Source organism: Manis javanica, chromosome 13 (genome assembly GCF_040802235.1).
Source record: "Manis javanica isolate MJ-LG chromosome 13, MJ_LKY, whole genome shotgun sequence".
Taxonomy (NCBI): Eukaryota; Metazoa; Chordata; class Mammalia; order Pholidota; family Manidae; genus Manis; species Manis javanica.
Genome location: NC_133168.1, coordinates 50,591,331 through 50,835,123, shown reverse-complemented (window position 1 = coordinate 50,835,123; position 243,793 = coordinate 50,591,331). Strand labels below are relative to the sequence as shown.

At 37.9% G+C, this 243,793-nt stretch overlaps 1 protein-coding gene across 17 annotated transcripts; it reads left to right on the top strand.

The window, feature by feature from the left end:
* Positions 1 to 16,305: 16,305 nt before the first annotated feature.
* EPB41L2 (erythrocyte membrane protein band 4.1 like 2) lies at positions 16,306 to 221,966 on the top strand. 17 transcript variants are annotated; one of them, XM_073219614.1, is made up of 24 exons: positions 16,333 to 16,464; positions 43,124 to 43,232; positions 103,276 to 103,759; positions 106,736 to 106,948; positions 134,026 to 134,130; positions 155,965 to 156,007; positions 159,634 to 159,709; positions 163,121 to 163,339; positions 164,524 to 164,611; positions 168,599 to 168,751; positions 169,272 to 169,369; positions 175,088 to 175,260; positions 179,641 to 179,813; positions 184,352 to 184,414; positions 186,325 to 186,471; positions 187,769 to 187,870; positions 191,380 to 191,547; positions 193,561 to 193,614; positions 193,814 to 194,368; positions 196,259 to 196,381; positions 198,163 to 198,261; positions 199,987 to 200,067; positions 204,828 to 204,933; positions 220,737 to 221,966. In XM_073219614.1, exons 3-23 carry the CDS (start codon positions 103,292 to 103,294, stop codon positions 204,930 to 204,932), a joined length of 3,306 nt encoding a protein of 1,101 aa, XP_073075715.1. In that variant the 5' UTR covers positions 16,333 to 16,464; positions 43,124 to 43,232; positions 103,276 to 103,291; the 3' UTR covers position 204,933; positions 220,737 to 221,966. The 17 variants fall into 17 exon arrangements, with proteins under 17 accessions (XP_073075714.1, XP_073075715.1, XP_073075718.1 ...); XM_073219613.1 differs by lacking the exon at positions 43,124 to 43,232 and having other exon boundaries at positions 16,306 to 16,464; XM_073219617.1 differs by lacking the exons at positions 16,333 to 16,464; positions 43,124 to 43,232 and adding an exon at positions 16,489 to 16,615.
* Positions 221,967 to 243,793: the final 21,827 nt, after the last annotated feature.

The window sequence follows — 243,793 nt, the reverse complement described above, 5'->3', positions numbered from 1 at the left end:
GGAATGGTTAGTTGGTACTTAATGGGTACAGAGTTTCTATTAGGGATGACGGAAAAGTTCTGGAAAAGGATAGTAGCAATGGTCCACACATTGTGAATATGCTTAATGCCATGACTTGTACACTTAAAATGGTTAAAATGGTAAATTTTATGTATATTTTACCACAGTAAAACAAAACAAAGCAAAACCTCCTTATAAATGTGATGCTTCTGAATGAAGATTTAAACTGATCTACAGTGTGAGGGTCACCATACCACTAATAGTAAAAAGGTAAATTGGCAATAGTGAAAGAGAAATCCCATTAGGAAAGGTTTTTAAACTGTATCAACAGCCTGAAGTCATTATAAAGTGATGTCTTTCCATGCTGTTTTTCAGTTTTTTTTGAATATCAGTATGTTCAAGCCTTAAAGGAAAAATAATGTTTTCTCTGTAATTTATTTTTCTGAAAAATTTGAAATCAAAATTAATGTTTGAAAATAAAAGTAATAATGATCCTATTGGCAAGTTAATAGTTAATCTTGTACCATGACTATAGATTTTTAGATACAACAGTGTGAAGTATGTAGTCTTCAGCTTTAAAGAGCATCAACAAGTGATCAGCACAGAACAGGTGCCATAAAGGATAGAGATTAGACGATCCATGGAATTTCTGCTCTGGGCTGCAATAAAGGATTTGTTCAGATGAAATCAGTTCTTTCAGTGGCAGTAGGAAGTACATGCAGTAAAATAATTCTAGAACAAAAGACCTCCTTGCAGATTAACTGTCACCAGCTCCCTTCTTCCGCCCTGTCAACTGACACACATTTTATTCCTTTCAAATCTGGATAATGCCTCTCTTGCTTTGCTTGCTATTAACCAGATTAATCTCTTCCTCACGCCTCCATCTCTCTCTCTTCTCTTTCTCTCTCTCACATGAAATGTTTTTCCATGGTAGCATATTCTCAGAAATTATATGAATGTAATGAGAAAAAGTAACTCTTTTGATTTCAATATCTTTGCAAACAACTCTTCAGTTACAGGTCAGTAGTGTAAGGCTGTGGAATGTGTATAAACAGGACAGTGGAAGTACTTCTCCAAGCTGTTTACCAAACTCTCCCTGCAGATGATATTTTATGCTATGTAAAAATTACAGAGTCAAATGAATTAATAAAGAAAAGACACAAAAATCGTCTACAACAATCAGGTTTATAAAGACTTTTACAGAATGTCCTGGACTCCTGCTGCCCTCCTGAGATGAAATTCCCTTCCACATCTTTCTCCCACATCAAAATAGCTTGCTTCAAAGCTAAAAGGCTTTTGTGAGTGAAAAAATTCTCTCTTTATTCGGAAAGAGATTTCCTGATCCCAAAATGCTTGGTTGGTCAAAATCAGGGGCCTCCTGTTTCCCACTTTATGATCCTTGCCTACCAATAGTGGCTCTACTATGTATATGTATGGCGCGAGGGTTGGCACCCTGCATTTCCTCCCTATCTTCTAACTTGACAGAGGACTTCGAGAAGCTTCCTTCCTGCTCCCTCTGAACTTTGGAGAATCTCCACTCCAATAGCTGGTTCTATGTTTTATGGAGGTGTTTTTCTACTAGCCGGAGGAGAATATCAGAATGAGTTTTCACTTAGAATCAATATCGTCCAAGAAGGTGTGTCCTGTAAGTGTAAGTATAGATACATGGTTGAGCCACACTGTGGCTTACCAATCATTCATGTGTTGGTTCAACATAAATTTATATATTTATTTATCAAGTCAATATTTATAGTCAAATAAATATCATTAATTTATGTATTTATTTATATGTTCACATCAAATACAAATTTATGTATTTATTTACCAATATTCATATATTGGTATGTATAACTGTTACATACCAAGTACTGTTATACAGGCTAGGCATAAAAGAGATAAGAATCTGTTCTGTAGGAATCATATTCCAGTGGGGACAGTTAAAAAATAAACAAGTAAAACATATGGGATGTTACATGGTGATAAATACCAGGGGAAAAAATAATAAGAAGAGAAGGGAGAGAGAGAGTGTGCGTGGAAGAGCAGAGATTGCGTAACATTAGATAGAGTAGTGGCGGAAGGCCTGAGAGGGTAATATCTGAAGAAACATCTGATGGAGGAAAAAGAGCAATTCTTACACGTCTGAGGGAAGAACATTCCATGCAGAATTCAGCAAGTGCAAAGTATCTGCCTGAAGTAATTGTGAATGTGTGTTCCAGGAAGAGCAAAAAGATCAGCAGGCAGGAGTAGAGGGAGAAACTGGGAGGGCCTCAGGGATTGAGGACAGAGGGGTGCAGGTGGGCCACATCCTGTGAGTCCTTGGTAAATGCTGAAAGGACTTTGGTTCTTCTCTAAGTAACATGGAAAATATGGGGAGAGAGGAGTGCTTTGAGAGCATGTAATTGCCATGACCTGACTTTTATTTGAAAAGGCTCGTACCGGATATAATGTTGAGGAAAGTATGAAGAGGGCATAGGCAAGAGCAGAAACACTGAAATTAATTAGAAGGTTATTGCAATAATTAATGTGAGAGGTGATGGTTTTTAGACCAAGACAAGAGCAGTGTGGGTGATGAAAGGAAATATGTGCTGGAGATACTGTGACCGTAGAGTCACTCCAGTGCTACGGTTCCAGTAAAGAGTGAGAGAAAAAGTGAGAAGTTGAGATGATTCTGTTGAGATGATTGAGACTAATGTGTTCTAGAAGATAGAGGCAACTCAGACTGTCAATCTCCAATTAAAATAACTACTATCAATAGTCTGTAGTTATCAGTAAAGAAATTGAATGCTTAGAGAGATTAGGTAGTTTGCTTAAAGTCACGCACTTAAACTCAGGTCTACCTGACCAGAATCCATAATTTTAATCATCACTATTTAATAACAAACTTTTAATATTTTTAAAAATTGAGGTACGATAAAATGCACAAGTCTCAGTGTATACCTCGATGAATTTTGACATATGTATACACTCATGTAACCATCACTCAGATCAAGATATCATTCTCACTGATTATTTTTCCCTTTCCCCTATTTCACCCGTCCCCCACCCCACTCCCCTATGGGAACCACCAGTCTTTTCTCTGTGTTTATGAGTCAATTTCTGTTTTAGTAACAGACCTTTTAGATAAAAGTAAGAACAATATTTTAGTTTAATTAAAAACAATTTTTAAGTAGCTAGAGTCATTAAAAAGGTACACCCAAGAGAAAGAAAGCTACCTACACTGAGTTTTGAAATCTGTTCCTTCTATGTTTCTATCACCATTCACAAAACTAACGTATAATAAAGTATAGCCAGCTGACAAGCATAGCTGATAGGCAGGAACTCTTCTTAAAGAAAATGGACCTGGATGGGAGCTGACTCTAATTAGGAGAGTGTCTTCCTTTTAGCCCAACTGTCCAGCCTGACTGATGATTTTTAAGGAGCTGACCCCAATCTGGGGAGGCTCCACCTGTATTCTGAGGGTTTAAATCATTAGTCACCTTGCTTCACCCCTCCCACACCCTGTTCTCTGATACATTTTTCAACCTCCTTTCAATGCATCCACTACTTAGAGCTCAGCCTAAGCTGATCCAGTTTGCCCTGAATTTTGGTACATCCTGGCCTCAGGCCTTGCTCTGACTCTCACCTATTATTTTTATCTCTTTTCCACAGTTCAAGGAATCAGTGGACAGTTTCTTAGGCAACATTGCTTTTGATTTATTTATATAAATACCCTCTTTGGGTCCTCCCCTTTCAGTTTTTGTACTTAAATAGCCCCCACACTCAGATCCATCCTGGCCTTCAGGAGCCATCTGTCAATCAGTGGTTTAAAACTCTACATGAATTTTCCTACTAAAACTGTATAATATTGCTTGTCTCTCAGGCACATCTATGAAAGCAGGTGGAAGAATTTTTTAATAAAAACAACGTGAGCTTTAGAATCAGACCTGAGTAGTACGAGGATAAAAATGAGCAAATATTATAAATCTAATGTATTGTGTGATTCAGAATAGGGCTCAGTAGATCTGAGTTCCTTCCCTTGGTAGAGTTAGAATTTAAAGCTAACTCTGTCTCACTTCTAAGTCTATAATATTTTAATGTTTAACATGCATTAAAATGTATATAAATAGTATTTTACATTGTTATTGATTTCAGCATTTATGTGTCTATCATAAGATAAGGGCTGAGTCATTGTTCTCCCAGAGAAATCTTTTATTTCAATCACAATACTTTTAAATATCTAGGCCTAATTAATAAGACACATTTGAGTAAGTTGGTAATGGTAATTTTGTTTTCTTTTTCACAGACTTATTTTATAAAGAATTTATAATAAAAATACCTTCCTAAATGTAACTGTAGCATAACTTTCCCAGTTCTTTAATAGTTTCCAGATATTTAGATAATTTTGTTTAGAAATTTTGTAAATTATCAAAGTTCTTTTCTGATTAAATAAGACTTATAATAAAGTTAAATCTTCTCTGTCCTTTTAGACCTCTTGATGTTGAAAACCGTTTTGAAGTCATAACTTCAAAGTAGTTTACATAGTTATAGTTTCATAATAAATACAGGATTATAGACTTTTCTGGGAGATTATAAAGGAAATGAAATAGAATCAATGACAAAATGACTCCTCATGTTCATATCTCTTCCTTTAAATGTTTACCAGTTGGCCAGCAAACTTGATACGCTGAAAAGTCTTATTGACATCAAAAGATACTTTCTGAAGTACAAAGGATCAAATTCAGTGCCTTGTCAACTCACAGACCACTGGTACCAGAGCTAAACAATTTAACTGGACTTGAGGTAATGTTGCAGTGAATGTCAGTTTGTTCAGTGGAAAGTAAGAAGTCTAGATTTGTAGTTGGAGACATGAATAATAAAGAGTAAAAGGTAAGGAACCAATTGGGGAAAGGGTGAGAAATATTAATGAGATGCTAAGATACAATGGTTACACTACAATGAGGTGTCTGAGGATTAGAGATTTGATTTTAAAATTAGGTAAATAAAAATAAAAGGATTGTGACTGAAGCTAAGAGAAAAAATTTTTTTTAATTTGATTTGTTTTAAAGATATTATCTTAAAAAATGAAAAAACAAAAAACTTAAAAACTTTTTTAAATTTAAAAACATAGACAATAAATACCTTAAGGCTGCAGAAATTAACAAAACAAAAAGGAAAACTTGAAATGTAAAAAAGTAATATAGCAAAGAGTGTCATATGTAGCCACTGTTATTTTTTACATATGGTGAACTTGCAGTATTAGCACACTTTGGGATGGTGCTTTATTGCAGTTTGTTTTCTATTTTCTATTGATCATTCACCAGCCTTCCCATTTGAATTGGTGGGAATACAAAAACAGAAGGATTTACAAGATATCTAAGCAATATGAATGGTTGAGCACCAAGACTTCAATCCTAGTATAGTAAACTGGATTTTAGACTGTAGCTTAAATAATTTTAAAGGAGGCATATATTGTAAATATTGTAATAGGTAATTCCTTTGGAATTAACCCCATTATATTCCAAACAATTGTTTAAATACTTATTTAGAAGTTTTCTCAGTTGCTTTTATGACATCGTTTTGTGAGCCTTGTTTCTCATACCTTCCCCTGGGAATTCTCTTTACTAAAATTGTTCTGTGATCCAACAGAGGGGCCACTCCACCAAATGGGAAAAGTAATCTGTTTACTTTTCTTAGCCTATTATTTTTTGTCTTGATTTTTTCTTATCCTTCTTTGGTTTTGGGTTTTAGTTTTTTGATGGATAACAAGGAAATACAGTGACCAAGCTTCCCTTTGCCTAGATAAGTTCCCTGAAAAGTGGTACATGCCATATTCTGTGATTTAAAAAAAGAAATACTTTTCAGTTTAGTACCTATATGCAACAAAGAATATATTTCTTCAGATGTGCATATGTACACATAATTATACTGTTGTCCTGATTTCGTGATTACTCACAAGAATAATTATATCCAAATTATATTGTTATGTTGTTAAAAAAGAAAGAAAACATACCTTGGAAATTGAGGTCATATAGATAGAAATACATTTCCACCATGTATTTATTTTAAAGTCAGTAATTGATTTTCCTGAATACAAAGCAAAACTACTGTTGAGAAATATTGAATACATGTATTTAAACAAGAAACCTAAAAGTATCTATAATTTTGAAGGGCACAAGCATAATTATGACAACTATGATGTTTTTTAAAAACATTTTCAAAAGTAAAAGTAAAAGATGGTAATTACTTATCTAGCAGTAATGAACAGGTTGGAGTTAAGGTGACAAATCAGTCTTACTAAACCAAATATTAAGGGTAGTATCTGTGCTATTTTTAACACTGCTTTTAATACTTCTAAGATAATTTGAAATATATTCCCAATGTGAGGAGTTGTTTAATTATTTCTAAGATAAAAGCAGAGAGATACCACCACTTAGGGATCAAATAGATACATATTATTGCTCAGCATTTGTTTTCTAATTAAACTTCCTTTTTTAAATTAAAGTATAACAAAGTGCACAAATCATTTTTACTACTGAATTAATTTTTGCAAAATTAACACACCTGTGTAACCATCACCCATTTCAGGAAATAGATCATTGCCAGCACCCCAGCACCTCCTCTCAGTCATTACTGTTATCCTTGATTGCTATCACCATAGGTTTACAGCTTCTTTTTGAACTTCCATGTATATATTCTTTTGTCTGGCTTTTTTCATTCAGCATTACATTTTTTAGGTATATCCATGTTTCCTTGTAGCTATAATTCCTTCATTTTCATTGTTGTATTATAACTGATACACATATACCATAATTCTATTGTTTGTGAATATTCTGTTATTTGGGCCATTACAAAAATGCTGCTATGCACATTGCATACATATCTTGGTACATTTATGTACATATTTCTTTAGAATATATTCCTTGAAGTAGAATTTTGAAGACTTCAGATATGCATCTGTTCAGTTTTAGTATATATACTGCCAAATAGTTTTCCAACTTGTTTTTACCAGTTTGTCCTTTGATCTTCTAACATTTGGTATATCATCCTCTTTAACTGTAGTCATCCTGGAGTATATATAGTAGTATAATACTATGATTTTAATTTGCATTCCCCTAGTGATTAGTGATGCTGAGCACCTTTTCATGTTTGTTGACTGAGTATCTGGTATGTATGAAGTTTCCATGTCTTTTGCCATCTTGCATTGAATTTTCTGGCTCTTTAATTCTTTTAATCTGTGAGTGTTCTGTATATGTTCTATGTAAGGATACTTTATCAGATATGAGTTCCAAACATTTACTTCCACCCAGAAGTTTGCCTTTCACTCTCTTCATGATATCTTCTGATGAACAAAGGTTTTTAACATTAATAAAGTGCAATTGATTTATCTGTTTATTTATGGTTAATGTGTGTGTGTGTTAATTCTAAGAAATTGTTGCCTATTTCAAGATCATGAATACACTCCTTTATAGTAACTTATAGATAGAGACTTTATTGTTTTACCATTTGCATAGGTCCACAATCTAGCTACAACTGATTTTTATGTACAGAGTGAAGTATGGGTCAAAACTCATTTCTTTTTCTGTGTGACCATCCAATGGACTCAATATTATTTTTTGACAAGATTATCTTATCTCCATTTCCCTGCAGTGACACCTTTCTCATAAGTCAAGTGATTATATGTATGGGTCTGTTTTTGGACATTCTATTTTGTTCCAGTGGTCTATTTGTCCATCCTTCTGGCAATATTACACAAACTATACCTTTACAATAAGTCTTGACATCAAATACTGTAAAACACACCTAGATTTTAAATCAAAATAATTTTTAATTGAATAAAGCAAAAATGTAACATCAACCTGTGTGGAATATTTTGAGAGACTTTTATAGCCATAACAGCACTTACTAGAAAAAAAGAGGCACTGAAAATAAATTATCTATGTAAAACTTTAAAAGAATAACAGCAAATGTAAGAAATAAAAAAGATAACAGCAAATACTAATTAGATAGAAAACACTGGTATAATGGAGAAAATCAATAAAATAAAAGGTTTCTTTTTAAAATAACTAATAAAATTGATAAGTCCTTAGGAAGATGGATCAAAATAAAAGGAGAGAAGGCACAATGACCTTGGTCATGAAGCAAGAAAGGGACATCACTAAAGAATTTTCTGACCTGAAAAAGGTAAGAAAAACATTATGAGCAATTAATGTCAGTAAATTTCAAAATTCATAATAAATTAAAGAATTCCATAAAAATGCAACTTACCAAAACTTTAATAAAAATATAAACTCATAATTAAACCTTTCCACAAAGAAAACTAAGCCCTGATGGCTTTAAAAGTGAGTTTTTTTATGCAGTTAAGAAAAGTAACTCTAATATTACATAAACTCTTTCAGAAATTAGAAAACACTTGTAAACTTTCTAGCTTGTTTTAAAAAGCCAACAAAATTTTGATAACAGAACCTGATAAGGATATTATTAAAAAGGAAATACAGTCCAATCTCTCTCACGAATGAAAATACAAAATTCTTAACACCAGCAAATTGAATACAGAGTATGTCCAAAGATAGTACATAGTTGAATTTATTATAGGAGTGCATAGTTGGTTTATCTCTGGAAAATCAATTAATGCAATTCACCTCATAATCAAATAAAGGAAAGAAATCATGTATGATTATATTAACAGAGTCAGAAAAAAATCATTTGATTAGATTCAATACCCATTCATGATTTTAAAAAAGAAAAAATAAACTCAGTAACTTAAGAATGGAAAGGAGCATTTCTTAATTTGATAAAAGGATATTTATATATCATAACTCTCAGACTTAATGATAAATAAATGAAATCTCCCTGAAACCAAAAAATGAGTTATGGAGGCACATTTTCAGCACTTCTGTTCATTAGCCTGGTGATCCTAGCTTGTAGAATAAGGTAAGAATAAGGAATTAAAGAATAAATGACTGAGAAGAGAGATATAAAACATAGTCTTTATCCTTAGATTTTAGGTGTGTTTTATGTAAACAGTATATAGCATGATAGTGTATATTTTAGTTATCTGTTTATGTATAACAAATTACCTAAAACTTAGAAGCCTAAAGCCACAAATATTTATTATAGATTCTGTGGGTCAGGAATTTAGAAGTGGCTTGTCTGGTTGATTTGGCTTAAGATCTTTCAGGACATCAATCCAGGTTGCAATCATCCAGAGGCTTGATTGGGGCAGCAAAGGATCCATTTCCAAGATTGCTCATTCACAGATTGTTGGCAGAAGCCTTCAGTTCCTTGATTAGTATGCAATTTTCATAAACAGTCCCTGTATGCTTGAGGAAACAAGCTCATATTCTGCAGTTGTTGACTGTAATTTTCTAGATATGTTCATTATATCAAGATTGTTAGTTTTATTTTAAAAATCTTATATATTCCTATTGACTTCTGTCTGATTGTTCTGTCAAATACTGATAAAGTTGTCTTAATCTTCCTTAATGATAGTAGTTCATTAACTCTTATCAGAAATTCTGTTCATATTTGCCTTACATATTCTGAAGCTTTGTTATAAGATGCATATATACATCTGCAAGATTTAATTTTTTATACCTTCATGGCGAATTGAATTTTTTTCAATAATATTGATCCACTTTCTCCCTGGTATTACTTTTCACCTTAAAATCTATTTTATCTACTATAATAGATAGCAATGTGCATATATTAATTTTTAAAATTATAATTTAAATAATAATTATTTTAATTATCATTTGCCTGGTTTATCTCTTTCAACCTTACTATACAGTGTGGGGTTAAGTGGAAGTTTTCACCCAGAGTTCCCAGAATTTCCCTCCTGGCCTTTGTCCATTTACAGATCAATGCATGTTTACCACATCAGAGCTTCCAGTCAATCCAGGGTAAGGGGTGGAAAGAAAATGGCTATTCTCTCTGCCCCTCTCTTCCTGGCTCTCTTCACCAGTCACCAAGGACTTGACCATGGAGTTCCTGCTGGAAAGGGCAAGCATGGGGGCAGAAACACAGATTGGAGCAAGGCCTGGCTAGCGAATTCAAATAAGGTGTGAGCAATAAAAACTCTTTCTCACAGCCTACACTTCTTCTTGTCCTCCTTTGGTTTCAACGGATTCATAGGGAACTTGTGACAGGAGGGGAACCCCCTTACTCCTGGAGCTACGTATAGTCTTTACCCTTAGATTTTATGTGTGTTTTATGTAAACCGTATACAGCTGAATTTTTGAAACTCTAGTCTGTCAATCTTTGCCTTTTAACTAGACATGTGATCCATTTTCATTGATTGCAATTTGTATTATCATTGGACTAACTTCTACCATCTTTTTTACTATAATTTTGTTATTTTTACTGTTTTCCAATTCCCACAGGGAAGAAAGCCAAAAGGTCAGTTTTAATATCTATGTCATGTATGTAATTTTACTATTGATTACTCACTATTATTTCGATGTTACTTTATTTTATATATTTTTTATTATTTCAATGTCCTATTTTAATTTTTGGAAAAATTTTCACATATGTCAAACACACTTGTTTTTATACTCTATGTCTGATAATTCCTACAACTATATTCCTTGAAGGTTTGGAACTGTACATTGTTAATTTTATTGATTCTTGCTTCTGACGGCTTGTGCAGGTATGTGTTTTATAATTTTTTATGGTGAATTCATGTTGGAATTTTAACTGGGAGAATTATTTGAGAATTTGATTAAAATTAAACGTGTTGGAAAAGATTTACACCTACTTTTGCCAGGTATTAATTTTTGTCTTAGTTTCTCAGGCAAAAAAGACAGCATATATTCTGTCTCAGAATCTGGATGACAGTGGACAATTAATGCAAAGAGTTAAGGCAAGGTTTTTATGTAAAAATTTTTTTCTAATGTACTTACCAAGGTTATTGTTTTTCATATTCAACTGACTTCTAATAGTGAATGATTAAAGATAAAGCACTAAAACCATCAGAGGTATTTAGATGACCTGAGGCAAAAGTCAGTTCAGTGCTTCTGGTAACACTCAATGGCATCCCATAAGGGCAGATGATTTTCCTCTGCGTTGATTCAATTCTGTACCATGACACAGGCCTTGAGGGGCCACGTGTGTGGACTAAATATTGCCTCACTTTTCACCTTGACTGGGTGCTCTTATGCAGGGTACAACTTCATTAATGTGTGTAGAAGCCTGTGCCAGTGTTATCTCACCTTTTGGAATTTGCTCTTTCTCCTAAATTCTGGCCTCTTACAATTACTTTATCTTTTCTACCAGGCTCAGCCATGAATTTAAAAAATGTTTAAAAAAATATTGTATTAATAATTTTTAGGTGTATGTTCTGAGAATTTTCCTCTGAACACTAGATCTACCAAACTGTCAAACTGTAGGAAATAGCAGTTACCTCGTCCATTTTTAATTAGTTTCACACTTTTGTTCCTTCAAGAAGTATTCATTGAAGAGGGCCTACATGAGCCAATGTGCTTGGAAAACAAAAACACAGTGGTGTACAAAGTAGATGAAGTCTCTGTCATCATAAAGCATATAGTCCAGTAATCCTTTATTTTCATTTTCAAGGTGTTTTTTTTCTCAGGGATTGCACTTTCTAGGAGGATATTTTCTGGAGAGGGTGGGGTCATAGGAAGCAAGAGCATACATATAACCTTGAAATCCTTATCCCTCTAAGTGCTTTCCAGTAAGTGGAACATATGTGCCTCAGACAACCACACCAAACCCAACTGAAGAAATACCAACTGTTCACCACACATCTGTTTCAAATAAACTAAGGACCACCCCCTAAGAGAGCCCATTTTTCAAGTGGGAAGAATTTGTTTGCCTCGAAACACAACCTTCTTGCTGCAATCCCACTGGCTCCACTATTTCCAGCGCTATTTTACAACGAGACAGTCAGGTGTGTGCTAAACCCAGGGTATTGCTTTTCTAGTTTTTCTCCTGTTGCTTCCTTTCAGCAGTCTCATTTATAGCTACTACTGTAGCTGTTGATAGGTTTACCCCTCTTTGCTGGAGCCACGTACTGGTTACACTTCACAGGCAGGGTTCCTCACAGTGTGCCCAAAGAATCTGGTTCTTGCTGCCATGCCACACCTGAAGTTTTCTGTGGTATCGTGTGGAAACTCTGCTTGTCCTGCCAAGGGCAATGCTGCTGCTTCGAGACCATTTTGCCTCCCCAAACCCCACACCTGATTAACTGGTGCTAGATGAATAATGCTTCTCTTCCACCTGAACAATGGTCTTTAGTCACTACCTGGGGAAGAGCTCAGCAACTGCAGGTCTGCAGACCCACAGGCCTGTGGGAGGAGTCACATGCTCAGTTATTTCCATTAAAGTTTGGTGTCTGTCTCAGTCATTTCCCATAGTAGGACATCTGCCTGTTCCCTGCAAAGTGGGGATCCATGGCCATGAGGTTCTTTTCACTGACTCCTTTTTTCCTTACACTCTCAAGGCTTATGTTTGTGGATGAGCCTGGAGCTTTTGCTTCTGACTTCTCCAAGTCTTCTCCTGTGGAAGATCAGGCATACATGGAAGCCCCTATAACCCTTCTTTGTTTATTACTGAGAATCAGAGTAAAATACAAACTTTTATAAACTTGCTGTGTTATTGCTTGAATTGAATTGGTATAAAATGGGACTCAGTGATGTTTGTAAATTGATATAAAAAACCATCATTCTATCCTTGTATTTCATATATACTCTAAATAAAATGTCAGAGAGTGTCATCCAGCAGAGAATAAGTACTGTCTGTGTTAGGCAGTAAAAGCAATATGAAGGCACGGGTGGGAACCCGAATTCCTGATTTCCTTTACCAGCTTTATTATCTACCAAGTCATGAACTCTGACATAGCAGGGATGATATGTTACTCATTTTTGTGTGTCCAGAGTATGGCATGAGGCCTGGAACATAATAACACTCAGATTGTTAAACTGAAATAATATCTTTGCTTCATCTTCTCCAAGTAGCTTTTTTGGGGGAATTTTATTGGGTCCACTCTATTTCTACTTTCAGCACAAGATCCCGTAGAGAGCAACTGTGGGCAGGAATCTCCACAGGGAATCAGCTTGTCCAGGCCTCTTTCTCTGTCATTGAGCCATATGAAATGGGTGTGTGTGTGACACACAACTCCAACTATAATTGAGGGAATACCTCAATGTGGCAGGTTTGAGATGCTCATGCATGTTATTAGCAATAGTTGGGAGTGACTGCATTTTAAAAGGAGATTATCCTCACTCAGTGTGACTTAGTTGGAAGAGGGGATTGGTGATGCTGTTGAGGAAAATCCTGTGGAAAATTTTACTGCAGATAGAAAGGGGAAGAGTTGCCTGAGATCAAACTCTAATACGAGACTAGAAAAACATAGCTTCAGTGGGGAATTGTTTACCAAGATGGATGTCAACAATTCTTCCCATCACTGTACATATACACACATTCTACTCCTCCTGTCAAGTGCTGAAGTTTATGATCCCACTCCTTGAACTGGGACTAGCTCTCTGACTTGCTTTGACCAAGAGAATGGGCATAAGTGATGCTGTGTGACTTCAGGACCTAGGCCTTAAAGGCCTTGTAGCTTCTGTTTTTATCCTCTCAGAAGCCAGGTGCCATGTAAAGAAGTATGGGCTGTCCCGCAGAGAAGACCTGGAAGATGAAAGTCCATATAAAGGAGAAATTAGGCTCCCAGTTGACAGGAGGCATCAATTGCTGGGCATGTGAGTGAGGCCATCTCAGATTCTTCATCTATGGTTGAGCCTCCCAGTTCACAGCACATGGAGTCGAGATGAGCCATTCTGTGGAGCCCTGCTTGAATTCTGCATCAAAGAATCACAAGCAATGAAATGGTTGTCACAGATAACTCAAAACAGTTCCAAGGATTGGCCAGGCGACAGAGTGACTCCTAGTGGCATTTGTGTGGTGTCTTTGTTACTCATGGCAGTGGACCTGGGAACTCATACATTCCCTGTAAAGCTTGAGATGGTCTCATTCAGACAGAACATGAGAGTTCACTTCAGGTCTTCCTGTCTGTGGACCATGTAAAGGAAGGGCAGGTTCTCAATCCACAGTCACTCCCTTTGGTTGGGCTTGTCTTGGCACTCAGAAGGCACAGATAAAAGAATGAATCTTCAGTTTAGTGAAATCAAGTTATCTTAGGAGCACACCTATATGAGTCAGTAAGTAAGGGCACTAAGGAGGTCCTGAGTGAATTTCTAGTCCAAATTGCTAGACTGACTGTGCTTGTAGAAGGTGCCTAGGATTGAGGCTGTGATGCTAAATTTGGACGTGTGACTCACAGGTGTGTTAGATTCCTGTCTTGTTCTTTGGGTCAGTCCCTTGCTTGTTATGCCAGTCTGTCTAGTGAGAAGACCCAGCCATTCTCTTATCAGTCTGCTTTCCTGGGGATTAATGTTCTGGTCTTGAACTGCAGCCTGCCCATTCTGTCAGTGTTCAGCCTGCCTGTATCTCTAGATATCACCTGTTTAGGACTTTGTCCTGCTTGTCTGTCTAAACCCAGCTTTTCTCCCTGTTAAGACTTCCTATTGGCTTAGATTACCACCTGTTGTTTGCTGACATCTGTATAGTACCTGTTCCATCTGTTTTCTTCACTTCCTTACCGTTTCTGAAACTTGATTTTTCTACCTCATTTCTTGTTCGGTCTTCACTGCATCTGCTCCATTGCATCAAAATGTTGGGGTCAAGTTAGGCTGTGTCCAAAATACAGAGTCTAATTCTTCTTCCACACAATCACCTTTAGATATTTGATAATATTTTTATTACCTTTAATCATTTTTTAAGGCTAAATCGCTGGCTCCCACATTATCAAGGTCACCCATCTATGGATATGAGTTAGCTTGTTAATATCACACACTTAAAAGGTGGCATATAGAAGTGATTCACATGCTTCAACAGAAATACAGTAGGGATATCATTTCCTATAAGGTCATTATATTCTATTAATTATGCCTACATTTATGTTATTATTTTGCATTAGCATTATAAAGGGTTTCGTCAGGGATTGATTGAGCAAGGTTTTATGGATCCTAAAGCTCATATAACTTTAGCACTCTAATAAAAAAAAGTTTATAAATATACAGTTAGTTTCAAAGTCTGTGAAAATGATAGATCTTGAAGCTTAAGTTTTGTTAGTTTCATGGCAAATCTACCTCAAATTTCCTTACTATTATTTCTTAAAATTCTGCAGTCTTCTTTACCAGAACTGATATCTAATCAGGTTTCCTCTCTGCATTTGTGTGCCGTATTAAGTTTAACTTCGGTACTTAGGGGGATTAAGTAAGTGAACACATGAGAGGGATTTAGAACAATGCTTGAAAGCACGCGATAAATGCTAGCTATTATTATTATTTTATTACTTACTAGCAAGATTTTAGCAAACAGTTTATCTTTCTGATCTTAACTTTTTCTTTGATGTAATGGAGATAATATTTGCCCTGCTTTCTTCAAAAAGTTGTTAGGATCAAATGATAAAAGATGTGAATGTGCTTTTTGTTAACTGAATCATACACATAGAAGGTATTGTAATTTCAGAAAAGGTTATGATTAGGAAAGAAAATATTTAACTTTGGTCGAGGTGGAGTCACTAAAGACCTCAGCAGAGATGGAAGGAGGCAAAGGACAAGAGGTGCATGCATGGAGGATAACATGCACATCCTGTTTGACCTGCCAACATTCAGAGATGAAATAAATAGAACCTGAGAGAAAGCGGTGTAATTTTACAAATCAAAGAGCCGGGAGGTATCCTGTGTGTGTCTGTCCACAGTTGGGCCCGCCCTAGGTCTCCAGCCTCTTCTTGAGCCTTGCTCTGCTCTGCAATCCAGGCCTCTGCAGCGGAGAAATCCTGCTCACATTTTGGGTTCAGCAAAAAAGCCCCTCCTCCATGGGGGGGTTTCCCCGGTCTCTCCTATACCTCCACAGGAAGAATAAATGGCTTTTTTCAGCGCCCTCTTTTCCTTAATTCTGTGACTCCAGGACCTAGCCTCCTGTTTGCCTTCGAATAGATTATTTAATAAAGGTTTTGTCAGTGAATGCACTTCGAAGAAGTAACTTTTAAAAGCTGACAAAAAGGCCGTTAAGGCCGGGTTCGCGGGTAAGAACGCCTTGCATACTTATATTAGCAGTCATTATCCAGAACACTTCTGGGGGTGCGACACGTCCCCCCAGCGCCCGGCACCCGGCGACAGGTCGCGGCGAATCCCGCGGGAAGGGCTGCCCCGGGGGCGTGGCTTGGCAGCGGGGGGCGTGGCGCGGCCCGCGGGGGTTTCCGTGCCGGGGGCGCGCCCGGCGGGGGCGCAGGAGGGGCTTCCGCCGCGAGGGGGCGGGGCTGGCGCGCAGAGTCTTCTGACGGCCCCAGCCAGGGAATTTCAATTTGAAACCTAGCGGAGGGAGGAGGCGGGCCCCACAGGTCGGCGCTGGAGCTGCAGCAGGACGGTCCTAGCGGCTGGCAACCTCCTGAGGCGCGGTGTCCGGGTAAGGAGGCGTGCGGGACTACGGATTGGTGGACTTAGGGCGGGGAGCCCGGGCCGAGTGACGAGTCCCTGAGGAGCTGCAGGGGCGGCTCAGATTTTTCCTCTGGCTGCAGCTGGGAAGCTGATCCCTGGCAGGAAGCGGTGGCGGGACGGTCCGACCGCGGGGGGCAGGGCGGCCGGTTTTGGGATTTTCTGCGGCCCCCTCTCTCTTCCCCTTCTCTGCGCTACCCCAGTCCTGTCCCGCGGTCCGGGTGCTATAGCTCCAGGCCGGATCGCCGCTTCCCCGCTCTCTGCGGTCCTCCTCTCACCTCCTTCCCGGGAGCCAGGAGAGGTGGGGGCTTGGGGTCACGCGTCGCGAGGACCGCGCAGGGGCCGGAGGAGGAATCCGGCTCTGTCCCGGGCGCGGGTTGTGGCTCACGAGCCTATCCCGGCAAGGAGCGGCCGCCCACCTTCGGCGCCTGGCGTTATGCGCGGAAGCTCGGGGGAGGCGGCGGCGGCGTCCTTCGAGAGGATGACTTTGGGAGAGGAAACGGGGGCGAGGACGCCGCGCCTCCCTGGGCCCGCCGCTCGCTCACCGCGGGGAGCGGGGCGAAGGCGGCGCGCCACCTCTACGCGCAGCTCAGGCCGGGCCGGCGTGGGTCCCCGGGCGCCCCGGGTTGCCGCCCGCGCAGTCGCGGAGGACGCCCGCCGCTGGGGCGGATGCGGGAAGGGAAGCACGTTTTTGCGCTGCGATCCTTACAGTTCCAGTGCCTGGGCTGTCTCACTACAGATTGCTTATTTTCCTTCTCCCGGGCTGGGGCAGAGGGTTGGGAGCGTTTTTAGGTGAGTTGTAGGGTAAAGACGAGAACTGAGCCGAGCAGGCAGGATAGTAATTGGCCACCGGGGCCGCATCCTCAGTCCTGAGACTGTGCCCCAGTTGCGGTGGGAGGGGAAGGAACGGGGTGGACGGTGGGGGTGGGGTCGGGCGTAGGTCCCTGTGCTTCCCGAGATTACAAACCTCTTTTGACGTCAAGTTTTTGATGAGGTTAGAAGGGCTCTTGTCTAGTCTATTATTTTCGGGATGGGTGGTGGGGGTCTCTGTGTGGAGCCTTCCTGACCCGGGATGCTTTAAATTGGACCACCATCACCACATCCGCTGCCCCTGTTTTTAAGAGGGAGGGAAGGTGGAACCTGGACGCCATGGATGTCTTTTATTTATTTTTTTGAATTAACATCTTTTCCTCAGTTTCTTGAACTTCTTGCGTCTGAAATGGTGTTTTGGAGTGTGCCTGGCGTCTTGTTCTTCTTACGGTTTTTTAAATATTTTTAAAAAATGATTCTTACAGTTTTCCCCGTATTCTTCCATTTTCTTTAGTTCCCTTTATTTTTCCCCTTGTTTTGTTCTTTTCTCACCGGATTCCATTATTTCCACATTTTCTACTTACAAATGTATGAAAAATTAGCATTTTAGTCGATGGGTTTAGCATTTGAGGGAAAATGACTCAGTTTCTCTGCTAACAGCTGGGACGTAGAATATCTCAGGCTTTGAACAGGTTTACTGGGCAACGAATAGCACCTAATTTCTATTTTGCAGGCACATTGCTGTGAGAAATCACTGGATTGCTCTTGTAACCACTGATGGGACTGTATTGCAATGCAATCTTGGATTGTAATAAGGGCCAACTGGGTACATCCATCAGTCTGACATTTTTTAAAGAGCTAGGCAGTTCACCTGCCAGAGTTTGGGTGATCGGTCCTGTAATTCAGTTTGAGAACAACCATCACCTCAGATAGCTATTCTTTAGGATTTATTGGAGAACAATGGTGTGGATTTAGGGCTAATTTAATCCTATCCTGTCTTCCTAATTTCTTGGGCAGAATTTCCACCGTAATCAGTAGTGGTCTTGTGTGCAGAAGGACTGCTGAGAACAAGAGGCTGCTCATTTAGAGTAAGGAGAGGAGACAGTTTCTTTCCTTTTAAAACATTTCTCTTTAAGAAAGACTTAGTCATAACAGTTCTTCAGTCTTTTACCTTCAGTCGAAGTAGTTAGAGCCATTGTTGTGTGCAAAGACTTTCTAGAGAAAATAGGGTAAATTGAGCCACCAACTTCAAATTCTTAATAGTTAAATTAGACAGGAATTGTTTAAAATGATTAAAAGTGGTAAATCATTTAACAAAAGTTAGAATTTCAGTAAAATTATTACTAACTCATGTAAAAATTTTAAACTGGTATGGAATATTTTCAATTGGGTATGTATATTCAACTGGGTATGTGTACAACTCTGTATGTATATTAAAACCTGAAATTCAATTCCGAGTAGAAATAAGCAAATTTGCAGATTTAGAGGATGAAGCTAAAGACAGGCCCACCAAAAAATAACTGCAAATATAAAACCAGGAAATTCAGATAAGTCTTACCGTATTTGGAGAGGGACCTGTTAGTACAGTTTGCATATGTACATGCGTTAGTGACTGCCAGCTCATCATTAAGTGTGTTAGCACTTGGAGGTTTCCAGTTTAGCTTTGTGCTGACCTGAGTTGGTAAGCTTGTGAGGTTCTTTGCTTCTTAACGTAACATTCTTGTGGTTTACCCTTTTCAAATTACCAGTTGTACAGAATTGAGTTTAGAAAACCTATCCAGTTACCAGATTTTAAAAATAGATTTTTAAAAATCATAACCATGTCCACGTGTACTACCCATCAGCTTGCTTTCAATTAAAAATACACACAAGATGACAAAGCAGTGTTTAACCAAAATATTTATTGGTAAAATAACTCTGTAATTAGTAATATCTTATAGTTATGTTTAAAATAGGTTTTGCTTCGAATCACCACTCTCATATTACTGTGGCTGGAGAATTACAAAGGTTTTATCTTTGCTATTTTATGTAGGAATAATATGGGGGTTTATATTTTATATAGTAGAATGCTAAATATTTTGAAAGATTTGCCTTTGTTTCTGTTTCCACTGGAAAGTATGGGTCTTTTTCTCTGTTTTGAGCTGAAGTAGTCTTTAAAGGCTGTGTGTGGACTTTTTTGTAAAGTATGAATTGCTAGTATTTTTATAAGGCAGTAAAATAGTTTATAGTGATCAATACTGCTGAGAGTTTAATTTTGCATTTCTAAAATTTGTGTTGTTTACTTGGAGAAAACAATGAAGTGCCCACCTCCCCCATCCCACTTTTTTTGGGGTTTACTTAGAAACATTTCCAGTGGCCTTGTTTGTTTTTTCAGATTCAGAATTACTGTACCTAACCACTGGGTACCCTTACAGATTTAAAAGCCTCAAGTAAATGTTTATGCTGGCTTCAGTAGTCAGCAACTACTAGCCAAACCCTAATTTACTACCCTTTTATGGAATTTTGGAATCTCAGGGTTGGACCTTTAGGAGTCAGAAAGCCCACTCAGCCCTTGCCTTTCTCCCCAACGCACAAACATTTCCAGCCTCTTAGGAAGACCTGAGTTGATAAATTTGTGTGTGATACCCCTACAGATTCCAGACAGAGTATCCTTTGGGAATGCCCAAAGGATGTTTTGTGTTTGGCACGAAGCAGCAATTTTATATTCATAAGATTTTTAGATTGACCTGACTGGGCAGTTCCTCAGACTAAAATCTAAAGTGGAGTTAATGCCTGGTATCATTAACTGTAGGGGAAATAGCTTGAATACCATGTTGGAGTGGAAGCTACAGGTAAGCTAAAAAGGAAAGAAAGAAATCCTCTCTAATAGCTAGAAATAACTGATAGTGATAACCAGTGCCTTTTTAGTTTTTCTATAAAGTGTGTATGAACATGTATTTTGTGCGAGAGAGGGAATACATCTATCCGTACATAATATATAATCGTACACGTATACATGTATGTATATATGTTATGTGAAGCACCTGTAACATTTGTACTTAGTACGTTTGATGAATCTATTCATTGACTGTTCTGTAACATATTGGAGGTACTTTGAGTGAAGATTCTTTGAAAGTTGGAGTTGACATTGAAGAACCTGGTACTATTTAATGTAGAAAGGTAATGTAGGTAATATTTCATAGAGGGGATTTGCTTTTCTTATTATTGGATGTTGTTTCCCCTTGTTTTGTGGTTGGCTTGAGGTCTGTGGGTTTCTTGGATGCGTGTTTTTCATGTCTAGAAGGGTCCTTTATCTAAATACCTGATGTTTGGGATAGTATTTATTTCAATGAGAATTTCAGTGGTTTTCTAAATTTTCTCATTTTTAAATTGATGTCTCTTACCCCTTAGGAGAAGGGAGCATGCCGCCTATGAGTACATTCTTAATGCTTCTGGATTTTTTTTCAAAGATCCAAATTAGGCTCATTTCATATTCTCAGCTACTTTTAGAATGGAACTGTCATTTTATTTCACAGATACAGCTCTACATTTTGGCATTTTTTTGCATTAGTGTATTAGAGTCATACAGTTCTAAATGTATATGGATTGTCTTCCAAATAATCTTTATAGTAATATGGATTACATTTGAAGAATAAAAATGATCTTTTTATTTACTCTGAGAAGTATCTTAGATAAGGTTTTGCTTTAGGTAGCCAAGCTGACATTTACAAGTGTAACTAAATTCTGTGTTAAGGACCAGAGGGCATGGAAATGGTTCCAGGGTGATTTTGACACTGTTCATCTGTAGGACTATCTTGTCTAGGTCAGGCAGGGAAGTCCATCGTACCTAAACTAAGTCTTTCATGCTGTGATTGAAAAGCACGTTTCCTCTTGCTTTGCTCTTTTTATTGCCTCACTGTCTTTCTCCATGAAATAATTTTCAAATGTTTAAAAGACTTATGTTACCCTTTAATTGTTTTTTTCCAAGGTAATTGTGATTTTAAAAACTTTTCAGATAGGTCTGATTACCAGCTCTCTAATCATCTTTTCCAAGCCCTTAATTCAGGTTTCCAGACCTACTGCTGAGCTGGACCCATATAACTTACAGTGCTGAGTTTAATAACATTTTTGAGTTTCCTGTATTCTACCAATATATGTACATGTTCCAGTATTTTGAAGACATTAAATCAAAATATAATTTACACTTACCATAATTTTTAGGCTCTTTTTCTTTTTGCCTGAACAGGCTACTTATTTTTCACCTGAGATCCATTTCCCTAGAGGATCAGAAAGGAGAGTGGGATCATTTAAGTTCAGACTCTTGACCTTGAGTGGGGTTAGTAGGGAAGGTGTTGCCCCCGTGTGTGGGCCTCTGGGTTCAGGAATCACCTGAGACTGTTAGCAAGAGAGTGAGTGAGTGAGTGTGTGTGTGTGTGTGTGTGTGTGTGTGTGTGAGAGAGAGTTGTTGATGGAGTAATTGGACCACCTCATTTTGTGTGTAGTGCCCCAAGCTACTCTCTGTGTCTGAGTTGCCTGAGACCAGAGCTTTTCCTCCTTCCACATGTCTAGAGGGTAAAAGTCCTGTCTTCTGGCTGCAAAGGTTTGGCGAGAGAGAGGAAGAGAGGGTGTGGGTTGGGGTGTGTGTTAGTATAGGAAGGGTTTAAATGTTCCTTGTATTTCCAGCCAGTCTCCTGTTTTGAACCCTATCTTTTATTTACCCCAGCCCTCAGAGGTATCTGGAACCTTTAATTCCTAAGGGTCCTAAGGGCTTCTCCAACTGTCAGATTGTTTCTTGTAGGCCCCCACCAAAACAGGAATTCAGGTTTTGGCTTCCTCTGCTCTGCTAAGTCAGTTACTTTGTACATCTGTTTTCCATCTTATAAAATTCTGTTGATATATCTCATCTGCTGGCCTGTCCTCTTCTGTTTTTTTTTTTTTTTTTTTGTATGTGTGGATTTGTACCTTTTTTTAAAAAACTTACTTAGTTGTCATTTTAGTGTGGCTTTGGGAGGGAGCGGAAATTAAGTCATGTTCCATCCACTGATTTTAGGGTTTTAAATTGATAAAAATAAAATTCGCAAGATTGCCGTGGTGTGCACAGTTTGGTAAGGACTGCAGCCATAATAAAATTGTCCTTTTTCACTCGTGCCATATGTTGAATTGAACTTCAGTTATATAATATATAGAGAGAAGTCAGGTGATTGAGTGACCATGTAGAGTGAATGAGAGTGGATGACTGATACGTCATTAACAAAAAGGTGTTTTCCAGGAGGAGTTCAGCAAATGTGTATATTTTTTCCTGTGGTATTTCAGGGATCAGTTCAGTGCACGTATAAATCTTACAATAATATGCTTGAGTTAGATTTAAAAATACACAATAACATTGGTGGATATGTATTAGAAATGACAACCTTATTTTAGAGTGTACCAAATATTTATATTTAGACTCACACATGGTTTACATGCAAAAATTTAAATATTTGAAAATTTTTCGGTGATTAGAAGGAATCTTTGAACTCATGTGGGCCCTGTTAAATACTTGTGGTGAGAAAAATTTCATTACTAGGGCAAGCATAGTGAGAATTACACTAATGTAAAGATAAACACAAGTTAGGGATTTTTGTCTGGGGTTTGGGGAAAGTGAAACAAAAATGGAGATCCTGAATAAGGTAGTGGCTGTGAGATTTAAAGAGGCTTCAGGAAGGAAGGTTCAAAGGCTCATGCATGTGTGTGCTTAGTGTTAAGGTACCCAGTAGGTTTTAGAGATTTATAAATTCAAATACTCTATTCACTTAATATAGAAGATGTTCCGGGCAGTAGTTTGGGACAGTATTTCTTCAAAGTGTGGTCGTACATTAAAATGATTTGAGGTGGTACACAGATGAATCTTTTTCTTTTAATAGTTAAATATATATATGCCAGAGTGCCTCAGAAATATATACAAGTACTTCAAAACTAAGATCTCACTGATATTATTTAGCATAAGATGAAAGTAGGTATTTTTTAAGTAAACTGATTTTAAGATAAGTATTAAATAATACAGTGGCTGTTTGTATTTGGCAACAATTATGAAGTAGGTATGTGAATAACTAAAATTTAAGAAACATTGGGGGGTTCAAAATGTGATTTTCTTGAGGTCACAATACATTTCTTTCAATAGGTAGTAGCATAAAACTATGGTGACTTCTGGCTAGACTTTTTTTTTTTTTTGGTTAATTCTGTTTTAGTATGTAAAGTTTTTTTCTTTTTAAAATAATCTCTTAAAATGTTTCCACTTGATTCTTAAAAAATTTCATACCATAGGTCTGATAGATGAGAAAAGTGACTCAGGAAAAGGTTAAACTTACCCAAAGTCATTCAGCAATTTAGTAGTAAGAGCTTCAGGCATAAGCAGGGTCTCCTCCTGTCTGGAGTTCTTCCCTCCACACTATGCTCTTTTGCTGTTTAAATAGAGTTGCCAGCTGAAGTTTTCTTGGAGAACTCAGGAAGCCTGCCAAGTTTTTTAGCTGGAGGGCTGTCCTGTAGCTTTCATATATTTGTGTCTTGAGCCCTGAAGGTAGACAGCTAAGGTCTTCCAAATAGTTCAATAAATGTGTCAACATTTTGAAATACTACTGAAAAAACAAGAAGTAGGAGTCCTATGGGATTATTGGAAGATGGTGCCAGATGCCTTCACAAGTATGGGAAGCAAATGTGGCAGTGGTTTTATGCTAGACGGCGGTAAATACTCAGGCTTCATTTTTTGGAGCCTGTTTTTTATTATGATAATATTTCACTTTTCCCCAGTATGCTCTGTTTAGTTGCTTTTAGACTCTGGTAGAAAAGCTGCTAAATGAACATCTTCCTTGAAAGATTTTCTTTAATCCACTATCTTCAGGAGAAAGAGGAAAAAAACATTTTTTCATGAAAAACTGAATAAAAATTGCATATGGGAAAGGTTAAAGTGCCAGGTAATGAATTGGGTCTGTCTACTGACCAAGGAATCAAGTTTATCCATAAGTTTGTAACCAGAACTGCTTTTGAATTTTGGCCATTAAAATCAACATCAGTAAAGACTGTGTCTTAATTTCCTTAATGCCAAGATTGTCTGTTTTAAATTGTGCACATGTGGAATGTGAATACATCCGTCCTTCCCCCCATCTCCCCTAACCCACAAATAAAAAATAAAGGTATGTGCAAGATATTTTTTCTTGACTTTTGCAACTCTGCAGTGAAGAGCCAGAGATGTGGGCAGCATATGTAGGGCAGATGTGGCTCTAACTTTTCTCCTAATTGAGGCCAGTTCACTTTCATCCCCCATTCTGGAAGCTTAAATGGAAAGACTCCAGGGTGGATTTGAGAGCATTCTATAGATCAGTGATCTTTGTGTTACTTGCTGTGTGCAGCACACAGCAGTGAAAGATAATGTTGCCCTTCTTGAAGGACCGTTTTTTGTTAGATATTTTTTAAGCCACATTTTTACTGTATCTGATTATCTATTGAAGTGGTTTTTTGGGAGAAAGAATGCATCATTGTTGGTTATAGAAAACTTTAAAAAACTTTTTATTATGGAAATTTAAAATGTATTCAGAAGTAGAGAGAATAGTAGTATAATGAACCCCATGTGCCCTCCCCCAGCTTTGACAGTTCCCAGCCGGTGGGCCAGCCTTGTTTCATCTGTGTTTCCTTTCCACTCCCTGAAACCCCCTTTCCACAAATTCTTTTGAAGCAAATTCTAGACATTGTGTCATTTCATTTATATATAAGTAAGGTATTTTCTCCTGCCATTTCTTTTTGGCATGTGATTTCTTCTGATCTCTAAAATAGAGGTCATGTTCATTATTGTTTTTGTAGAAATACAGAAATTAGTTTATGACATATTCAGTTGTCATTTTTGGAATAAATATCTGAATATTGTTATCAGTGAAAGCAGTTTCATTTAAATGTAGTATTGTGGACATGGGAAATGCCTTTGTCAGTGCTAAAAAAACCTAACAATTTCTAAACGACATCGGAACCAATTTTCAAATTCCACTATATTCTTAGGGTAATTTTAATGTTCAGTATTTTTTTCCCATTGCTCCTATGTTTATACTAGATTTTAATATTTTAATATTTTCCTTTTTACTCCCCTCCCTTTCCTTTGCCTCCTTGCCCCCATCCTTCTCTCTTCTCTCTTTCTTTCTTTTGCTAGCATGGTTTAGTTGGTAATATATTGGAATTAGATCAAGTGGAATATTTTTTTTTCAGCTGACTGAATTTTAATGGACTGCGCAGTTACTATAAAATTACACGAATCCCGCCACGTCTATAGTCTGCCTGGCAGTGTGGAAGGGAAAGTACATGCCTCAAATGTTGATCATATATTAGTATAGAAATCATATGTAGAACGTTGATATTGTAGCTGAAGCTGACAATCACTTAATAGTTGAAGTGCTTTTTCTAACTAACGTGGGTAGAATTTTTATGTTGGTGATAGTTTATATTTTAGTATATTTTTGTAGTCATTGCATATTGAATTAGTTTAAACTGTACTTTCATTAAAATATAGTTCCATATATTTTCTTTGTAAAGACATTGCATGTTAAATTAGAAAATACATTTCTTGAATACATAAAATGTGTCAGACACAGTTCTATAAGCACTTTTACATATATTTATTCGTTGAATCTTTACAGTAACCTTGTGTGCAGATACTTTTATCCTAGGCTTGCCTGGTAAGAAAACTGAGGAACTGCAATGTCAGCATCACTCAGTTAATGGCCAAGCATAGATTTGAACCCAGGATGTCTGGTTCTGGAACCTAGAGTTGTAACTGTTGTCCTGCATTATCCTTGAGAGTATGTAAATTCCTTTTTCACACCTTTTCCTACGTGCATTTTTGTTCCCAGAGGTAAGTGTTTTGAACCAGAGCCAATGCTACATTATTGCATCAGGGTATATAACTTGATGACGGGTAGTTTTCATTCATAAACTTGAAAGCAGTTAATGAGATTCTACTCATGTTCATTTACTGCACTTTAGTTATCAAGGAGAAAGGGAGGAAAGTGGAAGCACATAGAAAGTAAGGTGGTAACCACTGATGTCTTCTCTTCCACTGTTTTTTTAAATGAAATGTTGAGTCCACCTGGAATGTTGACAGGTTACCAAGAAGTTGCTGAAGTTAACAGTCAGAGTAACATTGACTGATGAAAATTTCTGTCTTTGCGTGGTTATCTTGAATTGCCAGGTGTTTTGTGGGAACTTTGGCTATCACTGATTCATCCTGAAAAGTATAGACTTCTGTGGGAGTTTGTCCTGGGTCTACAGTGATTGGAATTTTAACGGACAAGTAACTGATTTTTTTTCTGAAAAGAGAGAAGAGGGTAGAAAGAAAACTGTTGTAGCTCCAAGTTCCCCCCAGCCCCAGTTTATCAGTTACTAAGTGTTATATGGGCAAGTGATATTTCTTCTGTGTCTTTCTCTTAAGTGTTTCTGATGCCCTGGAATAAGTCCTAATTCATATAAGAAATTGTCTGTGTCTCATTCATTTGTCTCTGTTTGTAGAAGTCGATTTAAAGTACCTTTCCTTAGAGGAAAAACATAGATGTAGGATTTTGGTAAAACATTTGGTAAAGCTTTCATGGTATCTTTATAGAAACTTTGGGAAAAACTGGTGGAGGGAAGTCATAGTGGTTGTGGTTACTTCTGAAATTTTAACCCTGGTCATCTCTTCTCTGAAATATTTTTGCCAGTAATACTTAGGGTGACAGACAAGGACTGCCGATAACATTTACAGATTTCATGAAAGTTTGTAGGGAAATCTAATAAGCCCTCTACATATTGTCTTACTAGCTACAAAATGGGTTGATATAAATAAACAAGATGAAATTTGCTAGAAATAAAAGTTAAGTCTGCTTTATTATAAGCTCCTTGAAAGAGCTGTAAAACAGTATAGTTGTGGCCTTCTATTCATTGTGAAATTTTATTAAAAAGAAGTAGATGGTTTTTATATTCTTCAGTACAAGACATTCTGACTTCTGGTCTCTCAACTCCACTGAAATTGTTCTTTTCCAGGTAATAGATGGTCCTGTTGCCAAATCTATTGAATATATTTTTTCCCTTTATTTTTGACATTGTTGACCAAACATACTGTTTTTGAAATTCTCTCTTTACATGTTAGAACTCTTTGTTTTACTTTTTCTTTAGCTCTTTGCAGATTTCTTTTCCTCTATTTCTTCAGTATTTCCGGTTGCCCAAGGTTCTATCCTCAACCTTGATTCTTAGCTCTGATTTATTTCATCACCCAAGACTTCACCTGCCATCATAATCTGTTAGCCCAAATCTCTTTCCAGGCTGTCATCCTCTTGAACTCTGGATCCTTATATGACTTAGAAGAATTTCTACCAGTATCTCAAAGAAAGTTTTTTACATGAATATGTGAAATATTTGTGCAGACACATGGGCTGTAACTGATCATTCTGCATTGACCTAGAATATTTTGTTAATTTTTTGATACTGCATTTTATGGGTATGTAGTATGCACTAAGTATGTATTTGTTCAATAAAAATGAGCAGAAACTTAGACAAACTGACAACATATGGGTCCATAGATGTTACGGTTAGGAGAAATTATAGCACATGAGGAACTAGCTGTTGAAATAAATGAAAGGTTGAGACTTGCTGGAGTGAGCAAGTTGAGCAACCCATTTATTGAGCACTGGCTTTCTAACTTTTTTTGACATAATCCACTGTAAGATAGGTTTTATATCGGCCCTTTTTCAATATGGAAGTCTGTGTGTATATATTGAATAACAGATTGTGTATTGAATAGCGTGTGTATTGAGTAACAGAAACAAGCTTCATAAATTAGTTCTTAGCCTTAGTATGTGCATTATGCTCCAAGACTTTTTCTACATAGTAGTAGTAGTAGTAGTAGTAGTAATAATAATAATAATAATAATAATAATAATAATAATATGCTGGTCAACCATTCACAAATTTGATTTCACAGCTCACCAATGGATTGTGGTCTGTTTTTGAAAAACTCTTTTTCCATGGGTAAAACCAAGAAGTTTTGGAGAAGGGACGTTTCCTTCTTGGTATGGGAGGAACTTTTAACAGTTGGAGCAGGCAGAGAATGGGCTGCCTTGGGAGGAAGTGACTTTCCTAGGGATTGAAGGTTGCAGGCTTGAGGCTGGTAATTGCCTGTTAGAAGGTGGGAGGAATATTCACTCGGTGGGACATGGGACTTGGTAACCACTAAGGGTTCCTCCGAATCTAAGATTTTGTGATTCTTATTTTGTGACTTGTTGGCATTTGAAGGCGATTGAAGTTACTTAAAGATGAAAAATATTAATTCTGAATTTATTTAATATTCTATGTAAGTCAAAATGTTCTTTTTTAGACGTTAAAATTTTTAAAAACTAAGAATAATTTTGTAAGCTAACTTTATTTCCTTTTTTTAATGAAAAATTTCCATTTGGAAGGTTTTAAATATATACAAAAGTAAATTGACTAGTGTAATGACCCACCCCCTGTAGAACATTCCTATCACCTAGTTTTACTTTCTGAGCTCATAACTAGCCTTTTTTTTAAATCTATATGCCTATTCATTCCACCCCCAGTGTACTATTTGAAGCAACTCCCAGGCATCTTGTCATTCCATCTAAGTATATTTCATTATAGTATATTTCTAAAAGCTTAGACTGTTGAAAAAAATCACTATGCACCAGTAAAGTCCTTAATATCATGAAATATTCACTGTTCAGATTTCCATTTGTCTGTGTTTTCAGTTTTTTGTTTGCTAGATTTATCCCTGTGGTTTAGTTTAACTTGTTTTTCTGTTCTGTAAATTGGTAGTTATATAGATGCTTTTTTTTTATCAGCTTCAGGTTCAGTTTTTAAAATACTTTTTTGCCACAAATATTTCATTGGTTCTTTTATTTCTTAAAACTACTCAGAGTTTACCAAACTTAATTGTAAAGGCAACTGGATTTCTTACTTAGTTCTTCATTGTTTGAAGTCATTTTCAGCCAAATTCCCCGTAAAAACAGATGGAACCACTTAGAAATTTGGGAAGATAATAACCCTGTGCAAACACCACATCCAAATACAAATTACCCAAGATTTTCTAGTCCAGCTTCATTTTCAAAAAAGAAAGGGATAAAGTAGATTGCTTAGTAATTTCTACAAACCACAAACCCAGTTTTCAGTTAAAGTGAGACATTTCACAGTACAATCAGCCTCGATTTTTCTAGCACAGTGTGGAAACATTTCAGTTTTGCTGGTCAAATTCCCACCCAGTGAGCAAGTATTGTTAGTGACTACTTACTCCCCATATCTCTCTTGGCAGTTGCAAGTAGAAGGTTAAAAGTGGGAAGATGGCAAGTCAGAAATAAACGCATTCTGCACTGACTGAAGGATATATGTAATCTTGTTTTTCCCTCTTTTTATCATGGAAAATTTCAGATATACAAATAAATAGATAAGATAGTATAGTGCACATCCATATCCTCAGCACCTAGTTTTTTTCTCCTCACGTTTAGTACATTTTCTAAAAGTTGGGTATTGGGTCACATTGCTGTTCACTAGAATCTTCTCCTTTTTCATTTGTTCTGAGGCTTGTGGCATAAGCCTTACATCTTTTTTCTTTCTTCTGTCAATGTTGGTCAGTCTTTTGCTAGATTTTATCTTACTTAATTTAGTTGGTGTTCATTATGTTAGGTAGTAGATGCAGAAGGCTCTGTGATTAGGCTCCATTCCCTGCCTCCTCCTTTATTTTATTTTTTTGAATAATGGAAGCATGTATAGACATAGAATAATGAATCACCATGTACCCATTTTCTGGCTAATTATCAACATATGATCAAATTTGTGTTATCTGTGTACCTCCAAACCCTTGTCAACCCCTTGTTGTATGTGGGTTGTTTTAAAGCAAATCCCAGATATTCTATTAATTCATTCAAAAATACTTTTTTATATGTCTGTGATGAGTAAGCATTAAAAAAAAAACCCCCACAAATCTATTGTCATTTCTAAAAAGTTTAGTATTTCCTTAATGTCAAATAGTCAATGAAGTGTTCATATCTTCCCATATTTTTCATAAATTTTTTGTAGTTGGTTTGTTCAAGTGAGGACCCAAATAAGGACCACATTTCATATGATTGGTATATCTGTTAGAACCCTAACATACAGCATCTTCCTCTTTTTCATTCAGCTCATTTGTTGAGGAAACATTTTCATTTTCTTAGAAACCACCATTTTCTGGTTTTTGTTGATTTCATGCCTTGGTCAACAACAATCCTAACAGATTGTTGATTGTTCATTCAGCATGGTGGTGTTTAGTATATTTCTCTCTTTTGAATTTCCTGTGAATTGTAGGAATATCTGAGGCTTAATAAGATTCAAGGTTGATTTTGGTGGTGGTCATGGTTTGGAGAATCCCTCAGAATTGGTGTTTATTTCTAATTTAATCTCTTTGGAATACAGTGTATGGTGGGCAGTCTTTTGGGATGAAGGTTGATCAGTGGGTTCAGGTGTTGTCAGCCAGTTTGATCCATCTATTGTAAAGTTTCCCATGAAGCTTTGCCTAATGTTTTTTAAAAAGCAGCCATTGATAATCATTGCTTATTTAGGTCCTTTTTCATTGCGTTAACTTTTTACCATATAATTTTTCTCTGAAGTAACTTATATTATGGAACTCATGACATCTCACCCCCATTTCTTTATTATATTTTTGTAAAAAATATGGACATTTCCCCATTTAGCCAGAATACCATTATATGTAACTATCCATTGGCAATAATTCTCTAATACTATCTCATGTATACTCTATATTAAAATTTCTCCAGTCATCCCCAGGACATCCTTCCTAGCTTATCAAAGCAGGAGAAATACTGCTTCTGGTTATGTATGTTTATGTCACATTTAAGTCTCTCCTGATCTAAAATATAAAATAGGTCTGCTCCCTTACTTTCACTGTCTTTTCATCACTGCTGGAGAGAGAACAAGAGAAGGCCTAATATCTAGTAGAATCTTCTTCTGGGTTTGTCTGATTATTTCTATGTGGTGGTACTTAATTCAGTCTTCGATACTCTTTATTTAATGTAAAGTAGAATTTAGAGCTAAAGGCTTGATTAGATTCAGAATAAACATTTTTGGTAAGAATATTTAACAGCCAAGTTTTATATATCGTATTGCATCATATCAGCAATCACAAATGTAGTTTCCTCACTATCAGTGAGGCTAAGATTGATTAAGGTGATGACTGATCTCCCTGTTGTAAAATTGTGTTTTTCCCTTTGAGACTGGCACATAATCAGGGAGGATGGAGACATTGGCGCCATCCAAATATATAGTTCCTTGTTAGTCTTTCACTTGTTAAATGAGTCACTATTGGTGATGTTTACCTGAATCAGTTTTCTCATTGGGAGTGGCAAAATGGTCACCAAACGGGATTTAAAAAATTGTGAGAAACACGTACGTAACATAAAGTTTACCATCTTAACCGTTTTTTTAGCATACAGCTCAGTAGTGTTAAGTACACTGACGTTGTACAACTAATTGCCAGAACTTCACGTTTTGCAAAACTGATACACTGTACTCTAAAGTGGGATTTTTAAGTTTTGTAATTCCTTCAACTTTATAAGCTTGCAATTTTCTGTGCAGAATAGCTGTCCTTCATCAGGTGGTCTGTTTGATTCCCATGGACTACAGTTTTCTATTTGAAGTACGGGATAAAATTACTAAATTTAATAGTAAGCCCTTATTGGTTCTCTCAAGTTTTTTGTTTGTCTTTTTCTTTTCGAGTGTAATTATTGGCATGTGGATTTCTATATATTCAGTATATCAGTCAAGCACAGGCTTTCTTCTAATGTTCAAATTGTCTTAACTTTGGCTAGTAGGAGCCCCTTCAGATTGGCTCCTGAGTCCCTTTGAAGTGACCCTATCAGATGCTGAAAGCAAAGAATGTATTTATTTAAAAGCGATAAAATTTCCTTTGAAGTATAGGGTCAAATCTCTATTAGGCGTAGCACAGAAAGCATCTGCATTACGGAAATGTGCCATAGAGCAGAATAAAACCTTGATACTGAGGCTTTAATTTGTGAACATATGGAAAAACAGGGTGAAGTTTGATTATGACTAAGGCCTCTTCTCATTTTATGTTCTGTGATCTTTTACCATCTATAAAATTGTTTTGCTCTTTGGTTATTATTGGAACAAAATATTTCAAGAGTTTGTATGTTGTCAGATTTTCTCTTAAGCAAACATCTTAATTACTTTCTTACTATTTTGATACTCAGCTTCCTTGGGCTGTGGATTAAAGGACCATGAATTTGGAAATGCAAGGGCTCCAGTGTATTTCGCAGTTATGAAGTCCATTCTCAGAGGAAATGAGAAGGGTTTTGCATCCTAACCTTTGTCTTTTATTCCAATGTAATGTGGCTAAACATTCTGCATAGAGAAGGTTAACCTTCTGTAATGCTGGATCCATTTGAGTAAATGAATGAAGTTTCAAGAGTTCAAATGTGTAACTGAATTTGTGAAGACCTGTTTTGTATATCATAATACTTGTATCATGTTTGCAAACCTGTGGGAGGTCACTGGCATTAAAAAAACCACGTTAGTTTTCTAAATTGACTTTGCTTTACCATTTTTAGAATTTTATGTGGATAAATTCTACATAAGCAATAGCTCTTTTCAGTTTAGTATAGTTTCTTTTTCAGAATGAATGTGGCCCAGTTTTATCATTATGCTCCCAATAGTCACTTTCATGACTCTTTTAACTATTAAGTATGAATTGCCAGTTTTTTAATACTTCCAGCACTTACTGAATGTTGGGCAAAAGTACAAATAATACAGCTGCATACCATACTAATAAAAATAAAATGATGTGCCTTGAAAAACTATTTCTTCTCCAAGAATAGAAATAAGTATTATGAAATCCTATGTTTATTCATCAATGAGTTAAGCTTTTAGGGGTAAATAAAACATTATATTGTATTTTACTTAGAAGTGTTCCTTTTCAGTGTTAGGCATGGTTGGTTTGTAAAATAACCTTCTAAGATATTTATGTCCATAAGAAGACTATTAAATTTTTTTACAAAAGCCAACACTTTTTAAAAAAGTGTGTGAAGTTGCTTTAACTGTATAAACTGTGAATATCATTATATCTAGTAAATAAAGTCTAGTTTGTGAAATTTCCAGATGTGACAGCAATTGGAAGAATTTGATTCATTTCTTTCCCATTGATGATATTAATGAATTGTGAATTAGTGCAATTGAAATCTACTGGATTGTCCACAGAGGCTTGGTGTCTCCTGTATGAAAATACCAGTGTATGTATTTAGAGAAGTAGTTATGTATGTACTCAGAGAGGTAGTTTTTTCCCCCATCATTGTATAATAAAGGCTTTTGAGGCATCTTATAAGGAATATGTATATGATAAAATAGCTTAAATATAGACGAATTGAGGTCAGGTAAATTAGAGATAAAAAGCAAATATTAACATGAAGATCTGCCCTCTACGTGCCTACATGTTTATTCTGTTTTTATGTCATCTTTGTGCACATATTTGTGTATGTTTTGTTTTTGTACCAGAAATAATTTTAAAGAATGTAATGCTTGATAAAACCATTACTCTTCTCTGAAATGTCTGCTGGAAATTATTGAAAAGTTTTTCCCATGAATATGATCCTTAAAGGTTTGACCTTTTAAAGCATAAAAATGAATAGTATTTTTGAAAAAAGCAAATTATGGTAATTAATAGTTACAGTATATTTTTTCAGTTTTTAAGAAAATGATAAACATATGCTTAAGAGTCAGTTTTTTTAAAGTACCATTGATACACAATTTTATGCATATGCAATATACAATACATGTACAATATATGCATTCACATATACAATGAAGTGTGCCCACATTATTAAATCCTCATCCCCTCTAGTGCAGTCACTATTTATCAATGTAGTAAGATGTTACAGAATCATTAATTGTATTCTCTGTGCTGTACTACCATCCTGTGACCAACCTATATTGTGATTGTGAATTATTTTGCCCCTTTATCCCCTTTCCCCTCCTACCCAGCCCTCCCCAAGCCCTCTGTCTTGGTAGCCATTAGTCCCTTCTCGGTGTCTGTGAGTCTTCTGCAATTTTGTTCCTTCTGTTTTGCTTTGTTTTTGTACTCCACAAATAAGTGAAATAAGTGAAACCATTTGGTATCTTTCTTTGCCTGGAGAGCCAGTTCTTTGAAGCCCTGGTCCCTGTGAAAGTCATATCATCCAAGGCTCACAGCTCATATGTCAGCTTTTCTGTAAAGTCTTTTCTAATTTCTGCAAGTAGAGTTAGTATCTCTGTTTTCTGTGTCTCCCAAGAAATTTAGTGGCACTGACCATGTTAGACTTTGCTATCCTAAAAATGTCAGTTTTTCCCATTATGTAAGTTTTTCCAGGGCAACAACCCTGTATTATTTGTGTATTCCCAGTGATGGACTTGGAGTACACATTATATAGATGTTTGTGGAATGATTGAAATCCAGTTAATGAAATAAAATTTTTAATAGAGCTCAGTTCATATTTTGCTCATTTTGGAATAAGCAAATATGTTTACTGACTTTGATAATCTTTATATTGTACAGACTTATTGTACTTCAGAAGTTTCTGAAGTGTTATAGTAGTGTGAACTGACTTACAGTTGGAATTTGGCACAGATTCTTGCATGGGGAAGATGGAGATAATCAGCTGACAATAGCTGCTTTTCTACCCAGCACTGACTTACCCATCCTTACCTCTTTCTTGCCTCTCAGTGAAAAAGGTGACCTTTTTCCAGTCTTTGAATAAATTAAGCTCCCAGCATTTGAACCCTAGAATCCTATCCCATCACTTTTGGCCTACTCAGAGATGTCTGTCTATTTAGTGACTATTAACTGTTCTGTGTCTTTCTAACCTTCATCTAGACAGTGGTTCTTAACCTTGGCTGTACATTAAAATCATCTGGGGACCTTTAGAAAAATAAGCTTGGGTCCCAATCCAGATCAGTTGCATTAGAATCGTAGAATCATAGAATTGTAGAGTTGGAGGAAATAAAAATTGTTTTGTGAGGGAACCTAGAGACTTTACGGGACTTTTCTAAAATCAATGTTTCTAATTACTCTAAAGAGTTTGGACAAGAATTTAGGGATTTATAGTTGCATAATAAAATTAAATAATCTCCCACTGCCTGGGCCACAAACCATACCAGCTAGCCGCAGACCCTGGTCCTGTCAGGTCTCTTAGTTCACTTTTCACAAGACATTGTGAAAAGATCACAGAGCCAGCCTCATCTGCACTGTTTGTAGTCTTGTAAACATCTTTTGTTTTCCACTGGGTTATAAGGTTCTTGACCATAATGAACAGTCATTTACGTCTGTGTATCCCCTATAGTATCTGTCACAGAAGAGCTCAGTAGATATTCTTGATTTCAGTTGGAAGGATCATAACTTCATGGCCACATTTTGAAGGTTGAGGCATTGGTGTACAGTGGGGAAGGAAGCAGGAGGGGACATGAGAAGCTCTTCTCAAATTTAGGCTCTGGGTCTAGGAAGGAGACAAAGGTACAGGGTTGACTGAAGTTCCTGGGGAATGTCGTGGGCAGGAGAGTTCCCTAACGTTCCTTGTTTAGTGGCTGTAAGAATCGACATTTATTTGTCTGTGAGAGTTTGCAGTAGCATCTCAGCTGCATGGTGTCTTTCCTGGCTGTGTTCATTGTTGTAGTAGGTGTGCTGCCTTGAGGTAGTCCTGAGTCTCTCAAGCAGAGTATTAGCAAATACTTTTTAGTCGAGATAGGTCTTGGGTGCTTTTCTCGAATAGGATCTTGAACTTGGTCTTAACTGAGGGCTTCTGAACTCGTAGATGCCTAAGCTGTGCAGGGGCATTTTGATTATGGATGTGGGCTATGTGAGTGATGTCCTTTTGTAGTTGGGCAGTTCAGTGTGAAGAATCTTTTGTCCCTGTGCCTGTTCGCAAGGTGAAACTCTGAAGCTGTTTAGGCATATTGATTTTCTATTTTTCTAGGGTTTGAGTTTAGTCTTTGTTCTTTTGAAATAACCTCCATAGGATATTGTGCTAGCTTAATTCTTTAGTGATGCAGGAGTATGAGAATGAGTCCCCTACACCCACTTTAGAGAAGTAGATGTAAGACTTATAGGGGGATCTTTGAAGTATAGTTTTCAGGACATTTGAATAGCCTTTTTTAATATGAATGGCATCTATATATTAACATGGCCAAGCTAAACTGGATGTAGAAGGGCCCTTGTTTAGGAGACAAGACAGCTGTATTGTTTTAGTCCTTAACTTTATTAACTAGTTGTATGGTCTTGGACAAGTAACTGTGAGCTTTATTTCTGATTTTGAATGAGTTGGATAATATTATCCTCCCACCCCACCAAATGTTTGTTGTTCTCAGATATTAAATTCACAGCTTGTTTCTGGTATATCTAAGACCATAAAAAATATTCTCATTTGGTCAGGAAAATGGGTCTTTAGTGTCAGTTTGCTACAGTATTAAACCTGATTTCTGTTCAGAAGCTGGCTTGCTGACTTTATGGTTCACCGTAAAGTGGTGTTTTTAACAGTATAGTAGTCTCTGTGCTTTTGTTTTCTAAGTAATTGTTGGTGACTCATATTATCACATGAGTTTTATTTTTGTTGTAGTAAAATGTATGTAAACATACTTAAAAATATATGTAAAATTTATCTTAACCATTTTTAGTTACAATTCAGTGGCATTAAGAATATTTGCAGTGTTGTGCAACCATCACTGCTATCTGTTTTCACATCCTTTTCATCATTCCAAACATAGAACCCTACTCATTAAACAGTGACTCCTCCTTTCCTTTTCCCTAGCCCCAGGTAACCTTTATTCTCCTGTCTCTGAATTTGCCTGTTATATGTACTTCACATAAGCAGAATTATACAATATTTGCCTTTTTGTGTCTAGCTTATTTCACTAAGCATAGTGTTTTCAAGCATGTGGCCAAATTTTACTCTTTTTTAAGGCTGAGTAATACTCCATTGTATAACACATTGTTTATTCATTCGTCTGTGGGTAGATATTTGCATTGTTTCTACCTTTTGGCTATTGTGAATAATACTGCTATGAATATTGGTGTACAAGTATTTGTTTGGTTCCTGTTTTCAGTTCCTTTGGGTATACATCTAAGAGAGGAATTTCTGGATCATAAAATAATTGTTAAAGTTTTGAGAATCTGTCCAACTGTTTCCCACTGCAGCTATACCATTTATCATTTCTGCCATGAATTCACAAGGTTTCTAATTTCTATACATCCTTGTATGTACTTATTTTCCTCTTTTCAGAGAAAAAAAGTTATATTAGCCATCCTAATGGGTGTGAAGGTTATTTCAATTTACATTTGCCTAATGATTTAATGATATGGGACATCTTTTCATATGCCTTTTGGCTATTTGTATTTCTTCTTTGGAGAAATGTCTATTCAAGCCTTTACCTGTTTTTGAATTGGGTTTTTGTTGTTACTGAGTTGTTAGCTTTTGATTTTCAAATGTAACATGAATAAGAAGGTACCTTTATGAGGTTAAGTATACTCAGCTCACCATTGGTGTGTGTTTAGGATGGTTACCTTACAGTTATGTTTTTGACAGGGCTGGTAGCTAAGAAAATTCCCTCTTTCAAGCAGTTTCTCACCAGTACAAGTTGTCTGTGACTTGGGATATTAACTGATGTAGTAAAGGGCACTTGGATTTTAAACTTCAAGACCTGAGATACGTCCTTGCCTTTCTAAGTTAACTTGGTAAGTAAGCCAACCGGCAGCATCCTGAGGTGAGGGTCACATGCTGCACTCCTGGCTCTCGAGATTAAAGTATGATTCTGAAAGCACTTTGTAAAGTGGATAGTGCCTTTTAATATTTTTTTACTTTGGCCCATTGAGATACTGTGACCTGTGCCAACCAGTTTTTTAATTTTGAGAAGAAAATGAAGCATTTTCTCCAAAGGAACTAAAATATTTATTTCATTGATTCCCCTTGCATTCTCAGGAGCTGACAGGAGGTAAATGCTACTGTATACTCTGGATGGAAGAAAATAAAAGAAGGATGAAGCTTTTGTACTGTTCCACACTTTTCTAAACCGCTATGCCTAAATCTCTTTAAGCAAGACTTCATTGGGCTGTTGTAAGACTTAACTTTTTCTGTGGTGATATAATAATATACAGGAAACTCTGACTCGTAAATTTGGTCCAGGGTTTATCTGGTAAGCACTTCTTTGAGTGATTTTCTCTTCGAATGTATTTTCAGGAATTTCTGTCTCAGAACTAAAGCCATTTTGAGATTTGCTGTATAGTTTAAACAGATGCCTGCTTCCTCTTCCTCTTTACACATTGTTCCCTTGGGAATAAGTGTCCTTTGTCATATGTGGCTACGCCCTCTTTTTCCTCAAGAAGCCATTCTGTGGTATTTAAGCAGGTTAAATACATCTTCTGCCAACGTAAATATTAAAACAGAACTTTTTCTCATTCTCATTTGCATACATGTTTAAATTCAACCTTCAGAACTGGAGAAAGATTGAGGTAGAAAACATTAGAGCTTCATACTCAAAATCCTAGAAAACACAAACTCTGTAATTTCCATGGCTCATTTTATAGTGAATGTAATTAGTAACTCATGGGTTAGATTATTTATTTGTTTTGCTTATAAATATTTATAATTCTAGACTTTTCAGTTATTATGTTTATAAGTTATTTTATTTTTTGTGGCAATTCCCACCTAATGGAAGAATTGAATGAGGCAATTAGAAAGTTCTGAGCTGTAACATTGTCTGAGTTGGATTTAATTTGTAGTTAGTAAAACTTGCAGTTACTTAAATTGGGTAATTCTAATTCTTAGAATTTAGGATGTATTTTCTCAAACTGCTTATTGGCACAAAGCTACTGAATTTACTACCTATATGCTGGATTATTTTTTAATCATTTTGGGTACCTGGTCAACCCTTTCTGTGGCATATTTTTGTGTGCTATTATATAAGTAGCTTACTTGCTTTTATCTTCTTGTTTAATCTTTCTGTGTTTTCTCATTCTTAACCTGTTTGCTTATTTTTCTACCCATTAGTCCAAATGGATATTGAGGTAAATCTGTCCTTGAAGGTGAGTACTTAAAACAACAATTCTATCATTTTGCCTCTTTTTTTGGAGGTGCCTACTAGGTATTTAGCGCTGTGCTGCATTTATATTTTCTATAGTCCTCAATAAACTTGTGAGTCCAGAGCCTTAGGTACCTCTAGGCTGAGGATGTCATTAATTTTTAATAGCAGCTGATTTTGTATACATGTAATTATATTTGACTACAAGTGCACTTTTACAAGAAGAGTCTGCTGGAGTCATTATATAAATGATGCAGATTAAGAAAATTATTTAATACCAAAGTAAATGCTTGAGAAATCACCTGTTTAGAAATGCAGTGCATTCTAAAGAAATAATACCTGGGGATCTTTGCTCCATGTATTATTTTGAACTTACTATGATACAAAGGAAAGTTTACATTAAAATGACTTGCCACTCACTTTCAGCTCTCTGAAAGTGTAACAGTTAGGCAAGTAGGTCCTGGCCCTTTAGTCAATAGAGAAATGCTTTCAATAGAAGCCTGTTGATATAGTTTTGTCAATTAATGGAGCACCTACTTTAGTAGTTGTTTTTAAATACTTTAAAATCAATAGTTGGAGAGGCAGTCATGAGAGGAGAAAGTTTAGGTAGCAGGGAGGGCTGCTGAGCCCAGCCACGCTGTGAGAGGCTGCAGTGCCCGGTGGTTAACGAAGGGGTCAGGCCCTTTGCCTCCTTCTGGCTTTGTTCTTGATCATGTCACTTCTCTGAGGCTCTGGTTTCTCATAAGGTTGTCCTGAGCTTATAGAGCACAGGTCCTGGTATGGAGCAGCTAATAGTTGGGTCTTCACTCTTAGTAGACCCCTGAACCTCTTGTTAAAGTAATTGAAGCATTTCAAACAGTGGTTTTGAGTGAGTGAGTGAGTGAGTGAGTGAGTGAGTGAGTGAGTGAGTGAGTGTGTGTGTGTGTGTGTGTGTGTGTGTGTGTGTGTGGTTGACTGTAATCCACATGCATGTTATCCTCATTGTGTTCTGGTGCTGCATAGAAAAAACAAACCCTCCCCTGAGGGTTTCATTGTTGGATAAAGGGTTCAGCACAATCAAATAATGGTTCAGACTTTTTAGGTAGTGTGGCACCAACAGCTGTGTCCTATTAAACATCAACTTATAGCAGTTTGGTAGCAGTTAAATGTCACTGGAATGTTTGTGCAATTGCTTTGTAATTTGATAGGCACCTTCAGGTTTCCAAAGTAAATGTATGAAATCTAAGTCATTCTTTGACATGTGAATCATATTCAGGATTCCCTGGAGAGAAATGTACTTTTAATTTCTGGAATTAATTTGGCAATTTAGAAACAGCCACAGCTCTAATCCTTTATGCCTGTTTCCCCACTCCCCGCTTTCTGCATGTTTTAAAAACTTTATTTCCATAGAATGGTAGAATGTAAATTTAGCTTTTGAAAGGACAGTGATTAATGTATCTATTTACCCAAGTGATTCTTCAGAATTTGACTAGAGGAATTTACTAACAATGCCTTTTCACAAATGCTTAAGTGGGGAGTGGGGTAGGAGATATTTTCAAGTTTTTGCAAAATAAACACTAAACTGTTAAGCTTTTCAATCCTAAGCAAACAGAGGTGGCCTCAGCCTTCATTTGATGCTTTTCCCAAGTATAGCCCACCAAAAGGGCAGTAAGTCATAAAGAAATGAAGTCTTGTATTTCCTTGCCAGAAGTTTGGAAAGGAGAGAGGTACTAGGGAGGAAAACGCCTATGTAAATATGGAATGTTGAAGAAAAAAAAAAACTGTCTGTTTAGTATTCTCTCTCTAGGGTTATGACTGAGTTACACTGTTTGGAGGAAGGGAAGGTTGAAATGTTTGCTCTCTGATAAAAGCAACCGATCACCAAAACTCCAGAGAGAATTGTGCTACCTAAGCGCAGCTCTATCCAGCTGAGTTGAGCAGTCATGGTGTACTGTCAGTAAATTGGCCACTCACAAATGCAGCAGGACTTATGGGATGTGTGGAGAATTGGGAACATAAGGAATAAAGACATGACAAGTTCAGATTATTTCTGAGTGAGAAACATTGCTTTTAGGTAATTATTTATAGCATTTGAGTCATATGATGACTCAAGTCTGATTGGAGAGCAATAATGAAGACAAAAATATATATGTAAAAATGCATTAACTTGAAGAACTTGCATGAAACTGGTATAATTTAGTAGATGATTTAGATAATTTGTTATCTGATTTAGAGACTACATAACCTTCTTCTGATTATGGAGACAAAAAGTTCTGTTGTCTGAAGGCTACTTCAGTGAGGGACCTATACTTAGTGTAGTATTTCAGTGTTCAAAGTACTGGATCAGATTGAATGATTCCATCATACGTTTATAGTTAACATTTTCCCTTTTGAAATAATCAACTGGTAAGAATCAACTTCTTGTATTGTCTAGTATGTCTTGAGCATCACACATTGGGGTATTTTTACTTCATTGCTTTATTCCCTGGAGAACAAAATTACCATCCTGAGGGATGACCCAGTCCATTAGTGACAAATAGCACATGACTGGTAGTCTCAGAAGGGGAAAATGAGTTCTGTACACAGAACAGAAAACTTGCTTTGTGCACATGTCACAAAGGACTTAAATACTAAATACTTTTCTAAGCGGCCTGAAAATTTCTTTGACTTCTCTGGAAATAGTCTTTTATAACAGGTATTAATTCTTAGAGCGTTTCAATAATTCTAATGTTACTGTGGAGTGACTGGTGATTTGAGTTGGTTTGATCTCTCTGTTTGCAGTAGTAATGAAGGACAAATCTACTAAATGAATTATAACTGCTTTTAAAAACTCAGATATCTAATTTACAAAAACATGTTGGAATGTTGGCTTTCTGTTTAGTCTTATGTTTTTGTCAGATCTTTTGAAATTATTTTGGCAGCCATCAAATATGTGTACTACAGAAGGGATGTTTGAATTTTGTTTAGGCACTTATAATAGAAGTTAGGATGCAGAATTTCCAGTTTGCCTTCCTTGGAAATATTTTAAGGTCTGGCAGTTTTGAATAAACTATTTAAAATTGGGTCTCAGCACTGTTAATGATTCTGTAACATCTTACTACGTTGTTGGATAGTGACCACACTGGAAGGGGTGCGGACTTGGTCCTATGGGTTAATGTTGAACCACTGTGTTGTGTGTTTGAAACTAACATAAGACTGTATATCGACACTTAATAAAAAAAATATCAGCAGAGAGCTGAATTAACTTTGGAATATTATGAGACTCTTGGAAACATGAATATAAATTAGATAATTAAAATTTTGGGGGGAAGATCAAGCTCATGTTCATTGTTAAATCTCGAATTCCTAGTTTAGGGATGCAAAATATTTTTGTTGAATGAATAGGTTTTTTTGGGGGGATGGGAGGCTTAATAATTTGAAGCTTTCCTAGTTTGGGGACTATCTTAAGGCAATGCTCATTTAAAACACATAGTTGTACCTAGGAAATTACACTCACACACAGCTTTTGTAAACTGTTGTGAAAAATCATCAGAATTAACTTTCCATGTTTTCCTCATGTGATATAGAAAGTTGATCTCTATTGCGCATGAAAACTGAATAAGGATTAAGGTCCTCATAGATAATCCTTCATTTATTTAGAAAAGATGATCAAGCTGCTATCCTTTAGTGAATCTAGTGATAAACACTGTAACAAGAACTTAAAACCCCACACTTATTTCTTTTTTGCTGATGGGATGTCCCCATATACTTTCCAGAGTGACCAACCAATCCTCTTGCTGTGACGTCTGGCGGCACATGAGCCATTGTTCATCGGCTGCATTCGCCGTTGGCCTTGTATCTTTTTGGCAAACACTGTCTCTGCAGGTTTGTGAAGTAATGGGTAATAATTGTCTGACTTCCTAGGCAACAGTCCGTGGAGACCCAGCCTGTGTTCCAGTGGGAGTTACATTTGTGTTGGGGCCTGGCCCTGTGCAAAGGATGCTTATTTCCTTATTGTCACCTTTTGTTATATTAAAACTCATACTTGGATGTAAGTGATACACACTTGGAAAAGGAGTCTAAGTTATAGGCTTTGCTGTTAGGACTAACTGTATTTCAGATTTAAAGGAACCAATTATGCCTAATCATTCTGGCTTAAAGAAAGAAAAGAATTTCAAACCCAAACCTGCTACAGACAGGAAATTTACCTGTTCTTTTAGTATTTGTTCATCATCATGTACTTTTCATCATTAGAAAAATGTGTCTTTTTCCTATGCATTTTGTCTGGTCCTGTACATGGTATGTACTTGGAATGAGGGGTGAATCTAAAAGTGGTAAAAATTTTTGTATTTGAGCTTACATAATGTTAGGTAATGAGGAAAATAGATAAAACATTGACAGTAATTTTAAGCCCAGTAATATGTATTTTTAAGGTACCTAAAGGAAGTTATAGTAAGGGATGTTTAGGAAGGATCGATGAGTTCAGTTAGAAAAAGGGGGCCTGTGGGAAAATAATGGAAGTCAAACAGTCTGCTAAGATGGGTGAATGGGAGGGGGCAGGCCGTGGCTAGAGAACTGGGCAGAGTGGACCTCCCCTGCAAACCAGAGGAGTCAAAATGTGATCTAAACAACGATAGGGATCCATTGTAGCTGCTAAGGTGTGGCAAGATGAAAATAACACTGAAAAAAATGAGTAGGATTTGGCAGCCAGGTGCAAGGTTTGTGTGAAAGTCCTGGTTTGGTGGTGTACACTAGGAGAGACTGGTTTATTGATACACAGTGGCTTCCCTTTCAGTGAGACATTTATGTTATTAGACCACTTTAGCCCAGAGTTTTGTCAGTCAGTATCTTGTTAGTAATGGAGCTTGGAAAAGCTCAATCTTGCCCTTAATCCTTCCCCGCCAAGCAGGAAAACAAATAATCTAACGCTGTACTCCTACAAACAAATAATGAACCTTTAAAAGAGATGGAAGGCTCTAAATTATTAGAATGCCATTTTATTAACTTATAGTGGGAAATAAAATGGGCAGGAAGAGTAAGTATGAACATCTCTCTAGTGTTCTGCTGGTTGGCTACATGGAACATTGTCAAGTGGTGATTTCTGCATGTGGACTCACAACTGGAAGGTCAGTTGTAATATTAAGAGAAGGTTTGTGAGTAATTCTTTGCTGTGTTTTGTATCCATTATCTGCCTGTTCCTGGACTCGGTGCTTTGTCTTGCTCATATTAGCATCAACAAAATGGATCCATTCCCTGCTCTCATCCATCCTCACAATAAGGCTGTTCTTGTTAGAAAGGACTAGAATGTGGGTCAGTCTGACCACATACTTTCTCCCTCTGTCTGTATTGTTGGCTACTCTTTAAGACTGACAAACTTGTCTTAAGTCATTTTGGTAATTTCAGTCATAGTGCCTCAGGTTGTTAGTGACCTGGGGGCTGTTTGGTATCTTCTAGCTGATTTTACACAGCTTTGCTTTAATCCACTTTGTGATGAACTTTTCCTATGCTATTAGTGGATAATCTTGTATTTAGGTTTCCCTTGGTCCCTGTGAACTGCATACAATGCCAGCTCAGTGGTTCAGCCTCTACTAACAACTGATATTCCAGCTCTGAGGTTGCCATGCTGCTTACATGATATTTCCGTACCTTAGAGGACTTGATGGACAGGGTTTGCTGTGGGAATGAAGACAAAGGATGAATCTACCAACCTTTGAAAAAAACAGGTGACAGATGCTAGTTATGATGAATGTGGGTGTCAGAGAAAATAGAGTTAGACACAACTTGGAAGTGAAAACCCAGGGGGATGTTGACTCTGTGCGAAGATAATTGATCTTTAACAAAGACCCAGCATATCATCCAAGTGGAGATGAATATGGGCCAGAGGTTTGGTTGATTTTGGTGATTAAGGCTAGAAGTGTATATTTGGGCAGCCTACATTAGAAATTAGGGCTGGCTGGTCTTGAACAAGTCTATTAAAAGTAATAATTCATGCCCTAACTTTCTTAGGATATTGGTTTAATAATTAATAAAATAGCCAACATTGTGGTATTAAGTACTTTTGTATGCAGTATCTCATTTAATTGTCAAAACAAATTTAGGAATTGGATACCCTTATCCCTGTCATATGGGAGGAGGAACAGGCCTAGAGAGACAGCCCAAGATCACATGCTTACCAAGGGTGGAGTTGGGACATGTGCTTGTCTGACTACTGAGCTTCCACTCTTAACCACTATACTCCATTGCCTCTCAATTAAATAATGTATATGAAAACATTCAAAAAGGCATATGGCTTAAAAGGAACACTGAAAAAATATGAAATAAGCAGAGTAGAATGAGACCTCTAGAGGAGAAGGAAATGGGCTGGACTGAGTTTTAGAATGATACCCATAGAGAATGAGGAACATAGAGAAAGCAGTCTAAGAAACAGAATTCAGTGGATGGCTTTGAATCCAAATAGAAGTGTGTTAGAAATGAGGTCATTTATTGTTAAACATCAGCAGAGGATATAGTAGAGGTTTGGAACTGAAAATTGTACAGGTTCGTCTTTTCTCATCCTCAGTTATCACCTTAAATATCACTTCATCAGAGATGCCTAGAATTGTTGTAATGGGACAGTATAAGCTTCCTGAGTATCTAGTGCTTAGTATAATTTCTAGTGTACCATAGGCCCTTATCATCTGTGAAATAAAGGAATTGTGGCAGTATAATTTGGGGGATGTAAACTTCAATAAGACATGGTGGTCCCTGCCCTCAGTGACCTCACAGTCTTGTCAGGGAGCTTAAAGCATAAGTACATTGTCTTGTGCTAGTGAATAACTTGCCTAGGTGGCCTGAGTGCTTTGGCTCCTGGTCCTGCTTATTCACCATCTGTCTGTCACATGCCCTTCTGTGACAGAAGTGGGAACTTCTTGAGTAGGGGAGGTTTAATAATGCCGTAGCCTCCTCTTGGCCTGGGAAGAAGGCCCTTTTTAATGAACACTCCTCCTGCCTGGCAGCTCAGCACCCTCACTTCCCAGCTGTCTCAGCCGGAAGCACCCTGCTCTAGTGATACCAAATCACAAGTGGTTTTGTTCAGGAACCTGGAGTTTGGCCACATCTTGGGCTTTGTTCCTCTTACTCCCTCTGGCTGTTTGTCCTTTCCTCACCTGCCAGATTTCTCTTGATCTTCAGAGTTCAGCTGGAAAGGTGGTCATCCGAATTAACTTCCCTTGTAGTGCCCTCAGCCCTGCTGCCGCCGGTATCTCCTTCCTCTGTGCCTCTGCCTCTGGTGGGGACCTTTCATACAGCTTTATAATTATGTGTTCACATTGGTCTCTTGATGGTGACTGGGAGGGCTTGGAGAACATGAGCCATGTCTTTCTTCCCTTCCTCCTTTTTTCTCAGCGTTTAGCCCAATGCTTGAGTCATATGGAGTGCTCAATGACTAGATCCTGAATGAGTGAAATCATAATGGCTGACTGCCACTTAGGAACTGCCAGGTTTCTCCAGTATTTGTTTTTCAAAAGGTTTATTTACTTGATAGGAAAAGAAAGTAAATACTCCTGTAGACACTGAGTTCTGTTCAGGAAAGAGACGTTTGTATTTGTATCCACTGAACTCTTTGGCTCATGAAAGATTAAATGGAACTAATTTTGGAGGGAAGATGAAGGACAAAAGGAAAAGAAATATATAGTAAAGCTGTTTATATCCTCCCAGTGATTTTTTAGGTCATTGTGATTATGTAAACTTTTAAAATAGCATGTAAAATATTAATGCGTTTTAAGTGTTTGATTTACTACTTAGTAATTGCACATACATATTAAAATAGAAGGATATCATTTATTAATGTGGAAGACTGCTTTTGCCATTTTTCAATTTTATGAAACATTTTGTGTTTCTTTTTATCTAAGACAGTTTTCTAGGACATCATATATTCATTTCTTTCTAAATGATTTCAGATTGAGCATTTTTAAAATTAATTCAACATACATCAATGCCAAGTAGTATTGTAGGTTATGGAACTAGAATGATTTACACAACAGACAAAAAAATGCATGTCTACATGGAAATCACATTCTAGATTTGAATCTGGTATGATAATGTCTCAGGAATTTTATCCAGAGAGATGTCACTGAATATCTGTGATACCTGTGATGGCCACAAAAGGTTAGTTTTACAGAATTCCATTTTTAAAAGGCTGTTGTACAATGATATTATTTATAATTGGAAGGAAATACCCTCTAGGAACAATGGATAATGACATACTGTTCTTAAAGAGGCAGCTTACCATATACCATAATATAACTAGAATATTTTAATTCATTTAAACTCCACTCTCAATTTATGATGTGGTAATATCAGTAATGTTCATTTTGGAGATGAGAAAACTGAGGAAAGGAGATTAAAATGCTTGTGGAACAGCAGCTAGTTGGTTGAGCCAGAATTCGAACTCAAGCATGTTAATAATTTATTATTCAAAATAAAGCAATTAAGAAATTGTTCCCTTTGATGAGACTGTGAAGATGTTAATATAAAGCTGGTGGAGGATAATCTGTAGGAGATGGTATAGAACGTGTAATATGAGGTATATTGTGTAATGATTAGAATCACCACTGAAGCCAGGATGCCTGGGTTTGTCACTTACAGCTGTGTGCCATAGTTTCATCATCTATGGAATAGGAACAAGAACAGTACCTACCTGCAGGGTTTCTGTAAGGTTTGCAGTAGTATATACAAAAGCTCTTAGACTGCCCCATGTTTGGGAAGTGTTAATTTTGTTATTGTTTTATTATTGCTAATATTACCAGTTTTAAAAAGGGGTCCCTCTTTACTGAGGGTTTGTTTGTTTAAGTATATACTTATATCCTGATTTATTTTTCTTTTTTGTGTCAGTTTGGTGTTCTTGGACAGGGCTTTGCTCAGGAGGGTGGAATGCGGTTCTGTGAATCAGTGTAGGGTTTTTAATGTTTTTCATTAATTCTTGTTCACTATACCTGCTAACATAGTTAGAACCACGAGTATGTAACATTGCAAGTCCTCCAGTCTTGCTTGCTGAATAGATAGTCTTCCGGGTGAGCTTTCTTCTGTGGTAGAATCACAGCACTCGCAAAGCCAAGTGAGGAGATGATAAAGGGAGGGATTAGAGTGAACTCAAGGGCTGTTCCAAGAGCCTGAGGAGCAGCAGTGTGAGCGCTAAAGAGCTGGGGATGTGTGTGGGGGATCCCACCAGTAAATGGAGCAACTTTGATTATAGTCATCTGTGATGGCCTGCTTGATTTCATCTAAACTGTTGATTGGCATCTCTCCCTGAATATACTTCAGGTATTTAGCATGGAAAATCAGTTCATTCGTCTTTTTGCTGTCATTGCATTCAACCGTGGATAACTCCAGTGTTATCTGGAGTTTTAGATAGATAAGCAATAGATAGCGTAAGGAAACTACTTTGAGTCAAGGAAAATAAACAAGCTAGAATTACAGATCATCTGGAACATAGTACCAAGGAGAACAGTACAATAGCACTACTACAGCAAAACTTGAGAGAGGCTTTACAAAAGCTGTAACCAGATATTCATAGCTTTAAATTACTGTTGTATTAAATGAAAAAAATCTGAATGAACTAAACATTACATTTAAGACAATAGAAGAGAACCAAAAATAAGCACCAGTAAATAAGGAAGTGGGAGTTAATGACATGAACAAAAGTTGGAAGAGGAAAAACAAATGGAATTCTGTGAGGTGGGGAGTGATGGGAAGTCACTCAGTAAAGGATAAGCCTTTAGCTATTTTAGCTAGGGAAATAATGAGAAAAAATTGTATAGCTTCAGATTAGAAGACATTATGAAGATAAAACTCTGGTAGTATCTTAGAAATTAATCAACAAAATAGAAACATTCCTAGGAATATATATAATGTTTCCCTTCAGAAGAAATAGAAAATCTTGGAAATTAATAACCATAGAAGAGATTGAAAAATGAATTGCTGGGCCTAGACTGTGGAAAAGTGTTATTACATTATTATGGAACAGAATACTCCCTTACTGTTCCAGAAAAATAGAACTCCATTAAAGCATTCTTGAGAATTTCAAGACCAATGTAACCCTGATAACAAACTGACCAGAATGTTGAAGAAAAAAAGAAAATTATAGCCTAATATCACTCATAAATTATGTAAAGATACAGTTAAAAAAAAAAAGCCTACTATAAGCCTACATTCAGTGAATTTACAAAGAAACAAACACAGATTCCAAGATCACTCCCTGCATCCCCGTCAAATTCTGTTCTTTCTTTTTCTCTCCATTATAGATTGTTATTTTAAGTGCTGTGAGCTTTTCTTGTTCATTTTGGTATTCTCCACAGCAAACAGCCTGGTGTGTGTGTGTGTGTGTGTGTGTGTGTGTGTGTGTGTGTGTGTGTGTGTGTGTGTGTGTGTGTGTGTGTGTGTGTGTGTGTGTGTGTGTGTGTGTGTGTGTGTGTGTGTGTGTGTGTGTGTGTGTGTGTGTGTGTGTGTGTGTGTGTGTGTGTGTGTGTGTGTGTGTGTGGTGTGGTGTTTTCCCTGTGTGTGTGTGTGTGTGTGTGTGTGTGTGTGTGTGTGTGTGTGTGTGTGTGTGTGTGTGTGTGTGGTGTTTTCCCTGTGTGTGTGTGTGTGTGGTGTGGTGTTTTCCCTGTGTGTGTGTGTGTGTGTGGTGTGTTTTCCCTGTGTTTGTGTGTGTGGTGTGGTGTTTTCTCTGTGTGTGTGTATGGTGTTGTGTTTTCCCTGTGTGTGTGTATGTGGTGTGGTGTTTCCCTGTTAGGTGCTTAATAAATGTTTGCAGGATGAATTCAGGAAGAACTTTCTGAAACTGAATACTTGAACAAAACTAGTACTGTATTAATCGTGGATAGAGAAGAGTAGAAAGGATTTCAGTGCTCAAAAGTTAGACAGGTTCTGAAATTGGTTTTCAGTTAACCTGTTAAGCAGTATTTTCAAACATTCCTTCACTAGCAAGATCATTTAAAACCACTGATTATAAAATTCCAGGGAAAGATTGTCTAGGAAAAGGTGTAATAGAAAATAAGAGTAAATGGGGAAAAATCACAGTATTTTGTACAAGTATATAAGCCAGCTTGGAAGTTTACAGTTTTCTTCTTAGAGTTGTTCTCTAGCACCAGCTTCTGCGAATTGTTAAGCCCATTGGCAGCCACACAGAAGACTGCCCTTTTCACCCTTTCCAGCACACAAATGTAGAGGATTCATAGCTGGAACCTATCTTGAAGAAACTGCTGGCTTTATTGAGGCCAAATGTGTAGAGTTTTTCATTTAGACACATGAAGGGCCTTCAGTGCTTTTGCTATGTATAAAGTAAACCACACAGAAATACTTAAAAAAAGCCAAAAACGCACAAGCAGGCAAACAAAACACCCTTGACTAATTGTGTGTAAATACAGATGCAAACATAACTTATTTGGTAATAAATACATCTCTTTCTTGTGCCTCTTTATCCTTCTCAGGGATAGCTGTGTGCTTTTTAACATAGTAACTGTACAGTACATAACTACTTGAATATGGGGGGAAGTGGGATGAGAACTGATAGGAATCAGTGACTAATTCCACATTTTTCATCTCTTTTTCTGTTTAAAAGTCCAATTAAATTTTAAGATGGGTTTTCTAATAGTTTGGGAAATTTAAATGTGTAACAGTAGTAAAGCGATTCCTTGTTGCCCATTGTCTTGCCAATGGATTTTGGCTCCGGGCAAGTTCTCTATGAATTCAATGTGACCAAAGAAATTGACAGCAAAACGTTTTTTGGGGTGAAAGGGTTTATACCCAACTTTATTTCCAGGTGGCAGGTCAGTCACTAAAATCCCGTTCACTCAGAGTGAGTCTGCATGCAGCAAGCCAGTCTCTGCCTCTGGGCCCCTCTGTCCACACAGCCGTCCTCTGGGCCTCTCTGCACAGTCGTCCTGCACAGCTGTCCTCTGGGCCTCTGTCCTTGGCGCTGCCACCGCTCCAGCCTCTGCTCTGCTCTCCTGCAGCCTTGCAGCCGTGCCACCGTGTTGTGCCCAGAGCACTGGGCAGAGCTCTTTATATAGAGCCACCAGCCACATATTGCCCACAGGTGTGCAGTGAGCTAATCAACCATGGCCAGGTGAGAATCCTGGCCACAGGAACTCTCATTTTATCCACACCCATATAGCCCAGATCTGAAGTAAACTTTTCCAAGCTGAACTTCCCTAACATGGGACAGAAAACCCATGTGTTGGAACAGTGAACTTGAGTGCTTGGACTTCTCATGCCAGACCTCTGGATAACCTTTGGCAGCTGTTCTGTTGTGACTTATTTGAAAGTAAGTCGTGTGAAGATGGGGACAGTTAACTCAAGAAATGCTTTTACTGTTTCTTTGCTGATTATCTTACAGGCTGTTTCATGCTGGTGTTGAACTGCATGCAAGACTACCTTGTACCCCCAGAGTGAATAAATCTCCAACAGGGAGTCCAGTTCTTCCTGCTCCTTCTGCAGAGACTCATAAGTGTTAAAAATTAGATGTACTTTGAAGATGCTGATAAGTGATAACAATAGTATGAAATTTCTTTGATACTCTATTTTGCTTATGGAGATGAAAGATGGTCTGGTTCATTATCGGTGAAGGCAAGCACTGAATGAAAGCATGTTTATAATTAACCTCCATGTGTGTTTCATCTATTTAAATTTTCTGGAATGATTACCTAAAGTAACAAGGTATGCCTTTTATACTTAGATACAGGCAAGCCAGGCCTTTTTCCCTGCTAAACATTAAGAATTTTAGTTTGTATTCCTTGGTTTGCTTCCCAGATTCATCTATAGGATTTATTTTGGGGAATAGTTCAGTCAACTTCAGAACTTCAATAAAATAATGTTAATATTGGACTCTGAAAAATATTTTTTTTATTATCTTTTATTAAAGTTATTGGTGTACATAATTGAATAGAGGTTCCTTTGCTTATCATTTTGTCTGTGTGGTTTGAATAGTTTCTGATATTGTACCCTTTTGGAGAAGTTGCCTTTGTGTCATTATTGGAATGTGTTTGAGATTGCAAGTCATTTTTGGAGACAGAAAATGTTCCCTGGAAGATACAGGGCTGATTTGCCTTTTCAGTCTTTTCCAGTGTGAGTTTTGTTCACCAGATTGAGTTTTGGCATTTGACTTTCCCAGGGCGGTGCAGTATCCAGCTTCATTTTGTGAATAACTGCAGATGCCTTTTTGCCATTTGGACTTCTTTCTTTCTTTCTTTTTTAATAAATGACCAGTCTGTGAAATTTTAAACCAAATGGGGTACAAAGCAATTCCTGGTTTTCAAAGGTTCTTCTTTAATTTATATTCAAAAGACAATTTGGCTTTATTTTTAGAAATTAAGTATGTCCACAGATGTTGAGTGATTTACGACCTCCTGCCCTCACCTCACTTAAATAACTGGAGGAGAAAAATATACAGCAGATTGATTTTGTATGCCTGAAAAAAAGAGCTGGGAAGAGCTTCATCTTCATTCGTGGCTTGCCCAGATACCTTTATGTGATCCTTAATAAGATCATAGAAAAACCTCAGGTTCAAAGGGAAGACTTGAGGTCTTTTTTTTTTTTTTTTAATCAAAAGGCAGATGTACCTATTTGAACTTTTTGAAACATGGCAAGTTGCAAATAGTGGGAAGCCAAGGACAATTAAGCGTCAGGAAATGGCTTCACGTGTTGCCTCTTGCATCCTGGACAATTTGGATAAAACAGAAACAGCTGTGATGCCAAATGCCCTGTAAATTCAAATGCTGGCGTAAAGAGTGGTGTAGCACACTTTATGAGCCGATTTAATAGAGCGCTTTGCCCACAGGTCTTTGGTGACTTGCTTTCAGTTTTCTTCACAAAAATGCAAAATATTTGGGGCCCTTTCATATTGCTAAATTAAAAGTTGTGTGCATTTGGCTCCATCAAGCAAGTAGCCTTGAGAAATGGGCCTGCCTAGAAATTGACTACATTTTTGTGGGAGAACGGGTGAAAAGGGCAGTTTCCTGTGTTGCTGCCAAAAGGTCTGAACAATTTGTAGTAGCTTGTGGCTAGAAAACAACTTCTGTGAGGCAAAAACAGCAACTGCAAACTGGCTCGGGGTATGTGTGAGAAAATGCTCTTCTTTCCTACTCAGTTGTTAGGCTTTATAGAAAATTTATGTAGTGTTTTTTTAAATTCAGCTGTTTAAAAGGCTGTTTTGGTTGATTTGGACAAAAGCCTCGGAATATATTTGGAGTTAGCACAAGTGGTATGTAGCGGGGTCCTTAAAAAAGGGCAACATTTGTATTTTGTTTTTATTTTAACCAAAGCTTGGATGGTAATCAGTTTTTTCTCTTGCCTTAAAAAAGTGCATATAAACCTTGGCGTCTAAGTGTGTATTTTTACAGGAATGGGCTTTTTCAGTTAACTTACTTGGAGTGTGTTTTCTTAGTTCATTTGGGCAGTGTGTTCCATTTTGTATTAGAAGTATGTTTATAAAATATGTATATGAAACTACTGGTGACAGCCACTTACTAGTACTTACAGGTACCATGCTAATGTCTTTATATTGGTTATTTCGTTTACCTCTCTGGATGAGGCACACCGTTTAGAGAGGCCAAGCATCATATAGCTAGAAAATGGTTGAAGCTGGCTGGAATTTGGAGTCTGGCCTGTGTGTTCCTAATTATTTCAAAATAGTTGCTACATGAGATACTAACTTTGCAGAATTAAAACCTGTTAAAGATTTTTTTTTTTTGGTAGAATGGGCTTGGATTTGTGGACTGAAGATAGATTTGTTTGATTTAGTTTTAATGTTTTCACTAAGCTCCTCTTTGGTTGCAGTTTCCACCACACCTGAGCACCTGTGTACTTATTGTTACTTAAATGCTTTACGTTTTTGGCCTTAGTTTTGACCTTTTCTCTTCTGTTGGTGATATCTATTAGCTTTTCACTTAAATGCAAGTAATAGCTGGTTAAGACATAATATATTTTTCTCTTAATATTTTGCCCTGTTCTTCAACATGTTTCTGCTTCATTGCATATTTAACAAATAGCCTGATGGTCATAATCGAGCACAGTGGTTCTCAGTTGGGCTGGGGGTCGGTGGGTGGGTGATTTTTGACCCCTAAGGGATGTTTGGCAATATCTGGAGACAGCTTTGATCACCAGAACTTGAGGGCCCGCTAATCGCATCCAGCGTATAGAGGCTTAAGCTGCAGCTGAACCCCCTGTGCTGTATAGGACAGCTCCACACAGCAAAGAGTTAATCTGGCTAGAATGTCAACAGCACAGAGGTTGACAAACCCTGATCTAGCTAACATAGCATACAGACCAAATCTAATTAACTCCAAACTGCTCCTGCCTTCATGGGACGTTTTCATAACAAACCAGCTCAGGGTAAGGAGATGAGCTCTCCTATTCTGCAGGTGGAGGAAGAGGCTATCCGTCTGTCTGCTCACCCAGCCCTATGCCAAATAACACAAGTTGACCTTAAATGAGGTTCTGTCTTTGAGGTGCTTCCTACCTACATCCTCTATCCCAACTTAAAAGAGCTCACACCTTAAATAAACTGTTAACTGCCATTATTTTAGTAACATTGGGCTGCCTAGTAAGGTGATGCATGCACTGCCTTGGCCTGGCGTGGGAAAGAAGCAAATGAATGAAAGGATGCCCACCACAGTTTTGACTGGGATGAGGGTCATGATGTGCCTCTCAGAATCTTATTGAGTACGGAGGGTGCAGTTGGGAGTGATAACACAGAGGTCAACACATATCTACCAGGTCGAGTGTTGGTTAGCTTTGTAAACTAAAATGTAATGGGAAAATGGAATTTTAAAATAATCTTTAAAAGAAGAACTCTCTGTGTCCACTATCTGTCAAAGCGCTACCCTGCTAGGAGGGAAACTGACTTGACTTTTGCATTTTATTCTCTTGTGCATTCTTGGGCCTAACCTTTGTGATTTTGGTTAAATGTAAAAAGTTTAAGGAGCAATTTGTTATGGTATCTTGATGCCTTTGCGGGCATTTTTTTCTTTGCTCCTTCATCCTGTAGAGATGGCTCTGATACTACCTCACTCTATTCTCTGCTCTTACACTTTTTACAGATGCTTTATTTAGGTTATTTCTCAGAATGAGTTATCATCATTGGCTTCCTCCCTTTTTCCCTTACACAGTGGACGTTTCCTAATGTTGAGTGAATGAGTGGTGGAGGAGGAGAAGCAAGAAATAGCAATGGTTGTAGGGCTTTTGGAAGTTAGGGTGCTGGAAAAAGAGCCTAAATGAGTGAAGTCAGGAATTGCGTTGGCATGATCACATTGGTGTTGTTTAGTGCTGTGCTGGGTGACTGAGGTTGGTTGGCTAGCCTTGGCCTTGGCTACGTGTGTGCATCCAGGTGGTGGTCATGTCTGCTACCTGAGGGTCCTCCAAGATAAATTATCCTCTTGCTCTGAAGGGCTCAAAGCCTTTGCATGTTCTGGTATATAATCTGCCTATTTGCTGGCATATGTGATTTCAGTATAGGCATCTCAGTTGTGTTGTGTTCCCCCTTCTACCCCTCACTGAAGAACTGAGTTTTAAAGTGATAGAAATGACTATGTAAGTCCCGCAGTGCTTTCCCAAGGGCAGCACTCTTAACAGTACATTAAATTCAGGGCTTGACTTTGTATTGCCTCCTTGGGCAGATACATATCCTTAGCTTTCACCTCTACTGGCCCTTGAATTTCAAGAGATGCAGCTTCATTTTACTTTGGGGTTTATGATATGCATTATGTCACCATTAGTGGCCTGGCTTAGAATAAATAGCATCTTCATAATGTGTGTGTTCTGCTTTTCTGTTGAATTGCACGAAGGCATTTATTAGACATTTTGATTCAAAGTAGACATAATTATGGGAAAAGCTGTTCAGCAAAAGGCCCACTGACAGGGCATCAGTGCTTCTCACTGTGGCCTTGCTGTTGGACTTGTCCCTTGCAAATTGAACATGCCTGATTGCACAGGTGTTTGCTTGGTTGAACAAATTATGTTTGAACAGTAAACTGTTATGCCTGACTGGTTAGAGAGGCAGGGCAGACTTGCACATGGACTACTTTGGTAAGAGAATTCAAGAGAGAATATTACCAAACACTTTAATACAAGAAGACAAAACAAAAACACTTTGAAAGTAGATATACTTTAGCTTTTATTCTTTAATGATTAAGTACCCTTAAACTTAATACTATTGGAAGTTAGTTTGTACTGGGCAGATTTTTTTTTTATAATGAATGTCTAGTATAACACTGAGGTGTTAAACAATATCAGGTTTTCCTTATTGGAGGAAAACTTGTAGTTAGATTATAGGAAGATCCAATTTCCAGTGTCATATTATTTATAATTTTTTGTTTTATGTGTAGGTATGAAATGTATGTCCAGAAGTGGGGGTGTGGGTTGATTAGGGAACTGTTGTATTTCTGGAGATCTCTATGAGTTCGGTTAAAATTTGTGGCTATGAATTTAAATTGAGGAAATTATCCTAATTAGTTTTGTTTGGCTGGGTGCAAGTCTGAAGTAAGTCCTGCGTTAGCTGGAACCATACATCATGAGAAGGTACTGGAGGAGAGAGGGCCTGGGAGTTAGGGTATAATAGTGGCCCGTGGAATCCAAGCTGCTGAGGAGAGTAGTGAGGACAGAGCTATGGGAAGGTGGTGGGAGCACAGACTGCTCAGGGTCAAAGAATTGTTGAAGTTGGGGTTCAAGAGGGATTGAGCTGGAAAGATGCATGAAATTGAAATAATTGAGTTTATAGAGGAAGGGCAGAATTTTTCAAGAAGTCATTTTAGAAGGCCATACCTGGCATTTAGAAAATGAAATAGAATAAACAACATGAGAGTCAGAGCCTTATTTAGCCTATATAGACCTTTTGTATTAATTAAAGAAAGGCTTCTTCCCCTTTGTGAAAAGTTTTCAGTTGAGCAATAATCATGCCTTGTATAAACCTCATTAGCTGCTATACTGCCACTGCCCAAAGCTGCTGCTTTTGGAGAGAAAAGAAAAAGGCGAGTGGGAGGAGCTTTTTTTCGGGCTGAGGCCCTCCACTGGCAGGGAGGGGCAGAAAGGTTGCGGCTGGATTTAGCACAAACTGCTGAGTTTAGGTTTAGTCCTGATCAGAGTGGATTACATAGTCATTTGAAAATTTTGTTTCCATTAAAACTGGGTGTGTTTACCATGTATTAGGTTGCAATGTAAGTATTTTGCCCTGGGTCACAGTTGGAAAAATTTGAACTTGGGGGTACGATCATGGGAATGGGTAGCTTAGATGTTGAGGAGGGCAGGATCATTGGGATTGGCTTTTTGAGTTAAGAATGAAAGCACACCCACATATCCTACAAACTCTTCTTTGTAGAAAGCGGGGGGGTGGGTATGGGTAATAAAAACTACTTTGACTTGGAATGTATTATATGTGTGAAAGTTTGGGATTCAACTCCCCTCTTCCCTAGGAAGAACTTTAAGCATTGTGGGGTAGTAGAGAAAAATGCGGCTGGGAATATTGGTTGAGCTTCTGGCTCAACACTGCATCTTCACTGTCCAATATGAGGGAAACAGATTGGAAAAATGCCAGAGTCTGGGTCATCGCTAGGATCCTGTGATTCTGTAAGAGCTGGACAGTGAGGAGAGGGGTCATAGGGAGAGGGCTTTCTGAGGTGTAGGCAGTTATGGGTTGACCACAAAACACATAATCAACAATAGAAAATTGAAAATTAAGGTTTAGAGGGTTGTGAGGGTAACAGCTGTAAAAGATCAAACAGACAGTCTTGGAAATTGCAAGATACAGGTTTCTAGCTTTTTTCCTCCTGTCTTGATGATTTTTTAAAATTAAACAAAATTTAACATTAGCATCCAAGTGTGATTTCGATTTCAGCTTTGCCTTTAGAGTAAGTAAAAACAGACTTTCCTTGCCCATCTCCCCATTGCTATGAGTAGTAAAATCTTGATAGTAAGCCTTTTGTTGCATTCCAGGCTGAACTTGGGGGTGGAGAGTCTACTTTCCCTTCATACAAGATCATATTGGTTCCGGAAGCAGGAGGCTGCATTCTGTGGCTCTTAGAAAGGGAATGAAAGGTGACCAGGGCATTGTGGAGTGGAGTTCGGAAATTTGGTGGAGGCCCAGGTATCTTTAGCACTTCATCCCACCATCTCCCAGAGTTCCCATCCCAATCCGTTGTCAGGTACCCCATCTCTGGTGGGCCCCGTGTGGAGGAGTGGTGGGGCAGGGATTCTGCACTGGACTGTCTAGTATGAATGGAGGGTGGCAGGATGCGTCATCTTCCACTCATTCTTCCAGGATGCAAATATGTTTTAGTTGAGACTCTGTTTCATTTGTTTTCCTTAGAAGTATTAAAATTTGTGGTTTACAAGTACTTTCAGGGGCATTATAGACTAACTGGACCTTCTTTAGGAGGCTTGGAGAGTTACACTTTCTTTAAGGAGTGTTTCTGCAGTGAAAAGTACTAAAAGCCAACATTTCCTGAGTCCTTATGTCAGAAACCATCATTCTACCTACATTAATTGATTTTATGTGTACAGATAGCCAGGCATAGTGTTCTTAGCCTCATCTTACAGGATGAGGATGGAGGTGCACACCCCCAACTTCAGTTTTGTCCCCATCATCTCTTCCCCAGCCCTTCTTCCCCAACCAAATCCTCAGTTCATCTGAAGTTCAGGTGTATGGATGGTTCCTTTATTCAGGCCAGTGACTCAAAGTCAGGCCTATCTTGTGAGTTGGGGATTGTCTGTAGACAGGCATGCAGAGTGAGTCCTCCTCAGGCCTGCCAGGTATTAAGGAAAGGTTTAGCGCGGCTGAAGTTTGGCCTTCCCACGATGGTCCTGTCAGATATTTGATGCTGTGCTCTGTACAACCTTTAAAGCTGAAAACTTGCTAGTACAGGGCTTCGTAAGCCAAGCACAGTCAAGTGTGACAGATTTCCTAGGCCAGGAAGGACTGTGTTTTTAATGTTAAATACCATTAGGTGGGTCAAGGGATTATGGCCACAGCTGCAGTCCAGAGGCAGTTCAGAGCCATGGCTAGTAATGACATCACCTCTCCAGGTGGCAAATTCTCTTTTTTCTATATATGGCCTGCCCATTTTTTTTCCCCTTCTTCTTTCTTCTTTTTTTAAAGAACATTTAAGCTACTACCATGAGGTTTTATTGCAAAAGTAAGTATGAAATCCAGTTCTGGGTGTGTGTGCAGCGGGAGAGATATCAAAATACAGTGCTTTTTGAAAATCACAGTCCCAGAAATTCCAGTTTTAGGTTACTTTCGTTCAATCACTCCCAAGAGATTTTTGTGCGGAAGAGTAAGGACAGAGGAGGGGATTCAGCCTAGATGAGAAAAGTAGTTGTGGAAAAACAAAGTTGAGGGGTTTACATCCCCTTTTTCCCTCCTAATTGAAGACTAGACTACAGTGATTCTAAAATAATTAGATTCTAGCATATTTCATAGAGGCTGAAAAACTGTGATTCCAGCTGTTGAGCTTGGATTCAAGGGATTGGAACCTTTTAATGATACATCTGTGTTATGTTGAATAAAATTTGGAATATAGAGAAACATAATAGACAACCTTATTACCACTTTCAGATGCAATCACTGTTTAATGTTAGGCTGTTTTTATCCTTGTACACTATGTTCATCACTTATAGAGTATTTTAGTAAATGAGTATCTGTATACATTTCACAAACTGGGACTTATATGTTTTTAATGGCTATTTGCTTTCAACTTTATTTTATGTACAGTTTGGTATGCCACGTAATTTTTTTTTAAGTGTAGAATTTTAGAACTGTGAGGCACTTTTAAGAGATAAATAACCCTCTGTATTATCGATGAGGGAATTTAGTAAAGTGAAAATTAAATGACTTGTTCAAAGTTACTGTTAATTTCAGAGCTGGAATTAGAACTGATTCCATCTATTTCAGTATACTTTTAACTGCCATTCTGCCTATTTTATTTTCTTTACTGGGGAGAATTTGTGAAATAATATCCTCGAGTATAAATTAGAGCTCACTGCCCAGAAAGCTTAATCTGTCTAACTATAACTTAGAGTATGAAAAAAGTGAAACATTGAGACTATGCAAACACACCTGTGTAGTTAAATTAATTTGCTCTGAGTGATTTGGAGAAGTTTGAAACCATTAACCATTAAACTATGGCTGGATCACTGCTGTTTTAAGGTTATTTGATGTGAACCTGAAAGAAGTAGAGTTTAGAACTGTACATTTTAAGTTTAGAATAAGCATAAGCATGTCAGAAGTTTTTCTTTTCCACCATGTTGAAAACCAATGAGTTTCCTAAACTTTTTAGTGGGTTTGCTAGCTGTTAATTATTATGTTATGTGAAATTTCTTCTACTCTGTAATATATTTGCTTTCTTGTGCTGAATTCCTATAGGAATTCTTAACTGTTTGACTGTTGGCAGTTGCTTACAGTCTTATAACATTTTTTTTCTACTGTTGGCTTGAAATTTGAACATTTTTTGACTGTTAACTTTCCGTGGATGTATGTGTTAGCAGTCTAGATTATCAGCTCTTCACGGATGAGGATATTGTCTTGTTATTCTCCTTTCTTCCTTTCTGTCTCTCTCATCTCCATTTTGCTTCATCACCATAGTACTAGCAGAGCACCTTGTGGTTCTCGCTGTTATTATTAGGACTTCTGAAAAAGGTTCTGAGCACATTTAGAGCAAATTAGGGAATGTGCCCTCTTCTCTCTTCTCTGTGGGATGATATTCATGCCAGCACCACTGATCTGGGAAATACTCTGTAGGAAAAGCAAGTCTAGCATGAGTTACACATTTTTTTGTTTGGTCAACAGTTATATGTCCTTTTTGTGGCAGTTGTGGTTTCAGACTATACTGGCACACACAGCCTCAGACTCAATGTCACCTCTGTTTGAGCTTAGTCAATCTAGAAGAAACTATGTATATAAGACAGCTGAAGTGACTGGTGAGATGGGAGGGATGTCTGAGAAGTAGGTAATAGAGAATCCTCAGTTTTTGTTATTCTTGGTAAGATCCCTCCACGAGAAGCATTCAGCATTATTAAATTCTGCATCTTGAAGACTTAACAATTTTGTACATTGAGGGAAGGCTTGCTGAAGGTGAAATGAGAGGAATGAAGAAATTCAGTGTTGAAAATCTGAGGAATAGGGAGTGAGGAAGAAAGGAAATAATTAGGATACATTTGTAGGTGGGAGAAGGAAAAGGAGAAAGGATAGAAAGAGATCGAGAAATAGGGATAAAGAGCCAAGTAGTAGGGTGGGGACAAAATCTGAATGTCATTTGGCAAAGTTGATTATACTTTTGGATCTTTGCCAGGAGTTTTTCAGATGATTGGAGTGGGTAGGGAAACTCCAGTGGAGATGACATCTTAAAGTGGTGAAGAAATGGGGTGGAAATAGCCTGAGTGGCTAAAGTAGGAAGAAACAGAATTAAGAAAATTTTTTTCTAGCAGTGCTTTTCAGTTCTTGTAATGCTGGGCTTAATTTGTTTCTCCAGTGTTGTACGAAAACGTTTGTTCAATATACTACAGAGTATCTCCTTTTTGTTCAACTGCTTGCTTTTTCCTTGTCTCTCTATAAGCTATTTGCCTTAAAATGGGCATCGGAGCCCTCCCCTCCTCCCAGTTCGTTCACTGTGGAAGAGTGTCAGGATATAGAATGTGTGATGCAACAGGAGACCGATTCCAGGAGCTACACACGCAGGCAGCTTCGGCACTGTATGGACTTGTGTGATGTGCGTGTACACACATGTATGCTCTTTTCCCTTAAAAAGAAGTACATAGTTGTGGTATGCATGAAGTTTCATGTGATCTTAATTCTCTTGAAGTCTTTTCTTATTCACTGTATTTCAGTAATAACGAATCTGCATACTTTCCATCCTTTGTAATTATTTTGCACCTGCTTTGAGTTGGTTCTGTGAAAAGAGTAAAATAATTTGGGAATTGAAACTCTACTTCTTAAAGATATTTATGTTTGGAAAAAGAAACTCTACTTCCTAAAGATATTTATGTTTACCATTGGATTCTACTATCAGTCACATTATTTCCTGACCTGGGACTGGGCCATCTGACGGACGCATTGGGAGCTGAGTCGTGTCAGCACTGCTGCTTACGGTGTTTATCCTAATCTGTCCTTGGGTTGTACGGTGCAGTGATCTCAGACCTGGCTGCAGGTATGAGTTCTGAGGTCTGAGATTGCCCAGCAAATCCATTACCGGTAATTGTGAATTGATGTTTTACTTTGGTTGTTCCGTTTTGACCACATGAGGGGTAGTGGTATTTATGTTATTTACAATGTCATTTTCCTAGACATGGAAAGAGTATCTGGGAATTCTGTGTCAGGGGGCCACTAAGCAGCAAAAGCAAGTCACAGAGCTGGTTGAGATGTGGTCTGGATTTGGGTTTTTGGTGTTTGGGTTGGCCAAGTTTCCTGGAAGACAAGCATATATTGTATTTGTGTAGCTATATCTTAAACAGTTCTGTGTAATTGTTGCACAATTATATTTGTGTATGGAAGAGCAAATTAGCTTCAGCTCTGACAGCCGCAGCTACTGCTTTCTTGGACAGGCACCCCTTAAGTTTTCCAGCTGTTCCTAGTCCCTGCCTTCTGCTGTGATACCATCATGAGCAGTGAAAGGAAGATCCTCCAGACCTTCATCTGATAAATGGAGAGATTACAGTAATGTCTGTAGTTAAAAAGAAAATGAACAAACTAGTCACTAGTCTACATTTTCATACTGTTTTACACCTGTAGGGAATCAGAAGCTGAGCAGTGTGAGATGCATTGAGAAAAGAAGATGCCAAAAGGAAAGTGTGTGTGGAAAAATGAGCTCCATTTGAGAAAATGCTGAGGGGCAAATTCATTCAGAAATGTGAGCTTATCACCTGGTTGATATAACATGTTAATGCAGATGAAAAACACAGGGCAGATATCCTTTGCCACGAAGTTAGGTTTCTGCATTTTCTCAGGATAGTCTAAAAGAAAAGTGGGGGGGGGGTCCCTCAGTCACTTAGCTCAATTTAAAATTTCTTAGATTCTGTAATATCTAAATTATTTTTTCAGTTCCCTCCCAGATCTAAACTGATATGATTCAGGAGGACTGTATATCCCAAGATATATTACCGTAGGATTTATTTCAGAGCCATCTAAATTTTCTTCTTGCTTTTCTTAGAATTTAATACCTTTTTAAAGTTAATGACCTTTTAGATCGGTCTTAACCCATGAGAACCAATCATGCAGGGAGAAGTAATAAATACCACTCTGTATATTTTCATAATATGAATCTTAAAAGATGGCATGAGATTTCTCGTTACCAACATGCCAAAATAATATTTGTTTCATTAGATTGCTGCTTAATTTTAATATTAGTCTTACTTAATTGAATTGTTAAGGTGATTATCTTGGATAATAGAAAAATAAGATGATGATGCCTGGGGTTGTTTGACAAAGTAGGTGTGCTGATGTTCTTAAAGGTGTTTTCTTATAACCTCATTTCTTTTCCACTCAGATAGACTAAGAATAACTTGTGTAAAGGGGGTGTGTGTGTTTTTGCTGTGGAGGATGTAAGGATGAGTAGGTCTTATTTAGTAGGTGGGTCAGGTGCAGACATCTGGCCTCTCCTGTAGAAGAGTGCTGGGCTCTGAAGAGGGAGGGAGTGCTGGAGTATCTGAGCAGGGAAGGATGGTGTCAAGCCGGGAGTGGCAGGGAAGGTGGCAAGGTCATAGCACGGTAGCTGGGCTTTGCTCAGTGGGTTGTGGTGATGATGTGCATGCCACTCGGCTGGCTGGCTTTTGGGAAGAGGCTGGAGGAATGAGCCTGGAGACTGGAGTGACTTATTTACCTGCTGAACAATAGAATTCAACATGGACGATACTGAGCTGGAGGACTAGAAAGGAAGGGCTGGCCAGGGCCTGGAGGACTGCATTTCAGATGGAAGACTTCGGGTTTTATTTTAGCAGTTAACTGAGGTTTTCCGAACAGGTCAATGATACGATCAGAACTGGAGTTGAGGAAAATAAATTGGGTGGGGATTCAAAGTAGGGCTAACTAGTAATTTATTAGAAACAAGTAGAAAAATGTACCTTTTGGTAACTTACTGGTTTTACTCTAATCAGAATCAATTGTTTCTAATTCTCACTGAAGGTTCTCCACCCCCTCTCACCCCCCACAACAATATGAAAGTCATATTGTTTTTTAGGGTACTATCCGCTAAAGATAACCACGTATGTACACTTGAGATAAAAATGAGGAACAATCAGCATATGGTCCTGATTACAGTCTTTCTCCACCCAGTATGTCCAGATATTTATTTTGTAATTAACCCTGGCTCTTGACATTCTCTGTTTTTTTCTGAAGACATTTCTTAAGCCTTTCTCTTTCCTTACATGAAATGTTACTTGGTTAAGAGTGGGTATATCCCAATTTCCCTTTCACTCCATTTATTAAGCTTGCAGTTCCATTTTAGTATGCTATTTTAGGAAAGTTCTTGTCCCATTTTTGACAATAGTTTGTCTTAAATCACTGTGAATGTTCTTTGATGCTGATAGTGTTGAAATTCATAGTAAAAGTACCTCGGGGAAAGAGTCAAAGTCTTATAGCTAGTAAGTGAAAGAGTTGGAGAAATTCAGATCTGCCTGATAATGCGTTTGTTTCTGTAAGTCTTAGCTTCCTTATCAGTACAGTGGAGGCACTGGTAACACGTCTCATAGAGTGATCATGAGAAATTAAATGGAATGATACTTGCAGGTTGCTCAACATAATGCTGGCATAGAAGCACAGTGTTTCTGACTCTAAAATTAAACTTGGTTGATTCAATGTTAAGAATCTCATGTTGAATTTTTATTTTTCTTTTCAATCCTAGTATTTGAAATTGTCCAATTTTGAAAACGTTCAGCACTCTTTTACTTTTTTGTTCTATAATGAGTGAAATGTATACCCTCAATAGTTTCTTTTAGTTTTTCCCTACAGGCTGTCATTCTACCGTTCAGTTCTGTTTTGTGTTAATTTTGACTGCCTTTTCCACTCTAAAATGCAAGAATCCTGTAGTGTCCTAGTGGAAACATTGTTCTCTTTGTTAGGGCTGAAGAAGTGCCTTTGTCATTCCTTTAAGACATTCTGCAGATGCCATTTTGCAGTTCTGAAAAATATGTCCCTGTCCCAGTTGTGCTGTGTTAAGCTGTGTGTGTGTATGACTTGGTATTTTAATGAAGTTGTAGTGAAAACTTGACAGTGATACTTGTCATATGATAGTAAAACAAAGAAGGGCTTTTTCTTGATCGAATGTAGATACGTGTTCCCTGTCTCTCCATGGCGCTGTGTGGTCTGAAAGTAGATCCCTCCTGCACTTAGATGTGACTGCAGATGTTTGATGCTTTTTGACTAACTTCACAGGAAACTGTTAAAACAACTTCTGTGCAGGAACTCTAAGCCTTTTGTTGCTGTGTATTGCTTTTTAAAGACCTCTTAACTTTTATGTTCTGAATAGCATTTTAAGTGGCAAGTGTACACTCTAATTTGGTAAGTGGCTTTAATCGTTGTATTAAAATGAAGCAGGGGGCAAAAATCTGTTGAGAAATTGCTCTGATAAAAGCCAGGAAATTCCATTCATTCTTTTAAATCCAGTTAAAGTCTAACTTAAAAAAAAAAAAGTCCTCTGATATAACAGTGTCTGAAAGCATGTGCTTCTTGGAGTCCAGTGATACCTTGTATATACTGCCAAACTCAGAAAGGAATAGTATAAATGTACCTCTGTGTGTTAGGTAGATCTATACCACATGATGGCACAATATATACCAGATTACTATAATTTTTCTGGGACATAGTCATCTTATACTGCTTTAAAAACTGTTAAAGTAGGGGTATAGGCATAAAAGGAGGAGATACCATTTTTTGTTTTAATGGACTTTAATCTATTTACAGTTTTTTCTTAATTACAGTAATAACATACTCAGTGAAGAAGAATTGGTAATATAGGAAAATACAAATAGAGCAAAATTTCCTGTTGCCCAAATTCAGCAACAACTATTATTACTGTTTTGAACTAAGAATACGTACTTCTGTCTTTCATCTGAATTATGTACAGATGAAATTGTATGAATTGAGTTTATGGGTTAAAACAATGGCATTATCCTTTTAAGCCTCATTTTTCCTTGGCTAAATATGGTGAAAGTGTCTCTGTAAATTCTTATGATAGTAGTATTAAATTTTGGAAATGTTCATCCACAGGGCATTCACTTGTTCAAATAGACTATCTTGAAACTTCTTAATTAGTAGAAAGTGTGTACATTTATTGCCTAAAGATATATGAGTCATAAAGGGATTGGCTAATCATTTTGGATGTTTTCTGAGATCATAAAAGCATAATTAGTTTATATTAGAACTGTTAAGAAACCTTTGAAACAAGTAAAGATCTGATCATATAAGCCCTGGGTTCATCCTGGACAGCTGGCTCACTGATTTCCAGTGAGAGCTGATTCTCCTGTGTCCCAGCTCCTGTCATTTGGGGCAGAGGCACACAGGGATTACATTGTATATGTCTGGCCATCAGCTCAGCTTGTTTTATGTAATGATACCAAGCACTGTGTCATGCCATTCCATCTGTTTCTTTTAAATATAAATATACAGTTGGTACAGGACAGATGTTACAATAAACCCAGTGACAGAAGTAAATTCTTTCTTTATATGGATATTCCTGTATAATTAGGGGTCAGAGTGGGAGGAAACCCTCCCCAGGAGATTGGTGGATACTGGAACCATTCCTTCTCCAGAAGAGGAAGAAATACCTCGGGCCCCATTCTGAGTATTCTGGGGTTCAATGGAAAGAATACTTCTGACGTACAGACAGTAAGACAGCAAAAACAAATGATCTTGTTCTGAGTGTTCTGTTTTATTGGTTCAGACAACATTTACTGAATTTAGATGTTCTAGTATGGTCAACAGAGGGTTATAGGGGATAATGAGAGGAGGTAAAAGGGACTGACAAGGAGGATATGAGAGCCAGATTATGGCTCAACCCACGTGACTTGAATAGAACTAGTCAAAATCATTAGACTGGGGTTGACACTGGTGGGTAGAAAAGATCAGGGAGATGGTGACAAATAAGTTTGGTGTGGCAGCTAAGTTGATTGTTGTGAGTGCTACATTTCACCCCTTTTGTCTGATAAACATTATGCACACATTTCTGTACACTTAAGTGTAATACATAAATGTGTTTGTGTTCTTTCAGTTCAGCTTTTATAGGTCCAGTCGCAGGTACAGTCCTTTGCTCACCAATGGCAGACTATACAAAGTCCTGTTGACCTACTGTGTCTAGAGGCAGTATCTTGTCTTGTAGAACTCTGTCTACTGGTGATGGTCATTCCTCTCTTTCTGTTTCTCTCCAGCCCTCGTTAGTGGGCAGCCCCGTTGTTTAGGTTTCTCCCAGGAGAGCTTTGCCCTGCGCTGTCCCCATCAAACAGCCTTGAATCACTTCCTGTAGGTCATCGGTTGTGTAGTTCATGGGGTTAATGATGAGGTAAAGTAAGAGCACTGATCCTCTGGGCATAGGTTGTCCTTGAAGTGTGCTTCCTGATCAGATCCTAACGGCTGGTGGTTCTGTCGCTGGGAGGATTGCCTTTACCTTCATGTGTCTCTCAGGGCTGCCTTGAAGAAGGGGCTACATTGCTCTAGCCTCAGTTTAGTCTGACTTTCCTTTTCTTGGCATCTTGCCTACTCTGTCAGTGGGTATTGTTGGGTGGTGGAAACTCCCTATTGGGTTGGCTTGCTGTCTACCAGACTTCTCTTTCCCAGCCCTGTGATTTATGAGTATGTCTGTGTACCATAAATTCACAAATAACTTGATTGGGCTTCCCCAGCCCCACTTTTTGTGCTGGCTCTCCGTGCTTTAAAAATCAGTAAGAAACTAGTGTTAATTAGGTTTGGTCATAAACTGCTTATTTTTGATCTCATACCTAGAAGCTTGGGTTGGACTTTTTTGTCCCCAAGTGTAGACATGGGAAGTGGACAGTCTGGACAGAGGAGAGTCAGCATTAATGAGGAGACGGAAGCATGAAAGTTCATTTCCTTTTGAGGAGGCTGGAATGGCTGGAGTTCAGGTGATGGGAAGCAGAAGACAAGCTGCAAATCTGGATTGGAGCCAGCTAGTGCTAAATCCGCACAGAGAGAAGCTTGGTTTCCATTCGCCTTGCAGAGCTACTGGAAGCCTTTAAAAAATTATTATTGTTATTATTTTTTTTCAAGTAAGAGATATAGTTACAAACATCTGTGTTTTAGAAACATTACATGCCAGTTTTTATGGAGAATACCTGAGTTCCCTTGGCATACAGTGCCCAAGGAAGCCTCGTTTGATATTTCTTTTATTTGTAGCTTCTAGGTAACATTTCCGACTTCATTAGCACTTGTGTATTTCTCTCTCTGCAGTAAAATCTGGTGCTATGTTTCCTTTCTCAGTGCTATTTATTATAAAGGCGACTACGATCAAATATTTAACTTAATTACAACAGTAAGTCTCAATGTTACCAATTTAATACATTGTGTTTACTGTAGAATAATCTTAAATTTGGGAATGCTGATTTAAGGAAGTATGTTTGAATCTGTTGCACTGTTATGAAACAAATTTGTGCTCAGTGTTCCTGTCTGCCAGGCTGGGGATTCAGAGATGAGTAAGAAGGCTGAGGTGCTACTAAGTTCATGGTAAACTAAAGTGGTAGAGTTCAAAAGTGGTCATTTCAGCAGTGGAAATACATGTGGAGAAAGGACAACAAAGTGAGCTTAGATGAAGAGAGAGATCGGACTGATGCCTGTTCTGAGTCTATTTTTTTGTGTTACTTGGATTTTGTTTGTACCTGTGTACTACTTAATGAATATGATCTAATTATTCATTCACTGGTCATGTTCCTTTGAGTACATTGCTGTATGCCACTACTGTATTAGGCAGTAGGGGATATGGATGTAAGATTTCAGTCTTTGCCCCTAGGAATCTTGTTGCTCACATGGAGAGTCAGCCAGTTAATAGCAAAGAGAGGCATTCTGGGGACTGGACATTACCCTGCAAAACTGTGGATAAGTAAAAATTTTTTTGGCATCATTTTGTTTAATATTTAATGGAATCTTAGCATGTATCAAGTATGTGAAAGGGAGAATCCTTTTGTAAATTACTTCATTAATCAAATAATAACTTGTTGAGTGAATTAATTAATATATTTTTTGTGTAAGAATAGGTTTTTACAAATTAGTATTAATTGAAAAGAACAGTTATGTCATTTACTACTGGCTATCCTTTCATGGAAAGAATATTTTTTCTTTCTTTTTTTTTTTTATGTTGAAATTTCCAGGAAGTATCACTGTCCTAGGGTTTCTATCCAAGCACTTCCTGAAGCCAATGGGTGGGTTTGTGTTTAGATCCAAGAGAAACAAATTATAACCATGGATGTGAACTTTTCACAGTTTTCTCAAAATAAAAGCTTGAAAAAAGAATACTTATGTTTCTATTTTACAAGGATATATTTAAGAAATATCCTTTCCTAAAGAGGAATAAAACAAAGATAACATGTTAAGCATACTGGATCTTCACATTGTTTCCACCTTCCATAGTAATTAGCACAACGTTTCAAAATGTTCATTGAGAATTTTTGGCCATGATTTCAAATCTTAAAAATTGGTAAAAAGAACTATGTATGTGCCAAAGTTCAAATAACATCAGACATTGCTGTTTTAAAGAATGTAAGCATTTTGGGAGTCAAGGAACAAAAATACAGCATTTAATTTTGAAAGTGAGCAAAATAAAATACAGATATCTAATAATAGCTTTCAATTGTATGAAACATAAATTAGACACTTTGAAAGTCTCTAATTTATTAACTATAAATGCAATTGGGAAATGAAGGCTTTATAAGTTAAAAAGCCCCTATAAATGCATACTCAGTATAGTACACAGATTTCATAAGGCTCCCTAGTCCTTGACTGCCATCGTGGTTTTTGTGAGTGTGGAGGAGGACGTAGCCATAGAGATGCATGTTACTAACCTGGTTGAAGAGAGGAGTGGAAATAAGGGTAAGAAAGGAGTAGCACAGCCATGAATTGACATATTTTAGGTTCGCAACTGCTGGTGTTACCAAGTCATAGACTTTGAACCAGGATTGCACAGTTTAGTACTGAAATTTACTATATACAGGTTGTAAGCACTTTCAGGACATTTACTTACATATTCTAAGCATGGTGTGGACCAAACATATTTGTCATATTGAATTGTTTTTACCAAACTTTGTTCCCTTGCTGTTGTACTAAACAGAGCACCTCATTTGTACTGTCTTGAGCCATCTCTTTGCTTTGCCATCACAATTCTTTCTGTATATCACAATCTGCTTTATACCATTTTTCTTGTTCCTAGTCCTTATATTTAAAGTAGACTTCTCATAGCTTAGAATTGGTATTGCTTTTTACCCAATCTGAAAATCTGTCCTCTAATTGGTGTATTTAGACCATTTACATTTTTTTTTGCTGTTAAAGATTCCTGTATTAAACATTATATATCAAAAGATATCTTATTACATATATGTATTAATAACTAAGTAATAACATATTTGTTGTAGAGTCTTAAAGATGAAAGGCACACAAAAAAGAAAATAACAAGCACAAATAGTTTTACCATTCAGAAATAGTTACTATTAATCTTTTGCGGTGTCTACTGCCAGTCTTTTTCCTCCTGTGGACATGTAGCAGTTGCTGTCAGCATCCCACCCAAATCCCTGGATCAGGCTATTTCACTGTGCTCCAGACTTTCAACACCAGTGTGCTCCTGCCTGTGCCTGAGAGCTTGTCTGAGAACTACAGAAGGTCACTCTGCTCCTGACAGACAGACAGGGACAGGCTGCATGTGCCTGGAAATGAACATATCCTAGAAGCAGCTTTTAAACCATGACTGACCTGACTTGGAGTATAATAGACCATTTACATTTTATTTAATTATTGATGGTATTGGGTACCATAGTGCTGTTTGTTTTCTATTTGTCCTGTCTACTCTGTTTCTTTTTCTTGTTTTCGTGTCTTCCTCTGGATTATTTTTCTCTGATTCCATTTTATCTCCACTGTTGTCTTACTCATTATTATTCTTTGTTTTCTTATCCAGTTTAAATTGAGCTCATTAACTTGTCTCTAAACGCTCTGTTCCTCCTTGGTATCTATTTCAGTGACTGGCTTTGCCATCCAGTTAACTGCTTGCTCTTTACTTTCTCCCTTAACTCTCATGTGTCTCTGGATTCTTACCATTGTACCAGTTCAATATTTTTTGAATTTACCCACTTGATTTCTTTGACACATTCCATAATTTCAGATACTGTAACCTGCATAAGGTTGAATACTCTCATGGTCCAGTTGTAACTTTGGTAGCCAAAGAAATACAGTTGTCAACACTAACAAAGATATGATAGACTATTTATGTTTTTACTCTGGTTTCTTGAAAAACAAAGTAAGCGTTTTCATTTTAACAGCAAAACTTTTAAAAGAAATTCTCTTCATCAGTTTATGAACTTTTCCCCATCACAGTATATAGAGCAGTCCTCACACTCCCCCTTAAACCAATCTCCTCCCAAACAATAAACACCAGCTCTCCCTCAGTTTCAGTTTGTCCTTATAGACCTGTTATTTTATTTTCTCTAGGTAATGGGTAAACTCATACCATTCCACAGTAAATCAGTTAAGTTGCTTGCAAAATTGAGATTAACAGTGGCAGAGCAGAAACTATGGCTACCCATTTGTTAGTACTGTTTTTTTTTTAAATGTTAATACAGCTCTCATTTCTTGTCTAGATAATGTCATATTCTCTCTAGTTTTCCTGCTGTTTTTTCTAGATTTTCTTAAATTTGTCATATTGTAGACCGAGTAGTAGTTTTATGTTTGAAATCCTGCATGGTACCACTTTGCTTTTCAGAAGAGGCCCAAACTTTTTAATGTAGCTTATAACATACCCTAGAAGATTCTTGCTGTTCTAGATTTTAACTTTCTAATCAGGTATTCCTGCACACCTGTCAGGTTTTCTCTCATCTTTAGGTGTTTGTATGTGTTGCCAGGCATATTCTACTCTCAGTTCTCAATTTAGATATAACTTCCTCTGGGCAGCCTGCCTTCTATGGTTCTTATTCCTTCTCCCTGTTGGCATATACCTGCTGTGTGTGCTTCAGAATAGTCTCCGGTCTTCTCAGTTAACTCTTTACTATCCTTTCTCCCCCGGACACTTCTAAGCTCCACAAAGGCATTTGTTACATATGTGTTTACAGTTGTCTGGCACTTAATGGGCTCTCAATAATTATTTCCTGAATGATCTGCTGTTGGGCTTCCTGCCCTTCATTCTTGGTGCTTATTTTGCCATGCTGGGCTGGTTTTGTAGCCAGTGTTCCTTTGGTGGGTTAGCCTGATATTAAGGCTTCTCTCTGAATATTTTCTCACTAAACACATGTAGGTGACTCTGTACCTGCTTGAGAAGGTCGATTCCATCTATCATGTTTATTTTTTATACTAACTTGAATTCTGTTTTGTTATGTAGATTTTTATCTAGTTGTAGTCCCTTTGGATGCCCTGCCAGTCAAGTAGATCTTCCTTGGTTTTAAGATGCTTTATCTCTATTATTGTATCACCAAAACTGTCAAGAATAGTCACTTGGTTGAAGAAGGTAAACAATTAGTAATAGTAACAAATGCTAGAATATTAGGGTCATTCCTTTAGCTTATGAGGTGACTACCAAATAATCAGATCTTTCCTTGGTTTCTGTAACCCTCTCTAAGAACTTAGATGTTATATCATCACTTTAAACTCCATGTGCCTACAAGTCCCCAGGTCTTGCAGCTTCTCCTAGTTTTTTGGGCTTGAAATCTTGGCACTGTATTTTAATTATGCCTCTTCTTTTTTTTTATTGAAGTATCATTGATAAACAATCTTATGAAAGTTTAACATGAACAACATTGTGTTTTCAACATTCACCCATGTTATCAAGTCCTTACCCTCCCACTCCATTGCAGTCATTGTCTATTAGCTTAGTAAGATGCTGTAGAATCATTACTTGTCTTCTCCCTGTTGTACTGCCTTCCCTGTGACCTACATATATTGCGATTGTGAATTATAGTGCCCCTTAATCCCCTTCTCCCTCCCTCCCCACTCCCCTTCCCCAACCCCTTCCTTTTGGTAATGCTAGTCCCTACTTGGAATCTGTGAGTCTGCTGCCATTTTGTTCCTCAGTTTTGCTTTGTTGTTTTACTTCACAAATTAGTGAAATCATTTGATACTTGTCTTTCTCCTCTTGGCTTATTTCACTGAACATAATACCCTCCAGCTCCATCCATATTGTTGCAAATGGTAGGATTTGTTTTCTTCTTATGGTTGAATAATATTCCATTGTGTATATGTATCACCTCTTCTTTATCCATTCATCTACTGATGGACACTTAGGTTGCTTTCATGACTTGGCTGTTGTAAATAGTGCTACGATAAACATAGGGGTGCATGTGTCCTTTTGAATCTGGCATCTTGTTTTCTTCAGGTAAATTCCTAGGAGTGGAATTCCTAGGTCAAATGGTACTTCTATTTTGAGTTTATTGAGGAACCTCCATACTGCTTTCCACAATAGTTGAACTAATTTACATTCCCACCAGCAGTGTAGGAGGGTTCCCCTTTCTCCACAACCTCGCCAACATTTGTTGTTGTTTGTCTTTTGTATGTTGGCCATCCTAACTGGTGTGAGGGGTTATCTCTTTGTGGTTTTAATTTGCATTTCCCTGATAATTAGCGATATGCAGCATCTTTTCATGTGCCTGTTGGCCATCTGAATTTCTTCTTTGGAGAAGTGTCTGTTCATATCCTCTGCCCATTTTTTAATCGGGTTATTTGCTTTTTGGGTGTTGAGGCATGTGAATTCTTTATATATTTTGGATGTTTACTCCTTATCAGGTAAGTTATTTATTACTATATTCTCTCATACTGTAGGATGTCTTTATGTTTTGCTGTACAGAAGCTTTTTAGTTTGATGTAATCTAGTCCCACTTGCTCATTTTTGGTTTTGTTCCCCTTGTCCAAGGAAAAAGTTGCTCATGTTAGTATTTGAGATATTTCTGCCTATGTTTTCTTCTGAGAGTTTTATGGTTTCATTACTTACATGCAGGTCTTTGATCCATTTCAAGTTTACTTTTGTGTGTGGAGTTAGACAATAGTCCAGTTTTGTTCTCTTACATGTAGCTGTCCAGTTTTGCCAACACCAGTTGTTGAAGAGGTTGTCTTTTCCCCATTGTATATTCATGGCTCCTTTATCATATATTAATTGAATTATTCCTCTTCATTATCTGTTATGTATATGGAGATCAACTCTATGAATTTTTTTCTCTGAAATTTCTTATCATTATCTTACTCCTCATTACTGCTTCCAACACAAGCCTTTTTTTCCTCCCCACTTTATAGAGGCATAATTAACAAAATTGTAATATATTTAAAGTGAACAACATGATTTGATATACATGTTCATTGTGAATGATTCCTACAATCAGGTTACACATCTATCACTTTATTGTTACCTTTTTTTTTTGGTAAGAATGCTTAAGATCTCTCAGCAAATTTCAAGTATATAATACAGTATTACTGTTTTTGCATTTTAAATGTTTTTATTATAGAAACTTTCAATTATTATAGAAACAAACAAACAATACTCAAGTAGAGAGTGATAAAATGATCCCCTTTGTACCCATTGCCCAGTTTCAACTAAAATCAACTCATGGCTCATCATCCTCTCCTTCAATACATATGACAGTATTATTATAGTCAGTATTGCTGTATTCAGAACTTACTCATCCTATAACTGAAAGTTCATACCCTTTGACCAACATCTCTCCATTTCTTCCATCCACATGATCTTTTTTTAAGGTAGCTTTCCATTTGGACTGTCCCTGCTTCTGTCTCTCCTTTTCTATTCAAGGTTCTCAAGTGTGTCTTCCTCAGGCAACATTTAGTGGTCATCCTGCTTGGCCACAATCAGATATTCAGGGGATTGAAACCTGTGTAAGATGCTGGTGGTAATGTCAAATAGTGTAGCCATTTTGGAAAACAGTCTGGCAGTTCTTCAGAAATACTAACATAGAGCTGTCATTTGACATATACTCCTCGGTATCTGCCTGAGAGAAATGAAAACTTGTGTGCACACAAAAAGTTATATACAAATTTTCACAACAGCAGCATTCATAATAGCCAAAAATGGAAACAACAAAAATGTCCATCAGTTGATAAATAAGTGAACAAAATGTGATATAGCCATAAAATGTGATACTATTTGGGCATACAAAGGAACAAAGTACTGATACATGCTACAGCATGGATGAACCTTGAAAATACTATGCCAAGTGAAAGAAGCCAGATCTAATAGGCCATATATGATATAATTGTCTTTCTGCAAAATGTCCAGTATAGTGAAATCTATAGAGACAGAAAATAGGAATTGCCTAGGCCTCGCAGTTTTGGGAATGATTGCTAAATAGTATGAGATTTTTCTTTTTCCTTTTTTTTTTTTTAAACAAGTGATAAAATTCGTATAACATAAAAGTCATTATTTTAAAGTGCACAATTCATTTGTTTTTATTACATTCAAAATGTTGGGCAGCCATTGCCCCATCTTAAAACATTTTCATCTCTCCAAAAGAAACCTTGTATCCCTTAAGCGTCCAGTCCCTGCTCCCCTCTACCTGCAGTGCCCTCTGAACCTTGTTGTGCCATTTTATATTCTCTAGCAGCAATATATGAGGGTTCTAATCTCTCCAAATTCTTGCCAACACTTGCTACAGTCTTTTCAATAGCCTAGCCATTCTATTGAATTTGAAGAGATATCTCTATGTGATCTTATTTCCATTTTCTGGTGACTAATGTTAAGCATCTTTTCCTGTGATGATTGACCATTTGTATGTCTTATTTGGAGAAATATTTATTCAAGTCCTTTGCCTATTTTTAAATTGGGTTGTTTGTCATTTTGTTGTTGAGTTGTAAGAATGCTTTATATTATATATTCTGCATACTAGATACCCTTATTGGATATGTGGTTTATAAATACTTTCTCCCACTTTGTGGGTTGTCTTTTCATTTTCTTGATAGTGTCCTTTGACTCACAAATGTTTTTGATTTTGATGAAATCCAATTCATATATATTTTTCTTTTGTTGCTTGTGTTTGAGGTGTCATTTAAGAATGTGTTTCCAAGGTCATTAAGTTTTAAACTATTTTCTTTCAAAGTGCTTTACAGTTTAAACACCTATATTTTAGGTCTTTCATCCATTTTGAGTTATATATGGTGTGAGGTAGGGGTACAGAGTCATTCTTCTTTAAGTGGACATCCTGTTGTCAGTATCATTTGTTGAAAGATTATTCTTTTTTCATTGTATGGCCATGGCACCCTTGTCAGAATCAGCTGGCTATGGATGTATGGTTTTGGGACTTTCAGTTCTATTTAACTGATGTGAATATTGATCCTTATGCCAGTGTCACAGTATTTTGATTACTTTAGCTTTGTAGTAAGTTTTGAAATCAGCAAGTGTGAATCCTCTCACTTTGTTCTTCTGTTTCAGAATTAGTTTGGCTATCTGGGGTTCCTTGCAGTGCCATATGAATTTTAGGATTAGTCTGTTCATTTCTGCAAGAAAGGTGGTTGGAATTTTGATAGGGATTATATTGAATCTGTCAGTCAGTTTGGGGATTATTGATATCTTAACTATCAAGTCTTTGAATCCATGCATATGGATGTTTTTTAGGTTTTCTTTGATTTTGAGCAGCGCTTCATAGCTTTCAGTATACAGGTCTTGTACTTCCTTGGTTAAATTTACTTCTATATATTTTAGTCTTTTTGATGCCAAGTGGAATTATTTTTTGGATTATTTATTGCTTATGTATAGAAATACAACTGAGTTTGTATATTGATCTTATACCCTGCAACTTTGCTGATTCCCTTATTTTTTTGTGGATTCTTCAGGATATTTTATGTATATTGTCATGCCATCTGCAAATATAGATAGTTTACTTTTTTCTTATTTGAATATTTTTTGTTTATTTTTGTTGCCTAATTGGCCTGGTTTGAACTTTTAAGTACAACATTCAATAGAAGTGGTGAAAAGGGTACATCCTATTTTGTTCCTGATCTTAGGGGGAAAGTTTTCAATCTTTTCACCGTTACGTATGTTAACTGGGGGTTTTTCTAGATGTTCTTAATCACACTGAGGAAGTTCCCTTCTATCCCTATTTTGTTGAGTGTTTTTATCCTGAAAGGATATTGGATTTTGTCCCATGCTTTTTCTGTCTATTGAGATGGTCATGTATTTTTTTCTTCTATTAATATGATAATAGATTGAAGTTCAAATGTTGAGTCACCTTGGTATTACTCTAATTCATTTGGGTACTGTGTAAGATTTTTTAATATGTTGCTAAATTTTGGTTTTGTTAAGAACTATTGTTTCTATATTTATTAGGGATATTGGTCTATAATTTTCTTTTTTTGGGATGTCTTTGTTTGGGTTTGTTATGAGGCCTCTTAGAATGAGGTGGGATGTTTGGGGTTTCTTTTTGGGTTGATAAAAATGTTCTAAAATTGTTCATGGTGATGATTGCATATCTGACTATACTAAAAACCATTGAATTGCATGCTTCAAGTGGTTGACTCAATAAAGCTGTTACTGAAAAAAAAAAAGTCTTTAGGAGAGCTGACCTATTTTCCTTAGCCCAAAGTCCTTCTCCTGGCTGTCAAATCCCTCAAGATCTAACTATCGTATTTCAGCATTACCTCTTAACTTATCTTTGTATGTGACTGATCCAGTGATGGTAGTCAGCCCACTGATTCATTCACTTCTTCCCAGTCCCCAGATCTCCAGGACATCTTGTACATCTTGCAGCTTTCCTCTGCCCAAGGACTGTTCCCACTTATCTTAAATGTCCCTATCCCTTTTTCTCACCAATAACAGTTCACCTTTTCTTGCAAAGTTCTGCTCAAGTTGCTTCTATTTACCACTTTAGCCACAGTACATTAGTCTCAAACCCCAAAATCTGATGATTATGTTACTCTACTTGAAAAAAGAATTTACACGTGATCTGGAATATGTGAGTTTCCTTAAGGGGACAGTGAGGCAGAATATTTGAAATCAGAACTGTTCTGGGAAATCTGGTATATGTGTTTGTAATACCCATGGGCATATACTTTTTAAAAATGCTTTTACAGGTAACTCAAGTTTATAGGGGTGGTTTTCCATTTCCACTTTTCTTCTCTTCTCCCCAAATGGTTCTTAGTGCTTTGAAGAAAGGCATGATATGGTACATAAAGTCATTTCATATGCCTGGTAAGTGTCTGTTGATATATATGTATGTGTTTGGAAGATAGGAAGATTGCAGAATTTTCACTTGTGTCTCACAGTTTTCCTTATATATTTCTAAAAAACGTGTTCTTTAGAACATGTATTTTAGTAGAAACAGTTGAGTAAAGTCCTAATGTATAAAGTCCATGTGCAAATGTGAGGCATGGGTAGGTGAGACTGTTGATGCAAAGCTGTTCTGGTGTTTTGTAAAGTATAGCTGGGAGGTTGCATAAGCATCTGGTGTAATGTCAGGAACATGCTTAAAACAAAATACAGTTGGATTCAAATCTCAGGTATCTTATACATCATTAGGGTATTAAGCCAGGATCCAAATTCAGGTTTGTCTAACTCTAGGACTGATGATTAACCACTATATTATTTTGTATTCCATGCTTATTTAGGGAAGTTATTTCAGTTCCCTGAGCCTCTATTCACATATAAAATGAACATGATAATACTTGCTGTGCAGAGAGATTGGGAGGCATAATAAGGATTTTTGTAAATCATTTAGCAGAGAACTCACTCACAAAACAGGCAGGCCTGTTACTATTAGTAAAATATTTTGTTACTTCAAAACAATAGCACCAACAAGAGAGAATTTGAAAGCATGTCTGAAACTTATAAAGAGAGATTCACTTATCTCTTCACTTTAGAATATTGAATTCTTTGCTTTACATTTTGGCATGAAGTTTTCCAGTATTCTGTTTCTCTAGAAATTAGATAATTTTCCAAGGAAGTCATTTGTTAATAATTTCTCTCTCATGTCTTTTTTTTTTTCAGAATGAGTTATTGTTAAAGAAGTAATAGAATTATGCCTTCTGGCATTAACTTCCCTTCTGAAAAATTGGAGAATATCTTACAGCTGTGGTTAAGTGCAACTGTTACATATTTAAGCCTTAGGTTTTGAAGTTTCTGGAATGACGTTTAGGAAGACTGATTTTTTATTGGAAGCCATGATACAAATGAACTAGAGAAGTGGTTATTGGTTTTCATCTTGGCTGCAGAAGTACTTCTCTAAGAGTATGTGTTGGTGTTGCTATGGAAACGTTGTCAAAACTACAGCAAAGAAAGCGTCACACATGGAGCATTGATTTAGTTACCTGAACTATTGTCATCACTTTGGTGGTGTTATTCCTGATTGATTTCAAAATGCTTCTGATCTTTTTTCCCCAGAGGCATCATAAGTATCCAGATATGTGTTCAACATACATCAATATTGAGAATATTAATACAATCATCTAAAAATTTTTGGTCCCTGTTACTCCTTTGAGATTTGAGGGGGAAAATTCTGCTAAGGCGAATCCAAATCTGTTTGTGATGGTGATGGATTATAATGTAAAAAGAGTGTATCTCTGTGTAGCTTTGGTTCAGCTGGGGATTTTTCTTAATGAAAACCATAAATAGGTACTTTTTTCAAGTTCTATTTTATATTTTCCCTTACAAATTTATTATGGAGCTATATACTGGCCGTGCTGTCCATGTTAGCTCTTTAATAAAGCTACAATTTGGACCAGGAGAAAGTGGTTCCACTAAGCAGTTTGTAGGGGAAAATAGCTCTGCTTTTGGCTTTTATAGACTCTTGCTCAAAGGAAGGACTGCTATTGAGTCAGTTACAACTCCAGTGGAAGATGTCTTGCAGCTGTGCCTCTTTGGCTTTGTTCCAGAGATAGTGTTTGCACTGTCAGAATGCCTTAAAGGCCCACCCTGGAAAGGATTCAACTCTATAAAAGGAGTTTTGTTTTATACCCTTTCACATATTCTTATATGTGAAAGGGGTTCTGGTGGTGATGGTGGTCTTTACTGTCTAGTCTTTTAAACTGGCATTTTATTGAGACACAGGCTTCACAGTTTGAGAATAGGAATTAGTTATAGTTACTGTATCTTGTAAAATACATTTAGCCAAGCCCTTGGAACATATTATCGTTAAAACAGAACAAAACACCCCTCTTCAAACCTTGGGAGTTCAGTGAGTTATTTATTAACTTTTTCTCTGCTTCTACACTGGTATGAAGATGGCACTCACTGGATTATATTCTTCTGGGTGGTTTAATAGATACTGGTTTATAAGTCAAGTTTATACTAGAAGATTATGCAGGGAAAAGTTTAAAATGCTAATAACTTTTCATTTTGAAAAATGTTCATTTTAACCTGTTTTGAATCATATGTTGACATGAATACTTAGAAAATTATCACCGAATATATTCTAGGATACTTACCATCTATTCTCAAAAAATTTCCCTTTTCTCTTCATTTTTTTTCCCCTTCCCTTAAAATGCTCCAAAGTTATCAAAGCTATTTGGGATGGAGAACAAGACTGTAGATGCATTCCTATCTTTCTAGCTTTCTTAAACACCCCCTACCTTTTCCAGACCATGTGTGTTTCCAATTACCTTCCTTTTGGCCTCTGGGGTAGAGGTACCCCTCCTCCTGTCCAAGATTAAACTTTTTTGTGGTTTTGATCTTTTTCTGCTTTCTCTTGTGAACTACCTGCTGTTCATTTTTTAAATTCTCCTTTGTGTCTTGAACCTGTCCCCACTTTGTCTATCCCAACAAAAGCTTGCTCCCAACAAAGTGATCAGGTTATCTTCTGTCTGTTAACATCTTCTTGCAGCCTTGAATATGCAGTTCTTACTTCCCTTTTCTCTAGTTTTTCCTTTATCACTAAACTTGTGATTAATTTTCAGTTATCTCTTACTTCCTCTCTTCAATATTTTTTCTTTTGCTAGTTGGTTTCTCTGCCACTGTCCACTGAACTTGTCCTTTGAGGTTACCAGCACTCTTGTCATCACACTTGGAAAACCTGGTTGCTTGCAGTGATCTGCACTTGGCCCTGTTGTCCACTTTCCCCAGCTTGACTCTTTCCTCCTGGCAGATACTTTCTTGGTTTGCTGTCTTTCTCTTACGCTGATCCTTCCCAGCCTCCTTTATAGGTTCCTTGCTCTCTGCCTGGGGATGCATTATTATGAGCATTGTTCTTTCTCTGTTTTGCCTGGTGTTTCATCTACTTCCATAGCTTGAAATAACATTGATTGACTAAGAAGTTCCGTATCTTGGCATAGAAACCTGAACTCTTCTGTTCAGACACGTATCTCCAACCATCCTGATTTTCCATCTGGATGTCACATGATCACAAATCCACATGCATTAAAAGTAGAAGCTTGTGCAAGCAGAACGAACAAAATAGCAGTAGACTCAAACACTAAGAAGTGATGGTGGTTACCATGGATGAGGGGATAAAGGGGCACAAAAATTCTCAATAATAATATAAGGTGGTCACAGGGATAGTAGTGCAGCATGGAGAATATCGCCAGTGATTCCGTAATGTCTTCCTCTGTTGACAGATAGTAGCTGCCCTAGTTGGGGTGAGGATTTAATAATATGAGTAACTGTTGAACCACTGTGCTGTATATTTCAAACCAATATAAGATTGTTTATCACCAATGCTTGAATAAAAAAAAAAGAGGGGAAATAAAGAAGCTTGTGCTTCTTTCATCTCTGTTTTCTACTGTTTGGAAATCATTCCCTAAGTTAATGGCAACAGTATCTGAGCTTTGACTGCTGGGAACCTGGGAACTTGGTTTGTCCTCACTCCCACAGTCCAATTCTCTATCAAGTCCTGTCCACTTTATCTACTAAAATCCTTACTGACTCCATCTCTTTTGCATCTTTGTTGCCTCTGTCTTAGTTTAGATGCTATTTCTGTGATCCCTGGAGCTCATTGTAACCACTTTCCTTTCATTGTGTCACTTGTTCACACATGACTGCCAGTTCAGAATTACAAAATTAATATTAATTTCCATTAGCTACAGGATAGAGTTCGAACATCTGACCTTAGCATGCTTTGTCCCATCTCCTCCACTCCCCACCCTGTGTTCCAGGCAGATGAGGTACGGAACGTTCTCTGCAATGCATTTATCTGTCACGATTGTGTGCCCTTCACTTACTGTTCCCACGGTGAGGAGTGTGCTATACCCACTGACAGTCAGCCCATTAAGCTCCTCCTTATCCTTCAGGGTCAGCTTTAATGTCACTTTGGGAAACATTCTTCCCTAATGAAGTCAGTTACTGTTTAATTGCTTATGCCTACATTCTGGCTTTTACTATTTTTGCAGTATAGTTATTTATTTAAATACCCTTCTCTTGTGCTTCTGGAACCAAGTTTTCACAGGTTTGTATCCTCAGCAGCTATCAGTAAGCAAAGATTCCTCATTGGGTGAACAGATTTTAGCAAAACCCAAAAGTGCAGAATTAAAATCAAGACCTCATAGGCAACAGTAAAAGTGCATTAAAAGTAGTGAGTTAAATTAATGGTGAGTACTCTGGTTTGATGTTGGATGTATTTTGTTCATTGTTTTGTGTGGGTTAGGGGCTGTGGATTGAGAAGATTATTAGCCCTAGTGCTTAGGGTATTCTTTTATAATTGAAGTTTGGAGAGTTAAGTGTTAAAGGTGAAGCTCGAGGAGGACATGAGTGGAGCTACAGTTTCAAATTTTGGAGCCAATAAAGTTGTGTCGCATTTGAAGTACACTGGGTTCTCAAGTAAGTGCCCAAACTGTGCCAATGGCACCTATCAGGCAGAAGGAAGACTGAGATGCAGGTGAAGAGAGGAGAGGGCCCTAGATGGCATTGTACCTGCCTAGGGCATGATGTGTAGCTGTGCTCTGTTTATCACATGTACCCCCCATATTTTCCGAGCTGGCCCTAGTAGAAGCAGTGTAACTTTATACAACACATTTTTTGACAATAGCCTTGTGTTGATATGTTTGCTATTACATGGTTTTAATAAGGTCTCTTGTAAAGGAGAGAAAAGAAAGAAGGGAAATTAAGGAAGGTGGATTAGTGTGGGGAAGCAGTTTTCTTTCCACAAATTGGGGAAAAAATGGATAAATGGAATTGGTGGAGATTACTATATGTTAACATTTGATTTTTTAAAATAGGGATAATGTAATGATATATTTAAGAATTTTTAGGAATTTTTTGACCATTGAAATTCTATGTTTCATAGTAGCTTGCTTTCATATATCATTTTGCACTCTGCCAGGAGCTGGGGTGGTGTGATTGTCCTGTGGTTACCAGCAATCTCATTACACAGGCAGGTTATCTGCTGTACCTTCATTTTACAGATTTAGCTAAGTTGCAACATGAATACATCCAGGCTGTTTGAGTATGAATTTAATGTTCTTTCAGATTGGGAAAAGTAGATGATTTCATGGCAATTACCTCTTTATTTTTGGAAACCTGTAATTTTTGGGGAATGGGACGGTTTAAGGTTTTTCTTAAATCCAGAGGGTGAAGCAGCACTGGGTAGTGTTTGAGGTTGGCTGGATGCCTAGTTCCAGGGATCTTTTTTCCTTCTGGTCCTCAGACCAGCCACAAAGAGCCTCTCTCTATTCCTTACTCTCTTCTTAGCAGTGTCTCTCCCTTTCCTTCTCCTCCAGGCAGGGCAATCTGCTATAGGGAAAGAAAATGGAATGATTAGATCTGACATCCAACCTGGCTTCTGCTACTGACTTACTGTGGAACCTGGACAAGTAACCTAGCTTCTGGACTTTAGGTTGCCCACCTGTGAAAGGCAGAGGCTATTTGGGCTATAAATTTCGTCATTCTGTAAAAACCCCAATTTGCTCACTCATATGTAGAGTGTTGCACAGGTGCTAGCAAGATCTTTGTTTCTACTTGGTATGTAATGGGCTTCATGATAGGTGGTTTTATTTTATTCCTTTACTCCCTAAGGCAAGGTGTGTGTCATTAGCACATTATTAGCAGTAGCATTTGTTCATTTAAAATGAGAGACAAATGAACCCAAACATTGTAAGCCTATAATACTTCCCTTGACCTCCCCAAGGGAGTTGTCCTCTTTGCTGTGCCCTTCCTGTACCTCTGTTATGGCCCTTATCACATGGTCTCATTATTTGTTTATGTATCTGTCTTATTTGCTAGCCTGTGAATTCCTTGGAGACTCGTATTGCAAGAACCTTCCAGTCTAAGGGCTTAGACCAGTGTCTGGTAAAAGGAGGAACTCAGCAAATGTTTCTTAGACACAGGTGGAGGGAAAATAATACATTTTAGAGTAAATGCTGGATTACTTCTGGTCTGAATGTATAATTCTAGTAGTGATGTTTTTGACTTTTGTAGTTAAAAAAATATTTAAGAGCTTTGTCCTAACACTTTTTAGATGGTTTCAGAACATTTTTATTATACGTTCCCAACCTGCTCTTATTCTCTCACCAAACCCCCTATAAAAATCTGGGTGCATACAAGCATATTTTTTTCCCAGAGTCTCATAAATCTGTGGTACTTTCTATGGTTACATTTTTAAAGATGTGGGAGGGAAGAAACTTTGCAAATGACTTGTGCAGTTATGCAAATTATTCTGGATTTAGAACTTGAGAGAAGTTAAATTGTGGTGATGTGTGTTCAAAAGAGAAGTTAGGCATAGAAGCCATGGAACTAGTGGGTTTTTTTTTTTTGTTCTTTTTTTCTTTTTGCTGACATCAGATAGCAATGATCCTGTGAAATGTGGGCTGTTAGAAAGTTTAATAGACTAGTTGACGTTCATCCAGATTGAAAGAGTCTTAAAACTTACCCCTTGTTTTTTTTGGGGAGGGTAGGTACAGACTTGCACAATGATTGCTAGATGGAAGGTCAGATTCTCTGTAAAGTCAGTAGAATCAAAAACAGGTGGTTTTTTTTTTTTAATGCTTTTTAGCTTACTTTAGGGTTATGCCAGAAAATTGTGTTTGCTTTTTTTCTGGTGTGGCAGATGATTCCTTCTCAGGCAGAGGCTAGATGAATAAAGGTAGGAAGACTGAAAGGATCTGTCTTCCTCTGTCTTTCTGCAACCCTGATAATTTTATTTTTTAACTTTATTTTCCTTATGGTTTTGGAGTTTATGTTCCTTATGGTTTTGGAGCTATGCGTGAGCACTCATATTTTGGGTTATCTACATCCTACTCAATTCCATTTTTTGTCCCCATTAAAGCCTGTAGGACAGTTTTAAAAAGCCAAGAAATTATCATGCTGGGTTTAAGGTAAAATTCTGTTAGACACAAACTCACATATACAAAAACAGGGAAAAGTGTCCCTTACCCTAATCCCAACCAACTTCCTTGACTACTTAAAAAATATAGTATTCTGAGGATAAACTTCTAATATCCCTTTTAAAAAAAAGGAATAATGACACAGTGTCAAAACATGGCTATTTAGGATCTTCCCAAGACAGATATAATGGATATAAATTCATATTGATGATTTTTTTATATTAAGATATTTGTGGATGTTTCAACTTATGTATTTATATGCACTTTAATGTGTTTAAAATCTTACTGGAAATGAATAATTTAAGTGACACTGGACCTGGTTTGTGTACTTCTGCCAGTAACCCACTGAGTAACCTTATAAAAGTTATTTCAATTCTTTGGGTTTTCAGTTTACTCATCCAGGAAACAAAGGCATTAAAATAGAGGTAATACAGCATCGGTGGAAAAGCACACTGGCTTTGGAAGGCAGCTGTGCTTACTGCTCTATTTCCCGGTGCTACTAAGCATTGGTTTTGAAGATAGACCAAACTGGTGTACAGGTTCTGGCTGTACCACTATTGGGTATATGAGTTTGGGAACTCACTTAAAAATATACTCTGGATTCTTGTTTTATTTACTGTATTAATGGCTCTGTTTCTAAATCAGAATGTCATACAACTCTCTTTATCTTAATTCTCTTAACCTTTGTTTGAACATGAGATTCAGAAGCATTATGAGCAGGATCTTTTGTATTAAAGCCCGTAGGAGTATGAGCGACAGCAGTGGGTCCCATAATTAAGAAAGTAGGTGCCTTAGTCAGGGCTGCCATAAAAAATTCCATAGATTGGGTGACTTAAACAGCAGGCTTATTTTCTCACAGTTCTTGAGGCTAGAAGTTCAAGGTCAAGGTGCTAGCATGGTCAATTTCTGGTGAGGGTACCCTCCGTGGCTTCTAGATGGCTGCCATTTCTCTGTCCTCTCATAGCAAGACCAGAGCAGGTGAGAGTGAGAATGAGCTAGCTGTCTGGTCTCTTCTAAGGGCACTGATTCCATCATGAAGGCCCCACCCATATGACCCTATCTAAATATAATTATCTCCCAAAGATCCCTTCTCCAAATACCATCACATTGGGTTTAGTGTGTCAACTCTAAATTTGATGGTGATGGGGGGCTGCTGGGGGACACATGACGACAGTTCAGTCCATAGCGGTAGCGGAGTTAAGAGGGCAGGAGAAACTGGGGTAGAGAGATGCCTGGGATGGATTGCAGAGGTCTATCTATGTCAACTTCACCTGATTCAGGGCTGTGTATCAGTAGTTGTGGGACTTCTGGATTCCACAGACAGAGCAATACATTTCAGAATAAAGGTTTGCAGCCAATATTGTTCCAAGTAAGTATATTGAAATAAATCTGCCATTGTACTGCATTATTTATTAAAAAATACATGTAACATTTTAAAAAAGGATGGATGTAATCTGAATGAAAGATGATGAATTGGATAGAATAAAATTGGCTCTCCTGTAAAAATCACCTGATTGCCCTTTTGTGAATCAATGAAAATTTTATAGTGGATAGGAAAGTTTACTTCATTATATAGAATTATTATTTTTTTCTTTTTTGTAAGTTTTGTATCTGTTCATTTTTGACAGAGATAAATCTCTTTAGAATTGCTACTGAATTGTAATTTATTAAGTTCCCATAAAGCAAACCATACCTTTTCTCTACCAGTTGGTACAGGTGACATCTTATTTAAATATCTAAAGTGTTTTCTTTGTAATTAAAAAAAGATCTGTTATTTTTTTAAGTCTTCTGTAAGTGAGTATGAACATATAGTACTCATTGAGTAATGAGCTGCTTGCCAGGAGATCAGTGTGGTAGCAGGGTGAAGTTGTAAAAATTCATTACTTGCATTCAGAGTCTGCCTATCTTGTTCCTGATTTGTTAATGTAAATGTCTGCATGGGAAATAAAACAACAATAACCAGAATTTAAATTGTAGAAATGAAAAGTGGTGTCGGGGGATTGGTGGAAGATTAGCTGCTTCTCTGATCTCGCTGTCCCGAATCTTAAAATTAATACATTTTCCCTTAGCAACTTTAAATTTACTTTGCTTCCATATGTATTTGTATTCATATGACAAATGGACGTAGGATTACCTTTTGTGCCCATCATTTCTCAGTTAAGGATTGACAGCATAATAATAAAACAGGACTTTTGCAGCTTTGTAACTGTATATATATATATGATGGTACCTATAAATCTAGATTAAAACGAGCCTCCATTTTAAAATACAATGAGAATGAGTGAGCAAATTCTTGTACAAATGAATCACAAAGTTCATTTTTATGTTGATAACTGGACTATGTATTTGCATGGTCTGTATCAGAAAATGTATATATCAGCTTATAGTAGTTTAAATAAAGCTGATTAGATTATTAGACTCCATGTTGTATACATACACTTTTGGTGTCTGTAGGGTGGATTCAAAGGACAGAAATAGAAACAAAGTTGAGGGGTACAAACTCACAGAAAAGCAAAAATGATACCCACAAAAACGGAGGAAAATTTTTTTTAGCAATAGTGGAATTATAAAAATTTGAATAATAGAATTACAATTGCATCATGAAAACTGTTCTTCATGTAAAGCGTTCTTCATCTCGTGGGCAGCATAGGCAGCAGGAAGATGACTTTTTCTTTGACCCACATGGGTTTTTCTCACTGAGGAATGAAGTAAGTTGGAACCAGGTTGGGCTTTTTCTACTGAGCATGCTCTTTTCCAGCAGGGTCTGGCCTGGGTGGGGCCAGTCTTGCTCATTAAGCTTTTGGAAGCTGGATTTCCATCAGCTTTCCAGTCTTCTAATGACAGGCAGCAGCAGACAACGAGCTCAATGTACTTTTTAAAAATCTGCGTATGTATTTCATCGGGGAGATTTTTCTAGGAAATTACTTTTGTAGCATTTGGGGTTTGTGGTGTATGCCTGATTATTTTTGCTTTTGAGGAAAGTTTGCCTTTAAGACTATCAGTATCCAGGGAATTGAAAATTTGGAAAGTACTAACGTACAGAGTACATGGAATCTGGGTATGTACACTGTTTGCAAGTGAAAAAAGTTGTTATATTTGAACCAAGTTCTATGAAAAAATTTTTTCTGGTCTGAGTTTAGTTTCAGTGTACTTGTTTGATGTTTCTAGTAAGATGTTGGATTTTGTCAAGTTATTTTTAGGATAATTGCCTTTTTAGATATTGATCTATGAGAATAATACAACTAGTGGGTTTATTTTATGTACTTGTCTTGCTGTTTCACAATTGATTTATTCAGTGGTCTAATATACTATATGAAAGTTAATTTGTTCCTAAGGCACAATGAGGACTATGTAAGGCTAATAGTATACAGTTATTTTAAACATGTTAAATCATGGCAGATTTCATCTTAATTAATTTATTCAGTGCTTCATTTTCATGCTAACTGGTTTGATTAAAATAAGTTGTACTGTGGCCAGCAGGGATTTGAATTCACATTTGTTACCATCTGCAGATAGTGGTCATTAACAGTTACCTAGTACTGTATATTGTTCTGATGTTGTCATAGTCTAAATAAATACTGGATAAGTAAGGTCAGGTATCAACATCTTTCACTAAATTTTTTATCTGTTGTCACATTGAAAAAATGTGAAAACTCACCATGTTGCCCAGATTCTGACATCCACTCTTGGAAAAAATTATCTCCCTGCTTTTTCTTGATGTAATTTACCAGTCTAACGACCTTCTTTCAAAAAGAAGCTTGTTTCAGGGTAATTTTTAACAAAATGAAAGCAGTACTACTCTTTAAGGCCAGATGATCTCTGTGAGGTCCTTCTTTGTTTCTGACACCGCAGGGAATGCGCTTACACTTTAGCAATTTGGAGTGGGGCAGGGGGGACGCACACATATGTACTTGTGAGGTTGGAGTTTCTATGTTTAGTCCTAACAAAGAATTGTCTCTTCAAATTATTGGCAAGTTGGGTGTTTGAATAAATAACTGTGGAGCTGATGCTGATTACACGGACAACCACCCTAATCCCCCGTCCCTGCCCCATCCATGGCCTTTGTAGTGTTCCTATATTGATGACCTGTAGTGAGCACCAAAGCTGGATCACAGCATTGGGGAGGGAAATTTTAAACTTACATTTAGTTGGATTGAATGCTTTGGTGTACTTAAAAGGTTGAATGCCTGGCATATTCCTCAGCAGGATCCTCTACCAGATCATGTTTACAAAAGAATTTTGAGAATCTTACCTGCAAAGAAACAAATATATTTAGCTGAAATAAAAACTAGTAGTAGCTAGCATCACGTAAAAAGTACTTATTTGAAACTCTTATTAATAAAGTTGTTCTAAACTAAACTAATGCTCAGAGTAGAAATACTTGGGGGAAAAAAGGTTTTAAACATTCCAAATTACATGTCTCTAATTCCATTGTGGTTCCTGCCTGGGGAAAATTGCTTTTACCATGCCAGGCTTAGAGGGTCCATATGCACTGTACGCCACGTTTGGTGGAGGATTGGCATCAACATTTTGATCTGCTTACCTAAGCTAGAAAAATCACTCAGCTTATAGTCTCACATTTTAAGAATAGATGCTATACACTGGTATAACTCTTTCGTTGTGCTATTCATATTTAAAATGGCAGAAGAGCTAATGACCAAATTTAAAAAAAATAAGGCATGTTTTTTGACAAGGTTTACATATTTATGCCTGTCCACTGCAGTGTTCCAAAGCTTAACGGAGAAGAGGATTTAAAAGTGAGTTCAGTGTAGGCTCCAGCTTGGTAGCCTTGTCATCCTGTGGAGAGTTGATTGAATTTGACAGGCTTTTGTCTTATGACCTATTAAAATGCAGCGTCTGCAGCCTGTGCCTTTATCCCGTGCAGTTAACCTTGGTGGATTTGTTGTTAGCTTATTGGGGAAAAGCCTCCTGAAACCAGTGTTATCTTTTAGCTAAAGAACTTAGAGTTTGATTTGCCCAGAAATAGTATTCGAGTGGTTGTAGATTACCAGTTGATACCAAGTGAATTGTATGATGGGGCTGGGTAAGGATCCTATGCTAAGCTAGTTGTGGGATGAGCTCAGAGAATGTATACCCCCAGGTGTCAGTTATAATCAAGAGAGCTGGTCGGTGGTAGCCTTGTTCTCGTTTGAGCCTGGTTATGATGTCACTGAAAGAATCTGCGCAGTTGTGTATTTTTCTTTTCTATAGAACGTTTTATGATGGTAGTCCAAAGGTTCCCCCAATGCTAGGGACACCAAAAGAGTTCATGGAGAAGCCACCCGGATGCATACACTACCCTAGGAACGTGTAGTCGATCATGTGCACAAAAGTTTCACCCTCTTCCTGTGAACATAGCAGATGGAGGGCAGGGAAAGGGTGTGGACAGGAAACATATCCATGTGCTTGGCAGGGCAATTTTGTTCCTGCTTTTTCCTATAAAGGAGGAGGAAGCTACTGACAGAGATTGGGGATGTTGAAGTAAGATCAGCTTAGAAATTTAAATCTCTAAATTTTATTTAATGAGAAATTTAAATTCTTATTGCTTTGCTCTCCTTTAAAAAAATTTCCTCAACTTTCAGAGAAATTTACTTCCAAGTTCCCTGTTTCCCCTTCTCTAGCAGAGAATAGGAATGATCTTTTTTGGCCTACTTGCGTATTATTAACAAAAGATAACTTTTTGTTTTAACTCCACACTGAGGAGAAAAAGTATAAAAAATCTGGCAAGGTTTTCTCAGGAATTAACATAGGTATGTGGTTTTAAAAAAAAAAGAATAATTAATACACTTCAAAAGATGTCTAGTTGCTCTAAAAGCTTAGGTTTTGAGCAATCCCTGCTTATGAGGGCAGTCTGTATAGGGTGAGGGGTGATTCGTGAAATATGCTAAATTGGAGGATAGCAGAAATCAGGTTCTTTGAGGGTGTAGAGACAATCTTAAATTTCATATGCTAGCAAATCAATTTTATTTGAGTCTAAATACTGCTGCTGAGCTGAAATATCCTGGAAGGCTTTTGCTCCCATACTGTTTGTTCATTTGTGAGGCCAGAGCTCTGTATAGGGCAAGGTGGCACTGTTGTTTTTGGCGATTGGGTTGTCTCTAAGGAAGCAGATCAAAAATCTGGGTTCACTTAATGCATAAGGTATTTTAAGCATAAATATTGTCCTCCTAATAAAGTATTTAGGTGCTTCAGTTTGTGCAAAGTTATGCTTAGTGAAAACTTTGTCTCCCAAATCTGTGCCTTTGTACCTCATCTACTCAGCATTATCCATCATTCCCCATATCACTGTTACTCTCTATAATCTTCCCTATTTTCTTTATGTACATACAGGTGTATATGTGCATGTGTAGTCACTTACTTATACCTCCCACATGCTTTGCTTTCCATCCATAAGATATAGTATATCATGTGCTATAATCTTGCTTTTTCTTCTTAATAGTGTGACTTGGAGATATTTCTGTAATTGAGATGGAAACTTGGCCTCTTTATTTCTTTATAGCCACATATTACTGTTGGTGTGAATGTAGTATGTCACCTATTGATGGACACTGATCTGCTATTACCATGTTACAGTGACTCATCTGTATATAACTATTTTATATATGTGCAGATATATCTGTAATACATATTCCTACAGGCAGAGTAAATGATTTAGAGTATATACACACGTGGAATTTTGATAGCTGCTGGCAAAATGACTTCCGTTGGTTCTATACCAGTTTGCTCTTCTCCTCACAGGTATGTGAGTATACCTCTGTGCCCATAGTCTTGCTCAGCAGTTACATGATTAACCTTTTGGATTTTTCCATTCTGAATTTTTATCTTGCACATATGCTTTTGTGTCCTTTGTATTTCTTTTTATGTTAACTCTGTAGTCATCCTTGAGCCACATTTTTTACCAACTGGAGGCTTGGTCAGCCCAGCAAGTTCAAAAATGAATCTGTTTTGGATTTTTGGTGTTGAGGAAATTTATAACTAGGACTGTTTTACTTGGGTTTTACTCAATTTACTTAAATTTCAGTGACAAACAAATATGTCTGTAGCAAACGCTCTTGAGAATGAGAATCAAATGCTCTTTATAAAGAGAGATGCCTATTTGTATTTCATGAGTGTTTAACATTTCCCTTGAAGGGACCATTGTGTGACTTCCTGAAGAGATGACAATGGTAGTTTTAAAACTTGTTTTTTTTTTCAAACTAATAACAATTTCTGAATCTGAATTTCCAAGATAAATTAGGGACAACTGGTTTGAATATATATTAATGTTAATCTTGCTACCTGTGTCCCCCCACTAGGCTGAGAGCAGGATTCTTTAATCAATATTGCTAGAATCTGGTGTGTGTATAATATATATATACATGTTACGAAAGTACTTGAGAAACATTTGCTTGGGTTGAATATATATTAATGTTAATCTTGCTACCTGTGTCCCCCCACTAGGCTGAGAGCAGGATTCTTTAATCAGTATTGCTAGAATCTGGTGTGTGTATAATATATATATACATGTTACGAAAGTACTTGAGAAACATTTGCTTGGGTTGAATATATATTAATGTTAATCTTGCTACCTGTGTCCCCCCACTAGGCTGAGAGCAGGATTCTTTAATCAATATTGCTAGAATCTGGTGTGTGTATAATATATATATACATGTTACGAAAGTACTTGAGAAACATTTGCTTTGAAAGAAGGGGCTGAGATACTGATACAACCCACATATTGAAAGTGGGTGAAATTTATCAAGGGCTTAGAACATGTTGCTTATGATTGTAAACCTTAAATGGTAGTATTGATTATTGATTTTTGCTTTTGCAACAGATAATGAGTGTCAGGCATTATTTTAGGTGCTCAGTACTAGGTATTGGTTTTACAATAGTAAAGTTTTTGGGATTGGTGACAGTATTGCATAAGGTCTCTGGAACTGGACCCTTTGCTTTGAATCTTGGCTCTTTCATTTATTGGGTATGTGGCTTCTTGTAAGTTATTTATCCTTCTTTTTCCTTCTTCATCTGTAATATGGGAATAATTTTAATTCTTAACCTCAAAAGGTTGTAAAGTTTAATGAAATGGCTACATCAGAGTCTCTAGAACAGTACTCAACAAGTAATTGGTATTACCATTATTTTTATTTCTGTTCTTAATATTACTACTATTGCTATTGTTATTTTTAGTGATTATTGATGGTATTATTGGTAGTATTGATTATTGATTTTTGCTTTTGCAACAGATAATGAGTGTCAGGCATTATTTTAGGTGCTCAGTACTAGGTATTGGTTTTACAATAGTGAAGTTTTTGGGATTGGTGACAGTATTGCATAAGGTCTCTGGAACTGGACCCTTCGCTTTGAATCTTGGCTCTTTCATTTATTGGGCATGTGGCTTCTTGTAAGTTATTTATCCTTTTTTTTCCTTCTTCATCTGTAATATGGGAATAATTTTAATTCTTAACCTCAAAAGGTTGTAAAGTTTAATGAAATGGCTACATCAGAGTCTCTAGAACAGTACTCAACAAGTAATTGGTATTACCATTATTTTTATTTCTGTTCTTAATATTACTACTATTGCTATTGTTATTTTTAGTGAACAAACAGACTTAGTTCCTTTTTTCTCAGAATCTCTGTTTGGTGACAGTGGCCCACCATTTATTATGAATTTATTATGTGCCAGGCTCTTTATGTAGAGCATCTGATTTAATCCTTAGAGCCACCCAGTGACTGTGTATTACATCCCTGCTTTGCTTACGAGGAAACAAATTCAGCAAGATTAACTAACTTGTCCATGGTTACATGGCTAATAAGAGGCAGAGCTGGAATTCTAATCCTGGTCTCTTTAGTTCCGAGTCTTCATCCCCAAACTACTATGTTATTTTATCCAAACATGAGTTAGCTTTGCACAGAAAAAATATAGCTCCAGCTCTGGCCATTACAGAAATTACAGGCCTATCTGAGAGAAGGAATTGAGCAACTGAAGTTCATCTATTTATCTGACCACACAACTCAGTGTGAGTCATTGGTTGATGAAATGCCAGCAGGGTTCTGGATGTCGCTATCACCTTGATTAGTGTGTACTGTTGGAGTGCCCAATGCTACAAGGTTATGTGCATTTTGATTATGAGAATCATGATGACCAGTATTGTCATCCTTAATGATTATGCAGTGCTCTGGCCAATTGAACTCTTACTCCAGGAAAAGGTAACTGTTTCTGGGATGACCCCAGTTGCTTGTGGAGAAGACTTTGCCTGGCATAGATCCCTTTCTTGACATAATTCTTAATGAGAACAGCAACGACTTGCTTTAAACAAATAGGGTTGTTAGCACTTATCCTGGGTGTTACTGAATTGGACATTATTGAAAGTTGTGCCTTGATTTTCATATAGCTCCCTCTCCAGTATATGAAGAATGGAAATCTTTTATACTTTGATGAACTTTAAGATTTGTTTTGTTTCATTCTTATTTAGAGTTGTTGGAATAAAGAATTAATGACTTACCTAACTAATCTTAACTCAGATACTAGGCTTTTAAAAATTCAGCATCTGGAGAAAATGGAACGTTTTGACAACCATGGTCCTCAGGCGGGAGGGTCATAAAGCCCAGGGGAGACAGTTCTGGGTGCGCTTCTGGTTTCCAGGGCTTATCCTCTGCTGCTTGCCTCAGAATATGCAGCGGCTAGTAGAGGCTGCAAGGAACTGAAACCCCTAGCTCAATTGTTTGAACAAGGGGGTAGGATGTTATCTCATGTAACAGGAAGCTCAAGCTTGGGACTCGGGGCTGGTCCTCTTCTCTGGAATTCTCTTGCCACTGCCCTCGACTAGCTGTCACTTTGTCTTCAGGCTTCCTCCTTCCCTTCATGGATTTTCAAGGTGGCAACAGCATTTCCAGGAGTCATGTCTCAGACACAGAAGAGAGACCTCTAACTTGTGGCCCGTTTTAAAGAGAGGAATCTTTTCCGGGAGCCCACTAACAGGCTTCCTGCATGTCTCCTTGGCACAGGGCGGAGGACTACATGATTGCCCTAGACCAGTAGATGATTGCCTTGGGGCCTGGCCTGGAACCAGCCTCCACTGGCATGCATGTGGAGGGCGAGAAAAGCTGAGCAAAATTTGGGTTCTCTTTAAAAAGGAGAAAGGGTGGAGGAAATACATGGTCTGAATGTAATCCGATCCTGCCTAGACTTGAACTAGCAAAAGGCAACAGTTCATATCTTTTGTATATGTGGGTTTAATTTAAACCAGATGCTAGCTTATATCTTTATAGAAATAGTTCTGTCTCTCTTATAGGTTCTTCTTATGCCTTTAAGAAGAATCAAACGATATAGGGTATTATTAAGGTAACTAGGGTGGACAACATTGGATTATTAAAAAAAAAACAACTTTGTTTAGCCTCACCATATAGGTATTTTAAACTAACCAGTGGTCCCTTTGAAATATAGTTGTACTTTAAATGTGGGACATTATTTTTTAGACCTGCCACTTGAGAAAAATAAACCTACCAAGGAGAAGAATGACTTGCAGTCTGCTTTGAGTCAGCCTGTTTTTGTTACTCCTTCTCAGTCTCCAGGCCAGGCTTTCTTTTTTCTCTTTCCTCCTTCTCTTTTCCCTCCTCCCCTCCTTTTACATGTTGGATATATTTGGAAAGCATCACTCTTATTATTTCCTAAGTAGAGTTAGGTGCCTGCTGAATCATTCCTATATTGGGATTGCTGTTTTATTTTTCTCACATTTGATGCTTCAAGGGAAGGTAATGGGATATTAAAATACCTCTTGGGCTCTAGGCCATTTGGGGAGATACACATAAGTGATTCTGGGTATCAGAAAGTTGTTCGACAGATCCTTTGCCCAGTCACAATGGATGAAAACAAGTTTTGGCAGACCTAGGAGGTGACCGAATAGGAACTTTGCACACATTATCAATACTATTGTTATTTTTGCATGATTTTCTTTCCCAAATTTCAAAGGAAAGCCTCTCTTCATCCTCATCATCATTTTGAAGCTAAGAGGTACATGCTTTCTCATTTTGTAAATCTTGATTCCCCTAACTAGTGGATGGAGCTCTGTTGGTAGAAATTAAAGGCCTCCTGTTGCTCTGACCTCAGCTGAGGATAAGAGTCCCTCAGCGACCAGCAGCACCCTCTCTGCTCCCTACACGGGAATTTGTTAGGGCAGCCCTGGTTCTCTCAAGGTTTTAAGGAAACATTTGGACCCAATTTAGCATGAACTCCTTGCTCAGAGCTCTTTGTATAAGTATCTAGAGTTGTGTATCTGTGCTCTTCTTGCTGTAGGTCTTGGTTAAGGGCCAGTGTTCTCAGTAGCATACTGTTAAGTGGTAGGTAGTTCAGACTAGTGATAGAGACAGCACCTTGGAATTTACCTCCATTTTTAAACTTATGATAAAAGAATGGTTTTGCATAACACAGCTCCTTACCTAGTCAGTGCTGATCCTCCATTGGTGATGGTTTCTGCATTGTCACCTGTTAAATGATGCCTGCTTTTCTTCATGGAGCAGTTACCATAATGACCACTTTATCAACCCAGATGGAGCATGCCAACATGTAATCGTGTCAAAACCACATGCTTGTGTAATGGGCCCCTGTTCATAGTAATGTTCTTTTTGGTTGCTGATAACTGAAACAGTCTTTACTTTATATGTTATATAACTGTACTAATGGTGGATTTTAGGTATTTGTAATTAAAGCTTAATGGAATGAGCATTGCTGGAATTTAGCAAACCATAGTTCTGCTTTTGGCTTCATGCATCTAACTTTGTGATCTCAGGCAAATCTAATCTCTCTGAGCCTCAGTTTCCTTGTTCATGAGATAAAATGGTAAGTTGATAAGATAAAAAGATACATGATTTCACAATACTCATTCAGTAAATATCCAGAGCCTCTTACATGCCAATCTAAATGCTGGGAGAATAGTAGTAAAGAAAAAGATTCCAGTTTCATGGGGCTTCCGTTTTAGTGGAAGGGCTTGGGTTCCACTGTAGGAATTTTCATTTTAGTGGGTGATGGAGTTTCAAGGCTTAGCCACATTTCAGATTCTGAGAGTACAGGTCATGATAATTATGGTGAATGGACATGCTGTTATCATGTTTTCTTGATGGTAATTTGTTCAAGAAACCATTTTACCAACAAAGAAGGTAGTGTTGAGGTTTGAGGTATTTTGATCTTGACACTATTTTAAGAACTACTTATTTACATATAGTTATATTCACCCTTATTATTATTCACAGTCGGACCAAACATTTCCATTGTTTTTTATTTGGATGGGCAAATAAAAAAAAGTTCCATTTGGATGGACAACATTGATCAGCTTTAAGGTTCTTAAAAGTGTTGGGAATGCAGTAGTGGCTGAGGGAGGGTTACTCTCTGAGGTGTAATGGTCAGGTTTATCTGTGCTCTTTGCATTAGCACCTTGTCTTCAGATTCTGTCCATCAGCTCACTTGTGATTCTGTGGCCAAGTAATAACCTTCAAATATGATTTTCTATGTGTTGGGGACTCAAATAAGAAATTTCTTATTTGGGAAGGGGCAGGGCTAATTACAGTGAATCACAGAATAAATTCATGTTGTTCTGTAGTCATTTTCACAAACGGATGTGAATCTTCTTTGAGGACTGAGCCAAGGGCTCTGGTTGATTTGATCATTAGTAAACAATGAAGCTGTGATTGCTTCATGAAATGCAGGTGACAAACGTGTAAACAGCTGTGTAGTCCCCCAGGTAGCCCTGGACAAGTCCCTTAACTTTTAGTCTTCAGTGTGTTATCTGCAAAATGGTGGGAATAACTATTCTGTAGGATGTTTTGACGATTAGTAATTATGTGCACGATGTCTGACACAGTAAGCAGTGAGTAATAACTGTTAATGATTACAACACAAACATTAATGCATTTAACACAGTAGTGTAAGCTTTAGTTTTATATTTCATTTGTTCTGAAATATTTTGACCAAAAATTAACTTTAGTTGACTTATCTCCAGATTACTTCTCACAGCCTAAGTTGTTAGAGAGCTGCCAATTATCTGGTTAACTTGGACACATAAGAGATATTCTTATTTTAATTTTTGCCAGGGTATTGATTCAACTCTCAAAATGTAATTAGAGAGTATATGCTAAAAATCAACTCTGCACATTTCATGATTAATGTAAATTACATCTACTTAAGGGGTTCATAGAAAATGGTAATTTAAGGAAAAAAACTTTTTTGTGCAACATGGAGCCAATTCAGGTACTCATAAGGGTCTTACTGGAAGACATTATTTTGAATTTTAAATGTCTAATAGTGGTACCACCACTGTGAAAAACAGTATGGAGATTTCTCAAAAGATTAAAAACAAGTACCATATAATCCAATAATTCCATATCTGGGTATTTATCCAAAGAAAATGAAAACACTAACTCAAAAAGATATATGTATCCATGTTCATTGCAGCATTATTTACATTGTCCAGCTATGGAAGTAGCCTGAATGTATTGATGGGTGAATGGGCAAAGAAATCTGTGATATAGATTTATAATGGAAATATTATTTAGCTATAAAAGTGAATGAAATATTGACATTTCTGACAACATGGGTGGACCTCAAGAGAATTATGCTAAGTGAAATAAGTCATGCAGAGAAAGACAAATACTGCATGGTCTCTCTTATATGGTATCTTAAATAATAAGAACCACAACCAACTCATAGATAAGAGAAGAGATTGGTAGTTGTCAGAGGTGGGGGTGAGTGGTGGGGGAAATGGGAGAGCTGTTTGTGTATGTTTTACAGTTTAAGTAGAGAAAAACAGCAACTTAGAATAGAGTTGCCATTCGTAAAGCTATTTACCTGGGCTTTCATCTTAGATCTTAGGAGGAAAAAGCTCAGTAATAATATTGAGCTTTTTTCTTGATAGGAAAGAAGGTTGATATAATGACTTTACAACATATGTTTGCCTTACCTCTTCCTAAATTTCCAAACATGGATAGAATTATAAATTTAAAAAAATATCTAAGGATGAGAAGTAAGACTGGACATGTACATGTTACAGTTACCTAACTATTCCCTGTTTTGTAGCATTTCAAGGACAGTATTGCCCCTGATCCCTCTGTCTCACTATGTATTTCTTTTCCTCATGCCTTTTCTTACTGACTCTTAAATATTGGTGGTGATAAGAGCTCTTATCAGGACCCTCTGATCTCGAACCGCACATTTCTTTAGGTGATGTCAGTGTCTCCTGTGCTTTTAGCTGTCACTCAGATGGGACAACTCCCAAATGTGCACCTCTCCTGCCTACACTCTGCCTGCTTTCGAGACTTGTGTGTCAAGTGGCCAACTAGACACCTCCACAAACTTCTCAATTGCAATGAATTCAGAATTTGAGTTTTATTGTCTCAACCAGACCCTCTTTTCCTCATGTTCCCTATTTCCATGGCTAGTTCTGCCTTCTCTCTAGTCTCCCATGACCTGGGACTTTTTCTTGATTCTTTCTTTTTTTTGATTTGCCATATTCAGCGTGGACACCATGTCATGTCCAGTCTACTTCTTTACCATTAGATTCATTTTTTACCCCCTGTCTTAATGCTTCTGCCTTAGTACAGAGCATCATCTTCTCATGCCGGGATTACTGGAGCAGCCGCTTGCACGTCTATTTCAGTCTCTTCTCTTCAACCTGTACTTCACAGCCAGATTGGACTATGTGAAATGTGAATCTAATTATATTACTCCTCTACTTAAAGTGCTTGTATGACTTCTCATTGCCTTTAAATAATCCTCCAGACCTTTCTTAGCATAATACACAAAACCTTTCACGTTCTGTTTTGTGCTTGCTCATCATTACTAATTCACCTCCCTCCTTCCCTCCTATTCCCACTCACAAGCCCCTGCTTCAGTTGTACAGTGCATTTTTTGTTCAGTACTTGGGGTTTCCTATTGAAAGAATATTCTCACATTTCCACTCTTCCCTGTGCCTGGCACATGCCTACTATCTGGCTCCCTTGCTTGAACAATGAGGGCTCATCATTTTAAAGCAACTCAGGTGTCAGCTTCTGCAGAAAGACTGCCTAATGGCTCCTCCTCTCCTAATCTGGTGAAGTTTCATGTACTTTTTAAGCAACATGCTCTTGACTTGTCTGTACTGCCCACTCCTCAGCTCCTTGCAGGCAGTCTCTTCATGTGCTCAGTACTTGGCCCATTGTAGGTGTCCGTTAAATTTAGGCTGACTGACTGACTGAATGTTTTTATCTTTGCATATTAGAAATGAACATTTTAAAAAATATTTTTTATCATTGAGATATTACCCTTTTAAAGGTTACAATTCAGGGGTTTTAAGTATGTTCACAAGGTTGTGCAACAATCACCACTGTCTACTTCTGGGACGTTTACATTACGCCAAAAAGAAACCCTGTACCCATTAGCAGTTGCTCCCTATTCTCCTCTCCTTCCAGCCCTTTGTTACCACATATCTACTTTGTTTCTTTGGATTTGCCTTTTCTGGAATCTTATAAATGGTATCATACAACAGATTAGACTTTTGAACCTGGCTTTTTTCACCTAGCACAGTGTTTCCAAGGTTTGGATGTGGCGGCGTGTTATCAGTACTTCAGTCCTTTTTGTGACTTCACAATATCCTCTTGTGTGCACATAGCACATTGGTTTATCCATTCAGTGGTGGCTGGGCATTTGGGTTTCTTCCATTCTTGGATTATTATGAATAATGCTGTTAGGAATGTTCACTGACAAGTGTTTTTGTGAACATATGTTTTTGTTTCTCTTGGGCATATACCTGGGAGTGGAATTGCTGGTTAGAATGGTAATATATGTTTAACTTTCTGAGAAACTGCCAAACTGTTCTCCAAAGTGGCTGCACCATTTTATGTTCTTGCCAGAACTGTTTGAGAGTTCCAAGTTTTCCATGTGCTCACCAGTACCTGTTACCATCTGTCTTGATTATAGCCAGCTAGCATAGATGAAGTGGCATGTCACTGTGGTTTGATTTGCATTTTCCTAATTTCCTAACACTGATGGTGTTCAGCATCTTTTCAAGTGCTTGTGGCCATCTGTATATCTTCTTTGGATAAGTGTCTACTCAAATCTTTTGCCCTTTTGAAGTTGGTTTTTTTTTTTACTGTTAATTTGTAAGAATTTTTAAAAATGTATTTTGGATACTAGCATCTTTAACAGGTACATGGTTTGTAAAAATGATGGTGAAACTATTTTAAGAAACAAGTATAATACTGATACATGCTACAGCATGGATGAACCTTGAAAACATTAATCTAAGTGAAAATGCTACATGTATAGTTTCATTTATTTGCAATGCCCAGATAGGCAAATCCATAGACTGAAAGTACACTTAGTGGTTGCCAGAGGTTGGGAGGAAGGGAGACTAGAGAGTAACTATTCATGGAAGCAGTGTTTCTTTTTGCAATGATGAAAATGTTCTCAAAAATAAGTTATGTTTAATTAGAAAACATTCTCATATTAGGTAGTGGTGATAGTTGCAAAATCTTGTGAATATAGTCAAAGCCATTAACTGTACACTTTAAAATGGTGAGTTTTATGGTATGTGAGTTATATCTCAAAGAAATGTACTGTGTGTTTTGAGCTCTCCAACTTTGTACCACTTTTGAAGATAGCTGGGAAATTATGCTTTTGGCCAGGCCTCTGAGCACTTTTATCACTGGCAAGAGAGGAGAGAGTGTGCTGTCTCTGCCATTCCTCCCTGTTGTTTTTTTTGTCAGTATTGCTGATATATTTTGAAAGTCCCTCTTTGCTTGTGTAAAATTTAAACAACCAATTACTTTCAAATTTGTTTTCATTAGCTGTGATAGGATCAATCATTACATGCATTCTTTTTCCATCCTCCCATGTCTTCATTTGATTCAGATTAGGGGCCCCTAGACACTCTTTTTATAATCCTACATACAAGGAAAACTGTGTTTGAGGTTGGGTGGTGGTGGAAGGTTTGGAGTTTGAATTATCATTTGAATACCTTTCCCAGAAGACTTAACTTTTGCATTGGAATAATGATGGTGAATTATAGGATTTAATATTGGAACAAAAAGAATACATTTCTGCTCCAGGTTTAAATCTCTCACTGTGAAGCCCCCAACATTTAAAATTCATTTCCATAACCCCTAATTTTAGTTTTGACATATGCAGCTGTGAAGTGTAGCTCAGTACTTTATAACATTATCAGTACCATTTCATATAATAGGATAACAACTATAGAGGAAAGCTATTTACCTTAAAAAAATGGCTTTTTGGGGGGCGAATTTTTTGTTAATAGCTATAAAACCCAATAAAAGCAAGCACTCTCTCTAGAGCTCTTGGTGATTTTAAGTTCCATCTATACAGCTGTTGTGACGTCAGTGTTGGTTTTTAGATTTGTTAGAGAATTCTCAAAGATGGAGTAGTAATCTCCTTTTTTCTCTTGTGCTTAAGAACCTTCTTTCTCTCCCTGTTTTCTCCCCATCATCTTTCCCACCCTTCCTTACCCTGCTCTTTGCCTCCAAACTAAACCTGGGAGAGTTTGTGAAGTAACATTTTGCGAATTCTGTTCTGTTTAGAGCGCAAGCTGTGACCATGACTACTGAAGTAGGTTCTGCACCCGAAGTTAAGGAGGAATCTGACCAGTTAGGAGCAGAAGCAACCAAGGAGGACCCCGACGAAGTGGTGGAAAATCAGCAGAATCAGTCATCTGGTCCAGAGGAGGAAAAAGGTTCCCAGTCATCTCCTACAGCTGAAAGCCAAAATAGTTCACGCCGCCGCAAGAGAGAGAAGGATCCATCTGAGAGCAGGGGTATATCTCGGTTCATACCCCCATGGCTCAAGAAACAAAAGTCCTACAACTTAGTCTTGGCCAAAGATGGAGGAGATAGAAAAGAGCCTACCCAAGCTGCTGTGGAAGAACAGATTTTAGGTAAAGAGGAATCTCTTCCTGCTGAAGAAAGGCAGGCCAAGGGTGATGCTGAAGAAATAGCTCAGAGAAAACAAGAGGTTAAGGTTGATGTCAAAGAAGAGAAACCTTTGGTGAGCGGTCCTGAGACACAGGTAGGTTCAAGAAGTGATTGTCTGGAAATGAAAGCTTGATGGCATAACCACGTACCAGAAAGGATTTGTTTCGAATCATTCCTGGAGTTCTTTTGTTAAGATAGTACTTCAGCTTACTATATCTGGAATGTGGGTCTTGGATGGTCTGCCCAGCCTTCTCTTGTTACTTCTTTTAAAACCCTCCAAAATAATAAGACAAAGCAAAAAATCTATATATGCAAACCGTAAAAAAAAAAAGTTGTTTCTTTTAAACAGATACTCTCAGAATTCTGCCTCCTCCTCTTTTAAATAGTATGTACTTGTTTTTTTTCCCCCAAGACAAAAGAATTTAATAAGAGTGGTATTGTTTTACATTTTTTGCAAAGCTCTTTACTCTCTAGCATAATGGAAGACAACTGGGTTTTCATATATACTTTTGTATCCAGTCTGTTGTGATATGTTATTTTGGCTGAAATATATAAAGAAAATCTAGCCTCATAAAGATAGTTGGAATAGGGAGGAGTATTTTAATAGCCTTTTCAGATAATTATAGATGTCTTTCTTTGTTATACTGCACCAAAACTGGACAAGTAGTGATTTCTTAAAGTTACAGTGTGGAAACTGAAACCACATAAATGAACTACTTGTACCCTGCTACATTCATGTATTGGTCTATTTTGCATTATGCATGGGTTTTTTACCCACTCATGATTTTGTTACATCATACATTGGTCATTTTGAAAACAGTGACTTACTTAATTTGAGGATCTTAATAATATAATAGTGTTGACATTTGTTCATATCACCAAAGAGCTTATCAAAAAAGTTTTAAGTACTGAAAAGCTACCAATCTCATAGTAGCAGATATGTTTTCCTATTTTTTTTTCTTAAAAGCTCAAATATTTGGCAACAAATACTGTTAGTTGTTTTTCTTGAAGTGTCATCTCACTTCATTTTAAATAAAATGTTCTTTTATATACCCATATTTGAGCCACTGTATTTTTTGTCTGTAAGTCATTTTTTCAGATGGTGTTCCATGAAAAAAGTGGCCAGTTGAGCTTGCAACTCAAACAGTTGCATAAGTGCTTCCTCTCATGACAACCTTCACAGTTCAGTGTGCAGCAGCAGTACTTTATGGGTTCTTCCCATCCCATGATACAGAATACTAAAGAGATGTGTACTCTAAATTTAGTAGAAATTTAAAAACGTAATAACTTTTATCACTTCATATCAAGAACATTTTAAGTAAAATGGCCTTTTTTATTTTTGGGTCAATGCAAGCGAATGGGGTGAACCAAGTCAATGATAGTTTAATGTTACTTGCCTTGAATAATGCTAATAAAGTGACAGCAGTTTACTCACCACTTTTTTTTCAAAATGTTAAATGAATCAGGTTTTGTTTTAATTTTTTTTGTACATGTCTTAGTATTACTGTGAAAGTAGTTAAAATTTTTTTTTTTAATTTTCCTTATTTTTTGATTAAGGTATCATTGATACACAATCTTATGAAGGTTTCACATGAGCAACATTGTGGTTACTACATTCACCCCTATTATCAAGTCACCGCCTCATACCCCATTACAGTTACTGTCTATCAGCATAGTAAGATGCTATGGAGTCACTACTTGTCTTCTCTGTGCCACACTGCCTTCCCCGTGACCCCCTCTACATTATATGCTAATCATAATACCCCTTAATCCTCTTCTCCCTTCCCACCCACCTTCCCCACCTCCTTTCCCTTTGGTAACTGCTAGTCCCTTCTTGGGGTCTGTCAGTCTGCTGCTGTTTTGTTATTTCAGTTTTGCTTTGTTGATATGCTCCACATATGAGTGAAATCATTTGGTACTTGTCTTTCTCTACCTGGCTTATTTCACTGAGCATAATACCCTCTAGCTCCATCCATGTTGTTGCACATGGTAGGATTTGTTTTCTTCTTATGGCTGAATAATATTCCATTGTGTATATGTACCACCTCTTCTTTATCCATTCATCTACTGATGGACACTTAGGTTGCTTCCATATCTTGGCTATTATAAATAGTGCTGCAATAAACATAGGGGAGCACATGTCTTTTTGAATCAGGGATCTTGTTTACTATGGGTAAATTCCTGGGAGTGGAATTCCTGGGTCAAATGGTATTTCCATTTTTAGTTTTTTGAGGAACCTCCATGTCGCTTTCTACAATGGTTGAACTAATTTACATTCCCTCCATCAATATAGGAGCGTTCCCCTTTCTCTGCATCCTTGTCAGCATTTGTTGTTCCTTGATTTTGGATGTTGGCCATTCTAACTAGTGTGAGGTGGTCTCTCATTGCAGTTTTAATTTGCATTTCTCTGATGATTAGTGATGTGGAGCATCTTTTCATGTGCCTGTTGACCATCTGAATTTCTTTTTTAGAAAACTGTTCAGATCCTCTACCCATTTTTTAATTAGGTTATTTGCTTTTTGGGTGTTGAGGCATGTGAGTTCTTTATATATTTTGGATGTTAGCCCCTTATCGGATATGTCATTTATGAATATATTCTCCCATACTGTAGGATGCGTTTCTGTTCTGCTGATGGTGTCCATTGCTGTACAGAATATAGTATGTACTTTTATACCTCTTTGATTTGATTTATTTAAGTCTTTAGGAAGTAGGAGGAAGTACATTTCTGTGTGTGTGCAAGTCAGTTACCTAATGTAGCCTAGGTTTTGCCGTGGTATGAGATTATAACTGGAAATTTTATTATTGAAATGATATTTAAATTGTGGTTACAGGATATAGCTTATTAATTGAATGCTGAAATTACCAAATTGGCAACATGAGAAAGGTTGCAGTGGATTTGGGGGAAAGAAGATATGGGAAATATCTTTTCTCACAGAATTTTGAAGTTTTTAAAAGTCTTAGGCCTACAGTGTTTTAACAATCACAGTTCTTACTAAAAATTTTCCTTTTAATATGTTGTCTTCTGCAAATTGGTTAACTTCAGTATGAACTTAATTTTTTTCATCAATAGCCTGTTGAAGAACTAAGTGAGGAGAAAGAAGAAGAGAAGGTAAACGAAATACAGGAAGACAAATCAGAGGAAGTAGCAAAAAGGGAGACAAAGGAAGTACAGACCAATGAGCTACAAGCTGTGAAGCCCTCTCAAAAAACTGCCAAGAAGACCAAGACTGTCCCGTGTAAAGTGACCCTCCTCGATGGCACTGAGTACAGCTGTGACCTGGAGGTGAGGCAGGACTGATCGGAGAGCTGTCTGTGTGGGGGAAACAGCACTAGCCTGTCGTTGTGGCATGGCACAGTGGACACAGTTTTGTGTTCCTATAAGCGGGTGTGTCAATTTTGCGCTAAATACAAGAAAACTTAGAAGAGGGTCATTGTTTCCATTACAGGTGATATTTTTTGACCCATGGGTGTAAGCAGGGCTGATGCTCTGCCTGTCTGCCCTGGTAATTTGACTGGCGTCTGTTCTGTATGGGCATTAAATAGTTTGAGTATTAGCTCTGTCTGTATATAAGGTGTTTCTTTTAAGGAGAAATGGTAGCACTAGGCTGATATTTCAGGCATGAAGTTTCAGCATTTTAATCCCACGTGTTTTTATCCTGAGAAAAATAATGACTTAAAATCTAGTTCATTTATTTAGTTTCTCTTAATTAAAAAACACTCATCATTTGCAAAGCAAATAATTTGTTAGCACCAATGTTGACTGAAGCCCATAAAATTTTTTTAAAGCACCTACACTTTTATAACTTATGTCAATCAAAAGAGTTTATTGCTTTCATAACTAAGTTACTTTCTTTAAAAGACATATACTAACACAGGTAATGTCTACAGAAGAAGTGTGTGAAGACCTCTGAATGGATTGCCTCATGTATTGCTTACATAAGAATCTATATGGGTAGGTGTTGTTATGGGTGTCTGTGTTGTTACGGTGCAGTATGTTAGATAACTAGAGAGGTTCAGTAGCTTGCCCAGAATTTCACAGCTACTTAGTGGCTGAGCCAGAATTCCTGTCCTGGCAGTTTGACTCTGGAGGTCTTGAACCTGACCACTGAACTACACTGCTTTATCTGCTACATATGGGACCGATCTTGCTCATTTAAAATAATAATAGTCTTTGATCTTCAAATCTATTGAATGTCAAAACCATTTTTTCCCTAATCTCTTTCACTCTTGTTTATTAAAAACTGAATTTATACTTTAACAACAATAAAAATATTCAGTGTGGTAAGATAGAAATCTTAGGTCTGTCTGTTTGAACAATAATTTATTATATGTTTCAGTATGTATTGTAGTGCAAGGCGTGGAGGGTACTAAGATGAATGATTCATGGGTCCTTGCCTTTAATCTTCGTATTAGCTAAAATTTTATTCTACTCGTTTCCTTTACAGTTGTTCTGATATTTCAGTTATTTCAAGAAGAGAAGTGACAATAGAAAATGAAAAAATTCCTAAAGTTTTGTGTGTGGTGCGTGTGTGAGAGAGAGAGAAAGAAGCTGATACTTGTGTGTCTCAGGAGTGAGGTGGGGGCAATAAAGAAAACAAAAGAATGGTGTTTTGAGTTTGATTTACAGTGTATTTTACCACATGTCCATTGTTTTTCCTTCCTATCCTAGAAGTTAGAGAGTCGATTTTGAGAACCAACTTGATGATTACTTGTTATGTGAGCTTGAGTCCTTTACTTTGCCTCTGTGGGCCACACTGATGCCCAGGAACTGACTTCAGCTATAGGACATAGGCTTACTTAGATAATCTAGAAGGCTGCTGTCATCTCTAGAGTTCTTTATATCACCAAGCCTCAAGATTGATCAGTGTGCTTTATGGTTTAAAACTCTTTCTGTTCCCTATCTTTTTAAAAACCACAATATATTTAAAACCTACAAAAAATAAAATAATAAAAGAGACATATTTATCATAAAAATTTTAATCAGATATTACCATTTTGCAATGTGCTTTAGATTTTTTTAAAGGACATACAACATTAAAGCCATTGCTAAAGACTCCTTCCCATCTCCTCTCTTGCTCTGCATGTATCTTTTTATGTTTAAATCTACCTTATTCATTGTAACTGCTGTATAGTATTCCTTTGAATGACTGAACCAGTTTATCCATTTCCTTCCCGAGGGATGGTTGATTTCTTTATATAGTATAATAATCACTGCTTCAGTGAACATTACACATTTCCATGTTGTGTAAGAATTCTTTCAGGGTAGACACCTAGTAGTGGAGTTATTAGGTTAATAAGATGCAGTTTTACATCTTCATTTTTCCCAGATACTGCCAAAGTAATCTCCAAGGTGCTTGTGCCAATTTAAATTCCAACCAGCAACTACTAAATTTAATTTTTCCGCATTGTCTACAGCACTTCTTACTATCAGACTTAACTAATTTTGACCAAGTCATATGGATATGAAATAACATCTCAATATTTTGATTTGCATTTATTTCATCACTGTCAACTTTCACCAGGTTGTGCTGCAGTAACAACCTCCAAATCTTCTGGACTTACAGTAACAGTGGTTTATTCCTTGCTCATGTTACATTCCCTTGGTGGGTTGGCTCTGGTTCTGTCCATGTCTTCTTGATTCTTGGACCAAGACTGAAGGTTGAAAGTGTAACCTCTACATGGAACATGCTGGTCTCACAATAGAGGGAAAAGGAAACACAACAGAACCCGCTGTGGCTCCTGAATCTTCTGCTTGCAAGTGGTACATATCACTCTTCACCTATATCTCACTCACCAAGCAAGTCACATGGTGAAGGCTGAAGATCGTATACTAGGTGGGCAGGTATGATCCTCACAGGAAGAAGGTGGTAAATAATTGAAAACATGGAGATAGTATTACAGTTTACAACTCAGGAAGCAGAGCATCTTTTTATAAGTTCTATGTAGATTTCTTGGATTGTACTAGGATTTTTAAAAATAGATATTCTTTCTCAGATTAAGGCTATTTTCTTAGACTGAAACTAGGAAAGCTTCAAGATTGGTTGGTGATGATGAATAGGTGGTGAATTTTATCAAATGTATTTTCTACATCAATTGAGAGGATCCTGTGCTTTTGTACATCTGTTAATGTGATTTACATCACTGTTTTCTCATATTAAGATGTCTTTCAAAATTCCTACTATGAAACTCTGCTTTCTCAGGATGACTTGGCATTTGTTTTGTATTTTTTAATCTAGGATTTTTGCATATTAACCTTAATTCTCTTTTGTCAATTTGTCTTCATCAGATTTTGCTTATCTGCGTTATATACACTATCCTTAAAAAGTTGCTTCCCTCTTAATAGTCTCTGGAAAATCTTGGATAAATTAGGGATGAACTTTTCTTTGGATATCTAGTAGGACTTGCCTTTAAAACTGTCTTGGCGTTGCCTTTTTGTGGAAAGAGTATGGTTGGAAAGTAGGTTTTTTAAAAAAAAGCATTGATTTGATTCTCTTATAGTCTGTTTTTGTTTTTTCTTTGATTCAGTTTTAGTAATTAACATTTTCAGTGGAAAACTGTACATTTTATCTAACTGGACAAATCTATTGATTGACATAAAGTTTATTATATTTTCTCATTTTGTATATTTGATTTTGATTCCTTCATTTCTAGCGGTGTTTGCCTTTTTTTCCTTCAACATTAGTGCTATAGAGTTAGTATATTTTCAAAGAAACAACTTAGTTTTGTTTGTTGTTTCTTTTCTCTTCTGTTTTATAACATTTTATCCCCCTTTACTCTCTCTTTTTTCTTTAGAATTACCCTGTTCTTTTTCCAATTCCTGAGATGAGTATTAAAAAAACTTTAATGGCCCTGCTTTTCCCTTTAAGTACCTCTTGTTGAGTACATAAGTCTTGAACTTCACAGTGCTTTCCATTGCCACCTAGTTCTTAATAATTTCTCATCCTATTACAGGTCATTTTTGACTACTGAAGTTTTTATAAGTGTGTTTTTAAATGTCCATAGTCTGTATGTATTTATCTGTGAATATATGTGTGCATGTCTCATGGGAAGAGGGCATTTTTCTTTTGTTCAGATTTCCTGTTTTATTACACTGTGGTTAGAGTGTGACCTAAATAGAATATTCTGTTGTACTTGTTCAGGCTTACTTTGCAGGCTAATATTTAGTCAGTTTTTGTCATAGTTCTTTTTCAGTTTGGAAAAGCACGTTATCCTTTAATTGTTAGTACAGGTTTCCAGATCTGTCCTCTTGATCAGACTTAGTAAATTATGGGGTTATGTTGTCTATATCTTCATTAATTGTTGAACTGGTTAGTTTATCAACTGAGAGAGAGTTGTGTTGAAATTTCTCCTTGTAATTGTTGATTTTGTAATTTCTTTTTGTATTTCTGTAAATTTATGCTTTCTAAAATTTAAGGCTAGATTATTACATGCACACATATGCAGAATTATATGTTCTTGGTCTCCCCCCACTCAGCCTTAAACCTCATATAGTACCTTAAAATTTGTTGTATTTGGTATTAATATTACTGTACTGGCTTTATTTAGGTTAGTATTTGCTGGAATATTTTCTTCCATTTGTTTGCTTTTAAGCATTGTGTTTTTATGTCTTTAACTAGATGTTTTAAAATCCCATTTGAGGATTCTGTCTTTTAACTGATAAATTTAGGCCATTTATTTTATGTAATTACTGATACAGGTGACCATATTATACCATCTAATTTTGGGTTGTCTGTTATTTGTTTACTTGAATTTATTTCCTTTTTTCTCCTTACTGATGCTCTTATGAATGATCTTTAAGTCTTCTACAGACATAGTTGACTTTATTAAGTCTAGTATTAACTGTGCCTATCCTCTTCTTTCTGCATCTTGTTTAGCTCTCATCATTTTTTGATGTTTGATCTCATTTTGAAATGGTACAAAATGAAGTAATTTCTTACCTGTATGACTACTCCCTCTTCTATGATTCTAATACTCATGGGGAATCAAGTTACTGTGTTGCTTGAAGCAGAACTGAGAAGTGTCCAAACTTAAAAGCAGCAGCTTAGTCCTTTAATTCGTGAAAACTTACATTGGTTGTAAAGCATAGAAGTCTTTATTTTTATGACTATATTCATTTATAGAAAGATTGTCTTTTCAGTTAATGGTAACTTAATATTCCATTAAGAATGAATTTCTAAAGATAGATAAATTTGATGTTTTTAATAGGTAAGTGTAAAATAAGTGTAGCATTTAAATGTTAGGTAAACCTTTTTTACCTTTCAAGAACAAAGCAAAACAATTTGAGTAGACTTTAGTGATGTGATCTCACAGCAGATTCTATGTACCAAGAGTTCACTGGAATTCTAGGCAGTTACTGACCATAAGCTGTAATTCATCCATGCCATATTATTTTAGAACAATCGAGATGTTATAAGTTGTATTCCCTATTTTGACTAATTTCTTTTTTATCCAATTCTCCTTCCCATTTTGGTTCCCTGGTTGTTGCATTAGTATCCTTAGTATGGGTCTGATACTCATCAGACATGCTGTTACTTCCTCCTCAGATGAGGAGCCCAGAGGGATAGCTCCATGTGGTTTGAGTGTGCTCATGCTTCCCACCCCAGAACTGGCTTAGACAGATGGGTGATAAGCGCGTGCTGCTGATCTGTGGGTTGGTGGCTTATACCGGAAATCTGTGTCTGAGGACTACTTGGGGAAGTTGTGGGAAACTAGCTATTGATGAGCTTGCAAGCACTCAAAGAGGATGAATACAATGTGGGAAGTAAATACTTTACTTCATTTGGTTTGGGAGATTAGATTTGTGAGATTAGATTTGTTTCCATCTGTTTACTGTTATTAAAGATTATGTCTATCATGAGTTTTTAGAAGCCTATGGTTATTTCTTTGGTTTCTGTATGTACCTGTGTCTAAATTTCAATTCCTCCTTTATATCATAGCATGCTCACTGAAGAGAGTTTAATTGTCTCCACTTACTGGCACCTTTAACAGTAGAGAGAAGCATGGCCTGTGCAGGAAGTCCCAAGGAGTTGAAATTACCTGACTTGTTGGGACCTTACAGGGTACAGTGAGGTTCTAGAAGTCCTCCAATGCCAGGAGGGGGAGCTTAAAACTGATCCCTAGAGCAAAAAGCTTCTTATGGAAGAGGTTGTAAAGTCATTGGTATATAAGACCTAGAAAGGTGAAGAATGCTATTTAGATTTTAGAGCATGGTAGTTAATTATATGGCTACAGTAATTTAAGGGGGACATTTTTATTCACCACATTGGTTAAGGTGTACATCAGTGGTCTTTATAGATACGATTTTATTAAAGTGACTAGAGCAGTGGGGAAGTTAGGCAGTTTCCTGTTTGTGTTACCTATCAGTATACCTTTAGTCAACAAGAACACCCCTTTAAAACCATTTAATATAAATGTTACTGTATTAACTGAATAGTTTTTTTTTTTAATCGAGAAACATAATTCTTGGGGATGTTTTTGTTCGTTTGGTGTCCTAATATCATCTCTGCTTCTTAAATTACTCCTTTAGAATAGATATCTATGTAGGTGGGTAGATAGATTGATCTCTGTATATATATCTATATCCCTTCTTCCTCCCCACTCCCCATACTTTTTATTGCTCCCTGTTTTTACCTTCTTCCTCCTGTGAACCATCTGAGCCTATTCTTTCTTGAGCTTCAGGAATTAAATGACTAAGACTGCCCAGGGAGCCAAAGCCACACTGGTTTCAAAAACTTACCATTTTTGAAGTCTGCATTCTTTTGAGGAAAGAGTATATGTTTCTATTAGGTGGATAAAAATGCCTCTCACATGTTTTATGTCAGCATTTATGAACATAAATTGGGTAATGGTGCATTTTTAGAGTATGATTATGATTAAGTAAAAAACAATATGGAAATGGCTTGACTATAACTGTTATTTTTGGCTTCTGTAACAATAGGCTTATTGCTAAGCCATGTATTAATTTTGACCCTAGGCCTCTGCAGTCTTCGTGCATTTGTTCTAAATCTCTGTGTGAAGTATTTTTTTCATTGTAGTCAATAAAAATTGCATTTTATGTCCATTTATCATCTATTGATAGTAAACTGAGGTCCCCAATGATTTTTTAGAAAAACTGAGGATTATTACATTTTTTATTGAAGAAACTATAATTTCAGTTCTTTGGTTGATCTGTTTTTATCCTATTGAGATATTTAATGGTGTGTGACAAGCTCCTTTGGTACCAGAATTTACATGTGAAGAACTTTGGAGAGTGTCCTGGATTCTTTAGGCTTGCTCCAGTGACCCAGCTATAGAACTTGTAATACTGCCGCTGAAGTCACTTACACATTATGTATTAAAACAGTGGGGTGGTTTCCTCTAAGGAAAAATACAGTAAGATTTAAGTTGAAGCCATGGATATAAAGTCAGATCTATGTTTACTTTTCTTCTGACTCTTTGGATGTCTTGGGGAAGTCACTTCCTTTTCTTTCTAATTCAGATTGCAAAGTCAGAATGAAAACTTAAGCTTCCTCTGTTTCTAAGATTGAGCTGGTTTCACTAGAGCTGGTAAGTCTGTATATATTTTTTTAAACTCTGAAAACAAATGTGAAAGCTCCTGCAAGACTTTGGAAGCAGTAGAGCTGCTCACATTTTCTTCTGGCATCTGAAAGTTGTTCCCACGTGTTGATTTTGTCTGAGAATTGAGGGTATTGTTTCTGCCCACACAGGAATGTCAGTGCCGTTTTTTCTTAGTGCTGTGAATAAGGCTCTTTTCCTCAGTGTTCTGATGATAATAGTATTTATCAGAAAGTCGAATGTGTCAAGGTCTTCTTGCCTTTCTTGTATAGAGTACTGGTCCCAGAAATTCAATTTGATATCATTGCTTACAAGTGTGTTTTATTTACTTGATTGTTTATGTCTACTTTCACCCTCCAAGGTTGTTCATTCAGACCTCTGATACAGACCCTTACTAGGTTTATTAAATAGTTTTAACTGTCTACGTATTTGTGGAGCATCTAGAAGTTGTGGCACCCTGTGAACGCCCATAAAATAGTGTTAGATTTAATATAGTTTAGGAACTGGAAACAATAAGTGTGTATTAATGTGCAATTTAAAATTCAAACAGTGTAAGTCCAGCATAGGTCTGGCTAACTGTTAATCTATCCCTTTGGTTTAAAAAAAGATTTAAGGTGATAATTCTATGCAGTACCTCAATTTTTATCTGTTAGATGGGAAACAGCTGCCATGCTACATGTGCTTGAATACTTCGGTCCAGCTTGAAGAGCACTAGGGATTCACAGGAGCGGAGCAGAGCATGGCCTTCTCACCAGGCCACTCTTCAGCTGGGCATTCAGGACTCTGGTTAGGTAGGGCTGCAGCCTGTCTTTCGATCTCTGTTTCTGCTGGATTTTCTGAGTCTTCCCCTGCCAGCCAAACTGGTGTTTTAATCAGGTATATCCTGAATTATCTGTCTTGTAAATTTCTGTTTAGATCGTCTCCACATTTTTTAGGATTTCCTCCCTAGCCACATGATTCCTTCCTATCTTTTAATGTCTAACTGAAATCCAGCTTTCAGAATGTTTAGTTCCTCTGACCTTGTTTGCACCATTACTTAGGCAATTCATCATGCACTGCCTTGTGAAAGAATCTCTTGTGCTGAACAACTGCTAAGCTCTTGTAGTGTTGTTTGATTTTTCTCATGCTTGTATTGTTTCTTTCCCTGGATTATTAGTTCCTTGAGAAAAAACTTTCTTCTCTCTCCCCATAGGAGATGAACGCAGGACTTTGCCTATGTAGTACTCATAGAAAATAATTGTTGATTTCTCTCTAGTTTCTTGTGTATTGTATACAATTTTTATTCTTCTCTACATGATCATATTTGCTTATTTATGTTCCTAATAATTCTGTCCATCCTCTTCAATTAGAAAAGAAAGATTTGGATGTGCTTAGCTACTTCTCTGTACAACTGCCCTGCCTTTTACATACTTAGAAACAGCAGGCTAACTTCTTGGAAAATGCTTCAAGCTTCAGTAAATGAAAACCATTTATTAAAGTTCTGCAAAAGGCTATGAATTTGCTAGGCGTGAGAGCAATGCAGAAGTGGGCCAGATGTGGCCTTGGCCTCTTAGGTGTTCACAGCCTCCAGGGGAAGGCAGACTCCCAGAAGCTTAAGAGTTCTATCACCTGAATAAGAGCTGCCACCGTGAGGTTGCTTGCTGACTGAGTGGGAGGAGGACACAATTAATACTTTATTCCTTGCCTCTTTTTTTCTACTAATGCTCCTCTTGAGCAAAGTAAAGAATGATACGGTTTTTATCTCTCAGCAGTCAAGAATTCTATGGCATGCTTTATCCTTTTTGTCTTCCCCACTTTTGCTTTCCAAATCTGGGAGTTGTCTTTTTTGCTCTTGCAGTCAATGGTATTTTGAAAGCATTAAACTTGACACTTGAAAGTAACTTCTCTTTGTGAGTAACCATCTTAACATATTTTGAAGGCCACAGCCATCTCTTCCCGGCCCTATCTTACTGTGCTGCCAGGCAAGCTAACTCCTTGGTAATTTAGCACTTTGTAAGCTTTCACTCTAGCCTGAGGGTGGTGGTGAAACAGACAGGCACCAAATCTTTGAATTACTTTTCTGTTTTGGATTGAAAATTATTTGAAGGTTGAGTTAGATTAGAAATGGCAGGGAAGGACATTTTCAGGATAAGAGTCATACTTTAAAATCCATTCGGATACATTTTTCTCATTCTCTAAAGTATGTAGTATTAGAGTTCCTGAAATGAAAACATATAATCTAATTTCTCCCTGAGCCAAGAAAAATATAAAATATCTTTTGTTAAACCCACTCTCTGTTGAGAATCCCTGTATTTTCATCACTGTTTTATTTCCAGTCTCCTTTCCCTACTATTTTCTCTTCTCCTAAGCAAGTGAAAGACAATGATACTGATAAAATTTTTATTTTTCAACTGGTAGGATCAGGAAGGAGAATATCAAGTAAAATTGCTGCCTCCCTATTCACTTTCCCCCATTAAGATTCCTGTGGAGATGTGTATAAGAGCTTGATTGGGGACAGAGATTTGAGAATCCTGCCTCTACCTGTGAGTGTATTTATTTCACAAAAGCTGGAGCTGGGGCCATCCTTCTCATCCATACATTCCACAGCAAGATGCATACTCTGTGGCCCAGAATAAACATGGACAGAATTTATCACTAGTATTTTTTACAAGTCTGTGATATAATAATGTGCTAACCTTTGGATCTTAAAGGGGACTGAATGTAATATAATGTAATAGAACGCCATCTGTAAAAAGCACTGGATTACTCAGAAAAAGAATTTCTTCATGGCTAAATGATTAAAGCACTGATAAATGATCTGTCACATTGCCTTTGTATATTTGTGTAATTAGTTCTGCCCCAGATTTCCACATTAACTGTGTTGGAAAAATTATATCAGGAATGTTACTTTTCACTTGTTTTTAGCTCTTCCATAGAGAGGCATCTCAAGACTGCTCCATTCTACCTATTAACTGAATCTCACAACTGTGTGCTTCATTTGTAGAATATGCCATTTTAACCTTTTTTGGGGTTGAGTCTGAGCATTGTCTAGTTATTCACATGGAGAGGAAACATAATCTGAGTCTTATCATGATCTGTTTGTTATGTTTTTGATCTTTTTCCATGTGTCTTCCAGTAGAAATTTAAAGTGAATTGAAGAGGAATGTACTACCAAGCTATTCTTCAATAGTACAGAAAGCCTGTATGAATCAAGTGTCAAAATTTATTCTAGACAAATAGCTTACAGAGAACATGCTAGCCTACAGAAGTTTGCTGCTTATAGTTTTTGAAATAAATTTTAATGGTAATGGTATTTAGCTACTTTAAAAAAAGATACCTAAAATTTGCTGTGCTTATCTGGCTAAATAAATAAACCAGCGTTTTTATTTATCTAACAATTTTAGTCATTTTCATAGATTTTATATATTTTATATTTTCTCATAGGTTTATACCAAATCTTGCTATTCAAAGTTGAATAATAGAAAAAGTTGGACAAAAGGAAGTTGGATTTTCATTTCCTTCTTTTTTTTGGTTTATTATTTTTTTCTCTTTTTTGGATTTTCATTTCTTAATTATTTTCATGACTAGGTTGCTAATGTCCCTTAGTGATGATAGGTAAATCTTTTTTTTAAATAGGAAAAATTAAGAAAAATGGGAAGTTAAAGTCATATTTGCATAGCATTTTACAAATTTGGTCTCAAAGTAGTAATTCTTTAAATATATCTTGTGTGTTCAGAAATAATTGTTATCTCCAAATATTTTTTTGGTTCCTATCTTTGCTGAGAAGATAAAAAGAAAAGTATAAGGTATAATTTTCCTCTTAGGCTGCTGATAAGTTTTACTTTCAGAGATACACTTTACACATAAAACAAGAATAGGAGTATAATTAATAAACTACTGTCTATGGTCTAGATAAATAATATAGAAGTGCCATATAGGTATGTGCTGGAATTGGTAAGCACATCTTCATCAAGGAGAAGGGAACTCCTGGATTTTGAAGAATGAAGGAAGTGTTTAGGAAAACTCAGCATCACCTAGCCTATTACATTGTTAATTTGAAAATGGCTAAATAGTAAAATCCAAGCAGAATTTGGGGGCTAAAAGAAAAGGTTTTAATGCCTTATTTCCTGATATGTCAAGGATAACAACATATTGTAAACTTTGTTAGGAGAAAGCCAGTGTTGCTATTTTTGAGCCTCACTTTCCTTGGGTTGGCTTTACCTAGGAATCTTCCTATCTTGCAAAACCAGTGTATCTGAGATTTACTTCTGCTAAATGTTAGGGGAAGGTTGAGCTCCCATCCGTATGAGAGGTTGTAAAGAAATATTCAGACCTATCTATGGGCTCTATCTCCTATGCATTCTCAGTTTGCTTTCTGAAATTATGTTGGTGCTGATTTCATTCTCTTTCTTCTTTCTCTTGTGTCAGGGTGGAAAAAAATGAATGTATAATGTGCTTATATGTGCATATGTGTTCACGCTACATTATTTTAGAGTCTGAATAGCTTTCCTAGGGAGCAGAGCTAAATGTGTATGTTTAGCCTTCCATCTTTAATTGGAATTGTACTTTCTACTTAGAAAAATTTGAGCAATGAGTATGTTTTATTACTTGGATAAAGTAAAATGCCCCCCTTCAATATAGCACATATCAGAGTTGCTAGGAAGCTTTTGGATATCTTGCTATAAAAAGACTTTTGATTGGTTGTGGTAGCTTTAATAAGATCTATTTTAATATTGCCCATTGTTTTCTTGCACATGCTTTTTGTTAGTTTTCATTTTCTTCATTATTTCCTGCAGGTCTCTAGATAATCCATTTTCTTTTGCATGTATGTTTAATGGGATGGTGTAGAGAGTGGGTCATAGGAGATGAAAGGATGGAAATGCTATCTGCTTAAAATGCTATTTTGTTTTTTTTGCAATTAATAGGTGTAATTCAGTTCTTATCCACTTGGTTTGGGTCATTATCTTTTTATAAAGTATATGGTTTTGTTCATCAAGCATTTCTGGACCAAGCATTGGTGACACCTTTAGGAATAATTTTAGACTCCTCTGGCCCCTGGTCAGAGCCCATGCAGCAAAGGGTGGGGTTGCATTCCCATGTCTGGGGCTGGAGTTTAGACTCTCCCCATAGCAAGACTCTGTTCTGGATGTGGTAATTTGGGGAAGCATCAAATGTTAACATTTCTGTAAAGCTTTCTAATTTATAGAGTGGTTCTTAATTATATTCTCATTTATCCTCATAGTAATTGATGGGGAGAGGGTGGGGTGTTATAGACAAAGCACTGCTTTTGTGTAGTAGCTCTGAAATTTAAAAGGCACTTCATTTCATCTTCAGCATTAGTGTTTTGAACTCTGGGTGTATCTCACAATATATGTCAGAAGAAACTTGATTGTTTTCTCCCCACTTTCTTGCTGAAGTCTTTGATAATTTTTGAGAGATAATGATACTATTTGAAATTTGCAGAGTAAGCTCACAGTCCAGATGGAGACCAGTAGGATGCTGAGGCAGGAAGAGGGGGTTAGGAGGGATGCTCAACATGATAGGACTTGGCAGTTTCATTGTACAGGGTCTGGTCCTCAGCTTTGGGGTATACATTAGTTCTTTATTCACTGTGCCAAAGTCAGGCAGAGGAAAACTGGGCCATACTGACCAGTCGTATGAACGTAGACATTCGATTGCCAGAAAGTGAATTCACAGTGAGAAATAACTGCCAGTAAGAGTGATATTCTGTCATTGATGGGTCAACTCATCATTTACTTCATCGTAAGAAAGTCATCAAATGGTGCCAGATGATAATTGTTAAGATGTAAAGCCATCTAAGGATGAAATTAAAAGCAGGTGGTATTATAGCAGCACAGTAACTGGTGTCTTCAGCCCACTTTAGTTTGATCCAAAGCTATTGTGGAGCATTGAGTACATCTGCCAAGGTTAAGAGTAATTGTTTTTAGGCCAGGTCCCCTTCTTCCAAGTGATGTTGATGAATTCTCAGTGTTTGTTGTTACCCAGAAAGCCTAGTTGGGACTGTAGATTTGGATGCATGTGCGCGCGTGCGCGCGCACACACACACACACACACACACACACACACACACACACACACACACACACACACACACTTACTTTTCCATCTCCTGCAATCAGATCATTTCATCCCTTATATATATTGATTTTACTTTAATTTCTCAGTACATCTTAAACTATCTCCAAGTTCTGCTGGAAACCTTATTACGGACTTCAGTATTTATAGTTGGGTATATTGTCTTCCCTAATAGGCTTGGGATAGGAGTTGAAGCTGGGAAGGAGAATGATTGGCCTGAAACTCATGCTCCATGTAAAAATACTGTTTTTGTTGGAAAAAAATGTAAATTTCAAATAGATGTCACATATTACTTTGCATTTTAAGGCAGAAAAAGTATAGGGGGTCTCTGAGTTGACCATCTGGAAATACATAGTGCAGAGAGAAAGTTTCCAGTTTATGAACAGGTTATCTGTATACACCATACATCAACAAATGACAGTGTGTTTTCCTGTGGAAACATGCTCAAATGATTAGCTTTCCACATTGATTTGTAGAAGTCTATACCTTTAAGTTTTTGAAATGAGTTCTGGGTGCTCAATCTCTGAGCAGGTGGATAAAGATAGAATTTCTACCCCACTTTCTTAACTTAGGCCAAAATTTAAAATTCCTTTTTTTCATATTATTTTCATAGTTCTTGGTGCTTTTCCCCCAGAGATTTTCTTGTTCTTTGCTATCTTATTATTCTGTATTATTATGATACAAAAAAAAAAGTTCTATATTCTTCCTGCCTACTTTTTCCTCCCTCAATTATTGGAAATCCGAATTCTTCAAATGTAGCAGATCTCTCAGCTAAGTACTAAGTCAGCAATTTGAGTGAATGACTTCAGTGTGAATGATTTCCTGTACTGCCTTTTAGAAGAAACCTGTCTAGTCTAAAGAGTGGTAAGTGATAGAATTTCAGTACTGAAGCCAAGAGAAGTGAAAAATTAAGGCAGTTGTTGAGGCTGGAAGGCTGGACTTGTAATGTCTTTGGGTCAGGTGGACACATTGTTGGTAAGGTAGCCTTTTTGAGAGGCATGCCTCAGGGCCACACTTCCTGCTTCTGAGTCCCCATGTTTCTCTCTGATACCTTTTGTAGTTCAATTAATTTATGTGTGTGTGTTTTAAGTCAGGGAAGTCTTAAAGATTCACCCAGGTTCTTCCCCCACTGCTGACAAACAAAGACTTTGTTGTTACTTTCTCTTTTGTTTTATATTAGTGTGTTAGTCATCCACCAGGAATGAAAAAGTTTTACTTGGGAAAAATGTCAAGCTGAATGGAAACACTGTTGTTTCAGACCAATGTTTTAAAAACAGATATTTCAAAATGAATTTTTTTCCCAGATTGCCCAAAAGTTGCTTGTCATTGAATTTCAAGAGTCAGAAATTCAAAGTGATAAGAAAAGGAAAGTCTCATTTCTAAAAAAAATCAAGACCTCTCTCTTTGCATCAGATCCTGATTCTCTCTGTTTTACAACCCTAGTAAAGTAAATATTTAAGTGATTAATACTTTTCATTACAACCTGACTTCCGCTTTGTAAGTTGTTAAAAAATACTTTAAACACTCCCTACTGGTAGAAGTGAGCATAGTTTCACTGGGCTTGGTTTGTGATGCAGTATCTACTGTCAAACGAATGTCCTGTGCTTTTTCACCTGGTATTTCTTTTTCAAAGGTAGTTTCAAATACAGTTTTCATTAAAGATTGCCAGATAAATTTTTTATTACCAAGCTGTATGAACTACTCATTTCTTTTTAAAGGATTTTAAGTGAACATTTGAGCAATTGATACGTTTTCCAGTCAGTCCTGGCTTTTGTATCCAGAGGGGATCTCTTTGTTGACCTGGGGATCAACCTTGCTTCATTCACGGTCAGAATTCTTGGTTAAGCTTTTTAAAAATAATGGAGCACAGAAGAGTTTTAGAGCAGTGAAACTACTCCTGATGGTAGGAGTAATAGTGGTGGTGGATACATTCGTCCAAACCCACAGAATGTGCAGCACCAAGAATGAGCCCCAATGTAAACTGTGGACTTAGGGTAATTATGATGTGCCAGTGCTGGTTCATCAGTTGTAATAAATGTTTCACCTTGTGGGGGATGTTGGTATTTGTGGGGGTGGCTATGCATATGTGGGAATAGAGGTTGTTTGGGGAACCTCTATATCTTCTCGATTTTTCTGTGAACTTAAAATTGTTCAAAGAAAACACAACCAGATGCCCAAATCACATTTGAAGGTTCTGACTCAGCAGGTCTAATTCCAGGCTCAAGTACAGCCGCAGTTAAAACCTGCTTTGAGAGGTTGAATCATGCTGCCTGGCAAAGCACTCCAGGCCACAGCACCTGCTCCCAGGTGTAGGTGAATTCATCAGTCAGCTCCTTGTTACAATGTTAACATGGCTGGTGGGAAATTTCCCCTAGTGATAGGAAAGTGAACTGAATATGACCCTACATTAAGACTGCGGGAGCTCTTATTAAGTGTCTCAGGATTCACTCACTTGACAGATACTTATTTCTTAACTTGAATTAGTGGCTGACTTTGGTTCTGATTTGCTTGAGCAATGCCCAGCATATAATAAGCATTAGTTGCAATTATTATCATTTTATTTAAAAACCCTGATTATATTTATCTCAAGATCACACACCATTTTGAATTTTTGAGAAAAATATTTAAGTTCTCTGCCTTGGATAAATTCTAAATATTATTGTTATATTTTTATCAATAACTCAGTGACTTGGAAGGCCCATAATGTAAACATATGCCACTTACATATTCACGATGACTTTGTAATTTAAATAACTTGTTTAGACTAAAAAATTAAACTTTAGTTAGTGCTTTTATAGTAAGGAAAAACCACAAGATTTAGAAACAATATACTTTCTCTTGAAATTTTGAATAAACCAATCCCTTTTGTTGGAGAGTCAGAAGAGAGCTATTGGCTATAACGTATTGGGTTAAAAAAAAAAGAAGAATGTCAAAGCTGAATTTATTTACTTTACCAATAAAATAAACTCTATGAATAGAAATATAGTTGGATTTTGCAAATGAGAAATTGCAGGCTATTTGGTAGATATTCACTTAGATCAAATGAAGATTTAGGTGATTCTTCCTCATATGCTACAATACCATCCCATTAAACTTCTATTACCAAAGGAAGGCATTCCAGGGACCCTGCTTTATGAGCAGCTGAGCAACTGGCATATATTAGAAACTGATAGGGGTGTTTATTATTTCTTATCATTTAGTTAAAGCCAAAAAATAAGTAATATTCTTTGTGTAAAATTTGTGTGTGGAAATTTACATTTCATCAGTAAATATGGTTTGCTTAACAAGCTTCAAGATCCATCGCTCTGGCATTTTTTTGCAGCTCCCATTCCAGATGTTGGCTTTGGGATTCCTCTGCAGCCATCATGTTGGTAAGAGGAGTGGGAATTGGCTCTTGGCATAGCTTCCCTCAGGCCTGGTCCGCGGTATGCAGGTAGAAGTCGTCTGGGAGGGCGCCCTCTGGTCAGCTAGCTGATTCTCATGTCCTGAAAATGATGAAAACCTCCGGCTGCTGAAAATAAAACCTAAAACCACCATAGAAATACAGGATGTGATTGTGGGTGACAGATTAAAAGTTTAATGTTTTTTTAAAACTAAAAATTAGCATTTATTTGCTTTGGTAGGTGGAAGAAAGTCACGTCCACAGACTTAAATTTGTGGTTGACTGTGTTTGTGAATAGTAATATTTAGGAGCAGGATTTCTGTTGTTGTTTTACATTTTCCTCATAGCATAAAAATGAAATACATATTTTTTTGATCTAAACTTACCTGGTTGCTTATGAGATAAATTGTGTACTCAGTTAAGAAATCTGAAATGTTTCAAAACCCAGCCTACTGGGGTAGAAGACACTGTGTGTGAATACTTCATTGATACCTGGCAGCATTGTGCTCATGAAATAGGATCTTACAACATCTAAGAATCTGGCAAGTCACTCTGTCCTTGAGGAGTTAATTAAGGTATGTAGTGTATGGTTTTATTAAAGGTGAGTCCATATTGCTTCAGCTGCAGTAGGGTTTCCTTTAAAATTATTGCAGGATACAGTTACTGGGAGGGTATTGTGCAGTCTGTTATGGTCTAGTGTTTGTTTTTTGTTCCAGTAGTAGCCTTGTAATATATATTCCCAGTACCTAAAACTACTTTGAATAGTATTTTATGTTGTTCATGACCGTAGCACTTGGAAGTTTCCCCAGTGATCTATCATGATCCCCTGGATCCTGTAGAATGGAAAACAGATTCTGCGATGACCCTGTGACAAGTTTTGTTCTTTGTCTCTCCTCCCTTTTGTAGCCTAGTTTTGAAGGAAAGTGTCTTCCTATCATTCTCTATAGTGATTTATAAGAAACCTACATGCTTACAAACCTTGATAATGCATATTTGTGTTTTTCTGTCTATGGATGTACATGTATATGGTTTATAGATCACTAATGAAAAATTTATTTTTCAACTAAAAGGGAAGCTGCATGTGTATATATATATATATGTATATTTGTGTATATATATGTATATTTGTGTATATATATAATGTATATACACACACATTTCTTTATGTATTTTGTATATATATATAAACACATACCTTTTTTTGACTAGTTGGGAGAACTTTTTCAAACTTAATTCTTACTAATGATCAGAAGAATTTAAAACTCTTCTTTTACTATAAATGAGTTATTTACTTCCGAAATTTTTAACACACACAAAATCACTTGATGTGGGTATTTTTTGTTGTTGAGATTTGAATGGATTTGGAGACAGAGGTGTAGGCTGACAGCTCACTCAGATTGGTAGGAAAAGAATGAGCTGATAAATGATGCCTTAGTCTATTTAAGATGTTCTCTTTCCCCTCCTGTATGGTTTTCTTTGATTTCCTTCACCCACTTGACAATGTATCAGTTGTGTTTGCTCTTTGGATACCTTTCTTTCCTTGGCCTTTTATATTTGCATAGTGTAGTGTAGGGCTAGCGCAGAATATACAGCTCAAGGGTTGTGATGTATGGATTGCATTGTGTGCTTCCCAGCACTGTCTCCTCGGCACACAATAACTGCAGTGTGGACAGGCCTACACGGAGACAGTGATGGTGTTATATAAAACGCCAGTGGTGTGTGGCATCGACTGCAATCTGCCGGGTAAGCAGTTGCACAAATTCCTTCAAGTTGAGAGGCCTCCAGAAATGTCATGTTTTGGCCTCAACAATGAATGCCACAAATAACAGCACAGGCACGGGGACTTTGCTCAGCATCTCAGATTCCAGCCTGCCTTTCTTCAGCTGGGTCAGCTGAAGATTGCTTTGCCTTTTCTTTTTTTAAATGAAGTTCCCCCAAGCTAGTCTTCCAATTTGTGAATAATGTATTTTAAACCCATCTAAATGATCTTGTTTTGTCTCTATCCTTTGGATATTTCTCATGTATTAATGCAGTCTTTTAAAGAAAAAAAAATCTGAAATGTGGGAAGTAGAACAAATGACTTTTTTTGTTTTGTATTTTAAGTTTTTAACCCATTGATTTTCTGCTGGTCAGTGGAATAAGTGGGGTTAGAGCAAAGGCAGATGGGAAAAAATAGATTGTAAAGATTCTTTGTATTTAATATAAAAAATAAGGTTTTCGGAGTATACTTGGCAAATTTTATTAGCAGTTTTATGGTTTTAATTGTTTAACTTGATGCAACATTATCACAGTAGAGATTGACATAGTATGTACTCTATAAAGATTCCAGGTTAAGAAGGGATACAAGCAAAGGCATGCTTCTGACGGCAAGAAAGCAGTGAAACTGATGTTGTAGTGAAGGAATGTGCAAAGACTGCAAACACCCCAGTGTTACCTTCTGCACGGGAGATGGCCTGCTCCTAAGGGAAAGGGGCAGACTGCCCTTTCTGCTCTCATCATTCCTCTACTTCCCAAGAAATATTTAGAAGTGCTGTAGTTACTAAGGAAGAGTTTAAGTACAGTGTAGATTTGTGCAGGAAAATGTAGGTCTGTGGCTGTTCTCCTCCCAGAATCTAGTTGGCAGTATGTGTTTGGTTCAGTTCCTTGAATATCTACAGCTTGGTAGTCCATGAGCTAGATCCAGGAGATGGCATGAGACTGCGAGCCAGAAGGCTTGAATTCTAGACTCAACTATGCCAATTTTTGGCTGGTGTCATAGCACTGAGCCATTCCCTCCAACAGACATCTTTCTGACTCTGGAACTAGTGAGTAGTGAGCTAGTTACTCAGTGAGGGGCTGCAGTAGGAGACGTTGAAGTGAGTAAGACATACTTCTGCTTAAAGAACTCAGTTTCCAAAAGTAGTATCACAAGGAGTAGAATGTAAGAGTAAGTAACACAGATGTGAAATAAAATGCTTGGAGGAGAAAGATGAATATTGGGAGTTTGGAGTACACTTCATAAAGGAAGGAGAATTTGGAGATTTATCTGGAGGTAGAGTTTCAACAGTCGGAAATAAATCAAGGTAAGCCAGAAATTTAAAGTATGTCTTGGCAAGTCAGCAGTCCTCTCTATCTGGGGCAGTACCACCAACTTGCTGTAACAGCTAGTGAACAAGCTGTATGTTCTGGAATCCTGGAATCTTACACATTGTAAAACAAACATACCCTTGGTTAATAAATATACATTTGTAGTCCTTGTGTGCAATAGAATGCAAGTTGTTGTTTATAAAAAAAGTCAGGACAATAATGATAGAAGAAAATCGCCTTCCTGATAGAAATAAAGAGTACTAGTATTTATGGCTGTCACAAATAGAGTTCAATTCTTTAAAAGAAATTTAGGAAATTTAGACTGAAAAGTTAGATCGGTTATACTCTCTGTAACCTTAGTTTTCTCATTTATGAAATGAGATTGGATGAAATAAGTGTGAAAGGTCTTTAATAATACCTAAAATCAATTACTATTTTTAGAGCAGCTCAGAATGGTCCTGTGATTTCAGCTGCCTTTAATGAATCCATGTAATGTGCCAAACATTTTATTAAGCACTTTAAATACACCTGAGTTAATTCTTTTATCAGCATTACAAGGTGAGTATTTTTATTTTAAAGAGAGGAAACTGAGGTATAGCAAATATAAGTAATTTGCCTGAGGTTACACAGCTGTTCAGAAGTAGAGCTGGCATTCAGAAGCATGTCGCTGGGATCCTCCTGCAGTACCTTCTCCCATATTGAGAATCCACGATTCTAATGAAAATGGTACATATGAAATCAGGGAGGGGAGAAGGAACAACCACTGGCATGCTCCTGTACTTTTTTCTGTATTACCGTTATGAGCTGTGTCCTGGCTCCTTTCCCCCCAAGTGGTAAGAATTATTATTTATGAAGTGTTGTGAGCAGCATGAAACCAAAAAAAAGTTGTGAATCACTGGGTCATCTTGCTGTCAGAGCATACCTAGGCAGGTTTGGTTGCAGCTTAATACTTACAGAATGTAATAACTTGGAGCATTAAATGTGTAGCATTTAATATGTGTCTTGATAATCTGACATACTCTTGTTTATGTTTATGAGATAAGAAATGTGCTATTTTGTTTGCCTTTTTGAGTTAGCTTCCAAAAGCAGATCACTTTCAGGTTTCTAAAGAGTAACTTGTCTGGGTTTTGTGTTATACTTTTCTTTACTCAGTCCTTATTCCTTAGCTCATGTTTCTTTCCCTCTTGTTTCATGGCTTTATTATATCTATTGTTTTGTGTGTGTGTGTGTGTGTGTGTGTGTGTGTGTGTGTTTGGCTTCTTTTATTCAGTATGTTTCTTTTGAGATTCATTCATGTTTTTATGTATAACAATGGTTTACCTTCTAAAAAAAATCACTCCATTGGTACCACAATTTATTTATACATTTCCCATTGATGGACATTTGAGTTATTTCCAGTTTTTGGCTATCATGAAAAAAAAAAGGTGCCATGTACATTCTATGTACCTGTCTTCAGGTGGATATATGACCTCATTTCTCTTGAGCATATATCTTGGAGTGAAATTGCTGGGTCATAGGATACATAGCTATTTATTTACCTTTAGTAGATACTGCCAAACATTACATCTATTGTTTTTAAATAATGACTGTCAAAACCTTTTGAATGTTAATGAGTATGAATAATAAATTAATGAAATTAAGTTGTATTTTATCTGGCTAGAGATCCACTGAGTTTCCTTACGTTGAGAGTTTTAGCCTTTGTCAGCCACTGTGTCCTTTAATAGTACCACTTATTCTCTCTGTTGTCTTCATCTAGAACTCTGAGGATATATGTGTATATATATATATATATATGTATACACACACACACACACACACACACACATATACCACCTTATTCTGTCTTCTGTGTTTGAAATTCTTTTATATTTTCCATCTTTTGGTGCTTTATGCAGGGGTAGTTTTTCAGGTCTATCTTCCAGTTCACTGGTTTTCTTTTTAACTGTGTCAAACCCTGTCCATTTGGTTTTTATTTCTAGATGTTTTGTTTGGTTCTTCTCAGAATCTGCTTCTTGCTAGTTTCCCTTGATGGTATTTAAAATATTCATTTATTTATTTAAACATATAAAACATTTATTTTGTGTTCTGTACTTGATAATTCCAATATCCATAGTCTCTGAAGATCTGATTCTGATATTGTATCTTAATGTTCAATAATAGTGACTGGTTTCCTTGTGTGTTTTTATTTTATTTTTTATTTTTTTTGTTGGGATTTTATCTGTGGGAATCATTTGCTTTGGCAAACAGCTGGCATATCCAAACCTGGACCAGTTTAAACTGAATTTCTTTTTTTACATTTTTAAAAAAGATAATGGATGAACGGTGGCTCTCCCCATCTCCCACCCTGCTTTTTTCCTTTTTTCTAGTTTAAAGAAATAGTTTATTTATTTATTTTTTTTAAAGGATACTGTTAATGCCAGTCTCCACATTTGTCTCCTAGGCTGTCAGTCAGATCATGGTCATTTTTCCTTTCCCTCAGTGCTTGAGATACGATTTGTGGAACAGTAATTCTTCCATCAAGAAAGTTAGTAAGTGTTATATTAAAAAAGATAGTGCTTCATTTAGCCAAATAATTTTGGAAAACATCAGGTTGAATGATGAGAAACAAGGTTTTTCACCATAGAATTTCTCAGGTATCTTAATATGCAAGTAGGAGTTTTGATGCTCTGTGATTATGTACATTAAACAGAATTTTTCTTCTACTCTTCTCCTCTCTGGGGGATGTGGGTATGTATGTGGAGCATCACAGGGGACCAGTAGAACATCCTTCGGCAAGTGCACGTCTGCCTCTTGATAGCCTTGGCTTCTGCCTTCTCTTGCCTTCTGTATTTGCACCACTCTGTTCTATGTCTGTGTGTGTGTGTCTGCATAAGTATGTGTATATATCAATCTTTTATTTAAAAACTTCGAGGGAAGATGTGATTATATCTGGAAATCTTTATTCCCAGAAGAAGACCTGCACTTTGGTAGAACTCTTGTGTCAGGATGTCTCATAGGCCATTGGTCAGTGTCCTTTGGACCAGTTGCAACAGGTACCTAGTTAAATCTGGAAAGATAGATTGATAGGACTTATTTTGGGGGGAGGGGTTCCTTTTTATTTTCTGTCTCTGCCATTTGAATGTAACATTCCTGAGACCATGTGTGTCTTATTTATTATTGTTTCCCCAATGTCTTAACATAGGACCTTTTACATATTAGATACTGGATGAATATATGTTAATCGTTTTAACCTGGCAAGCTCTTGCAGTCATCTGAGAGTGGGGACAATATAACCAGCAGTTGTATTGCATAGCTTGTTCATTATGGATGGGTTACTTTTTAAATCTTACTGTATACTCTAATATCTTTTAAATAGAAATTGGCTCTGTCAGACTCTCTATAAACATCCAAAGTGAAAAATAAGTTCTTTGGAATATGCTGTTTCTCTGCATGGAAAAAATCATTTCCTTGTTAAAGATTCATTGCAGATGCCACAGTCTTGGTGAAGCCATGATTTTTCTCAGATACCATTACTCGATCCGTTCTTGGTGTTCCCACAGCCCTTATACACAGCTTTCAGCACAGACCTCACTATATTGTGCATTGTCTTTGCAGCCAAACTTTGAATTCATTAAGGTGGAGATGATTACTGGAAGCTTAAGTAATGTATGTATACAGTTAAGATCTTATCATGTATTTCATATATCTATTTCCTGGAGAAGGAAAGCAAAGAATAGTAGAGAAGCAGCCTGAACATCCAGAAGATACTTTCATGTTAGATGTGAGCTAATGAAAGGACACCTGGGAATCGAATTCATCTGTGATCGAGTAAGGTACTTGGTTAGCACCTTGACATGCACCTTCCTGTTGGGCTAATTTGACACTCACTATGAGCTGTGAGATAACTGTGATTACATTTCACAGTTAAGGAGACTAAGTGGTTTGCCCATTGCCACACTTGTCTGGTTATAGCAAAGTGCTTACAAAATGTTGAATGAGGTAGGAACAGTGTCTGACTCCAGCCCCTCACCTGCCCAACATACCAACACCAAGCTGTGGTGGTGAACTTCGTAGATGTTTTTCTCATTTTCTTTTAGGGAAATTCTGACCATGAGAGCATGTTTCTGTTTTTTGAAATAGAAACCAGTGGGAAAATATGATTTATTAATAAGAAATTGGCTTTAAGCCAGTGTTGGAATGTTTTCTCTTTGAACTGAGGTATGCATTTATAGGCAACAGTTGTGTTAAGTATCTTTTTTATCCTAATTTCAAAGAGCATCCACTAAATAAAATAGTATGAATCTCCTTGAGACTCTGTCACATGTCTTCACATTTCTACAGCTAATTAGTTTCAGTAGTTAGCTTATTTGAAAGCAGTTGTCATTTCTGTCCAGATGTTTCATAAAAATGATAACTTTGGAAATTGTATCTGATTAAAGGTCAACTTCTTATACAAGCTTCCATTGAGTTGTTAATGTCTTTCTAAATAAGAAGATAATTTCTGCTTTATAGTAGATAATGTCCTTTGTGATTCATTTATACCACATTATAAATGCATAGTGGGTGATGTCCAACTACATGTGGCAGGAGCTATAATTAGCTTGCTGTCTTTGTTACCTCAGATAAGGAAATTTCCTAATTACAAAGAAGGTGCTGAAATTATAGTTATGGTCAGTCACTGTGAGCCTAAGTGGGTTAACTGTCACTTCATTTAAAATAAGCACTTTATTTATCATTTAAATTTGAAGCAGGGATTAAACGATTTTCTGATACAAGTTGAAGGAATTCAGCACCACTAAGCCAGCCCTACAGAATATGTTAAAGCTGTAGATGGAAATGTTCCTAAGGCCAAATAGCTTTCACCAGTGAAAATAAACCCACAGTAAAGGTAGCAGACCAAGTAATTCCAAGCAAGTATGAAATAAAGTAAAACAAAAGACTCAAAACAACTACTCACAAAGACAGTCAAGGGATACACAAAAAGGCAGATTATGACATCTAATATAAAAAATGTGGAGGAGGAGGAAGAAGAAGAAAAGTATCTTTAGATCATGTTTGGAACAGAGTAATCAGCAATTTAAGATAGACTGTTACACAGTAAGGAAGCTGTCCTTGAACATTCGGTAACAACAAAAATAAAGGCCACAATAGGTGAGGGAGAGAGAGATCCATCAAATAACAAGAGCAGAGGATAAGAGAGGGAAAAAGGAACAGAGAGGAGATATAAAACAAGTACTTTACATGTATATAGTATACTAGTTTTTTTTCAGTTGATTCAGCAAATATTTTTTTGAGCATCTATTATGGCTGGGTAGTCTTCTACTCCCTGGAGATTCAAGAGTGAACAATGTTGAAATTAATGTCGAAGAAAGTGAACTCTTCCTTAGAAGATTGATTATCTTTAAAATACTCTTTACTATTACTTGCCACCAAATCTCTTTGGCACCACATCTGCTCTGGGCTCCTGTAAAGAAGACACAGTGGATTTTACTGCATACTTAAGAAAGTGACTGTCATAATTTGACTCACTGCCTCATAAAGTTAATTTAAAATAACCTACAAACTCAGAATTTTGATTATATAGATTAATAATTACATACAAATATGATAATGAAATTTAGAACCTTTCATTTTAAAAGCTTAGACAAAATTTCATGTGCAAGTGAAATTACAATCATATTTCATGTTACAACCCCGCCAGTTTATAACAATAAGAGCTAATATTGATTAGGCACTTACTGTGTGCCACACACACTATTCTCTCGTTATGTATTACAACTAACTTAGTACCATACGCTTTGTGGTAGATTCTAGTGTGCCCATTTCACAGATGTGCAAAATAAGGCCAATAGAAATAAAATATCTTGTCCCTGGTCCCAGAGCTTGTAAGTAATGGACATGTATTACAGCTTTGCTATTTGGAATGCAGAGCCCAACACCCTTATTTACTACACTCTATTTGTATGTACTTTAAATATGTGGACATGTAAACATATAACTGTCAAATATACTTAATAATTTACTTTTCTGAATCTGTAGTGTTGTGGACAACACATTGCTTGTTACATTGAAGTAATGTAATCTGTGTGGCATTCTCCCTCATCCCCCGACTATTTGATATAATTGAATTTTTTTTAAAGGAATGTTTTAATAATAAAAGTTCCAGATTCTCTTTCACAAGTCTTTCAGGCATGAATTTCTTACTTCAGCTCCCACAGAGAGGAGGAAGGAAAGGTTAGAAGGGAGAAACAAACACTTGAATTGGGTTTTTGTGAAGACTATCTTTTGAAACCCTTATACTTGAAGTTGCAATGTCTTTTCTGTCTTACTCTGTTACTTATATATGTGTGGGGAACCAGTAATGTTTACACACTAGGTGAACTGACAAGTATATTTTTGGTAGTGTGAGGGCATTTATTTTGAGGGTGAAAATGTCTGATGGCTTGTTCATTTTTTGCTGTGGTCCAGGGGTTGCTTCTATCATTGTAAGAGGTGGGAGGCGTGTGTCTGGCCTGCCCCTGCAGTGGGGCATTCCCAGGGGTGTGCATCGTAATTGGAAATGAGTCACCACTTTGTTTTGCCATTGATTAGACAATGAGCTTTTCTTCTGTGACTGTCAAAAGCTTTTATATCTCTGTTGATCACAGCTTCTTAAAAAATAAAACACAGTAAACTCTTTAAGGCACAAATAAGTTGAATCCTTTGAGGCAACTGATTTATTATCCCTGTTCTATTACCTTATATTTTAAAATTTTGTTCTACAGAGTAAATGTTCTATCATTCTTGTAAAAAAGTGTATCTTGTATTAAAAAAATTTTTCTATTTTACAAATACCACAGGACAAAATCAAACCTAAGTACTGATGGGATAAATTATGTTAGGATACACGAGGAACGGGGCTATGTAATTTTCCTCCTGGTGGGGGCGGCGTATACCTTGTAGAAATGACATGGGCTACCTTGAAGAATTGAGGGAGGCAGATTGGACATATTTTTGTACTGTTGTAAAAATAAATAAATGAACTTCTGGCATTTTACTTTTTTTAGTCCTTTTTGTTTTTTCACAGAGTAGCCCTAAACATAGAGCATCTGTCTGAATGCTTTCATTTTAGAATTTATTTTATATGTGTGTATGTGGGTTATCTAAAGTGAAAAAAATATTAATCACTTTTTTGTATTCTAAAAGAAGATTGGAAAATATTTATATTAAGCTAAGTAATGTTATCTGACATGATGCCCTTTATTTACTGCCCTCATAGAATCCTTAGTGCTTGGAAAGTAAAGATATTATTTCTTTTCCCTCAGAAACGTGCAAAGGGACAAGTGTTATTTGACAGAGTGTGTGAATATCTCAATCTCCTGGAGAAGGACTACTTTGGACTTATGTACCAGGAAAACCCTGAGCAGAAAGTAAGTGAAGTTATTTCAAGTTTATTGATATTTCTTTAGAAAAATACTGTATTTTTTTCTTAGCCAGTATAAAATTTAGCTTCAAAATATCTTATATTTTTATTATGCCATATTTTATGTTCATTGTAGTTATTTGGTAAATATTGAAAACTTATACAGAGAGAATCACCTAGATCTTTTTGCCATTGTGTGTGTCTGCTTCTCCACTTGATAAGCAGAATGGAATGTCTTATCCTATGCTAATCATTAGAGACTGAAAAGAACTGATTTAAGCAGTTTTCTATTTAACTTTTAGCTTTTGATTTCACCTTTCTGCTAGAAAGTACGCATGCCTGAAAAGCTGGGAAGGTGATGTATTGGAAAGATCAGGAGTACCCTCATGTACTTGTCTGGAGTTTGGGAGAGAGCATTTGCTTTGCTAAACAGACTGGTGGCTGTATGGGATGAAGGTGTTCCTTGCCCTGCTGTTGGGTTATTGGGGTCAAAAGAAGTGAGACCCAGACTGACTCAGGCTAGATTTGACTGGCCAGGACCCTGTAGATATATGCCTGACATCAGAAGTGTGTTGAGATTGTTCCTGCTCCAGGAATTTCCCAAGACACTAAGCAGGAGTATCAGAATGCTCTAATGTTTAAAGATAATTCCAGGGAACTTCAGGGCTTCTCGGTTCCATACATAAATTAAAGAGAGAAATATTAACCAGTTGGCAGTTTACCCGACTTAACCTGTAGCCTTCTGTCTTAGTTCAGGCATTTCCAACAAAGTTCCACAGACTGAATGGCTTAAACAACAGACATGTATTTCTATTAGTTCTAGAGGCTGGGAAGTCCAAGATCAAGGTGCCAGCAGATTCCATGTCTGATGAGGGCCCACTCCTGGTTCATAGATGGTGGCTTCTCACATGTCCTCATGTGGTGGAAGGGACTAGGAGCTCTCTGTCCCTCATAGGGCACTAATCCCATTCATGAGGGCTCTGTCTTCTGTGGCCTAATCACTTCCCGGAGTCCCCACCCTCAAATACTGTCACATTTGCATTATTTTTCAGCATAGGAATTTTGGGGAGCAGGGGAGGATGCAAACATTCAGTCTCTAGCACTTTCCTCATTGTTAAGAAAGGAATTCTCCCCTTCTACTTCCGTTTGTGAGTCCTCGGAGTTAATTGGTTGGAGGAGATACTGAATATGGGAGCAAAGAGTAAAGGTTTGGTCCAGGGTTGTACTGCAAGCTGTTGGATTATGGCTGTGGACAGACTCACTGAGATTATTCTGTCTGAGGATGCTCACAGTACTTGGTCACAGTGAAAGGAGTTAATTTTCAGTATCTAGCATTCACCTCACAGTCAATAGAACAGAGTAGCACTCGGTAGATGAATATAGGCTGTAAATTTTGTTATTGGCCCACATGCCATCATTATTTGTACTTATATGCCCTGGTAATGAAATACAGGGTACTAAGGGTGATAATTATATATAAATTAAATTTTCTCAGCTTGCTTAGTTTTAAATTCTTGATACCTAATTTGTGGTTTCATTATACATTTAAACTAAAGACAATTAAATTACATGCTCGCTTGCTGAATAGTAGTGCGAGTATCTTATTAGAACTCTATTTAGAATACTTTTTTCAGAAGTAATAACAAAGTAGACATTCAACTAAATAAACTAGGACCTCTTTTTAGACTTAAATTATAAGGTGGTCTTGATAATGTTTCAACCATTGACCCTTCTGTTGGCTCTCAGAGTCACAAAACAGAAAGTGGTGGGAATTTGATTATCATTGCTTTTTTCTGTGATTACATATTGGTAGATTCCTAAAAGCATTTAGTCTGTAAAATAAAGGGAAATCACCCATTACGATGTAAAATGTGTCAAATAACATGGTCTGTTAGTAGAAACAGATATGCTACATTAAGACATCTGGTATTTCTGGAATACTAGATTTGCATAAGAGAGTTAGTAGAATTCACTATTTTTTATTTGGATGACTCCCAATATAAATGTCCAATCCATATTTTTCGCCTGAGTCTCAGACTCCTCATATACTTAACTTCCTGCTGACACTACACTCAGTTGTCTCTAAGCAAACTGGTCATCTTCCCTTTAAACTTCCATCTGTCTCCTGAAGAGGGGTATAGATTCCTTCCACTTCTTATGCCCACTTTTTCATTGCTTATTAGTCAACAAGGTCTGTTTTTTCTACCTGCATATATCCCTCTCCTGGTTCTCTCTGTCCACTGTTCTTTGGTTTAGACCCCATCCTCTCTTGTTTTGACTCTTTTGTTAGCCTCCTAAACTGCCCAGTCCCAGGCCCTTCTGATCATTCTTCACACTGTGATAGATTGAGCTGTCAGGAGAGTGTATGAGATCTTCGCCCTTCCTGGTTTAAAACCATTTAATAGATACAATCTCACCCTCTTGGTGTGGTTTATAGGACTCTTGGTCATATGACTTCAGTCTATTTCTTTATCTTCATTTTTCAGTGACCTCTCATATACTGCCTATATTCAGTCCACACCAGATTTCTCTGCTATAAAAGAAGCCTTGTTGGTCTGTATCTATTACATCTGCTTGAATACACTATTCCTTACATTTGGATTGTCCTTCCCATTTTTTCTTTTTTTTTTCCTGAATACCTACCTTTCCTAAGATCCAACTTAGGTTTGGATTTTCCTTAATCACTTTCTACCACCGTCCTCCCTGCCCCCACTCAAGGAGGGTTGACAGTTGTCTTCATCAGCTATCTAGACACATAGCACAAACCTTATTTGTGTGTCAGTCTTTTTCCCCATTATTCTAGGAACTTCTTGAGGATAGAGACTCTTATCTTTTTAATCTGTGTAGACTCTGTATCTCTAGACATTAGCAAATATTTATTAAATACTATCTGTGTGCATCTCACACCCATTAGGATGGCCACCATCAAGAAAACAAAAAATGACAAGTTTTGGTGAAGAAATTATACCCCTTGTGCACTGGTGGTGGGAATGTAGAATGGTGCAGCTGCTCTGGAAATCAGTATGGAGGTTACTGAAAAAACTTTAAGTGGACTTGCCATGATCCAGAAATCCCATATCCAAAATAATTTAAGGCTTTTGAAGAGATATTTGTACACCCATGTTCACTGCAGCATTCTTCAGAATAGCCAAGAGGTGGAAGCAACTCAAATGTCCACTGATGGATGAATTGGATAAACAAAATGTGGTGTGTGGAATACTACTGAGCCTTAAAAAGAAGGAAATCCTGTCACATGTTATAACATGGATGAACCTAGAGAATATTAAGTGATATAAGCCAGTCACGAGAAAACTAGTATAGTATGATTGCACCTATATGAGGTATCTATAGTCAAACTCAAGGAAATAGAAAGTAGAATGGTGGTTGCCAGGAACTGGAGAGAAGGGAAAATGGGGATTCATTCGATGGGTATAGAGTTCCAGGTTTGCAAGATGAAAAAGTTCTAGAATCTGTTGCACAATACGCATATAGTTAGTATGGCTGAACTGTACACTAAAAAATGGTTAAGGCAGTAAATTTTGTGTTTTGTGTTTTTTACCACAATTAAAAAAAATTCTACCTGTGTGGAAACCAGTGTACTGTGAATCTTGCAGTAAACAAGTTTCTCTACACTGTGGGATATAATATAATATTATATCCCCTACATTGGGGATATAATAAAGACCCTGCCTTCACGGATGTCCCCACTTAACATTCTGTCTGAAGAGACAGTAAAAAGTTGAAATTAGAGTTACTGAAGTTTGATTCCTGCTTTATGGGAAAGATTCAGGGTACTAATGGGGAAGATTTCTTAGGAGAGAATGATGCTATTGCAGAAACCTAAAGTGTGAGTGGCTTTTGGCTGGGTGAGGGTATATATAGGGCTCTGAGGCAGGAATAGGAGGCTGCTTGAAAATTGTCAAGTGTGGTCAGAAGGGGAAGGATGACATTAGGCTAGGAGAAGAGGGTAGAGGTCAGGTCATTCAGGGTCATCTAGGCTAAATATTAAGGCTTGGGAGATTTACTTACTCCCAAGAAAAATGGTAACTCATGGATGGGCTGAAGCAGTGATGTGTGATAGCCAGTTTTACTTTAAAGTTGTCACTTTTGTTGGTAGAGAAACTGGAATGAGAGGAACTTGAACAGGACAGATCACCCAAAGCACAAAAGCGGCCTCAATTGAGGTTACAGTAGTGAAAGTAGACAAGCAAACAATCTAAGAAAGGTTCAGAAAGGAGGGAGACTCAATATGATGATTGACTGGGTGTAAGGGATGACACACACCAGGACTAAGGCCTGGGCTTCTGGATGGGTGGAGGTGCCATTCAGTGAGGAAGGTGGGGAGGGCCCATCTGGGGCATGGCAGGGCATATCAGGACTTTAGTTTCAGACATGCTGAAATGTAGGTCAGACAACAACTTTTGGAAGGACAAGTAAATCAATAAGTGAATTTTTGATATGCTTTAAAGAATGGCAGCTAGCATTGAACAAATACTCCAGGGGGAATCTACCTCAACAGTGCAAAGTGTAGTGGGGTGGTTTCATTTCCTGATGGGATCATCGTATTTATCATTGAGGCCTGTAGTCAGGCATGCTTATTTTAACTTACTTCTTTTTAGAAGAATCTGAGGTGGCTTTTATCATTAAAATATTACAAATAAAATAGGCATGACTATTAACAAATCATTCTGGAATTCTTACAATGCAAGAGGCAGCATTCTAAGCACTTTACATGTGTTATCATATAGTTCTGAGAATGGCCCTAAAAGGTATTATCAACCAAACTTGAGAGATGCAGAAAGTTGAGATTTTGAGAAGTTAAAAAATACACCGAAGGTCACTTATGGAAAAAAGGCTGAAGTTGAAGGTAAGGTTCAAAACCAGGCAAAGGAGGAGGAAAAGAAAATGCAACAATTCTAAATTTCCTGTCAGTTAAGGTAAAAATGGGTATACTATTTTATAGCTGTCATAACTAGAAAACTAGAAGAATGTCATCTCTTAGAGGAATTTTTCATCTTACCAAATTCATAACTAGAAAACTAGAAGAATGTCATCTCTTAGAGGAATTTTTCATCTTACCAAATTCTGAAAGTCATCTTCCAAGACTTCATGCATGGGGCATTGAAGGGTGTTGTGGGCTGTGTTCCCAGTATGGGTTTTATTATATCCCCTACATTGTTAAACATCCCATTTGTTGTTTCTATAATAAATTGTGTCAATAAATTTAAGAGATGACCCGATTTACTGGTGGTGATTCTCAGGAGTTCATGCTCATTCATGCTCCTCAAAAGGGACTTCTTCCTTTTTGTCAGAACCACCTGGGAGATGAATTTCCAACTAGAAATCTTATTTCTCTTCTGCCCTCATTGTTCACACATAATCTCTCTCTCTCTCTCTCACACACACAAATACACACGCACACCCTGGTACTTGTGCTCACTGTGTATGCCATGATTTCTCCCTTCCCAGTTAAAAAATAGTGCTATCAATGGATAGAGAAGATGTGGTACATATACACAATGGAATATTATTCAGCCATAAGAAAGAAAACAAATCCTACCATTTTCAACAACATAGATGGAGCTAGAGGGTATTATGCTCAGTGAAATAAGCCAGGTGGAGAAAGACAAGTGCCAAATGATTTCCCTCATTTGTGAAGTGTAACAACAAAGCAAAACTGAAGGAACAAAATAGCAGCAGACTCACAGACTCCAAGAAGGGAGTAGCCATTACCAAAGGAGAGGGTTTAGGGAGTGTGGGTGGGGAGGGAGGGAGAAGGGGATTAAGGGTCATTATGATTAGCACATAATGTAGGGGGAGGCACGGGGAAGGCAGTATAGCACAGAGAAGACAAGTAGTGACTCTATAGCATCTTACTATGCTGATGGATAGTGACTACAATGGGGTGTGGGGGGGGGGACTTGATAATAGATGTGAATGTAATAACCACAATGTTCATGTGAAACCTTCATAAGATTGTATATCAGTGATATCTTATTAAAAAAATAGTGCTATCACTGTTTATATAATAGATATTGAAGAATGCTGTAGTTAGTCATGTTACCAGGTGAGATATGTCATATCTCTCACATGTCTTGGAGCAGAAATAGATTGTTAACTTTTTGGTCATTTTCTTAGCCTATTTGGACTTCTATAACAAAATACCAAATGCTTATAAACAACAGAAATTCATTGCATTTGTGGAGGCTGGAAAGTCCAAGATTAGGGCTTTGACATATTCAGTATCTGGTGAGGACCTGCCTCCTGGTTCACAGACACTGCCTTCTCACTGTGTCCACACATGAGGGGATGAGGGAGTTCTCTGGAGCCTCTTTCAGAAGGGCACTAATTCCAATCATGAGGGCTTCATCTTCATTTACCCCCCAGAAGCCCCACTTCTTAACACCATCACATTGGGTATTAGGATTTCAACATAAGAATTTTAGGAGGACATAAACCTTCAGACCATAGCAGTCAGGTTCATATTACCAAGTATATAGGCTTCTAGTAATCTGAGTTCCATGGCGGAACTTAACATACCTTGTCCTAAATACCAGCTGAACATTTGTTACTGATTAGATAGACACTTTTAAGTTTTACTACCTGACGAGGTCCTGTGGTATGAATATTTTGTATTGTTGTTATAAAGGCAGATCTATAAATTTTGGAAATATTAATGGTTTAATATTAACATTCTGTTGTAAAAATTGAGAAGTAACCAATATTCTGGATATGTGGAGGGAAGGGACATTTGCACAGGAGAAAGGTAACAGCTCCATGATGGCAGCTCACTGTCCGTGAATGGTCCTGGTGTGCACCAGGAAATGCAGGCAGTTTGACTGGGCTGGGGGTGTGTGGCTGCTCCACGGCCTGTACAGGAGGGACCTGTGAGCAATGGGCAAGTTGGAAGGAGTTGGAGATTTTTCTGGAAGCTGTGTTTTCTCAGCAAGCACAATGTTTTAACTTAGATCATGGGTTAATTTAAGATGGCTTAGTGGGAGGTGCTGACAGACATTATAGGAAGGCTAGGCAAAGATCATTGTTTGGAAGGCCTTGTGTCCTGTGCTAAGGAATCTAGATTTTTATCTTGATGTGAAGGGTTTTAAATAAAGTGACATGGTCAGATTTTCATTTCAGAAAAAATATCCTGTTCCTGGTGTGGAGAGAGATTTTAGGGGACTGAATCTGGAGGCAGGAAGATCAGTTGTTCAGTCCAGACATGATGGAAACTAGGGTAGTGACTTGAGGGGTGAAGATGAAAAGACAGATACCGACTGGGTGATGTCTCTTCAACTCTGAGGTCTGACGGTGAGGGTGGGGTTGAGGGTGAGATCCATGTTTCCAGGCATGGGTGCCTGGGGAGCTTGTTGGAGACTTTGAAGTAGGAGCAGATGTTGGGGCTTAGGGGGCTAAGTGGAATCTAATTTTCATTTTGCTAATGAAGTATTAAAAGGGTTCCCAGTGAGCTATAGTCATTGTGGTTAAGAGGACAAAAAAGGTTGAGCAAACTAGAGATAGTGATGAGATGGTACCCAAGCTGACTATTCATAGGAAGGAGCATAACTGTATGGGTTATGGGTTGATAGGCTGGGAAAAAATGGCTGGGGTCAAGGGATGGATGTCCAAAGAAATTGAAGAGCAGGCATGAATGGGTAGAATGAATGGGTGGGCATGAATGGGTAGAATGAATGGAAGGAGATGAAATGATTGCATATGAGGAGGATGATGAATCCTAAGGAGGTGGAGAGCTCTGTGTGATGACAAGACTGAGCTGGGCATCCAGTCATGAAAATGCTGAAACCAAGGGGAGGCTAAGGTCATCAAGGCAGAGAATATTAAGATGAGGTTACGTTTGGAGGGGTTCTCCATGGGTTTCTCATTGACAAGCAATGCTGATGCTAAATAAGGACCTTATGATTCCTTATTTTACTTTGTAGTTCCTTTTATAAAACGCAAGGTGAAAATGTCCACAAAATTAAATAACACTTTGTTGTCTGGGCTTTAACTATAGAACACTTGGAGAATAAACAGTGGGGTATTCTTTTGAAATGTAACTTCAGAAAATGAACACTCAGGTGTAATTGGTAATATATTTAATTTTTTATATACAATTTGATTTGCTTTCATAACTTTCATACTGTATAATTTTTTATTCCTTTTCACTTATGTAGACAAAATCAAGGCCTCAAGAAATCTAGGCAAAACAACTCTTATCTTTCCAATGTAGATGTTTATGGTGTCTTATTTTTTTCCAAACAAAATTATTCCTATTGCACCCAACTGAGCTTAATTAGTCCTATTTTTGAAACCTATGCAGTTTCAAAAAGATACTAATAGACTATATGAATTTAAGCTACTTTTTCATGCTGAATATTACCATATTTGTAAAAGTTTCAGGCACTTATTATTTCAATATGTTGTAAAGTGAAGGTGAGGTAAAGTCATGGATACTTATGTGAAAACTTTCCGTGGAGAGAAAATCTGAAGTTTCTTTTTATTTTGATATGGTACTATATCTCTCATGGTTTAGACTTTGAGTTGGAAGCCTTTCAGTTCACTCTGAGTATGAAAATCTGTCATTATTAGTGTTAGAACTTTTTAATGTCTGTTGAGAACTCTTATGTAAATTTCACTATGGAAAATGTCATTAAAAATATGTGGAGTCAAACAACTTGTTACTTTTTTATATACAGAATTCCAAGTCCATATAGTTCTTGCATTCATATCTAAATGGAACCATCATTAAGGGTTTTGGCCTCTTTTTAAAGGGAAATATATTGTCTTGAGTTTTTGATGTTAATAAGAGTTTGGCATCTGGCCCAGGGATTATAATATCATTATGCTTCAAGCCATATTTAAGGAGGAGATTGCCAGAAGTGTAGTTGATATCCACAGCTAACTTTATGAAAATTGATTAAAGTATTTGCCTGATAACCAGACCATTTACCCCCAGAAACTAGAACTAAAAACTCAAATATTAGTTTGTCATATATAAACTATTATTTAATACAATTCTATATTCAGTCCACTTACACCTTATAATACCACAAACACGAGTTGAATCATGTTCTCCCAGATGCACAGTGAATGTTTCACTGTAATACAGAAAGCCTGTAACGTTTCTGCTAACACCAACATTATGGTAGTGTTCTCTTAGACATAATTTAGGTGAAAGTGTAATAAAAAGGATCTGCTTCAGTGCTATAAATTTTTAAGGGAAAATGCAGATTTTAGACAGAATTACTTGTATATTTGTAATATTTCTTACCTGGCTGAATTAACAAGTACCAAAGTGACTGAGGAAGGTATGGCTAAGCATTTAGAGAACTTCTAATTCTGGGATCTTAGCCTCTGGTCTGGAGGGGAGTTAGGTGAGATGGATTTTTTTGGGGAAAGGAACTAGATGATAGATGTCATGACTGTATCTTGAGTTGTTACCTGGGTCTGGGGTCGGCGGCCTGCGACAGGGCTGCAGCTTGGACTGCTAGTAGGTGCTGTCAGTTTGTGGCCCTGGCTGCTCCTTGTGGTCAGGTGACAGTGGTTAGCACTTTAGTGGAATAAAAAGACTGTGGGTCTTGACATTATTTGATATAGTTGTTTAGTGTGATGGGGAGTTCAGAAAATGTGGGAATGTGGCAGCAGTGACCTGCCAGGCTTTCTGCAGGAGGCGTCAGCAATTAGAATATTTAGCTAGGGTGGGCTGGGCAGCTACCTGACAAACCTGTTAAAGGACTTGAAAAATGTTTTTCTACATTTAACCTTCAGGAAAAGACAAGGAATTTCTATATAAAAAAATCTAGGGCTACACTCCTCAAAGGGTGGGCCAAGGGCCAGCAGCATTGACACCAGCTATAAGCTTGTTAGAAATGAAGAATTCCAGGTCCTCACCCTAGATTTACTGACTGTAATCTGCATTTTGACTAGACTTTCAAGTAATTCATGTAAAGCTTTAAGGTTTGAGAAGCACTGGTCTTGGGCATAAAATGTTCTTTTGAGGCAGAAGAGAGAATTATAGGAGTTTGTAAAGTCACAAAAGCCATGGGAAGAGGGGACCCTAATAGCTGCAGGTGGTTGGTGGCTCCAGAAGTGCTCCAGGACTCACGGCCACTTAGGTAGGACTTGGGCCATCCCCATTCTGCATGGAAATTTGGACCAGGTAGTATCTGAGGTTTTTTGTTACACTGCCATCCTGTGAATATAAATATGATTCATTATCAAGCTTTCATTTTGTTCTGGATGTTTCTATTATTAGAGGATAATTGAGAATCTTCTTTGACACCTTTTCTGAGAACCAGTATGGAAAATATAAGGAAATGCCAGAAGGCTTGGTTGACCAAGATTGTTTTCACCCTCAGATTTGTAGTAGATACAAGAGTAGGATTAAGAAGCTTCTCTAATTAACTGACAGAAGGACTTCAACATAAACAAATAAACAAAAAAAATATATGTACAGCTGTTTGCTATATAGTTAAAACAGTTCTGTTACTTTATAAGTTGGGTTTGTTTTTTTTTTAAAGCTTTTCTTGTGCCTTTGGCAATCTGGTGAATTCTATGGGATGCTTCTCAGAATAGTATTTTAAATGTGTAACTATAACAAAGTACACAGGCCTATAAAGGAAGCCAATAAATAATAACATTCTCAAGAATTTAAAAATTTAGGATAAGGTAATCATCGGTATCTACTCTTTACTGTGATTCAAAATACTGATTAGCGTGAATGTACTTTCTTTAAATATGCAATAACTTGTTATGTGATAGGGAAATATTTTTGATTCCTACAAGTGACAGAGCTAACCATACTGCTGATATTAACCAGGTTTTTCTTCTTGATTGTAATACTAAATTTCAGTTAGAAGTTAGTGAAAATAAAGATGTGACATTTTTTCCCCTAAATGATTGATAGATTCCAGATTTCCTATTCTAAGGTGTTTATGTATTCTAGGACCACATTTTAATTTTTACTTCTGTTGGAAACCTCTGATAGGATTACTTGTACAGTTGTAATTTCTTAGTTACCTAATGTTTATTCAAAAGTATTTGCTGAGTTCATACTTTGGGTGCAGAGTCGGGGTAGGAAGAGAAGATGAAGATGATACCAAATTGAATGAATGAATGTCCATGCCTTTAAATATTAGCTGACAAAATACTTTTATTTCTAAAAACCAAGATAAATTTTATAGAAATCCAGTATGGATTTTAGCTTTTTAAGTTTGCATTGTTGCTTATACCTTAAAGTTTGGGGAACACAGAAAACTCCAATTTACCTGATTATGAATTAACCTGGAACTCTCACTTAGATTCTGAAGCCCTTCCTTGGAGAATGTTTCAGGTGGGTGATGGGTAAGTCTGTCCTTTTAATAGATTTGCCAGATGGATCCTTATCAACATGTAAAATTTAGAAAAGCTGAGCTAGATCATACTTTAATATGTACATAGAGGCACTTGGACTAGTCACACTAGTAATTATTTTCATAAGGAGGGATTGTGCTGTTTCTCTTGTCTGCGTTTCTAGGAGGAATCTTCACTACCGTAGGGCAACTTTGTAAAAAGGCCTGACATTGGTAGATGGCTTTCTCTAAGGAAAAGGGGTTTTTTCTTTCATCTGACCCGTGAATATAGTGACTGTATTTTGTGAACCCAGAGTCTGATTTATAAACTTTTTGTGGGTGGGAATATTCATATAAATTTTAACTGCTTTAATATATGTAACATATCACTTCTAGAAATGTAAAATTAGGTGAAGAAGGGATATATACCAAAGGATGACAGGCTAATTTATCATTGCAATAAAAGCCATTTATTACAGGCACTGGGTAAAGTACTTTGCATGTGTACTTCCTCTTCAGGAAGTATTTGAATGAATGGTTGAAAATAACTACCCTATGAAGTAGATGTTATGATCCTCATCCTACAATTGAGGAAATCGAGTCTTAAAGAAGTCAGGGAATGAGCTCAAGGTCACCGAGTTGGTGGAAAGCCAGAATTAACTTCATGCATTCCAAACTGTATCTGTGATAGCCAAATCTTAAAAAAAAATAGTGATTATGCTCTTTGTCATACTGTTTGCACACATGCACATAGTCATGTCCATTATGTCATTCTCTTTTCCATCTTTTTTCATCTCTTCTTGATCACTCAGCACTCCTTAAGTGTCAAAACCAAGACATTTATTTTTATTATTTGTATGTAAACAGTTTTTTGTCTACTTATTTGTAATCGACAATGAGCATAATAGACATATTTCTTTTTAAAGTCATATTGTTAAGTTTTTTATTTTTTACTTATGAATTTATGACCCTAGGCAATAAAATTATATCCCATTTATACTCTTAAGTACTCATTGGAGCTAATTATTAAAAAAATAACATAAAACTAATATAACCTGTGGTCTTTTAAGATGACCATGGCCTGGGCCGACATCAGTCACCAGGTGTGGATTTAGTGCTTGGTGGGTGCCTAAAACTGCCAACTGCTGTAGAAGAGACAGGTAACAGGGCATGCCTTGACCCTTGCAAAGTTGTTCTCTTGGGGAGAGGGAAGACTCCCTACTCCTTGGTGGGATTGGAACTCACAGTGTGGAAGTGTGTGTGGTTGGCAAAGGGAACACCAGGTAGGTGAATGGGAGTTATTTCTGCAGCTGCTGTGTGATCATATTAGGTAAACTCTGCCTACTTAGTCATTGGATAGGGATCTGAAATACAGATAAGAAGCCACTTCAGTCTTAATATTCTGACTGGCAGTGTTGTGGAAAATAGCCCAGGAATGACACTGAGTCTGCATTTGGCTGTCTGGTGCACAGAAACTTGTCACTCGTACTGTTTGGTCAGTAGAGCTCTACTGATTCTCTCTGTGCTGGGCAGAAACTGTCAGGCACTTTGTACAAGGGGTTGGTGTTTTGGTTGAAAATGAAAGATGCTGAATGCATGGGACACAGGATTATTCCTTGGGGTCACAGAAGATGATGTTTCTGCCATCTTCTAGAATGTAGCAGGCATAATGAAACTGGAGGTGTGGAAGCTTCTGTTTGAGTCTTTAAGACCAACAGTTTCCCCTCCACTCTCTTCTTTCCCTGTGTTAACGTTCTGGGGTTATTTTTTTTTTTCTTTTTCCCTTTCAGTTTGGCACCAGTTATCTCTGATTCAGTTCTTGCTGTGGTTGTTAGTTCCTTGGATGAAGTGTCAACACATTTGACCCTCCTTCGCCTCTTCCCCAGCTTCTCCCATCTGGCTAGAGAGTGAATGAGGTGTTTTTCTCATTCTTGTGCACTCACCATAGCTGGCCGTTTGTGAGCCAGCTGTTGTGTGGGACAGCAGCTGTGGGGCATGGAAGCTGAATGCTGGGCTCTTTTCTAAGGGGAGAATTAGAGCTGCTCCCTAGCATAGCACCGGAGGTACCATTAGAGGGTACTGCTGGCCCTTCACATCAATGGGCTGTACAGCTGGGACACCAGTAAGAGGAAACTAGACGAAGCTCTGGCAGTTCTTTGTCAAGAGGTTTGAATATAACCAGTGTTAGAGCAGAGCCATGCACACCTTGGATCTCTGCTGTCCTGCGTGCAAGCTGTGAACAGTGTAGTAAAACCTGCAGGGGTCCGTGACGCTTTACTTTCAAAGCATCCTGTTATTACTTCTTAATAGTAGAAGTCAATGTTCTGCTGTATCAGCTCCATGCATTGTTGAAACAGTAGGTTAGTATTTGCTACATAACAGTAAGCATTTTAATCATTTACTTTATATATCTGAATGAAATTCCATTTAAGTACAGATGCTCTAATACATTATTTGGAATACTTTTAGACTGAATAAATCTTATTTATTGTAAAGCCAATTATTTCAATCATTTTATTATATCTCAAAAAATGTACTTGTTCTCTTCTGTTAGTAAAGATAAAGTAAGGTGAACTTTAATAATAATTGGGCTTAAGGTGGGAGAATTATGAAAAAACTGTAAACCAATAAACAAAATGTATGTATTTTTTGATGAGTCTTTTGCCTGTGTAGAGACATATACTTAATGTCCTTAGGTAATATGAACCTAAGTCGTTCAAATTTGGTCTTTTTTGGTTTAAGATATTATAGTGGTTTCTTAGAACCTTTGTATGTTAATTTTCTCAAAGGGGAGAAGTGAGGGAAAGTGAAAGGGATTTCCTTATAATCCTGACTTTCAACTGGGAATAAAGTTTAGAAAGGATGTTACATGAAGACCATGAAGGAAAATAGCAGCTCTTATCTGACAGCACTCCTCACAGCATTGTACAATTGCCAGGATGAGGAACTGGCTTTAGGATTTGAGATAATTGTGTTTGATTGGGGTGTATATACTTTTTTTTAAAATCCCAATTCACAGTGTAGTTACTATCTGACAGTGTAGAAAAGATATTTCAGAATTATGTTGACTATTCTCTATGCTGTACTTTCATCCCCATGGCTAATTTACATTGTGATTGAAATTTTATGCCTCTTTATCCCTTTGACCAACAAATTGCATTTGATTTGGGGTGTATATGCTTTTAAACAATAGTTTTCAATTCACATTTATTTTTTATTTTTATTTTATTTTATTTTTTGAGAGGGCATTTCTCATATTTATTGATCAAATGGTTGTTGACAACAATAAAATTCTGTATAGGGGGGGTCAATGCTCAATGCACAATCATTAATCCATCTCCAGCCTAGTTCTCGTCAGTCTCCAATCTTCTGAAGCATAACGAACAAGTTCTTACATAGTGAATGAATTCTTACATAGTGAATAAGTTCTTACATGGTGAACAGTACAAGGGCATTCATCACAGAAACTTTCGGTTCTGATCACACATTATGAACTATAAACAATCAGGTCAAATATGAATATTCGTTTGATTTTTATACTTGATTTATATATGGATCCCACATTTCTCCCTTTATTATTATTATTTTTATTTTAAATAAACTGCTGAAGTGGTAGGTAGATGCAAGATAAAGGTAGAAAACATAGTTTAGTGTTGTAAGAGAGCAATTGTAGATGATCAGGTGTGTGCCTATAGACTATGTGCTAATCCGAGCTAGACAAGGGCAATAAAACATCCATGGATGCAGAAGCTTTCTCTCAACACAGGGGGGGGGTGAGGTTCTAGGCTTCACCACTGTTGTTCCCCAATTTCTCACCTGATGGCCCCCCTGTGACTGTGCCTGTCTTAGGTTGTTCCTCTCTTGAGGAATCTTACCCGTCTCTGGCTAACCAGTCATCTTCCGGGGCCATACAGGGAAATGTAAAGTTGGTAAGTGAGAGAAAAGCTATATTGTTTGAAAAGATTAGCTATTTACTTCTTTGCAGATTTATGCCCTGTGGCTTCTATACCCAGCACTTGTCTCGAGGTATATCTTTACCACCTGGAGGAATTATGATACTCGGTAAATTCGATATGAGGCACGAATTCTATTTAAGGGTGTAATTAGGAAGGAAGAAGAAAAGCTATAGAGGTAGCATATGGAAGAAAACATGGGAGGATTGATTGTTTCTTTGACATATCTTCTTGTAGAGTACCTTAAGTATGTATAGGTTTTAAACTACTAACTAACTTGCGCACACATATTAACATAATAGGAATACGGTGACATAAACAAAGCAAATCTATAATTACGAGCCATCTCCAGTGAAGCCAAGAAAACCATTTAGGCACCCTGGGCATTTGTGAAAATTAGTATATGATATGATGGATTTTGTTCAACTGTACTTGAACAGTCTGAGAGAAATCAGACAAATTAAAACAACCCATTTCTGTGATCTGTTCACATCCCATATGTTCTTTTAACTGTAGATAGTCTATAGTCGTAAGATTTTGGAGCACTACAACTTGCACCCCTCCCAACTCCTGATTGAGTTCCAACAGTACAGATCCGGTCAAATTCGTTGTCTTACTGTATGCTCATGCCAGCGTAGACATCTCCCTCCTCGTTCCAATGGCAAGTCCAGGAAATGGTGGGGTGGACGCAGCCACAACCGCAGCATCGCCCAGATCCCTGTGGAGGCTTTTTGATGATCATACCCCGGCACGAGTCCTCCAGAGAGTGCTGATGCCGGAAGCTCCTCCTCATATCGTATCTTAGTTCATTTTCTGGGTAGCCAAGCTAGGCCTTGATCTTCTGCATAGAAACAAACAGACCCTTTGCCCACACTTTGACATCCCCTCTGTACCACTGTGTAGAACTCATTGGAGGTCAGCACACAGGAACTGCTGTTAGTCCATTTTTGGGTTCTGTAATTCCACTGCTGTTTTGTTCCTTCAGTTTTTCCTCTGTTCTTATACTCCTCAGATGAGTGAAATCATTTGGTATTTCTCTTTCTCCGCTTGGCTTATTTCACTGAGCATAATACTCTCCAGCTCCATCCATGTTGCTGCAAATGGTAGGATTTTTCCCCTTCTTATGGCTGAGTAGTATTCCATTGTGTATATGTACCACATCTTCTTTATCCATTCATCTACCGATGGACATTTAGGTTGCTTGCAATTCTTGGCTATTGTAAATAGTGCTGCAATAAACAGGGGTGCATCTGTCTTTCTCAAACTTGATTGCTGCGTTCTTAGGGTAAATTCCTAGGAGTGGAATTCCTGGGTCAAATGGTAAGTCTGTTTTGAGCATTTTGATGAACCTCCATACTGCTTTCCACAATGGTTGAACTAATTTACATTCCCACCAGCAGTTTAGGAGGGTTCCCCTTTCTCCACAGCCTTGCCAACATTTGTTGTTGTTTGTCTTTTGGATGGCAGCTATCCTTACTGGTGTGAGGTGATACCTCATTGTAGTTTTAATTTGCATTTCTCTGATAATTAGCGATGTGGAGCATCTTTTCATGTGTCTGTTGGCCATCTGTATTTCGTTTTTAGAGACCTGTCTGTTCAGTTCCTCTGCCCATTTTTTAATTGGGTTATTTGTTTTTTGTTTGTTGAGGCATGTGAGCTCTTTATATATTCTGGATGTCAAGCCTTTATTGGATGTGTCATTTTCAAATATATTCTCCCATACTGTAGGGTTCCTTTTTGTTCTATTGATGGTGTCTTTTCGCTGTACAGAAGCTTTTCAGCTTAATGTAGTCCCACTTGCTCATTTTTGCTGTTGTTTTCCTTGCCCGGGGAGATATGTTCAAGAAGAGGTCACTCATGTTTATGTCTAAGAGGTTTTTGCCTATGTTTTTTTCCAAGAGTTTAATGGTTTCATGACTTACATTCAGGTCTTTGATCCATTTTGAGTTTACCTTTGTATATGGGGTTAGACAAAGGTCCAGTTTCATTCTCCTACATGTAGCTGTCCAGTTTTGCCAGCACCATCTGTTGAAGAGACTGTCATTTTGCCATTGTATGTCCATGGCTCCTTTATCAAATATAAATTGACCATATATGTTTGGGTTAGTGTCTGGAGTCTCTAGTCTGTTCCACTGGTCTCTGACTCTGTTCTTGTGCCAGTACCAGATTGTCTTGATTACTATGGCCTTGTAGTAGAGCTTGAAGTTGGGGAGTGAGATCCCCCCTACTTTATTCTTCTTTTTCAGGATTGCTTTGGCTATTTGGTGTCTTTGGTGTTTCCATATGAATTTTTGAATTGTTTGTTCCAATTCATTGAAGAATGTTGCTGGTAATTTGATAGGGATTGCATCAAATCTGTATATTGCTTTGGGCAGGATGGCCATTTTGACGATATTAATTCTTCCTAGCCATGAGCATGGGATGAGTTTCCATTTATTAGTGTCCCCTTTAATTTCTCTTAAGAGTGACTTGTAGTTTTCAGGGTATAGGTCTTTCACTTCCTTGGTTAGGTTTATTCCTAGGTATTTTATCTTTTTTTGATGCTATTGTGAATGGAATTGTTTTCCTGATTTCTCTTTCTATTGGCTTGTTGTTAGTGTATAGGAAAGCCACAGATTCCTGTGTGTTAATTTTGTATCCTGCAACTTTGCTGTATTCTGATATCAGTTCTAGTAGTTTTGTAGTGGAGTCTTTAGGGTTTTTTATGTATAGTATCATATCATCTGCAAATAGTGACAGTTTAACTTCTTCTTTACCAATCTGGATTCCTTGTATTTCTTTGTTTTGTCTGATTGCCGTGGCTAGGACCTCCAGTACTATGTTAAATAACAGTGGGGAGAGTGGGCATCCCTGTCTGGTTCCCGATCTCAGAGGAAATGCTTTCAGCTTCTCGCTGTTCAGTATAATGCTGGCTGTGGGTTTATCATATATGGCCTTTATTATGTTGAGGTACTTGCCCTCTATACGCATTTTGCTGAGAGTTTTTATCATGAATGGATGTTGAATTTTGTCAAATGCTTTTTCAGCATCTATGGAGATGATCATGTGGTTTTTGTCTTTCTTTTTGTTTATGTGGTGGATGATGTTGATGGATTTTCGAATGTTGTACCATCCTTGCATCCCTGGGATGAACCCCACTTGGTTATGGTGTATGATCCTTTTGATATACTGTTGAATTTTGTTTGCTAATATTTTATTGAGTATTTTTGCATCTACATTCATCAGGTATATTGGTCTGTAATTTTCTTTTTTGGTGGGGTCTTTTCCTGGTTTTGATATTAGGGTGATGTTGGCTTCATAGAATGAGTTTGGGAGTATTCCCTCTTCTTCTATTTTGTGGAACACTTTAAGGAGAATGGGTATTATGTCTTCTCTGTGTGTCTGATAAAATTCCGAGGTAAATCCGCCCGGCCCCGAGGTTTTGTTCTTGGGTAGTTTTTTGATTACCATTTCAATTTCTTTGCTCGTAATTGGTTTGTTTAACTTTTGTGTTTCTTCCTTGGTCAGTCTTGGGAGGTTGTATTTTTCTAGGAAGTTGTCCATTTCTTCTAGGTTTTCCAGCTTGTTGGCATATAGGTTTTCATAGTAGTCTTTAATAATTCTTTGTACTTTTGTGGGTTCTGTCGTGATTTTTCCATTCTCATTTCTGATTATGTTGATTTGTGTTGATTCTCTTTTTCTCTTAATATGTTTGGCTAGCAGCTTATCTATTTTGTTTATTTTCTCAGTGAACCAGCTCTTGGTTTCATTGATTTTTGCTATTGTTTTATTCTTCTCAATTTTGTTTTTTTCTTCTCCGATCTTCATTATGTCCCTCCTTCTGCTGACTTTAGGCCTCATTTGTTCTTCTTTTTCCAGTTTTGATAATTGTGATGTTAGACTATTCATTTGGGATTGTTCTTCCTTCTTCAGGTGTGCCTGGATTGCTATATACTTTCCTCTTAATACTGCTTTCGCTGCATCCCACAGAAGTTGGGGCTTAGTGTTGTTGTTGTCATTTGTTTCTATATATTCCTTGATCTCTATTTTGATTTGTTCAGTGATCCATTGATTATTTAGAAGCATGTTGTTAAGCCTCCATGTGTTTGTGAGCCTTTTTTGTTTTCTTTGTAGAATTTATTTCTAGTTTTATACCTTTGTGGTCTGAAAAATTGGTTGTTAGAATTTCAATATTTTGGCATTTACTGAGGCTCTTTTTGTGAGCTAGTATGTGGACTATTCTGGAGAATGTTCCATGTGCACTTGAGAAGAATGTATATCCTGTTGCTTTTGAATGTAGAGTTCCTTAGATGTCTGTTAGGTCCATCTCTTCTAGTGTGTTGTTCAATGCCTGTGTGTCCTTACTTATTTTCTGCCCGGTGGATCTATCCTTTGGGGTGAGTGGTGTGTTGAAGTCTCCTACAATGAATGCATTGCAGTCTATTTTCCTCTTTAGTTCTGTTAGTATTTGTTTCACAAATGCTGGAACTCCTGTGTTGGGTGCATATATATTTAGAATGGTTATATCCTCTTGTTGGACTGAGCCCTTTATCATTATGTAGTGGCCTTCTTTATCTCTTGTTACTTTCTTTGTTTTGAAGTCTATTTTGTCTGATATTAGTACTGCAACCCCTGCTTTCTTCTCACTGTTGTTTGCCTGAAATACGTTTTTCCATCCTTTGACTTTTAGTCTGTGCTTGTCTTTGGGTTTGAGGTGAGTTTCTTGTAAGTAGCATAAATACGGGTCTTGCTTTTTTATCCATTCTATTAGTCTATGTCTTTTGATTGGTGCATTAAGTCCATTTACATTTAGGGTGACTATTGAGAGATATGTACTTATTGCCATTGCAGGCTTTAGATTCGTGGTTACGAAAGATTCAAGGTTAGCTTCTTTAGTATCTTACTGCCTAAGTTAGCTCGCTTATTGAGCTGTTATATACACTGTCTGGAGATTCTTTTCTTCTCTCCCTTCTCATTCCTCCTCCTCCATTCTTGATATGTTGTATGTTTTGTTCTGTGCTCTTTTTAGGAGGGCTCCCATCTAGAGCAGTCCCTGTAAGATGCCCTGTAGAGGTGGTTTGTGGGATGCAAATTCCCTCAGCTTTTGCATGTGTGGGAATTGTTTAATCCCGCCATCATATTTAAATGATAGTCGTGCTGGATACAGTATCCTTGGTTCAAGGCCCTTCTGTTTCATTGCATTAAATATATCATGCCATTCTCTTCTGGCCTGTAGGGTTTCTGTCGAGAAGTCTGATGTTAGCCTGATGGGTTTTCCTTTATAGGTGACCTTTTTCTCTCTAGCTGCCTTTAAAACTCTTTCCTTGTCCTTGATCCTTGCCATTTTAATTATTTTGTGTCTTGGTGTTGTCCTCCTTGGATCCTTTCTGTTGGGGGTTCTGTGTATTTCCATGGTCTGTTTGATTATTTCCTCCCCCAGTTTGGGGAAGTTTTCAGCAATTATTTCTTCAAAGAGACTTTCTATCCCTTTTCCTCTTTCTTCTTCTTATGGTACCCCTATAATACGAATATTATTCCTTTTGGATTGGTCACATGGTTCTCTTAGTGTTGTTTCGTTCCTGGAGATCCTTTTATCTCTCTCTATGTCAGCTTCTATACGTACCTGTTCTCTGGTTTCTATTCCTTCAATGGCGTATTCCTTCTTATCCATTCTGCTTATAAATCCTTCCAGGGATTGTTTCACTTCTGTGATCTCTTTCCTGACATCTGTGATCTCCCTCCAGACTTCATCCCATTGCTCTTGCATTTTTCTCTGCATCTCTGTCAGCATGTTCATGATTTTTATTTTGAATTCTTTTTCAGGAGGACTGGTTAGGTCTGTCTCCTTCTCAGGTGTTGTCTCTGTGATCTTTGTCTGCCTGTAGTTTTGCCTTTTCATGGTGATAGAGATAGTTTGCAGAGCTGGTACAAGTGACAGCTGGAAGAGCTTTCCTTCTTGTTGGTTTGTGGCCTTCCTCTCCCCCTTCGTGAGGCGCTGGGTTCTTGCAGGTGTGGATGTGGTCTGGATGTTGTCCTGTGTCCTCTGGTCTCTATTTTAGGAAGAGTTGTCTTTGTTATATTTTCATAATTCTATGTGGTGTTGGGAGGAGAGTTCCGCTGCTCTACTCACTCCGCCATCCTGCAAGCTCCTCCGCCCAGACCCCAACTCTCACGAGCTCAGTTCACATTTTGTCTTTCATGAGTAAGAGACAATTACTGTCCTTGACTGAGCTCTCATTTCAGTATCCACAGGGGCTGTGTGCTGGCAGTTCTACTATAGAATAAGACTGTCTTGTACATATATTATGTCTCATCATTTGGATAAATGTTTGATGTCAGAGCCAAGAAAATCAGGCCCAAGGGACCCATCTTAAAAGTCTGTTAGTATTTTATTTGTTATACACACACACACTAAAAAGCAAATTAATATTTAGCCCAGTGGACTGCTCATAGGTGAAAGCTACTTTGAATAAGACTTAATTAAAATATATTTACACTTAAGTATGTGAACTGTGAATTGTTTAATTTGGGGCTCTGGAATATTTCTTATGGGTTAATTAACCTTTTTTTCTCCTCCTGCAGAATTGGCTAGATCCCTCAAAAGAAATCAAGAGACAACTGCGAAGTGAGTATTTAAATAATCATATTGTGAAATTAAGTTCATCTTTACTTCCATTTCTATCTTTGACAAAAATCAAAGGAATGTAGTCTAGCAAAATGAGAGAGTGATAAGTGATTGGCTCTGTTTTCTGTTATATCATACAGAAGTTAAAGTACTAGAAGTATTTTTGCTGAATCGTGACTTTATTTTGTGTATCGCTTGGGGACTCCTCTGTTGAGGTTCTAGACTCCTAGTCTTAAATACTCCCTCGCAGTATATACCACTGTGAAGTGGTACCTGACTTTTTTCTCTAGGGAAAAGAATAAGAAGCTGCTTTCCTATAAGTTTCACTTTTTATGTGAATTTTACTGTAGGTAACCTGTTACTCTTGCTTTGTCTACCTCACTTTGGAAGTGCGTAATTAGCTTAATTAATGTGCGTAGCCCAGAGGCGTATAGATGCAGTGTTCCTCGGTGTGCTGCAGTGAGGTTCTGGGCAAAAGAGCATGCAGACCAGTCTTTTCAGTCCTCTGTGGTCATTGCCTTCGCTTCTCCTCTTCCACAGTCTAAGGCTGCTTCCTGTGTCCTTCGCATCTGGGTTTGTTAGTCCTGCTTGTCCCTTTCTTCCATTTACTCATCTGCTCCCATTGTAGCCTCCTCCAGTGACTATGGGTCCCACCCTCCCCAGCTCCAGCTCCTCCAGAAGGTTTTGACCCTGCAGGTTACCTTGCCTATGTCTGGTTTGTGATTTCTACACTGAAAAATGTCTTCACCTCAGAAAAATCTCTCCTAGGGATGTGGATATATAGTCAGTTGATTTCAGGGTCTGTGAATGACTGAGGCAGGAATGGTAGGGAGCCGTGAACAGCTAGAATTTTTAGAACAGAATTCTGTCAGCTCTTCTAGACTGTGGGCCTCAGAGCTGCTCAAGGAGAAGCGACCTGCCTGCGTGCCAGCCTGTGGAAGATTTTTTGTACTGTTGGTTTCATTTCCCTACTTACTTGTTATTTCCAAGGTCAACATCCTGGAGCAAACTGTACTTTTCCCTTCTGTTCCTTACCCCCTTCCTCCTTTCTCATTTTAGTTTCTGTACATTTGTTTTCTTCCTTTCTCAAATGGTTACCCTTTTTGGTAGTTTTCCTATTAATTCTTCGCATCTCATTTTTCTTAGCATATACCTTATTTTTTCCATTTCTTCTCCTCATAGAGGAAATCTTTACCTTTCTTTGTTTCCATCTTTGATTTAGGGTGACTGTCCTGATTTGCCCAGGATTAAGGAACAGAGGGGTTTAGAGCCGAGGCTGGAACAGTTCCGCGCAAACTGTCTTTTGACTGTTACCCCTGGCTTTCCAGCATCCTTCTCCCTCTCTCCCTTATGCCCCTTGCTCCCTGCATTTATTATCTTGCTGTTTCATCCATTTGTGTTTGCTTCATGATAGAAAAGAGGAAAAAGAAAAGGAGTAATTAGATGTAGATGAATTTAGTTTTAATTATGGAAGAAGCTGTACCAGAAAGCTTGGGAACTTTTTCTTTTGTCCCTTCTACAGTTGTTAACATGTTCTACAAAGTTCATGAATTTAAAAAGGTATGGATTCTTGGTTATTTCACTTTCTTTGGAACCAGACCTGCCAAGTGACCCAAATCATAGAACAGGATAATCTCTGAAACATGATTGATGTTCCATTGAGTTGTTTCCTTTGGTTTTGTTCTGGTTTTTGTTTGATTATTTTTGTGTGTGGCTTTTTCAGAGCCATGGAGATTTCCTATTTTTTGGAAGGCAAGACTTGCTGATTACGAATCATGGTCTTATGTTTTGATTATTTGTAAAGTTTTTTTAGAGTTATTTCAGGACTTTTGCTCTTGTGATTTGACAAGAGGAATAACAGTAGTAAAGGTGGTTTGGCTTTTCAAATTATTGGAGCTAGGTCTCTAAATAGAATCCTGTACTGTCCTAATCAAGAAAGCAGGCTGAGGAAATTAAATTTTAACTGTTGTCTTTATCTCTTTCTTCCTGCATGTGTTAAAATGGACACATGTTGTTCTATCTTAGCCCAAGATCTGCTATAATTTTTTATTACTTTCCAGTTAATAGATGATCAGCAAAGGTAAATATCAGTCTTTACTCAGTTACTTTCAAAAACCAACAACCTATTGGTTGTTTAAAATTTGCCTTAAAATCTTTTTCTCAAATGTACACAAATAAGATTATACATCTAAGGCTTGCCCGTGATTAATATATAAACAGTTCATAGCTAGATCAATTTATATATAGCTAAGTAAAAAATACAGTAATAGATAACTCAGAGCTTAGCATTATTGGTGCTATAAGTATTCTATTAGAAACTTATCCCTGTAGCTATAGCCAGGTAAGCCTGTGCTGGTGTTAATATCTGGAAAACAGAAAATAAGGATCCATTAAGGGATAATCCTGTGATGACTCTCTCTCCTTAGTTATGGGTTAGCAGTCACCTTGAAGAAGTGCATATTCACACTCAGCTTAGTGCTCTAGACCCAGAAACATCACTGGATGCCATTATGATATTTTAAATCTGCAACGCAGAACTGAAATCTGTTTCTTGAATTAAGTAGGATTGACTTTATGGTAGATTAGTGATGTTCTGAGCCCAAATCCAGCAAAAGTGTGTGTGTGTGTGTGTGTGTGTGTTCACAGTAGCCATTTAATAAGTGGCTTTTGAGTGAGAGAAGCTGGGTGCTGATGGTGAGAGAAGGACAAAATGACACACTGAACAAGAGAATGGGAGTGAATAAAATCTTCTCCAAGCCTATAAATTAAGACAATCATGAGGGCTTCAAATATGTATAGAATGAAATGGCATGCACGTGTTTTTGTTTATATTTAGAAATACTATGAACTTTGAGCACAACTCTAAATTCAGGCCAGTGGAACTCTTTGGATCCCTGTAACAGCATAATAACTGTCCTGTCCTTAGAGTTGTGTGTGTGTTTTTTAAGCCATCCAATATAGTTAACACTGCTTAAATTTTAATGTGCAAATAGCAAATGTTCTGACTTTTAATAAGTCATTTATGACATGGTTGTTCTATATATTAATTCTTTGTGGCACAATACTTTAGTGTACTTACACACCGATTTCATAAAACCTGGGAAATAATTTTATTGCCTTAAAGTATTAAAACATTTTACCATTCTCCCTTTGGGATTTGTTTTAGCCCTTCCTTCAAATAGCCCATTAATCATTTCTTGAATAGCTATGGTGATCACTTGATCATCACCCATCTCCTCTCAACAATGTAGAAATCCTAAAATTCTTTTTATTCAAGGGTGGAGAATATTCGGCACCTAGAGATTCTGTGGTTAAAACAAATCTTATCTCAAAGCTATTGCATGGAGGTTATATTATATTAAAATTATCGCACAGATCACTATACAAAACATTTATTAAAGTTAGTAAATATTTACGAGTGAATCTTTTTCTTTAATTGATGTTTGTTTTTCCTTTTGTTTCCTTTTGTTTCATTTTGTAAATATTAGTTTTCTTTAAATGAAAAGTGAAGCTCTGATTTATAGTGGGACTAGTCTATACTGTTTGAACATTGACCCTTAAGTTTTATCAAAATAAATGGTAATTCTGTTGGTTGGATAAATACCCATGATGTTTAATAATTACAGATCTTCCCTGGCTGTTCACCTTTAATGTGAAGTTTTACCCTCCTGATCCTTCTCAATTAACTGAAGATATCACCAGGTACTTTATATTTACTTTGAGAAATGAATCTTTACTTATTCTTGTCATTTATTTCTCTGCCCTGGGAGAATGGTAGTAATTTCAAGATTAAAACCAAAGCATTTTTTTGTAAGTTAAGTTGTAGAAGTTCCCTTGGAAATGGGTGAATGTCAACATAGTTAGAAATGTTGCCAGTTTCAAAAATTTTATTCTTTTCTTTTTTATAGTTAAGTAATGGAATATTTTAAAACATTATGTTGCTGGAAACTTTGATTCTTATAATTTAAAGAGTTTTTGGTATGTAATATTTCAGATTTTAATACTAAGATGGTACTTACTGCATAGCCCATATGTGCCTGTGTACTAGTCTCATACTACAAAGGTGATGTAATGGTAGAAAAGTGAAATAGTTAAAAACTGAACTGTTATTCTACTACCCTTCTCCCTCAAGGAGGAAAAGCCAATAAGGTAGGCTTTCTTATGTAACAGTCAATAGCTATTTCATTTCCACCTCCTTTGAGGTTGCCTGGACTATGTGAATACATGCCGAAGTTGCAAATGAAAGACTCAGTTTAGGAGCAAGAGGGCATTTACTGATTCTGGGAGTGTCTGAGTCTTTGACAGTAACCTAGGAACATTTGAAGCCACGAGTACCTATATATCTTGGCTCTGTTCAGCTGGGTACCAGGGAGAGAACTTCTTAGCTTTGGTAAGAATGGGTCCATAGATTACATGGCCACATAAAATTGTGTTCAGTATGTATACTTTTTAAAACCTAGAGAATCTTAGCGAAAGACTCTGCTTTTTTTTTTTTTTTTTTTTTTTTTTTTGAGAGGGCATCTCTCATATTTATTGATCAAATGGTTGTTAACAACAATAAAATTCAGTATAGGGGGGTCAATGCTCAATGTACAATCATTAATCCATCTCAAGCCTAATTCTCGTCAGTCTCCAATCTTCTGAAGCATAACGAACAAGTTCTTACATGGTGAACGAATTCTTACAGAGTGAATAAATTCTTACATGGTGAACATTACAAGGGCATTCATCACAGAAACTTTCGGTTTTGATCATGCAATATGACCTATAAACCATCAGGTCAAATATGAATATTCATTTGATTTTTGTACTTGATTTATATGTTGATCCCACATTTCTCCTATTATTATTATTATTTTTATTTTTAATAAAATGCTGAAGTGGTAGGTAGATGCAAGATAAAGGTAGAAAACATAGTTTAGTGCTGTAAGAAGGCAAATGTAGATGATCAGATGATCAGGTGTGTGCCTATGGACTAAGTATTAATCCAGGCTAGACAAGGGCAGCAAGACATCCACGGATGGAAAGACTCTGCTTTTGATGCCCATAGTTCCTGTGCCCTTGAATCTTTCTGCTAGGCCAGTTTTGTTGTTGGACTTCAAGTTGCATAGGTACTTAAAGAGCACACGAAACAGAAATGATGGAGATTTCTTTTCAATATTGGATAAAGAACAGGCCATTTTTTTCTTTTACTACTTGTTGCTGAATAGGAGTTCACTGATACTAATTAAGTTGTGATTGAATTAGCTTCAACTAGTAAATAATAAATAGTAGCTTTTGTAAATACACAGAGAGCTGCTTTAGAGCATAAAACGTGACAGGTAGGCATGTGTAGGACACAGAGCCTGACCGCATGGGTGCCTTTTGCACAGTGCACGTAACTGGGGCTTTGTGACCCTCTACCCTCTCTGCACATGAATTCCTCCTTGAAATTGTTTGTTTGGGGCATGATAATCCTTTGGTAATTGCACCTTGAGTATTGGTGAGTGCTTTGGCTTTCCGTTTAAATGGGGCTTGAACACTCTCCCTGTGGGTAGTGGAAGAATGAGAGTCCAGTGAGTGACTAAAAGCCTCAGCAGTGCAGCCTGAGACCAGCCCCCTGCCTGCCTGTTCTGGTAGCCTGGTAGACTAAATATCATGACTGAAACCTGGACTTGAGTGAGCATTTGGAAGGTAGGGCAAGAATACTATCAGAATCATGTTTGAAGAAGGCTGTGTCCTGTGTGAAGAAGACAGAGTTGGGAAATTCAGGAAGCTGTGGCAATTTTTGTTTGAAGTTTTGGGGACTTAGTCTTGAAAATAGAGGAAAGGACTGATGTGGAAAGTAGAGAAGGTATAAAAATGAGCAATAAGATTTTGGTAATAGATGGAATCTCTGTGTATGGGTCTTAAAAGTGCCATAAAATGTGGAGAACTAGCACTCTTCTTGATTAGACTTAGAAAATTTGAAGATAATGTGAAATCATAGTTTAAAATTTGAAATAAGTGCAGTTTTACTCATGGTGCTCTGGGGATCATGGAAACATAAAATTCTCCTTAGAGAGCTCACACAATTTATTAGAAACACTTGTACTGTAGCGATAGTGAGATGACTTTTATTTTATCCGAAAATGATTGAGCACTTGCCTTGTGGCAGGTACTTGGCTAACTGTGGGCCTATGATGGTAAACAGAGTCCCTGCCCAGCCTGACCATAGACTTGGTGGTAATACAGGTATAACTGAACTGTGTGGGGCTGGCATGGGTTCTCTGACCAGTAGCAGCAAGGCCTGGACCAGCGGCAGCACACCCACTGGGACTAGGGCAGGGGGGTGCCTAGGGGCTGGTGGTAGAGGACAAGAGGAGGATGGGGCCGTGACCCCCGTGTGCTTGGCAGAAGCACCTGCAGAAAGAAGGTGGCCAGCTGCCCATGGGAACGGCAGTCTCTAAAAGATCTTCAGGACTGAGAGTTCCTGTTTAGGGGAATTAACCTTAGGCAAGTAAGTTAGGTTGCTCAAGGGCACATAGAGTCAGCTTTGCCTAGCCCTGAAGCCCAAGCTTTTCCTTCTATAAACTGAACTAGCTGCCTCTTTAGATGGGGTAAATGGGCAAGTTAGGGCTTCAAAGTAGAGTGTGATTTACAATTGTTGTTCAAGGCATCTCAAGAAAATAAATTAGTATAAAAAGGGTAGTGAGGATAAAGGTGGGTGACCTTAGCTTTTCTTGCAAATACCTAAGAAATGGAGATATTTAAAAAATTCATTAACCTTTACAACTTCTGAGGGGCATGCAAATTGTGATTACAGATTTAAATTCAAGGAGATAGTCTAACTTGATTGGAATAGTTACCTTCAGTCACAAAACTTTATTGTAATAGTAACTATTACTGGAATTGCAGTTCAGAGTTTGTATTCTATTACTTAGTCATACAAACTCAGTTTCTGTACATAAGCCCCAGAAGGTGAGGAGTCTAAGGAGCAAGGTGGGCTTTTTATTAGACTTTTTTTGCTATATATATATATATGAAGGTTGCCTATGTTGTTTATTTGTTTTCAAAGAAATATTGGAAGTATGAGGGCTACAATCCTAACTAATTGTTCTTTCGCAACCCTTTTCTCCCTCTGGCTCCTCGCAGATACTTCTTGTGCCTTCAGCTCCGGCAGGACATTGCCTCTGGCCGCCTGCCCTGCTCTTTTGTGACTCATGTCCTGCTTGGATCTTACACACTGCAGGCTGAACTTGGGGACTATGATCCGGAAGAGCATGACAGTAACGACCTCAGTGACTTCCAGTTTGCCCCCGCTCAGACGAAGGAGCTGGAAGAGAAGGTGGCAGAGCTGCATAAAACCCACAGGTCTGTTGACTTGCTTAATGGAGAGAGAATGGCCATGGCAGATTGAAATAGCTTCTCTTGCTGGACATTTGAGCATAGTTTATGGAATGATTCAGTTTTTCCTTTTGGAACTTCATCTAGTCAGGACAACCTATAAGCTCTGAGATAGCCTTTCTTGGTCTTTATGACTGTAACAGCTATGCTCACGATGCTAAATGCTTTCACTTAGTGAAAAAGTTCACTTTTCCCTATGACTTCTTCCTACCCCCAGTCCTATCCCTTAAGACACACACTCTTGAAACAAATAAACCCACACACTTGTTTGGCATTTACTGTATATTTCTTTTGCCTTTTAATTGTTTTCACTATCATATTTGATAAGAAAGCCAGGGAGATAGCAAGACTTCAGGGTTTCAATCAGAAATGTGGATGGTGATGGACATAGGAGTAGTAATTAAATAGTGCAGGTGGCTTCTCTATCCTCAGAAGGTTAGAAGTTTATAAACAGACCACATTCTTTGACTTCTCTTTAAAAAAAAATACAGTATTTCACCCTAAATATTTCCTATTAATTGTATTCTACTCACCAGACAATTTGTATAATTTGAACTTGAAATATCAGGTGCTGAAAATGCCATGGGGAATATAAAGATGAATGGGACATGGTATTGTGCTCTGGAAGCTTAAACTTTGTTGGTTGGGAATATAAATAGGAATGGAAATAATGTTAGTATGGAGAGAATATATGTGTGTTACCAGCCATAGGTGTAAAATCAGACACAGATACTCCTGATCTTCCTTATGGTCATTCCTAGTGAAATAAAATTAAGGAGTAAGAATTTGTCTATTTCAGGAAGATGAAACCACTTTTTAATTTTCTGTTAATTCATGTTATACCCATTATTGTTGTCTGGGGCTTTTTTCTCCAGTGGAAAAACATTGGAAGCAACTTTCTAAGATAAAAAGGGTAGGAGTAGAGGTGTACCCCCTTGTAATGAGTAGGTTTAGATTAGAGGATCTTAAGAGGAAAATGCTAGAGGAAAATTGAGAGTTGAGCCTTCTTACCTATTTCCTACTTGTCCGCAAATTTAGCTGGGTTATTCTCTCTACCCCAAACTCTTCAAGCTCATATACCCCTTTCCCCATTTTGACCGCATTTGCTGGGTATCCACCAATAAGATAATATTGTTTCCTTTGATTCTTAGGGGCTTGTCTCCAGCACAAGCTGATTCTCAGTTCTTAGAAAATGCAAAGAGGCTTTCCATGTATGGTGTCGACCTGCATCATGCCAAGGTACTGTAAACATAATGGGGAAGTGGCATCTTTCCAGTGTGTTGATTCCAGTTTTGAAAAGACTCCAATTTCAGAATAGCCCAGAACCCTCTTAAGAAAAGGCTACCCTCCCTCATCTGAGAGTCTTTATAACATTTCTGTGGTGACTGATTGTGAGGTGTATGATAGGGGAGGGACCACATATTCTCCCCCTCTTTCTTCTGTTTCTTGTCGTTTAAATTAATATACTTTCATACGTATATGACAGAAGACTCACCTTGTCAGCCTTCTTGACTCCTCACCTGGTTTATCCTGTGTCCCTGCTTTCATTATGCCAGGTATGCCTCTCTCCTGCCTCTGTCTTGGGAGAGGAGTGCAGATCTTAGCATCACTCAAGGGCAAAGGCAGCTGGATGTGACCACCTTTGAAAAAACTTCTGGGTTGTGAAGGAGCCCATGAGTTGGGCTTTTCCCTGTAGTTCTGTTTTGTTGTTCTTAGCAAGTAGACTGGCCTCGGCTCGTGATGCTGCACCTCCAGTCTCATTTGAGAGGTGGGAAATAGGAGGGGGATGCTGGGTGGGGTGGATGCCAGTAACAAACATCACCTGCTTCCTGCTCATAGTTTAGATGGTCACATAGTAGGGGGAGTCAAGGTAGTAGGATAAGGTGAAGGTTGGATATGGTTTCAAAAAACATGTTCAGAACCAACATCCTGAAGAAATGTATGGTTGCCTGTTGTTAAAAGACCCTGCCAATCCCTAGACCTAGCATAGGAAGATGAGATGACATGGTTTGAGAAATCTTTTGGAAAGCTTCCTACCCAAAGATATCTTCCCTCTCTAGGCCTCAGATGATTAATTCTTGCTTTTGTGTAATAGTAGTACATTTTACAGAGTACTCTTCTTTCCTTGGTGCCTTCCTTTATTCTAAAATGTTTTTAATATTTTTCCTTATTACAAAAATAATACATGTATATCCTAGAAAATAGAAGCAAACAGAAGAAAATAAAAATTACTGAAATCTCTTTATGCAAAAATAAGCACTGTTAATATTTTTATACATTTTCTTCTAAGAAAATCTCTGAGCAGTTGCACTCATGCATTTTGAATTGGGATCATACTACAAATGTCACTTCATGAGTGTGGGGGATTTTTGTTGTTTGATTTTGCTTGCTCTTATAAACATTTTCCCAGGTCAGTAAATAGTCTCTGGCAGCATTATTTCGTTTTTAACTGCTAGGTGCTGTATGCCTTTAAATATTAAAAGTGTTTTCACGTACACCATCTCATTTAAAATTTGAATGTTATATTTTACAACTACATAAAACAGAGTGTAAAGCATGACTTGCCTGAAGCCAAATATTGTTAAGCATTCCCATCTGCCTATCTCCTGATAAACTCTACTAGGAGGGGAAACAAATTTCCCAAACATTTGAGTGTTTTTCAGCTCCTTTCTTTGTGTGTTGGAAATAGGCTGGGTCAGCTAAAAGACAGAAGTAAGGGAGGGAGGAGAGAAAAGGTTTGGGACCAAAAAGACCTTCGGTCTGTCCACCTCTAAACTCTGTTACTCTTTCACATGTAAATTTTCCATCTACTACTTTATTGGTCATTGGTCATAAACCAGTCTTAGATAGCAGGACTGCAGAGTTTTCGAATTCTGTTTTTAAAGCTGTATCTTAGAAAAGTAAAAAAGTTATGGGTTCTCTTAGGTGTAGGATTTCAGTTCTTGCTGTATAGTTAGGAGTAGATCGCTTACAACATTTTGAAATAGAATTCCTTTGTTCATTCTGTTTATCATCTGATAGATAAGCAAGATACAGCCTATTGAAAAGAATTTCTTTAGCAGTTTGAAAGAACTTCCCATGTAGTTTAAAGTTTGTGCCCTTATGCATTTCTCATTGTCTTGAGATCATATTAAAAATTTTTTTAGATTTATTTTTTATTATTGAAAGAATTCTTAATGGCACGCTCGTGTTAGGACAAGTTTTAGAGTGTTGAGGGAAAGGACTCTTGACAAAGGTACAGGGAAGCCACAAGAGTAGTATGATACCTGAGCCTCTTGCAGCAGCCCTCTCCACCCGCTGTAGGTCTGAAGAGGTGAGGACAGAGTGGTTGCCAAACCGAACTGGGAAGGAGGTCCAGTGGAGAGGGCTGCCCTGAGGGGAGCCTCACTTGTCAGAGGGACACAATGCCGACCTGTCTTGCGCCTTCTCTACCTCCTCTCTCCGATCTTCAGCAAGAACTTCCCATGGGCTGAACCCATTCGGAAGTCTGTGGACGTGGGATCCTGTCGATGCTATATGAGGCAGTGAGCAAGGCATAGAAGGGGCTCCTTTTTATTAGCCTATTTTTCTAACTTTGTTGCTGAATGGCAGATGTCAAATAAGGATGACTAAGGCATGCTTTCTTCCCCTTTTGCTCGTTACCCTTTATTTGTAATTTCTATTCACACAAATACTGATACTTCTAAAGCTCTAAAGCAGTATGTGGAACACCCGAAAATCAGCCTAGTTACTTGAATCTAGTATTGAAACAGATATTGTTTGTCTGATAAAATAGCTTCAGTGTCTCGTCTAAAGATTGCTTCAGACTAGAGAGATGGCTTTGTTCAGTGTTTCAAACAAGGGTTGCCTCCTTACTTACGGTGAGAACATGCTGTCTGGGGCAGTCTTCGGGCCTGCTTTCTCTGGCCATGGCCAGTGATGTTTTTGACAAATGCCGTTTGTATCTGGTGCCAAGTTGCTTCAGCACCTGTGCCTGATTCATCTCTCTGTTCCTAGAGAGAATTGTGGCTGCCGTGATATGATGAATAAAATACCCTTAAAAATCTTAAAGATAAGATTTTTAACCTGCTAAAATGGTCTAATTTTATTTGTATGTATGAATTATTCAAATATCACAGCAGAGAAAGCAGTGGCCTTCAGTTACCTTGTACTGTGCCTCTGTTTTGAAAAAAACTAATGTGAATTGTGTTAGATTGTTTTCAGTAGCAAGACAGTTGAAATGTTACATTTTTATTGAATTGAGACCAGATAAATGTGGTATTTGTTTCAGCATGTTTTGTGAGAATTTGTTCCATGTTGCTAATGATTTCTGAAGATAATATCTCTGAATAATATTTTTTCAGTTTTGCATATCTTGAATGAAATCCTGTTCCTCCCTTAAAGATAAGCAATGATTTGTAATTTTTGAGTATTTTTACATATTGCATCCTCAATATTACTTGAAATGTGGAGACACAATTTTTCACTTTCATCTATAAATTTGATTTTTTAGAAGTCTTTTAGGCGTATGGTTACTCTAGATTGTCATCTATTTCAAATTAAAATGCTGGAGAAAGAAAACGATATTAATAAGCTCAAGAATAGTCTGCAGTCTTGAAATATGCTCTTCAAAGGAAGGCTGTCATGAGAACTAGATGTCAACACTCTGAATTATTGAAAAACTGCTTGAAAGAATTCAAAGTTCAGCACTGTCAGCCTAGAAGAGAAATTTTCTGTGACAGTTTGGCGTTTTGCAGAATGTAGGCATAATTTTAACAGCTATCTGCCAGCATGATCCATCGGGGATAAATTTGCCTAAAGTGCATTGGCTGCATGCACCTTGGCATAGACCAACACACTGTCCCCTAGGGTGGGTCACCTCTAGGAAAATGTGTTTTCTCTCTTATATCTTCAGAATATCCAAATTGAGTCCTGTTTCCTTTCTTCCCCATTACCCCTTGCCACTGAGCTCGAGAATTCATAAGAATTACGCCTTTTAAAGTATATCACGTCCTGCAGTAATGTTACCATACCTCTTTGGCAAATCGAATTTGATTCCTGAAGATGAATAGATTTAAGATGTGTCATGCATCCTACTGTTTCTATTAACTTGAGTACTGTCACTGAAATTTAAATACGAACCCTCTAAATTAGCATTACTAGTCCTGGTGTTAAAGGTGCTGTTAGCATCCTGATCCGTGTAACTTTCACAGCTCTAACCATGGTCCAATGGCTTATGCTTGGCAGGACTCAGAAGGCGTGGACATCAAGCTGGGCGTGTGTGCTAACGGTCTCCTTATTTACAAAGACAGACTGAGAATCAATCGTTTTGCTTGGCCAAAAATCTTGAAAATTTCCTATAAGCGCAGTAACTTCTACATTAAAGTCAGGCCAGCAGAGGTAAGCCGTGTCACATAGCCCTGGGCCTCTCTGCTCAGCTTTTGTTGGTGTACCCCTTCATTGCCACAAGCTTGCTGAATTTTAGGAAAAATGAACCATTATTTATTCTTCTGAGGTAGAAAAGGTCAAAGTTCCTCATGATAAACCTGCATATATGTTCTGTTGTTAAAAAACAAGCAAGAGCCACACCTTTTACAGAAAAGAGAAAGAGTAGTATGTGCTGCATAGTGGGGCTCATGAATTGATATTGGATCGACTAAGCGCTAGAGGTTGATAGAAAGGTAGAGAAATGAGTGTTAGTGGACACTGAATGATAGATGATTATGTCAAGTAGATACTTTTCACAGAAAGTGGTATTGCAGCCAATGAAAAATTAATTTTGTAAAATTATATTAGATACACTAATATTTACCTTTTTGAAGAACAACAGCCACCTCTTACAGAAATATCTGAGTCTGTATTTTTCAGTAGCTTCTAATCAACTCTTAAGGAAATACGCTGTTTTTTGGATTTATTCTAGCTGGAACAGTTCGAGAGCACCATTGGATTCAAACTGCCAAACCATCGGGCAGCCAAACGGCTCTGGAAGGTGTGTGTGGAACATCATACTTTCTACAGGTAATTTTAAGAAAGCAGCTTACAATTAATCGAACTGTTCTGGGTTCCGTCTGCCTAGTTAGAGGTGTAAAGGTGGTGTGAGGGATGTGGTGACAGCCTCTTCTCTGGTCCTTTGCTCTCCCTCCCCTGTCTTCAGTCCACTCCCACATCCTTCTGTTGCTCTGGCCTTGTCTTTCATCACTCATTGGTTTGGCCTCTGCATGGTCCAAAAGCCCAGTTTCTGGCCAAAGCGCCTTTTCTTCCACCGCCCCCACCCACATCCCAGCTTTGCTTCCATTCTTCCCACTGTCACTCATCTTAGGTTTCATTTAGTTGAACTTCTCAGCTCCATCTGCTTAACTTCTTTCCCAAACCAGCCTGAACCCTGTGATCTGTTCCTTTGCTGCTGTGTCAGGCGTGTTCTGACACCCTCAAGCCCTGGGCTTTTTGCACATCAGCCTGCTAGTTGGTCCTGCATCAGTCCTGTGTCCCTGCCTCACCACTCCTGTACCCATGCTGTCAAGTGCTATCTGACGTAGCACAGCTGTCCTGACACATGTGCTCATTCCTTATGCCTCCACGGGTGCATGCTATTACACGTAGCTCTTCCACAGCAGCTGGATCCTCAGTGCTACCAGGCAATCTACCTTTTTACTGTCTTTTCCATTACAAATGTCATGGTCTTCTTGAGCCTCTAGGCAGCGCTGCTCTGCTCAGATGCCCTGTGCTGTGAGGTACACTGACAGTAAAGGCTGTAATCATGAGCAGGGTTGGTTTCCTGCACCTTCTCATTTTCTCCCTTTGCCTATAATTAAGTGGCACTGCCTGCTCTTTCCATCTTTTCCTCCTCTCCTATCTCAGGGGAAAAATAGTTGTTCCTCTGCCTTGATCTCTCATTTCATACCTCACACAGGATCAAGCCTTGTAAGTTGTGTACTCTGCAGTGGGTCCCTGGGCTTCTTGGGCCAGTTAACATTTTCATCTTGCTCCCTTAAAAACCAAAAAACCAAAACCCCAGCAAAACATACAGAAGATTCTTAGACCTTCTAGCTGTCTGTCTCCTTTCATACTTTTCTTCAAGGGCATATTTCCCAGGTTACTCTAGTTAGCCGAGTGCTTGCTGATGATTTCTGCATTTCCTCAGTTCTGTATTACAGCAGGACGTTTGGCTGTGTATTCAGGTCCTTGTCTTTAAGGCTTTTGCTCTGGGCTCCTGTTCCACCACATACTGGGTTTGTGACTGTGGTCAAGTTGCTCAGTCTTCCAGAGTTTCACTTTCGCTATCCATGTGGTGGTAACAATAATAGTATCTACCTTATAAGGTTGCTTTGAAGAGTAAATGAAGCAACACACGTGAAACAAATTTAGACCCGTTTCTGGTATATAATACTGTTTATCATCACCATCACAGTTATCATCATTATTCTTAGTTTGGTACCACGGTGTGCTATTTTTAAGGTGAATTGTTAGCTGGTACAAGTGAGTCCTTCGAGTTAAATTAACAAATACCTATTTTAAGGACTGCTCTAATATACTTATTTTAGAGAAGAAGGTGACTCATATACTTGAATCCATCAGACATAGTTACACTGACACATAAATCTTAGAAAAGTTTATCATTTTTCTTGGTAATGAGAAATTTCTCCTCAAGAAAACATGAGGCTGCCTCAAATAAAGCTTGTAGATAACATTTATGAGTTAAATAACATAGGTCCAGGCAGGCAGACAGTAGACTTCTCTGTCAAATAATGATAAAGCAGTAATTATTTTAGAAATGACAAGTGCTCACATTCATTGGGCATATATTGTTGTTAGACAGAACCAGTTGCTTTACATCACACCATCTCTTTCATTCCTTCCCCCTGCCGAGGCAGCTGTAGCTCAGAGCTGGTTGCCCACGGAGGCGCACAATGGTCAGGCCCCTGAGCAGAGGTGGGGCCCCAGCTGCCTGATTCCAAAGCCCACACTCTCCACCTCTGCCTTAACCTCCCTCTAGTGTTTTTCTAGTAGGCATCTCTGAGATGTTAGCCCTGCAAAGTCACAGATCCCCCCATTATTTTTGCTGACATATCACAGACTCCATTTTAAAAGTAGACCAATTTGCTCCATAAGCTTTTGAGTTAATGGTTAACAAAAGCGTTTTTGTATCTTTAAGCTTTGTGTAACTTTTCTTATAAGTGTTAAAACAATATATGTAACAGGGCAAATCGTAATTTGTCTTCAGAGTGCTTTGAATCAAATCTGGATTTTGTTCTGTTTTAGTTTAAAAAATTCAAATGATTTCTTTAGAAAGTCAAAATGGTTTTGAGATTGAAGCTGCTAAAAAAGCTCCTAGATCTTTCTATTGAAAGCCACTCAGCTAGACCAACATTTAACAAGAACATCATAACAAAGCTGCTATCCTTTTGAATGTTTAATAGAGCCTATCATCATTCTAAGTGCTGTACATGGATTAATGCTTTTAATCTTAACAGCATCTTCCCCACAAGATTTATTGTAATCCTTCACTTCTGAGGGACAGAGAAGGTAATAAACATGCTCATGGTCCTACAGACAGTAATGGGTGGAGGTGGAATTCAAGGCCAGGCAGTGAAGCTCATTGGGCTCTACTTCTCAATTGTATTTGCAGCGAATGTGCTTCCTCGCATTTTCTGAATGCTTTTTTTGTTGGTGGTGGTGTGTAAATTAAGATTAGCATGAGGTTCTTTTAGCTTGACATTGAACTGCCACTTGAAACTTGGTGTCTTAGATCCACAGTGATCCCAAATGAATCAGTGTCATGAGCTGCCTCAGAGAATTTTATCCTCAAGTGTCTGACTGACCTTAGTGATTGATATGCAGGTTTTTCTTAGACCCATCTAAAACATACTTAATTTATAATGTTAGGATTTTTATAAAATTAAAATGTTAATATGCTTCTTAAGCAGTAAAATATATAAAAGCTGAATTCCTTTTTGACCTGTCATTAGGTCATCTTGCTCAGGACTGTTGAATTTAAAACTATTGATTAGTTCCGTACTGTGGCTTTTAAATTCCCAAAAAGTGAAGTGATATTTTATAGTGGTTTTAATGTTATTTTTATGAAGATAGGATCTGATGTAGGATCTGATGATTGTATACAATTTTTCTCGCCTAGACTTCGATACTTAACTGCTTACATATCCCTGCCTATATAAATGAGAGCCTGGTTTTATAATGAGAAAAAGTAAAACCAACAACTTCATGTTAAAATTAGGGCTATTTGTAGTGGTGTGATTGTTTTATGTTTTTGAAGACTGAAATATTCAGTAGTAGCTTTGTCAGAAGTTACAGAGCTTAGATCCCAGATTCCTCTCATCTAAAATATGGCACGAGAGAGCTCAAAAGCTATTCTTAAATGCTGTGACTGTATAATCCTAAGAAAGAGAGCTATGAAAAATAACTATGTAGATAATGTGTTTAGATTTTTCCAGCTACTTAAATTCAGGTGCCCTCTAGTAAAAGGTGAAATGGGATCCTTTCTAGTGATCCAGTCTGTATTTATTGAGTACCTCCTGTATATAGGCCCTAACACAGATCCATGTGAAGTTACAAAAGCACTAATGGAGGTTTTCTTAATTGTCTTTAAAATTGTTTTTCTGACGCATGAGGCGTTTCTTGATCATCTTACTTTATGAATTCAATTAATTTTGTCAAAGAGGAAAATTAATCTTTGAAAACATATCTGTTTAGATATCCTTTAAAATTTTTCATAATTTACAAAAGCAGGGATCCAGTTTCTAGTCTAAAATTTTAATCTGAGAAGGGTTTAAAAAACAGAATTTGATAGCATCCCTCGGCCCATAGGGGCATTAACACAGCCACAAGGAGGGAGAGGTTACTGGAACTGGCAATGTGAGATTCCAGTAAATCCTCCTATGGATCTGCTTTTTCCAGGAAGACATGGCCTTTGGTTGAGAGAGATAGTAAACTGAGGTGAGCCTATGGAAGTGTGCCAACTCCCCTAACCCCCAAATCTCAGTCTCTTCTTCACCTCCAGCCTTTTTTAAAAAAATAATTTTATTTTATTGTGGTAAGATCACTTAACCATGAGATCCATCCTCTTAAATCTTAAGTGTACTATGTATTATTATTGACAGTGGGTACAGTATTGTGCAGATCTCTATAGCTTATTCACCTGATTTAATGGAAACTTTTTTCTGGTGATTAATAACTGTCCATTTCCCCTTCCCTCTAGCCCAATCTTTGATTCTCTGAATTTGGCTGTTTCAGATACTTCATAGAAGAGTGGTTATGCAGTTCTTATCATTCTGTGTCTGTGTCACTTAGTATAATGTCCTCAAGGCCCATCCATGTTGTTGCATATGGCAGGATTTCATTTCTGTTTTTTTAAAGGCTGAATAGTATTCCACTGTCTTTATCCATTTATCTGTCAGTGGATGTGTAGGTTTCCATAGCTCAGCTATTGTGTGCTGTAATGAACAATGGAGTGCTAATACGTCTTTGAGATACTGATTTCAATTCTTTCAGAAAAACACCTGAGAGTAAAATTGTTGGATCATGTAGTAGTTCTATTTTTAATTTTGTGAGGAACCTCCATACTGTTTTCCATAATTTCTGCACCATTTTGCATTCCCACCAACAGTGTGCAAAGGGTCCCATTTTCTCCATATCCTCACCAACATTTGTCTTTAAAAAAATTGGGGTTGTGGGGGTAGGTGTCTCCTTTTGGGTCATCAGTGCCTGTTTCTCCTTTGAGGTATTCTTTAGAGATGTCTTTTTTTCCCTCTGGTTGATTTCCCATGACCTAAAGAGCAAACTTCATGAATAGATGATAAAAATAAATGTGATATTTAACTAACATGTTGTTCTAGGAGAGCAAACATTTCTTAGCCAATTACTGCAGTGATGAACTTGCCTGTAACTCTTTTTATTCCTGTGGATTGTTGCTTTTTTACAGAGCCTTTTGAGATTTTTGTCATGCTCACCATAAGTGTAGTTACCATCTGTCACTATTCAAAGATGTTGCAATTTAATTGGCTGAACTCTTACTTAATAAAATCCACAAGTGCTCTGAGATTATCTTTTTGCTTAGATGTTTTGCCAGCTCCTGATCAGACAACGAAAGTGAGACAGTTTCAGTTGTATTCCAGACAAGATTGGTTCATTTACTAAAAACGTGCTTTTGCATAAGTCTGAAAGTGTTTGACTTCATTCATTATGAGCCCAGGGTTTAAGCAATAGAATTGTGCTGGCAAGAATGTTAGCCACCCATGCAGATCCACTGTGTGCTGTGTTGTGTTCCTCATGGGAAAGCATCACTTGGTGGAACAGATTCCCGAGTTAGATGTTCTTTCCTAGGAGAAATAGACATAAATATTAAGAATTACTAATGGTAATGGATTGCTACTTGGCACTTGTAGCCAGAAGCAAGAATTCAGACATACATGTTTATATAAATTATTTAAGTTAATAGAAATAAATAACCTTTGATACACATGGAGAACAGCTGCTTTTTTTTGCTCAAGTTGAGGGAAAACATACCATTCATGAATGCATGAATGTAGATTTTAGTCACCATGATCATAAAGTGATATGTAGAAGGGTTTATAAATAAGGTTCCTTTTTATTAGAGAGTTTAGGCATCTTTTTTTTTCAAATTGAATAATCATACTTAAAAAATGAGATTTTAAAAATATATAATTTTAAAGTTAAAAAGTCCATAAAGTCTAATTTTGTTTCCTTATTCCCCCACTATAGGCTTGTGTCTCCAGAGCAGCCACCAAAGGCCAAGTTCCTGACCTTGGGTTCCAAGTTCCGCTACAGTGGTCGCACCCAAGCCCAGACCCGCCAGGCAAGCAGCCTCATTGATAGGCCAGCACCACAGTTTGAGCGCACCTCCAGCAAACGGGTCTCCAGGAGCCTAGATGGAGGTAAACACATTGATGAAAGTTTTAAATTCTGTTAATCTTTCTCTAATCCAGTGGGATCAGAAAATGTTGATCTACCTCTGAAGCCTCCAGAAATACCCTACAGAGATAGTTATTTTTTCTGAGTAAATAAAAGGCTACTTGTTATACAAATGAGAAAATAATTTTGCATTGTTTTGAAGTTGTCAAAAAATTCTGAGTCTACACTTTCTTTGTACTGTCCATGCACACAAATATTAAGAATTCTCACTGATGAGAAACAAACACTTTTTTAGGTTTGACTTAATTGTGATTATTTTGTGTGGCTTAATTTTTTGAACTTGTTAATTAATGGCAGAAATATAATTCCGGGTTTTTTTTTGGTGTGGTAACATGAACCTAAAAAGGAACTTAAAATATTCAAATACTCACGAGTTTAAAAACTTCTTACTGAAGTGTACCAAACTTTCCAAAATGTAAGAAACCATTGACAGCGTCAAAGGATAAGTTTAAATACAGCATTCTAACAAAAAGAAAGGAAATACAATCATTTGTTCTTTCATCCAAGGGAAGATTTTTTTAATACTTTGTGTACTTTTTCTGTTGGAGTTCTAACTATTTACATATTTGTAGTTTTTATATAAATTACAAATAGAAATAAATTGATGTTGCTTCCCCTCATATATGTATCTTACTCCTCTAATTTTGAGTTAATAGCAGATTTTCTATAAAAGAGCTAAGGTTAATTTTATATTAGAATGCTTTATGAAGGACTTTACTTTTCTTTCTACTTAAATTGGTGTGGATGAAGTAGTTTTCCAACATTTTTTGGTTGAATAATCTCAAAACATTGCCAAATAGTAACATTAAATTCAAAAATTTCTGTTTTACTCCTGCTTATCAACCAAAACCTTTTTTGGTTGCTCACTTATTGCTGATATCTTTCTGAAATATGAAGTTGAGCAACTTAATTTTAAATAATTAGTTAATACAGATTGGATATGCTAAAAGATAAAAATGTCCTTTCATTAATGAAGGACTGACACTCCTTGGCCTCAATCTCTTTTTCCTGGAGTAAACTTGGAAAACAGATCTAGGCAGACACACAGAGATACTTGCTAGGATTTATTGGTGAACATTTTGGTGAATGTACTTATTAAATCTTGATTTTAGAGAATCGTCCATACAGTTTTATGAGACCACACAAAAGTATGTAAAGAGACCATAAACTAGTTCAAATAAATGTCCACATTCCCAAATAAAGTGATTTAAATTTAGAGATTTATTAATATGTGATAGCTGTCAGTGTGTCTTTCATCTCATCAACTGAATGTTTTTTTCAAGTAAATGGAAGAATGTACCACTCACGTAAATGTTCTGCAAGCCTTGAATCAGAAAATGTATACAAGTGCTGAATAAATGGAATCAGTATTGTTTAATGCCCTGAGAGAAATCATTTCTTTTTCTAGAGCACTGTTTCAACCTTTGTTTTAAACTATGAGATTTTGTAACTCTTACATTGTAATTGTAGAGATTAGAAAGAGCAGTGAGGCACAGTGTTTAGAGGTATATAAATTGTGCTCAAGGAAACCTACCATCTTGTATGCGCAGTCAGTGCAGAGGGTTATAGTAGGTCTGTTATCTGAAAACAATGATTTTTACAAGTAAAAGCAACAAACATGGCACAGTAATCCATTATTTTTCCTTTTGTGTTTTGGACACTGTAATTCATCAGATGTGTAAGTCATCAAAAGGATTATTGTGTTTTTGTGAAAAATAGAATGCTTTTCATGCCAATAGATGACTAGACAGCCAGTGAACTATTTGGTTAGGGCTTGTATTCTCCTTTTTTTTCTCCCTAAAGCAAAGCTCGGCTGTAACTTTGTACTGAGCTTTATTTTCCCCACCAATCCCCATCAATACATCTTTTTTATTGTTGTTGACGTGTTGTATTTTTTTCCCCTTTAGTTTTTAAGTTATGCTAGAGTAGATATATATAAATATTCTTCACTTTAAAGTTTGATGAATGAAAATAAATCTTTTAGTGATTACATAGAATGTAAAAGCCAGTGTGATATCTAAGACCAGATATCAAAATAAAAATAAATCTAGAACAGCTGTTTTAGAACAGTGAGATTCCAATACTAGAAAATAAAAAAAGATGTACATCAATCATTTGGGAGAACTACCGACCAAGACGCACTAGAGATGTATTTGAGAGTGGGAGGAATAAACAGGGATGCTATTTAGATTGGGTCACAGGGAAGGAAGGCCTATCTGAAGAAGAGCCTGTGGTTGAGGCCTGGAGGAGGAGGAGGAGGAGGAGGCAGCCAGGTGTAGAGCAGGAGGTAAAGGCATTCCAGGTAGCAGGGGCAGCAGGTCCAGAGGCTGTAGGATTAGGAAGGTCTTGATACATTTCAGGAATAGACAGCAGGCAAGTATTGTCAGAGCTCAGTAGACTGGGGGCAGTTCACAGGGTCTTAGATGCCATGGTGAAGAATGTGGTTTTTATTCGAGGTGCTGTTAGAAACTGTTGAAGGGTGTGTGGTGTGTGTGTGTTTACACACTGTGCAAGCAAGTTATCTTTTTGTAAAAGTCCCTTGGTGCAGTGTTGACAATGATTAGAGGATGAGAGAGGAAGCAGGCAGACTAGTTAGGAGTAGTCGAGGTGGGCGTAATGGTGGTCTTCCCCTGGGTGATTGTGATCAGTTAGCCACTTGGCACCATAAGCTCAGAGCCTGGGGCCTATAAGTTCCTCAGGGTTCTAGTGTTTAAACCTGGAAAATATTACTTGCTTCAAAATGCAAAAAAAAAAAAGCCCTAACACCTTCCCCTTACTTCCATATCCCGCAAACTGAAATTAGTGGTTGTTAAAAGAGTGTGCAAAATCAATATTTTGTCAACTTCATTATGTAATTCTAAATTTGATGTAATTAACATTTCAGTATCATCTAAAACCATTCCTAGACCATATTTTCCCATTTTACAGTGATTTCTGAGTATGTGTAATGGGTACTTAGAAATCAGTTATAAGTTAGAGTTACTCATAATCATATACTTTCCAAGGGAAAATTATTAAACTCTCAAAAGGGAAAAAAAGACCTGGAGAATAAATATAATTATTGTAAGATGTAAGTTCATTTTATGATTCGGTATGGGCTTTCAAAAGCATGAGTACTTAAGGGCTGCAAAAGTCCTAAGAGGGACCTGGTGGTAAAATAGAGATGGAAGATCTGACTACATGTAGAAATACTCCAAGGCCTCTATTGGACTGGCTTGGTGTTGAGTAGCTAAGGAAGAGACTTTCTACTTTCTGGCTTGAGTAACTGGGTGCAGGTGTGAGGGCGGTAAGACTAGGGAAGAAGGAAATTTTGGGCAGGCCATGTGAGAGGTATGAATCAAGAGTTTCTTATAATATCCCAAGATACAGATCTAGAGGTGCTTGATGCCTCCCAAGTTCAATACAGTGACTCACACACAGTCCCTGCCCTCCAGGAGCTTCGTGCCCAAAGTCCTTTGTGTCCACTGGGCACCCTTAGGGGCATGGAACCAGTGTGAACCTCACAGTGTCAGTCAGTTGCTCACTTCCTATAAAGGTGAAGTGCCCTCAGTTGTTGCTTCCTGGTCGAAGAAGCTACAGATGGACAGATGCTTTGCAGTACCACTCACCTTCCTGAGCTCTGAGGCCATCGTGGGTTGGTCGCCATAGAACTAGCATTTCAACACAATATATGTTCCTGTGCATCTGTGGGAGAGTTGATAGGAACACCGGACGGCCAGGTTTGCTGAGGTTCTGAGGGTGTCTGTGTGTTAGATTTACTGTAGGTCAAGTTGAGGCATTCAGGAGGGGGATTAGAAAAGTGAAAACTATTAAATACAAACATAGAAGTTAATTCCCTACAATCTACCTTTACTGTCATGTCACATTTTGAATGGAATTCAAATTAAAGGTGACTTGATGGGGAAATCTTAAAACTTAGCGAAGCAAATCACTTTGATAACTGAATAATTATTTGTTGCAATAAATAAGATTCAGAAATGAGTTCAGGCAAGATCAAAGAGGTCCTGGAGAATGAAAATACTGCTCACAGTGTAATCCAGACTCTTGTTTCAGCTGGTCGTAGAGCTCCTCCTATTGGCCAATTCCATGATCAGAGTATATCCTTCAAAAATCTGTGATTTGAGAGCTTGGTCCGGTTTAATGGGTTAAAATTCAGAATATGTCTTAGTTTTAAATAAAAAATTTTAAATGAGTTTATTTGATATGTTGGTATTTTTAGAGCTTGAGCAAACTTCCTGTTCCTGTTGATTACATGCTGCCTATTTCTTGTGTAAGGGGATGATTCCCATAAAGTCGGACCATTTAAAAGTCCTAAAATAATCCAAATAATCATTCTTCACCAGCTCTGATTGGTGTTGTGGACCAAAGTCTTATGAAGGATTTTCCTGGCCCTGCTGGGGAGGTTGCAGCATATGCCCCCGGAGTTGTCAGCCCTGCTGTGGCGCAAGATGGCGATGGCAGAAGGGTCGTCAGAAGCTCAATTAAAGCCCCACATGTCCAATTCATTGAAGGAAAGGTATGGTAAATTAGCAGAATATGTGATTTTAAATGTGTACTTAGACTAGAGGCTGTTGCATTTGTTGTTTCAGAATTCAAATTTCATTTAAAATTAGTCAATGTACGTTCCTTACTGATATTTGTGTGCAGGCTCTTGCCAGTTTGAACAGGTCTCTAACTTTTTTCTGATGGCTGTCCAAAGCACAATATTTCAACATACATTATATTAATGCAAGTAAGTAATTTACTAGCTCTTTTGACATAATCATCCTATTAAACCCCCAAATTGTAACAGCTATGATGATTTGAAATTTGTTTGTTACAAGTTAATTTTAAAGTACATCCTGTCTTGATTATTTTAATTACATCAACTTGAAGTTTTTGAAATGAACATAAATGGTCTTTATGAGAAAGACTGCTTTTCATTAATCTAGCACTGATGAAGTAGAAATTCTTAAGCAAGAGTAATTGTTTTGTGACTAGTGAGTGAGAAGATGGGGTGTTACCCTTTGGCCTCATTTGGTGCATGCATAGCAGTCAGTAGAGAAGGAACCTATCTTATGTTTTCAGATTTGTCACTGTTATTTTATGTTACCTTACCTTGGGCAAGTAAATTCAGGTAGAGGTTGATTTGAAGAGGCTTTGATTTCTCCAGATCTCTTTTCCCTGTCTGCACAAAGCAACTTTTTTATAGGCAACATTGGAAATAAATACGAAAAAGAAATCATCCTATAGATTATAATGTTTTCTAAATTTAACTCTGAAAACTTTAACGACATGCAATATGAATTTATAAAGAATCTGCCAGATGAGGTAAGCTGCTGGTACGTGAGGAATTCCTGCATGACAGCCTCTAATGCTCAGCATAGAGAGCTCAGGGACCACATGGGCCCTTACGCCACATGGACAAGGGCTTCGGGTGTCATGTGCCGTCAAGTCGTCTCCATATCTTTGTTAAAAATCCTGAGAATATCAGTATTTAAAAGTTTATTTGGTTGAAAATTATTCAGTTAAAAATAACAAAAATCACATCTAACTTCTGGACTGCTGAAAAGTTGTCAGAATCATTTATAATTATGCCAAAAAGGCACCCAGGAGAGTGACTACTTAGTCTGAAACAGAAGAGCTCAGCATTTCAGTGTCTGCTCCATTTTGCCTAGTTAATTTAATACATTGTTATTTTTTGAAAAGTTCTTTTAAATTCCAAAGGAAATTCTCCTTATCTTCAGCAAACAACTGGATGTGCTTATCTTCAGTGCTTTAGAATGTCTGTCAGCAACCTGGTCTAAAAGTAATAATGACATTTGAATTTCATTGGATCTGTTTGCAACCAGTGGGAAAATAATAGTCTATAAATATAGCCTATACCTATAAATTTTATGCTATAAAAGTGGTCAAGTTTTCTTCTTTAAAAATGGATCATTTAATTCATTTTCTAACTGTACTGTTAATACAATCCCTACTTCAGAGTAAAAGTTTTTTCACTAACAACTCATTTCTTCTCTCCTCTTTCTCTTTTGTCTTTGTTTTTCCTTGGACTGTTTTTATTGTGTAATTTCATTCAATCACGGGTTTGCTCCTGAGAATAGCCTGTTTCTCTGTGTCCACCTTCACCACTCATCCTCTATGCTTCATCTCTTTCCCCAAACCTGTTGCCAGTCCCTGAAATGGACTTGCTTTCAGACATTTCCGAGGAAGACCCCTTTGGGGAGGCCGACCAGATCACACTAGACAGCTTAGATCTCCTTCCCATGGGCGAACCATCAGAGCAAGGGAACTCCGAAGTCGCCACCCTTGGGTCTGCCTCAGATCCAGTTGTAGACCCTCCTCAGCCTGACTGTCCTCCCACCCATGAGAAGCCTCAGAAAGAGACTGACCACAAGGATTCTGAGTTTGGGTATTTTTCCTTCAGTGTCTGCGAAGGTTTTCCCCCTAGCTTCCCCTCACTTCTTGATGAAGATGGCTATCTCGCCTTCCCCAGCCTCTCCAAAGTGTGGGTCTCCTTCCTCCCCGCTGACCTCCAGCACTGTGTTCTCATCAGCTCGCCCTCTTTCCTCCCTTCCCTCCTCCTCCTCTTTGGGCTGCTCCTCTCTGCTTCTCAGTCAGTGCCGTTTTCTCTCACCGTTTCCCTTCCTCTGGCTCTAGCCCTCTGCTACCTGGAGGCGAAAGCCTCTTCCTTCAATGTGTCTTATGACTGTGACTTGAGTGACAGAACAGAGGGAGAGGAAGAAGCAGTTGCTGGCACTCCTAAATAAGCTTTAATTTGTGGGGTCAACAAAACTACGCTTCATCTTCCTAATGTAGAGTGTAAACATGTGCGTAAATTTTTCCAATGATTACCCTCATAATAGTGTGATCTGCTCATTTTCACACATAATGACATTTTAGTGCATGAGAAATAGTGTAATTAAATACTTCTCCATTGATATCCATTGACCAAATCCACACTTCCTAAGTTGAGAGCAAAGATACAGGATTACTGTGTACATGTCCAGACCATTCTAGGTCTTTCAAAAAAAAAAAAAAGGAGAAGGAACCCTTTTTGTCCTCCCAGACAATCCATATTGGGTCTGTCTCTCTTGTAGACAAAAAAATGCTGTTCCTTTAGAGCAGAAACTTGTTTTGATATAGAGTTTAGGATGCAGTGGATATAATGTAATTGATGTATAGTAATAGAACTCCTTAGTATTGTTGTTCCTTTTGTTAGAAAGCCAGCCTCCTCCTTGCATTTATGAGGATGTGTCTGTGACCCTTACTCCTGACATTTGTAGGTCTAATCACAGAAATTCCTGTCTCTGTTATTGTGTTATTGTAGCATTTGGGGACCAGATTAATTTCAGGTAGTGTTTTTTTTTTTTAACTGTAAATCATGTAATTATATGAAAGAGACACTGTCAAGTATTTTGTAAGGAAGATACTATTCTATTTAACAAATATGTATGAAAAATGAAATGTGGCTTTTTGAAAACTTAGACTGTATATAGCCCTATGGTTGGGCCTCTTAAGTGTTCTTTTATTTAAAATTAGTTCTCTGGTTTGAGGATTTTTACCCCTCCCTCTGCACTACTAGGCCAGTGTTAGCATGTGCAGTATGTTTTTAATTGTTTTGCTAAATGTGGTCTGGCGACTTAGTGTCTCATCCTGTGCATACTATCAATGCAAAGAGTAAATCACAAAATTTAGAGCAAACCTAAAGAAAAATGTGAAGATAATGTTCTGTTTAGGCATAGTGGGAGAAACCATGGATTTTAAGATTGCCTGAGGAGTGCTAAAGATTGACATTTTTGAAAATTGTGCTGACCTTGACCAAGGAGCTGAAAGATGATTCTTAACAGATTGCTGTGTGGCTGTGTCTCATTTTTCCCTTCTAATAAAAAGATACTCTGAGCTCCCTGCTTACCTCTCAAAAATACTTGAATGGTTAAAAAAAAAAAAGCATTTTGAACTCTCAGATTTGACACTATCATTCCAGTAAAGAAGAAAAAAATATGTGATTTATGATGCTGCTGTGAATTAACATGCAAAGGTTAAACTTTCAATTTGGTGTCAAAATCAGAATTTTTTTTTTCTTGCTATTCCTTTCCTTGAATCAGTAGTTGTCTGGATTTATGTTAGTTTTAAATTTACAGATTCATTCTTTCAGGTCATTAGATGCCGAGAACTGCCCAACTATGAAAACCTGTTTCTTTTTTAGAAATTTTTATGAAAGAAAAGTGGCTATAAAATATGAGTATTTGTAATATCCACCATTTTAACATGAAAGTTACAAAAATAAACCCACTCCCCACCCCACCAAGGGAAATAAATCTAAGTTAAAAAACTAAATATTACAGTGAATGTTTGTTCCTGACATAAAATGAAAGCCCAATCTTATATCATTATATTTTGCCCTCATCACCAGGTTGATGTACACATTCAAATCAGAACAGATTGACTGATGCCATTTTTACACTCTTATATTTTCATTTCTGAGTAAAAAAAAAAAAAAATTTAAAAGCAGCACATAACCCTAGGGACTGAGAAAGAGTGAAGCTTCCTTCCATTCTCCATTCCACCTTTGCAAAGGATCATTTTCATCATTTGTACAACACTCTAGGTGAAGAACCAAAGTGGCTTAATAATCTGCATCTTCTGAGGGCCAAGCAATCAAGGTTGGTAGTCCTGGTTCACCATTCAAGTTCAAGTACAGCCTCTTTGCACCGATGGTACAGTTTTCACTATTACCCCCACTCCACCCACCTTCTTTCTGGCCATTTGCTGTGTGACTTTCAGGAGAAGATGGAAGAGGAGGAAACACAACTGGAGGAGGTGGCTGTTTTTCCCCCAAAGTTCAGTATCTGGTGGCTGCTGCCTGCCATCACTATTGTATGTGGGGTGGTGCACTTTCAGGGTTGATTTTTGAGTTGTGCTTGTTGTGGCTTTAGGTTCTAAAGATTTTTATTCCTCTCTTATTTTAATGTCTTAGACTATCCAATTCTGGGTCATTTTCTGGTGCTTGCTGATTGATACACTTATGTTTATTTGCCTTTTCCCCCTGTGTGTGATTTAATTTCACAGAAAAATTCCTTGAGAGTAGAAGGGGATAATATTTATGTCAGACATAGCAATTTAATGTTGGAGGTTTGTATGACTTAAGAAAACAGCTCTGTCCTAATGGCTGCCAGGCTGCTGTGGACGGGAGGTCACGCACAGGCTGGCTGGCAACTTTCTTCAGCACAGTGCATGAAATGCATGGGGGAAATTGAACTTGGGAGTGCATGTTACCAGTTGGGCTTTGTTCTTTTTAAGTAGCTTAGGTAGGAATATGTATACTAGAAGTTCTCAGAGTGACAACTGGGAAAAAAAAAGTTCTGGTTAATAAAAAGTTCTTTTTATCCATTGATCTTAAAGTTCTGCAAGTAAACCTATTCTCTCCTAATGGGTTATCTCCAGGGCATAAAATCTGAAGTAACATGATCCTATCCATAATATTCCTTCACCAGAACAGGTATTTGTTGATCTGGCATTAAGTCACTTGGCTCTACAGCTGTGTCCACAGTTTTTGGGGGACGGTGGGGGTGGGTGCTCCAATGCATGTAGTTAGGAATGTGATCCATTTAAAGTATTACATTTGAGAATATGCTAATTAATGGTATTGCTTTGATTAAAAAGAATAAATGAAAAAATGAGAAAGCAAGGAGAGAGAGAAATAAAACCTTAGCCACCCAATCAGGAATGTAAAATAATACATTCCCCGTGTCACATGAGAACATTTTTTTTTTGTCTTTTTTCCCCCCTTCTTACTTTAGGGTAATAAAATGGCAGTGTATTCAGTGGAGAACTGCAGTTCTCAGTAATCTGACTAATCTGTTTGGTTGCTTTTGGCAGCTTTGATAACTGTTAAAAATGTATTTTTGCATAACTTACTAAAATGCTCTAAAGTGTAATACATAACATTGCTTTGAACAAATGCAAGAAACGTGCCTGTTCTCAAGCCACAGTCATTATTCCATGCCATGCAAAGATTTTTAGATTTTTGTGAGTTTTTGCAAGTGGCTATAGAAGCTCATAGATGAGCTACTATGCTTGTGCATGAATATGGAATATCTAATTTTATCAGATGCATGACTTGTTCCTCTGGGAGTGTGATGAAAGCTATAATCCATGGGTGGTCCCCATGATTTTTGGAATTTAGGAAAACATTTAAAATACAGTTAAATTGGTTTCCTAAAATTGATTGCCTGCTAGCCTCACAAATACTGTTTATCAGGGCCAGTCTAAAAATTCCCACAAATAACCATTTCTCCGAGCCTACTCCAGTGAAAATCAACCTGGAAGTTTTCTGGAATCTTTTTCTGTGTAAGGACCCTTCGGCATTTGGGGTAGCTGGGCCCCACATTTGTGCTTGGCAAGTACATGAAACCAAAATGAGTTTTGCATATTTTATTGAGAGGCTAAACAGAAGCAGCCTCTGGAATCCGTTATTTTTATTCCTTCAGGATTAAAAGCACCATGGAATTTCCTGAAAAAAGTTAACCCTTGGTGTTTCGCCCTCCCCACCTTTTTTCGGATGATACTGGACTGGCTTTCCCGCCAGGATAAATGTGCTTCTGAGTCCACCTTTCTCTGTTTGCACTTGGTTTATTGTGTTCACCCCAATCAGAAAGGTAAATTTGCAGGAGCAAATTCATAGGCTGCATTTCAAGTCTAACTATTAGGAAAAAGGGTTTTTAACCATTTTGAGTACCATTAGTTCCATGGCTTCCTTCTAAAATGGAAATAATTACTTCTTAAAAATTCTAAACAAAAAATTAGAACCCTTTATAATGTGAATCATAAAAAATTTCACATTGGCTTTGTTTTCAAATTTTGAGGCCCTCATATTCATAGGTGATAATATGGCTTTTGAGACTTGGCATTTTTCTTGCTTTACTGTGTTTTTTTAGTCATAAGTTTGATTTGTCTTATTTTTTGGTTTTATTTTTTATTTTTGTCCTACTGGGTTTTTCTTTTTGGATTTCCCCCTGCTTTATTACGTTACATATTGCTAGGACCTGGATAAGGCCCAGGAAGACATACTGAAACATCAGGCTAGCATTAGTGAACTCAAGCGCAATTTTATGGAATCCACACCTGAGCCGCGCCCTAATGAATGGGAAAAACGACGTATCACACCTCTGTCCCTACAGACACAAGGGGTATGTCATTAGCTATTTGTTGGCTGTTTGTCTCCAGTTCTTCAGTAAATCTCAGGTTGCTAATCTGTAATGCTGATTCTCAGAAAGTTACAAATGTGCTCATTTTGGTTTTTTATGTAATTGCTAACAAGTTTTTAAATACTAAATATTTATTAACAATGTAATAATTGATGTACATTTTAGGTAATTGAATTTTGAAATAATTTTGAAATAATTTTAGTCTTACTTGAGTAAATTAGTAGACAACATTAATAAAATGAATTCTTATATAAAGTTGCTTAGAAACTGATGTTTTTAATAAGCTTTTCAGTTATTGACTTCTGCAGTAAAAGAATTTATGTAATAAATAATAATTAAAGGGATGTAGGAATATAGACCATATTTGGCATGGTTGAAGGTAATTACTGTGCAGATAAAGTTAAACTTAGCTTCAAGGACTGATGAGCCCTGTTGAAAACTTGCAAAATATTGTATCTTACAACTTAATACTGAAACTTCTCAGTAATGAAATATAGACTGTTTTAAAAGCATTTTCAACCATACCGTCATTCCAGACACTTTCTTTTCATGGTTTATTTCTCCCTGCCACTGACGTAGGTATTGCCTTTAGAATGCATTTTCAAAATATTTCTCTATGTAGTTCTTTTCTGAGGCTCTAAAACCTGTTATCAACCAAAACTTCCATGGGCTCATCTATCATACTTGAGGAGGTAGTGAACTATGCTATATTTAATATGCAGTGTTTAAAAGTGTGTAAAGGTGTTATGCTACACTTTCATCTTTTCTCTTTGCCTTATGCCCCTCTCTTCTCACATTGTCTGGCTTGAATGTTACCAAATTGTAGAGATTTGATTTAGATAGTCTCATGCTATTTTTATTCGCTTTTTCTTAAAAAGCTAAGCTGTTGATCGCTGTAAATTTCTAAATTTGTGACAATGAAAGGGAAATAGCTCTTTTAAGAAAACGGATGAGAAAATACTGCTGAACTGAAAAAATGAAGCTGAATGATACCCAGATTTAAGACACCATCACAAGGTCTTACGAGGTTGTGAACGACTTAAATTCTTATTTTCAGATTTTCTGAAGATACTAGTGCCCATATTTCAGCAATCACCTCTAGAGCGTTGTGTTTTCTGGAGAAACAGTGTCTGGTGACATGCTAAGATTTTGTCTTTCGTTTATGTGCCGCTTCATCTGGTTTGTTTTGTTGATCTACAGAGTTGTTTTATGTTCGTGTTGCTGTAGATGTAATGTTCTTGTCTTATTTGTTGATTATGTCTATTGTTTAAAACAATAGAGAAAAGGAGACCATCTTTTCAAGGATATTTTATCCATGAAGGAGAAGCATCAGATGACAGCAACACGGACAGTTGAAGAAAAAGCCCAGGAGGCAGACAAGGTGTTCACCTTGCATCCTTGGATCTGCTCTTGCTTTTTCCCCTTTCCTTTATTTCTGTCCACAACATAAGATACTCCTTTTTTTATGTATCAGCGTAAATTTGTTTCGAAATACTTGTTGAGTGTTTGAAAAGTTCACTCTCCATGTATAGAAACATAGGGTCATTAGGTGAGAAACACTATATTGCAGAAGTACTTTATTTGAAAACTTACAATTTGAAATGTAGACTTATTGACCAGTTTAGGTGATTAAGTGGTCCCTATTTTTGATGTATGTGTCTGACAGCCAGGAAACCATGATTTCATGTAAAAATGCCCAGTTTACACAATGCTTGTGCAGACTGTGGTTGTGGTAAAATGACAAATTATGTGTGATTTAGGTCACCATTTTACTAATTTCATTTGTAAACTTAACATTTACATTTTTAAGATTTTTAATGGAATAAAAGGTTTTGGTGTCTCAAAGTGGGTCCCTCAGCTCACTCTCTATGCTCCTGCTTGTATGAAATATCTGGTATTAATAAGGAAGTTAGCTTTCTGTTGCTTTTAAATTCTTACTATTCTGTTCCTACTGATTTTGCTTAGCCAGCTGGTCAGCCTATTATTTGCTGGGAATAGAATGCTTAGAATCTTAGTGGAGGAGATAAGCAGGCATGTATATTAGTAATTAGAAAATTTGGATACAAAGAAGTAAATATTAAGAAGATGAAATACAGTGTTGTGTTAGAATGTGATTGGGAAGGCTGCTTTACCATTGTGGCCAGAGTGAGGTGGCCTTTGAGTTGAGACTTTTGGGAGGGAGGTGTACATGGGATTTTCCCATGTGTAGGGAGGGAAGAGCAAGGGTACAGCCCAAAACAGGAACTAAAATTTAAGGAACTGCAAGACCAACTTGCAAAAGCCTAGAAAAACAGCAAAGGTCAGACTCCAGATTCTGTCAGGGTTGTAAAGACCATATTCCTTGTTTGGAATTGTACTCTAGGAGTGATGGGAAGCCATTGGAGAGCTTTAAGCAAGCTGGTGACATAACCCCATGTGTCTGGTGAGACTCCACTGGTGCTGGATGATGGATGGGTTATAGGAGGTATGAATGAGAGCAGAGTTCAGTAATGAAGAGGTATTTCTCTTCCACAAAGTCTGATTTTGTTAATCAGTAGAGTCTTATTCATAAGAACATAGAGTGGGGGAGGAGGCAAAATTAATGGAAGATGAAGCCTTGCCCTAAAGAAATTCGAGGTGTAGCTGAGGTGAAATATTTCCAGAACACTGGAAATGAGAAAGATGATGTCATGCAGCTAAATCAGGTGGCGTATTGATAGACTTTAACGGTTAGCTTGAAATCCAAAGCCAATCAGACTGTATGTAAAGTGATGGCCTCAGTATCGCATGTTTTGAAGTGTTATGTAGTTTTGAAAATTTATCCTCTAGAAGCAAGTCAGATGACATCATTTGATCAATTTAAAGAGATGTCCTTGTACTATTTGCATCAGGGAACTTTGGAATTTTGGTGAAGGTGTTTGAAATTGTCATTTTTCTGGGTGTTATAGTTTAGGAATGTACAATGGAAAGTAAGTGTAATAGAAAGCATTTACTCATTCATTATTGTAGAAGTTCAATTAAAATACTATGTGAGAATTAAATCTGGAATTTACCAGCTTTTAACATTCTAAATGGTTTTGTCCGCCCTTGAAGTTACTGCTTTATTCTTATTCCTTTCCAGTGCATGCAGGAAAATACATACTTATTTGACATAGTACAGGTTGTCGTAACTGCAATCATCCATTCATCCAGCCTCCCAACAAACATTTATTGACCACTTACAGTGTCTCTCCCCACAACCCCCCAGTACTACTAGTTGAAAATGTGTTTACTGGAGTTTTTGACTTTTAATAGAATATCTTTCAAATTTCTCCCATTATATCTTATCTTCATTTTGCTACTAATTTTGCAGTGTTTTTGTAATCCTTAATGAATGTAAAATAAAATATTATGCAATGGAATATAATTTGGCCAAATTTTCCATATTTCTACAATGGGTTTGATAGATAAAATAATAACAGTAAAGTAGTTCTTTAAAAATAAATATATCAGGCTCTCAAAATGGCTTCAGCTTGAATATGAATGATTATGAGAGTAGAGCAGAAAATTGGAATCCAGATCATTTAGTCCTTAACAGGTAAATTAACACTACTGAACATCCTCTTAGGTATTGTGAGGATTATGACATACTTAATCTTGTATAAAAGATTCTCTCATGAGTAGAGAATACATAGGCTGTAATTTAAGGTACTTCTGAAGATATTTTATTGAAAAATTAAATGCATTGCACTTATTTAACCTCCCCAGTGCTCTTTTACAGAGAACAATACCCTACCCTCTCCACCCACCCGACCCCCCCCCCCCGGCCCCTAGGGATGGTGTGATTATGGGGATTGTAATAAACCTGAATCACTCTAGAAGCTTGTTTTTCTCTCCTGAATATTGCAAGTGATTACATATCTCACCCTCATTTCATTGTCCCTACTCCTGACCCCTCTAAGTGCACTGTCCCAAGGAGCATCCCATCCCAGAAATATCCCTCATTCATTTATCTACTTACCTCAAAGATCTCTGACCAGGGCGGTGTTAGGAGGCCCTCTTCCACACTCTGACACGAGGGGGAGCTTTGTGGTGACTCTGTACTGTTGGCATTACAGGTACTTGGGACAGTCCCCAGATTTCCTGTTGTGCCCTCAGGCAGGTTACACCATTGCCTAAGGGCCAGAAATGTGAAGGTTAAATTCCACCTTAATAGTTTTTCAGGGACAGATAATTTTCACACTGCTCACTTCTGAGTTTATCTTCCTATTTAGAATTTTTTCTTTACCTGTTTAAAAAAAATACTGTTTCTTTCCGTGGCATATTTAGCATGTCTGAGGGAACTTCTGTAGTTGCTGTCAGAGCACTTGTACAGACATTGAGAATGGTTTGAAGAAGAGAGAGTAGGAGCTGGACTAGTAGGGAAGGTTGTCCACAAAATGCAGAATATTAAATGGACCTCAGAGAGATGACAAAATCAGAAAGGCCAGAGCGCCTAGGGAATGGCATTGGAGGCAGGAGGGTAGCATTACCCAAACTCTAACAGAAGAGTAGACATGGCGAGTGCAGAGGCCATTCAGCACAGGAAGAGGTGCAGGCGGAGGAACTACCTCAAGAATATACGAAATAGTATTTGATGGGTGGTGGGTCAGTCATGCTCCGTTTGTGATAAAGCTTCAGTGATAAGCCAAGGAGTTTCAGCTGGTTTCTGTAGGTTGGATCTATCCAAGATCTCAAGCAAAGTGGAAAGCTGGCATTCAGGCAAACCACCACGTACGCCTGCTGCAGAATTTTTCAAAATCCTTGCCTTTCTTTCTGTTCATGCTGTTCTGTGATTCTTTCTTGTGTAACCTTCCCTTTCTTTCAATAGGTCACTGCTGTCTGTCCTGACTTACTGCTAATACTATGCTCTTCCTTCTCTGACTTCTCCAGAGCCTAGAAGAGGAGATAACATCACTTTTGTTTAGTGAAAAGGGCTTTTCTGATAGCATGAGAGCCACCTTCACCTCAGCCACCACTTGGACAGCAGAGGGCGCTGTTGTGAACTGTAATGCACCTTCTGAAAAGCTTGCTTCCTCGCCCTTCTCACAGTTGCCTGAGGTGCATTTTACTTTGTTTCCCCTTTTTTAAAAAGCCACATAGGAGAGTAATTTTTATTTTTTTGGATATTTAGGAACCTTTCCATCCAGTGCTTTCATTGGTAAAATTAACCCTTCCTAGGAGAAACATTCAAGAAATGACAGAATTTGGACATGAAAAAAAGATTGAGATTGGATGTTTCTCCTGCTGCTTTTGCTCCCCACTCCTCACAAGTTTGCCTAAATTCAGAGAATCATTAATTATTAATTAATCGCTAAGGCCCAGAGTGTGAGTTACTATGCAGAAGGAAAACCTCAACCAGTTAGAAGCTAAACATGTTTTGCAGAAACATTTTCAAGGACTAAATCTTTTTCAGGCATCTTCTGATAGCATATTATTTTAAAAATTCTGTTTATATGAAAAAATTTGAAGTGCCTACCATACTCAGTGAAATAATTATTTTAATATTTTGGACTGACCCAAAGGGATTCTCTGAACTTGGGCAGAACCCATCTGGACATTTGAGGTTAAGTAATCCTGGTAATTCACTGACCTGTAATATCAGTGAAGTGTCTGCGTTAGAGATGTTCTGATTACTAGATGTCTTTGAAGAAGTTTGCAAGTGGTGAAATGTTACTCAGTTACCAAAATAGTTTCAGAACATCTGAAAGCTCTGGGTTTTCAGTAAAACTGGAAGGAATGCTCTCTTGTTCTGTCAGTAACATGATTTATATAATATTAATTTTGAACAATGAAAATATGCTCTTACCATGCATCTAAGAATAATAGTGCAGATCAAAGAGAGTGTGTGAGTATATATTGATAGGTGCTGCCAGGCGTTTGTCTTTTCAGAATCTGTTACTCATGGTTATCTATGTCATTAGGGCAGACGAACATGGGATCCTGCTGTCTGTTAAAGGAACAGCTTTTATATAGTTAGTGTCTTGACAATTTCACAAGGTTCATTTCTGCCCAGAAGATTGAGAGGTGCAATGCCTGTTTACATTCAGCATGGAGATATCTTCTTTCATAAGTAGGTCTACTGTCTCTAGCTGAATTATTTTTAAGTTAGATTATAGGCTATAGTGCCACTTGAATATCCAGAGTTGGAAGGTCTTTATTTGTGTCAGTGTAAAGTAGTCTTTTTTATAAGTTACAGGAAAATTGTAAGCTTTAAAACAAAGTCTTTAGTAGGAAAGTTTCTACACTAGTTGTCAATGCCAGAGCATAGTAATTTATATTACTAATGTATTTGGTCAACAGGTATTTGTTTAAGATTTAGATATTGTACTACTCAACTAGAATGAATCTCTCAAGAAGTAAATGTCTGGAGGGGGCAGGAATAAGCATCTCAAATAATAAACTTGGTTTATTTCCATTTTTAAAGATGCTAGTGGAGCAACTAAATTCAAAGAGAAAACACTTGGAGCTGCCATTGACACCTACCCTTATGCTATAATATCCCTTTTGCTTGTCTCTAAGACAGCTTGAGATATTAACAACTGTTTCTGAAATGACACCATTCTTTTGTTAATAGCTGCGACCACCTATAATTTTGCCAATTAAGACCGTTTTTTAAACAAGCCAGCAAAACAAACCCCATTAATACCATATTCATTGAGGAATCCAGATTTCAGGACAGGCTTTATAGTCTAATTAAAATTACAATTATTTGTTGAGTAGGTTTTAGACGTTTTATAATTTAAACTTTAAAATGTCAGTAAGCTTTGGTATAATTACATTTTCTCCCCCAGCTTTTCCGCTATATCAGTAGAGCCTATAGGTGTAACTAAAAGAAAAGCATTTCATTTCTTTGGGAGGATGCTGGCTGTGTGTATGTGTGTGTGTGTGTTTCTGTATCCTTTTGTATGCCTTTTGCATTTGTCTGGATTGTCTTTCACGTGACTCTGAGCAAAGATTTTGTAGATGTTGATTCTTGCTGTTTTTGTCTTTGCGGTGTTGGCTGTTTGTTTTGGTGGGTGTTGAGGTAAAACTGTATTGATTTTGTGTCCTCGGTTGCTTTTTGTTTCGCAGAAACGTGCTCCTGCGTCTGAAGGGCCTTGCACTGGAGCCAGTGATGCTGTTAAGGTTCTCCCCTTTTCCATGTTAACACCATTGCCTGACCTTTCTGATCCTTGTCACATTCTCCCCGCTTCCCTTTCAGTCAGCCATCATCACCATTGTTTTCCTCCATGACATGAACCTACCATCAGTTAATTTTGGTTTCCATCGTTTTTATTTATTTATATATTTTGTTTTTTCCCTCATCCATTTTTTTTTTGTACAGAGTTCACATGAGACTCTGAATGTAGTGGAGGAGAAGAAGCAGGCAGAGGTTGGGAAAGACGAAAGAGTAATCACAGAAGAAATGAACGGTAAAGAGATATCACCTGGGAGTGGTCCTGGGGAGACTCGTAAGGTGGAGCCTCTGACACAGAAAGACTCCACCTCCCTGTCTTCTGAGAGCAGCAGCAGCGAGAGCGAGGATGAAGTGGGAGAGTACCGGCCCCACCAACGAGTGACCGAGGGCACCATCAGGGAAGAGCAGGAGTACGAAGGAGAGGTGGAGGAGGAACCCCGCCGAGCAGCCAAGGTAGTGGAGCGGGAGGAGCCAGTGCCAGCGGCCAGCCCCGTCAGACACGCGGGGGCCAGTGTGAGCGCAGGAGAGACAGGGACCCAGGAGGACGTAGTGACCCCAAAGGAGCCCGCAGAGAGGAGCGCACGCCAGGGCGCTGTCCAGCAAGGCCTGGATGAAGACACGGAGGAAGAGCTGCACAGAGTTAACGGAGAGGTGGCTCATGTTGACGTTGATGTTTTGCCACAAATAATTTGTTGTTCAGAGGTAAATTGGACGCCCAAGTGGGAGCTAACTAGAGCTGTCTCTCAGGTGGAGAGCACCTGTCTTTCTTCTACTGCTGTCCTCCCAGTTCGCCTTCAGCTTTTCCAACAAGAGGCTGATTTTTTTCTCTCCTGGGAGGAAGTGGGAAAGCACACGGCTTTGTAGATTCTCTGCCAACTCGGGTCATGGTGTCTAGCTTCTGTCCTACAACTGGATCACCTGATAGAGTAAACTTTCCTACACCAACCTGCCATTTTTTTCTTGTCATTGCACTTTTACATTTCCTTTGCATGTTTTCGATGTTTTCAGCTGTTTGTCTTTGGTTGCTCTGCTTTCTCATGCTAAATGCCTTCTTTGTTGGTATAGACAGAAAATTGTCTATGTGACTCGGAAAATAGTGTGAGTGTGCATGCTGTTGGTGTCCTGAGTTTGACTTTTTGTTTCATTCTCTTCAACTTTAGATGTTTAGAAAATATCATCAGGTTCTCATTACGATGGGCTCTAAATTCAGCATCTGGCAGTGATGAAAACAGTACCTCTTAACTATCACTGTGATGTCTGTTTTCGGGTTCCAGGGGACGGTTTGGTCAAGAGTGTTTTCTTTCCTTCTAGGTAGTCAGAGCCTAGACTGTTTAGTAGGAGGATGCTCTCCTTTTTCCATTCTGTGCTACCATCAATTCTGGATTATTTGCAAGTTGATTATACGTTTTGTGGATTATCTACAGTCTGTATAAATCTTCCCTGTTTTCTTTTCAAGAAAGAACTTTGCACACGCATATTAGGTCTTGGTTGCTAGGTGTAGTGTCTTGGAATTGGGAGTTAAGTTAGGGTGAGGGGGGTTTACTGCCAATGAGAATGTTTCTTGATTCTAAAATGCCCCCAGTGTAGGGATTATCTGTATTTGCTCTCTTTGATGAGCTGGGAAGTTAAGTGACTTTGTCTTGAAATAATTAAATGGATTTTTACTATGTTATTTTTAAACTTTCATTTCAGAGAAGACATTTCAAGAGTCTTTAAATGCTCTAAACTATCATTTTCTGCATTAATATATCATTGTTCTTCTTTAAATAATTATACTGGGAAATTTTCTCTCAAAGTCCTGGTAGTATTTTGGTAACAGTAGAGACTGGTGTTGTCTGTTAAACACACGTGCTCAGCAGACTGTCCTGTTACCAGGCCATGAGCCTCTCCTTTAATATTTTTAATTTTTCTAAGTATGAATGCAACATTGGTAGAGTAATTCTAGATGTAATTTAATTTATGTAATACAGAAGAGACATGGCAAGTTTTAGACAAGTATAATTGAAAACAATCATAACTGAAGATACTCTTTCTGAAAACGGGATCTCCTTGTTAATAGGGCTGAAGAGGCATTTGGGGGTAAAGAGCAAATCTTAGCCTACCAGCTGGTGTGAGATTAAAGGCCGTGAGCCTTCTAACAAACTTTGTGGGTCTTTAAACTGCAGTAAAAAATTGAGGCAGGTCACTTAATATAGTTCATTCTGTTTTGTTCTTGTCAATTTTATCATTATATCCCCAAAGCTAAAGTTTATATATCACATCATGCTTGACACATAAGCAGTTGGGACTGTCATAATTTGAAGCTTACCATAATTTAGGGAGCCATTATGGTAGCATACTCTTCATATATGTGTGTGTGTGTGTGTGTATATATATATATATATATATATATATATATATATATGCATGTGTATGTATATACATATATTTGAAGAAAAATGTTTTTTTGTGTGTCTTAGAGTATTTACTTTCACCCTTTTGTGCATGAGTGTGTGTTTGTATATATTTTTTTACTATTATTTTTGAAGGTTCCATTAAGCACTTTTACTTCATTTCTGCTAGAATTCATTTTTCCCTTCCTTTCCACCTCAGCCACCAGTGGTAAAAACAGAGATGGTAACAATTTCTGATGCCTCACAAAGGACAGAAATCTCCACCAAGGAAGTCCCTATTGTCCAAACTGAGACCAAAACCATCACATACGAGTCTCCACAGGTATAAAAACTCTAGATGTGGACTATTTGAGTGTTTTTTACTTCATCTGTTTCCTCTTTCATCTGTCCTTCTCCTAGCTTACATGTTTCTGACTTTGATGTAGCTTTCTGTATCTCTGTTTTATAACTGTACTTCAACAACATAACTTGGTTGCTTCCTAGATTGAAACAGAGAGCTGCAATCAAATTGGTGACCCAGTAATTATGAGGAGAAGGCATACACTTGATTATTTAGGGCAGGCAGTACCAGTCTTGTTCAGATTATTATAAACCATTTCTGGCTCAATGTATCCAATAATGTTTATGCACACTTGGGAAACAGATCATCTTACAGAGTTTAATAGATCTGATGTAACTTGTGAATTAGTAGGATTTAGGCTCTCCCCTGACCCCCATCCCCTGCAAACTCCATGAAGACAGATCCAGTCAACTCCCTCTTGCTTCCAAGTACACACACATCTGCGATTATTATTTTCTGAAGACATATGCCATCATTCTTATGTAAACATGCTGTGTGTCTAAATGACCAGATTTTTGTGTTTGATTTTAGATATTCAGACATTGATTCTGTAAATATGTAAAGTAAACATTAAGATGTCTAAACTTAAGGGTAACAAAATAATGGAAATTATTCTTTGTTTCAGAATGGAACCATTTAGAAATTTGTACTACTTTTCTTGACTGAGGAATTTAGTGTTCTATAGTAGGATTGTACCATGGTGGAGGGTGACAGATTATTGCCCTCTCAAAGTCTTTTTTAAAAGGTTTAATTTGTGTGTGCCAGAAACATTCCTCAAAATTATTTTAGATATGCTATCCATATCTGTGTAGAACCCACACCAGCACAGATAGGTTTCTTGTGAATGGATTTGGTTGGGGAGCATGTACTCGTGTCTGTATTGTGGCAAGTGCCATCACAAAGAAATAGAGGTGTGTGACCCAAGCTTGAGAGAGTGCTTCTTAATTTACAGTCTAAAAGGCAGTTATTCCCATTTGTCAGTATCAGGAAATGGAGACAGGTATGTTTGGTAAGTTTGGTAATGTTAACGTAAGCTCTTAGGCTATCAGTTTACTTCATATTTCCTCTGGTAAACTTTAGGACTTTCTACCTTTTCTAGTATCAAAGCAAACAAAACCTAGTTATATATATGCATGAGATTTATATGTGCTATATTTATAGAAAGCACATAGGTGCATATAAATTGAAATTATGTGCCCATATATATATGCTCACCACACAAATTATTACAGGAATAATATTACTTTAAGATAGTCTAGAGATAGCAAATAACCAAATCACTCGTTTATTCTTTGCAGTCAGGTTCTGTTGCTTAGTGATCTTAGAAAATGTTTATCTATTTTTACCCACCTGTGCTTAAATAAAAAAAAGAACAACCCAACACTTCTGCTTACTGTGGCAGCTTGTCTGCCTGGTTCTCTAGTTTCTTTTTCTAGCTTCTGTTAATGGCCTTCAGTCAGATTCTCTCATGACTCCTTTGTAGCTTTCAGTCCCACCTGCTACTTCTATTCTGCCTTTTTTCTCTCTCCCTGGGGTTTGCTTTTCCACAGCATTTAACCTTTCCTTGCCTTTATTCTGTTTAAATGCTGGCTACCTCCTGGTCAGTAAAGTACCACTACAGATGTGCAAAGAGAGGCAGATAGTATGTATCATCTGCCAGTTGCCAAGATTTTAAATGATGCCTATTTGTTGGGGAGGGGTCTTCTCTGACAACAAAATGGAGGTTAAGCATTACTTTGTGTTTTTCCCCCAATTGCCCAAAGATTGATGGCGGGACTGGTGGCGACTCGGGAACATTACTGACAGCACAAACCATCACATCTGAGTCTGTGTCAACAACGACAACCACTCACATCACCAAGGTAAAGCTGGCTAGGGGAAGCCTAAGGAGAGGATGGTACATGGCAAATAGGATCTTCTCTGAATTGTTTCTTTGTTCCTGTACACACTTCAAAGTAATACACAGACAGTGGCAGTGGAATAAAAATGCCTGGACTTAAATTATCCAAGAAATTGGGCTTCATTGAAAAATATATTTAAACTGCATTACAGTTTTATAAAGTACAAGGGGGTAAAAATATGTTACAAAAAGCTGTACCTAAGACAACTACAGGAGCAGAGAGAATTTAATGAAAGTGGAGGCACAGGTTTGGTAAGTACAAGCAAAGCCCCTCCTGACAGAAGCAAGTGAATTAAGACCATCATTCAGAATTTTCAACAAGTTGTTCAAATAATGTAAAATTCCTCTCATTGACTTGAGATACTGGTATGTTGATCTGGGGCATTTTCTGGATCTTTCCTTAAATGGTTGCGCCAGATGAACAGTGACTGTCCAGGTGTGGTCCTGAACTAGCAGCGGCAGGCTGCTGTGGTGACTGTCAGCAGCGTGAGTGCTGAGGCCCAGTCCAGGTCTGCAGAAACCCTCCAGGTGGCGCTGCTGTGTGCTATAGTCCGCAGTCTTCTGACTCCAGTGTTGCTTTCCAGTATTTCCTTGAGCTTCTCCTTCCCACGTTTGGTTAGTGCTTGATGGTCTTAAATGTATCCCTCCTGCCCTCCACGCCTCGTGTTGCAACAAAAAGCTTTGTAAATTAAAAAAGCCTCATAAATGCAAGATGATATTAGTGTTCATTTTAAGCATATTCAGGTTTTAAAGGCTAGTGATAAGCCTTGTTTCTTACAGTAACATGCTATCACTTCCGACTTAGTGTATATTTCATCAGTTAGTGTGTAATTTATCAGTGGTAGAGATTGGGTGTTTGCTTTCTCAGGAATGAATGGTATTTGCTCATTGGGTAAAATGTTGCAGCCATATGTTCTCTGCAGCCTCTCTCATGCCTCAGGCTCTGCCAGCTTGCCCCAAGCCAGAAGAAGAACTGTGTGCGCCAGTGCACCTGGGAGCGCCTGCCTGTGAGCCCCTCACACAGCCTAGTTCAGCCACGCTCCATTTCCACTTGCACAACTGCATGCAGAAACTGAAACCAAGTCAGACATTGAATGGAAATCTATATATCACCCACACCCATCTTCCATATTTTAACCCAAATCCAAAGTCCTCTTTTTTATTATTGCACAAAACCAAATGAACAAAATCACCAAATTAGAGGACTGTGACAGGAACCAAGCAGTCAAAAGCATGTGACGTTAAGCATTTCCCAAACTTAAGCCAGATCCCTAAATTGTTAAAATTCCATGTAATCTATGTAAACCAAATGATTATTTTTTCTTTCTCTTTTCAAAAGTTGGGCAACTGGGATTAAAGAATGCAAGAAACTAGTGGAATGTCCCAGTAGAACTATTTGGTTTAAATGGCATCTGTCCCATCTTAATCTCACCTGAATCTTGATAAATTAGTTTTAAGGCTGCTTTCAGTTGAGAAATTCTTATGGGTGCTACAGCCTTAACAATAGGATTCTTTATTGAGCTTAAAAATGAGGTTTTTAGTGCATCAGCCTTCCCTGCTCAGTGTTCATGGCCTCTGGATGATCAGAAGGCCTAGGTGTGTTCCCTTGCTCTTTTCTCTGGTTATGTGTAAACATGCTTTAGTGATTGCTGTTTTTCCCCTCCTTTTCTTTCTTTATGACCTTTAGACAGTAAAAGGTGGAATATCTGAAACACGAATTGAAAAGCGCATCGTGATCACAGGAGATGCAGATATTGATCATGACCAGGTAAAGACCTGAGGTTTGGGTTCTGAAACTGGCCGTGTTTATTGTCTAAGTTTGGCAGCTGTCATCGTGTCACATCCCAGTGGCAAACCCTTCTCCCAGTGTCTCCTGGATGAATCCACCACCTCAGCCGGGCATAAAGAGACTTCACAGCCCAGACACAGCCCACCCTTTCAGCTCTCCTAACCCTAAGTCATCATCATACAGGGATTGCTCTTTATTTCCCCCCTGGCCTCACATGAACTTTTCAGTGAAAATAATCAAGAGCATGCCTAGCAACCATTAGGTATTCACTTGGGCCTGGTTTAAAGGCAAGTCATCAATTGCAAAAAAACGAATGATGGTTTAATGGTATTGGCTTCCAAAAAAATAAGAAAAGCCACTAAATGTGACTGATGCCTACTTTTTTTTTTTTTTTTTTGAGAGGGCATCTCTCATATTTATTGATCAAATGGTTGTTAACAACAATAAAATTCTGTATAGGGGGGTCAATGCTCAATGCACAATCATTAATCCATCTCAAGCCTAGTTCTTGCCAGTCTCCAATCTTCTGAAGCATAACGAACAAGTTCTTACATGGTGAACAAATTCTTACATAATGAATAAGTTCTTACATGGTGAACAGTACAAGGGCATTCGTCACAGAAACTTTCGGTTTTGATCACGCATTATGAACTATAAACAATCAGGTCAAATATGAATATTCGTTTGATTTTTATACTTGATTTATATGTGGATCCCACATTTCTCCCTTTATTATTATTATTATTTTTATTTTTAATAAACCTCTGAAGTGGTAGGTAGATGCAAGATAAAGGTAGAAAACATAGTTTAGTGTTGTAAGAGAGCAATTGTAGATGATCAGGTGTGTGCCTGTAGACTATGTGCTAATCCGAGCTAGACAAGGGCAATAAAACATCCACGGATGCAGAAGCTTTCTCTCAAAACAGGGGGAGGTGAGGTTCTAAGCTTCACCACTGTTGTTCCCCAATTTCTCACCTGATGGCCCCCCTGCGACTGTGCCTGTCTTAGGTTGTTCCTCCCTTGAGGAATCTTACCCGTCTCTGGCCAACCAGTGACTGATGCCTACTTTAATGTTTTTCTTTCTGAAGTATTTTCTTTCTAAAATACTTTTAAGTATTTTAAATTACAGTATTAGATAAGTTGGGCTATTCACCACTACGGGTTTTTCCATAATTATACTAATAATTGAGGGGTGGGAAAAGGAAATCCAAAGTCGCTTACAAAGTAACAATTTACATATATTCAGAAAAAAAAATTAAAAGAATTGTGCTTCCGTTCTAATGTTAAGTTGAGCAGAATGCATAACTTAAAAAAAAAGCCAGGATGAGTGGAGCTGCTGGAGACATTGAGAGTAACTTTAATTTTAGACTGCAGACCCAAGTGATGATGAGAATTTTCTGTTTCATTATTTTCGGAGTTATTTTAGCTCAGCTTTAACAGTGACCATGCTGTTTTCCTTTTACAACAATTTGAAGAAAAGGAAATGTTCAGTTGACCATCTCAGCTGGGGAGTAGGAACAAATGATAGTCACCCAGCTTTGAACAGAATATTGAACTCAGGCAAGAGAATTTTAGACAATACAATTTCTTGTTTAAGAAAGGTTCATTATGTGGCCAAAAAGAAAACAGTTTTCTTCTATGCCTAAAAAGAAATTTACTGTTTTTTAAAAATTTTGCTTACATCTTTAGTAATGTATTTTTTGTCTTAATTCCTTTAGAGTTTTAGAGGACAAAGGTTGCCGTAACTCTGAATTTTGACTAAGCAGTCGAGAGTCCTAGTAGATTACCAGTGCACGTGTCTATTTACCACTGGAAAATGAATTACCCCTCTGTGGAAATCAAACCTCAGTTTCCCATAGAGAGTATTTATTCTGCTTTTCTTTACTGGGACAGTTTTGAGTTCCTCTGGCCTTATGGTGTAGTAAACCCTATTCTTAGTCTTTTTTCTCTGGAACTCTGACTCAGCAAGGGTTTATTGAGTTCCTCATGTGTTAGGCAGGAGCCCACATGCTTTGGCATGGTAGAAAGTGGAAGATGTGGTTTTCACCCAGATTTGTCTCCTCCCCTCTCTCTCCACTGAGCCTATACCCTTTCAGGCTTTCAAATGCCACTTTTCCCTTGAGGATTTACACATGGATTTTCTTTTACGTTCATTCTTTTGCCTTCTGGCCTTTTTCACCCAAAACTCAAAACTAGGTAGTACTACTTCTGAATGGCAAATGTTAAAAACATAGTCTGAAATGTAAAGTACCAAAGTTAGCACATACTCTTAACTCTTCCATTAGAAAAAAAAAGTCAGGATGATGTGCAGCGTTAACTGTTGCTACACAGCTTGTTTGTATGATATTGCATTTCAGCCCATTTTAAAACCAAGGTCACATATCCAAATGAAGAGAATAGATATTTAACTTTTGCATAACTTATCATATTCAGTTATAAGATGGTATCAACTATTCTAGGTATATTTAATTGTGGCTGTTGGTGTGCTTGTCACCAGGTGCTCATGCTGAGTTCATGTTTTCTGTGAAGCCTGTAATGAGTTGAGAGGGCTATTTAAAATTAGAGGGAAATCACTTCCCTGCCCAAAACTGATGTTGATCATGGAGCGACTGTACTATCATTGACACCTTTTGCAGTTACTTGTGTGTATTAAAGGAATGTTAGTAGTGGAAGGAAACCCTTCATCTGAGCAAGGTAGACAAAAAATCTCTGTGTTGCCAAATTGAAGAGACACGCTTCTCTAGAAGCTTGCTTTGCAGAATCTTCACCCTGTGCTAGGCAAGCCACTCGGAGCTCCATGCCAGGGAGGAGTAACCCACACTGCGGTTGCTCACCAGAGTGCATTGCTCTCTAATGAAATACTTTCCCAGTTTGGCTGTATGCAGTGAGAGTTCTGTCATCGCCTTCACTGTTACCATAATAAATTAACCTTTCTGTATAATATTTAATTTCATGTACAGATACTGTGGACAGAACAGAGGTAGTAGAAACTGATTTCATATGTACTTGAAGGTAATTGTAGCAGTTTTTAGTTTTCTCTTCTTCTCTGCTAATCAAAGCGTGTTTCACACGTGCCGTCTTCCCTTGGGTATCATTTATATTTCTTCTTGGACAGTTAAGCTGGTTGATGTAGGCAGACCTTTGTAATGAACACAAATTCAAGGTATCTGGTCAGTTGTCTGGAGCTACATTTGGCTCCATGAGATCTGTGCTTTCCCAAATTAGATTCCACAAACTAATGTGGAATAGACAGTTTTGACTGTTCTAATCTTGTAGCTCCCTTTACAGGCACACACAGATTTAGAGCCACTCAGCGGTAGTCGGCCGCCTTCTCCATCTGTAGCGCAGTCGTGGAAGCACTTTCTGCCCTTCTCTGAGATAAGGTCCCTGTTCTCCTGGCTCCACTTTCACCCTCCATCCTTTCTGCTTTCCCCACTGGACAAACCGTTGTGCTGCTGCTCAAATTGGAGGGTCCCTGTCTTGAGTTCTGTCCTGACATGGGTGGGGGTGCCAGAGTTTGCTCCTTAGTGGGAATTTAAGCACTGTCAAGTGTCTTCCTAGCTTCTGTGTAAAAAACTTTTGGTATAAAAATGATTTCTTCCTTTGCAGCTTTACCTTTTTTTGCGGTATGAGGCTCAGAGTTTTGCTCAGTAACCTTCCAGCTGACAGAAACTATACTGCAAAGAAGAAATGCAGTTGTCCCTGTAGGCAGGTGTCAGAGCCACAGGAAAAATTGTGCTGCTGCTTTCAAATACATAGTTTTCTTGTTGGGTATGGTTCTGCCTGTCCTAGCAGATTTTCTTTTTTGTTTTTGAACTCTTGCCTGGATTTTGAATGCTCTTCTCTGTTGTTTTCTGTTACTTTCTCCCAAAGACATCTTTAAACATCTCTACCTTCTATAAAATAGGGTCTTCCCACTTTACAACAACACTCATATACAATGTACTTTCTGATAAAACAGGGAGAAACATTGATCCAGTGGAGGGCACCCTAGGTCCTACTCCTGCCCACTGGCAGGAGGGCCTGGAGAAGGTGGACCCATTGACCTTGTGCCTTCAGTGTTTCCAACTGGAAACTAGAGATCTCTACTTTGTAATCTAAAGACTAGTCTGTCTCTGTTCCTCAAATTACAGTATGTCATTCCTACTGCAGTTGTTACTGTTCTATGCCCTAGAAGTTTATAGATATCTTTCCTGCAGCATTTTAGCTCAGCAAGACATTTTGCCTCTTAACAATTACTGAGAGCCTAAGATGGCAAAAATGAGCAGGGCCTGGCCCTGTGCCTCGGGGTTTGAGGCAGTTGGCTACTCGCAAGTATCATTTGAGGTTTAGGTCAAGTGCTATGCTGGGTACTCTACACCATCCCTCCAACCTGTGTAATGAACCTTAAAGTGATCTTTACAACCTTAGCATTAGTCTCAGGTTACAGGTGAGAATATGAAGGTAAGAATCCTGTTTTCAGTCTCATAGTGAGTGCAAGGCTAGGATTCAGAGCCAGCATGTTTCTTCTATATGTATCATTATTTAAAAATGGACTGGAGAAGTAGGAAATATGTAGAAATAAGAAGCAGTTTCTAAAATGAACAAAGAGCCCATTTCAAATCTACCTGCTTCCTCAAATAAAGCAATAAAACCATCTTGGTCTGAGACGGAGTCCTGTTGATCAGTGTGCATCTGTGTTGCCATACCGAGAAGGGGCCTAGTGTTCCACTCACGTTGCTCTCCCTTGACCCTGGCAGGCACTGGCCCAGGCCATCAGGGAAGCCAGAGAGCAGCACCCTGACATGTCGGTCACCAGAGTGGTGGTACATAAAGAAACCGAGCTGGAGGAAGGAGAAGATTAAGGTAAGAAGGTCTGTGTCATCCGGGGCCTTTTTTTTTGACTGTTCTGCACTCCTGCCCCTGCTAAGGGATGTGAAACACACTTCTACGTCACAGCATCTCTCTCTCCCATAAGCCATTTGACTTTATAGATTTTAATATCCCCAAGTATATCTGCTTATGTTAATGCATATAATTACATAAACTCTGTTAACTGATGGGCAAGTGTGTTAATAACTGCCATGTATTGAGGGGACATTTCTGTGTTGCTTTACTCTTTATAAAGCACAATAGTGGAAGTTATCTTAATAAGTGTTCACCTTTGAGGAAGGTGCTATTATTGCCTTCATTTAGAATAGTTTTATTGTAGAGGTCACAAAGGGGAGATGAGTTAAATGTCTTAGATATAGACATTAAAAATTGTATATTAGAACTGAGCCATAAAAGAAAAAAGTGTATACAAAAGTTTATATAGTTTGACTTTATAAAACTTCAATCAAACCAACCAAAACAGTAGCAAAGGATAAATGACAAAGTTTAATATGCCTGACAGAGAAAGGATTAATGTCATGAATATACTAAAAATTCTTATGTGTCAACAAAAAATTTAAACACTTAAGTAGAAAAATAGGCAGAGGACTAATAAGCAAATAAACCAGGTAGAAACTAAGTGAGCAATAAAAAATGCTCAGCCTCCCATTGCTTAAATCAGTTCAAATTAAAAATTCAGTGTACAAGTTTTCACTTACAAGTCTGGTGAAGTTTATGTTTTTAGCCATTGTTGGGGAGCTTGTGGGAGGAAATATACTCATGCTGCTGTACAAATTAACAGTATTTCCTGGAGGGCAATTTGGCAAAAACCCACATTAAACATTCCTACCATTTAAACCACTGTTAGGAATTTATCTCAAACAATCAGAGATGTATACAGTGATTTACCCAGAAGAGTATTTATCACATTTTTATATATATTAGCAAAAAAGTTTGAAACAGTCTAAATGGCCAACAATAGGACCTGGTTATACATTATGCTGCTTCCATGTGATGACTAAATATGGCCATGAAAAATTATATTAAAAAATTCTTAATGAAATGAGTAATTGTTCATAATAGTGTATGCGTTAGGGTTTTAAAAAGTAGGCTTTATCACACAGTACAGGTACTAAGATTGCTTTTTTGTTTTTAAAATGATCTCTACATTGATCAGTTAATAGATAGATACCCCACTGGGATGGCTGGTCACAGAACACACACGTTTTCATGGCAAATCCAAGTGCTTTCCCATCAAGAGAGAGAGGTCATGCCATTGCACAGCCTCTCCTCAGACTTTTGAATTTTTGCCTGTCTGATAGATATACAATGATACATAACTCTTTCTGGTTAATTCTTGATAGAATCTGGGTACTAATGCTGGGCCAATTTTATGTGTTACAAATATCTGGGTTTATGCTCTGTCTTTTATCATTAATACAGTTCAATATAGTTATTAATTTATTGAATATAGTTATTAATATAGTTAATAGTCTAATTATTAAGCTTTCCTTTATGACTATTGCTGTTTCTTGAGTGTTAAAGGTGTTTTCGATCCAGAAAGTTTATCAGTATTGCCTTCTATATATTAACCTTTAATCCATCAGAAGTCTTTAATTCATTGTTTTTTTCTGTGTGGTGAGAACAGAGATCTGTTCCTTCCCTGTATAAGCAGCCAGCATTCCAGCAGTGTTCATGGAAGAGCCTGTCCTTCCCCCTCTAAACCACGGGGCATGTATGAAGTTTCTGGGCAGTCTGATTTCTCTCATCCCTGTGTCTATCCTGCTCTAGTACCATGCTGTCTAAATTACTATAGCTTTAAAATGAGTTCTGGTATCTGGTAGAATGGGTCTCCCCAGTTGTGTTCTTTTTCTTCAGGAGTATCTTGGTTATTCTGGGCTCTTTCTGTTCCATGTAAATGTCAGAATAAGACTGTTGGGTTCTAAGATAAACCCAGTGGCATTTTAATTGGAATTTCATCCATTCTATAGCTCATATAGTGAGAATTACACCTTTATTATATTAAGTCATCTTTTTCACAAACATGAAATGTCTCCATTTGCATAGGTCTTCTGTAATGTCATTCAGTAAATTGTAAAATTTTTTTACCCAAAAGAGGTCTTACAGATCTTTTCTACCTATTCCTGCTATAGGGAGATACAGTTGACTTTCCAATATTGGTCTTATATCTAAACCTTAGTCTTTGTATTTCAACAGAGGGTGTATAAAGGGCCTACAAGAAATTATTTAAAATTTTAGTACAAACACACTATCTGTTAACCTGAATAAACATGCTGTGTTATTTGCAAGGCTGAGGACATTCTTAGCTAGGAGTGAGAAGATCAAGTGCTGTGTTTTAATCTTGCCAGATCTCAAGCTATGTGACACTGAGTAGTTTGGTGGGGCTGGTACAATCTATTTTTCCAACTCATAGGACTTTATTATAAGGATATAGTAAGATAATGAACGAGAAAATTAGTGTTACAAAGTGTAGAAATACTGCATATTTCTCTAAATTCTATGAATCAGTTATCAGGAATATAAGATAAAAATCAGTTGCCACTATAAGCATTACCAACACCTTTTTGTAGAACTTAAAAAGTTTTAAAATGAATTAATTACATCAGTTATTCCTGGCACCTTAGGTTCATTTTTGCAGTAGACATGTGCATACACAGCATTTGAAGTTTGCCTGTTGCAGAGCCATCTTTTTTTATAAGCAGTCTTGTTAAACAGATTTAGGAAGTTAAAGTAGAAATGTAAAGTGAGCAAACTAGATAAATTTGGAGAGATTTATTCATCCATTCATACAATATTTAATGAGTGCCAAAATGTGCCGGGGTAAGGCTAGGCATCAAGGATGTGAAATGTCAAATTGGTAGACAAAACAGATGTGTTCCCTTTCCTCGTGAAGGTTCAGGAAAAGGAAGGTTCTTCCCCAGGAGGGGAGGCATAAATACTAACAAACCAAATGCAGTTGCAAATCTGATAAATGCTCTGCAGAAAATACTGTAGTATGAGAGAACAAAGCAGGGGACTCAAACTATTAGAAATTAAACCCATTACTTGAAAAACAAAGTTTGAGGTTGAAATCTGAAGGACAAATAAGAGTTCCTTCAGTGTCGCAAAGTGATTTTAGCGTCTCCACCTTCCCAACTGGCTGCAGCTTATTTTTGAACCATATCCTTTGCTGGTGACTGTCAGGGCTGGAAAGTGTATGTTCGTACTGCTTCAGATACCCGCCGGCTGCCCTGCCAGGATCCCACAGAGGCAGTGGGTGGGCCGAAGCAGTGAGCAGGACCAGGACAGTATCCATATGTATGTCAGAAAAGGAGAATAAATAACCATTTGTGGTGAATCTGTCCCATCTCCCTTTATCAGACATGAGAAGTTCTCCTCCTGGTCTGCCTTGACCTCTTCCTTTGGAGTAGCTCTGATTTTTTGATGCAGCACTGAAAGTAGGTGAGAGGGGCAAACAGAAAGCTGGTCAGGGACTGCACCTCCCGGGTCTGCCTTTCTCAGCCGGTGAAGGCCAGCTGCAAGGCCCGGGAGCAGATTGCCAACTTGGTGAGAGAACACCCAGAGCTCAGAGAAGCACTCCACTGAATCTCTGTGACTCTTCTGCCCTCTTGAGGACTTCTCCCTCCCGCCGTTTTCTTACATGCATAGTTATGAGCCCTCCAATGGACACAGAATGTTAACTGACCTTGTCAGCATGGGGTGGGGTCCCAGGTAGTCGTGATCATGAGGGAGAGGAGCCCAGGTGTGGTGGTGGTATCTGTCTGTGTGGCTTTGGAAAGAAAGAGCTCACAGAGGGGGAGCTCATGGCTGTGCTTCAGTTGGCACTGTGGGCTGTCGGAACCCAGACTTTAAATGCTCTCAGCCCCCTAAGTCCTGAGTAATCACCAACGTAGGGTAAAGGAGGGATTGACGCCGCCTCTTGTGGAAGCAGTGAGCAGCCAAAGGATGAAGTGATGGGAGGAGCATCCTCTCATCCCTGCACTCAGTTTATTCATTTTTTGGTTCATTGCACAAATGTGTATGGATGCCCATTACGGATCATCTACTGTTGTACCTTGCAGACTTGAAATCAAACGAGGTCTGTACTCACAGACGATAAATCAGTGGTAGTAGAAGAGGCATCAGGTTTAATGTTCTGAACCGAGTTTGGTGGGAACCCAAAGGCAAGATCTCCAAGGATGGGGCATCAGAGATGGCTTCTCATCGAGCTTTAAGGTGATAAGGAGCTCAGTGAAGGAAAGTGTGGAAAGGGGCTTTCAGGTGGGATCAGGTGCTGAGACCCTGATACTCTAGGGATGGTGCAAAACCAGGAGCATCAGGCTTGCAGGACACTTGTAGGAAATTAATGGTAGACAGGGAAGCAGAGAAGCAGAGGCCAGATCATAAATACTCCTGTAAGCCGAGCTAAAGAGGTTAAACTCACCCTGAAAAGCTGCGGGTACTCACTCCTCAGGCATTTGAGAGATGGTAAGGAGATAAAGGTTTGTGACTTGGTGACTGCATGAGGATATAGAAGTTGAGATAATCTCAGATAATGCCCAGCTTTCTGGTTTGGAGTTGATGGTGGTACCTGTAATTTCAATCACTAAATACATAGTTTCATTGCACATGTCACGTGCAATATGGCCAGTCCTCTTAGCTTAGCTGTTTTAAAGGTGCATTTTTTTTTGTTCTCTGATACTACAGAAGAGACCAACTGCCATAGGACTGATGGAGAAAGCTTAGAAGTGAATCCGTAAGACTGGGTCCTCCATGCACACACACACACACACACACAGTATGGTTAATTGGAAATTTACCAGATAGTCTGAGTGTTAAAAGGAGGTATAGCAGAGCAAATTTGCTGGGTTCAAATCTACTTCATAATGTGTGACCTGGGCAGGTAATTCACTTCTCTGTGCCTCAGTTCTGCCATTTGTAAACTGGGATGAGAATAGAATTTACACAAGAGTTTGTTTCCAAGGTAGGTTGTAAGAACTTTAGGACCAGACACGAATCCTTTTTTGTTCATATGAAGCGAGTAAAAATGAGAATTTTTCTGCTCTAGATATATTGAGTTTGAGATGTATGTGTCTAGCAGGAGTTGGAGATTTGAAGGTCTCGTGAACATGTAGTCTACTGACGAGGCCTTCCATTTGAGTGACATTACCCAGGCCAGGGTGGAGAGTTGAGGCCAGGGGAGCAGAGGAGACACAGGAAGCTGAGAGACAAGACGGCTCCAAGAAAGGGAGTAAACAAGCATTAAATACGGCAAAGGAATCGAGTGAATGAATCCTTTGGAATTCGTACAGAATCAACCTGGTGGCTCTGTCAGAGTACTTCAGTCAAGTAGTGGGGACGGACCCTGTGACAGGTTAAGGAAGTGGGTTTTACATGGAGAGGGCATTCAGGAAGTTGAAAACACAGTGATGAGGGCTTTTTCTTTTTTGTCCACTCTGCTTGTCTTCATCTGAAGAGATGGAGGGCTGTGAGTGTGTCAGGTCTCACAGCCACTAGAGCTGTGCTGTACTTACCAAAACCCTGGCACATCCTATCATTTCCTTGAGCCTGTTAGATACACTCTGAGCTCTGGTCCTCACCCCACGATGAAAAAGCTCTGTTAGTGGTGGTGTTTTCTGTGCCATGAATACCAATTTCTAATAAGATAATACTGTATTCAAAGCAACATTTCAAAGTCAGGGTGATGTTCAGTGTTTCAACATGAACTCAATAGCCAGACAGGAAATTGGCATTAACTATCTAACTGACTTGATGGGACAAAAGAACGCATTGGCTGAACTGAGCACTAGCTAATCAGGAGTTACTCGTTTACAAGTAGGTCCTGAGGAGCACGCCCCATCCTCCACAGAGAACAAGCCCATTGGCTTCCCGAGACTATTTTCAGTTCAGGGGGGCATACACATATCAAATGTGTTGCATTTTCATTTGGTTCTCTTTGCTGAGTGGCGCTAGTCTCATACCTAAAATTAGCATTTAAAGCAGTTTAGTTTTCTATATACATTTATCAAAGCTAAAATGAAGACTTCTACATAGAGATGAAAAGCCATTTTGGTTTTAGTGGGTTTCAGGCACAACTGATTTTCACTCTGGAATGCTCTGGGATGTTCTGTTAAACATTTATAAATCTGGCAGGTGCTGTCAGTCAGCTACAGTGTATTTGAACACCCCAACGAAAGAGGTGTTGGGTCACTCCTGTGGTGTGTATACCTGTGTGGTAGTCACTCACTCTTCAGGGTTTGCTCCTGGACAACATCATGAATGACTATTTTTTTTGCAAATGAAACTTGTATGTTTTTAATTCTGCTAATAAAGAAACAGAAGAGGTTAATAACTTTTTGAAAGGGAGAAACAGAAAATGTAAATGACCCATAATTCCTCTGCCCCTTGAGGTAATCCCTTTTCAAGTGTATACATATGTGCACATGTAGTCACACAGATGCACATCTCTACTTTTCTATAGGCTGGAATTGCTGATTCTGTGGCACACCCGGCCTTTTTCTCCACTGAGCAGTACATTGTAGGTCCTTGTCATTATCTCATCATTTTTCAGCAGCCACTGGATGCGTGATGGTATACTTAATCCCATTAGTGGGTATTTAGGTTATTGCTCAGTTTTCACAATTAAACACGTAACTGGAAATATTATACTTGTGTATACATTTTATGATAATTGCATTGTTTCTCTAGGGTAAATATTTTTAAAAATTAAAATTGGTGTGCCCTCAAGGGTTTGCTTTTGACATATTGCTCAGCTGCTTTCCCTAAACGTTCTTCTATAAAGTTAGATGCCCCCTGGAAGTTCATGTGACTCCTTGGCTGCCCTCACACTTGCCAGATTAACAAGAGTATAAGATATTTTAAAAACCTTTGCCAATATAGGGAGGAAGAAGCATTGTTTACTCCCTTTTTTTTAATTGTGAGGAAAGAACATTTTTAACTGTATTTTGTTCTCATAGCCAGTGAAGTCAAAATACACATAATATATATATATATATTATATGCACACACATATATATGTAGACACAGTTTGATTTCTTTGAATTGCCAATTTGTATCCTTTGTCCATTTTTCTGTTCATGCCTCTTATCTCGTACAAATTTGTAAAGGTTAGTAACCCCTTTGTCACAAATGTGTATTTTCCCCAGGTTTTCATTATTACTGAGAATTACAAATGGCACTAAAAAGAAGCCCAAGGCAAGATGAAGCTGACAAATTGAAGACATGCAGGCCTTTGTGCAGTTCTGTTTTGGTTTTGGCCCAAACAGTATTGTTGAGCATTTGAATTAATTATTAATACTTAAAATGGGGAGATACACATAATTTTAGAAACATCAGAAGCTCTGACGTGTCAAGCTTGCTTTCTCCCACGGTTGCAGTGGGTAAGGGGGCCCTGCCACTCTGAGGTGAGAGAAGAGCTCTCCCCATCTCTTCACACTGAGTCCTTGGTACCCAGTTACCCTGCGTATGTGCTACCCACTCAGCCTCTGAGGGTGGGTGGGGGGCGAAGGTGGTGGTTATGACTTTATTATGCCTTGTCTAGGGCATGTTTCAGAGTATGGAGATTAAAGAGTATTTAATTTTAAACTGCATTTAGAACATCATCTTCTCACCCTACATCCTTAGAGATTAATTTGTCATAGGTCACTTATGCTCAGGGACATAAAATACCACCCATGTAGAGCTAAGTAATAGTTTCATTAGTCTTGAGAACTTTCCTAATGTTGGGACATCACAGATACTACGTTTTAAATATGTAAATTTGTGGATGGCATTAGGAGGGAATTTTGCTGTAGTAATTAAATAATAAGTCTGTGTGTGTGTGTGTGTGTGTGTGTGTTTAATACTCCTGTCTTCATTAGGATTTCATTTCAAGGAAATGTTGGCCCTGTAATTATTTAACTTTCATGCATCAAGAGTTTAGTTGGCATGAGAGCAAGTGGGAACCTAGAACTGTTTTCTGCAGTAGGGTGGCCAGTACTTAAATGTGGCTATTGAGCATTTGAAATTTGGCTATCCCGAATTGAGATGTACTGTAGGTATAAAATAACATACTGGATTTTGAAGAGGTTAGAAAAAAAATGTAAACTGATAATAAGTGAGAAAATGAGAGAGTTGAATCTAGAGATTAATTCTTTTGATTTCCATTAACCTTTTTATTTAAGGAAAATAGAAAATGAATGCCTAGCAAGTTCTTTTTGTGTGTTTCAAAGATGTTTTTCTAAATGATAAGGGTTTTGTTACTGGTTTTTAAGCACAACTTTTATTTGATGCTACAGAGAAATGTTTTCTCATTTCTGCTTATCTTATGAACCCAAGATTGACAAAAGTTTAGCTAGAATAAAGTATGTGAATGTAACCTTTCTGTAGTCCATTTGTTATTTAAAAGAAGCTTTAAGATTTTGTGCTTTCATATCAAGTCCCCACAAGATTTGAGCCCAGCAGAATGAACCAGAAGGCTGCACTCTAGCTCTAGGCTAAATACTTAATACTCTTAGAAATCTTTGTCAAAGCTTCAGGGATTTGGGAAAACCAGTTTTTTAAAGAAGTCAGAGTCCTCCTTGGATATCATAGATAGAGTTATTCAACAAAAGAGAAGAGGAAAAAAAACCTGAAAATTTTCCACTTAAGCCAGCAGATGAAAGTAATAGTAAAGACAGGAGTGCTGCTTTCGTCCTGAGATACCATACAATTCTGCTTGTTTTTCCCCCTCCCCAATTGCCGACTCTTCAGGTTTGCCTTGCAGATTAGTCCCTATTTCATTTATGTCTATTGTGAACTTAATTATCATTATATATCATTAATGTATGCATGAATGAACATGTTCAAGGAACTGTGATAGTTGTGAGGAGGAGGTAAACACATAGGAGCATGTATACAAACAACATCTGAGTGAAAAATACTGTTTTAAGAGCAACCTAGATAAAGTAGCATTTTCAGCACTGTCCTTCAGTAAGATTAATCCCTCAGTAGTGTGTAGGACTGGTTGAAGGCATGCTGGATCAGATGAAGTACCCTGTAAGGAATATACTGGCCGGACATGTTTGTCTTTAGCAGAGTTGAATTGAATTTGGAAGTAAAACCAGGAGTGAAATATCTTATGAAAATCTATAAAAATAATACTAGCTAACATTTATTGAGTGCCTACTCTGTGCCCAGCTTTGAGAACTTGGCCTTTTGTTATGTCAGTGAGTTCCTACAGTCATCTAAGACATAGATGAGGACACTGAGGCCGAGCTAGGTTAAGTCCCTCACCCAGGGCACACAGTTATGTGAACGAGTACAACCATATTTTTTTAAAGTGTTAATAAATGAGGTAGAATTGATGATGTTTTGATTTGACAGGATTCTCTGAAATTGCTGTGTGGTAGTAATTCTTTAAGTAGAGTGACCCAACTGTGTCAAGGATAAAAATCCTAGCAGAAAAGTTACTATTAGCTTTAAAAAAACCCATTTAATTGGTCTGATGAGATCATTGACAGCTCCCCCCCTTCCTCAGAGGTAAAAGCCTAAAGCAAGCTTAAAAGTTAAAACAACTCTGACCATTGCAGGGCAGAAGAGAAGGAGATGCTCTTCCTAACTAGTCTCCTGGTGGGGAAAGGGATGCAGCTGTGTGGATGGCAAAACCATGTTTTTGTTTTTCTTACACAAAGGGAAATGTGGGAAAACATCCCCACATTGACTCTCCTGAAAGCAAAAATACTTAATTGACTTGTGAGTCTAGCAAACTTGGAACTGAATTTTTATCTTCAAAGTGAAATCATGCTCGTGTGGCTGTTCCTGAGCACAGTGCAGCTGGCATTCAGAGGAGGCGGAGATCAGGGAGAGCCCATCTAGCCCTAAAAAAGACCTAAATCTGAGATGCAAGCCTCAAAGGGACCACAGGACAGCCTTGTAAGGAAAGAGTGGCACCCAGCTTAAACCTTCAGGCGAACCAAGAGAAGCAGAACCATTTCGCTGAATTATTCTTTGTAGAACAGTTGCTGAGTTTCATTTGACTAAATCAAAAGAAAACACTAGATTTATTTTTCCCTCTATTCAGCAGACTCACAAATAACGTATCTGTGAGAGAAGGAAGCTGCAAAGGTTAGAGGGAGCAGATTGGCCATCAGCAGTTCTCAGGCTTACTGGTCTCAGGAACACTTCACACTTGAAAATGGTTGATGTGCTCAAAGAACTTTTGTCTGTGTGAATTATATCTATTGAAATTTACTGTAATATTTATATGAAAGTTACAGCTCTTGTAATTTACCATATTATAAATCAGACAGTTTTTAAAACATCTAAATTAAAGATAATTCTTTAGTTAAATAAGTCTGTCTGAGAAGGCTACATGTACTATAAGGGTCCAACTCTATGCCATTCTTGAAAAGGGGTAAAGGTTGAGACAGTAAAAATAACTGTGGCTGCCACTGATCTCATCAGAAGAGTCTTTAACTATTGGGAAATTATCAACTCCACGGTGGTCAAAATAGGATTTTCCAAAATTCTAATTTTCACCTGAAAGCTTCAGTTTTATCACTGGTTACAAGTACTGTCAATTGTTTTCCTGGAAGTGACAGGCCCACCTCACTTTGAGGAAAATGCCTGCCAGATACCTAAATTGAATAACACAGTTAGTCTGTTAATAATTCCCTCAAGTAAAAAAGGCATTTTATGAAAAGGTGCTTTCCTCAATTCAGATTCAAGCATTCATACAAATACTTCTCCTCTGTACATCCATTGTACTTCTGTATAAAGCAGGGGTGTTTTTTGTATTCTTATTTCATCACACAGAATACAAAAAAGATACACTTCAACGGTTGAGATTTAAGAAAATTAAAAATTTTTTTCTGTTTCATCAAGGACATTTTTAAGTGAAATTGCCTCTCTAGTTTCACTAAAAGTGGATGATACAGTGGCTTATGGTACAAAAAAAAAAAAGGTTGAAGAACGCCACTACCTTGGCCTGTGCTCAGATTACAGCAGGTTTACTCCCTGTTGTCGTGAAAATGTCAACGTCCTGAGCCCAGCAGGTAATGTCTTGGTATGATTAAGAAATAGCTTTGCCTTCACCACACCCTGAAAGAATCTCAGCAACCCTCAGGGCCCACAGACCACACTTTGAGAATGGGTGGGCCTTATGATAGTGGAAATACAAACATTGTAGGAATTGACTGTTTCCTGTGGTGACCAAATGGACATGTATCATACTTGGCATTTTTGGCTCTAGGACTCATATCTTATAATAGAGATTTTGCTTAAAAAGTAAAATCACATGCAAATTGAAAATCAAGAATAGCATGAAAGTTCAGCATTAGAAATACCTGAAATCTGTAAACTATTGTAAATACAACTGAACTTTGCTCTTACGTGCACAGACCTCATTTTTATTTAGAAAATAGTTGCATTGTGTCTTATTTTATAGGTGTTTTTCAAGATCCCGGGCTATTATTACTATGCTACAGTAATTGAATCTTCCTTAATCTGAAGAAGTGTTGTGTTTTCTTTCATGATTTTTATTATTTTGGGTGAAAACCTCAGTTTCTGCATATTTATTGAGGCTCCTCTCTGGATGAGTGCTTTACCACTTAAAGGCAATATTCTAGTGGTTTGTGTCAGATGCTTAATCAATTTCTAGAGTAGAGCACACTCAAGACCTACTGTGTAAGCCACTGTCTTTGGGAACTTTTGAGGTTGTGTTCTCAGGTGAGGTCACAGAACTTGTATGCTTGAACCTAGCTGATTTCCCACTGCTCATTGGGCACACTGAGAAAGATAGATTTAAAAATACTCAGAACCTCCTATGAAGACTTAGGGCTACAGGCAACTGACATGTATGTATCCTTGAAGAATTTGGACATAGAATTAGACCAGTGATTAGTTGAAACAGCCGTATTGGACATAGAATTAGACCTATTCCCACATTGGCCAAAAGAGGGGGACACAGGCTAGGGGATGTGACTATAGTAGTTAAAAAATGTTGACTGACATTGTATAGTCTAGAGGTGAGAAACCAAGGTATGGAAACTGGTTTCGGTTTTTGTTTTGTATATTTGACCAAAATTCTAAATATAATGTATAATCCATATGCTTTACAACTCTGATCTTATCAGACTTAAGGTGAATATTATGACATTGTCAGAAGTGAAAGCAGCCCCAATGAGATTTTTCCCTCATACCAGTTAGGATGGCCACTATCCAAAAGACAAGAAATAGTAAATGTTAGTGAAGATATGGAGAAATGGAAACCCTCCTGCACTGTTGGTAGGAATGTAAATTGGTGCAGCCACTGTGGAAAGCAGTATGGAGGTGCCTGAGAAAACTAAAAATAGAAATAACATACAACCCAATAATTCCACTTCTAGGAATTTACCCAAAGAAAACAAAATCCCTAGTTGGAAAAGATACATGTACCCCTGTGTTTATTGTCACATTATTTACAATAGCCAAGAGGAGGATGCAACCAAAATGCCCACCAATAGATTAATGGATAAAGAGAATGTGGTGTATATATACAATGGAGTATTATTCAGCCATAAAAAGAGAATCCTGCCATGTTGTCATATGGATGGACCTACAGGGCATTATGCTCTGTGAAATAAGCCAAGCAGAGAGAGCCAAATACCGTATGATCTCACTTATTTGTGGAATCTAAAAACAAAACAAAATGAACAAAAGGAAGTAGACTCACAGACCCCGAGAAGTGACTAGTGGTTACCATGGGGGGGTGGGGTGGGATGGGTGGGTGAGGAGGCTGAGAAGGATAAAGGGGCACAAATACCCTCAATCATATAGTAAGTTGGTTATGGGGAATATAGCCAATGATTGTGTCTTCCTGTGTTGACAGTAACTGCACTAGTGGGGGTGAGGATTTAATAATATGGTAACTGTTGAACCACTGTGTATTCTAATGTAAGCTTGTATATCAATGATACTTCAATAAAAAAAATGAGGAAAAAAAAGAAATTGTACAGGTTGAATTAGTACTAATAATTAATGCTATCAATTTGTGATGACAAAATAAAGATGTCCAGACTTTTGTGAACATGAGGTAGAATTCAGGCTTTAAAGAAAGAAATGAAAACCTTATGGATCTTAAATGAAGGGCCAGTGCCTAGTTTTCAGTTTGATAGGGATATGTGATAAGTCATTTAGATGTAAAATGTAGTCTGTTAAAAATGGCCGCATGTTTAGTATTTTATCTCACAGACACGTGCCAAAAGGACAGACACATTTAAATGTCTGATGCTTGTATGCCAGTGGTACTGGGGATTCCGGCCTCGTCTTTTCTCCTTCCCACCTCAAAAGCTAGATGTTCACTACTTGGGAATATATTTCTGTATGTGTTTAAGTGCAAGGAACAGTCAAAAAAGGAAAGGTGGGATATGTAAGTTAAAAACTTGATCTAATAAATTACTCTGTTTTCGTCTAAAAACAAGGAACTGGAGTTTTCTGATACATTGAATATCTAATTAACTCAGAGTTACACTTGATTTACTGCGTCTTAGAGAATGAGAAAAAAATGCATTTAACATAAAAATTACAATAAATGTAATTTCCTTTGATTCTGAAAGCTGTTTGGGATCCTAAGAGCACATTAAAGTTGTCATTTATAATATTTGTTGCCAGAAAGAAGAATTGATTTTACTTTCCAGTGGTTTGATTGAAAATAAATGAATGTAAATGATATTTGGATTTACATGGTAACTTTCTTTTTCTCTATATGTATTTCCATAAATGTTGAAGTTCTTTGAAATCAGGATCTCTTTCATTCAATTCTTGTGTATTCCTAGATTCCTGTTTGTCTATTGATAACTTTAAAATAAGTTTAATTTTAACTTTTTTTTAAAAAATTGAAATTTTTTATATTTGGAGAGAACAGATTCAGTGAAATAATGTGATATGAAGCCAAGAGGAAATGGAGAATAGAATCCTAAGCCCAGTTCCTTCTGAGGTTTCCAGGCATTGGTAATGTCAGGGGTTCATTTTCTATAACGTAAGCTAGCAACATGGCATTTGAGTTCAACAAATGATGCATATTCACTAAGCAAAGAAAACAGAACCACCTGCTCACAGAGAACAAGGATAGAAGGACTGGAGGTCCCAGATAACTTTCAAATCCAAATGGATACTTTTACCCGTTTCTTTCCACCATCTCCCACATTTATAATTACTAACCTAAAAAGAGACAACTTTGTGTTTTCGCCATTGTTTCTTTTTTTCCTGCCTAGAATCAGGCAGAAGTACTAATAAGTAATGAAGTAGCCTAAAGCAGCCAACTGGGTGGGAAACAATGAATTTGATTAATCATCCTGTCTTGCATAATCAAGAGGCTATAATATCTGTGATAAATCTAAGTGGTGGGGAGTTTTTTCATTCAAACAAGACTTAATTTTACCTAACAAAAAGAGAGTCTATTCTAATTGACTTTGGGATCATTGTCTCTTGGAAAGGACATTAATTACGACTCTCCACTGTCCTCTGTAATCACCTGTCATTTGCCAAAACTTCCATCAAGCTGAAACAGAAAGTGAACACAGTTGCCTTCTTAAAACCCTTTTCTTTTTCAGGGACTAAACACCATACTTATTTTTTGCCTGTCTCTCTCTCCACTCCTATTTTAGTCCTCTCTCCTACCTACCTGCCTTTGATTGTAGGCTTGCCCAAGGTTCATGTCTTTTATTTTCCCTTAAACTCATGTGAGACTAATCTCTTGGTTTCGCTTGCCCCTTTGTGCCAACTTGCAAATCTACACCCCTAGACCTAGACGTCACCCGGGCCTCCAAACCTGAGAGTCTTCCTGGTGCTTCCTTCTAGTCTCACCACCCTCAGGTCTTTTTCCTTCCCTGGTGTCTCTCAAGGCCTGTCTCCCACCTGGGTGCTGTAGCATCCACTCAGATCCTCGCCACGTCGCAGTCACCCCTGACCATTGTCATTGTCCTCATGGAGTGTGGACTGCTCCAGTGGCCTCCTGACTGGTGTCCTCTCTTGCTCCACCCCACCTTTGGTCTGTTTGTCACACTGAAGCTGCAGTGATGCTTTCAAACCATAAATCAGGCCATGTCAGACTTCCCTCAAAACCAAATGGGAATCAGACCAACCTCTTCCTTTCCTGGGCTTGTCATGCCCTGTGTGCCCTCACCAACCCTGACTTTCTGCCCTGTGCCCTGCCTCCTGCACTCTACTCTTTATCCTTGTAGTAGTAGACTGACAGTCTGTATTTTGTCTGAATGCTTTTTCTGAATTCATTCTTTTTTTTTTTGTGGATTAGGTCAATGTCATACCTCTCAGCCTAGTATTACAGAGTAGCCCTAACATTTTTTTCCCTTGCCTTCCATTACTCAGCTTCAGTAACGTCCATTTCTGTCCTGCACTTCCTCACTTCCTTGCCCTGTCCTCATTCTGCCCTCCCGCCTGAAGCACCCATTCTGTTCATTTCAGTGAAGTCAAAGTTGACTTTGGTTTTCTCCTTGAATCTAGCTTTAAAACCTGCGTCAGTTTCTTTTTTTTTTTAGCTGTGTACTCTACGAAGTATCTTTGTTTCATAATGACCTCTTTTTTTGGGGTGCTGATTTGCCAGTTGTTTCTAGTGTGCTCGTCAATTTTCCAGATATTTTAAGGCCCTTGAGGGTGGAACAGACTCTCATGTGTGTCTTCTGATAAATGTACTTCTTACTGTAGAACGAAGCAGACAGTAACTGTTGATTGCTTGATTTGGAATTCAGTGAACACTACTTATCTATTTTTTCAAGCTCCTGTCTTTGGAATATTTAAGCCCTCTCTTTTTTTCCTCCTAGGAATTCACTTTTTAAAACAGCATTCAGTTTGGTGAACCTTAAGAATTTTGACCGTCCCGAGTCTTCATGCCACACCACTATTCCTGCGAATTCCTATCACGACTCGTAACAGTGACCTGAAGGAAGAAAATGCTGACACCAGACCAGACCTCACCTTAGCAGCTCTGGTCTATGCCGCTCCACTGCATTTTAATATATTGTTTTGTTTTATAACCACTTCTAAATAGTCTTTGTTCTTTTTTTTTTTTTTTAATTAGGGAGGTTTTTTTTTTCCCTGTTGACTTTGTGTACAACTACCTGCTTTTTATGACTCATTTTGATCAAATGATAGTGAACAAAGCCAGCCCAAGCTGGTAAGGTGCTGTTCACTTGAACAGGTGCTGTTGTGCGGAAAGGAAACTCTAATTTAGGTAGTGGCTTTCCTTCTTCCAGATCCTTCCCATTGAATTATTACAGTAAATATTTACAGAGTTTTCAGATTGCAGTAAATATACTGTATGAGATAATAATAATACAGATTAAAAGCATTTCTTACACCTTGAAAATTTTCTAATGTTAGAGAATTTAATTGGGGGTATTTTTTATATTGAACCCTTTTGACTTTCCAGTCCTGTGACTTTTACTTTCAGTAGAAAGTCAAAGAATCTCCAGACTGGAGAATTATGAAGAAGTTTGCGGACCTTGCACTGTGTTTAGAGACCCTATTGCACCACAGTGCCAATGCTTCTCGGACATGGGCTCTTCGGCAGCATTCCAGAAACAGGAGGGATGAGAGAGGAAACAATTTCGTCCCTTCTACTAAAATATTCAGGCAGCTTAAAACCTTAGTGCTTTCTTTCTTAACATGTCCAAATTTCAATACTTAACATTATTTGAACGCTTGCGTAGAACACTTGCTTTGTATTAAACCTCCTTGTGTACATGTAAAACTGACTTCTTGTTACTTGTATCTCTCAGATAGTTGGGTAATTCACACAGGTTTGAGGACACTGGGGAGAGGAATAGGGGCTGTGGTGGTTTTTTTGATGGTTACAAGAAAGCTATACCATATAAAGCTTGACACCAGAAACCTGATAGGGACTTATTAACTGTGTTGAATGTTTTTCCTTTGCTTTTGACCCCATGTATAGTTACGATGCCAGATTAGATATACAACAGCTTCAAGTTGTATTAAATGATATTTTGCTTTCTGTAATACTGTTATAAAATAAAGTTTGTTTATTCTCTAAACTTGTCACTTCTTTTTCTATAAAGGTATTTTAAGAAAAAAGTCAAGTGATATTTTCAGTCAGAAGTTTTATAATATTTTGTAGTGTTTAAAGAATCTGTCATTCAGATCTTCTATAACTTGATGCCGCTGTCAGCATCAGCAATGTCCAGTGGCTAACATGCTGTTGGAAGTTTGTAAATCTCATGTTTAGAATGCTGGGTTCCTTCTGCCTCCTTACATAATCCACCCCAGCTTTTACAAATTCTCCAAGGGATACTGTTGCTTGTTTTCCTTGTGGGTTTTTTGTTTTGCTTTCAGGAGGTGTTTTAGCTGTCCTATCTGAATCGTGCTCGTCTGCTGCATGTTTTGCTTTCCTGTCCACTGGGCCTAAATGCATCAGAACCGACTTTGCTCAAGGCTGCATCCGTGTGTAATTGGGATGGTTCCTTGTGAAGCTTTTGCTGAGATGAATCAGATTAAATGCTGACTTTTCTTTTAAACATTAAAAACACTATACAGCATGTGACCAAGAGGGTATATATTCCATTTGAAATGTTACGTAGAATTATTCTCCCTAGTTATTTAATTAAAGCAAGCATGTTAAGTGTTACTTGCATAACTGTCTTTCCTGAGATCTGTTCGTACTGAATTATCCACACCTTGTGAAAGGTCTTTCTCACTTTCGGTAGAATCGTTACAAAAACAACTCTTTCTCTCTGGAGAAGCCTATGTAAGTAAGCCAAGCCTTAGAATATTATGGAACCAAATGTGATTCTGCAAGTGTCTTTCTCATCAGAAAGCTTGTATGTATAACATTCATATTTCAAGCGGAGATAGGTCTTGTCAGGGTGTTTTGAGAACCATACCCTTCCATACTTGCAGTGATAAAATGACAGTGGTAGGAAGTAAGGGTGTCTAGGACAGCTGCAGTGGAATAGGGAACACTGTGTTTGCTTATGGCCCTGTTTTGTTTACTGAGATAGCAAGCCCAGGGCTTGGGGCCCCAAAAACATCTAAAACATTGATGGGTCTTAGAGCCCAAAGAGCAGCGGGGAACAATTGATGATAAATGCCACATGTGGCCTCAGCAGCAAGGCTGTTATTTTTAATTTTGACATTTTAATTTTTAATTTTAATACAAGTATTTATATTTCTTGCAAGACATTTCTCAAGATATTAAAATGTCATCTGTAAACTGAGCTTTCAGAACCCCAAATGACAGAATATGAAAGATCAACAAGGCTTGCTGAGGCAACATGTCCATGAGCTAATTGTTTATCTTAGGTCAAAAGCAATACAGTTTTGGGGTGATAAGCAGTAATTCCTTTTCATTGCATGGGGTTTTACAGGTATTTCATATAAGCCTGATAGCAGTCGTGTGAAACAACAGGGAACAGCAATGCATTTTCATAGGCCACAGGATATAAAATAAGGTTATTTTAAAAATGGATGGAGTCGGTAGATGTTGGTATTTCACCACCTGTGAGTAGCTTCTGGTTTCCTTTATGATACACTGTGGGATTACTCATTGCAAAGACCACAGTTCATGCAATAATTATCACCAGGGCTCCTGCAAGGAAGCATGGAGCCATGACTAATGCCTGGCATGGACTTCGTTATTTTCCTTATTTATGGATAAAACTATTTGATATCTGAGAACATCAAGCAATTAAGAATTCAAAATAACTTGGGGGAAGGAGGAGTGAGTCTCGGTTTAGAGCAAACAAGTTTGGCCATGAGTGGATAATTGCTGAGGCCAGGTGATGGCATGTGAAGTTTTATTGTATCATTCTGTTAAAATATTCCATAATAAAAGGCTAAAAAATTAAAGCCCCATAGTAAACAAAATGTCCATGTGTTGTGAGAGAATACATTATTCTTCCTTGTATGGTTCTGTAGTCATTTCCACTACAGTCTAACACACCTGCATTATGTCACTGTTGAGACAGTAACAGTAGGGAACATACATCGGTTATTTTTTCGAAAGTCAGTGTGGACTTGCATGGATCCTTATGTTTACCTGTTCATGTATTTGCTGGATTTAGGCCCTGGTGGAGAGTTGGCTCCAGAAGAGAACATGGCCATCTGACAATTCCTGGGTGTCCAACTTCTGACCCTTGGCCACATGATCAAAAGCACTGGCCCTAGGTATAGTTATGATGCCAGGTTAGATTTACAGCAGCCTCAAGTTGTATAATGTGAAATTTTGCTTCAAAAACACTGGTCTCAGAATCTGACAGATGGGTATTTGAATCTGCTGAGTAACTGAGCCATGTGACTTCAATGAAGACATTTTAACACCTATAAAATGAAGGTAATGATGCATCCCAATATGGGGGTATTCTGGTGGGGAGATGAAATAAAAATGTTTACAATGCCTTGTGGAGTTCCCAGCAAAGTAATGCCCTCAAAAAGGTAGCTGTAATGAGTAGTAAGAGCACAGCACAAATTAATCCACCAAGGGCAAAGTTATGGAAGATACTGCCTTTCTGATGGCTTCTGTACTAGAATTCTATGCTATTATGAGATTGCTTGGGAAGCCTCTGGCTGTGCAGGTGTGTGGGCCTGACTGTTCTGTGAATCCTATAGTGTCAGGAACCCCTTATGATCGACACATCCTCTATTGTGTGGGGCCAACTAAGATGGCTGGTGTAAGAGGCGGCACGAGTACTTTGATAAGACTGGCCACAGGCTTCCTACCCACAGATTACTGGATGGGTTTCATGGGGCTAAACTTGCCCTGTGTAGGTACAAAATTATGGGCATACCCATTTTTCTTAGAGATGATCCCTGACTTCCATCAAATTCTCAAAAGGCCTTATTACCTAAATACAGGTTAGGAACCTCTGCTCCTAATAATCTGGATTTGGGAATGTGGATTGGAACAATTGATAAAAAAAACAATGGAGAGAATACTTTTAAATTCCCAAGCTGGTGGTAATTATAAATAAGACTTTGAGGGCATGTTGCCTATTCTATTTGAGCTCATTTGCCAGGGTATATGTCATTGTGTGAATTCTGATAAAACTAAGAGGTCTTAATCTGATGAACACACTGATTACAAGGTCAGAAAGCAAGACTCTCAAGAGCATTTCTCAAAATTCTAACTTCCTAAACCAAAATTGATTTTCAAAATGTGTTAAAACAGTTACGAATTCTGATTTCTAAGACAGTTTTGCCAGAGAACTTAAGACTTAAAGGAAAAGTTGTTCTTGGTATATAGGAGTGTTTTCTCTGTTCCTGATTTTCCAATTGCTACTAAATTATACCTGGAAAATACTGGTGGCTGCTACTTGGTCAGATTGATTATAAGGAAGTTAAGAAGGTTACAAATAATATTTTGGAGAACATAATGCATGCCAGTCCTTGCGCAATTTTCTGTTGTATCAACTTGTACAGGTTCTGGCTATGGACGAATGGTCCTGGATTGCAGTTCCCTAGCACCAGATTCCCAAATTACCAATGCTGTTAACAAGAGCAGTGGATAGAAAATAACAGCTTTTATTTAGCTCTGTAAAAAAAAATTCATTCTTTGGTAAATTTTCCTTGAATAAACAGAAACAGGACCTAGAGCACCCATTTAAGTATTTTATTGATGGTCTCATGTTGCAGAGCCAAAATGGGATTCTTTTTTATTCCAGAACTAGCACTAAGACTAGGAACTGTTGGGTGAGACCATCTAGGGTTGTGTGAGCATTTTTGGCCCCTGGTGGAAGGCTTTGCAACATAAGATGGAGCAAAATGTAGGATAATGTAAGGAGATCGCTGGTCTGGTCTAGGTGGCAGCAGGATGAGGAGGCAAAACAGCTGAAGCCGAAGGAGATCTTAAACTGGGTTCTGAGCACGTGAAGAGCAAAGGTGTGCTGTGCAGCCGATCGGCTGTGCTCAGTAAAGGATCTGACAAATTGAGCGGCAGTCCTTCAAGCACGTGATGGTGAGACCCTTTGGACTTGTTCTCTCCAAGAGAAATCTAACATGTTTCTGTTCCTCTCTATGTATAAAAATCTAAAAAATCTCATGATTTCATTGGAAATTCCTTACTCATTCAATAGCAACAAGAGAAATGGGTCTTGCTTTAAACCACTGGATTATGTTCCATCACTGAAAACATGTATGTTTAGAGCTCCTCCATTACCACAGTAGATGGAATGCATTTTCCCTGGCGAGGCAGAGATGATGGAACGGCATCCACTGGCACCGAAAGTCAAGCTGCTGAAGTGCCTGTTTCCAGAAGGCAGAGCAAAGCCTGGTGGCCGAGCTACAGATTGATTGGCTGGCCGCTGGGAATACGATACATCCTTTCACACCTTCTGTTAAAGAAAGCATTTTTACACAAGCTGATTTCCACTAGGGGCTAAAAAGAGATCTTTCCCAGAACCGAAAGAAATTGTTATTCCTTCCATATGGCATGAACACTGTTATTCTAAATTACTTCATCCTGAAAACCCCAGCAGACATTTTCATTGTAATCAAATGCAATACAACACAGAAATGAGTGTCTTCAATTGTACAGTGAGTTTTATATTATGCAAGAAGTGCAAATGGAGACCAATAACTCACTGGATGCATATGAAGAATTTTAAGTGGGGGTGGGGCAGAAGCAGAAAATACCCATCACTGGTGGGGCATTCTTGCTCTTGGTGGTCCACACAATCCTGTATGCTTGTATGTCACTACAGGAATGGGTGCATTTCTTCCAGGCAACCAAATTCATCACGTTTTTTCAAGTTAATCTGTTAGATTCACATGCAAAGATTAGGATATACCCAGACTTTCACTTAGGACATGGTAAGCATCTTTGGTTAATGTTAACTAGAAAACTGGAGAGCAGAATAATCACAGTCTATTTTAATTACCACTTCGAGTTAAATGTTTCTCTTCAGTTATCTATGCTGGCTCTTTGGGGCTTCCATTGAAAGAATAATTCTGCTAGTGAAATGTTGACTTCTCTCCATATTTAAAAATAGCTTCCTGATGTTTTGATTTTAGAAGCAAAGGTTTGAATTATTTTCCACGTGATTTACATGAACATTCTGTTCTTTCTTTTTCCCAGCACCAAATTGCCAGTAGTTCCAAGTCACATCATGCTGAAAGCTACATTCCTGGGTGGTTCGTCCCTGGATCCGAGGGACTCCGCTTGTTCTGCGGGTTGTTTTTCACAATGGTGGTCGATTTGTGAAAGCAACTGGGAAAAGGAGAGAAGTAAACTTGGAGCCAGAATGGTGCCTGAAGAGGTGTCATTTAAGAGTCTCCAAACTGCGAGAGGAGGATGTGAAAACACACGGGGAATCCACAGAGCTCTCAAGACACTCATCTTTTGCCATCCACTTGCTCTCTACTAGAGAGGTCTGGTATGGACAACGTGGGCTTCCACGGGATTATGTAATGAGGATGCTTAAGAATTTTAAAAATAATTCCCTTCAGAGTGAGCGTAGTCCTATAAAAGTTAAAGTTACAGTGGATCCAGTCCATAGAGCATATCTAAGAAAATCTTACATGTTTGGTACTCTTCTGAAGAACTGTTATTTAAGCTGAGTCTCAGAGATGTCCTGTTGGATAATAGCTGCCACTTCTCAGTATGGTTCAGAGCAAGCATCTAGTATTCTTCCCATTTTTGCTGTGGTTCTAGTTTATTAACCTACTTTATTAGCTCAGCCATTGACCTTTGCTCTCTGACTGGTAGAAATGTGCTGTGGTCTAGCCATTGACCGTCTCTGGTAGTCACCTCACTTCGTTTTCTGGTGCAGGGAAGAGCCAGCCTTGTGACTGTGCTGGCGTTGAGGGGTCTGGGACAGCTCTTCATTCACTGAAAGGAAAAACATCAGTTGATACTTCAGAGGCAGCTGAGTGCCATTGTTCATTTACAACTCAGAGATGGTTACTGGCCAGCATTTTTACAATGGTGGCCTCAGCAAGTCACAGAAGCCCTGCTCTTCTGTGCAAGTCCTACTGTAGGATCTCTTTACCTCCTCAACCACTTGCAAGAGAAATGTAAATGCTTATTGGTAATGGTCTCGGTTATAGTGGACAAAGTACCACTGTAAAAAAAATTGTTACATGCTAACTTTATTTTATATTTAGCAGATTAAGTGTTGATTAAATTTAAGACCTCCCCTCCCCCAATCCAACACACAAGCATCAAATAAGCATTTATTAAGCATGCCTACAGACCGGAAATACTATCTTATTTTCTGTTCTTGCTCCCCACCCCAAAATGTGTTTAGGCATTTATAGTCTTTAGATAGGTCAAATTTGTTGTCTCCCTTTTATCTTTTGGCATCTTTCACAGAAAACTGACAGTTGGGTTTTTTATCACCCATATATCCCTTAACACCTTGAAATGTAACTTCAGTTAAAGCTACTTTACTGAAATTTCAAAACTCATCAATGACATCCTAATTACTAAATCTGGTGAGATTTCTCAGTTCCCAGTTTCCTTCTTTAGCATTTGACACTCCCCACCCCAGGCCCCAGTCATTTCCCTCCCTTTGGCTGTTACTATGTACCACCTTTCTGGTGTTCTTATCTTCTCCTGTGGTGTCTCACTGTTACCTCTCTGGCAAAAACAAATTTGATCTTTAGCCCTGAGATCTCTCTTGAAATTCCAGCAAGTGTACCTAGAGATCTTCTGGGGACAAAAAAAAAATGTACACTCTCTTCCTTACTGCTACCAGCACACAACTGAACCTGCTCTTATTCTTTAAAGCTTTATTTTTAGAATTATAATCAAATCAAGTCAGAGATAAAGAGCTTATAATATCATGGGAGATAGTACATGTTTATAAAATTGAATCTAAAAATGGTCTTTTTAGCTCCCACATCAGATCTGAGCAATTTACCCTGTGCCAGTCACCGTAATGCCACGTAACCCAGGACACATGCACTCTCCCTGACCTAAATTCTTCCAGTCCCCCACAACTGTTTGTCATCTTAGTTGGGAGATGTTTCATGTGCATTAGATGGTGACAGGCCCAAGGCTATGAGCCTCAAGATTTGGTAGCTAGTATTTGCTGAGCACTTGCATGTGCTAAACACAGTGTGAAGCCCTTAGCTTGCCTTCTCACATTTAGTTCTCACAATGAATTAGGTCGTAGTCACCATTGTTATTGTTTTATAGATAAGCAAACTGAGCCAAAGTAAAATCAAGATGAAGCAATTTTCCCAAGATCACAGAAATTGATGGATTCAGGATTTGATCCCAGGCCGTCTGAGTCCAGAGTCCACACTCCCAACTACTCAGTTACACTGCCTTTCCACATATATCGCTGCTAGTTCAAAAGTATTGCTTAAGATGGCCTATGGCTTAGATAATAAACTCATTGAAATATGGGTAATTTCTTTCAGTACCTTTTATTCGTAATTATCAAAGACCAACTGCAGAAGAGCTTTGAATGAGGAACCAAGAAATAAACTGTAGAGCTGAAAATGGGTGATCTAAATAATGAGATTGAAAGAAGAGAACTAGAATAAATCAAGAGGAAGCTCATCAATCTACAGTGAGTTATCTATCCAGTAAATACAGCACCTTTGCCAGGTATGATGCAGAGAGAAAGAGAAATCAGTTACCCTTCTGAAAGAGTTTAGAACTTGGCATCACTTTATTTCACTGGGTCTATTAAGGAGAATGCAAAGAGAGATTAGACAGGTGAGCTTAGGCAGGTGGCCTCAAAAGCCTCTGAGTCTGTTGTGGAAAATTCTTCAGGCAATGAAGTTTTCCCCATTAGACCACAGGTAAAGAAATGCAATCTCCTTGAGCCAGGGCTAAGTTTTTATACTGAAGAATCACCACCATCAGTCATTACTCGTGTTCCATGAAGAGACTGATCAAATCTTTTCAAGGCTTCTATAAAATTCTTGCTTTGTTTAAAATTTTCCCGTAGTTGCCTCTCATATTGGTGGTAAGTTTATTTGCCTGAGCTGAAAGGATTCATCTATTCAACAAATATCAATTGAACACCAACTTTTGACCTTGAGCAATTAATTATTACAATATATATATTAGATATCTATTATTAGAGTGACACAAACACAGCCTTCTTAGAATGTATAAGCCAGCAGGGGTGATAATGACTAATAGATGCTCAGAACAGGCTGCTAAGAACCTTATATGGGTATCACTTCACTTAAGCCCCATACCAACCCTATAGCCCCATACCAACCCTGTCCTGCTATTATTTCCATTTTACAGATGAAGAAACTGAAGCTTCAGGGTTTGAGTGGCCATTGCTGCAGATGTGGAATTTGAACCCCATTTGGTTTGACTCATAGTCTGAGCTCTTAACAATTACTCTTACTCCTCAAGGCAACTGACACAGATTGAAGAGTGCAGGATGTTAGAGAATTTCCTTTCTTCCTTTGTGAGGAAATTGATGTTCCCTCCACACTAACTAAATTTACATGCACCATTACCTCCAAAGCCTTGAAATGTAGGAATTAATGTTGAATGATTACAGTACGTCCACATGCTCTCCATCACATCTTAAAATGCCTCTCCTGTCTGATGGACTAGGATGTATGAGGCAGGTGAGCTGATTTTCTGTTTTAGAATGCAGACCTCTCAGGTTCTGTGAACACACCAGTTAATCTGTCAGTGTCCCTTTCTTTATAGGAATCAAACAGAAATGATTGCACTTGCCATAATCCTGTCCAAAGATGAATGACATGGGCAATTGACCATCTGTTTACAGATTTTAAGTGGGAGCTGCTAAACAGAGATACAAACTGGTGATATTTTATTTGGGGCCAAGTAATCTCATTTTCCCTCAAACTGGAGAGAAGATATTACTACAAATACCAAAAATACTACAAATAAAGAATTACTCCAAAAAAAGGTGCACAGATTCCATCTGGGAGAGGAGGGAATGGTTTGAATAGAAAATCCTTGAGAGAGAAACAGGCTGCCCCCCAGCTGCCCTCCTGTCCAGGCACCAGAGAGCACCCGTGGCCCCCACTTGCCTCACCCCACCTTACTTGTGATCCAGCCTCAACAATGAAAACTGACATCAGGGAAGATTGCTTGGGTGCAGCCAGCTGGGCACTCCTCTCGGCGTCCTGCAGATAGTCACCGGCTGGCTGCCAGCACCACGGCGCTAGTAGGCATTAGTACTCTTTCCAAGGATGAACTTCAGCTGCGACTCATGCTGCATTAAGAGGTCGGTGCCCAGCTTCTTGTTGGCTCTTTCCACTTCTCACTCTTCTGTACTCAACTCCTTCCCTGCGGCCAGGAAGCTCTAGGCACACTTCAGGAGGGCCAACAAAAGTAGGAGATGGTGGAGAAGAGCCCCAGAGCGTGGAGGCTCACACATCACCCGGGGTGCCCTTAGCTGTTTAGAGGGTCCTGCCTCCGGCAGCAGGGGTGTTCTGTGCTAACTTTGAGACCAGACTTAAGGAGCAAAGGGCAGGTCATTCTTGAGCTGGCCTTTTGAAAGCTGACCTATCTGACCAGACATCTATGAGGTCAAAGCCAGAAACAGATTTGTGTTGTCTCTCCTCTGGCTGCTAATGATTTTGCCAGCTTCCTTCTGTGATTTTCTAGAACTGGGATTGTTTTCTTTCAGCCCTGAAAGCCCAGAGTAAGAAATCTGTTCTAGTGTCTAGGACAATCCTTGGTATGTGGTAGAATCTCAAATATTTGTTGAATGAATGTATGGAAACTCTGCCATTCAGAAGTAGGGTGCAAGTTTGCACTGAGCCTCAAAATTCATGAAAGGACTCTACCCAGAGTGTCAGTCCTCATCATGTGAGGCTGGCCTTCTTGCTATCCCTTGGATTAAATGCTGTGTCGCAAAAAAAAAAAAATATGGAGGCTTTGAGAGGAAAGAAACAGACCCAAGGTTTGAGCAAGTCTAGGAGTGAAGCACAGCTCAGTAGCACATCTGAATTTGAAATTTAAAAGCAGAAGGAAGTGTGAGGAGAGAGCAGCTCTCTGGGGCTCCCTGCTCCATTCGCTTAAATGCTTCAGAAGCAGTTCCAGCTTTATTGAGCTATAAACTTAAGGCGATAATCGTTGAGATGAGGCTTGATCTCTAGACCATCTACGTGGGCAGGGATGTGCTAGGGACAGACGGTGCCTCTGTGCCACCGTCACAGCAATGTGCACACACAGAGCACCTCCTCTGGGCCTTGAACTGTGTGTACTGCTTTGCCTGCACTTCCTCCTGCAGCCCCTCCGCTGCCAGACCACACGCTGGAGGACAAATTCAATCTCCCAGGGCATTCTGAAGGAAAGGGATTGATGTGTTTATACCCATAATTATCTGAATTATCTAAATATCTGAGTAATGTACTATAGACGCACTTAGTTTTTACATATTATAGGTGTTTCCCCCAAATGTCACCCAGGGACAAGTAAAGCTATTAAAACCAAGATTCATCCTTTTTGCAGACAAGTAAAGCTATTAAAACCAAGATTCATCCTTTTTGCAGAGTCTGTCCCAAAGATCAGGTGCCCCACTAAAGGATCTGACCTGGAACAACTGGGGGACAGAGCTAGTAAGCCACTTTGGAATCCATGAGATTACCTCAGCCTGTTGTTTGCTTTATTTAATGCTTGGGAGATCTTTGAGCTACTAAAAGTTTTATCTGGCTGTAGAGGCAGCCTGAGATGAAACTTAGAAGTGCCATGAACTATTCAAGTCCCTGACTGGACATTAGCATCCTTCTCTGCTCCCCAGGTGCTCAGGGTCAGTGGGAGCCCAGCATGTGTGTGAATGACAGTGGTCATTGAAAAAGCTTTAAAAGACTTTCAAAATGTAAATGTTTTCAGTAACTGGGCATTAAACTGATTTGGAAGACTCTAGAGGGACACTGTAATTAGCATCTTGGAGATTTCTAATTTTCTCTTCTTTTGTGAGGGGCTCTTTTCCAGAGCTCAGTTTTAATCAATGGCTGAGTGATAGAACATCCAGTAGACTGGGCTTGGGGCAGTGGAGGATAAACGTACTTAATAAAGAAAAGGATTTATCACACAAATGCTGTAGAGCAAGACAGAATATAGCTGGGTCACTTGATGAGAGAGCTGTTCATAAAAACAAGACACAGAAAATGAAAGGCTAGGGGGATATTTGAGTATGTTATGACTGGAAACTTAAGGATTCCGTAATTTACTCTCTAGATTATCTTTATGTTCTAAATCTTGTCTTACAAATAAATATCCTCAATTGTACTTCTATTCAATTTTAGGTCATAAATGATGGCATTCTTTATTCTAGACTATGAACATCTGTTTATATAATAATATTCTAGAAGGCATTGCTTGGTCTTGGCAAGGTTGCATGGGAGAGGAATGGTTTTCAAATTTGTTTTTTTTAGTACTTTACTATGACACCATCCAACTTTGTTGATAGTGCTGCAATGGCTGTTAACCTCTATGATCATAATCTCATGTTTGCTGGGTGCATTAATTAATAACAAATAGTTTGTAGACTCACAGTTCAGTTTTATTAATTTCAAATACAGCAGAGTAGACAGTTTCAATCCAGGACCCAACTGTCATGTCCAAGTCACTTCAAGCTGCTTGAGGTTTTGTTATTTTTTTTTGGTACCTTAAGACTACAATCTCATGGAGAGTTTACACAAGTCATCAAATATCTAATAGGGCTTGATGTTTACCCAACCGTGTAATAGCACAATGATTGGCACATTTCCTTAATAGAATTTCAGTGAATGAGAAAGAAGTGTGTGTGTGTATACACACACTCATGAGCACATACACATATCTATCTGTCAAACAGGAGGCAGATCATGTAAAGTGTTTTAATGCTTGTGAATCTATTTCCCTGAGAGAGACAAGTAATCACATGTCACAGTGGCTGGTTCACAGTTTGCCTGTCTGTGAGGGGCTGCAGCTAAGGGGTCCTCACAGCAAGCATTCAGAGCCCAGCACACAGCCCACACTACTGAAAGGAGCAGCCAGACTGGGCCAGCGTTCACCAGTGATGGTATCTCCAGAGTGCTTGTTGAGAAATACTAGAAATCAAAGCGATATGTCGCTCTAGGCCTCTCCCAAGCACTGACAGTGCATCGGCTCTTTCCAAAGGTGTGTGTGGGAAAGGACTGGTCACCCTGCCTTACATGGCTTCCCACTTACCCTCCATCAGTTTGATCCTGAAGTAGGCGATGAGAAGGAACAGCAGCAAGGTCACGGGCAGGAAGATGCCACAGAGCAGGAGCCAGCCGGGGAGCTCTCTCATGAACTCCGACAGCACTGGGCTCATGGCCGGTCACGCTGACCCTCCAACCGGGCCAGTGGGGTGCCCCTCGGGATGAGCGCAGCTTTGCTCAGAGCCTGCACTTGTTTTCTTCTGGGACTCTGGCCTTTGCTCAGCACATCTCTGTGGAAATTGTGTGGACTTTGCTCTATTTAAACAGGCCCATGAGTTCTGAGAAGATTGCTGGCAGGTTACTCTGTAACTCAGCTACAAAGTGTAGAGGAATTGAAAGGTGATTCTCCCAAACCATTCCAGAGAGGAGTATTTATCTGTTAGGGTTGGGAACCGACACCAGAAGGCCTAGGTTTCTTTGTATTCAGTTTACCTGGAATGAAGAGTATCTCCTTCAAGCAAACTTCATTGTCGCATGTATTCTACCTGTATTTTCCCAGACATAGGATGAATATGTTATGTTTTCTAAATTTCAGAGCTAAAAATTACTTCGTATCATGTTAATAAACTAATGAACTTTTGTGCAGAGAAAGTGAATTTTCCTTCATAGATAGTTGATACAAATAATAATAAGGAAGGGGGAACAATATTCCTTTCATATAAAAACACTTCCTAAAATGCCTTGACTAGATGCCGGGGGTTACAAAGAAGGGTAAGTCTTAGTCTCCATCCTCTGAGAGCAGAGATCTCAGACACAGAAAGAAGTACTGGCTGCAGGTGGTAACGGCAGACTAGATGGTAGAATGGCCCCTTTCCCTTCTGCAGGCTTTGCTTGCTGCATTAATAAGCTTGCATTATCAGCTGTCTTCCGCTCACACGTTCCTGTGACCCACCATCAGCAGTAGAAGGTAGGCCCTGAGGGATAGTGATGCAGGTTGTATGGTGATCACAGGGTTTCTGGGAGAAGAAAGAGCCACATGCTCTGTTGACATCAACTTGTTGACTAAGCTGAGTTGCCATTGTCTGCTTTAGTGAAAAATTTTCAAAGATATTGGTCTGCAAAACCAAAACCAACTGAAATTTCCCTATGGAAAGGATCTCCTGAAGAACTGGAAATGTCTTGGGTGGAAACAGCAGCCACCTTCTTGAGTTTACACCTCTTCTCATGTACTAAACCTGCCCCATCCCCACCTCACAGCTGCCTTGACAAGTGGCTGGCAGTCTGTCGAGGGCTTGCGGCTGTCTGGCCTCCTGGGTGTTTTCATTAGGGGTTTTTGATGGTCATGCAGTCTTAGTTCCAGCTGTAACACTGGCTCCCTAACTTCTAGTAAGAACGGGGAGGGTCTCTGGGGTGCTTGGCTGGCATTCCTAAGCAGTGCACAATGAACTGCTTCCTCTCAAAAGAGAGACACCTACATTTAGGAAAGAGTTGTTTAGAATACCCAAGATTCAATCCGGACCCGCTATGCCCTTTTTCCTCTTCTTCTGCCACTTCACAAACCCTTGACTGGTGCTGCTGCTGCTATTACACTTATGTGCTTTCCAAAGAGATGGTTCTCTGGTGCCTTTCAGCTTGAACAGAATGCTCATCTGCAGTGTCAGTCGTCAAGGAACCTCCATGAGTAGGTGACACTACCAGGGAGATGTTAGGCAGATTGCCACATTCTTTCTTTCTGTTCCATTCCGTTCAGCAAGTCTTCATTGAATGCTCACATGAGGGTAAGTTAGAGTATCAGGCAAATATATAAGTTGCAATAAAGTAAGCTTCCAGACTGACAGACAAAGTGCAATAGAAGTGCTGAAGACAGACTGATTAATTCCAGTTAGTGTGTTGGGCCAAGTTCATTAAAAAGACAGCGTTTGAGGTGACCCTGGGGATGGGCTGCTGAGGAATGCCATCCTTTCAAAACAACCACGTGGCAATAGGGCAGAGTAGGGTTTATGGAGGATGGGGAGAGCTGAAAGTAGCTAAAGAGATGGGGTCCAGACCAGAGAGTTTCTTAAGAGTTGAAGGTAGAAAAGTAGACTAACCACAACACATAGACTCTTAAATGGCCTGCTAAGGTCTATGCTCTTTGCACAAGGACAACAGTCAAAGGTCTTTGGTTATGGAAGTGCATGATCTGACCTGGGAAGCACTTTAGGTAGCCCTGGAAAGAACAGACTGAGGAGAAGAGAAATCAGAATAGGCTGTCTCAACATGCCAACACGAGGCACTGAGTCTGAGATGGGGTGGCAGAGGGAAGGGAAAGAAGGCAGAAAGGCCACAAAGACAACATGAGTCTGTGGAAAATAATCAGGTGGAGAGAAGTAAATGTCACCAATGATACTAATAATCATTGAGCACCTACTATGTATCAGGCATTAGATAAACCCTTTATGTTTATCTTATTTAATATCCATACTAACCTTATGAGGAAGAGACTCATTATATAAATGAAGGAATGAGGCACAGAGAAGTTAAAACATTTTCCTAAGATACATACATGTCATAAGTGACAAATCCAAGATTCGAATCCAGAGCCCACGCTCTCATCCATGATGCCATGTCCTACTTGGGTGACTGGGAGATGATAGGGCTATAAACTGAGACCTGAACACAACTGGGCAGCAGGTTTGGATGGGGGCAGATCTGTGGTTGTGCATTCTTTAGACTGGAGGTGATACTCAAGGGGAAACTGGTGAAAATATGGCGCTCAGGAGAGAGGACAAGGCTTGCAATGCAGACTGGGATCTCTTCATGTACAAATGGTGCCTGCGGTCAAGGTGGTGGTAAGTTTGCTCAGAAGGGGTGTGCATGAGGGTAGATGGGAGCCAGCTGCAGCCCCTGAAGAGTGCTCTCGCTCCAGACACAGGGGCAATGAGAACCAAAGGCCTCCGAAGGCTGGGAGAGCAGCTCAGAGGGTGTAATGTTAGTGAAATGGTGGCAAAAGAAAGTTTTAAGAAGGAAGGGGCAATAAGTGGTGTTATTTACTGGATCTGAGGTAATTCTGATCCACATGAAGGGTTTTAAGAAAGCATAATTTTTGAAGTGGACTTAAAGGTTCACTGCTTTTTTTTTCTTAGAAAGGCTCTTTTGGGGTACAATTCATGTAATGAACTATATAATTTGGTAAATTTTGATATATATGTATATCTCCATGAAATCATCACTGCAATCAAATGATGACCATATCCGTCACCCACCAGTCTCCTCACATCCCTTCCCTATCCCTGCCCGCTCCCCCAATCCTCAGTCAACCACTGACTAATTATCTGACACTCTACATTAGTTTGCATTTTTCTAGAATTTTTATATAAATGGTATCATACACTATATATATCTTTTTTGTCTAGCTTTTTTCACTTGGCATAATTATTTTGAAATTCATGCATATTGTTATATGTATTGATAATATATTGCTTCATATTGTTGTGTAACTGAGTAACACTTCATTGTATGGATATCCACTTGTTGGCCAATTCCCCTGTTGATGAGCATTTGGGTTGTTTCCTATAGTAAGTAACCACAAAAATAAAACTGCTATGAACATTCTTGTACAATTCTTTATAGGGACATGTGCTCTCATTTATGCCTAGGAACAGAATGGCTGGATCATATGGTAGGTACATATTTAACTTCTAAAAAAATTGTCAAACTGTCTTCCAAACTAGTTATACCATTTCATACCTCTACCAACAATGTTATGAGAATTCTACATCTTTCACATACCCACCAACACTTGGTACAGTCTGACTTCTTTTAATTTTGGCCATTCCAATGGTGTGTAGGGGTATCAAACTATGGTTTTAATATACATTTCCCTAATGATGTTGTACATCTTTTCATGTGTTTCTTTGCCATTTTGTGTATCTTATTTGGTGAAGTATCTGTGCAACACTTTTGCCCATTAAAAAAAAATTGGATTGTTTCATTACTGATTCTTTATTCTGAATATAAGCCTATTATCAGATTTATGATTTGCAAAGATTTTTTTCCCTCAGTCTTAGTTTTGGTTTTACATTCACTTAACAATGTTTTTTAAAGCACAGTAGTTTTTTTATTTTAATTAAGTCCAATTAATCAATTTGTTCTACTATGGATAGCACTTTTGATGTTATATCTAAGAAATCTTTCCTAACTCAAGGTCACCAAAATTTTCTCTTGTGTTTTCTCTAGAAGTTTTATAGTTTCAGCTTTTATTTTTAGGTCTATGATCTATTGTGAGTTAATTTTCGAATATGGTGAGAGATATTTTTGTTACTTTTTTTGCATGTGGATATTCTAATCCAGCACTATTTGTTGAAAAGGTTATCCTTGCTCCTGAATTGCCTGTGCACCTTTGTCAAAAATCAGCTATCCAGTTATGTGGGGGTCTATTTCTACACTCCATTTTGTGCTCTGTTGATCTAATTGTTAATTTTGGCACCAATACCATTTGGTCTTGATTACTGTCGCTTTAAATTAAGCCTTGAAATCAGGTGTTGTTAGTCCTCCAACTTTGTTCTTTTTTCAAAGTTGTTTTAGTTAGTATAGGTCATTTTAATTTCCATATAAGTGTTAGAATCAGCTTGTCAATTTACATAATAAGGCCTGCTGGGATTTTAGGATTGCATTGAACTAATAGATGAGGAAAGAATATGAGGAGTAAACTGATACTTAATGATACTGAGTCCTCTGACCCATAAACATGACATGTTTCTATTTTATCTGGACCTTCTTTAGCTTTTCACAGCGTTTTGCAGTTTTCAGTATACTGGTTTTGAACATTTTTTGTCAGGTTTATCTCTAAGTGTTTCATTAAAAAGATACTATTATAAAGGGTATTGCTTTTCAAATTCCAATTTCTGATTGTATTAAAAGTTTTCTTAATTTACAAAATATACCATACCACTAGAAACTTGTAGAAGATTAGCTACTAAAGTGTTTTGAAGCATCCTTAAGAGCTTGAAAATCTATAAAGGCACTTTTTCCAATCTACACTGGCTGTTTGGGGTTACACCTAGTAAGCATAGCAGCAATGGAAAGACAGATGTTTGAAACACTGCTAACCTATTTAATTTACCGGAATTCAGGTGGGGTTCCATAGAGAGTGTACAATTTACTCCATAATGACAGCAAATTATTTTACCTTGCTCTTTACCATGTGGTGGGAATAATAATCACTAATATCACTGGAAAATATATTTCTGTGAACATAGGAGGACATATTACATTGGGGATTAAACTCTGCTGTTGACTTCTTTAATAGTAAATGCTCCTACTGTTGATTTACATGACAATTTAAGGCACAAGTGATTTCAAATATTGATATTTAGGAGTAAAATTCCTAGAGAACTACTCTTACACCACCTATTCCACTACTAGTGACAGCTGGACAAATAGACTTCCTTAGATAATTGTGACCTTTTGAATGTAATACCAACCCACTAGGCCTCTGATTTGGTTTATGAATTTGTCTGCCTGAGCCATAAAGAATGACTCATTCTGGTGACATGCTGTAGGAAATTGAAAATTCAGAAGTCCATCAGTGGAAGATGTCAAAATGCCATTGACTGATATCTGGAGGGTCAGCTAATGTACAGCTACAAAACCAATATGAAAAACCAAATACACACAAAACTAAACTAATGAATTTCAAATGAAATGCTTTGATTTAATTCTATGGGTAATGTTTTGCTGAAATGCAGCTTCATGCACAGTATAAATGTAGTACTGACGCTCCCATGCAAGCCTTTCAGTGGGAAAACCTGCCCTCCTCTCCTGTCCCTTGTTAACTGCCCCCTGACTTGGCTCACTAGCCCACATTGATTAAAGTAGGTGACCTGGCACCAGTACTATAATCAACACAAAAGTGAGGGCTCTGAAATCACGTTGGTGGGTTAAGAGGTGATCATTCAGTAAAGGAGATGATCATGAAAGTGACAATAGAGAATTTAAGTTCTTTGAGATCTTTAAGAAAAGGTCCACCAGCTTCCATTTATTCATATCTGCAGGCAACAAATATTTTTTGAGGGCTTAACATGTTCCCTGGAGGCACTGATTTGGGGGCTATGAATGCATCCATGGAGAGTCTCTGTCCTTATGGAACTTGGATTCCAGGGATATGTAAGCAATAGAAAATAACAGCTACTAAATGTTGAGTGTTATTCAGGTACTAGTCTAAGTGCATGTTGTATCTCATTGCACTCATATCGATGCTTTGGGTTAAAGTACCATTTCTATCATCACCGTTTTACAGATGGAAAAGCTCATGGAACTTTCATAACTCATCAAGAATCACACCACTAGAAAGTGGCAGAGTTACGATTTGAACCTAGAGCCCAAACCCTTATCCATTATACTCTAGTCTGCATCCCAATCTCCTTAAGATTTACAGATATAATGTCAAGTAGTGAGAAATGCTCTGCAGAAATATAATGTCAACGAGAAAAGAGAATAATAGGCAGGTGGGGTGGTCAGGGGAGGGATACTGGCCTGCTATGGCTGCCACAATTTATTTTCTCACAGTTCTGCAGGCTGGAACTTCAAGCTCAAGGCCCTGCAGGGTGGGTTTGCATTGACACCTCTTTCCCTGTCTCGTAGAGGGCCACCTGCTTGTTGTGTCATGTGGCCATTCCTCTGTGCATAGGTGCTCTGGTATGTCTTCCTCTTCTTGTAAGGAATCCAGTTGTATAGGCTTAGAGTCCCAACCTTATGACCTCATTTAACTTTTTTCTTTTTTCCTGAGGTAATTTTTTTTTATTAAGGTGCCATTGATATACACTCTTATGAAGGTTTCACATGAAAAATATTGTGGTTATTACATTCACCCATATTATCAAGTCCCCCCCATACCCCATTGCAGTCTGTCCATCAGTGTAGTAAGATGCCACAGAGTCACTGTTTGCCTTCTCTGAGCTACACTGTCTTCCCCATGACCCCCCCACACCATGTGTACAAATGATAATACTATTCAATCCCCTTCTCCCTCCCTCCCCACCCACCTTACCCCACCCTTCCCCTTTGGCAACCGCTAGTCCCTTACTGGAGTCTGTGAGTCTACTGCTGTTTGTTCCTTCAGTTTTGCTTCGTTATTGTACTCCACAAATGAGGGAAATCATTTGGTACTTGTCTTTCTCCGCCTGGCTTATTTCACTAAGCATAATACCCTCTAGATCCATCCATGTTGTTGCAAATGGTAGGATTTGTTTTCTTCTTCTTATGGCTGAATAAAATTCCATTGTGTATATGTACCACATATTCTTTATCCATTCATCTACTGATGGACACTTAGGTTGCTTCCATATCTTGGCTATTGTTAATAGTGCTGCGATAAACATAGGGGTACATATGTCTTTTTGAATCTGAGAACTTGTTTTCTTTGGGTAAATTTCTAGGGGTGGAATTCTTGTGACCTCATTTAACTTTAATTACCTCTTTAATGCCCTATTTCAAATATAGCCACACTGGGGGCTAGGGCTTCAACATATTAATTTGGGATGATTCAGCCCATTATGGAAGTTTTCTCTGAAAAGCTGACTTTTGAGCAGAGATGTAAATGAAATGAAAGAAGGAGCCAAGTGTGTATTTGGAGGAACAGAGTTGTAGGCACAGGGAACAGAAAGTACTACATTCTTGAAATGGGAATGTTTTGGGTATGATAGGAGGGATGTAAGGAGACCTAGGGTGGCTGGAGCATACTGAGAAGGGGAAAAAGTGATAGAAAATACACTTGGAGAAATACTGATCTAGAATCTTGGCCACACTGACTATAGGCTAAGAAAATTTGCCTATGGTGTGGTATGTGAAACTCTAATTACACCACATTTTATTGAACATTACTTGGAAAAATAGTTAAATGAATGTAGAGAATACTGGGGTAAGTAGTTTTTTTATTACAAAGTTTCTTAGAGCCTCTACTTTGGTAAGGTGCATTGTGAATCCACAAACTTACTGGACCATCAGGTCCTTTATGCCAGGAGAATCTCAGGAGATTAGGGTCTGTGGAAAATGCTTTTGGGTATGAAACACTAGATTAAGAAGACTTTCCCAGGAGCTCTGAACATAAAACCTGTTGTTAAATTTCAACATACAGGTTTGGGATTCTTAGGTAGGAAACAGTGGATAGGGAACAAATTATTCTGAGAAGCTATGGTGGATTTTTCTTTTTTTTTGCTTTTGTTTTTGTAAATTGTACCAGCACAGATGCTCCAACAATTCAAGAAGCATCAACATTGTCTCATTCATGAAATTCTCCAAGTGTCAGCTCATCCCACTTCGCAGTTATTTTGTGCCTTAGAAAAAAACAATTGGAACATGCCCACCCGAACCCAGATTCCTTGTGATCCTATCCTATCTGCGCAGAGGTAAAATCAGATGTTTCTGGTCAGTAGCAATAGCTGTGATGGGAGTGAGTGGCTCTCTGGGACTGGGATAAGGTGGATGTGTGCACTCGGGTCCCCAAGGAGGTGAGTGTACTTCTTCGACACACTGAAAAGGTATTGCGGCTTGAACAGATTTGGAGTATCAGACATGGAAGTTCTGCTCAATTCAGGTTTTCTCTCCCTTCATTCATTATGTTTTGGCCCATCAACATGTTTATGAAATAAGAGATAAGAACAGACTGATTTATACTAATTTGACTTAATGAAGTTTAAATTTCAGGGCCCCTCATTTGCATAGGCCCTTCTGAGACCCAGGGAGGGATACTGAAAACATATACACATGGTCATTGTTTTTTTAGTTTGGGAAAGATACATTAACTGCGATTGGTTAAGACTCAGCCTCTTTCCACTCCATTTTCATTTGTGTCACACTCTGTGTGTCCGGGAGTGTTGGAACAGCTGTGATCATCTTTGGGACCAGTTCTAAGTGGAAAATGAGTTGGGGACAAATTTCATTTGGGTTAGTGCATGTTTATGTGGTTTGCAGTCATTTCTGTATATAGGTAAGTTGCAGTTGTAGTGGTTCCAGGAATATTCCAGGCATGGCTTCCAGGAATATTCCTACCAGCTGCTGTACTGTAACTCTTGGTGGTGTGACCCAAAGGTTCAGGGGCAAAAGGTCATATCACAATTTAAACATGTCCTATGTACTCAACTTCAGGAGTATATGTAAAGAGGAGTAGAAATAAGGTTTGAAATGTTGGGAACCAGAGCAACTCTCAGAGTTTTTCCAAACATCAAACACGTGAAAGTGTAAGTGGAAGATTTGATTCTCATTCATGCTCAATCAAACTGAAAGTTTTCTCCTACAGTGTATACAATTACAAACACAGTAAACATTTTGACAATAATTACTTAGAATTTGTCAGAATTGTGTCTGAGGACAGAAAATGGTCAGCAGTAGCACTACAAACCATAATTAAAGCTATTTTTGTGTGATATTGCATGTTTTACAGATCCCAAAGTATAAGGTTACATTTTAGTGTACATCATGGATCTTGTCTTGACAGAGTGTGGCAGTTTTGGACAAAAAAGTACACAGAATTGCCATCAGGCAGATACCTAAAGAAACCTGTGTTCCAATAACAAAACTATGTGTATTTATGGAAGTTCAATGTATGTAATGTAAAAGAAATTTAGTTTTATGGTTATATAGCACAATATAATATAATGGCCATTCACAAATAAATACATTTTATTCCTCTAGGAATTCCTTAATTTCAGTTTAGTTTTGTACTTTCCAAAAGTATTCATTGTACCAAAATTCAAATATTGATGAGAAGGAAATTTCAGTGGAGGCCAAATTCAAAAACTGAAGGATTGACATAAGCTTCAGAACA

Coding starts and splice junctions, on each gene's coding strand:
- EPB41L2 (XM_073219613.1), top strand. CDS start 103,292: ATGACTACTGAAGTAGGTTCTGCACCCGAAGTTAAGGAGGAATCTGAC. Junction 164,612..168,598: donor TCGACCTGCATCATGCCAAG/GTACTGTAAACA, acceptor TATGCTTGGCAG/GACTCAGAAGGCGTGGACAT. Junction 191,548..193,560: donor CCTTCTCACAGTTGCCTGAG/GTGCATTTTACT, acceptor TTTGTTTCGCAG/AAACGTGCTCCTGCGTCTGA.